Source organism: Diceros bicornis, chromosome 2 (assembly GCF_020826845.1).
Source record: "Diceros bicornis minor isolate mBicDic1 chromosome 2, mDicBic1.mat.cur, whole genome shotgun sequence".
Classification (NCBI taxonomy): Eukaryota; Metazoa; Chordata; class Mammalia; order Perissodactyla; family Rhinocerotidae; genus Diceros; species Diceros bicornis.
This window is the reverse complement of record NC_080741.1, coordinates 18405247-18651148: the sequence shown is the minus strand read 5'-3', so window position 1 is coordinate 18651148 and position 245902 is coordinate 18405247. Positions and strand designations below refer to the sequence as shown.

The 245902-nt window shown below is 48.0% G+C and overlaps 3 protein-coding genes across 3 annotated transcripts; 1 reads left to right on the top strand and 2 right to left on the bottom strand.

The window, feature by feature from the left end:
• The first annotated feature begins 12982 nt into the window (after positions 1-12982).
• On the top strand, positions 12983-72034 carry LOC131412840 (serotransferrin-like). Its single transcript, XM_058552963.1, is given in 25 exon segments — positions 12983-13050; positions 15263-15426; positions 20856-20967; positions 21757-21933; positions 22686-22833; positions 23612-23667; positions 24195-24373; positions 25150-25327; positions 26548-26702; positions 28036-28126; positions 28720-28761; positions 30653-30811; positions 33158-33302; positions 34489-34553; positions 38093-38277; positions 40315-40504; positions 41042-41057; positions 46794-46867; positions 46870-47040; positions 47659-47753; positions 48609-48686; positions 51944-52026; positions 61396-61532; positions 62716-62770; positions 70109-72034. Coding segments are annotated over 25 exon segments (3012 nt in total). The 5' UTR covers positions 12983-13007; the 3' UTR covers positions 70323-72034.
• Positions 72035-79640: 7606 nt separating this feature from the next.
• On the bottom strand, positions 79641-137217 carry RAB6B (RAB6B, member RAS oncogene family). The gene is made up of 8 exons (XM_058552951.1): positions 137081-137217; positions 109139-109197; positions 87854-87907; positions 87565-87670; positions 85909-86020; positions 84694-84787; positions 81615-81681; positions 79641-79842 (listed from the first exon to the last, which is right to left on the bottom strand). Exons 1-8 carry the CDS (start codon positions 137148-137150, stop codon positions 79778-79780), a joined length of 627 nt encoding a protein of 208 aa, XP_058408934.1. The 5' UTR covers positions 137151-137217; the 3' UTR covers positions 79641-79777.
• Positions 137218-157061: 19844 nt separating this feature from the next.
• Positions 157062-238784, bottom strand: SLCO2A1 (solute carrier organic anion transporter family member 2A1). The gene is made up of 14 exons (XM_058552881.1): positions 238689-238784; positions 202720-202857; positions 195707-195869; positions 177264-177491; positions 176283-176381; positions 174584-174714; positions 172710-172788; positions 172002-172166; positions 170728-170917; positions 168748-168904; positions 166218-166387; positions 162663-162727; positions 160020-160143; positions 157062-159080 (listed from the first exon to the last, which is right to left on the bottom strand). Exons 1-14 carry the CDS (start codon positions 238782-238784, stop codon positions 158960-158962), a joined length of 1926 nt encoding a protein of 641 aa, XP_058408864.1. The 3' UTR covers positions 157062-158959.
• Positions 238785-245902: the final 7118 nt, after the last annotated feature.

The following is a 245902-nucleotide window of genomic DNA, read 5'->3' as shown; positions in this document are numbered from 1 at the left end:
GCTTTTGCTTGCAGAACAAATCTCGCTGACTTTTGAAAGAGAACAAACAGCCTCTCCCAGCACATTATAGAAGAATGATTGAGTTGAGGAAAAGGAGCCCAGAGCTTTGTAACGTTGAAAGATGCTGACCATGTCTGTTCAGTTATTCCTCATTCTGCACCTGATCCTGCCGTCTGCCCTTCACAATGCTGTGTGACTCCGGAGACAGATAAAAAGCTTTCCCTTTCCTCTTTCTCTCCCTTTTCCTTAACTTTCTCTCTTCCCTTCCCTTTTTGGTCTTTTCTTCAGTTAAAAAAATGTATTCTTTCTCTTCCTTTTCCTTTCCTTGAGGTGGCCAGAGGCAGTGGAGCCTGAGAGACTGGGGCCAAAGAGGCAGCTGGAGAATCAGGAGATTGATTATGTGGAGGGGAAGTGAGCAAAGAGCTAAAAATATTGAGAATATTTGGATCCAGGTTTCTCATTATCAGAGAAAGGAGTTACAAATATAGGGAGGAAGAAAACTAGATTTGCTGTGGTGTTCAATTGGAATTGGAGGAATCAGTGTGAACTCATGGTTGGAGAGAGAGAGGGAGAAATAGATATAGATATGTGTTATGGGTGTACACACACACACACACACACACACACACACACACACATTTCCTAGCTCTATCTGATCCTAGTATCAATTTCTCTCCAAAGCCGTTACCAAACCTAACACCCAGATTTTGGTTCCTAAATACCATTCTATACTAAAAGGATAAAGTTTTCTTAGAGAAATGAGATTCCGGAAACAGAGATTCCAGAGCTGGTGCAGGGAAAGTACAAAATAGGCCTGAATATCTTATTCTGCCAGAAGTGAAGTGCTTAAAAAATGATGGGGCTTATAAAAAATACACAGGAACAAGCTTGAAGGGCCACCCAGTGGCCAAATTCACAAGAATCTGAGCATCAAAATAAATGAGGAGGAAAATCCTGAGAAGATGGCAGAGTGTGAAGCACCAGGAGTCTGTCTCTCCATCCAGACAGCAATTGCACTGGTAGAATCTGTCTATTTTAACTCTTTTGGAATTCTGGAGTCTACTGAAGGCTTCCAACTTTTAGGAATGGCTTGAAAGGTAAATTGCCATTAATTTCAGTCAGTTTCAGTTCTTTTTTTGTTTGTTTTTGTGAGGAAGATCAGCCCTGAGCTAACATCCATGCCAATCCTCCCCTTTTTGCTGAGGAAGACCACTCTGAGCTAACATCTATTGCCAATCCTCCTCTTTTTTTTCCCCAAAGCCCCAGTAGATAGTTGTATGTCATAGTTGCACATCCTTCTAGTTGCTGTATGTGGGACGCCACCTCAGCACGGCCGGAGAAGCGGTACGTTGGTGTGCGCCCAGGATCCAAACCCGAGCCACGCACTTAACCACTAAGCCACGGGGCCGGCCCCTCAGTTTCAATTCTTAGCTTGGCGGTGGATACACTTTTCCCTCCCCTCTGCCCTGCATTGGACAGCTGTGCATGTATTACAGAAGCAGCTTGCACACAGCCTGTGGGAGCCACGCTAGGCAATAAGGATCCTATCATGCAAATATCAGGGATCTGTGTTATGATCACTGATTGCTGCTTTTGAACATAGAGGTGCAGATACAGAGGAGGGAAGCCATTGTTGTTACACCTCCCCTCATTGTGCAAGACCATCCTCCTCCAGCTGAAGTGACTTCCAGAGGATTTAAAGGGCTAACACGTCTTTTCCACTTCATTTTTCTCTCTTTCTCCCTTTTGAGAGCCAGACATTAAGACTAGGACATTCAAAAGCAACTGCATATTCAGGGGAAATTAGAAAGTCACTGCACATACACAGGGAAAGGAGCAGGATCAAAAAAGGCCTGAAAAGACCTTAAGTTTACACCTCAGGCTGATCCTTGGCATGGAGACAGCCTACAGCAATAAAAAAACAAAACTACAAACCCTGGGGAAGAAGAAGAACCTGATTTCCAGAGTTACCACATTATTAAATTTAAATGTCCAATTTTCAATGAAAAATCACAAGGCATACAAAGAAACAGGAGAATATGGCCCATTCAAAGAAAAAATAAACCAAAAGAAACTGTCCCTGAAAATAACCTGATGATGGATCTACTAGACCAAGACTTTAAAAACAAGTGTCTTAAAATGCTCAAAGAACTAAAAGAAGATGTGGAGAAAGTCAAGAAAATGATATATAAACAAAGTGGAAATAGTAATAAAGAGATAAAAAGCCTAAAAAGAAAACAAAAAGAAATTCTGAAGCTAAAAAGTACAATAACTGAAACAAAAATTCACTAGAGAGATTCAAAGGCATATATGAACAGGCAGAAGAAAGAATCAGTGAACTGAAAGATAGGACAATTGAAATTATTGAGTCTGAAGAACAGAAAGAAAAAGGATAGAATAAAAGTGAACAGAGCCTAAAGGACCTGTGGAACACCATAACATGGAATAAAATATGCATTGTGAGAGTCCCAGAAAGAGAAGAGAAAGGAGCAGAGAGAATATTTGAAGAAATAATGCCTGAAAACTTCCCAAATTTGATGAAAGACATGAATATAAATATCCAAGAAGCTCAATGAACATCAAGTAGGATGAACTCAGAGACCCACACCAAGACATATTATAACCAAACTGTCAAAAGCCAAAGACAAAAAAAGAATCTTGAATGCAACAAGAGAGAAGAAACTCATCACATACAAGGGATCTTCAATAAGAGAATTAGCAGATTCTTCAGAAACTTTGGAGGCCAGAAGGCAATGGGCTGATATATTTAAAGTGCTAAAAGAAAAAAACTGTCCTATATCTGACAAAATTGTTCTTCAAAAGTGAGGGAGGAATTAAGACATTCCAAGATAAACAAAAGCTGAGAGAGTTCGTTACTACTAGACCTGCCTTGCAAGAAATGCTAAGGCAAGATCCTGTGGGTTCTGCTCCTTTCTCTTCTCTTTCTCAGAACTTCCAGTTATATGTTGAACAAAATTGGTGAAAGTGAGCATCCTTGCCTTGTTCCTGATCTTAGAGAAAAAGCTTTTGGTCTTTCACCATTGAGTATGCTATGGGTTTTCATATATGGCTTTTACTATGTTGAGGTAGTTTCCTTCTATTCCTAATTTGTTGAGTGTTTTTTAATCATGAAAGAATGTTGGATTTTGTCAAATGCTTTTTATGCATCAATTTAAATGATCACATGGGGTTTTCCTTCATTCTGTTAATGTGGTGTATTGCATTGATCGATTTCCATATTTTGAACCATCTTTGCATTCTGGGAATAAATCCCGCTTGATCATGGTGTATAATCATTTTAATATGCTGGTGAATTCAGTTTGCTAGTATTTTATTGAGGCTTTTTAATCAATGTTCGTAGGGGTATGGTCTAACCTGGAAAATGTCCCAGGTGTACTTGAGAAGAATGTGTATTCTGTTGCTTTTGGGTAGAGTGTTCTGTATATGTCTGTCTGATCTAAATGGTTTAATGAGTTGTTAAAGTCCTCTAGTTCCTTACTTTTCTTCTGTCTGGTTTTCTGTCCATTATTAAGAGTAGGGTACTGAAGTCTCCAACTATTATTGTAGAACTATCTATTTTTCCCTTCGATTCTGTCAATTTTTGCTTCATGTATTTTGATGGTTTGTTATTAGGTGTATAAATGTTTACAATTGTTATATCTTCTTGCTATATTGAACCTTTTATTAATACATAATGTCATTCTTCCTCTTGTAAGCTTTCTTGATTTAAAGTTTATTTTATCTGATATTATTATAGCCAACCCTACTCTCTTTTGCTTGCTATGTACATGGAATATCTTTTTCCATCCTTTCACTTGCAATCTATTTGTGTCTTTGGATCAAAATAAGTCTCTTATATACAGTGTATAGTTGCATCATGTGCTTTTTTCCATTCTGCTAATTTCTGTTTTTTGATTGCAGAGATTAACTATTTACCTTTAAAGTACTTATTGATAAGGAGAGGCTTCTGTCATTGTAGTATTTGTTTTCTACATGCCCTATATCTTTTTTGTCCCTCATTTCCTGCATTACTGTTTCTTTTGTGTTTAGTTGATTTTTTTTGTAGTGAAATATTTTAATTTCCTTCTGATTTCCTTTTGTGTATATTCTATAGTTATTTTCCTTGTGGTTACCATGGAGATTACATTTAACATCCTAAAATTATAACACTCTAATTTGAATGTATACCATCTTCACTTCCAGAGTATTTGGTAAGAAATAAAAATAAAGGCATCCAAATTGGAAAAGAAGTAAAATTATCTCTGTTAGCAGAAGATATAATCTTACATGTAGAATATCCTAATGATTGCAAAAAAAAATTTGTTAGAACTAATTAACAAATTTATTTAAGTAGCAGGATACAAAATCAATACACAAAAATCAGTTTCTTTTCTACATACTAACAATGAAATTCCAAAAAGGAATTTAAGAAAACAATTACACTCACAATAGTATCAAAAAGATGCTTAGAAATTATCTTAACTAAAGAGGTGAAAGACTCTAAAACATTGCTGAAAGAAATTAAAGACAACACACATAAATGTAAAGACATCCCATGTTTATTAGAATATTTAATATTGTTATGATGTCAGTACTACCCAAAGCAATCTACAGATGAAATGCATTCCCTATCAAAATCCCAATGACTTTTTTTTTGAAGAAATAGAAAAAAAAAATCTTAAAATTCATGTGAAATCTCAAGCGATACTGAATAGCTGAGACACTCTTGAAAAAGAACAAAGCTGGAGGACTCACACTTCCTTATTTCAAAACTTACCATAATGTTACAGATATCAAGAGAGTATGGTATTGGCATAAAGACAGATACCTATACCAATGGAAGAGAATATACAGCTCAGAAATAAACACTCGCATATATGGTCAGTGATTTTCCACAAGGGGCCAAAAACATTCAACAAGTGAAAGGACAGTTTTTTCAACAAATTGTGCTGGGAAAATGGATATAAACATGCAAAAGAATGAAGTTGGACCCTCACCTGATATCAAATACAAAAATTAACCCCAAATGATTCAAAGACCTAAACTTAAGACCTAAAAGTATAAAACTCTCAGAAAACAGGGCAGAAACTTCAAGACACGGGATTTGGCAATGATTTCTTGGATGTGCTACCAAGCCACAGGCAACAAAAGCAAAAATAGACAAATTGAATTTTATGAAAATTAAAAGTTTTGTGCATCAAAAGACACTAGGAACAAAGTGAAAATGCAATATGCAGAATGGGAGAAAATATTTGCAAATCAGATATCTGATAAGGGATTAATATCCAGAATATATAGAGAACTCCGAAAACTTAAGAACAGAAAAACAACCAATTCAAATATGGGCAGAGGACTTGAATAGACGTTTCTACAAAGAAATTATACTAATGATCAATAAGCACATGAAAAGATGCTCAACATTACTAACCATTAGGGAAATGTAAATCAAATCTACAATGAGATACCATCTCATACCCATTAGGATGGCCACTGTCAAAAAACAGAAAACGATGAGGATGTGGAGAAATTGGAATTCTGTGCATTGGTGACAGGAATGTAAAATGGTACAGCCATTGTGGAAAACAATATGGAGGTTCCTTAAAAAATTAAACATAGAATTACCATATCCAGAAATTCCACTTCTCAGTATATACCCAAAAGAATTGAAAGCAGAGTCTCAAAGAGATATCTATGCACTCATGTTTATAGATGTATTATTTGCAATAGCTAAAACATGGGAGCAATCCAAGTGCCCATTGATAGGTGAATAGATAAGCAAAATATGGTATATACATACAATGGAACATCATTCAGCCTTAAAAAGGAAGGAAATTATTGACATTTGCTTCAACATGGATGAACCCTGAGGACATTATGGTAAGTGAAGTAAGCCAATCACAAAAAGATAAATATTGTATGATTCCACTTAAATGAGGTACTTAGAGTAGTAAAAATCATAGATACAGAAAGTAGAGTGGTGGTTGCCAGGGGTTGGGAGCAGAGGAAAATGAGGAGTTATTGTTTATTGGGTTTAGAGTTTCAGTTTTGCAAGATGAAAAGTGTCTGGAGATGGATGGTAGTGATGGTTGCACAATATGAATATACTTAATACCACTGAACTGCACACTTAAAAATGATTAAGATGGTAACTTTATATGTGTATTTTACCACAATAAAAAAATGAAACAAAAGGAATGATAGTAAAGGGTAAAGGATAAAAGGTAAAAGATAGTAAAGGATCGTAACCTGCCCAATAAAAGAGGAACCCCTGTGTCCATGCTGATAAAAACAAATAAAAGGAAATAAATAACCAAATGGAGAAAGGGAAGCACTTGTTTACTTTAGAATGCCAATTGATAAATGTACGAGGAATGATATATCAGAAAATCACTATTTGGCAACCAATATAGTAATAATTGATTCAGGCAAGAATCACGAATGGATGCTAAAACTAGGGGGTGCACGTGTGATGAGGAACAAAATATTACATAGTCTCAGAGTATCTCCCCACAAACTGCTCATAAATTACAAAGGGAAATTTACAGTGTAAAAACCTGTCAGACACCACCCTAACCAAGTTAACAGAAATGATAATGAGGCAAATCACTATTGAGCTCCTTCTAATGCAATATGCTAAGAAGAACCCAGCATCACTTTTGTGACGTTGCTGCCGAAAATGCACACCTGAATCAAATCACTAGGAAACACCAGAAAACACAAATTGAGGGACTTGCTACGAAATGCTGTTAAATACAAAACAACATGATAAATCACACCACAGGGATACAAATCAGCCAAGTCAAGAATGTCAGAAATTCTAAAAGACAAATGATGCAGTGCCTTCAACATGTAGATGGCATAAAAGACAGGAGGACTGTTCTAGAGTAAAGGAGATTTGAGAGATAACCAATGCAACTCCTGGATCTTGTTTTAGGTTCTAATTTGAAGAAGGTAACTTAAAAAATTTTTTTAGACAACTAGGGAAATTGACATATTAACTGGGTTTTAGATGGTAATATGGAATAATTGTTAATTTTGACAGGTGTGATAAACACATTATGGTTATGCAAAAAAAAAAAAAAGTTCCTTAGTTGTTAGAGGCACACACTTTTGTGGGTAAAGTAATATGATGTCTCTTATTCCAGAAAAAAAAGCAGAGTGGGAGGATGGATGAAACAAGAGTGGCAAAATACTGACATTTGTTGAAGCTTAATATGGTGTGTGGGGGAGTTTATTACATTATTTTCCCAACTTTTGTCTATGTTTCAAAATTTTCATATATATATATATACAAGGAGAATGAGGAAGAGGGGGAGAATCTTAAGAAGACCTTGAACCATAGCTAGTCAAGAGTTTGATTTACTTCTTAACATGGAAGAATTGGAATGAACATAAGAATTAGACGATATACCAATTGCAATGGATGTATGTCTACAAATCCTTAAGTATTCAGTGGACAGTATATAATTTTCATTCCATACTACTAGTCCAGTCAAGTTATAGAAAGCACTTAAATAATTTTATTGATAATGAACACCTGAATTGGGAAAACCTGACAATTGTATTACAGATCTCAGTGCTCAGAGTTGCACAGAAAAGATTAGAAAAATCAAATACATCTTGTTCTTATCTTGGTGAGCTACAGCTTACACCAAATGTCTATTTTAGGTCTTTTGCATTTCCAAATAAACTTTAGAATTATATTGCCAATTCCCTCCAAAAAAACATGAAACATTTATTGGGAGTTATATTGGGAGTATATTGAATCTATATATTAATCTGGGGAGAATTGACATCTTTATATATTGAGTCTCCACTTCATGTTCTGGGTATAGCCCTTCGTTAACAGAGTTTCTTTAATTTTTCTCAATAATATTTTATAATTTGGTGTGTAAACATTTTAGACATCTTTTAGTAGACTTATTCCTAGGCATTTGTTATTCTTATACTACTTTAAATAGCATTTTCATGAATTTTTCACTTTGTATCTAGAAAGGATACAATTATTTTTGTATATTTATCTAATATCCAGCAATACTGCCTAACTCACTTATTTTTCTAATATCTAATCTAGTTTTTATACATAACTGTATCATCTGTGAAAATGACACTTTTACCTTTTTAATCCTTTTACATATTACATCTTTTTCTTATCTGACTGGACTGGCAAGGACTGCAAGTAACAATGTGGAATGAAGATGATAATAGTAGACCTTCTGATCCTTTTCTTGATCTCAAAGGGAAAGCTTTCATTCACCATTCCACCACTGAATTTATATATATTTATTTTATATATATTTATACATATATATTTCATATATATATATAAAACACATATGCATACATACTCTTTATCAGATTAAGCAAGATTCCTAGGATAAGTTTGCTAAGAGGTTTTAAAATGAATGGATGTTGAATTTTACCAAATGCTGTTCCTGCACTGATCGATATAGTCATATATTTTTCCTCTTTTATTCTCCTACTGTGATCAATTACACTGACTGATTTTTCAAAAGATAACTTACATACCTGGAATAAACCCAACTTGGTAATGATTTAGTGTCCCTTTTAGATTCAATTCGCTAATTGGATTCAATTTGCTAATATTTTGCTTAGGATTTTTGCATCTATGTTCATAAAAGGTATTTTTTTAATCTTTGTCATGATGTCCTTGACGGTTTTTGCTTTCAAACTATACTTACTGGCTTCAAAAAATTAGTCAGGGAGTGCTCCTTCTTTTTCTGTTCCCTGGATGAGTATGTATGAGATTGTTCTAATTCTTCTTAAATGTTTGGTAGAATTCGTTGGTGAAGCTATCTGGCCCGGGAATATTCTTCATGAAAAGGATATTTTTATGGACTCCCCTGGGAAAGGAATGGAAACCCCGAGAATCTTCCATTGTCCAGGGACTTCTGAGGGGTAGACCTGAGAGAGAGAGAGAGGTAGTGGTGTATGGCATTTCAAGTTGCCTGACATTTTCCTAAAAGGACCTTGCCCTTAGTTCTCACCTATCTCGCCACACTCTCCCTGAGTCAGCAGCTTCTATGGGATAACAGGTCTGTGAGCATCAGTTCTCAGGCTGCCTGATCCCACCTTCCTGATGACCCAGAGGCGGGTCTTTCAGAGGAGAAGGCCCTGGTGTTGGGCAGAAAGCAGTGAGGAGGAGGTGGAGGAGGGACTGGTTCAAGCAGACAGAGGCTCTTTGTTTGCTCTGCTTCTTTGTAAATGAAGCAACATTTGGAAACAACAAATATTGGTTCAGAGGACCAGTGCCTTCCTGCCCACCTCCTTTAGGTCAGCTACCCAACCCCCTGACACGTACACGCACGCTCAGCTCTTTCTACGAGAGGGCCAATGCTGTTGAAATTTACATTTTATTCAGTTTATGGTGGAAGATTTAGGTCATGACTTGGATTGGTCTGTAACAGGAAGCTCTCTTAACTCCTCTCGCTCTGATCTCCCTCCCTCCCTTCTTCCCTTTCTCCCCTCCTCCTCTGGATAAATAAAAAGAAGATCAATATCAAGAAGGCAGCTGTGGTCTAAAGAAGGCTGGGACTTAGGAGATTTGAGTTCAGGTCCCAGAGCTCTGTGAATAAGGACCTGTCATTTTACTGTGGTGTCCACCTCTGAAAAATGGCGGACTGATCTGATCTCCTAAGGTAGTTGGTCCAAATCACGAGCTCTTGCCCCAGAACAGTGTCTGGCACATGGAAGGGCTGAAAACGTGATACTTTCCTCCTATCTGAACATAATAAGCCAGTGTGTGCCTGCAGTTCTGTAGTCGGGGCACTCAGACGGCTCCCAGAGGGACAAGCCCCCTGCAGACCAAAACCTGGGGCTTCGTGTCTGTGGAGAAATGGCAGAGCTCCGAGTGCCCTGTCTGTCCTTCTCTCAGTGGGATCACAGATGAGCTCTTAGCCTCTGTGTGTCCCTGTTTTCTGGGAGAGGCAGTGTCCCCAGTGGATGGGTATGTACACTCTGGAATCAGATGGCCTGATTTTGCATTGACTTGTCAATTGACCTGGGACAAGTTATTAATCTTTCAGGACTTCCGTTTCCTCATCTTATCTGTAAATGGGGATTCTAATGCACCAATCTCTGAGGGCTGTGGTAAGCACCCAGTAAAGCTCCTAATAAGTGTTAGCCGTCATGAAGTTGTAAAAGAGGGATAATGAGTTTCCTGACTCCAGAGCGTCTCTGGTGTAGAATTAAACACCATAAGGGAAAGCACAGGTACAAGAGTCACAGGCAACTAAGGACACGAAACACTGTTATGGTAACTTCTCACTTCTACACCCCCATACACGTGACAGATGTGGGCACAGCCATACAACTGGAGTCGTGCACACATGTACACCCCACAGCCAGCCTCACCCCTGCCTCCGAGGACTAGGGCAGTGACAGGAAGAAGGGCAGCAGCGGCCACTCTTCCCCATTGGTGAGGCAGGTATTTGGATAGCAGGGCTTGTCTTACGTCCCCACTGTAAACAGGAAGTCCCTGCTAAAGCAATGTTTTCTACAGTGGGGCAAGCGTAACCCTTTGTATATGAGACAATCTACTGGAGTGTGGGAGAATACAACCTAACTTCCAGTTATATTTATTCTTTTTTTTTTTTGATGAGGAAGATTCACCCTGAGCCAACATCTGTCGCCACTCTTCCTTTTTTTTTGCTTGAGGAAGATTAGCCCTGAGCTAACAACTATGCCAATCTTCCTCTATTTTATATGTGGGTTGCTGCCACAACATGGCTGATGAGTGGTGTAGGTCCGCGCCTGGGATCCAAACCCATGAACCCCATCCACCGAAGCAGAGCATGCTGAACTTAACTACTAGGCCAACAGGCTGGCCCCTAACTTCTAGTTATATTTATTCTTTTCTTTTTTTTTTTTTGTGAGGAAGATCAGCCCTGAGCTAACATCTGCCAGTCCTCCTCTTTTTGCTGAGGAAGACTGGCCCTGAGCTAACATCCATGCAGATCTTCCTCCACTTTATGTGGGACGCCGCCACAGTACGGCCTGACAAGCGGTGTGTCTGTGTGCACACGGGATCTGAACCCAGGCCACCAGCAGTGGAGTGTGCGCACTTAACCGCTACGCCACGGGGCCGGCCACGTCTTTTTTTTTTTTTTTTTGAGGAAGATTGGCCCTGAGCGAACATCTGTTGCCAATCTTCCTCTTTTTTTTTTCTTTATTTTCTCCCCCAAGCCCCCAGTACATAGTTGTATATCCTAGTTGTAGGTCCTTCTAGTTCTTCTGTGTGGCACACTACCTCAGCATGGCTTGATGAGCGGTGCGTAGGTCTGTGCCCAGGATCCGAACCGGTGAACCCCAGGCCGCTGAAGTGGAACACGCGAACTTAACCACTGCACCACCTGGCTGGCCCCCAGTTATATTTATTCTTAATGCAAAAGACTAACAAATTAACATTCATTCCTATTTCATATGAGGATTGGCACTGGTCTGTAAGCCAGAGAGAGGGATTGCAGGTGGAGCCTTTGCAGTGTCCTGAGTGAAGATGGGGAACACCTCCCGGGGTGGGGTGCGGAGGGCGGTGCTGGAAGGTTGTGACTCCCTGACCTGTCCCGTGATTTTGGCTTGTGTGGTTCCACATTGTGGTTTGCATGTGCCTAGTCACCTGGATGTACAGATTGGGCAATGTGGTTTAACTCACCAAACCTCACAAGATGCACAAATGCCTTAAAAAGATGCCAAAGAAACTTGAATTAGAAGATGATTCTGTTAACACAAACACAAGTGAACGAAAATAAAATGGAAGTACTGCCACATCTTCTAGGCCTGGTATCAATTAGTGTAAATAGAGCCAAAAATAATGATCATCTGATCAGATTGGATAAGAAGTAACTTTTAGAAATGACGACTCTCTGGAATATGGATTTATATCCACCATCAGGAACCTCGACCTTTCCCTAAAGTGTGTATTTTGCCTTGAGATATTATTCATTGTACATAAGGCAGCATAAACAGAGGGACAGTTAAAAATGAGTATTTCATCTTTGATCATTTTATAAATTTCTATTCCTCTCATGATTGAAATATACGAAATATATTGGTGTAAGAAGTACATATATAGAATGTACCACCTCAACTTTTTCCTGATAAGGATGTGCGATCAAAACAGTTGGGAGACCACTTAGCTGGAGAGAGCCGGGCATTGCCCAGGGCATTGCCATCAGGCCACACCCTCCCCTGCGCCCCCTTCTTTGTGCTCACCATTGCACTTTGTTCTAAGTCTCACAGAGTCTTGACTACATTCCAGGGCAGCTTCTTATGGGAGAGAACTCGTCTCTCCTGCAACTCTGTCCCCAGGCCGAGGTGTCTGGCAGGCTGCATGAAGGGAAGGAAGGTTTCCAGTCCAGGAGTCTTAGCTCAGCCCAGCATGTGGGGGGAGAGCAGCTCTTCAGTGGGGCGGGCCTCTAAGAGACCAGGAGCAGGGGTTCAGGGGACACCTGGGAACAAGAGAAGGGTGTGAGCTTGTTGTCTTTGACTTGAGGCCAGCTCTATTCTTCTCTGACACCCTCTCTCAGGAAGGTCTTTTGTCATTTTCTGGTTCTAGTCTGGATCGGGGCCAGTTCCCTTCCCTCTTCCATCTGTGGAGTGAGCACTTAGGACTGGTGCAGGACCAGCTCTGGCATCCGGATTCAGGAGCAGAGCCACCCCTGCCCCTGTCCATTGTAGCTTCGCTCCTGGCACAGAGTGAGCAGCATTAACAAGGGGTTGATTTTTCTCTAATTCCCTTTCAATCAGCATTTTTGTGCTGGATTCCACCCACGGATCTGTCCCAGAGCTCAGGGAATGAGGTGATCAGCCTGGGCGAGGAATGAAGGGGGAGGGATGAGGGGCGATTGGGCAAGCGGGCTGCGCAAACACAGGAGGTCAAAGGTTGTGCTCTGCCCGCTGGGCCGGGGATAAATGGGCACGGGGCTTGGGGAGGCAGCACAGAAGCCGATCGGTCTGTGCTCGCCGCTCCGCGCCGCAGACCAGTGAGGATGAGGCTCGCCGTCCGCGCCCTGCTGGCCTGCGCGGTCCTGGGTGAGTCCCGGCGCGGGGAAGGCCTGCAGAGTCGCCGGCCCGGGCGCCCCTTGCACCCCGGACCCCGCCACACCGCCCTCTGGGCTGCGCACTCGGGCTGGAAGCGGGGGGGGGCGCCTTTCCTTCGCTCCTCCCGCAGTCCTGCAGCTGCTTCAGTACCGCCTCAGGGGCAGCTCTGCGCCTGCGCGCACCTGCTGGTCCGGCTTGTGCCTCTGCCGCCTTTTCATGCTCTCCTGGCCTCCTCCTCCTTGTCCGGTAAATCTTGTAGTATTGGAATACAATAAAATAGAGAACTTTCATCATGGTTTATCAAATCCCTTCGCTGTGGCCTCCTAGGCAAGTCCAAACTGCTTAGCGTAGCATTCAAGGCATCCCGGGATCTGACTCCGCCCTCTCCTTGGCAGTCTGATGTCCCATGGGTGCCCTTGGCGCTGATGATGTCCTGCTAATGAGGCAGGGCCTCCAGGGGTTCTGGCGTGGGATTGGAAGCCAGACTTCTTGGGTCCTCGCCAGTGAGAAGGGTGGTACAGCCCGGGCCTGGGAGGGTCAGGTGAGGGTAAATGAAGCGGTGGATCCAGGCACCAGTGGGGTTTGCTGCACGCATGCCTGCTGTGGGGCCTGCCGCTGCATGGCCTCTCCCACTCGCATCACCTCCTGAGATTGCTGGGCCCCCCTTTTCCTCTAACGTTTGCCTGCCACTCATGGTGCATTTGTCACACCTTTGGAGACTTCCATGTTTAGTTATTTGTCTCTTCTGAAAAAGTTTACCCTTAAGAGTCGGCCCCAGGGGCCAGCCTAGTGGTGCAAGCGGTTAAGTGCCTGCACTCTGCTGCGCGGCCCGGGGTTCGCCGGTTCGAATCCCCGGTGCAAACTGACGCACCACGTGTCGAGCCATGCTGTGGCGGTGTCCCATATCAAGTAGAGGAAGATGGGCATGGATGTTAGCCCAGGGCCAATCTTCCTCAGCAAAAAAAACGAGGAGGATTGGCAGATGTTAACTCAGGGCTGATCTTCCTCACAAAAAAAAAAAAAAGAGTCGGCCCCACATTATTTGCCTGAGTCCCCCTCCACCACAGAGCACCTCCTAGGGCTGTGTGTGGCTGAGGACAAATTCCTGCCCATGGGACCTCAGGAGGAATGGTCTGGGGAGGGTCTGGAGGAGCGGTTTGGGGGAGGGGTCTGTCACTGTCTTTTCATGCCTCCTGTGATTTTCCATGGGAAGAGGTGGGACAAAGGGTGGTTGGGGCAGTAAGTTCCCTGGGCCCCTCCTTATGCATCCTGGAGAACTGTTGCCCTCTGTTCTCCTGCTTTGTGCTTTGGATATCATCAGCTTTCCTCAGTCAGCCCTGTGCTGTTGATCTTCAGAGGGTGGAGATGACAGAGGGCTTTGGGGACAGTGCCAAGGCTCACATCATGGGGACAACACGTCTGCAACCATACAGGTTTTGATAGCTACAGACATGACTGGCTTTAGCTTTCTTCTAAAGCCAAGAAGACTGGGAACAATTGAGGAAGGGGTCAGCGAAAACAGAGAGAACCATTGAATATGTAGTTTCTAGCTATTCCTGGAACACAGGATGACAGATGAGTGTTGCAAGCAAATTCATTATCTCCTCAATCTATTTTCCCTATCTACCGGCCAAGCAGAGGGAAAATAACTGAGACTGTTATCTTCTTTTTTTCCCTGGGCAGAGACCAAAGTCTGGAGACCTGGCTTTTAGGCCTGTCTTGGCCACCTACAGGCTGGGTGACCTTGGGTAAAGCAACACTCTCTGAGCGCAGTTCCCTCATTTCTTCAAAATGGTCATTCATACTCTGCTGGCTTCCCAGAGTTGTGGGGTTGAGCCAACGCCGTGAAGTGGCAGAACATGCCCTGTCACACTGATAAGGCTTATGTCGTATGGCAGTCCCATGATGATGAGTGAAGGAAGCACAGAAAACACAAAGGAGCAGATTGTGGTCTCCATTTGAGAGCTGGTGGTCCACCTGGCATCCCTCTGGCCAGCACAGGGTGGTCAGCAGAAAACTAGGAGACCATTAGGGTTCCCTTCTCTTGTCCCCAGCCTCAGAGTGCAGTGGAACCTGTGCCTTGTGGTGTTCACGGACAGGAGTGGGAGGAAAACAGGACAGAGGGGACGTAGCCTTCAAGACTCTTCAGAGGGTGCTGCTGTCTCTCCCACTGGCACAGGGACCTCTGGCCTCTTTCCCATAGGGCTGTGTCTGGCTGACCAAACTGTGAGATGGTGCACCGTCTCAAATCACGAGGGCAGTAAGTGCAGCAGTTTCCGCGACAGTATGAAAAGTGTCCTTCCTGCTGGTCCTTCTGTCGTCTGTGTGAGGAGAAACTCTTACATTGAGTGCATCAAGGCCATTGCGGTAAGTCACTGCTGCCTAAGGGAGAGTGGAAGAAAACCCATACTTTCTTTCTTCTGATGTTTTGGAACAATTCTTTACTCACAGGTAGGAGGCTGATGGGTGGGGCAGTCAGCCCTCAATGCTAATAAAACTACTTCAGAAATGGAAATTGCTGTGGTCATTTTAGCAAGTCTTAAAGCAAAATCCAACATGCTCTGGAAGGGAACTATTTTGGGGTACTAAGTTCTCTGAACTCAGGGGAAAAAACAAGAATGTTTGCTATCAGAATTATCATGTAACATGGGTTTGGAAGTTCTTGATACATCATGGGAAGTAGATGAATGATGCTCCCAGGGAAGAGGAATATGGGACCATGATTGCAGGGGATGGCTGATCCCTCTGTTTTGTAGATTTTCCAAAATACTCTTCACTCCTTCAACATTGTTCCTGCACATCTGAACATGTGTGAGACCCTGTGCTGTGCAATGGGGCTGCAGTGGTGAATTTAGACACACATGGTCCTTACTCTTGAGGAGCTTACAGTCTAGTAAGGAGAGAAGAAAGACAAGCAAACAAGTAAAAATGTAGTTTCAAATTGTGTGATGTACAACGAAGGCAAAGAGTAGAATGCTCTGACAGACTTTCAGAGGAAAGTTGCTTTGGTCTGGGTGTGACAGTCTCCCTCAGAAGGAAGCAATGAAGCTGAGACCCCAGGGATGAGCATGGGGAAGCCTGGCAAGAGCCATGGGTAGAATACACCAGGCCGTGAATAACGGCATGTGCAAAGGGCCTGAACAGCGGAGAGCTGGGCTCTTCTGAGTGGCTGTAGGGAAGCCAGGGTGACAGGAGCAGAGCAAGTGGGAGACTGGAAGGAGCGATGAGGTGGAAGAGGTAGACTCAGCCAGAGGGAACATGATTAACTCAAGGAATCAGTGGTTTGGTATAAACAGCTGGTCTGTAGTGTGTGTGTGTGTGTGTGTGTTTTAAGTGGACCTCAGTTACTCTCACGGCTTAGTAACAACTCTTGAATTAGGACATACATTCAGCTTTGGTCCATGCATGCCCTTCTTTATTTTTGAATATGTTAATAGTATAAAATAATACTATCCATGAACCCACCACAGGATCTCAAAGCTTCATCACTGCCAACAGCTTACTTCCAGGCCTACTGCACTGCAGCATTGGATTCTGTGGGAATGGCACCACTTGAGGGACTGTAACCCACTGGCCCTATTTACAACTACCTACGTGTTCCCCCACCCTGAGCAAACAGAATCCTAAAACTTTCTTGCCTTTTATTTTAGTTTTAAGACTTATAGGTATGTATGAATGATTGCACAGTTTTGCTTCTTAAAAAATTTTATAAACATGACATTACTATATGTTGTCTTCTCATACTTGCTTTTTCTTTCTCGGTATTATGCTAAGACTCACCCATGCTGTTGAAGATAGCTATTGTTCCTTCATTTTCACAGTAGTCACATTTTCTACAATAGTCCATTATGTTAGTATACCACAATTTATTTTTTCTTCTCTGGTCATTAGGCATTTGGATTGTTTCCAATTTTTTGTTATTCTAGTCAGGGCTTGAGGAATATTCTTATACAAATCTCCTGAGACACAATATTAATAGTTTCTCCTAAATATATATGTAGGAGCAGATTTTCTGTGCCATGGGATATGTGAGCATTTGACTTTTAAGACAATGCCAAGTGTATGTGACTTTTAAGCAAATCCAATGTGGTTATTTCATTTTCCACTCCTACCAGCAATGTATGAGAGAATAACCATGTCATTCTTGGTGAATTTGGTATCTTATCCTTATGAAATAATCTCTGTCTCTGGCGGTGCTTTTTGACTAAACTCTATTTTTCTGATATTAACATACTACATTAGCTTTCTTTTGGTTAGTCTTCTCCTCCTATATCTTTTCCCATTCCTTTATTTTCAACTTTCTATGTGTTTATGCTTCAGGTGTGTCTTTTGAAAACTGTATATTGCTGGATTTTATTTATTAATGAAATCTGACAATCTCTCTTATTTTATGTGGTAAATTTAGAGCATTAATAATTATTGTTGTTATTGATAAATTTGGACTTATTTCTGCCATATTACTTTTTGATTTCTCTTAGTCCTGCTTTCTCTCTAATTTCTGAATTTTCCTTTTCTGATTTTTAAAAATTGAATTTGTACGTGTGTGTTCATTTGCACTGTTTTCCCTTTGTTTCACTTTTTCCCCCTACTAGTAGTGAATTTAAACACTTTATACTTTAATGATTTCCCTTACATTTTTACTACATACTTTTAGCTTACTAAAGTGCTACAGTAAAATAATCCTGACCCTGCTTCCCAAACAATAAAAGGACTCTGCAATACAGTGGCTCAGACTTCCCTCTTCCCTATTTAGATATTACTATTTAATATTTTATGTCTATATTTTTTAACCCCACAATATAAATACTTCATGTATTTGTAGACACTATATATAAATATATGTGTGTGCATGCGTTTGTATGTGCACGTCTGTGTGTATGTATGTATGACTGTGTATACACACCCAGAAATTCAGAAAGAGGGAGAGAGAGAGAATATTTGGATTTACCTACATTTTTGCCCTTTAATCTGTTCACCATTCCTTCTCATATTTCAGACCATTCTTCTGAGAGATGTTTCCTTCTTGAAATATGTCCTTTTTGTGATCCTTTAGAGTCAGTCTCTTGCTGTTAAACTCTCTCAGTTGCTTTCTTGTTTGTTTTATCTGAAACTGCTTTAATCTCCTCCTTATTCTTGAATGGTAATTTTGCTGAATGTATAATATCAGTATGACATTTTTGCACTGTTTTAAGATATTGTTCCACTGTCTCCTGACTTCCATTGTAGTCTTGAGAAGTCTGGTGTTATCCTGTCGTTCCTTCAATCATCTTCTCTCTGGACAATTTTGAGATTTCATTTCCTTGATCTAGGATGTTCCACAGATTCATTATAACATTTGCAGTTGTGGAAATCTTGGTACTTATCCTGCTTAGGGTATATTGGATCTGTGGAAGCATGTTTTTCATCAGTTCTGGAAAATTTGCAGCCATTATCTCTTGAAATACTGCCTTTTCTTCAGTCTCTCCATTTTTGTTTTTTAATTCTAGAATTCCAAGAAGACACACGTTAGGCCCTCTTTAAACTAGCCTCCATATCTTTTAATCCTTCTTTCATCATTTCCATCATCCGCACATCTTTTTGGCAGCATCCAGGATAAATTCTTCAGATATAGCTTCCAGTTCACTAATTCTCACTTTAAACAAGTCTAATAATTTATTGCCCATTCATTCATTTTTTTTATTTCAACAGTTATATTTTTTGTTTCTAGAAGCATGTTTAAACAATTTTTCTTTTTATTCCTGATAATTTCCTTTTCTATGCTTATCTGTGTGATTGTAGCCTTCACTTTGCACATAGAACTAAATACCTCATAGGTAGCTCTTCTCCATTGCATCTGACAGTTCCAACCTCCACAGCGCTTGAGGGCCCATGTCTGTTGCTCTTGTTGATGCCCACACATTGTGGCTCACCTTCTGCTGAGTTTGGTTATCTGCACCTGGGAGGTGATGCTTGATTTTCTTCTCCTGCTGGTTCAGGTTTCTCTCAGAATCCCTGCTGCTCTAGTGGGCCCCATGAGTTAGGCCTTGGCTCCTTGGTTCCTGAACCCCTGAGATTCCAGTGATTCCTGTCCAGGATCCTGGTGTCTTGGCCAAGAAAGCCCCCACCTCACTGCTCTGAGAAAAGCTCTTGTTCATTTGCTTATTTATTTCTGTTCTGTGGTGTGTGGGGTGGGTGGGGAGAGTCTCTGGAGGTTACACCCACCTTTTGTGATACCAAGGAAGCCACAAAGATTGTTTCATATCTAGTGTGTAGTTGTGGAACAGAAAGGTCCTTCACCAATGTGAATGTATTTAATGGCACTAAAATGTACACTTAAAAATGGTTAAATGGTAAATTTTATCTTATGTATTTTGTTACAATAAAACAACAACAAAAACAACCCCAACATTTAAAAGAAAAGTTTCAGCTAGACAAACATATACTTTGGCTTCCATTAATATTTTATTTCATTTAGAAATACTATTGTCTTTTTTTTCTTCTTTTTTTAAATTTATTTTTTTATTGAGGTAACATTGGTTTATAACATTTTATAAATTTCAGGTGTACATCAGGAAATACTATTGTCTTATTACTTATCTGTAACATGACACAGATTATGGAGCTATATTTCCTGCTTTGTAATTTAATCAATAAGAACTATTCATAGAGTACTGGCAAGGGCTTCTAGAAAAAAATCATTTCAATTAAAGATATTTGAAGCAAGAAAAAATGCAATAAAAATGTTATTAAGTGTCTATACAAGAGACAGTGCTTCTCACTTTAAGAGAAAATAAATTCTAGACCTAGTGGGAAGCCACCTATAATATTTCAAGGAACTATTGGTTTAAAGATGAGAGTTAGTAGAAGCAGAAATTAAAAAAAAAAAAAAAGCAGCAAGTAACAGTGTAATGGAAGAAATAAACCCAGACTACCTAGATTCAAATCCCAGCTCCATGACTTACCAGCTATGTGGCCTGGGGAAGTGACAAACTTTCTGTGCCTCTGTTTTTAAATCTGTAAAATGGAGCTGAGTTGGACAGTGGTGACCTGTGATGTGTCTGAATAGTCCATTAAATGAACAGTGAGCCATAATAGAAGTAATAATCACCATTCAACCCTTAGTTCATAGTATAAACAAGAAGTTAAACCCAGAGAAAGTATCAAATCCTTGATCAAAAGACTCTTGCAGTTGTCGGGACCCAGGACAGGAAGGAAAAGAACTGAGTACTGAATCAGAGTGGAGACAAGTGTCTTCAAGGCTCCCTTCCCCCATAAGGAGGGCTTCACAGAGCGCCTTAGGAAGACCTCAGCAGAAGGCCCAAGATAAAGAGGTCACCAAATGAAAGCAATTGGGCTCGCAATGTAAATACGTGTAAGAGCACGGCCAGGCAGGCAGCCCTGAATCCTTGCCTGCAACCCCCTTCAGAGCCTGTAGTGCACAGGCTGTGCACCCCGTCTGTTGTGGGGAGGGCAGCTTTCCCCCATGAGGCCTCCCAGGTAAAGCTTCTGTAATTCAGGTCGATCTTGAAAGATCACACATAGGTTTCTGGGCCAAGAGCCAGATTCCTCACTGGGAAAAGAGAAAAATAATCCATTCCTTCCTCTGTGTGAGAGGAATAAGAATATGGTGGCCAAATTCCCTCACCAGAGAGGTGGAGTCAATTGAAGCCCATGGTGTGGTGCACGGTTTGGCCAAGTTGAGGGTTCTTCTGGCCACAGATCCAAAAAGTTCCGCCAGTCACCCCCACCTGCCCTGGTTTAGGTGGGCCTTCCTCGGAAGTGAGGGCTTCATCGGGGTCTGATCTGTTCCCTTTCAGGATAATGAAGCGGATGCTGTGACATTGGATGCAGGTTTGGTGTTTGAGGCAGGCCTGGCCCCTTATAACCTGAAGCCTGTAGTGGCAGAGTACCATAAGTCAGAAGACGGTGGTAAGTTCTCCCTGGGGATTCAGAAGGGAGTTTGTGGCCCTTGTTCTCTTTTGGTAGACACTGAGTCTTGTCTTGTTCAGGCAGGTAATGGAGATTAGATACTGAGGAGCATTCCCCATTAGGGAGAGAGTGCGGAACGAGGGGCCCTGTTATTCCCCACAGGTGCAACTCAAGGCCTCTGGGTCTTGGGGCTAGTTGAGGACTGGTGCTCCTGACACTGACCTCCTAAGCCAGGAAATGTGCTCCCTGGAGAAACAGTGCAGATGGTGTGCACCCTGACCTGAACCATTGGGCTTTAGAGCTGTACAGAGGAGTCCTCCAAAAGGTAGATGCCACACACAGGGGGAGAGACCACACGGAAGCACACATTCAGAGCCCCGACAGCCCTGTGTCTCTTCTGAGAGCAACTTGACTGTCCCTGGGCCTGTGTCAGGGCACAGGAAATACTGAGAGAGGGTCAGGAATGTGGCCTCTATGCCACAACCCTAGTTTCCCGGTGGGCTTGGGTTGGGAGATGTAGGCAGACACTCTGCAAGGCCAGAATAGGCAAGAACATTTGGGGCACATGTGCATGTGGCTTTCTTGCCCCTGAGTTTGCCTGGAGGCTTATTGTAAATGTTACTCTCTGGTCCTTTCTTTCCCCTGCAAGCCTAGGAAGGTTTTTCAGGTCCTCCCTCTTTACGACCCAACCCAACATAAGTGTGGCCTGTGAGTTACCCTTCCCTACTCAGGCGCCCAGCAGTGATGAGCAATGTTTCCCTGAAGCCCAGATTGAGGGTCTTTCTGCAGGTAAACAAACCCACTATTATGCTGTGGCTGTGGTGAAGAAGACGAGTAACTTCCAGCTGGACCAGCTCCAAGGCAAGAAGTCCTGCCACACGGGCCTTGGCAGGTCTGCTGGGTGGAACATCCCCATTGGCTTACTTTATTGGCAGTTGCCTGAGCCACGTGACTCTGTTCCGAAAGGTAAGCAGGCAGGAGGGTGAGTGCCCTCAGGCAGGCATCTCTTCTTCAGATGCCCTCACAGGCCTCACTGGGGTCACTCAGACACAATCAGGGGGTCATGTATGATGACTTTGGGGGTGGAGTGGGGAGGTAAACCAGCTTTAAACGGGTAGCTCTGCTGCACCAGCAGCCTTGGGGAGTGTCAACTGAATCTTTTCATCTCTGAGCTTCCAACACCCCACCAGAGGCTGTCCTGAGCGGTGCGGGGAAGGGCACGAGGCTCAACAGAGGGCTTCAGTCAGGGCTAAGGCTGCTGGGCCCTACTGTCCACTTCCCTGGGGTGCTTTCCTGTCTGTGATCAAGTGTGTCTCATTCTCTTGGAGGCTTCTCTAGTGTACATCTGCTGGCCATGAGCTTGGCCTGCACCTCTCCATGTGGGTCTCCCATCTCCTGAGCATGGCTCTCAGAGACCTCTCTTTGAGTTGTTCCAGTCTGACAGGCAGGGAAGGGGGCTGACAGCAACCTGAGACAGGTCTTGGTTGGTGGCAGGCACAGGCCTTGTTCTCACGGAGGAAGGTGGGAAGACAAGGGTTAACTTTCCCTTTTCTGAAACCCTTGATCTTGAAGAGTGAACACTCAGAGGGGCAATCTGGGACTGGGTGTGCTGGTTTTGTTTTGGTCACTCTCTGTTCCCGAATGAACCTGAGCTGAAGCTGTAATTTCCTCTGGCCAGTCTGCTCATACCCTGTGCTCCATGTCTCTGTGTTGAGCAGCAGTGGCCAATTTCTTCGCGGGCAGCTGCGTCCCCTGTGCGGATCGGACAGCCTTCCCCAACCTGTGTCAACTGTGTGCGGGTAAAGGGACGGACAAATGTGCCTGCTCCAACCACGAACCATACTTTGGATACTCGGGTGCGTTCAAGTAAGTGAGACCAACTGCTGCCCCATGGTGGCCAAAATATCCAATGTCCTCAGGTTGGGAGACCCTCCCTGGCCCACAGCAGAGCCCAGCCTGCAACAAGGGCATCCAGGAAGCCTAATCCCCTCACAGTGACTCAGTGATATGGGTGGGATTCCCCAGGACAGGCTAGCGCATGCTCCCTTCATGTGACGTTGACAAGGAAGCCCCTCCCTGGGAACACTTTCTGTCTCCCCACAGCCCTCAAACCTGGCCAGTGTGTCCTTTCAGTGGAGTAGGCAGAGCCTGAGGGGACAGGAATGTCCCTAGTGTCTGGGCCATTCTTTAGTGACTGACCCTCAGCTTTCTATTGCAGCAGTGTCATAACCATGCACTGGCCTCTCTCTTACCTCCCTTCACCGCCCCTTGCAGACAGCTCATGCAGCTGATTTCTTGCTCCCTCTTTTCCCTTTGTTATATCCTCAAGTTTCACAGCCAGCCAAGGGCACCTTTCCTCCCTCAGGAGACACTATTCCTTTATTCTCCATTTCAGAAGTTTGAAAACTCTTTTCTGTATTAAAATGTCTTCAATGCTTTTTTGCTGCTTTGAGGCACATGGTGAGGGACCTCCAGCTCCTGTGGGCTCATCCCCCTCATCTTGGTGGTGCCCTGGATATCAGCACCCCACGGTGCTTCCTCAGCTGTGGGTCCGAAGGCTGGACAGGGTGTGTGATCAGACCCTCAAGCCTGAGGAGAAGGGCCTGCCCTGCAAGAACCCTCCTAATGTGTTTCTTTCCCACAGGTGTCTGATGGAAGATGCTGGGGAGGTGGCCTTTGTCAAGCACTCGACGGTATTTGGTGAGTGATGGAAGAATTTGCAGATCCCCTCCAAGCAATGGGCCTTCTTTTTTTCCTGCCCCCCTTTTCATGCTCAGTAGTCAGACATGAGCATAGTGTGTTCCTCCTTTATCATTGCTTGGGTTTTTACCTGTGCAGAGCTGTGAGCCTGTGGGGTCCCCATCTGGACTCCTGGGCCTCTTTCCATCATTCAACCTCCTGGACACAGGGACCCTTCCTCCTGGTCAGTGTTGCCACAGCAGAGGATTGGGGGCAAGTCTGGCCAACCCTGGCCTGAAGTCTGCCTGCTGAGATGAGACCTACTGTGGGGTGTGGGGCAGTCACCCTTGCACTGGGCATCAGAAGTTTCTCTGCCTGTAACTGGCTCTGTGATCTTGAGCAAGTCAGTTTCCTTATGTTCTCAATGATTGCTCCAGGCCTCTCAGCTCACACGTTTTATGATACAATGGGATTGCAAGGGAAGGGGAGGGGGCACCACACCTCATGGTTCTGCCTGCAGTCAGCTCATGTGGGCTTTCCTCCCCCAGAGAACCTGCCACAAAAGGCTGACAGGGACCAGTATCAGCTGCTCTGCAGGGACAACACCCGGAAGTCAGTGGATGAATACAAGGACTGCTACCTGGCCAGCATCCCTTCCCATGCCGTTGTGGCCCGAAGTGTGGATGGCAAGGAGGACTTGATCTGGGAGCTTCTCAACCAGGCCCAGGTACCAAATCCACTGTCCTCCTTCCTGCTTGGATTTGGGACATTTTCCTTTATTCTCTTCTTGCTACTGTAGAAGTCCTTCTGTTTTCAGGAGACAGTGGGAAGCAAGCCACACATCATCCTCTTGTCTACAAGTGCCCAGCAGGGATTCCTTCAGAGTCGCAAAGATCCTAGTCCTGCATTATCATCTGCCAGACCCTTACATTCTGGACTAGTGACATGAAGATGCTCCTTATTGTTCTATTCCATTTCTTTCCATATAAACCAGGCTTTCTAGGCCAAGGGCAAACACCCTCTCCCCCATGAGGCCTTCCATGACCTCCCCAGAAGGAAATGATGTCTCTCCTGATGTCCCTCAGCCTGACTGCTAGGGAGCTGCACGCATAGCCGGCTTTACTTCCCTAGAGCAGCGGGATGCCAGAACTGAGCCAACTTTCTCTTGTCCAGCCCTCTCATCTGTTCATCAAGAGTTTAAGTGGTAATCACTCAGTGTCAACCTCTGAAGGAGATGCATTTCTTGCTCTCAGTGAGCTGTCAACCCAGCCAGGGAGACAGGCACAGAAACACATTCAGGGAAATAGAGTGCGGTGTGGCTCCAAGAGGGCTGTGAGTGGAGAAGGTGCTGGCTGGAAAGAGCAGGCCTGACTGCCCTCTCTCCTAGCATTTGAAAATTCCATGGTGTTAATTTAGTTTTTGGGGGATATTGTTTTTCTTCATTCCATTTTGCAGACTCCTTTGTCGCTGTAGCCATTCACTATTGTGTTTTACTATAAACAGGAACATTTCGGCAAAGAAACATCTGGAGACTTCCAGCTTTTCAGTTCCCCTCATGGGAAGGACCTGCTGTTTAAGGACTCTGCTCACGGGTTTTTAAAGATTCCCCCTAAGATGGACACCTGGCTGTACCTGGGATATGAGTATGTCACTGCTATTCGGAATCTAAGGGAAGAGATACGTAAGTACTCAAGAAGGATCATGTGACCCTAGGAACTTGGAAACCTGGTGAGGGTGGGGACCAGCAATAGACTCTTTCCAGGTACTGAACGCCTGCCCTGACGTTCCTTTATCTGCCCTGCCTCTGCCACCCAGTATTAGAGGGATGATAAACGGCGTTAGTCATCATGAGATGGGCCTGGACATCACCAAAGGGCATCAAAGGAAATTCATGCTTAAAATGACTTGGATTGATATCAGCATGATTTCTCTTGCATAAATCAGGGCTGCCCTGCCCACTTGGTGAAGCCAATTAGCCTGGCACAAAGTAAGTCAAATAGAATGAAACTACTACAAACTTGTACATCTGCAGCCAGTACTGTGGGCAACATGTGCCATAGTGAAGCTAGAGCTCTATACAGGTCAATCCTGCTCCTGAATTTCATTGGGGGTGTGTCTGATCATTCATTCATTCAACAGACATTTATTGACCATCTAGCTATAAACTGTGCTAGGTGCTGGGCATACACACATATATTAGATTCTGCTGTCATGGAACTTTCTCACCAGTGGAGAAGATAAGTGTCCAATGAATAGTCACTCGATTGAAAGATCAATTAAAAATGAGAGATGTACTCAGAAGAAGGAAAAAAAAAACAGAACAAAATATCATGGTCCTAGGAAACCATGTAAACAAAGGAAAACAGGTGCTGGAGTTGAGGGAAGGCTTCCCTGGGGAAGTGACTCTCGAGCTGAGTCTGCAAGTTGAGCAGTGTCCATTTATTCAGCAGACATTATTGCGCTGGCCTTGAGCCAGGCACTGCCCTGAATAATGAGGGTGCCATGGAGAACAAGACAGGTGTGGCCCTTGCACTGGCCAGGCTTATGTTCTCCTGCAGGGAACAGACAATAAACAATGAACAAATAAAGAACAACAGCTCAGGTGCTTAAGCGCTATTTCAAAAAGAAGAGGAAAAAACTAACCTGAAGTGATGGAGTGCCCAGGGGTTGGGAAGGAGGGTTGGCTTCTCAGAAGAAATAATTTTAAGCTAAATCTAAATGATAAGAAGTCAAGCAAGAGATTGTTATTATCTTTGCTTTCTAAGAGATTAATTCCTTGAATGAGACCTGTTGGTGTGTTGCTGACAAATTCCAGCATTTGCCTGAAGACAGTAACATTCATAACCGGCAGGCAACTTCCGGGACCTCTTCTTATCTCTGGTTCTTTTTCTTATGCCCTAGGCCCAGCCATCCCAAAGGATGAATGCAAGAAGGTGAAGTGGTGTGCAATAGGCCACCATGAGAGGGGCAAGTGCGATGAGTGGAGTGTAAACAGTGAGGGGAACATAGAGTGTGAATCAGCAGAGAACACCGAAGACTGCATTGCGAAGATCGTGGTACGTCACTTCTGCCTCCGTAGGGCAGCGTCCCTGCCACTGCCGCCTGCCTGTCCTGAGGGCTGAATGAGCGTTCCTGGGAATGATGCAAAAACCAGGGTTCCCAGGCGGCTTGCCCTCGCTGTGGGAGCCCAGCCCCATGAGAGTTTCAGTACTTTCGAGTGGGTGGATCCGAAAGGGCTCCTCAGGGCTCCGTTTCCTCCTCATGTTACCACATCGTGGAGCGCAATCTGAGCAGTGTCTGCTTAGGGGAGGCGGGACTGCGGGGTGGGCGTGCCTGAGACCCACAGTGTGCCGTGAGGAGTGTGATAGGGCCCTGTGGGTTGTGCGAGCAGGAGGAAGTTTAGCTTTGTTGATCACAAGAGCATTCCATGTTTGCTTTTTGAATTTTGAAAATCCTGAACGACGTAAAGAAGAAAATAAGATGTACTTGTAATCTTCTAACGCAGAGAAAATCCTGTTAATTGGGATCATAGCATATGCACAATTTACTACCCTTTTTTCACCTGATATCTAGTGAGCTTTTCCCATGTCACAAATCATTTTTAGAAAACATGATCTTTTAATGTTGTAACCCATTTCATAGTTGTGGATGTGATGCAATTTATTTAGCCTTTTATCGATACTATCCATAACATCATTTAGTCTGTTTCTATCTTTTTGCTATTATGAATCATACTTGAATGTTTTTGCCCACTTCTACATTTATAGTGTCCCACATATCTGATTATTCCTTTAGGGTGTAATCCTGGAAAATTGCCAGGCCCAATGGAAAACTTGGCAATCTTTTTGAATTTAAGCATTTCTGTAATCCAGGGCTTATTAAGTCTGAGAATAAGGTCATTTGAGTGTATTTTACTCATTCACTAAACACCTCATCTGCACCAAGCACTGAATTAGCACTCAGCCAGTGTGGCCCAGACTCGGGGCTGGAGCCCCCATCAGGAGGTGCTCTATTCCAGACGAAGCCTTGAGTCCCTGACTCCACTCATCTGTCTTACAAATGAGAATTCTTGGTGTCAGAAAGGTGTTGTGGGAGTGTCTCTGGGTCAGTGTGTCCTATGAGAGGACATGAGGACTGAATGTGGGTCTTTATTCCTGACTAAACTAAGCAGGGCACCCAGAGTTGATCATCAGTTCATCATGGTTTGGGTGAAAATGAGAGTACATTTTGTTTTCTATGCCTGACTGATCCTTCAGAGGTCCACAACTAGCATCTGCTATCTCGCCTTCATCACCTGTGCTGGGAAGGCTGCTTCAAAGATACTGCTGGAAGGGCAGGTGGGACAGGAGATGGCTCTCTTCATCTGCTTGATGTGCTGTGTCTTTGCAGAAAGGAGAAGCTGATGCCATGAGCTTGGATGGAGGCTTCATCTACATAGCGGGCAAGTGTGGTCTGGTGCCTGTCCTGGCAGAGAACTATGGTAGGTGGAGGGGGCACCTCTCAGTATTTTGTTTCCTCTGGGCCATGGAGAGAGGAGATGGGAAAAGCACAGCCTGATTCATACCACATGGGCCATAAAACCCTAGCTTACTGAGTACCTCCTACTTCCTAGGCTCTGAGCTCCCCCTTCCCTAATGCACACAGTTATCTTGAAGGTTTGGATCTTCTATCACACCTTCCACCAGGAGAATTGGAGGCTTTGCACTGGGAAGTCCCAGCTAAAAGTGACTGCGCTGCATAGGACAGCTGGGATTCCTGGCAGGTCTTCTTGTTTCCAAAACTCACACTTCTCCTATTGCCATGGTGCAAGGATTCAAGTATAGTTGGCAGGGATCACTGTGGCCACAGGACAGACAGGGCAGGACACCCGACATTCCCAATTTTTCGCTAAATTCCACAGGCCAGTGAGCTAAAGTGAACTTGCATAATCCAGAGAGCCTGGACTTTTTGGGAATTGGTGATATGTAGATAGTTTTCCTGGCTCTTTTTATTCTGAGCTACACAACATAGGAAAGGCATGATTTCCAATCTATAAATGTGTGTTTAATGACTTCTTCATTTTCTCTTCTCCAGAAACTGATCATGGCTCCGAATGTGAGGAGACACCGGAGAAAGGTGAGTTGGGATTGGAAACCTCATGAGTTAAAAGGTAAGTTACCGGGGCCAGCCGGGTGGGGCAAGCGGTTAAGTGCGCGCTCCGCTGTGGTGGCCCAGGGTTCGCCGGTTCGGATCCCGGGTGCGCACTGACGCACTGCTTGGCAAGCCATGCTGTGGCGGCGTCCCATATAAAGTGGAGGAAGATGGGCATGGATGTTAGCCCAAGGCCAGTCTTCCTCCACAAAAAAAGAGGAGGATTGGCAGATGTTAGCACAGGGCTGATCTCCTCACACACACACAAAAAAAAAGGTAAGTTACCAGGGCTGGCCCAGTGGCATAGTGGTTAGGTTTGTGGGCTCTGCTTTGGTGGCCTGGGGTTCGTGGGTTCGGATCCCACTCATCGGGCCATGCTGTGGTGGCATCCCATATACGTAATAGAGGAAGATTGGCATGGATGTTGGCTCAGGGACAATCTTCGTCAAGCAAAAAGAGGAAGATTGGCAACAGATGTTAGCTCAGGGCCAAGCTTCCTCACCAAAAAAAGAAAAAAAATTAGTAAGTTCCCATTTTGTGGGGGAAAGGGTAAGGTAAGTTTAAAATTCAAATCACTAGTAGATAGGGCAATAGAAGACACCAATTTTTGAATGCAAAAGAATCATGGAAGGATAGTAATGGATAATGATGGTTATTCCATTTTACTTGCCATGACTTGCACACATGATTTCTCATTTAATCCTATAAGGTAGATATTGTCATCCTCTAAGCATGTATAAGAGGACCAACAGCTCAGAGAGTTTACAAGTTTCCTAGGCTCCTAAATCCAGTAAGCAAATCCACACTCTTCCTACTACTCTCGACTACCTTGCATTACATGAGGCTTGCACAGTTTTAGATGAGGGTTAGTCCAGTTAAGGAGCCTTGTGTATATGTGCCTGGCAGGGCTGACGAGAAAGACTCCCACAAGCAGATGTGAGATTCATGCACCTAGATTTCTAGGAGCATGAAATTACCCAGCCAGGGCTGAGCTCAGGAACCCAGGCCAACCCGGCTCTCACCCAGGGCTCTGGCTAGGGGTGGATCTGGAAAGATGGGGCAGCAGCAAGACAGGACATCTTACCAAGGTGAGCACTGGGCTCCAGAGCCCCTGTGTTCAGACCTTGCAGCCATTAGTGTGCAAGTCTGTCCTTGTCACTTTTCCCAGTTACAACCTCCCAGCCTCTCCCCATCACCCTAGGAGCCAAGCTCTTTAGCTGAAAATAGACCCATTCTTATTCCATGTACAATAAGACATTATCTATTTTCTGTTGGAAACCATTTCTTGAATTAATAACATGGAAAACTGAAATCATGGGTTTATGTTCTATTCCCAGTTTTAAAGACTAGCATGTATTCGCTGCTAAAGATGGCAGCTGACTTGATGTGGGCAGTTTCCATTTCACATATTTATTTTGATGCAAACCTGTATTCTCCTTATCACAAAATATCTGGCCAAAATATTCCCTGTGGTTTATTTGTCATTTCCTACTCTTTCCTAATAATTGTTAATGTATAAAATGTTGGAGTTACATGTACTCTTCAGTATCCATTCCTCTGATATTCCACAGTGGAGGGTGAGTTGCTGGTTTATAAGTTTAGTGGCTTTATGCATTTGGGGAAGGGTTACACACCGGCCATTTCTCTGATGATAAATGTATTCTTACTATTTTGTTTTTTAAGTTTAGATTAATCTCCACCTGACAGAGTGACTTGTACTTTGCCTCAGTCAGTTATTGGGAAGACCCTTTCAAAGAGAGAAGGAATGATTTAGGATAATTTTGCCTCCATAGGGAGAGGGCAGGCTTTGATTGTAGACAGACATCTGGAAGGCCCAAAGGTGTTAATCCTTCCTTTTTTGGCATCTTTCTTTTAGGGTATCTTGCTGTGGCCGTGGTTAAGTCATCATCGGGTGCTGACCTCACCTGGAACTCTCTGGAAGGCAAGAAGTCCTGCCACACCGCAGTAGATAGAACTGCCGGCTGGAACATCCCCATGGGCCTGCTCTACAACAAGATCAAGCACTGTGAATTCGGTGAGTCCCGGCAGGACGCTGTGGTCAGTGCCAGGCTGGAAAGAGGTATACTGGGAAGAGAGTGGTATGGTAAAAAAAGGCTGTGGCCCCGGTTCTATAGTAGTAAAATTTGGTTAAAGTGAACCTCAAGGAAATATCTAAAAGGGATGGTAGGACTGGGGAGGTGCATCGGAATGGTTCTTTTTGATTGCACATAATGGATTAAGTGAATATACGTTTACTTTTCTCTCTCATGAAAAAGACCAGAGGAGAGCACTCCATGGCTGGTATTGTCACTAGAAACCCAGGCTCCTTCACTCTTTCTGCTCCTCCATTCTGAGCATGAGGCCTCCATCTTCAAGGTCACCCATGGTTGCCATCACATCCATGATCCAGACAGCCTCAAGGAGCAAGGAGTAAGGGTAACTTGAAGTATATGCCACCTGCTATCACCTTATTAAAGGAACCATGCAGGAAATTTACTCAAATTACTTCAAGTAACTTCTCATTGCTCAGAACTTAGGTACATAGTCAAACACTGCTGTAAAGAGTCTGGGAAGTGTCGTCTTTTATTTGGGCATGTTTCTGCCCAAGTAAAACAGATCTTTGTTCAAAAAATTAAAAGTAGAACTACCATATGATCCAGCAATTCCACTTCTGGGTATTTATCCAAAGAAAACAAAAACACTAACTTGAAAAGATATAGGCACCTCCATGTTCATTGCAGCATTATTTACAATAGCCAAGATATGGAAACAATCTAAGTGTCCATTGATGGATGAATGATAAAGAAAATGTGGTGTATGTACAATGGAATATTATTCAGCTATAAAAAAAGAAGGAAATATTGTCATTTGTGACAACGTGGATGGACCTTGGAGGCATTACACTAAGCGAAATAAGTCATAAAGAGAAAAGCAAATACCATATGATCTCACTTATATGTGGAATCTTAAAAAAAAAGGCCAAGCTCATAGATACAAAGAACAGACTGATGGTTGCCAGAGGTAGAGGGTGGAAGGTGGGTGAAATGGGTGAAAGAGGTCAAAAGGTACAAACTTCCAGTTATAAAATAAATAAGTCCTGGGGATGTAATGTACAGCATGGTGACTACAGTTAATAATAGAGTATTGCATATTTGACAGTTGCTAAGAGAGTAGATCTTAAAAGTTCTCATTATGAGAAAAAAAATTGTAACTATGTATGGTGACGGATGTTGACTAGACTTATTGTGATGATCATTTTGCCATATATTCTCAATATCAATTCATTATGTTGTACATTTGAAACTAATACAATGTTATATGTCAATTATATCTCAATAAAAAAATTAATGGAGAAGAAATTTAAACAAAACAAAACTAGATCTTTGTTACTAAAGAACAAGGGAAAATGGCTACGGGGTGGACAGCTACAATCCCTGTCACAGGGCTTTCTAGGCAATATAAGTGTGTAGGATCCTCAGGTCTCTTTAAGATCTAGGCAGTCTCACCAAGTGACTGCCCAGCGCCCAGGCCCATTTGAAGGGGTGGAAATCAGTTTATTCTCTACGTCCTCTGAATATCTTCATCTATAAGCTTAGTTCTACCCCCTAAAAATCTATGTGTAAGTTCACCACGGACAAATGTTTTGTAATGGTTCTTATTTACTCTTCCTGAGTACTTCCTCCCTGCCACCTCCAAATATGTGCAATGCTTTAAAAAGAGAGGCCTCTGAAGACACTTACGAACCAGACAAATCCTGTGGGAAGGGGACTTGGAGACGAGGTCATGTTTCTGCACTGGGGTGTTCTCTGACACCAATTTGACAGGAAGCAAAGTGTGGGTGGGGAGACATTCAGAAGTTCTGTCTCCTCAGCAGCAAGGGCACCACCTCTGCTCTCCCAAGCCTCCTGGCAGTCTCATAGCCATGGCAGACCAGCTGAGCTGTGGGTACAAGTCCTCAGCCCTTTCTTGCGCTTGGAGTTCTAAGTTCTGTTATAGGCTCTTCTAATAGATGGCAGAGGAAGGAAACATCTGAAAACAGATGGCACAAGTTCAGGGAGTGAGACCTTCCATTTTATCCCTTTTATATCAACTTTCGTGTCATTTCCATCTCTTCTCTCTTTAGATAAGTGATGACACTATCAGGGTGCCCATGGAATCCTCTCCACCTGAATTGTAATGGTCACTAACTTCTATGCTCAGCCTCAATTAAGTTTCCTTTTAAAGCCTACAGCCTGGCAGGTCCTGAGTTGGTGGCTGGTCACAGAATGAATGAGTTATGTTCCATTGATCCTGGGCCATACACACCTGTTATGTGTTAGATGAAGGCCACTCATATTGACTCAGTTAGGAAGAGCTGACTTCCTCTTGTCCTTCCACACAGATAAATTTTTCAGTGAAGGCTGTGCCCCTGGATATAGGCGAAATTCCAGCCTCTGCTCTCTGTGTATTGGCTCGGCAACTGCTCCAGGAAGGGAGTGTGAACCCAACAACCATGAGAGATACTATGGTTACACAGGGGCTTTCAGGTGAGTCTTATAACCCTGATACAAATACAATAACCCCAGCCCTGACAAGATTCCTTTTTAGGAACTAAGTTGAAATTCTTATGTTCCTAGCCTGTTAGTCCTGCATGTGTTACGGTACCACATTCAGCAAACATATGTAGAGCCCTGTGTAAAGGGGCATCCAGGCCCCTCCAGGATACTGTCTCCAGACCTGGCTGTCATAGACAGCAAAGACTGGCAGTATGGTGCAGATTAGAAGTTCTTAACAGAGGGTGATTTGCCCTCTGGGGGACATTTGGGAGTATCTGGAGATGTTTTTGATTATCCAGTGGGGTTGAGGAGGGGAAGGTGCTACTAGCATCTAATTGGTGGAGGCTGCTAAACATCCTGCATGCATAGGACAGCACCCTATAACAAAGAATTGTCTGGCTCAAAATGTCACCAGTGCCAATGCAGGGAACCCCACCATAGTTGAGTACAGGAGTCAGGAGTCTGGCTCATGCTCTTCCAGGCACTTTTGGGGAACCTAAAACTATACTCCCCTGGAAATATACAAAAATAAAGTACATGATTTCTACATTCCAAACTACAACTCTATTTCATGGGGTGTTTATCATTTTTATAGAGACACCTGTGCACCTTATGACTTTATTGCTTTTTAACTATCCTTTCTGATTCAAACCTGTTACTTAGTAGCTCATGAATCTATCAACTGCACAATGATGGTGGCATTGTAATTGAACTTCTCAGTAGGGAAGGAAAAAACAAAGGTTATCCCAATTCCCCAGTTAGAACCACCTTGTGAGTTAGAGTAAGTACAATTTACAGTTCACAAGTTTCCAATTTTACAAAGTAGAATGTGAGTAAGGAATCACCTTGCTGGAAAAAACTGCCCTCTAATATCAACACTGTTGATGCTGGGAGAATGATGTAGCTCTGTTGGAGAAACTGTGCCAAATTTAGGATTTATTGTGTGGAACTGAGATTGTATAACTACAAAGCAAATCAGAGGTTTTGTTTTCCTTTTCTTTATTACTTACATTAGTAATATGTAAGATTAATGATAACAGTAGATTAGTGATAGAATGGGAGTCACAATTGCTGATATCAGATGGCCAGCCCTGGATCTATAAGGTGGCCCTCCTGAATGACAGATGTGTGTCTCTCTGACCTCCTCTCTTCTCTCTCTCTGCCCGGTACTCTGCAGGTGTTTGGTTGAGAAGGGAGATGTGGCCTTTGTGAAAGACCAGACTGTCAGGCAGAACACTGACGGTACGTGCACATGCTCCTCTGTCCCTGTAAATCGGGGTTGCTGGGTTCACTTGTGTTCAGGATGGCTTTGTGGAAGTGTTATGGACTCTGTCAGGCTCCAGAGCTCTGATTCTCAACCTTTTTGTTCAGTGAAGAGAGAAGTCTTCACCTGCGTAGGCAGAACAGTAAGGACCATGAGGTTCCAGTGGCCCTAATTCTCTCCCAGGAACCCTCCCACAGGTGCAGGCATTGTGCTGCCTGTCCCTTAAATACTTCATTGCACATTTCCTAAGAACAAGGACAGTCTCTCATATACCTACATTACAGTTACTGAGATCAGGAAATTTATATTAACGTGGATTTAATGCTTATGTCCACAGTCCATATTCAAATGTCAATCATTCCAAAAGGTCCTTTATAACTATTTCCTATATTTCTTAGCACTATCCACTGAGAAGACCTAGAGACAGTAGCACACTAGTAGGAATGCGCACCAAGATCTTGGCATCTAGAACCATTCTCGAATAGAAGGAACCAGGGGCCCTTGGAAAAATAGCTAATTCTAGGGCTGGAGCAGGAAAAATATAAGATGAGCCTGGAACATCATGCTGAAGTGCTCAGAGTGACGGGACATGTCAAAGCACATGGGAGCCATTTTGAACCACCTCCCACTGGCCAAATCTGAGACATTTTGAATATTAAAAGAAATAATAATAGTAATAAGAGATAATAACCCATTGAATAAAATAAGAATACAGGAGTCCCTCCTGATTAAACAAATGAAGATAAAAGGAGAGATCTTTCTTATTGTACAACGCTAATAAATGTAGAAATAATTATAAAGTTAAAAAACTATCATTTGGCAACCAAGATAGTAATAATTGATTAAAGCACAAATCATCAATGGGTACTAAAACTAGTGGATGAATAGTGGATGGCTGTGACATTAAAAAACAAAACAAAAATTTTAAAAAACGTTGGTAAGACTGAGCATTCCACCTGCCCCCTCTGTATCACTAACTGCTTATAGGACCTGCAACAGTCCAGGCAGTTATGATTTCCCTTTCTTCCCTCATTGACCCTTCACCCAACCTCAGATCTTTCCAGCAACTCATCTAGAATGAACTAGCTCAGCACCAGCTCCTCCAAGAAGCCTTCCCAGATGGCACACCTGCTTCCCACGACAGAATCCTCTGTCCATATTGCTATTATTATTGAATTCATCACATTCTATAATAAACTGTGGCCACAGAAACTCTTTGAGCTCTTTTTTCCACCTCTTCTAGTCCAACACTAACTATGGTATGTGGCACACAAAAGGTGCTAAGTACTTACTTGAAGGATTATTGGTTTGGCTAATTTTTTTTTCTTCCCTCCTATTGTTTTTGCTTTTTCCTATAAGGGTGGTCCTTTTTCCTGCTACCTGAGTGTCACTCTAAGACTGGTTCTCTGTCACCTCTTGATTTCTCTTGTACTCTTCTGAGTAGGGCTCTTCTCTCTAGGCCTCAACTTTCCACTCTTTGCAATGTCTCCAAAAGTCTTACCTCCTTGAGGGGAATTTAGAGAAGAGGCCTAACCTCCCATCTAAATAACATCCCAGGATCTCTATTTGCCACACGGTCATTTTTATGTACAAAGTACACTGGCCTTGCAAACTCAACCTATTTAAATCCAAACTCCTCAGATTTCTCTCAAAATCTAGTCCTTTTCGCACAGCCTCTGTCCCTACTGAGGACTTTTTTACATGCCCTGCCAGTCAAGCCTAGATTAGTCTCTCAGTCGATATGTTTTTGTTTCCTCAAAATATGCCTTCATTAAATTCTATGGTATGTTGTGATAAAGAAGAATCAGGATATCAAAGCATGTAGACTGTATGATCTAATTACTTGGATATGTGTCTGCATATCGTATGTCTGTAGAAAAAAGACTAGAAGAAATGCACCAATGTTGAAAGTGGATGCTGTGGGATTATAAGTGTTGCAAAATTTTCTTCCTTAAACTATGTAGCATTTTACAAATTAGCCACAGTAAACAACCATTACTTTTATTGCAAAGAAAAATTTTTATCATGCGCTTCTAGATGCCCACTGCTACCCTTCTAACCCAGACTGAATCACCTCCCATCTCATTTGTCTTCATTGTCCTATTTTAGGCCCTGGCTCACACATTAACATTGATTTCCATTCATAAGTCCTCACAGACCCACTTTTTCTCCCCCCTAAGCTCTGCACTCCATCCCACACTAAAGAGTAGTATGACCTCACCTGTTTAGCCCCACTGCCGGAGACTCTGTTTCAGTGCGGCTGTTCTCCTCACCCCCATTAGAAACACCAGGCATGCACCTGTTCCTGAGTCTTGCCAATGCCCTCCATCTGCCCGCAGAGAGGCATTCCTTTCTCCCCCTCTCAATCCTGTACATGTTATAAGACACACCTAAAACCTTGCCTCTGCCTGCCAGCCTTCCCTAATTAATGTACTCTCACTGTGCTGGTTCTGAGCTCAAACAGCATTTAGAGTGTGTTCCACAAAATATAAAATATTATTATCCATGCCCTGAATTTTTGCATTTGGTATGTGTGCTATTTCCCCCCTCCAATAAGATTGTGTCTTGCAGAGGCCTGAGAACATAGTATTGAATAAATGCTTAAATTACTAAGTAGAACAGGATGGGTTTGGAGAGAATAATGGTGGATTTCATTTGGAAGGTGTTGAGTTGGAGGGACTGGTAAGAAAGGAAAGGAGAAATGTTAGCAGGTGAATGAAAGTGCGTGCAGTGACTAGTGGGAGAGAGACAGGCAATTTCGAGTTTTCTGCTAGAACTAAAAAGTGTACATTTGGGGAGTGTAGTTACTTTATATACGAATAATACAGAAATCTTGTGATAGTTATTTCATGTATTAGTTGTTCAATTAAGTGATGAAAATTAAGAAAAAGATTGCAATCCTGCATTTTAGGAGAGAAGTAAAAACTGGGAAAATACTTGAGAATTGCCTCAGGATGAAGGAGCCAAAATCCTGAGAATGGGTGAGATTTTCTTTTTCAGAGAGAATACAGAGAAGATGAAGCAAGGGGCTGAGACAGGATATGGACCTGTGTACACAGAGGCATGTGCACGTTTTCATGTAGAACTAGTGCGAGTGAGTCAGATTTAAAACCCTGGTGCAATTTCCAAAAGGGCTTCTAGGGGAAAGTTCTTTTGCTTGGTGGTGCCAGATGGTATAGCACAGAGAGTGTCAACCAGCTTAGAGGGTCATGTTCTTCCTACACTGGAGCAAGAAGTCCAGATGCCTTAGAATCTAGTAGAAAGGAAGATCTTTTTGAACATCATCCACAGAATATAGTTCACTCTCCCCTGGCTGGGTGGGGCAGTTTGGAAGGGGCAGTCATTAGGAACTCCTGGTAAGTATCTCTTCTCCACATAACTATAACCCCAGCATGTGAACTTCCGTTGGCCACTGAGTCCAGGCCCTCCACGCACCAGTGGGTAAGTTACATTCCCCTAGTGAGGGCGCCTTGACCAAACCTGTCAGCTGTGGCTGATCCATCTTCTCTGCCCCCAGGAAACAACAATGAGGATTGGGCTAAGAATCTGAAGAGTGAAGACTTTCAGCTGCTGTGCCGTGATGGCAGTAAGAAGCCTGTGACCTCAGCTGGGGACTGCTTCCTAGCCCGAGCCCCGAATCATGGTGTAGTCTCACGGAAAGACAAGGCAGCTTGTGTTCGCAAGATGTTACACGACCAGCAGGTACAGAACAACCAGGGCCTCCCACCCTTTCTTCCTGGGTGGTGTGGATTATTTGGGAGAGTTCAGTGCTAAGTGCAGCCCATACTCCAGGATTCTCTTTCTGGGAGCTGGAATTGGGAGGCCGTGGATTGTGGAACTGGATCTCCCAGGCCTGGCTCTGCTATATCCCTGTTATGAGAGGTTCGGGGGATTCGATCGGAGACGTAAAAGAAACTTTCCACTCCAAACAAATGGACTGAAGGTATATTTTATTATATAGAGGATAGTAAAGGCGATAGTCCGCAAACAGATCCGAATAGGTCAAATAATAAGAGGGAAAAACACCAGCTCGATCGGAAAGGGAAACACCAGATCGGCTGAGATAGCGGCAGATTCGAATAGGTCATATAATAAGAGGTAAAAACATCAGATCGATCGGAAAGGGAAACACCAGATTGACTGAAGGGAAATGACACAAATCAACCGGAAAGAGAAACACCAGGTTGACCGAAAAGAGAACACATCAGATCAATTACTTTACAATAAATCAATTACTCACAACATCCACGCCCCACTGCCGGGAGAGGCCTGTCAATCGACACAGCTGGGCGGGAATCACACGTCCTGGGCAAGGCGTCCCTTCCACAGGTGGAACTCTCACCAAGCCTCGGTTTCCAGCAGTTTATATAAGCAGGTACAGAGTCTACAGAGCAAGCATTCAGTGTTCCCATGCACAAATGGTTATCAGTCGCATACGTGCACTGAGTCCCCTGGCTATTGTCCCAGCCCAGTAGTTGTGTACGTGCATTGTTTTCTCTGGTTATCATCCCAGCCCGGCACAGATGGCCAGTCTGTCCCAGGCTGCGGTGCCCAAAGGGCCTTGAAATTTTTACACATTGCAACTATCTCCATGGGAGAATGGCCAGTTCCCACCACGCAGAAAGCAGCTTTTATATTTCTTTTTGTGCTGGTGGCTGTAGGTCAATGGAGCGGCCAAACATGGCTGTACTCATGTCAAGATAATCCCCTGGTCACTGGAGATTAGTCCCCATCCGATCTGCATGTCCTCAGGTCCAAGAATCTACCTTCCTGCTCGCACCTGACCATGCTCTGTGGTACCCTCATTTTCCCTATTTCTGCCTTTTTTTAAACAAAGGAGACTGATCCCATGTCCCAGCCCTCCTTGATACAAGTCATGAAATGCAGATTTGTGTTTCTTTTGATTAGGCAGACTGAGAATCATTCCAACATCCAGAAAAACCCAGGACCCCTACTCTCACGGAGCTTGTCTTCTGGGGAAAACAACCAACTCAGGGCTGGCCTTGTGGGAAAGAGGGGCTGCCTGAGTATTCTAATCCGAAAGGATCCTCTACCCACAAATACCACCTTCCCCTCACCGACAGCTTCCTGTCTGTTGATTCACCATTAGTTTGCTTTTTTAACAATTAAGATAGCATATCTTTATCAGTCCTCTTAAGGTAAATGATAATAAGCATTTAGTGAACATTTCCTAGGTGCTAGATGGAATGTTAAAATTTTTGTATAATCATCACTTCACTTGTAATCTTAGGAAGCCTGAAGTAGTCAAGCCTCTTGCCCAAGATAGGATCAAAGATGCAGTCAGACATAAACTTCTCACAACTACCTGTATCACCCCTCATTGGGTGGCTCCCATTTAATATCTTCTTTGAAAAAACACTTTGAAGGGACATGTTTCTGACCTCTCATTTCCTGTAAGCAGCCCCTGAGAGATATGCCAAGAAGTGGGGAAGACAGATCAGAGAAGTCAGGAGTGGGTGGGTGAGTAGGAGGGAGTTCCCAGAGGGGTTGGGACCAGGATGAACCCTACAGAGGACTTTGAGGCCTCATGAAAATGTGGAGCTGGGGCCAAAAATGGGTGAATGCCAGGTGAGGGGTGTGGAAAGATCCCGAGGCACCCTCTGCAGATTCCCTTTCTTCCCAGAGCTGATTCCCAGCTTTCAGCATCTTCCATCACATCCATGTGTTCCCAGCTGTTCACTGCCACAGCTCCTCACACACTTTCTGTCCATTTGACAGATGTTGTTTGGAAAAACTGGAAATGCCTGCCCGGACAAGTTTTGTTTGTTCCAGTCAAAAACCAAGGACCTTCTGTTCAGGGATGACACACAATGCTTGGCCAACCTTCAGCACACAACAACATATGAATCATACTTAGGAGCAGAGTATGTCATGGCGTTGGCTAACCTGAGACAATGCTCAACCTCGAGTGAGTAGGAGGAACAGCATGGGAGAAGCTGCAAAGCAAACACAGTTGGGGTTCTGGGTGGTGGGTACAAAAGGAGGAGTGGGCTGTAGCTTCCAGGAGATGACCCATGGACAAGATGAAATGATGAGGGAACAGTGTAATCTCGGCATGTATGAAAGGCTGCCTGTATGGGCAGATGGTAAGGTGGACACAGGCTCAGGGCACTGAGGTAGTGAACTACCTGGACATGCAGAATTCCATGTTATTACTAAGAACAGTAAGAGGTTTATGTGCACGTGCCCATTGCTCTGCACTAAAATCCTTTTTATACAGAGCTGCGTTATCCAATATGGTAGCCTCTAGCTACATGTGGCTATTTAAGTTTAAATTAATTAAAATTAAACAAAATAAAAAATTCAGTTCCTCAGTCACACCAGCCACAATTCAAGTGCTCAATAGCTACATGTGGCTCCATATAGGTGAGAAAAAAGAACATTTCTGTCATCGCAGAAAGTTCTTTTATACAGCGTTGCTCTCGAGAACTTGAATAATGATAAGTTCTGGTTACTATAAAGTTGCCATACATACTACTCATCTAGAACACCAGTTTCCTAAGCATTAAAGTACAACAAAACATACTTTTGCACTATAACTATGTTGGATATCATTTAATCACTTGAAATCATTTGGAAGATGTGGAAGAATAACATGTGGATGTAGGGTGGTTATTCTTCAAATTTTGCGTGCATGTAAGTGAGCCATGGTCCTTAAAATACTGATTCCAAGGCCCTGGGGATACTGATTCAGCAAGTCTGTTCCAGGGTCAGAATTTCTGCATTTTAACAGCTGCCCCACATAATTCCCACGTAAGGAACATGCTTGTCCACGGCCACTGTTGGGGGCACCCAGGTTATATTTACCTAACCTGTATCCTCCATGAGGGTTTGTGAAAGTCTGGGTCTGCTGTTCTCTGCTCCATTCCCAGCCCTTAGCACAGAAACTGGTATGTGCCAGGTGCTTAGTGCATCTTGTTATGTTAGTTCCTCACCTGCCTAAAAAGGTCAGAGAGGACAGTCCTCCCAGGTTCCTTCCAACCACATGGACTCAGGTGTGAGAGCCCCGCCTATAAGACACAAGGTGGGGGATCATAAGGGCAGGGAAATCATGTTACCATCCTTGGTGCACGGCACTGCCTGGAAAAGCACAGGAGCTGTGCAGGCAAGAGGAGACGGCCACTGGGAGGATGGCTAGTCCACCCATCAGAAAAGCAGGGTCTGAATGCTTTTGTATCAGGCTTAACTGTTCATTCACTCAACAGAAAATAAACATAAGTAGATTCTGACTGTCCTACCTCTCTGCTCTGCCCCACAGAACTCCTGGAAGCCTGCACTTTCCACAGAGCTTAAAATCCAAGAGGTGGGGTCACCACCAGTTGGAGATGGGAGCTCACGTGACCTATAAGCTTCCCTCTGCTCTCACTCGCCTGAGTGGCTGCGTTCACAGCTTGGCGGTGGTACCTCTGCAGAACATAAAATAAAAATTATTGTTGGTTTTTTCTTTTAAAAACTTCATTCTTTCCTAAATATTGGGCCTGGAAGGATTTCTTTTATACTATCTGACTAAATACACGTGCAGCTGAGCTCTTCCTTCAGAGCTCCAGATTCATTTGATCTTTCCTACAGCTTTGGTTGTGGTGCCACAGCCACATCTCCTGAGTACAGTCCACGTAGGAATTCTTTCTAAAAGGGGCCTGTGTGGTTATTATAAAAGAATTAAGTGTATATGGCTGTGTGTGTGTGTGTGTGTGTGTGTGTGTGTGTGTGTGTGCACGTGTGTTGCTAGAGAAGGGGCAGGAAGGAGGATGTGGAGTGAGTCACTGAGATGGAGTGTTCAAGGGAATACCGAAAAAGAATACGGAAGATTTGTATATTTTAAGAATATTTTTTAGGAATTTTATCAGGTATACTTAAGGTCCAGTTCTAACTGGTTGGAAAAGTGAATCATTAGAACATCTTCTTGCTAAAAATCATCCTTGACCCCGACTCCATGGCAGCCCTGTCTCCTCCCTTTTTCAGTCGAGCTCCTGAAAGGTGGAGGCTCACTTTTTCCACGCCTCTCTTATTATTAGTGACTGAACACATGGAAATCAGTCTTCTGCTCCACTTGCTTCCCTGCAGCTACCCTGGCCAAGTGCTGACAAGGTCATTGCCCACTTGCCAACTGTGAAAACCAATTTTAGCTTCTTTCATTCCTGAGTCTGTTTGCTGCACTTGATACAGCTGACCACTCACTCTTCCTTGGAACTCTCCCCAGCCTCTCTGACATGCTAGCTCTCTGCTTTGGTTCCTACCTCCGTCTGTCCATTTGTGGTCTTACTGTGGGCTCATCCTGCCAGCGCTGAAATTGTAGGGAAATCTTCCTGGGGTTCTTCTCAATTCAGTGCTCTTCTCACTCTTCAGACCCTCCCTAAGCAATGCTAATGGCTGCTGGACATCGACATCTATATCTATAGTTCTGACCCCTGCCTCCAGCGTCCCCACACTCATATGTCCTCCTCCCTATGCATCTATACAGTAGAGTGTTCACAGCAATTAGAAGTCCAACAAATCAAAAACTGAGGTGATCACCCTGCTCCTTCCCTCTTCTGCTTCCCTAATGCAACTGTTGTTTCCTATATTTCACATAAGCTAAAGATATAGTCTTCTATCCACTCATAGGAGCCATAAACCAAGAAGCCAAATTTCAATTTAATGTTTTCCGTCACTCCACATCCAGTGTCAGCAGGTTCTGTTGATTCTGCCTTCTAAACAACTCTCCAGTTGGCCCCTTTATTTCCTAACTCCTACCACAGCCACAGTTTACACTCAGGGGGAGAGCTACAGAGAGGGGGCTTCTGGACCCAACAGTCCACATCCCTCTTAACTTTCTAGTATCCAAGGAAACAGGGCTCTGGGTCCACGTTACAGTCAAGACCTAATGTTGACCTTCGTACACACAGCTCTACTTCACTTTGAGCCTATCAACACTCTGTCTTATTTAATATTCACCTAAACTCCCCCTTACCCCAAATCCTATAATAACTCTTCCTTTTCCTTTGTTTGGTGAGATGCCCCATGGTTCCCCTGGGGGGTAGTCTGTCTTGTTGCAATGAGTCAACAAACCTAATTTTGTCATCAATGTACTGAGTACCTACCACGAGCCAGGCACTGTTCCAGGGACTGCAAATACAGAAGAGCATCCTCTAGTCTCTTAAAATAATTTCGGTTTCCTTTTGTTTATTCCTCTCTGTAGACTGCCTTCTTATCAGTATATACGTACAGAGAAATGTATGAAATAATGTTCACCAGATACTATGGTATAAACATGGAGGTGATTTGTGGCTTTCTTCTTCGATCTTTCATTATCGCTTGAGTTTTTAATATAAGCATGTCTCATTTTAATTCTTTTTTTAAAAAAATCCTCTAAATATATTTTCAAAGAAACAGAGTTAAAGAGATAAGCTAGAGTAGGAGAATCATACGATTGGTGTCCCTGAATCTGAAATAGTTCCATTGTGCTTTGGAGCTACTGGGAACAGGAGAGGAGGGAAAAATGTGTCTGGTGAATGACACATTTTAATTAATGGAAGAGAAGGAAAATTGTCTCCCTATGTTTGTTTTGGTGTAACTCTCCATCTGCTATTTGAATCAAGGAGTGGAACCCTTCCAGCAAGCAGCAGTCAATGTCTGCATGTCCTTCCTCTGCCTTCATCCCCACAGAGCCCCTGGAAGCCTGTGGTGTCTGCGAGGTGGAGATGTGAGAGGACAGAAAGCAGCTGATACCATCCCCTCCTGCTCTCATTTCCTGAGAATAGCAGCACCACCTTCTTACTTGAGAGTGGAAGGCATGCACAGTTTTTCTGCTTTCGTAATACCCAGGAAACAAATAGAAAAAAAAAAAAATATGACTGTCTTGTTAAACCCTTCTTTCATCATTCCCAAATTTCACCACCAAGGCAGCACTTTTTATTCACATAGCTCTGCCTAAAAATCCTTATACAGTTAGGGCAGTTATGGTAGGTGTTATCTATGTCTGGCCTTTCCTCCTTCCCTGCATTTTTAGTCCCTAACAGAGGAACCAATGGTTACTATAAAGGAGCTGCGTGTGTGTCTGTGTGTGTCTGTGTCTGTGTGTCTGTGTGTGTGTGCCGGGTGGTGGATACAGAGCAGGGGTCAAGACCATAAGAAAGAAAAGAAATAGAACGCAGTAAGATTACTATCAGTTCTGACAGTTTTAACTGATAATGCTAATCTAAAGTAAAGTAGTTGGTTTACTTACTTTAACCTCACATCCTAAACATCCTTCCTTAATCTGGAGTCCCTATTGCCTACCTCATCAACAAAACTCCTGGTAAACGAATTGTACTGTGGTAGAGCATACAGTTAAGCGTAAAGGAGGCCAACTGCCTGGGATCAATGGGTAAAGTACTTAACCCTGCTTCAGTTTGCCCTCTGTAAAATGGGGATAATGGGTCATTGTGAGGATTAAACAAATTAATAAATCAAAAGTATCTAGAACAATGCCTGGCACTAGCAAGCACTTATTAATGTTAGCAATTACCCTCATTTCCCACCCTCTTCTCCACCTACCACAGTCTTGCTTCCATACCCACCCCCCACCCCCACCCTTACCCTGCTGCTCCCCCTGAGCTCACTTTTTTTTCAGTCTCTCCTCATAGGAGCTTCTCTGTTGCAAGAGACGCTGCTGACCTTTTCCAGGACAGGTTTTACTCCTGTGTCACTGACTCTTCCTTCTTAGGCTTCTTTGTGGGTTCCTTTCTCCTCACTCTTCATGCTCTCCATGATTTTAATGACCACTGATTTACGTACGACTCCCCAATGAAAATCTAGCACCTATTGCTGAAACTTTACTTTTGTTTACTGTATCACCTGCTGGATATAAGATTTTAGATTTCCCAGAGGCACCTGAAACTCAATATATGCAAAAGAGAGGCAAGTTTCATTCTGGCTATGTCCCCAGCTCCAAAGTCCCTCCAACTGAGCTCTCTAATTCACTTTATGCACTCTGATCTTCCCAGTAACCCAAACCAATGGCTTCAGATGCAGTCTTGATAACTCTCCTTCTCCTTAACTCAGCATATCTAATTACTCACCACATCCTATATATTTTCCTTCTAAACATCTCTCAAATCTGTGCCTTCCTTTCCACACCTCCCTCCGTCCCTGGTTCAGACCCTGTGCGTCTTTTGCCAAAACACTGCAACAGTCCCCAGCTGGTCTCCTTGCCTCCAGTCTTTTCTCTCTCAAATCATAGTTCTCCATTCATCTGCCAATCACCTAGGTTATCTCAACTGAAACTTCTTATTGCATTCTGGATAAAGTTTAGCTTCCTCAGCATAGCACACAGTCCCTTCAGGTCTGCTTCCTGCCCACCTTTCCCCTTTCCTTCTTCATCTCCTGCCACTTCTGCCAAAATGACTCCCGCTTAACGACAGCAACTGCAAACTGGCAGCCCCCAGGCTGGCCACTTCTGGCCCAATGAGGTGTTTTATTCGGGCCACAAGTTTTTGAATGTTTTCCACAACTTGCTGAAATTTGAAAAGTGAAAAATTTCCCATAAAACCTGTATTTCGGGCTTCTCTTGAAAAACTGTCACAACTGGCCACCTTGGTCCTACACACCTGCCTCGCAAAGATGTGGCTGCCCGCTTTGGGCAGGAATGATAGCTGCAGTTTTCAACAGCCCCCACCCCTCCCATTGATTTTCCTCGTTGCTTCCCTTCCTGTAGATACTCAGCGGCAGCCCTGGATTTACAGTGTAGGGACCCTGCATTGCTCATTTTCTTCTGCACGGAGCACCCCTTCTCCTTTTACGCCTGCGGAGGCTAACTCACCCTTCGTGGCTCAGTGTCTGTCACTTTCCTCCAGGAGCCTTTCTCTGAACTCGTGCTGGACTAAGCGTCCCTTTCTCTAGTCCCGTATCGCACTGTACATCCTGGGTCACATCCCATGCCACATTATATTCGGAGGAAATGTTTCGGTAATACTTGAGTTCCTCACAAGACTCACCTCACGAAGGGAGCGACTGGAAATCCTCAGTGGAGATTTCTTGAGCCATTTATTTATTCATCATTCCCTCAACAACCATGAATAGGGCGGCAACATTTAGCTCATATCTTAAAGGATGAGTGTGTCACTCGCGAAACACCCGTGACTTCGCGCTCGTTCGGTAGGCGTCCAATGTCCCAGAGAACTACAACTCCCATCAGGACCTTCAGGATCTCGGCCCCCGAAGGAGGAAACGCAGCTTAGGAACTACCACTCCCGTGATGCTTCGCTTCGGACGCCTGCGCACAGCCCAGGGCCACGTTGCTTTTGCGGCGCCGGAGACCACGCACCTCAGCCATGGCTTCCGTGGACTCCCGGCGGGTGGGCAATGGAGGCGGTGTTGGGGGTACTTTCCAGCCCTACCTAGACTCCTTGCGGCAGGAGCTGCAGCAAAGGGACCCGACGCTACTTTCAGTCGTGGTGGCGCTTCTCGCGGTGCTGCTGACGCTGGGTAATGATGCGGCCGGTGGTTATGGCGGGTGCCGGGCAGGCGAGGTTCCGGGCTTGGACTGGGCTGGTGCAGATCGCGGACGCGGGGCGAAGGCACCTGGGGGCGCGTCTGGAGAGCGAGATTCACCCCCATACCTCCCTGCCCTCCTGCCTGAAGCAGCGGGACCAGCGCTGCGTTAAACGGGGTGCCCCGCGACTCCCGGAGTGACGTCCTGGCCCTTGGGGCACGAATTAGTCTTCCTTCATCGGCCCCTTTTATCCCCTACTTCCATTGCTCTTACTACCAAGACTCACAGGGTGTATACTCCAAGTTTGAGCGTCTTGTGTTTGCGAGCTGAGCTCTGGGGATCCAAAGTTAATAAGACAACATTGCACTTGAAGAGTCCGCAGTCGGGGTAGAGGGTGCAGACATAGAAAAGTTGACAGTTGATGGTGGCTGGCACTTGGTGGGGTCCCCAATAACAGCAATAAAGGTTTAAAGATGGTAATAACAATAAAAGTAAGTTCCAGGTGAATGAGGTGTTCTGTAGTAGACTTCCGTTAATGTCCCCACCCCAACCATACACGCATACTGTTGATAATCAAGGCATAATTTTGGTTGTTTTTCTCTATTCCACAGTGTTCTGTAAGTTCATCCGGAGCAGAAGGAGCAGTCAAAGAGCTGTTCTTCTTGTTGGCCTTTGTGACTCTGGGAAAACATTGCTCTTTGTCAGAGTAAATGCTTTGATTTACACCTCTCTTAAACTTGATAGGAAATTTTAGGGCATCCTGTTATTCCTGTGTGGTAATGGTTTATTTTGGAAAAGAGGCTGATGCTGACAAATTCGAGAGTTAATTCTTGACCTATGTGGGAGGACAAAAAGACTCTTGAAAAACTCATAAATTGGAATATCTTGACCATTTCTATTTTCTTGCACTTGCCAGATACTGAGGTTTAGCCCTTATCCTATTTAAAGTTTTTATGTAATTACTTTCATGCCATGGCTAAGGCTGCCAGAACAGCCAAAGAAATAGAAGACAGTGATCTGTATACCATATAATTTGTTGTGTAACAAACTCTTCTGAGAGCTTGTCAAAGGAATTTTTAAAAGGGTGATTCTTCTTTGACATATTGGTCTACTTAGGTTTCTTTTCGCTAATATTTATTTTTAATCTATTTAGTATTTTTAATTGTTTGTTTTTTGCTGCAGAGAGTAGCAGAGATTTTCTCCTTATTCTTTTTGAGAGTATAAAGTATTTCCCCTCCACTAAAGAAATATAATCTCTAATCATTTTTAATAATTAACAATGTTTATGGGAAATTGGTAAATTTGGCAACTAACTGTTTGAACTATTATTTGAAAATAATAGTCGTTCCCCCCTCCCTCATTGGGGAGAGGGGAATGAAGTTTGCAATTAATTAGATTTTTCTATAAGTAAAGGAGAAAAAAAATCAACATGGTCCTTTTCAGCTATTGCAAGTAACATTCATTTATTTGACCTGACACCTAGGAGAGTTAGAACAGAATTACTCTTTAGGTTTGCTATTTATATGTTTACCCTGATCTCCCCTGTATCGTTTTTTTACAGTTGTTAACAGGCCTTTACAGAGATACTCAGACTTCCATCACTGACAGCTCTGCTGTGTACAAAGTCAACAATACCAGGGTAAGGTGTTCCTAGAATGTTGGGAGTCTGACAATTATACTTTACTGTGGTGTGTCAGGAAAGGACACTTATAGGATGAATTAGTGTGAGGGTGTAGGTGCCATTCATAGCTTATTTTTAGTGGATAAATATAGTCCACGTGACAAATTCTGCTCTTGACCATCCAAGCAGGGGATTTAATCCTGCCCTCCCCTACTTTGTTGTACCTCATGCACACTGTTATATCACATTTCATTAGTTTGTTTCCATGTCTTTTTTCCAACTTTACCATGAGTTCTCAAGGGTGAGCATTAAGCCTTTTTCTTTTCATTTATGTTTTGAGTAGGTAATACGTGTATATAGGACAGAAATTCAAAAGATTAAAAAGGAGATTTGGTGAAAAGTAATTTTGCCTTTCCTGTCCCTACTACTGTCTTCTCCTTAGAAGTGGTAACTGTTACCATTTTCTTGTGTATCCTTTCAAGTGGTTTATGCTTATACAGACATCTCTATATCCTTTAATTTTTTTTATTTTTTAACACTCTGTTCTGCTTCCCTCCCCCTTTTTTTAAGTATTTTTTTGTGTGTGTGTGAGGAAGATTGGCTCTGAGCTAACATCTGTTGCCAATCCTCTTTTTTGCTGAGGAAGATTGGCTCTGAGCTAACATCTATGCCCATCTGCCTGTGTTTTATATATGGGATGCCGCCACACATGGCTTGATGAGTGGTGCATCAGTCCACGCCTGGGATTCGAACCTGCAAACCCCGGGCTGCTGAAGTGGAGCGCACGAACTTGACCACTATGCCACTGGGCCGGTCCCCCCTCCCTTTTTTTTTAAGTTTAACCATATGACTGATACAGCCTGGGTTTGTTTTTTGTTTTTTCTCTCTCATTTGTCCACATAGTGCTACCTGGTTGATTTATGAGTTACATAATATTCCATTATGTGGCTGTCCCATGCAACTAAGTCCTTATTTAATCAAAACCCTAGTAACAGACATTTAGTTTTGTTGTTACAATCTTTTGCTTTTACAAACAATGTTGCAATGGATAACTTAAAGAGTGTACATGAGTCTATTTCAAAAATATCAATAAGGAGTCATGAGAAGGACTTTTTTGTATGTATGAAGCTCCAGAATGTAGACAATGACTGCCAAGCTGATTATAATGCTTAATAAGTATTTGGTGAGTGAGTGGAGGGAAGGCTGGGTGGCTGGTTGGAGGGGTAGATGAATAGATGGATGAATTAGAATGGTGATCTTAGAGAACTTTTCCCCTTCTCCTTGGATTTTGCCTCCCACCCCCTGCCTTTTCTGATGCCTCCAGAACTAAACATGGTAAGCAAAGATAAAGAGATATGCTTTTAAATATCTTAGAGATTTTTTGCTTTTTTCAATAATGGCACTCTTTGTGGCCCAGTCCTTTTTAAACTCCCAAGATTTTGAAATTTCAGGTTTGGGAGATCTTTAATTCTTGGGGCGCTTCTACCAGACTTTTTAAGTGGGGTATTCCAGGGTATGCTTTAGACCTGTACTTTCCAGTAGAGTAGCCACTGGCCATGTGTGACTATTGAGCACCTGAAATGTGACTAGTCCAAATTGAGGGATGCTATAGCTGTAAAATACACACCAGATCTTGAAGTCTTGGAAAGAAAAAAAGAATGTAAAATATCATTAATAATTTCTTGATTTTTTTATTATATGTTAAAAGGATATTTTAGATATATTGGATTAAATATATATTATTAAAGTTAGTTTTACCTATTTCTTTTTATTTTTTTAATATGGCTATCGGAAAACTGAACATTACATATGAGACTTGCATATTTCTATTGAATATGTAGAACAATCCTCCCTTCATTTTTCACTCTTCTCAACGCCCCTTAGGTTTGAGATCTAGTCTCTTTCTCAAGATAGTAATGTTATCGAGCCAGCCCTGAGGGCCTAGCAGTTAAAGTTCAGTGTGCTCCACTTTGGCGGCCTGGGTTCGGTTCCTGGGTGCAGAACCACACCACTCATCTGTCAGTAGCCATGTTGTGGTGGCAGCTCACATAGAAGAACTAGAAGGACTTACAACTAGAGTATACAATTATGTACTGGGGCTTTGGGGAGGCAAAAAAAAGAGTGGAAGATTGACAACAGATGTTAGCTCAGGGCGAGTCTTTCCCAGCAAAAAAAATAAAAATAAAAAAGGAGGGGAAAAAAGATAGTAATGTATCTTCTGAATTGTTTATAGCGTGTGGTGCAGTGCTGATTATGAAATGTGGTAGTGGGTCCCAGCCTGAGGTCCCTGGACTCTTACCAGTATTTAAAAAAAAAAAACGGCGAATACACATGATAACTTTGCCCATAGGAGACTGCACAGACTAAGTGACAGGTCATAATGAATCCAGCTGTAGTTGTCAGATCTGTGCGTGATGCTGACTCCCTCCTGCTGAACAGTGTTTACGGCTGGCTGTGGATAAGGTAGAACATCTGAGGAATGATCCGTGGGTCTGATACATGTACCAGGGCTACATCCAAGAGTCTTACCGTTGAGCATAGCCACATCTACATTGAATCTGAGCTCAAGGATGAAAGCATGGAATGAACGGCACTTAGGTGGGTGCTTAATGAGTTTGCTCATTAGGGGCACAACCCCTCCGTGTTTCAATGATTGTCATGTGGATCAAGAATTGACACAATATTGACAGTTGGAACAAATAAATGGTGTGTCTAGCAGACAAATATTTAAAAATTAAATTACAGTGGAAATGTAAAAGAATGTTTGATTGGGGATCCCTATATTGGTAACATGCTGTATGATAAAGTGTAGGTTCTTGTATAGTTTGTGAATATTTGTTACTGTTTTTTTAATTACTGTTTTATTTATTACTGTCTTTTCACATGTTTTTGCTTTTATTCATCCTGGTGTATTTCCTCAGCCTCAGATGGGCCATACTTCCCTGACTCCCTCAGACAGGGTCAGACTTCTCATGTACCTTCAGAACATTGATAAAAGTTGTAATTTTCATTTATGTGTAATTTTACATTGTGTTGACCTTTCTGATTATGTTATAAGCCCTGTTAGAGCAAGGACCTTGTCTGTTTTGCTCACTGTTATATCCCCAGAGCCTCAGGGATATGATTTATAAATGGAAGATGCTCTGTGAACATTTATTTTACTCATTAATTAATTGGGCACTATTCTGGTACCTGAAATCTGATATGAAAAGTTGATGTTGTGAACACGAATCAGGATTGAAAGGTTAATGTAATGTTATTGCTGCCATCCTTAGGGCACTAGCCTGACCTTGATTGACCTGCCTGGCCATGAGAGCTTGAGACTGCAGTTCTTGGAGCGGTTTAAGGCTTCAGCCAGGTAAGTAGGAAGTGAAGTGCGCTTGTGTGAAATCTGTATATCGCGGCCACCCGCTATATATGGTTTGCTCTGGTGGTATTCAGGAGGCAGCCTGGTGTCCTGGATTACAAAGAGCATGAACCCTGTGGTCAGCCGTTTCTGTGTTGCAAGCCCACCTTCACTAGGATTTTATGAGTACTGTTTGAAAGTGTTTCTCATAGTGTTCAGAAAGTGTTAACCCTTATTACTATTGTTAGTAAATTTTTCGTTTACTCCAAGGACAAATGTAATAATGTGTAGACTATTAAAATCTGAAAAAAAGAATTTTAAAGCTAGGTAGAATTCTAGAAGTTATTAAAATCCAACATTATGTATTTCTATTCTTAAATTATCTAAAATTGATGCCTCCAAAGTACAGAACAATATTTTCATATTTCTTTTAATATTGTTCTAGTGTTAACTGATTCTTATTTCCTAAAATTCTTGTGCTGCAGTTTAAGATAGTTTATTCTCATTTAGTCTCTTACACTGATAAGAACTTAAGAGGAAAACTAATATACCACATTTCATTGATTTTAAGGCAATGTTAATATCTATGAAGTTGGAATGCTACTTATGGATGATGGTGTCATAGTTTAATTGGCAATATTTTCTCTTTCTGAGTTGTACCTGAATAATAATGTGTCTTTTAATTGATGGAATCTTAGGTTTGATGGAATGAGGTGGTTGTTTCTTTCCTTATTTTTGAAGATCTCTTGGCTTGTATTTGTTGTTGCTTCCTTGCCCACAAGGTGGTGGTGGTGAGCAATCCGTCATGGATAAGACTGTTGTGTGATTTTTTTAAAAAAAGAAAGACTTTATTTTTTAGAATAGTTTTAGGTTCACAGCAAAATTGAACAGAAGATACAGAGATTTCTCATATCCCCCGCTCCCACATATGCATAGCCTCCCATATCATCGACATCCGCCACCAACAGTGTGGTTCGTTTGTTACACTTGATGAACCTACACTGACAGATCATAATTACTCAGAGTCCGTATTTTACATTAGGATTCATTCTTGGTGTAGTACATTCTACATATTTAAATAAATGTATAATGACATGTATTCACTGTTGTAGCATACAGAGTAGTTCACTGCCAATTCATCCCCTCTTTCCCTTAACCCCTGGCAACCACTCCTCTTTTTACTATCTCCATAGTTTTGCCTTTTCCAGAATGTCATATAGTTGGAATCATACTGTATGTAGCCTTTTCAGATTGGGCTTTTTTCACTTATTAATACACATTAAAGTTTCTTCCATGTCCTTTCATTGCTTGATAGCTCATTTCTTTTTAGTGCTGAATAATATTCCATTGTCTGGATGTACCACAGTTTATTTTTCCATTCACCTACTGAAGGACATCTTGGTTGCTTCCAAGTTTGGCAGTTCTGAATAAAGCTGCTGTAAACATCCGTGTGCAAGTTGTTTTTGTGTGGACATAAGATTTTGGGTAAATATCAAGGAGTGCAGTTGCAGAATCATATGGTAAGAGTATGTTTAGTTTTGCGAGAAATCTCTTCCAAAGTGGCCATATTATTTTGCATTCCCACCAGCAATGAATGAGAGTACCTGTTGTTCTGCATGCTCACCAGCATTTAGTGTTGTCAGTGTTCTGATGGTTTTGGCCATTCTAATAGGTATGTAGTGGTATCTAATTGTTGTTTTAATTTGCACTGCAAATTAATGACATTTGATGTGGAGTATCTTTTCATATGCTTATTCGCTATCAATGTATCTTGTTTGGTGAGGTGTCTATAAAGATCTTTGTCCCATTTTTTAATTGGGTTGTTTTCTTATTGTTGAGTTTTAAGAGTTCTTTATATATTTTGGATGACAGTTCTTTATCAGATATATCTTTTGCAAATATTTTCTCCCAGTCTGTGGCTTGTTTCCTCATTCTCTTGACAGTGTCTATGGTAAGACAGAAATTTTTAACTTTAATCACGTCCAGTAAATCGATTCTTTCCATGAATTGTGTCTTTGGTATTGTATCTAAAAAGTCATTGCCACACCCAAAATCATCTAGATTTTCTCCTTTCTTATCTCCTAGGAGTTGTGTAGTTTTGTGGTTTACGTTTAGGTATGTGATCCATTTTGAGTGAATTTTTGTGAAAGGTGTAAGGTCTGTATCTAGATTCATTTTTTTGCATGTGGACATTTAGCTCTTTGAGCACCATTTGTTGAAAAAACTGTCTTTGCTCCATTGTATTACCTTTGCTCCTTTGTCAAAGATTACTTGACTGTATTTATGGGGGTCTCTTTCTGCACTCTATTCTGTTCTATTGATCTGTTCTTTCACCAATACCATGCTGTCTTGATTACTGTAGCTTCATAATAAATTGAGTAGTGTCAGTGTTCCGACTTAGTTCTCTTTCAGTATCGTGTTGGCTATTCTGGGTCTTTTGCCTCTTCATATAAACTGTAGAATCAGTTTGTCATTATCCACAACATAAGTTGCTGAGATTTTGATTGGCATTGCATTGAATCTAAAGATTAAGTTGAGAAGAACTGACAGTGATATTTAGTCTTCCTATCCATGAACGTAGACTATCTCTCCATTTATCTAAATCTACTTTGATTTTGATCAGAGTTTTGTAGTTTTCCTCATGTAGATCTTGTACATATGTTATTAGATTTATTCCAAAGTTTCATTTTTTTGGATGCTAATGTAAATTGTGTTGTGTTTTTAATATCAAATTCCATTTGTTCATTCCTGATATTTGGGAAAGCAGTTGACTTTGTATATATTAACCTTGTATCCTGCAACCAGGCTATAATTGCTTATTAGTTTCTGAGTTCTTTTGTTGATTCCTTTAGCTTTTCTGTGTAGCTGATCATTTCATGTGTGAACAAAGACATTTTTATTTCTTCCTTCCTAATCTGTATACCTTTTACTTCCTGTTCTTGACTTAATGCATTAGCTAGGAATTCCAGTACCACGTTGCAAAAGCAGTGGTGAGACAGAACGTCCTTGCTTTGTTCCTGGACTTAGTGGGAAAGCTTTGAGTTTCTGTTAGGCAGGATGTTAGCTATATGTTTTTTGTAGATAGTCTTTATCAAGTTGAGGAAGTTCCCCTCTATTCCTAGTGTACTGAGAGTTTTTATCATGAATGGGTGTTGGATTTTGTCAAATGCTTTTTTGTATCTATTGATATATTGTGATTTTTCTTTTTTAGTTTATTGATGCAACTGATTACATTAATTGATATTCTAATGTTGAGCCAGCTTTGCATATCTGGGATAACTCCCACTTGGTCGTCGTGATATTGTGATTTATAATAGAAATATATATTTGGTTTTCATCCTCCTTTCTGGCACAGAGCTCCTAAAACCCTTGGAATTTCCTGTGATGAGAGCAATAAAAGTGTGTTTTGTTATGTTAATAAGGTGACTTTTGTAAAACACTTAAGAATGGGGGCCACTTGCCAGGAGAACCAACCGTGTGATTAGAGGGTTGGAAGTTTTCTGTCCTATCCCCCTGACCTCCAGGGAGGGGAGAGGGGCTGGAGGTTGAACCGATTGCCAGTGGCCAATGATGTAATCAATCATGCCTATGAAATTACACCTCTGTAAAAACCCAAAGACGGGGTTCAGAGAGCTTCCAGGTCAGGGAACCAGAATGCTTCCACATGTACAGTGGTACAGGGCCCAAACTCCATGGGGACAGAAGCTCCTTTGTTCAGAGCCTTGCCATATGTATCTCTTTATCTGGCTGTTGATTCTTATCCTTTAATATCCTTTGTAATAAACTGGTAATTTAGTGAGTAAATGGGTTTCCTGAGTTCTGTGAGCTGCTCTAGCAAATTAATTGAATCCAAAGAGGGGGTCTTGGGAACATCTGATTTATAGCGGGTCAGTCAGAAGTACAGGTAACAGCCTGGACTTGCAACTGGCATCTGAAGTTCACTCTAGCAAAAGGGAGTCGTGAGAAGGTCTAGTCTGTAGCTTCTTGGTCAGAAGCACAGGTAACAACCTGGGCTTGCAATTGGCATCTGAAGTAGAGGGCAGTCTTGTAGGACTGAGCCCTTAACCTGTGGAATCTGATGCTATCTCCAGGTAAATAGTGTTAAAATTGAGTTGAATTGTAGGACACCCAGCTAGTGTCAAGAGCATTGCTTGGTGGTGGGGAAAACCCCCACTCCCCACATTGGAATTGGGTCCAGAACTCATTAGTTGTGGTGTATAATTCTTTTTATACATTGTTGGATTTGACTTGCCAATATTTTATTGAGAATTTTTGCATCTCTGTTGGTGAGAGATACTCATCTATAGTTTTCTTGTAATGTTTTTGTCTGGTTTTGGTATTAGAGTAATGCTGGCCTCATAGAATGAGTTAGGAAATATTCTCTCTGCTTCTGTTTTCTGAAAGCGATTGTAGAGAATTGGTATATTTTCTTCCTTAAATTTTTTTTTTCCCCTCCCCAAAGCCCCAGTACTTAGTTGTATATTCTGTTTGTAAGTCCTTCTGGTTCTTCTCTGTGAGCTGCTGCCACAGCATGGCTACTGACAGATGAGTGGTGTGGTTCTATGCCCAGGAACCAAACCTGGGCCGCTGAAGCAGAGAGTCCCGAACTTTAACACTGTCATCAGGGCTGGCTCAAAGGGTTTTTTTTCTTTTAATTGAATATATTTGACGTACAACATTATGTAAACTTCCTTAAGTGTTTGATAGAATTCACCAGTGAACCCATCTGTGCCTGCTGCATTCTGTTTTGAAAGGATTTAAATTATTGATTCAGTTTCTTTAATGGAGATTGTCTATTTCTTGTGTGAGTTTTGGCAGATTGTGTCTTACAAGGAATTGGACCATTTCACCTAGGTTATCAAATTTGTGGACATAGAGTTGTTCATAGTATCCCTTGATTATCCTTTTAATGTCTGTGGGAGCTGTAGTGATTTCCCTTTCTTTTCTGATTTTAGTAATTTGTGTCTTCTCTCTTTTTCTTAGTTAGCCTGGCTAGAAGTTGATCAATTTTATTGATCTTTTCAAAGAACCAGCTTTTGGTTTTGTTGATATTCTCCATTGATTTCCATTTTTCAATTTCATTGATTTCTGTTCTAACTTTTATTTCTTTTCTTGTGCTTACTTTAGATATAATTTGCCCTAATTTTTCTGGCTTCCTAAGGTGGAAGCTTAGATTATTGATTTTAGGTCTTTCTTCTTTTCTAATATATACATTAAGAGCTATAAATTTCACAGGGTCTAGAATTCTAGGTTGTTGGGATTTTTCTCTCAAAACTTTAAATATTTCACTTCACTCTCTTGCTTGCATGGTTTCTGAGGAGAAGTTGGATGTAATTCTTATATTGCTCCTCTATAAGTAAAGTATTTTTTTCCCTCTGGCTTCTTTTGGTATTTTTTCTTTGTCTTTGATTTTCTGTAGTTTGAAAATTTGCTTAGGTGTAGTTCTTTTGGCATTAATCCTGCTTCCTGTTCTCTGAGCTTCCTGTGGTTTCTGTGGGTCTGTGTTTTGGTGTCTGACATTAATTTGGGGAAATTCTCAGTCATTGTTTCAAATATTTCTTGTGTTCCTTTCTCTCTTTCTTCTCCTTCTGAAATTCCCAGTACATATGTTACACCTTTTGTGGTTGTCCCACAGTTCTTAGATATTCTGTTCTGTTTTTTTCAGTCTTTGTTCTCTTTGCTTTTTATGGAAGTTCGTATTGAGATATCCTAAAGCACAGAGATTCTTTCCTCAGTTGAGTCCAGTCTACTAATAATCCCATCAAAGGCGTTCTTCATTTCTATTATGGTGTTTTTGGTCTGTGGCGTTTCTTTTTGGTTCTTTCTTAGAATTTCCATTGCCTCTCTGTTCTTGCATGCTGTCTCCTTTATCCATGAGAGCCCTTAGTAGTGTAATCATAGTTTTAAATTCCTGGTCCGATAATTCCAACATCTCTGCCATATCTGAGTCTGTTCTGTTGCTTGCCCCTTCTCCTCAAACTGTTTTTGCTTTTTAGTATGTCTTCTAATTTTTTTCTTGATAGATAGCCAAACATAATATACTGGGTAAAAGGAACTGCTGTAAGAGGCTTTTAGTAATGTGGCGGTGAAGTGTGAGGGGAGGGGAGGCGGCCTATATAGTGAGCCTGTATCTCTGGCCTGGGGACTCACACATCCTTCTCAATTGATTCCCACCTGCCTGCTTAGGTGGGATAGGATGGCTAGAGTGGGCTGGAGTTGGGTATTTTTCTTCTCCCACTTGGGGTTCTAGAGCTGGCTGGAACTGGATATTTCCCTTCCCCCAGGTCAGTTAGGCTCTGATAAAACCCCAGCAAATTTGGCTCTGGTCTACCATCTGAGGATAAACTTTGTTAGGAACTGAAAGCTCTGGCATATTTCACAATGGTTCCTTTTCCCTTCCCCCTGCCAGAGCACAAGGAGATTTTTTTCCACTATATAAATAAGAACCTGGTCAAGGACCTGGAGGTAAAATTTACAAAAGTGTGGCGCCCCCCGTGACGGGATCCTCTGGAGTTTTTATATCTCAGACTTGTCTACACTGAGCCTCCAGCAGCAGCTCATCAGTTGAAAGATGCACATCTTCAGGTCTCCCTGTGTCTGTTGTTCTCTCCAATTTGGGGAGCAGTGATTGCCCTGTAACCTCACTTCTCTGTTGACTCTAGTGCTGTTGATTTTTCGGGTTGGTCAGCTTTTTACTTGTTGTTAGAATGGAGTGGTGACTTACAGCTGCTTTCACGTTGGACTGGCAACTGGAAGTTGTGTGATTTTTATTCCTCAGACAGTTGATACAAGTCCATTACTGGTAAATTTTGCTGTAATTGGGTTTTCATTTCTAATTAAAAATTTTTTTTCTTTTTGTTTATGATTATAAATTTTTTACAATTTGTAGTATAATTACTTTTTGAGCCAAGTATTTTAGGTAACTAAAACATTCAAAATATGAAGATACAAATGAATTCAAATAAGTCATAATCATGATACATGTGATTCAAAAGACATTTACTATATTGATCTGTGACTTCACTTTTTTAAATCCTACCTTCTGAGTTAATCAAGTTTCCTTAATCTCATTTTTCCTCCTTCTGGTTTGAAAGTATACTGTTTCTACTGTTTTCGCTGTTACCCCTCTAACCTGTTTTTTTTTTTTTAACATTGATTACTTAATAAAAGTTTAATTTAAAATCAGTATCATTTTTCTTTTCCTGGATCTTAAAACACTTTAACTTTGATCTTCCTCACATCTTCCTTTCCTTTTATTTTTCTTTCCTCCTTTTTAACCCCCAACAATTAGTATTTTTTTCTCCTCCATTCAGTGAGTACCTAGAATTACCAGGATGTTTACAGATTTCTTTGCTCTCCATTGCTTCTTGCCTCTTACTCTTTCCTTTTAGATTCAGTTTCTCTGAGTAAATCTTTTAGATGTGCTTCCAGAAATGGTGAACAAGAGATACAATTTCTCATCTTTTGTTCATTTGAAACTGTTTCTCATTGGCTTTCATTTTTGAATAACTAGTTTAGCTGAGTGTAAAATCCTGGGTGGTGGTGATTTCCATCATCACTTTGAAGTCTTTACTCCTACTTCAGACATCTGTTGTTGTAGATGGGAATGCCAGGGGTCAATCTAATTGTTGTTTCATTGTATAGAATTTGTCTTTTTTACCCTCTGTTCAGGGGTAGATTTTATTCTTTTCAGGGGTGATTTAGCTTTATCATGCTTGGAATTCAGTTGTGCTATTTCAGTTGAAAGATTCACATCTTCCGTTCTGGAAAATTCTAAACGTTATCTTTTCAGGTAGTTCTGTTAGCAAATTCTCAGTTCCCACCTCCTGGAACTCTTATTGATATCACTGAACCCTATCATTTCTGCTCTTCTTGTCCCTCCTCTATCACATCTTCCAAGTCTTTTTACCTGGCATATGGTGTGATATTCTCATATTTGTTTTGTAGTTTACTATATCCTTTTCAGCTGTATTCTCTGCTTAACTTTTCCATTGAGTTATTATTAATTTTGTTTATTATTTCTGAAAACCTGTCTTTTCAAATCAGTCTATTTATTTTTATACTCTCTTATTCTTTTATTATGTTTTCTAGTATTCTCTTAAATAATTTTAAGTATTTTACTGATTGCTTTATTATTTTTAGTTTTGGGGTGCTGGTTAATCTGTCTTCGTGGTTATTCTCCCTCGTAATGGTTTGTTCTCTGTCTTTTGTAGTTTTTGATCCAGAACCTCTGTTCAAGGGGTTTGGATTTTGTTGTTGATGTTTTTGTGGTTGCTAATTTTCATTCCCTTAGGATATGAAAGCCTCTTTCCAAAAGGGGTTCATATTTCCTTCTGTTGGGGGCCCTTGGGGTTCATTGAATCTGGCCCAATTTTTATATAAATCTTCCTGCTTGGGAGTCTTACATCGTGAGAGAGTGTAAATTCATACCCCATATCTGTGTGCAGCACAGGAGGCCTGGTGTTTCAACTCCTCTTGGATTATTTTCCCACACCACCCTCCGTTAGACTGCTCTCTTTGCGCAGGGTTTTCAGTTCTAGCTCCCCAGTTGCGTGTTGGCCGTTGGCATGTCTCCATCTCCACCTGGGCGTTCAAAGCCTAGTTAGGGCCTAAGGCCTGTTATCTGCTGTTTTCCTGGGCTGCTTTGTGTTAGCTTTGATACCTCTTTATTTCTGGCACATGAGGATTCTCACTGTTGCTGCCTTAGGTTGGGCCCTACCTGGTCACTCAGCTTCTAATTTTTTTTTTTTTGATTACCCGCTTAGATTTATCTGTCTTCCATTTAGGCCCCAGTATTCTTTGTAAGACAGAAAAGCATAAGCTACATAGGTCAGTGCATCACACCCATTCGCTACCTGACCTGGTTTCCCCCAGTTTCCCCACCTCCCTGTGTGCCAGCTTACCTCGAGTTCTCTAGGGCATGTTGTTCCATTCCTTTGTGCCCTGCAGGTACTACTTTCCAGACAGTATGTGCCCCAATTTTTTGTCTGGCTAAAATTCAGGTCAAGAATTATATGCTCCTTTAAGTCTTCTTGACTGTTCTCATGTCAGTGATCTTCCTTTTTGTTCCTGTTACAGCCATAGCATAATTCTGTCCTAACATTTTATCACACAGTTGTGTATGATGATTTCCTGGTCTTTGAGGGCAGACATTATTCCCTATTGTCTTTTTACATACATTCATTGATACCTAGTAGCACTCAGTAGTCCTTTGTTAGTGAGTATTTGTGTTGTGTGATTACATGTGCACACATCTGCGTGTGGGTCTATTGCATGTTATTCGTTAGGATTGAATTGGACAACATTAAGGATATAGTTTTTCAATATAATGCTGCACTGTTGCATGCTCACATGCCGGTTTTTCTCTTTTTTCCCCTTCAGGGCTGTTGTGTTTGTTGTGGATAGTGCAGCCTTCCAGCGAGAGGTGAAAGATGTGGCTGAGTTTCTCTATCAAGTCCTCATTGACAGTATGGGTCTGAAGAACACACCGTCATTCTTAATCGCCTGCAATAAGCAAGGTGCCAACATGTTTTCTGGCAATAATAATTGAGATTTTTTTCTGGGATTGCTACTAAGAATTAGTACAATTATCTACAATTGTTATTATTGAGGATGAGAGACAATTGCTAATGAACTGTAAGTTGAAGTATTTTAAATCTTAAAATTTATTTATACTCCTGCATTTTCATTAGTCTTTTTACCAGGCTGTTCTGAGGAATGACAAAGGAGTGACTATTGTCAGATTTTTCTTTGATACAGTGTTTTGTTTTGTTTAAATTATAAATCACTTTACTTTAACAAGTTCATTTCATCAGATTGACAATATGTCGTATCAATTACACAGTTGCTGGAGAGACACGTAGAATCTCTCCTTTCTGACACGTTTACCATCCAACACATTTCATCAAGGGAGTTTGCAAAAGTTATTTTTCTTTAACCATTAAAAACATTAAGTTGTGTTCTGATAACCATTAAAAACTTGTTAGTCACACCCTCTAAAACTAGGCTTTAGTTTCATAACCTCTAAAATAAGATAGATTAGTTGATCTCTACAGGCCTCTTTCAGATCTAAAATTCTGATTCTATGAAAAGGCCAGCACATTTCTCAGAAGTGATCAAGTATTAACCCTAACACTATCTAGTCAGGAATGTGGTGTTAGGGTCGTTATCTGACCTTCTCTTTGTTTCTTCAGTATAAGGAGAGGAGTAATACTAATTTGGCTTCTACTGTGTGCCAAACCAGCACTAGTTTCTTAACCATGTACACTTGATGCTTTAATCTATCATCAGCTGGAAATGGGCTTAGTTTACTTTTATGTGACAGGTAGGGTGTTAGCTGTTGGAGGGAAGGCTCTTGTTAGAATCACAAAGCTGTAGGTTTTCTTTTTGTTATACTAGCTCAACTTCTATATATATTGATAAAAAGGTCTGTAAGGTGTGGAAAACTTTCATGAAAGAGCTAGTCAATTTTAGGGTCACCAGCTTAGTATATTTGTAAGTATTATCTTAGGAAAACCCATACATGCAAATATAAAGCTTACTTTGATAATGAAACTACTAGTGATAAAAAGCTTTTTTTTTAAAAAAAAAAAAGGGAAAAGAAACTTACTGGTTTAAATAGGAATTTTCCATATGTGCAAGAAGTCTTGGGAAAAGACCCTTTCTGGTTTAAACTACAACATTGTCTTTATTTCTTTACAGACATTACAATGGCAAAATCAGCAAAGTTAATTCAGCAGCAGCTTGAGAAAGAGCTGTAAGTACGAATCAAGTCCTATTGGTTAATTGTATATCTTAACACTTAGGAAATGTGAATATGCTGCTTAAGGTCTTTGTTTGGTTCTTTATGGTTATCACAATTAGCTTGAAGATTAGTGTGAAATACACTTGTTAAATAATTGATGGAAGAATTAATGGAATTATAAAAAGCATTAATAGGATGTTTATAGATATTTTAAATTTTCATGGAACAAAGATCTCAGGTTTATTGAGACCATAAACTCAATTTATTTTGCCACTGTTTCTAGCTCATTTATAGTAGATATCAAAGATTTTAGAAACTAAAAAATTTGAAAGTCATGGAAATTTTTGTTGACAGAATAAGAAAGGAACACTTTAGGAGAATATAAAAATCTGTGATACTAGTTTGTAGCTTATTTTATTCTTTTCAAGCTACATGGCAGTATTATTTAGCTTGATTTTAGTGTTTAAAAATTTGTACATTGAGCTGTAAGCTTTTGACTTTTAAGGAATCTAGCATGTCTTTGTGTTCTACCAGTTTGTAAGAGTTAGCTAACAGCTTGCTTACACAAGAGATACCATCAACACTATAACAAAGCAACTTGTTTTCTTATTGCTGTTGTGTATGCACTTTTTTTTGTTTTGGTGAGGAAAATTGGCTCTGAGCTAACATCTGTTGCCAATCCTCCTCTTTTTGCTGAGGAAGATTAGCCCTGAGCTAACATCTGTGCCCGTCTTCCTCTATTTTGTATATGGGATGCCGCCACAGCATGGCTTGATGAGCGGTGTGTAGGTCTGCACCCAGGATTCAAACCTGTGAACCCCGGCCCGCCAAAGCAGAGCATGCGAACTTAATTGCTATGCCACTGAGCCGGCCCCTGGACTTTTTTTTAATTAAAGAAAAGGATCTGATGAGGAAAAATTGTATAAATTCAAGTTTCAGCACATTTTTTCCTACCGTGATTTACTTACTCCATTATTCCTATGATGCATGTAGCATAGGCCAAGCCCTGCACTCAGGATGTGGCCATAGGAAGGATTGTGAGGTAGTTCCTATTCTCAGGAGCTTGAGTCGAGTAGAGTATGGTTTGCTTCAGGAGTTGGGAAACTCCTGCTCAGGGTCTGCAAGCAAAGAGCAGTTTTACATTTTTATAGGGCAGGTAAAAAAAACAAAAAAAAAAAGAAGAAAAGTAGAAAAATATGTGACAGAGACTAAATGTCACCTACAAGCCCAAAATATTTAATTTATGGCTCTTTACAGAAAAATTTTACCAGCCCTCATCTGTCATTTTCTGTGGTTTCTTTTTATTCTTTTAATTGAGAATGATATTTAATTCCATATGCTTTAAACTTTTTAATACGTAAATAGAAAAGGAAAGTTAGCCATTCAATCAGATTTATCAGACTTCATGCCTTCAAATTGAGTATCAAAAGAAATTTTTAATTCTTTTATTGAGGTATAATTGATATGTAAAAAGCTATACATATTTAATGTGTACAATTTGATGCATTTGGGGTAGGTATATACCTGTGAAACCACCACCACCATCACGGCCATAAAAATACACATTACTTCCCAAAGTTTCCTTCTGCCCCTTTTATTATTTTGTGTGTGTGTCTGTTTCATGAGAACACTTAACATAAGATCTACCCTATTAGCAAATTTTAAGTATACAATGCAGTATTGTTAGCTATAGATACTATGTGGTATAGTAGATCTCTGTTACTTATTTATTTGCATGACTGAAACTGTATACCCTTTGACCATCATTCCCCCATTTCCCCCTCTCTCCCACCCTTGGTAACTACCATTTTACTCTTTGCTTCTATGTGTTTGTTTTAGATTCCACATATAAGTATGATCATACAGTATTTGTCTTACTGTGTCTGTTATTTCACTTGGTGTTCTCTAGGTCCATCCATGTTGTTGCAAATGGTGGGATTTCCTTCTTTTTCAGGGCTGAATAATATTCTTATATATATACAGGGCCTGTAATTTTCTTTTCTTGTAATGTGCTTGTCTGGCTTTGGTATCAGGGTAATGCTGGCCTTGTAAAATGAGTTGAAGTGTTACTTCCTCTTTAAGTGTTAGGAAGAGTTTGAGAAGAATTGGTGTCAGTTCTTTAAATGTTTGGTAGATTTCACCAGTGAAACCATCTTGTCTTGGGCTTTTCTTTGTTAGGAGTTTTTTTTTGGTTACTGATTCAATGTCCTTACTCATTCTTGGTCTGTTCAGATTTTCTGGTTCTTCATGATTCAGTCTTGGAATGTCATGTGTTTCGAGGAGTTTATCCATTTCTTCTAGGTTATCCAATTTGTTCATAGTAGTTTCTTATGATCCTCTTTGTATTTCTGTGGTACCAGTTATAATGTCTCCTTGTTCATTTCTGATTTTATTTATTTTAGTCTTCTCTCTTTTTCTTTGTTATTCTAGCTAAAGTTTTGTCAATTTTATCTTTCAGAAACCAACTCTTAGTTTCAATGATATTTTCTATTGTTTTTCCAGGCTGTATTTTATTTATTTCCATTCTCATGTTTATTTTTTCCTTCCTTCTGCTAACTTTGGGCTGAGTTTGTTCGTTTTCTGTTTCCTTGAGATGTCGAGTTAGGTTGTTTATATGAGATCTTTCTTTTTTCTCAGTGTAGATGTTTATTGCTGTAAACTTCCCTCTTAGAACTGCCTTTGCTGCATTCTATAAGTTTTGGTATGTTGGGTTTCCATTTTCATTTGCGTCAAGATATGTTTTATTTGCCTTTTAATTCTTCCTTGACCTATTAGTTAATCTCCACATATTTGTGAATTTTCTAATTTTCCTTCTTTTATCGATTTCTAATTTCATACCATTGTGGTCGGAAAAGATACTTGATGTGATTTCAGTCTTCTTAAATTTGTTAAGACTTGTTTTGTGGCCTAACATATGCTCTGTCCTGGAGAATGTACTGTGTACACCTGAAAAGAATGTATTCTACAATTGTTGGGTGGAATGTTTTGTATATGTCTTTTAGGTATGTTTGGTCATTAGTATTGTTCAAATATGCTGTTTCCCTATTGATTTTCTGTGTGGATGATCTATCTGTTGTTGAAAGTGGGGTATTGAAGTCCCCTGCTATTATTGTATTGCTGTCTATTTCTCCCTTTAGTTCTGTTAATATTTGCTTTATATATTTAGGTGCTTTGGTGTTAGATGCATATATATTTACAATTATTATATCCTCTTGATGAATTGATCTCTTTATTATTATATAATGACTTTGTCTCTTGTGACAATTTTTGAATTAAAGTCTATTTTATTGATATAAGTATGGCCAGCCCTGCTCTCTTTTGGTTATTGTTTGCATGGACTATCTCTTTCTATCCCTTCATTTTCAACCTATATGTGTCCTTAAATCTAAAGTGCATCTCTTGGAGACAGCATATAGTTCGATCTTTTTTTTAATCTATTCGTCCACTCTGTGTTTTTTTGAGATTTTAAACCCCTTGCATTTAAAGTAACTATTGATAGGTAAGGACTTCCTGTGCTATTTTGTTGATTGTTTTCTGACTGTTTTGTAGTTCCTTTGTTCCTCTCTTCTTTTGTAATTTGATGATTTTTTTGTGGTGTTTTGATTTCTTGCTCTTTATTTTGTGTATCTGTTACAGGTTTTTTCTTTATGATTACAATGAGGCTTATATAAAACATCTTATAGTACTGACAGTCTGTTTTAAGCTGATAACAACTTAACTTCAGCTGCATACAAAAACTTCTACACTTTAACTTCTCCTTCCCCTACATTTTATGTTGTTGATGTCTCAATTTGTATCTTTTTATATTGTGCATCCATTAGTTTATATTAGTTTATATTATATATCCATTGTAGTCGTAGTTATTTTTAATACTTTTTAGTTTTTATGGTAGAGTTAAAAGTGATTTACATATCAGCATTACAGTATTAGAGTTTTCTGAATTTGAGTATATTCTTACTATTACATTGAGTGTAAAGTTTTATACTTTCATATGTTTTCATGTTGTTAGTGTCCTTTCATTTTACCTTGAAGAACTCCCTTTAGCATTTTTTGTAAGGCAGGTCTAGTGGTGATGAAGTCCCTCAGCTTTTATTTGTCTGGGAAAGTTTTTCTCTCTCCTTCATATCTGAAGGACAGCTTTGCTGGGTATAGTATTCTTGGTTGGCAATTTTTTTCTTTCAGCACTTTGAATATGTCATCCCATTATCCCACTCTCTACTGGCCTGCAAAGTTTCTGCTGAGAAATCTGCTTTTAGTCTTATGGGGTTTCCCTTGTTTGTGACAGTTGGCTTTTCTTTGCTGCTTTCAAAATTCTCTTTGACTTTTGTCAATTTGATTATAATGTGTCTTGGTGAGGCTCTTTATATTTAATCTGTTTGGAGTTCTTTGGGCTTAGTAGATCTTGATGTTCATATCCCTCCCCAGATTTGGAGTTTTTCTGTTATTATTTCTTTAAATAAGCTTTCTGCTTCTTTGTCTTTCTCTGCTCCTTCTGGGACTCCCATAATGCGTATATTGGTTCCTTTAATGATGTCCCATAAGTTACATAGACTTTCTTTATTCTTTTTTCTTTTTGTTCCTCTCACTGGGTAATTCCAAATTACCTGTATTAAAGCTCTCTGATTCTTTCTTCTGCTTGACTGGGTCTGCTGTTGAAGCTCTCTGAATTTTTCACATCAGCCACTGTGTTCTTCAGCTCTAGAATTTCTGTTTGGTTCTTTTTTATGGTTTCTGACTATTTGTTGAACTTCTCATTTTGTTCATATATTGCTTTCCTCATTTTGTTGAGTTAGCTATCTCTGTTCTTTTGTAGCTCACTGAACTTTAACGTGATTATTTTCACTTCTTTGTCAGGCAGTTTATAGATCTCCATTTCTTTCTTTCTTTTTTTTTTTTTGTGAGGATATCAGTCCTGTGCTAACATCTGCCAATCCTCCTCTTTCTTTGCTGAGGAGGACTGGCCCTGGGCTAACATCCGTGCCTATCTTCCTCCACTTTATATGGGACGCCGCCACAGCATGGCTTGCCAAGCAGTGTGTCGGTGTGTGCCCGGGATCCGAACCAGATCCGAACCGGCGAACCCCAGGCTGCTGCAGCAGAGCACGTGCACTTAACTGCTTGTGCCACCGGGCCAGCCCCTAGGTCTCCATTTCTTTAGGGTTGGTTATTGGTGCTTTATTTTGTTCCTTTGGTGGTTATTCATGATCCTTGTGTCCTTGCGTTGGTGTCTGTGCATCTGAAAAAGTAAGAACCTCTTCTAATCTTACAGACTAGCTTTGTCAAAGAAAGCACTTCTCTAGTCAGTCCAGCCAGAGATTCTGTGCAGGCTTGCTGCTGGAGTCTTTGGACAGGCTGGCCTGGCTCCTGGGTCCGTGGGTGGGTGGGCCTCCTGCCTGGGTCTGTGGAAGCTGGCCTGGCACCAGGGTCCACCAGGGTGCCTAGAGCCTGAATCTATCCTGTGTGGCCAGGTGCCTGGGTCTGTGGGGGCAGGCCTGGTGCTGAGGTCCACTGGGGTGCACAGGGGCACTGGGTTCTGCAGCACAGTAGGTACTCACTTCACTCTCTTTCCTCCACTAGGAGTGTATCTCTCTCCATGCTGCATTGTGCAAGCTTATGGGAGAAGTAACGTGGGTAATTTGAAACTGTCCTTCCTGCCCTCTTCAGTGCATCTTTTCTTATTTCTGTGCTACACCCAGGTGCTGCAATCTCTGACCTGGATTTCTTAGCTCTTATGAAGGTGTTTTCATGCATGGATGGTTACTCAGATTGATCTTTCTGTGAGAGGACTTGTGCTGGAAACTCCTATTCTGCCACCTTGCTGATGTCACTCTGTCAGTGGTTTCTGTCCCTTCTGGAATTGCATGTTTATCATCTCTTCTCATACTCTTGATGCTCACTCTCTTGAGACTATGTATTGCTTGTTATTAGGCTCAGGAAATTGGAAAATTATATGATTTTGTTTTTCTAAAAATTCTGTTGCAATTGTTGGGAATTATCTTTGGTAAAAATGATCATATTATTATTTGTGTACTCATTTTTTTTTAACAGTATAGTCCAGGTCTTCCCATGTTTAAAACACATGTTTTGCTTAGTCCATTTGCTTTTTTCTAGTCCTCCTTAGTCCTCTTTTTTCCTAGTCTTTAGAGTTCTAGAAAAACAATACAAAAGGAAATGCTGTATTATAAGGCTGTGAATTCAAATGTTAAAAGGTTGTAAAAGTTAATGTCAGTTAAATTAGGAGTCTAATTTTAGTTTAATCTCGTGTTTGTGAGAGTTAGGTCCTGTCAGCTTTGAAGCATTTCATAGTTTTCTGAATAACAAGTTTTACTATATTTACGTGGCCTTATGGCAAGAGCTGAATACATGTAATGTTTGGCTTTTTTTCCTTTTAAGTTTTTTTATTCTAAAATATCTTACATATAAAGGAATATATATGACACACATATTGAATTTAAAGAATACTAAAATGAATACCCATGGACCCACCACCTTACTTACAAGGCCCTATGTGCTCCTCCCCAAAAGCTTTTCTCTCTTTCCCGCAAGAGGTAATTAACGTCTTGAATTTTGTATTAATTATTTGTTTTTTAAAATACTTTTTCCGTATATGTGTGCATGTCTTTCTAAACAAGGTATTGTTTAGTTTTTCCTGTGGATTATTCACTAATTTTCATGCAATCTTACAGCACCAAGAAATGCTTTACTTTGTAAGAAAGCAGACTGGCAGCATATGTTCCTCTGCTTCTTGTCAACAGAAAGGATGGGAGAAGTAGACAAATGAGCATTGCTTATGCACTTTTCAGTAGGGCCAGCAGGTGGCAGTAAGGCAACTTAAATTGGGAAGGTTTTAGTGGTTAAGGAGGTTGGAGAGGAGTAATTGTGCCCAAATTGGATATGAGAATCTGGAGTTTGTGGATTTCTAGCTCTATACCCAAATAGACTTAAGATAAATATAAATACCCTATCTCCCCACACTTAGCTTTCAGAAACTTAAGTCTTTATAACACTTACAGTATGTATTGAAAAAATATATTTAAAAATGGCATCATGCAGGAGATCCTAGTGGAAGGGGGGCACTGGGCTGATAGAAGCTTGGTGTGACCTGGATCCATTACTGACCTGCTGCCATCTAGCCATGTAAGGCTAGACCCCTATCTCCTGTATGTCCAAGTCTGTAAATACAAAGGCTTTTATTCAACAATCTTAATAGCATAATTGACAAGTTTTATGATTAAGTATTTAAATGAGTGCTGAAATATTTAGGAAGTAATATGATTTCCTAAAGACCTTGAATTGCATTAAAAAATTAAACTTTTTTGCTTCCTGACTCATTTTCCTTTTGCCTCACAGCAACACTTTACGAGTCACTCGTTCTGCTGCCCCCAGCACACTGGACAGTTCCAGCGCTGCCCCTGCTCAGCTGGGAAAGAAAGGCAAAGAATTTGAATTCTCACAGTTGCCCCTCAAAGTGGAGTTCCTGGAGTGCAGTGCCAAGGTTGGGAGAGGGGACGCCGGCTCTGCTGATATCCAGGACTTGGAGAAGTGGCTGGCTAAAATCGCCTGAGGGGCTGGCCCAAGCACAAGATGGGGATGTGTATGTGTCTGACTGCCAGTTTTGGAAAAGGGTATGGTGGCCTGGAGTTGATAAAGAAGGAGTACAAAATGTAATTAGAAACATTTCCTTGTTCTGGAAACAAATCATTGTTGAAACCAGCTTGAATTTTTTTTTTAAGTTCAGTTCTCCCTTATTGCTTTCTCACTAGTCACTTTTATTTGACTCGTGTGTCTTCCCTTTGTTAAAGTGTATATAACATCCCTTTAACTTATGCTTGATGTAGAGTCAAGGTCTTTGTGACGTAACAAGTAGACTCCACAGAGAGAAGATATTATCATGAGAATATGGTTATTTGAAAAGTTTTCTTATCCTCTGCTTCTGTGCTTTGGTCCCTTTTTGCTGAAAACAAACCTGCCTGTGTATGGAACCAGTTGATTTCCAGATGCCCCTGACGTTCATGGGCAGTATGTCATCTAGTCCTTTGTGAATTCTCAGATTTGTAGGTACAATTACAGTACGGTCTCCCAACATGTGAAGATAGGTAAGAAACAGCAGGGCTGTGTTGACACTGGGTCTGCTCTTCATTAGCTGAATGACTTGTCCCCACTCTAGCCTCATAGCACTTAGGTTTCAAAAACATGTTGTGAACCCTTGGAGTCATCTTCCAGATGAGAGAACTGTAAGTGCTAAATCCCCAAATGTCCAGGGTCTAGTGTGTTCCAGTGGTTTCTCCTAACTGGAGAGTATATGGGTTTAGAAGCTGTTCTGTGTTTCTGGATGGCTGAGGGCTCCTGGGCTATCTTCGTGTGCTGTTTGGTGAGCTCTCCTATATTGTATTCTTAGCTAGAATGCTGTGGAACAAAAATAAAATGAAAAAAGTTCTCTGTAGATTTTTGAAGTGCATATTCACTGATGGTTAAAAAAAAAGTCTGCCTTTCCAAAGTGATGTTCTTTGCTGTCTTCTCAAACATATGGCTTTTATAAATTATTAATATATCTCTTGGTAAATAAAACAACCAATCTTGCTCAGAGCTATTAAATAGAATGGTATAGTGAGTACAAATGGGAGCATGTTTTAGGATTCAGCCCTGAGTCCAAGTTTCTAGGGCCTAAAGATCACACTGTACACAGGAACAAACTCTTCTATCCGTACTTCACACACTCAGGGACAAGCCCAACTAAAGCTTAAGGGAGACCACGGTGGCTGTGGATAAGTGAGAAGCTAACCCCAGAACAGTGTGGTAAGAGCGGTAAGAGGAGAGGTGCAGGGTTCTCTGGGAGCATGCAGCAGGGGCCCCTAAACTGGTATGGAGAGATCAGGGAGGGCCCAAGAATAAAAGCATGGAGCTGATAACACCCCAGTGAGTATGGTCCCCACGTACACTACAGCCCAAGCCTCTGCCTGTTGTCACCCCTTCCTGTGGGTTGTTCTGGCTCTGAGCAAGACTACTCCAGCTCCCCTCCTCCCCCTGCCCCAAACCTTGGATCATACACCTTGCTGCTAGTGTATGAAATAAATGCAGGCTGAAACTGAGAAGACATTAGACCTTGACCCTGGCAGAGTTCTTACTCAAAAGTCTTATTGCTGCTAGTATTCTTGCCCTTTCCTTATTAGCCAGGTAGTAATTGAAGGAGGAAGGTAAGAACAATGAGGCAGAAATAAAAAAGGAATGTGATGGATGTGACATGTTCACATAATCATGGTGGCACTCACGTCAATAAAAATCAGTGGCTTGATGCTTCTGTAAGAGGCATGTGTTCTCTCAGCTTTTTTGTTTTTTTTCTGGTTAATAAAGTGTTTTACTTTATTGGAGGAAGCAATATGCCAAAAAAGTGACTGAAGGAGACAAAGTTGAATTTTATTCAGGGCCTAAAGGTGATCTGAAGAAGGAAAGTTATACCTCAGACACTGATTCTCAGATGTTCGTGTGCATCAGAATTGTCTGTGATGCTTGCTAAACAGCTGCTCTGAGGACCCTGTCCTAAACATTCAGTTCGATAGCAGATCTGATGTGGTCTCAGGGATCTGCATGCTTAACATGTCCTTTACCAGGCCCACAGGGCTCCTAGGAGTACCCTCGGAAGTGAATGGCCTGGAGTATCACGTGTGCCTTTAGTGTGTTTTGTTTTTTTGTTCTTTGGGCCACAGGCCCTGTTTAGTTTTTCTAACAGGGTGAAGTAAAGCAATCAGGTTATGGAGTCCCTCCTGGACACTCTCAGCCTGCTTCCTACTCCTGTGCTACAGTCATCCCGTTCTTGTGGGTTTGGGCCAGCATGGCATAAGGTGACTAGTCCTTGGGAGCTGGGAAGGGGTTTTGATGGGAGGTCAAATGTGTTCTCTACTCTGGTGGTATCCTCTTGTGGCCCAGAAGCCATTCAGCCATAGTTGGCCCCTTTCTTCATGAGATGAGAGGCAAGTGTGGCCAGAGTGGAAAGAGGGGTGTCAGCTCACGGAGACAGGCAGACCAGGCGTGACTGTATCTCGTACACGAGACAGCTGTGGCTTGAAACACCTCCTTCTTGGGAACATGGCAGTGTCTGAGCCACTGCGTGTGTGGGCACTGAGACCTGCTCCCGGGGCAGCTGCCGCCTGATGCCAATGACCCTGCTCCTTCTAAGGGAGAGGTGCAGGCCACAGTGAGGTGCCATTGTGGAGGGGCAGCTGCGATGAGTAAGCCCTGGGCGCTCCATCGGTAGATACTGCCCCCTTCTGGCATGGAATCTTCCATGGCGTGTGGAGCACACACACAGACCGAGGGGTCTAGGCACTCACTGACCACACCGTTCTTTATTCCAGCTCTTCTTTGAAGCCCCTTCTTCACGGGTTCTGGGGCCTTGGTAGCCCCTCCACTGCCAGCGCCTGCCAGGATCCTAGTTCTGCCCCCCTGTCTGTCCTAGGACCCCCCTGCCTGGGGTCCTAGTTCTGATCTACAACAGCCCCTGGTGTACCTGGGGTTTGCCACTTTCCTTTTCCCATGGCCTCTGTCAGCGCCTCCAGGATTCCCATGGTCCCGCTGTGAGGCCCTTGGGTGTGTTCTGTTGACTTGCGATCATTTCAGCCAGAATATTATGCTGCTGCTTTTTTTTTTTTAAGGTTTGAATTTAGCATAGAATTATCAAAGCTTCAATGGGTTTATGCCCACTCTCACTTGAAGGATATTAGCAGCAATTAAGATGCTTACCTGCTCCTCTATTTCAGCCCTTCACATGTTTAAAGAGAGGTGGTTACTACACCCAGCTTTTGCACAGGAAAGTAACCCCACTTCCTCTTCAGCTATAAAGCCCTCGATTGTTGATTACTCATAAGAGCCTTATATGGCATTCATTCAGAAAATGCCAAACGCTGTGCCAGGCTGTGGGAATACTGAATAAAGCACAATTCCTCCTAGAGGCATATCGTCCCATTCTGAGGTGGAGAAACGTGCCCTTTCAGCATGGCTCCCCCGTTTTCCCCTCATCTCCTTAGCATGAGCACCATCGTGGCTGCACTGTGGGTGCCAAGGTCAGCTGCCTCAGTGTTGCCCTCCCCTCTGCCCTTGCTATCCTCACTTTCTTGTGTAGCTGTCTCTGCCACGCAGCCCTAAGAGGGCTGCCACTTCTTCCCATGGCCTGTGACCCAGCGTCTCCTGGGATTCCGGTGTCCCCCTGTGGTCCTGTATGTGTGAGGCACCTGGTGTTCTGTTGACTTAAGATAGTTTTAACTGAAATATGCTTTTTTTAAAAAAAGTTTGAGGTTGCACAGATTATCAAAACTCTTTTCTCCCCTCTTAGTCATGGGACAGCAAAACACAGCTCCAGTGATCAGGAAAGCCCCTGTGAGCCGCATCCCTTGCTGCCATGCGGGGCACTTCAGGTAGGACATGCACCACAACTCTGTAGTCTTCACATTCACTCGGGGTGGTCGAGTGTCGGGGCGGTCCCAACAGTGCTCCCGTCATCTGGCAAGGGAAGGGGCTGCTGCACAGTTGTGCGTGTAAACACCACACTCGGTGAGACTATTCACTCCTTTAGCTGCCTGAAGTCATCTTGCCGTGAATACCATAATCTTGGGGAGTGACCTCCTGTCTTGGCCCATACAAGCACCTGCACTTTGGCTCTCAGGCCTCTGCCCCTCGACATCCCCCATACCTCCTCTACCTTGTATTTTACATCTGGCAGCCAGAAAAGTTAGGCTTAGTGGGCAGGGACTCTATTTCCTGTCCCTCCTAATCAGAGATGGCTTCCTTGAGGTGGCAGATTGGAGGGTGTTCCAGAAACTTTAGAACCTTTAAAGGGGAAAGATAATTAGTGAAGTTGAACTTGAAGAATGAGACCTGGTGATCCTGGCTTACTCCACAGCCCCAGGATCCCAGCATTCTCAGGCCAGGGCAGTTCGTGCCTGATCTTGGCCTTTGTCCTCTTTGGATCGGTCCCACAACTCTCCTGGCCTTCAGGGCATCTCTCAGGGATGTTCTCTAATCGGAGTGGGGAGAAGCTGGAGGCGGTATGTGGCAGCTTGGTGTCATCTGAAAGGTGATTATGGTTCACTTTAAATTCTTGCCTTTAAATGGCTTTCTGGAAATCACCAGAAGGAAGAACAAGCCAGTCCCTGTATCCACCCTTCATAACCCCCAGCCATGGCAAGTGGAGAGCAGAGCAGGGATGATAGACGATATCACACTCCCCGGGCCTGGAGTCTCCCTTTCCATCTGCCTTTAGGCAGAATAAAGATTATGGAAATGAGTGTGGATTTAATCTCATTAGTGTGTTCTACCTTTCCCCCTTCCCAGTTGATGGAGAGCCCAGGTGAGTAGAAGGAAGACGCAAAGGGCTTTGGGTGGTGGACACATCAGCCAGACAAGAGCGGAGGGTCTTCATGGAGCATGTGCTGGAAGAAATCTGTTTTTGCACACCCTCTTCCCCATATATGATTGCACCACTTAGAAACATTAGACAAGAGGCTTTGTGTTGAGAATTAGGACAGTTTATTGTTTGATCAACATGCTGAGTCTTCCACATTTTACACAGTTTTATGTAAAGTCAATGTGGCCATTTATGCCTGCTGAGCCAGTAAAGAGATGGAAATGCCACCCTCTGTGCTCCTCATGGCCAATCACTTTATTGGGATGGGTGAGGGAAAGTGAGGGGAGAAGTTGACACACACCACGTGATACAGGCTGGCCTTCAAAGTATGGAGGCTTCCCACTGGAAGGAACCATCCAGACCCCACTGCAAGGATAAACCAGGCCCTGCTGGGATGGTCAGCCACACAGGGGCCTGGCGTCCGGGGAGTTTACACATTGAGAGCCCAAGGCTTTGGAACACCTAAATCATTCATTTCAAACAAAAATTTAAAGGGTGCCCTGGTCTGTGGATGCCCATAACAATCATTGTGGACTTGGGGACTGGCCCTTCTTTGCAATGGAGGAGGCGGAAATGGATGTGGATTCTTTCCCGGCTCACTCTGATACGCTGGACAGAATCTTAGGTCCTAACCACAGCAGGGGTGGTTTGAGGAGCACCCGCGCCCAGCAGCCCTTTATGTGCAAGTGCACAGTCCCATTTGTACACACAGGTCAGTGATGGATGAAGAATGGACACTGGTTGTGACCGCTTCCGACTTGCTGGGTGATCGTAAGCAAGTCACCCTTCTCTGTCTTGGTTTTCCTGCCTGTAGAACAGGAAGGGTTATGAGCCTTCAGCTCACACCTGGCAGTAGCCAGGTGACAATGCCTCACATTCTTGGGGGAGAGGTAGTTTGGAAACTAGTGAGCACACAACCCTGCCTGGTTGATGCACACTCCTGCTAAGCTGCCCCTCGTGGCTCAGACACGCCTTAGTCCTCGGCTACCTGTTCTCACATCCTGACATTCTCACCTGCCTTTCACTGTGTGCAGGAAAGAGGCTGCTCTGTCTGCAGGACACCGAAGCCAGCGGTGCCATTACTGTCACACCTGGTACTTGAGGGTAGGGGCTCCCAGCACTGGCTGGCCACCAGAAGGACAGAGACATGGCACTCAAGATGTGTCTGCACCCTTAGCTACCACTTTTCAATCCTCGTTTCTGTTGCCTGAGACACCTGAACTGATCTGGCCATTGCTCCTCTGACCTGGGAATATTACAGAAGGTTTAAGGATGCTGACAGGAACAGAGTGGTGACTGATCACAGGGAGGCCTCTGACCAAAAGAAACTTGCTTATAATCCCCAAGCATGCTAACCTTGGACTACACAACTGCAGTTCTAGCACTCACTCAGGATGCTGGCATCACACTTTCTTCTGGCACTTGTGTGCATTTATAAGTATGCTGTCTGCTTTTTCCATCTTATGCTCAATTTTTCAGATGCTTGCAAAACAGGAGCTTTACTGACAGCTTTTCTTTGAGATCCCCAAAGAAAAAAAGAGGGCCTAAAGATGACTCTGCTCATCTCTCAGGTCAGGGCTAGTCTTTGGGGAGAGGGATCAAACTACTGGCTAAATTGAGATCATTTCCTAAAAAGAATCCCTCCACTTGGCCTTGTGCTAGCCCATCTGGATTCAGCACGATGTTCTACTCTCACTGGGGATGCTGAAGCAATTTCATGACATCTTCTTCAAGGAAACCTCATCATTTTATTATTGAACCTTAACTCTGAGTCAAGATCCTACCTACAAGCAAGAGGACAGTGATGGCACCTGTTCAAAATGAGAGCCAAGGAACCAACGCACTTCTGTGCAAGAGGTCTGGCTTCCCTAACAGTCCCCAGGAAATGAGGGGTGGAAGTCAGACTTGAGGAAAGGAGGGTCATGGAATGGCAGGGCACTATTGAGATGGGAGGGTGAGAGGAGGCAACTGCCCTCACCTTCAGAGGCCCTGGGGCTGAGGAGAGCCTGAACTGGAGAGAAGATGTTGTATACTTGCCAAGAAAGGCAGGGCTCACCGAGGCCACACCAAGCCAAACAATATCTACTGCATCTCTTACTGCTCCTCTAGGCTGTGATGGAAAAAAAAGTTCACGGTGCCTTGAATATGTGTACACATGAGAAGGGAACTGAGTTTCTACTTTTTTACAGGAATGTTTTAAGAAAAGCTACTCTTTAGTACCAAGAAAATAAAAATCCACCATACATTCATTCACTGAGACCCAATGCAGATCCCTGCAAATGGGGCTGTCCTAGAGGCCACAAGCAATGGCCCTCATGCCAACCAGACTGGATGCTGGAACATGGACTCCTGTAAGTTATCACGAGGTAAGTAAGCACTCTTCCAACAAGCACCACTTGGGGGTGTGCCATGGTGGGGGGTACTGGCCCACATGGGCGTGCACACCCGTGCATATAAGTACATAGAGAGAGAAATGGTGCACATATTCCCATGGGCTATTTTTGCCTGTAGTTTAACAAATCTATGCATTAGTTTATTGATGGCAAGACAATCACAAGTTTTTTGGACAATATTAAGTATTTCTTATTTCAACACATTGCAGTACTTTTGAATTTCCAAAACTGTTACCACAATGCAAGTTCCAACTTGAGAACAGGAAAAACAAGAATATACATTGAGCACATATATCTCTGTGAGAATGTGTGTGTGGAAGGTGTATACACAAGTCTATCTCTATATATAATTATGTACACACATATAAAAACCAAACACATGACATTGGAATTACGTTTGTACATTGGTCTTTGCCTTCTGGGAGAGGAGCTCAGTGGGAATCTTGCTTCCTCTTTTCTTCACCTGAAGATAAATTCCTCTCTAAGGAACAGCTCTGAGATACAGTCTCCTTAGCTGAAAGTGTGTGACAGGCCCACTGGACAAGTATCAATGAGTTCTACCAGGTTCTGATGCACTTACTGGTTGCCATTTTGGATTCATTTCTGAGAAGTTCCAAAATTCATTGCAATAACTTGTTGGAGCCCTGTTTTGTGGAGGAATTCACCTCCTACCACACCCAGATGGTCATTTAGCTCACCTATGACATGCCCAACAGCAGCCTGGAAGAAGAGTCAATGCCAGCTTGGAGGATGAGGTTTACCATTTTTGGCCAGAGTTACTGCCCACTGCCTGGCTTTGTGCGGGCTCAGGGTCGGTGAGTATGGGTCTATTTGGAATGCTGGCCAAGTGGGTTACATCACTTAGTGAGAAGAGCAAGTTCTCTTCAGATATTTTACAGGTCTTTAGGACTAAGTCCTTCTCAAAAAAGAGTCAAAAATGGCAAGGATGGCTCTCTGGGCAGCCTTCTGGAGATCTTACCTCAGCCCTACCTTCAGGCAACCAGTGCTGCTACAATATCCACAAAGGATGTGCATAAACATTTCAACTGCACTGTGCCAGTGGGGCGAAAACACATCAACAAGTCAGCTTTTCCAGGACAGCACTCAACAGTATCAGCAACTGAGGATCTGAGACCATGCATCTTCAAGGCGGCATTTCTGCAGACAACCCTCCCTTCCCCAATCACAGACAGACTAATACCATGTGACACAGGCTCGAGCTTCCCTGATGTCCAAGGAGGAGGGCTTCAGGGGGGCCCACACTGAGTTTCTTTTTGCCCTTCCCTTAGATTCAACCAAGATGTGTGTGCTGATCACTGGGCGGATTGGTTAAAACAGTTCAGAACTACGCCTGGTGCCCCTAGTCTATAAACCACACATCGACACAGCCCACAGTTGCCAACAGCACCCCGTCCTTCCTTCCAATGAACTCTTGCTCTGCCAATCACAGAGAACACAAGGTTGCCTGTGGCAAGTGCCCCCTTCGAGGCTTTTCAGGGAGGGGAAAGGAGAGGCAGAAGTAATTCCAATGAGGCCTGCTGCTGGGCTCCCTGCAGGCCACCAGGCCTTCATTTCAGCTCAGGGCCATGGCTGATGTCCCACTCTGGCCAAGGAAGAAGGACAGAGTCAGAGCTGCCTCTTCAGAGGCTGTGTTGTTCAATCGGTGTTTGATTTAACCAGGTAGGGCCTGTTTGGTGGGGCCTGGTTGGTCTGGGCCAGATGGCCCGGGATTGGAGCTAAATTAAGCTGCCCAGTTAACTGTTGTAATTTACGAGGCTGGGGATGGGAGGAGGGCAGAAGTGACGAACAGTTCAAAGAGGACCGGAAGGAGGAGGTGTGCGGGAAAGGTTCTCTATAAGTTTACAAATATACAAAAACAAAAAAGCACATCTTTCAAATAAAAATGACTACATTTTTATCTGGCAAAAAGTTGTATACACATGATTTAAATTTTTTTTTTAAATTTTAACAGTTTTTGGCAATCTTAATAAAGTACAATATATTACAACCAAACCAAAAAATAGTTGTTTAAGTAACAGCTGTTAAGAGTGACGTGATCCCTGATGCCCAGCCTCCCTCCCCACCCCACCCTACTCCTAGAGACAGAGAGAAAAGAAAAATCCTCCCCTCTTGATAAGCTCGTTTCCCACCCCCCCTTTAGGAAGCTAACCAATAGGAAGCAACACAACAAGCGAGTAGTGTCGAAGGAAGCCGGCAGGTCAGGCTGCATTAGCAGGAGCAGCCGCCCTCGCTGGCCGGGGGCTCCTGGGCTTTGTCCAGCTTGATGTCGATCACTGCAGAGGCCGGGCTAAGGAAGACAACTCTCAAGGAGAAGCTGCCACCTCCGCTCACGCCCTTGCGCACCCCCCAGCTGCCCTGCACGGCCCTCTGTCCCTCCACAAACCCACAGGGACTGGGCTCTCTGCTTGTCTCTGGGAGGAAGGATGCAGGGTCACCAGCTCCCACTACTCCTCTTGTTCCCTGACCTTCCCACATCCCTCACCCCACCCACCTGAAGCAAAGGTGGTCCTGGGCTGTGGGACCGCCATCTAAATACAGGCGGGACAGACCCTCTCTCAGAAGCTTCCGGGTGACCGGTGGTAGAAAGCCGGCTCCCAGCCTCGGCCTCAGCCCTGTTACCTGTCAGCCCACCCCAAAGTGCACTGGAAGTGGAGAGCCCACTGGCCAGGCATGGGTCCCACATCTCAAAGCACAGGGCCTCGTGGGCCTTGCCCCAGTCGGCCGCAGCAACATGGACCCCTCAAGCTCTAGTCAGCGTGTGTCACTTAGACCTGAGGATGCCGCTGTAGAAGCCACATCCCTGGGGAAGGGCCTCAGCACAGCTCCCTCTCCAGCCTTTCCCTGGGGACTGTGGGCTGGAGAAGCGCCAATAAGAACCACCAGAGGAGTGGGTTCAGAACGCACAGCCAGGCTGTTCCCTCTCCTCTCCCCAGGCTGAAAACCCAGCCACACCAGGCCTGATCACAGCTCAGGATGCACAGAAGGGCTCCTCCCGGGTGGGTTCGGGGCCTGCCGTGGGGCTCTGCTGCAGGGGTAAGGGTGAGTGGTGTAAGAAGCACCACTACAGGACCTGTTGCTGGTATGTGTCCTAGGGATGCTTTTGTGGCCTCTATTTAAGGACTATGGGGGAGATTCTTTCCGCCTTAAGTACTATAAAAAGCCCTGCTTCTCCTAAAGATCACATTGTCCCTCCTTGCCACTTTCTGGTCTCTCAGCCATGGCATATATTTTTAGTATGAATTATCTCGGACTTTTCCTTGTTTTCCTATCTTTATGTTCCCTACACCCCAATTTTCTTGTGTGTGCAGGTACACACACACACACGTACATTTTTACCTTGTTTTGTGTGTATGTGTGTGTATATATACATAAACATATTTTTAATAACATGGCAGAACATAAATAAACAAGTAAATAGATAATAAACAACTGCCTGCCTTCCCATTGGGGAAATCAGACTACCTCTCTGAACCTCAACTTCAGCTTCTGGTGTTACCTGAGGTTTGGGGTGGATTGTAGGAGTGGCATGCAGACTCTGTCCCCCGGAGCCGTGGGGAGCTCCAGGGCTGTGCGGGGCTGTGCAGGGCTGGGCCAGGGAAGCGGGCAGGAGTGGGGAGGAGGCATCTGTTGGGGGAGTTGTCTCCTGTAGAGTAGGTTGAAGCACCCTGAAATCATATCTCAATGTCTAGAAGTTTTCCCTGTGGAGGAGATTCTGCCTGTACCCATGAAATGCAGGGCGATGGTCACGGTAAAGAAGGGCAGAGTTACTATTCCTCACTCCCCCCACCACACTGTCACTCCATACACATCCTTCTGGTATCCCCACACTGTTTTAGAAGAAGCAGCTCAGATAGTTCTAGCTGGACGGGGCTCAAAGACCTTGTCCCCGCACAGAGGAGGCCCCACAACATACCCATCAGCCAGGAAGGCTGGGTTGCAGAGCAGGTGAGTGTTTGTCCACTGTTTTAAAATACTAAGTGAATAAATCGATGGATAAATGGCTTCTCCAGCACATCTTTCACTCACTTGTCAAAGAAAAGGATACTCCCTTCTTTGCTTTTCTCTTGGACATTCTCCATTCCAGGCAGAGCCGATGCCACACGTCGGAAGAGCTGGAGAGAGGGGGAGATGCAGCATGAGCCCCAGCCTCGTCCTTCCTGTGTCTCCACCCTCTCACCTCTTCTCATCCCGACCTTGGACTCGACTCTCATGCTGACTGTGCCCTGGGTGGCAGGGGCTGCACCTAACTTCTCTCCCTCACCTCACAGCGTTGGGCCCTGGCAGGCCTCTCACCCAGGCAGGCTAGCCATGGGGTCACCAGGGGCTGAGCATGGGTTATGGTGACTGTAAGGGACCTACCCCAGTGCAGAAAATGATCTAGGCCCTGGGAGACAAGTCCTTGGGTGGCATTCTGTCCCACTGCCTGTGTGGGGACCAGGTGTGGGGAACTGACTTTTGACCTGCTCTTGAGACAAACGACCCTCTCCTCAGGGAGTCCTGCAAGTCCATGGGCATCAAGGCAGCTGGATGCTGGGAGCCAGGGCCACATGGTCACAGCAGAGAGACTTCTCTGAGAGAATAAGGACACAGGAGTGCGAACGTGACGCTGTGGGTTTGTTTGGGTGCGGGTGTGAGTGTGATATGTATATTGTGTGTAGAGGTGTGTGTGTAGACTGTGTGTGGTGTATGTGCGGATGTGGATGTGTGGTGTCTGTGTGTGAATTTGTGTAAACGTGTGAGGAAAGGTATGTGTACTGTGTGCATGTGCACATGTGGGGTTTCTGTGCGTGTTCGTCTGTCTAAGTGTGCATGGGGAGAACTGTGTGTGTGTGGGGGGGTGTGCTGGGGCAAGGGCGGGCAGGGTGTCAGGTGGAGTGCTGGCAGACATGGAACCTAGGAGGTGACAACAAGCACAAGGCAGAAGTACAGGGAATCAGAAGATTCTAAACGCTTCCCCTTCTCCCCACAAACACCAACTGCAGGAACTCGGTGGGCTTTGGGCTTCTAAGTTCTCCACTGTGTGGGCTCTCTGAGGACAGAGCGAGTTTTACTCATGGTCTCACCCAGAGCCCAGCCCTATCAGAGCTCCCAGGCTCAGGAACAGGGCCAGAGGTGGTGAGGGCCTGAGTAGGGAAGTTGCTGGTGGGCCCTCTGTGGGCGGGCTGCAGAGCGGGCTCTGGAGTGGGGCAGGCAGAAGCAGGCAAGGGTGCAGAGGGCCCAGTCACTCCTCCTGAGCTTTCGTTCACGGCTTTGCCCCAGGCAGCTCCACTCTGCCTGTCTGACTGTCAGAAGGTCACAGCCTCTGCCGATGGCCAAAGTGCCTGTTAGAAGGAAGCTCTTGGGGTCACATGTGGGTCTGAGAGCAGATATGATCATGTTAGAGTCCAGGAGTCTGCACTGCATGAGACTCCTTCTCTGAACCACACAGAGTGTGAACTGACCACATTTAACTCCTGCCCAGACCATCGCCTGGCTTCCAGAACATTCTAGGAAGGGAAGCAGCAGCATCACCCTGACTCCTTGGGCAGAGGCTACCTGCCCTGTGGATGTCCTGGGACTTTTTCTGCTTCTCCACCCCCATGACTTTCCATCAGGGCCACACAGGGCAGCAGCCCAGTGTTTCCTGCATGCCTCCGGGGATGGGTAGCTCCCTCCTCCAGGAGACACCGTGGCAGCCCCAGCTTTACATGGAAGGAGGCTGGGAAGGGGGTGGGAGTGAATGGAGCCATGTTGAGGGCACTCCAATTGGGGCGGGGGTCACTGAGTCCTGGGAGCTTTGGGGCCTCCCACTGTCTCTTCCTGCTCCTCTGCCACCCTCCCCACTGCTGCCAGCACTGCTCACGTGTGGTGAACCATCACTGCATCCAGGCCAACTGCTGCCTGGGCAGCTTGTTGAGTGTTCCCAGGCACCACTGGGGTGGCAGGGCAGAAGTGACACCCAGACAAGCCATGCTCCTCATTCAGTGTCCCCTCCCCACGCCACGGGCACCCCTCCCGCCGTACCTTTTCTCATGCTGTTGTCTTTGCCTGAACGCCCTCCCTCCTCGTCCCCTCTTCCTGGAAGGCAGGGCTTCCTAACCTTTTTTGACCCAAAGACCCCTCTGGCAGTCTGGTGAAGCCTATGGACTCCTCTTAAGTGTGTAAAATCAATTACATAGGAGCACAAAGGAAACCATTAGTATCGAAATACACTTCTAAGATCTTTAAACATACAAACTTGTGACACAGCAGCATTTGTGCTTCCCCGTGAACATGTTAAAGAGCAAGAGCTAGCAGTGGGTCTAATAACCACTGTGATACTGAGGTAGCGACACATGTCAAGTTCAAGAAACCCGCAGCACTGTGAGGTGACGAGAAAACAGCTGTGATTTCTATTGCGACAAACTAGGCACTCCAACTAGTGTGGAGGCTTGTTGCCCACATTCATTGCTGAACGTAATGCTCAAGATCAGTCAGAGGTCAGTGAAGATGAAGGTGTAGACTTTTCCAACCCAAGTCCACTGACCTGCTGAATTCCATCCACGGACCCCTTGGGGGTCTGTGCACCCAGGAGAAGCTCCCCTGCTCCAGGCTCAGCACTCACTCTACCTTTCCACCGCTCCTCTGATGATTTTGGTTCACCAGGCCTCTCCCTCCTGCAAGCTCCAACCGCACCACAGGTGGGATCTTTTCTCCAAGCCTGCCTGGCCCTCTACAGCCTGAGCACTTGCCAAGGACAAGGCACGAACCCCAAACTGCTGATCAGATTGAACTGCCTGCACTCCCATCCCAAGTGAAGGAAGAGGCTGGGGAAACACTGCTCTCTCACCACCTGAAGTGGGTGGCTGGATACTTACAGCAAACAGCAGAGGCCATATGACTGGTTGCTGTGTGGCAGCTAATGATGACATTCTCCCGCCACCCCCTGAGGGCCAGTGCTCCCTCCCTCTTGCATGCTTCACCAGCTCTGGAGGTTAGCTTGTCCCCCAGTAGGTGGGTTTATGGGTGCTCTGGTTGGCTGCCCCAACTCAGTCACTAATCCCTTGGGGCAAGGCAGGGCTGAGGCCCTGGCTGACCACGCCAGAAGCCACGTGTGGGCCCCCTTGGCCAAGCTGGGCCAGGAATGGGCACCAGGTGCATCCTACCTGCTTCACATTGTAGCCGGTCTTCGCACTGGTCTCGATGAACATGACGCTCAGTTCTTTGGCGCGCTGCTCCCCCTCCTCGATGGTTATCTGCCTGCAGATGAGGGAAGGGGGAGAATCAGCCCCTGCTGGAGGTGGAGGGAGCAGCCTGAGATGAGGAGGGCCGGCCCAGCAGGGCAGAGTTGCTGACCAGGCCCCTCAGTCGGCCCTGAGGACAGGGCTCTGACCCAGGGCTCCCTCCAGGATGAAGGGGGCACCAGGCACAGCAGGACACCAGCTCCTTTCCCTATTCCTTCCGTAGTATCTTCCGGTTTAGGAGCAGGCTTGCAGCAGGTGGGCTGGCGCTGTCCCATACCTGCCTTTCCCAATAGTCGCCACTGCCAAGCCTTCACTTGCACAGCCCTTCGAGCCACGTACCACCTCTCTGGGTGGTATCATCAGTTCCATTTTTCAAATGAGAAAATGGTTAAGGTTAAGTGACTTCCCCAAGGTCACCTACTTAGCAAAGGAGCTGGGCTTTGAGCCCCATTTTCTTTACTTCAAGGACAGAATTCTAACAGAGCAGGCTCTAATTCAGATTATTCCTTACATGGTCAGAGTATATTTCAGGAAGCCACAGTCCGTGACCCGTTGCTTTATCTGACTAAGTTGGGTCCGATGAGATGAGTGGAGAAATGTGCGTAAGTGGCACCTCAGTCAGCCCCGTGCCCTGGAAGCATCACAACCAGACACAATGATGGACCAGGAAATTCCGCAGGTTCACACCTGGGGTCCAGGACCTTCACATCCACACTGACATGGTACAGGCATTTCACGGGGGCAGGGACACAAAGCACAAGCAGAAGACCGTGGGAGCCCGAGGGACTGCTGTGTCTGCAGCTGTGCTGCGGCTGTGGCCATGGCCGAGTCCCAGACCACGCAGTGCTGGGCCAGCCAGGTGCACAGGGCTCCATGCAGACTGCGCACAGAAGAGTGCCCCTGCCAGCAGTGGAAGGTGGGGCTTCAGACATGGGATGCCTGTGGGTAGGCAGGGGTGTACCAGTGCTTTCAAAGCCTCCAGTGTCCCCAGGGGGTCTCTCCCAGATGCAGGGCGACAGGTCAGACAGGGTGCTCACCGCCCACGCATCCCAGAACTCCTCGTCCAGGAGGAGTTGCAGAGGCATGGAGGGCGGGCCCGGCCTGCCAGCCCCTGCATCTCCGCGCCCGCACACCTACCTCTTATCGGCTAGGTCCGTCTTGTTGCCCACCAGCATGATGATGACGTCGCTGCCTCTCTCTGTCCTGACATCATCGATCCACTTAGAGGTCTGTTGGAAGGAGTTGAGATCTGCAGGTGGAAAGCAGGGATAAAACTGGGAGTGAGCGCCAGCCCGGGTGGGAGACAGGAAAGGTGGGAAGGAGCGTGAGACCAGGAGCAGGAGGGAGGGAAGTGCGCACCCTGAGACACCCAGGAGGGGTGAGCACATGGGCCACACAGACCAGTGGGTCAGGGCCTGCCAGAGGAGGCCCACGGGTGTCTGTGGAGCTGCTGCCTGGGGCCCTGGAGAGACCCTCGCATTGCTGAGCCACCCTCTGGGGACAGAAGTCACCCCATCTGGAAGGTCGCTGTGTCATGATTTGCTACATGGGCAAGTGGTTTAGGGGCCCACCTGAGGGGCAGACCTGACTTTGGAGGCTCAGGGCAGAGTGAGAAATAGGTGCACTGGACGTGGCCAAGCTTGGAAACAGTGGGGGGACCTACAGCAGTCCCTAGGGGAGGAGGGCCCTACCCAGTGGCCTCCCTCCCAGGGGAGCTCAGGGGGGGTCCAGAAAGGCCAGAGGGGTTCCCGAAGTGAAGCCACAGGCCCTGCAAGTAAGAGGAGGGGCGAGGCAGCCCCAGGATCAGACGAAAGCAGGAGAGGCCAGGCCGCTTCAGGGCAGCCCCCTCCTCAGTCAGAAGATGTGACAGACCCACAGAGAAGCAGTTGCAGGGCGATGCCCACCACACAACAGCCCGCATGCCCGGCAGTGGGGAGGCAGTCTGTCCTGGAAGCCTGTTTGCCACAGCCTGATCTCCCTTCTGCCTAGCATCAGGCTGCACGAGCCCAGGCGCGACAGGGGCCAGCTCCCGCCTGCACTCAGGTGTGCAGGGAGTGTGCAGTCGGGGAAAGCGGTGGAAAGAGGGGGCGTGCAGACCCGGGGGTAGCAGGCAGGGGCCATGCCCAGGGTGTCCTGCCACCGCAGGTGTGACTGCAGTCCACGGGCTTACTGGGTGTGTTCCATTATACCTGCCTGGGCGGCTGGGGCTCTGCACCAGGCCCTGTCCCCTACCCCCCAGCTCCACGAGCCTCCCTCAGGGCTGTGCAGTCGCTCTCAAGACAGCTGCTTTGGCCAGAAGAGCCACAGTGTGTGAGAAGAGCAGCCCACCCACAGCCCTCCCAGACCCGCCTGACCTCCCCTCCCAGGGAGCCCTGTGAGGAGCTGGGAAGCCAGCTGACAAAACCACAGCTGCCAGGTCAAGGGTGGCCCAAGGACCAGTGTCTTCTCCCATCCTGACACGGGGCAGAGAGAAGTTGCTCTGTAGAGGTCTTTCTAACAGCCAGGGCCAGGGAGTGCACAGAGGAGCTGGGAGAAAGGCCAGCCTTGTGAGCATGTGCTCACCTCCACACACAGGCCCCTGCTCTGAGCAGGGCCAACCTGGTCCTGTACACACATGCCTGTCACAGGAGGATGAGGGAGGCGGAAAACACGGTAGTGTTCAAAGGCAGCTCACCCCGCACCCCCGAGCACCTGCCTTCCTGCGTTCATAGGACAAGCACACACGTGTGCACACACATGCACACAGAGGCTGCAGCCTGGAGCCCCTGTGAACCGCCCAGGACCTAGACTCACTTGTGATGTCGTACACCACCACAGCCACCGTGGAGTCCCGGATGTAGCTGGGGATCAGGCTGCGGAACCTCTCCTGGCCGGCTGTGTCCCAGAGCTGCAGCCGCACCTGTCGCAGGGAGGGCAGGGGGTCAGCAGGGGCAGTGAGGTCCTTGTGCTGGGAGTGGGGCGGGGGGGGGGGTGGTGCCGGCACTGCCAGCTCTAGGGTAGGCCCGGGCTCTCTCAGTGGGGCCCAGCTAACGGCCCCAGGTGATAAGTTCAAAGGCGCCCTCTCTGTCCTCCCAGTTCTCACCGTACGATCCTCCAAGTACATGGTTTTTGACAAGAAGTCAATCCCAATGGTTGCCTGTTAGAGAAAAGCACAGAAAGGTCAAAACAGGAAGGTCTCGGGCAAAGGGGCAAAAGCTCTGTGATCCACGCGGGGGTGACACTGTCAGCCAAAGTGGGGACACCCCCCCAACCAAGGTGGGTCCTGCTCTTCTGTCCCCGCCCCTCCTCCGCCACTCAACAGTGAATCAAATCGTCCCTCTCAGGGGAAGCGAGTTTGAGCTAAACAAGGATGAGGATAGGTTTTTCGAGTGACACTCTTTGGAGAGGAAGAGAAAAGTGCTGTGGGAAGGGGGTGAGAGAGCCGGGGGAGGAGACTTCCCTGGGAACAAGGCCACTGGAGCGCATAGCTCCTGCGCCCTCAGGTGGCGGCCTCAGGAGCAGGAGCGGGGTGGTCTCCCTGCCCCAGTCTGCTTGGCCCCGTCTGCCTCCCTCCCTCACAGCCTCCCTTTGAGGCTCCTCCAGCCTCTCCCCTTGGCCCTGGAACTCAGGCTCCTGGCCCGGGTTCACCACTGCCCCGAGTGGGCGGGGCCGGAGGGGAGCAGGGCGGCCTGTGTGTGGGGGCAGAGAGCAGCCGGCCTTCCTCGGGGGCATTGCAGACCACCCAGAGCAGCATCTCCCTAGGGAACCCCACTGGCTCTTTTCTACCCAAACCAACACATTGGGAGCCAACTGTCCCTATGCCACACCTGTGCCCCCTCTGTCCTGACACTGGGAAAAAGCAGTTGGGGAGGGTGCAGTAGGCCTTGTGGCCAGACAGCTGAGACCTGCCACTTACTCACTGCGTGGCCTTGGGCAGGCCACCCAACCTCTCTGAGCCTCAACTGCACCCAGTGTCTGTGACAGGAGCTAAGATACTGTCAGTGTGAAACGGAGTCATTGCTACATAATTGATAATAATGAGGACTCAGACGCAGCTTGAATGTATAGGGCACTGGTTAAGGATAGTGTGGTACATCCATGTGATTAGAATTGTTGGCAGCCATTGAAAATCAAGTTCTTGAAAAATATTTAAGAATTTGGAGGAAATGGTCATCAAGCGAAAAAAAGCAGGTTATAAAACATCATGCATAATAAGACACCTTTTTATTTAACTACATCAGATTGACAAGAATTAAGAATATGACATATGATGCTTGAAATAATGCAAAGAAATGGTCTTTTAACACATTGCTGACTAGAATTTAAATTGCTAAATATTTTTTCAAAGTATAGTGCCCATATGTTTTACATTTAAAATACTCATACTCTTTGATTACCTGGTCCCTGCTGTAAGACTTTATCTCATAGAAATAATGTGTGTGACTATACTTAAGAGAATCTTTATTATAGCACTGTTATGGCAAAAGGAAAATGAGTTGGAAATGAAGAGATGTCTATGATTGTTTATTAATAGCAAAAAGAAAGTGTCAGAGTAATGGTCCAATTTGATCCAATTTTTGTAAAATCAAACAGCAATAAATGTATATAAACACACAAAAAAAAACACGCATAGCGTGATCCCAATTTGATGAACTCAAGTAGAGGTATAAGTATTTTTCATATTTTCTTAGATGTTGACACGAAGGGAATATGCTAAAGTCTTAATAGTGCCAGCCTGGGCAGTGACATTATGGGTGATTTTTTTGCTGCCATCATTATACTATTCTCTATTTTCTACATTTTCTACAATGAACATATATAATAGTTCCAGAAGCAGAAAAAAAAGTATTTTTTTTGTTTTGTTTTGTTTTGTTTGTGTGAGGAGATCAGCCTTGCGCTAACATCTGCCAATCCTCCTCTTTTTTTGCTGAGGAAGACTGGCCCTGGGCTAACATCCGTGCCCATCTTCCTCCACTTTATATGGGACGCCGCCACAGCATGGCTTGCCAAGCAGTGCGTGGGTGTGCGCCCGGGATCCGAACCAGCGAACCCCGGGCCGCCGCAGCAGAGCGCGTGCACTTAACCGCTTGCGCCACCAGGCCGGCCCCAAAAGTATTTTGAAATAAAATTAAAATTAAAAAAATAAGCTTGGGGGCCAGCCCTGTGGCATAGTGGTTAAGTCCTGCGCACTCTGCTTCGGCGGCCCGGGTTCATGGGTTCAGATCCAGGGCGTGGAGCTACACCACTCATTAGCCACACTGTGGCGGCGTCCCACATACAAAATAGAGGAAAATTGGCACAGATGTTAGCTCAGGGCTAATCTTCCTCACCAATAATAATAATAATAATAATAATAAGCTTAATTGTATGGAAAATTGTGCAGTGACTTCTAACTACAAAAAACACAACCAAAGAAAGCCCAAGGAAATAGGAAAAAACCCATGTCGGCAAGTCCCCCAGGCCAACTACAAACATGTGCATGTACATTCACACCACAACTCATTCCACAAGGAGTGCGAGTGGCTGCATCCTCCTGGGAGCTTGCTTTATAATACAGGAATCATAAAATTCTAGAACATGGGTGGTCAACAAACACCTTAGACACAACCTAATCCCTTACTGTGGAGACAAAAGGACAGACCGGGGAAGTTAAAGGACACGCCTGGTGTGACTTGGCCAATCAGTGGCAGAGCTGGGAGGCTCAGTGCTAAAATCTGGGCATCACTTGGGTTCTCTCTACCCCAGCTCTGCACACCTTTCCTGCATGGTGTAGCCACTGGGAACAAGTCTGGAACTGATGAGGGGCTTGTGGACTCAGCTTTGTTCCTTAATAGTCAAACAATATCCATTCATTGGTATATGTTAGAGCGACAATCCTTGTCTTCTGATACCCTTAAGGAGAAATGTGCAGAACAGGAGGAAATCTCTCAGCTCTCAGTGCTCAATGGGCTCCCCAGGGAGTGCCAAGCTCCTATGGAGTGACTCTTGAGCTAAAAACCAGGTGTACGAGCTCAGGACTGGTGATAGGGACTGCTGGCTGTCTCCAGTATAGTCTCTCTTTCTACAGTAATAGGACTCTGAATGTGTAGATGGACTCATGGCTGCCCCAAATAAAGACTATATTTCCCAGCTTCCTTTGCAGCTGGGTGGCTAAGTTCTGGTCAATGGCACGTGAAGGTGATGTACGCATCTTCTGGGATGGGTCCTGCATTGCGGGGGAGGATGTCCACAGCTGCCCCCTTTCCCTTTCCCACTGCTTGGAATGACGATAGGTGGTGGCGAGTCATATTGGTCCATAGAGATGAGGGTGACAGAGCAATGATGACAGATCAACAAGGCAGAGGAAGCCTGAGGCCCTGACTCTGAGAAGCCACCTCAGCAGCCTTGGACTGGTATACCCAGACTGCCGTGTGAGAGAGAACTGAACTTCTATTTTGCTTAAGCCATTGTTATTTTGGGTTTCTGTTAACACAGCTTAACTATATCCTAACTAATAGAACAAAGAACCATGGAGAAATGTATCCCTCAAAGGTAGGCAGCGTGGATAGTGATGTTACTGATGATAATATCACAATGACAACCCCATTCCACCTCACATGTACACAAGGCACTTCTGCTTCCACAGGGGACAGACAAGTCACCAGATGACATGACAAGAATTGTGCCCTGGCAAAGCTCAACCCAGTGGCCTCCAGAACCATAAACACCATTTACTGGACACTCACACGCTGTATCTCTATTACCCCTCACAACAGCCCGACCCAATCGGTGGTAAAGAGGAAACCAAGGCTGAAAGATGCCAACCTCCTCTGTCCAGCTCTCTCCCACCTTTAGTCCCTCCTGCATGCTGCTTCTGCATCAGATAGATGTCCAGTTGCTTAGCTGCCCACTCTCTCAGACCTGTTCTAGCCACACTCCCCACTCAGCCGGGCACTGAGCCACTGCGGGCCTTCCTGCAGCTGTACAGACTACGGCAACACACAGGCACAGTCCTGGGGTACGGCTGAGCCACCAGCTCTGCTCAAACACATTCCCAAGTTTTGCTTTCAACAATGGCTGACCAGCTTACATCAAACTACACCTCCCACAGAGAACTACTACAAACTCTGGACAAATACAAGAAATAACAATTTGCAAGCACTGAAGAATGAGCGAAAGCAGGCAGAAAACGGAGGTGTTACAATCCCTGAAGGAAGGGAAGAGAACTAAGTGAGATCCTACATTTAACCAATCTTTCCCCTGAGGTAACTTTCCAGTCCCCCCAAGTTAGAAGGACTTGGTAAACACCTCAGGCTTTCCAATGGAACCCCAGAAGGGCCAGCTTTGGGGGGAAGGACATCATCTCTAGACTGAGGGTTATACCAGAGGACTAAGCGAAAACAAAAAAGACCTATCTTAAAGTTTAAACATGGTAACTCCTTCCAAAAAAACAAAAAAAATTAGTTGCCCATAATTTAATCGCCTATTAAAACAAAACTCAATACTCTTCAGAAGATGATAACAGAATCTAAGAATCTCTACAACCTATTATTCACAGTGTCGACTACACAATAAAAAAGGTTTAGACATGTGAAGAAACAGAAAATTCAAGCCGTAATCAAGAGGAACAGACCCCCAAATGACCCTGATGTTGGATTAGAAAGAAGGACTTTAAAATAATTGTAGGGGCCAGCCTGGTGGTATAGCAGTTAAGTTGGTGTGCTCTGCTTTGGTGGCCTGGGGTTTGCAGGTTCGGATCCTGGGCGCGGATAGACGCACTGCTTGTCAAGCCATGCTGTGGTGGCATCCCATATAAAGTAGAGGAAGATGGGCACAGACGTTAGACCAGGGCCAATCTTCCTCAGCAAAAAGAGGAAGATTGGCATCAGATGTTAGCTCAGGGCTGATCTTCCTCACACACACACAAAAATTGTAATAAATATGTTAAAAATATAAAAGAAAAGATGAATGTGATGAGTGAATTTCAAGAGAGATATGGAAACTCTAAAACAAAAACTGGAAATATTAACACTAAAAAAGAAAATATCTGAAATAAAAATGCATTAGATTGGAATAACAGCAGCCAGGACACTGTGGAGGACAGGTCAGTGAACCTGAAGAGAGGCCAAAAGAAATTGTTCAACCTGAAGTGCAGGGAGAAAAAAGATGCAAAAAAAGGAACACAGTCTCAAGAACTTCTAGGACAATATCAAGTGATCTGATACACACACAACTGGAGTCTCTTATCATAAAGTAGATAGAATCAGCAAAAATACTTTTGAAAAAATTTCCCCAATCTGATTTTTCTAAGAAATGTCAACCCACAGTACCAAGAAACTCGGTGAACCTAAAAAAGGATAAACACAAAGAAAACCACACGTAGGCATGTCACAGTCAAATTGCTGGAAACCGAAGATGAGAGAAGACCTTAACAGCAGCCAGAAAACAGAAAGACACGTTATATTCAAGGGGACAATGACAAGAATGATGGCTGATTTCTCATCAGAAACAATGGAGATAAGGGAAGACAATGGAACAACATCTTTAAAGTTCCAAAAGAAATAACCATCACGTCAACTTAGAATTCTACAGTCAGTGAAAATTTCCTTCAACAATGATGGCAAAAGAAAAACATTTTCAGACAAGGGAAAGCTGTGATAGTTTGTCATCAGTAGGCTTGGCCCTCATTACAAGAAACGTACTACAAGAAATGAAGGGAAATTTGATCTTCAAAGAAGGAATATAAGAGCACCAGAAATGGTAAATCTACCGGTAAATATAAAAACATACGACTTGTCCTTGATCACCTCTTACCTCCATCCGTATCAGCAATAGTTTAGAACATTCTCAGGCCCTCTGTTCTGCCCATGCTCCATCCTCCACATGGCTCACTCTCAGAAGATGGCCTTAAATCTTACCTGACAACACTAGGTACAAACCACTTCAATTCCTTGGTTTTATGCTCTAATATAACAACAATAACCACAGTAACAATGGCTAAACACCTGTGTACTTATCATTTGCCAGCTATTGTACTAATACATGATGCATCACTTAATTTCATCCTGATAACCTGTTATGAGTTACATTCTTTAAATTCGTACGTCACTGCTAAGGAAACCAAGTATGAGAGGTGGTAAGTCCCTTGCCCAGCATCAACAGCTGCAAGTGGCAGAGCCAGGACTCAAAAGGTATTTGCAAAGTTGTCTCCATGTGTCCAGCCTGACCTCCATATCCCTCGGGGCTCTGAATATTTGTTCCTTCTCCTGTTCAAAGTAAGCCTCTCCTCGGGCGTCCTCTTGGCCCTGGTCCTCCCAGATGATGTTCTCTTAGCCATCGCCTTTCTCTTCCATACCTTCAACCTCTCATTCTCTACTCACTCTTTCCTTTCATCCAAGAAACATTCTCAATATTCTCACACCCTTAAAAAAAAGTCCTCCTGTTATTTAGTGGCTCTCTAGCTATCTGGCACTGTCTCACCTCTCTCCAATTGGTATGCTTCCTGGAAAAGGACTCCAAACCCACTCTGTCCACGTCCTCTCCTCCCATCCATTGTTCCACTAGGGCGGGCTAGTTTCTGTCCCTCTTGCCCACTATGGTTGCTCTTGCTATGGTCGCCAGTAGCCATTTCCTCTCCAAACTGTAAGGACACTCTACAGGTCAGACTCTACTTGATATGCTTGACCCCGCTGACCAATCCTCTTCCCTGACACTCTGCCTTCCTTTGCTTTTCATGACACTTCTTGTTTCTGGCTTTCCCTGCCGCTCTAACTGCTGTTCCTTATTGGTCTTCTGTAGGATCATCTTCCTTCCTCTGTCCCTAAAATGTTGATGTTCCCTACTGTTTTGTGTCAGGGGACCTCACTTATCTCACAGCTTCAAACAGGATGTGCTGATGGCTTGCCAATCTACATCCCAGGCCTCACCTCTGTCCTGAGCCCCAGATCCAGATAGCCAACTGCCTAGTAGATATTTCCATCTACTTGTCCTCCAGACATCTCACTAAACATACTGTGTCCCACATGGAGCCCAGCATCTCCCTCCAAGCCTGCTTCTTCTATTTTCCCTACCTTGATGAGTGGTACCTCCATCATCCTAGGTGCCAAGCCCCTGGAAGCCCTCGTGAGTCCCTCCTCTTCATCACTTGCTCTCTCACCCACTCCCTGACATCAAATGAATCACTGAGCTGATTACTTTGCCTCCCGAGTGTCTCATCTGTCCCTTCTCTCCATTCCCACCACCACTGCCCCAGTTCAGACCTGCAACTTCTTTTATCTGAATAACCTCAACAGCTTCCTGCCAGGTCTCTCTGCCACCAGGCTCTCCCCTCATAATTAATCTTTCATACAGCAGCAGGGTTATCTTTCTAAAACAGAAATCTGACCCTAGCACTCCCCACTGCCCCTAGGAAATGGTCCAAACTCTTCAGCTTGGCCTACAAACTGTTCAGGGCCTGCCCCGTGCCTCTCATGGCCTCATTTCCCCTTGCCCAGCTGGCACTTTAGTATACTTTAGTAATAATACTCTGGTCAGGACTCCACACACATAGTCATTTCGCTTCTGTACCTTTTCTAATGCTGTTCCCTCCCTTGGAATGCTCTTCCAGATGGGTAAAACCCATTCAGAGTTCAAGATTCAGCTCCTCTGCAAGTCATTTTCTGAGCCCTCAGGCTGGCCTCACGCCCCTCATTTAACAGTTTCTCTGATAAACTGGAGAGATCTCATACTGGTCAGTCTCTTGCAGTGGCCAGTGATTCGGTGATTCTCAACATGTAGACAACTGGCTTCAGAATCACGCCAGGAGCTTGCTAAACATGGAGATTCCTGAGCCCCACCCAGACAGAGAGAACCACAAGCTCTGGGGTGTCAGTCTGGGAATCAGAATTCCAGACAAGCACAGGTAACTCACATGTGCAGTGAAGTTTGCAAACAACGGCCTGGACTCCAAACTCGTGCTGTAGTCAGTCTGAGGAGGTTGTGGTGTCCAGAGGAGGGGCAGACCCCCTGCCCAGGGTGGGAGATGCCCACGCACACAGAGGGTGCTATTCACGGATGAAGAAACTGAGGCTCACTCAGAATCAAGGTCACACAGGTGGTGGTGGCAGAGGCAGGATTTGAACCCAGGTCTCCCTGACTGCAAAGCCCCTGCTTTTGACTATTCAGCTGTATTTCCTCTGCTTCCTGAAATCCATGCATTTCTGAAGCTGTCACTGTGCCCTGAAGCTGTCACTGAGTTTGCATGGGGGTCACATCCTCTCTGGCTCCCTATGGTCAGAATCTTTAGTCATTAGCCATAATAGCTCAGCAGAACACACTTAAGAGGAAGTTCATTTGTATTTTAGCAACAACAACAACAAAAGTTGGCTCTCTAAGGACAGAACAGAAACAAAAACTTCTCAGATGGCCTTGGCTGGGCCTTGGCACCAGAGAACTTCTAGCTCCTTGCCATCACCTATTTTTCCAGACACAAGGCACAAGCAGTCGGCGCCCCCACTACTGCCAGCTGGAGCCCATCTCTCCCAGACGGGCAGATCTGCAGGGAGAAGGTGGTCATGGTCTTCCCTGGGCAGCTCCTTTCTGGCAAACAACGTAAGTAATTAACACACATTCCCTTATCCATTCTCGAGTGCCGACTATGTGTTAGACACAGCAGACCAAGCCCTGGTCTCTGCCCACAAGGAGCTGTTCCCTCCACTGGTACGTTCTTCCGTACGGTTAATGCCTACGTAAAGTTCAAGATTCAGCCTTGAACTTCCAACCTTGTGGAGGAGCTAAGATAGCCACAGACAAGTGGGCCTGACAGATAGAAAGTAGTCAGAGGGGCTCTGAGGGTCCAGAGGAGGGGACCTTGCTTCTGATTGATTTCTTGAGGAAAGAAAGGGCAACTATGCAAGTCCTTGAGTGAATACGAACTTGCCAGCAGAGGAAGATGCAGGAGTAGTGGAGGATGGGAGGCACTGGAAACAAATCCCAGATGGAGGGAATGGGGGTCTGATTTCTGTAATGGCAGAGCTCCGATCAGACCAACCCTCTTGCAGATTACCATCATAAACTCGGAACAAAATACAACAACTCTCTGAAGGCACTGGAAAGTGATGAAAAGCAGGCAGAAACTGGAGGAGAGTCAACACTTGAAAGAAGGGAACAGCACTGGGTGAGGTTCTTGTTTTTATGGCTGCTTGCTCACTGAGGGCAGTCCTGGCAGGAGCTGAGGGGTGGCTAAAACTCGGCAAGAAACCCACGGTGTCACTGTTTGAGAAACGAGAGGCCAGACTGCAAAGCTACCAAGCGGCCAGAAAGCGTGGAAAATGCTGGAAATGAGAAAGCCACAGGCAGGGCACCCTGACTTCCACACGCAAACGCTGTCCAAATCTCTGACCCATGTAATCTACCTAAGACTGAAGACAAGATGGAAAGACAGACAAATCTGAACAGGACTTTAAGCTGCTGCGCACCACAGCGAAGAGAATTGAGAATGTGGATGCAACCAATGCTCTTCCAAAGGAACAGATGAATCCACGGTCTTCATCATAATGCGTAGGATATACCTCAAAATTACTAGACATGTGCACTAAAAGCCATATTTAAGGAAAAAGAGAATAAATGGAGACCAACCTTGAGGTGACCCAGGTATTGAAAGTAGCAAGTATTTTACAGCAGCTAATATAATTATGCTCAAATATGTAAAGAAAAATATGCTCATAATGAAGGCACAGATTAAAAATCTCAGCAGAGAAAGAAAAACTATAAAGAAGAACCAAAAACAAATTTAGAACTGAAAAATACACTATCTGAAATTTTTATATTACCGATGGGCTTAACAGCAGGTAGGAGATGACAGAGGAAACAGTCAGTGAACTTGGAAATAGATCAATGGAAATTATCCAAAAGGATAATATGGGGACACTAAATAAAAAGAACAATTAGCTACCTGGGTAGGCCACACCGTCCTACAAAAGGCCCCAGAAACCTTGGTGCTTCCCTGTTACCTGCCACAACCCACAACCCTCTCAAAGGGCAGCACAGGTCACACAGGCGTGTGAGTGTGTATTGATGGGAATGTGTGCATGAGTGTGTGTGCACAGACTCACGGATGAGTGGAGGTGCACACATGTGCATGCAGCTAGGTATTTATTTACAGGTAGAAGTATGTGTACGTGGGTAGGAATGGGTGTATTACGTTTGTGTCGGGATGAGTGTGGAGTGGGGTGGGAGTCACTTCTACTTTGAAGGTAAAGCCCAGATCCATGATATGCACATGGCAGGAGGCTCAGAGGCTGAGGTGACTAGGAGCCTTCATAGGCCCTTGGGGGTCGGGGAGAGGAGTGGGACAGATTTCTGCCAGCAAACCTAGGCTCCCTCTCAATGCCTTCCAAGGCAGAGCACAGCCAGCCTTAGAGGATCTGCCATGCAGCTAGCAGGGTGCCCCACCCCCACAAAATGGACCTAGGTGGATCACGTGCTCAGAGGGCCCTGGCTGTTTTCAGTGACCTCTGCCACTGCTTTGGCAGGGTCTGAGTGCCCTGTGGTGGGCTTGGAGGAACATGAGATTGGAACTGTCCTGGGAAAATGACAGCCTCTCTGGCCCTCAGCTTCTCATCTCTAAAAAGGGGATAATCATAGGTTCCTTCAAGGACTGTTGGATCAAGTGAGTTAGACTCTGTGAAAGTACTCTGTATAAACAAAAATGAGGACTGCCCAAGTGACCGAGGGATTTCCCAGAGAAGCTGTAGAAACCCACCCCATAGGAGACCCTCCAACATGTTTCTCAGCCTGGTTATGCGAAACACAGCCCCATGAGGCAATCGACAGGATAAAGGTAAACTGCTCAAGTGTTTCTGAGAAAGGCTGCACATTCTAGCCCCTAGTGGAGAGCCATAGAGCACACTGGCATGGGAAAGTCTTGGATAAGTCCTGCACTGAAGAAAGATGAACAACTTCATGGAACCCAACGTTTCCCAAGCTTCTTTGCCCTAGGAACCTTTGTGCTTGTCATCTCTGTTAACATCCCAGGAAACCAGTGTTCCCAGAGCTTCAGGAAAGGCTGACACTCAAAGAGGTGGCTTCTGAAGGAGACCACGTCCTTCTTCTAGCCTGCCATGGTGTCTTGGTCACAGCATTCATTCTCTGTACTTCATTTCCTCTTGTGATGCTGGTAACTCTTCCACAGGGATGTAAAGAGGAGATGAAGACAACAGGAACAGCAGGTGTGACTTGGGGGACTCTCCTGCCAGTCCACAATCTGCATGATCCCCGCCCCCAACCTCTGCAGTGTTGCATGAGCCTCCTGTTCGCCCGACACCCTCTGAGGAGGCGGGGCTGCACCCTGCTGTGATTAGATCGCCCCCAACCTGGCAACGCTTATTTATTCCTTTAATATCATCGTGCTTGCTAACTGTACTGCTTATGAAAAATGGCAGGCACTTCATTTTATACAAAATATGAGGAAATTTAACATGCACAGATTTCACAGCCGCATCCACACTCATCTTCCTCTGAAGGTGGCATCAAACAGTGGCAACAGGGGCTCCGGCATGCAGTGCAGAGGATGGTATGTTACACGCCTCCCTCTGCACAAAAGCGCCACTGGCCCAGTGGATCCCTGAGGAAAGAGATGTTTCCTAAGGCACTTGAAATCTTCTTTGCTATGTGCATTTATTATGAAATATAATTTTGTATCCACATTCTGACAAGACTCAGTAATAAAGTCTGCAGTGGAAATCCGCAGGGTAATTTGCATAGATTGACTCAAGACTCTCTGCCCAGGAAGAGAAATCATGAAAAGGAGTGTATGTGTGTCTTCTTTTAGCCTTGGCCAGGCCTTGGCCCATGGCTGGGGAAGCATCGTAAGTGGCAGAAAGCAGCTGGGCACGACAAGCCCTTGACAATGAAGCTGCTGTTTGTGCTCTGCACCACCAACCATCAGATGAGAGTATCCGCGTAAAGTCATGCAAATTAGCATGCAAATGAAGCTGGCAAAACTTAAGGATTCAGACTGGCAAGTGCGTGCTGTGGGGGAAGGCGACAGCAGCCTCTGGAAAACATGCTGGGCAGGGTCTGTCCTTGCCAGCAGCTCAGCAATGTGCTCTGGGGGAGGGGATGCTGGCTCAGGAGGCCATGGTAAAGGTACCTGGATTCTTTCAGACACCTCACAGCCTCAAAGTCTGCACAGTCCTGGTGGCCACTCTGCTCCCAGTGGAGAGTGGCTTATGCTAGTCACCACCCAATTTAAATATTCATTGATTGCTCTTTTATTTCCTGACTGTGGTCTGAAACATCAACCAAACAACATGTACCTTCCAACTTTAAATAAGGGTTTAGTTTCATCAGAGTCAACCCCTTCAAAAGCCACACAGATGCCCATGGACGTGTGGTCTGAAGCTCCCTGAGAGGTCTCCTAAAAGGTCACAAATGGATCCAAGCGTGCAAGCCCTCTCCTTAACAATCAGGGCCAAAGCTGCTCCAGGTGGTGGGCTTTGAGAGCATCTAAGAGCTATCTAAGTGTAACCTACAAAGTGAATTAGGAAAGATTACTAAAATCCGGGTCAGAGAATTGCATTCCTGGGTCCATTTAACTTATGAAATGTAGCAGGTACTACTGATGGACTCATCCAATATTCACAGGCAACCTCTTACTCCCTTGCTTGTCTAGAAACTGTAAAAGTGAAATTCTGCTTTCCCAGCCTTTCTAGAGGCTAAAGGTGTTCAAGTGACCCAATTCTGGCCAGTAAGACATAAGTTGCAGTCTGCTAGATGGGGAGGGGACTCGAGGGAAGCTCGCGCTTTCTTTTTCTGCCTTGAATGCAGAGGTGATGTCTGGAGCAGCAACAGCCAGCTGGCACGACGACAGAACCCACACAGCAGGAAGGCAGAATAGAATGACAGCAATGGCCTGCCCAATGGCATCACCACACAGCTGTGCCACCTCAAGTCCCACCACGACTTCTTGCATCTGGGAAACCAAAGCCCTTCTTTGTTGAAGCCACTGTTGGTCAGCTTTCTGTACCAGAAGGTGAACATGTTCCTCGTTTGTTTACGCTTGACAAAAGAGAGGGACAGAAGGGCAGAGGAGAGGAGGGAGGGAAAGAAAAGATGTCAGAGCATAGGCGAGTCTGCCCTCAGTCCAGAACCAGGGAAATGTCTAGAGGGAGCACAGGGATGACTGGCGGTGCCCTAGGGGGGTCTCTGAGGGCATGGTCATCTTGCCAACTGACTGGCATTCAGGGGGATTTCACTATATGGGGTTGTTGCCTCACATTTTGACCACAGAACCAATGTTTACAAAAGATGGAACTCTACTGTATTGACATAATAAAATTGTCACGTTGCCCAAGTTAACCAGGGACTGGATTGAGAGTTCTGCCAGAAGTCTGGGGTCCAGCATCACCAGGCAGAGCGCAAAGCCCTGCACAGTGCACGTGCAGGGATGGCTGGGAGGCCCTCGATTTCCCACAAGGACACGTTGTTAGCTTCACTTCATCATTATCAACTTAGTTGGTTGTAGAGTTGCTGTTGTTTTGTCTTGCTTTGCTTTGCTCTACAGTGTATAGTAATGCACATTTGTATCAACGGTATTTTTGGCATAAAATTTTCCATCATCTAGACTTTAAGACCTACTTGAGCTATGATTTAAATACAAATTAACCACGTTCCTACTGCTAAAGTTTGAGGCCACTGGTCTAGGTGACATATGGATTAAATCCCACCCAAATAATTTCCAGGTTAAAAAAAATGCAATACTAACAAACTGGGACACTGGCCCAGAGTCTCACAGCTAAGTGACAGACCTGGGATTTGAACCTAGGCCTCTGAATGCAGCACTGTATTAAAGGAGAAAACAAGAGCTGAGGTATAAGAGGACATGCTGAATCCTTCTCCTTGGTGTGTGATGTCACTCTGACCACCTCTACCAGGGGCGGAAGAGCCTGTCCCTGTCTTCCCCAGCCGCTGGGTGGTTACCTGAACACCACATGGGGACACGTGGCATCTTGGATTCTACAGAGAAAGGCCCCTCCTTCTGGTCCTCCACCTCCTCTCTACACTCCAACCCAGAAAATTCCTCTGCTCTTAGGGCTTCAGGAATCCAGATTCTGCCCAACCTCTCCCGGGGCCACACCACATAACAGCCATTTTCAAACATCTTCACTAGGCTGTTCCATCATTACCTCCCACTCCACTTTTCATTTATCTTTGTGTTGATGGCACCGATATTCTCCCAAGGTGTCTGGATGGAAACCTAGGGCCCACTCGGCCTCTCCCTCTTCTGTACCCACAGACCCACTCTGTTCGCTCGCCCCTCCAAGCGTCCTGTGTCTCTCCCCTTGGCCTAGGCCCCTCACTCAGCTCCCACGCAGCCCTGCACGACGCTCAGTGACGCTCCTCCCTCCCCCTGCCCTGCCCTTCCACACTCAGAGCTGTATCCAAGTCTGTGCACGCGCCGCCTGCAACTGCCATCCCTGCCCCGGCCCCCCCCCCCACCTCTGTCGCCTACAAACTCTGGTGAATTTGATCCCACCACTGCCCACCTGAGGAACCCTCGAGAGCTCTCCATTTCCTGCCCATGAGCCCAAGCCCCTGAGCTTCCAGGGCCTTCCAGAGGCCCAACCACCTCGGGCCCATCTATCCCCCAGGCACAGAGCCTGGGGCTCACGGTATTTTTAGGGGCCCATGAAAGCGTTTTTTAACTAGGGGCCCATAAAAATGTTTTTTAACTTTTTAAATTTTAACTTCTTTTAAAATCAAAAGAAAAATGAATATAATAATAATGAATATATAATAATGAATCCAACCTGGATTATATTCATCTTTATAACAACACAGTTATAAAATATAATTTTTAATATATAAATTATATATATTTTTAATGAAGGAAGGAGCAAAGTGCCCATGAGGCAAAAGTGCCTAAGGCCCATGAAAGTCAAAATGCAGCCAGTACCCCACCCACGGGCCCCACGACTACCTCCACTCCAACAGGCAGAGTGCCGCCTCACACACGTGCGTGCACAGCGCTGGGCCATGACACCTGGGGCGTCCACCAATGCTGCTCCTTCAGCACGCAATCAGTCCTCCCTCCAACGCAGCTGCATCACATCCTCCCTGTCCTTTCCCACTCAGCTCCCCGCCCTCCCCTCCAGGAAGCCTTCCTCACCCACTACAACAGCCACCCATCCCTGCCTTGTCTAAAGCTCCACATACCCAAAGGACCACACCACTAGCACAGGGTTCTCCTCCCACTCTTCACAAGCGTCAAGCAGTACTGCAGAATGGGAGGATGAGCAGGGAGGAACGTGGAGGCCAGCAGTGTTCGTGATGATGTGCACCGCTGCACCTCACTCCAGGCCGCCGTGTGAGGCCCCACCCCCTCACCTTTACCAGCCCATCTGCCCAGGACCTGGCTCCTTGCAGATCTGCAGCCTGGCCGCCCCACTCAGACTCGAGCACCCAGCACAGCAAGATGTGCACACATACCCTGGCTGGCAGACTGGCAGCATCGGGATGGAGCTGCCTCACCTGGCGCCCTCACAGCCGCAATTTGGCTCCTCTGAGTCTCCTGCCTCTTTCTGATCAAGTGCTCCATGCTGTGGCCACAAAAGCCATCTCCTGCGGACCCTGTGCACTGACCTGTCACCTCTCATTGGACTAATTGTGCCTCTTCTTCAAGGTGGAGCACCGGGCACCTCCCCTGCCATCAGAGGGAATGACAACCTCCTGGTTGTCTCTGTGCTGCTGTGAGCTCTGGGAGGGCTCATTCGTCTCCCTACAGTGACCCACAGACAAAAAGGTGCTCAGTACTCTCAGCACCTGACCCTGGAAGTCCCTACCCCTTTCCTGTCCCCTGGCCCTGGTGGGGGAGGGGACCAGAGACCAGTGTCCCAGGAGTGTTGGTTGTGTGTGCAAAGAGAACATTCTGGCTTGACCCATCCCCAGGTCCTTTTTAGTCACCGAGCCCCACTTCAGGCCCACCAGCGAAGGCAGTGTGGGGGCATTTTTGGTGTGGGGCTTGGCTGACCAAGCCTGGCCACCCCCAGACCACCTGCCTGAGTCTGGCTAGAGAAGCACTGGAATGTGCTGCCCCACAAAGAGAGACTTCAGAGCGTCAAACCCCACACGGAACAAAGCACAGCTCTCCACACGCCAGAGTCCCTTACAAATGCCCTGTCCCTGAGCCCCTGGGATGTGCTGCTGTGTGGCCCCGCCAGAGCTCAGCTCCTCTGAGAGGCTAACTCTGTGCTGCAGGGTTGGATCGTCGGGGTGGGGGCAGGTGCTGGTTTGGGGGCTGCTGAGTGGCCTGATGGGCAGCCCAAAAGGTCAATGCCCAGGCCAAAGTAAACCTATTTACTTTATCAAGTCAACTTACAAATGTTACACAAGGCAACATCTGATAATTTGGAAGAACTTTGTGAGAACAAAGAGACCTGCTTCCAAGATGTGCTCCTGGGGGAACGGCTTCCGCAGGTCAGATGCTGGGCCAGCAGCACAGAAAGGGCCAAAGGGCCTGGGGGCCTGAAGGGGTCCTGCTGGGAGGCGAGGTGGGGGCAGACCATGCTGAGATCCAGGCCAGAGAGTCTGGTCCCCAGTGGGACCGACTGGGAGGTGTGAGGACCCTGTAGTGGGTTGAAGAGTGTCCCCCCAAAATTCTGTCCACCTGGAACCTCAGGATGTGACCTTATTTGGAAAAAGGGTCTTTGGGGATGTAATTAATTAAGGCTCTTAAGATGAAAAATTATCCCGCATTTACGGGGGGCCCCTAAATCCAATGACTGGTGTCCTTATAAGAAGAGGAGGGGGACACAGAGAGCAGAAAGTCACGTAAAGATGGAGGCAGAGATTAGAGCTATGTAGCCCCAGGCCAAGGAACACCGGAAGCCACCAGAAGCTGCAAGTGGCAAGGAAGGATTCTCTCCTAGAGCCTTTGGAGGGACCGTGTCTCTGTCGCATCTTGACTCCAGACTTCTGGACTCCAGAATTGTGAGAGAATGAATTTCTGTTGTTTTAAGCCACTCAGTTTGTGGTAATTTGTTATGGCAGCCCCAGGAAACTAATACAGACCCAGGTGAGAGAGGAGAGCCTCAGGGCAGAGCAGGCAGATCGCTGAGGGGGTGAGAGCTCCTCAAACAACCCCTGGGCCTGTGAGGGTGCGGTGGACATGGCTAATCTTTTCCTTTCTCCAAGGCTCCATGGGACCCAGGGCGCGCCCCAGCATAGGCAAGGCCTCACAGTCCTCCAGAAACGCTCCTCCACTCCTGGGAGCGGCTGGGTGAGCTCCAGCAGGCCAGGGTCCTCCCCTGGGGCAGCCCATTGGGCTGGTTTCCTGACTCGTGCTGTGGTGCGAGGTCCAGGGACAGGCTGGTGGCTCCAGCCTTGGCTATAAGTTCACCTCAATCACCTCTAAGCTTTTAAAAACGCTCATGCCTGAGCCAGCCTGGGACTCTCCCAGCCATCCCCCAGGAGGTAACGCTAAGGCGCAGCCAGGACAGAGAACCTGTGAGGGACCCACGAGAAACCCCAGAAGAGGGCTGCTTCCGAATCCTCCCCTCACCCCCGCAGCCACCCGCCGCGGCCTGAAACCTCCCTTTATGGCTCCAGTGCAGGTCTCAAACAGGTGGCCCGAGGACCAGGCCAGCAGGTGTGTTTCACTTGGCCGGGGCTGGGGCACACAGAGGGTCACGTGTTAGCGCACGTACCCGAAGGTACCATGTATTCTATAATAAATGTTGAAATTAATTTCTTAGTCGGGGTTTTATACAGGAGAGTCACTGCAGACATGGATCTCAAAAGGCTGTTTTGTGAGTCTTGATTTTTCACTTCAAGTGAGTGGATTTAGATGGGGTGATGGGCAGGGTGGTGAGAGGCTGGGGAACAGATGTGTCAAGGGGAGAACAAGGTGCGTGTGTAAGGGGAGTGCCAGGCAGGAGGCGGCAGAAGACCTGCTCACCCGAGGCCCGCAGGCCGACAAACTGGCATCTTCCCGGGTCCTGCCAGGCAGACAGAACCCCCTGAGAGGTCTAGCAGGGAAACCCAGCTCTGCATGCCCCGGTCCTCAAGGCCTCACGCCAGCCCCTCGGGGCCTCAGGCATGTTCAGCCCCAGGTCGAGGGAGGATTCACTGACCACCACCAGGAGGAGGTTGAACCCCCTCCGCCCTCCATGCCCTGGCTGAGGGCAGGGGCAGGTTCCATGGCCAGGTCATTTCCTCCTACTGTCTCCCCAAACACAGACATCCGCTGTCAGCATGAGTGAACGAGGAGGGGGGCTGGGACAGAGCCAGAGGCACCCAGAAAAGATGGGAGGCAGGGAGGGGTGACTCCATCTCAGGAACTGTCTAGGCGCCTCAGCTAATGGGGGCGGGGGCTCCGCTGGGCTGTACTGGCTGATGGACAAGACGTTTGTGGGGGGTGGCAGGGAATGGTCTCTGTGCTGGGGGACAACTAGGAACATCCCCCAGAGACCTTGGGGATCTTGTCTATTTCCCAAATGTCTCTGCCACCATGTTAAGAAAAACAAAATAAACAAAATAACATTTCCCCCTCTCCATCTCCAGAGAATTCATTAAAATGAGCCTCTGTATGCACAGAACTAGAGCCCAGGCTGCCCGGCCTAATTACCATTTTAAAGAGTATTGGGAAAAAAATTCTACCTGCTGCAATAAAAAGAAGTCAGAAAAGCCTGCGGTGGGGAGGGCACTTGCTCCCCTCTGGGCTTTCTCCCCTTCTCTCCAGGACATCCAGCCTCTTAGTCTGGAGGGGGTCTAAAAACCAGGGCAGACAGCGCCTCTCCAAGCGGCTGTGGTACCAATGGGACTTGACACCAGCTACGGGCTATTGGCTGGGCCGCCGTGCTGGGCCCATGAATGCAGCGGTGGATCCAGGGGTCCTGGCCTCAGCCAAGCCCAGAGCCCATATGGGAGCCAGAGCCCACGGGAGCTCCTGTAGAGCTGGGAGGCTGAAGGAGCCTGAGGACAATGTGCTAGGGGGGAGGGGGCCGAGGCGGCACGGAGCACGGGGAGAGCCCCACCCGCACAGCCAACATGCACTCTGAGCCTTGATGAGTCAGAAGAATTTTTCATAGCAGAGAAGAGGACAGGGAAGGGCATTCCAGCAGAGGTGACACCATGAGCCAAGGTGTGGCGGTGTGACAGTGTCACTGCGCGGGGAGCAGCAAGCAGGGAGGCGCGCTGCACCCCGGGATGCAGGACAAGCAGTGGGCAGTGGAGATGACACTGGAGATGGAGGCAGACTGAGATGTGGAGGGACTCAAACAACATGGGGAGGAGCTGAGGCTTTGATCCACGCCACTGAGGCCACTGCAAAGGCCCTGAGCTCACCTCTGCCGCCCATTACCACCAAGAACACCAGCGAGCCAAGAGTCTCACTGTTTTCAATGGGAGACCAACAAGAGGCATTATAAATAACTTGATATTAAAAAAACAGTAATAAAATAATATCTGAGATTACACAAACACACACACAAATATGCACACACACACATATAAATGAATACCAAGTCAGACTTCAGAACTGAAGTCAGTCAGAGCTGTAATCTTGAATGCACACGGATGCAGCTGAACTCCCCTGCTGGGAGGAGAGGCCTCTGGAAAGTGGTATGAAGCCCAGGCCTGAAGAGAACACGACGACGCAGACAAAGCGTGGCCGAGAGACATTCCAAAGCCCACGCCCAGGGCTGTGCACATCACTGGGCGCCCCTCTCCCAGAGCCTCAGCTTCTCACCCTTCAGTCAGCTCACACCGAGTCCACTGGTTATCTGTTACTTCAGACGACAGCAGAGGAAAAGCAGGGAGGCAGAGAGAGGGGCTGTATTTGTGGCAAAGACGATGATGGGTCCAGAGGGAGAGAGACAGACTAAAGAGCAGTCACAGAGCTGTACTCTGCAGTGAGCTGTGCTCTGCATCCGCTGTGAGCCCAGGAAGGCGGAGGGACCTCCTAGCACAGCAGTCCCCAGTGTGGTCTATAAATACATGTCCTTGGAGGACTCGATGATAAAAGGATTCCGTGATCAAATGCATCTGGGAGACCCTGCACACCACATCCCTCTTTCAGCAAATCAAAACCACACACTGCTGTAGTAAAGGCCCTGAGGAGTCCCGCAGGAGAGAGGTTGCTTTACTTTTGTCGCCAGTGTTCCCTAAATCCACACAAGCAGTGAACCTTCTTGCCGGCCTTTTTTCCTCAAATAACACCTACTAACATCTCTTGGAACCAGTAACTCACAGAATCCACAGGCTTAGAAAAATGCACAATTATTTGTCTCTATCTTAAGGAAGAAAATAATATTTTTTAAAAAAATAGTTGAAATTATAAAATTTGGTGCCTTTTGTGAAAAGCTATAATTACAGGGAAAATTCACTTCATTTGCACACACCTCCCCACTCACCAGTGGGGCCAGGAAAGTGAAATGTTACTGATCCCCAAGAGCTCAGTCTTCAGCCACCTGGAGCCACTTCTGGGCCACTGGTTGACCCCAGACCACATTCTGGAGAGCCAGAAGCCACTGAGGTCATTCCGTCCAGCCTCCTGCCCACGTAGAGCAGTGCAGCCCATCATACCAGCCTCGCCAGGCAGGAAGTGCCTCAGCAACCGTGTGTGTGTGTGTGTGTGTGTGTGTGTGAAGGTCTGGTGTTCATGCGTGCATGTGTGTATGAAGGTCCAGTGTGTGTATGTGGTGTGTGTACGTGTATGAAGGTCTGGGGTGTGTATGTGTCCACATATGAAAGCCTTTGTGTGTCTTTGTGTGTGCATGTGGTATGTGTACGTGTATGAGGGTCTGGGGTGTGTATGTGTCCAAATATGAAATCACACATGTGTGAAGGTCCCGTGTTCATGTGTGTGCATGTGAAGGTCCAAGTGGTATGTGTGTGCGTGCGAAGGTCCAGGGTGTGTGTTTGTGCATATGTGTGTGAAGGTTCAGGTGGTGTGTGTCTGTGTGTGTGTGTGAAGGTCCATTGTTCCTGTGTGTGTACGTGTGTGAAGGTCCAGCAGACGTAACTGCGCGTGAGCAGCAAGCTGTCTACTGCTCTGACTTCACCTCCCTCACTTCGCGTCTTGCCCACCCTCCTCCACGTGACGACCAAACACTGCAATGGTTTATACCTGCCCGTGGGGGGCAACAGAACACAGACTGAAACATGTCCTCTCTCTATTTTCAGAATCTCTCTCTCTGGAAAACGTTTCCTTTACTGAGGTTTGCATTTTCAGAAGGGCTCAGGGTCTTTGCTGGGCCAGGGCCAGTGCGCAGATGGGAAGCTCCTCTAAGGCAAAACGGACGCCCTGGGACGCGGGGCCACCCTGCTCTCATCCCAGCAGTGGCAAGCCCCGGAGAGAGGCCAGTGCGGTCTCCAGGCGGCCGTCATGGCTACAGACAGGTGTGCGGGGCAGGGGCCCCCAGGACCTCACCTGGTACGTGTTGTCGAAGCTGTCGTACATGAACCGAGTGATCAGAGACGTCTTCCCGACTGCAAAACAAGAAGAGAAGGTTCAGCCATGGCAGCCGAGCTAGGCTCCTCTAAACATTTCATGTGACGAAAACAGAAATGAAACAAAAAGCCCAGAGGAAAGGGGGAGCTGCAGAAACAGAAGTGGGAGGCAGTCCCCAGAGAGGGACCCAAGGCCAGGCGGCAGAGTCTACACCGGGTGGGCCGCAGGGGGGTTCTTCTCAGACACCAAGGAGGTGCCCTGCCCCAAGAATTCTCACTTCCAAATCTAGGTCTTCCTTGGCCCAGGAGAGCCCAATTGAAGCAAGAGCCACATCTAAAGAATCAGAGCAAGTGGATGTAAGACAAATGCTCCTCTCACGGGGCCCCTGTTCACCTGGAAGCACTGCCTCGCCATTGGTCACAGCCTGGGACAGAGGTAGGCTCTTTAGTGCCCGTTCATTCAGCCTGGGGACTTGGGAGGAAGGGGCTTTCCAAGGAACCAGGGGGCAGAGGAAGTAAATGGGTCATTCCCCAGTGTCTCTCGTGGGCAGGACTATTTTCCGTAATGTGTGCCTGACTGTCCAGCTCCTCGCAGGATGTTTAGCATCCGTGGTAAACGCCAGCAGGATTCCCAACCATTGTGACAACCCTGGACTCCCCCACATTTGCAAATGTCATCGAAGGGGCGGTAACACCCCCAAATGAGAATCACCGGTATGGCTAAGAGAAACCAGGAGTCTCTTGGGATTCCCACAAATGCTGCTAATTTCCCCAGCTGCAGGGTTTGGCTTCTGACCTAACCCTGTGCAGGTCCCCTGGGCCTGGCAGTGGCAGAAATGCCTAGTGCAGCATTTCTGACCCTCTGGAAGGGGAGGAAGGGTGAGGAAGGAACATCTGTTAGGTCAGGCCCAGCATGGGGTGCTTCCCTACACTGTCCCTCCAAGTCTCTGCCATGTCCCTGGGAGGCGCAGAGTGGGACCAGCCAGCTGAGCTTGGCTCAGAGATCCTTCTGCTCTAGGCTGCTGGAGACAGACAACCCTGGCAGCGAAAGCAAAAGAACCAGCGCCCGAGAGTTCTCCATCCTGCCTCTCCCTGATTCTCAGACAGGGCGTCCACAGGCTGGGCCTGGCGGGTGGCTCGTCACTCCTGGATGGGGCAGGCAACTCAACTGGGCTCCTCTGGGAAACGTCCTTTTCCAGGTTTGAAGCCTTAGTGATGCACCACAAAACAGACAAGTGCGAGCATCTTCCAACAGTCGACATCTGAAAGGGAAAGGCAATCGTCTTCTCGCCAGAGGAACATCTGACAGACTGTGTTTCGGGCAAATTTAGATAGTTCCATCTTTGACCCAGAATTGGTCAGCTGGATTTAATCCTAGCTTGGGCACTGTTCAGCTGTGTCATTTTGAGGTGGTCACCCCTCTGGACCTCAGTTCATTTTAAAATGGGTATAATAATATCGAAGACTTCAAAGGGCAGTAGTAAGAATTAAATAAGATAATAAAAGTGCCAGGCACAGAGGAAATGCTTGAAAGTGGAAGGAGGTAGCAGGTAACCGAGAGCTGAGGTAGTTTCCAGAATATCAGAGAAAAAAAATAAGACCACCACTATTGCACTGACCTTGCCTCTCATTCTCTTCATTTGGCTCTTCCTCCTCTGTGTCCTCTATAATAAAACTGTAATCATAAGCAGAACGCTTTCCTGAGTTCTGTGGTTGTTCTGGTCAATCATGGAACCTGAGAAGGGTCATGAGAACCCCTCGGATTTATAGCCAGTTGGTCAGAAGTGCGGTACCCTTAGGGACTTCACCTGTGGCTGGCATCTGAAGTGGGGGGCAGTCTCGTTGGGGACTGTGCCCTTAACCCTGGGGAGTCTGATGCCAACTCTGGGTGGTGGGGCCAGGGCTGAACTTCAGTGCAGCAGCTCGTGTCAGGATAGCCACATTTCCACTCTGAGCATCTCCGGGGTGAGCAGCAGTGCACTCAAGATCTCTTCTAATTTTACCTGGAAACTGCCCTTGAGCCCCTAATAGGCATTTAGTGTGTAAAATGCTTTCCAAATGCTTTAAATTCTCCCTTAAATTTCACATGAAGGCAAGAAGTGGGGGCTTCCCACACAGAAAGGCCTGGCTGGAAACTGCTAAGGGGACCACAGAATGAAAGGGGGAACAACCCAGAGCCAGCAAGAGGTAGACAGAATCGAAGAGAACATAGCATCCTCCTTTTCCAAGAGAGAATGGAAAGTCACCACCTCTTGGAGAAGAGAGGGATCTCAGGCCCACTGATAACCTCCCCAGCTAGTGACACACCGCATCTTACACCTGGGGGAAGGGGCGAGCATCAGGGAGCAGGGTGGGGAGAGGGCGGGAAGACATCGGTTATCTTCCGCAACTGGTTCTTCCCTGGGGCAGCTGAGCCTGCGGGAGGAGAGACAGCAGAATCACAAAAAGCCACTAAAGGAACAGGAGGTTCCTGGAGTAGCTGAGAACTTAGAAATCCCTGCAAGGGCTTCTAGTGCCAAGTCATCCCTTCTCGAGATGCCAGCCATGGCAGTGGATTAGTACTGTCTCATGGGGTGACAGCTAGGTGGAAGGAGAAAATCCCAAGAAAACAAGTTGTTTCTTGGGACTATACCGGAGAAACTTTGAGGAACGGGGTCCTAGCCAGTGCCAATATTTCTGAGCATTCCCACAATAACCATAACAGGCAACACGTGAACCCTGTATTTACGGAGCATGTTCCAGGCACAGATTTACACGACAGCAGTGAACAGAAGAGACGGGATACCTGCCCACCGGAGGCCTGCAGGAATTCTGTGCTTGTACAACACCGTACTAAGCCCTTAGCACCAGCCTGTTGAGTCCTCAACTCTGCAGCGGGTACTCACATCACCCCATTTTCCACAAGGGGAAATGAGCTGACAGCTACTTGCCCAGGGCTGGAGCTGAGTGGGGCCGGATGAGGTGGCCTGACCAGGAACTGAGCTCCTATCCCCGACCGTCCTCAGCATCTTGGGGTCACACTGGGTTTCAGGATTCTGCCAGGTCATATTGCCACCGTGGATGTCACGGAGCCCTGGCATAGCCCCACCAAGCCAGGGCACCTTTTCCTTGGGACCGGCTGGAGGCAGCGGCTTCTTTGCACTGGGGCAGTGCTTGACCCAATCTGGAAGGTCAGGAACCGGGAACTGAGGCGCCCTGTGGGGCACAAGGAGGGCTCAGAAATCAAGGGTTGGCGGGCTTGATCTCCTGGGGGCCAGTACCCCAACCGAGACCTGTATTGAATGATGGGCTCATTATTGATTTGCATTATTGATTTGAATGATTGCTTCTTCTTCCTCCAGGCCCGTTTCTCTCATTTCTCAGAGCAGAAGCCCTCCTCTTCCCTGCCTCAGAGCTTCCCAAGACCACCCATACCCTCTCCAGGGCTGTCAGGATAATGGCTCAGCCCCTGTCTGAACGTCTCAACTCGGCCTCCCTGCTTAGAACCCTCCAATTGCTCGTCCCTCCCCGTGGCGTACAGCTGCAGGTAACGGGGCAGGTGGGTCCTGTCCCGGCCCCCAACTTGAGCAAGGGCCTCTGCCCTGACCCTTGGCCCCGAGGCTCCAGGGCGGGGCTCGCCAGTCTGCATGGGACTGACCAGCCACAAAGTGACAGGAACTTCAGGAAAGGTGTCCTCCACACTTTGTCTCCAGATGGCTTCCTAGGGCCCCGAGCAGGGCTCATTATAATACAGGGGGCCCTCATCCACCACTGTCCCCACTCTGCCCCGGCATCACATAAAGGAGCTGAGCAGGTAAAGGGGCTGCTCTGTGCCAACTCCTCTCCCCTCCAAAGGGCAGCAGCCCCTCCCTCACCACACCCTCAACAAGAGCCCTGGGCGGAAGATGCTGGACTCTGGAAAAGGAGAGTGTGCACAGCCCATCTACCTGGGCACTCTCTCAGTCTCCCTCTGAAGGGTGACAGGACAGCTGGAGCCATCACCTGACTGGGCACTACCAGTGGGCTGTAGCCAAGGGGAGACCCAAGGGGGCAGCAGCATTCTGCATTCCACCAGCTCAGACAGGGGTGGGCGGGGCCCGAGACCTGCCCCTTGTGATCCCTCCTGCCCTCCACCAGCCCGCCAGGCCTCTCAGAGAGCCGCTCTCAGAGAGCCGTCCTCCCACACAGCTCTGTTCTCAAGGTCACACCGCCCCACATCCCTTCTAACAACCGCTCTCAAACACACTGCAGCAAAGCGGAGCTTCCTCTGAGGACAGAGTCAGCTCCGCCGGCAGGATTTTATTAAAACTAAGCAGGCAAATCATTATCGAGCTTTTTTTCTCTCTGCTCATGGCTCAGCAATATTTGTGTAATCTTCTGGTAGTTTAGTCCCACATGATTAAGCAGGGAGATGCATTTTTACTCTTTCAACCAAATGAGGGTGAGAAAATTCATTCCTGAGCATTTACTCGGAGCCTCTAGAAAGAAAGAAACGCTTACTGGGCTTCTCCTCAGGGCCAGACAAGAAATACAGGGCCTTACATAGCTTCCCTCATTTAATCCTCCTCACAATCTAGTGAGTGAGTTATTATCCCCAAGGTCACACAGCTGGTGAGTGGTGGGCTGGCGTATAAACCCAGATCGGACGCCCAAGTCCATGCCTCATGCATGACGTTGTGCTGGTTTATGGAAAGTTCTGACCAGCAGCAAAAGGCTGGGGCCCAGGTGGCTAGGCAGTCAGGAGGGCCACAGGGAGGAGGCAGGGCAGTTGTCAAGCTGTAAGAGGGGAGGGTGGGGGAGAATGGCTATTCCAGGCAGAGGGAACAGTGTGAGCAAATGAGCAAACGCACAGAGACAGAGATCAAAAGCTCATGAGAAGGCACAGGAGGTGATAGGCCAGGTTACGGGAAGGGTGGGGCAGGAGTGTGCCCAGGAGCCACAGGGACACACTTGGAGCCCCTACATCTGAGCGTTGTCTCAGGGAAAATGGAGCCAGACCAGGTGTGTGAGGAGGGGGATAGGTGACAAACATTGCTCAAGGAAGCTCCACATGGCCAGCGGGTTGATTTAAACCAAAACCCATCCCTAGGGCCAGTTGTGGAGGGAGGGAGGGAGACAAGGTCGGCTGGGGCAGGGGCCACGTCAAGGAGCGCGGATTCTCTCCCAAGGGTGGCGGAAGCTTCAGAAGGGTCTTCAGCAGAGAGGCGGTGGGAACAGGGGTGGCAGTTTATAATTTCCATGATGGTTCACAAAACGTTCCCCACCCCACCTGCTCTTTTCACAATGTACCACTGATACTCCATCTAGAGGTGGATCTGGGTGGGCCTGTGACTGGGGAGAAACAGCAGTGTGACCCCCAAAGCTAGGTCAGAAAAGGCAGCACAGCTTCTGTCTGTCCCTCACACTTGGGAAGTTGGCCCTTCATTCACCTCAGACGCCATGCTGAGAGGAAGCCCAAGGCAGCCTACACGAGGGAGGCCCACCTGGCAAGAAATGGAGGCCCCCAGCCAGCAGCAGGCCGGTGGTGAGCGAGCCTTCAGATAACTCAGCCCCCTCAGCCTGGGAGCCATTAGCTGATACCAAGTTGAACAGAGACACACGTTTCCTGCCAGGACCTGCCCAAACTGCAGATTCCTGAGCAAAGTAAACATTCTCGTTGTCTTGAGCCACTACATTTTGGGGTGGTTTGTTACATGGCATTCGGTAATCAGAGCAACAGATCTGTGCTTTAGGAAGAAAACATACACTTCTATGGGGAGAATGGCCTACAGGGGTGAGATTAGGGGCAGGAGTCCAGTGAGAGATGGCCGATCTCAGTTAAAGCCGAGGCCGTGGGGCTGGGGAGAAAAGGAGACCAGAGGAGGGTGACAGGACCTAGTGCCCAGTCAGATTCAGAGGAGAGCCCAGGATGCCTCCCTGTCACCTGCCTTTGTGACTAGCAGATTTTGGAGCCATTCCTTGAGCCCAAGCAAACTAGGTGTGGAGCAAACACCAAGTAACCACCCTGGATTCAGGTCACCTGTAAAATCTAAAATTGTCCGACCAAAGCACAACTACCAGCACTATATTCAGGAAAAAAAAATCTATACGATCTATATAATAGTTATAATCTATAACTATATAATGATTAATAATAATCATTCAATCTCATGGCTGAGGATCTCAGCCTATTTTCCATTACTGACATCACCACGGAGCAGTTATTTTCTTACTCGAGTGGGAGCTGCTGGCCCAGGGGTCCTGCAAACCCGAGGGCTGTCAGGAGGAGCTCAGTCCCCCACACCCTGGAAATTCCACAGTGCGGGGCGGACCGAATGCCGGCCCTTCACAAGCAGCTACCAGCACCCACCTAGACCTTGCCCATGGGGGCCACTCACTCCACCAGCCTCCAACAGGCCCCAGGCCCCATCTCACTGCAGGTCCCAGGGAGATTTTTGTGTATTTGGGCTGGTTGTAGGTAGGTGATAGGACGTGAGGCCTCTCTACCCACTCAGCCGACACCCCCTTGGGGCTGACTCTGTGCAGGTCCATGCTGGGCCCCGAGTTCACACGGAGAAAGCAGGTGCGCCTCAGGCGCACTCTGGCGGTGCGGCTGGATTCAGACGCAAACACCTAACATGCGAGGCCACTTGGGAGGGGGCTACGGAGAGGCCAGCAAGAAGGCAAGGCCACTCTCTGCTGGCGAACAGCAGTGGCCTCCTGAGGGAGGTGACATCTGGGCTGGGTCTTGATTGGTGGAGACGGGGCCTCAAGGGGAACGGTGTTCCCAGGGGAGGGACCACACGGAGCCAGTCATGTGAGGCTGAGGCATCCTCTGCATACAGCCATCACCCACCCCCATTTCTCCGCGGATGCCACGTGAAGCCAAACCCTCCCAGGGCTTTGGGGTCAGTGTCTATGAGGGCTCCTGAGCTTGGCTTGTCCCCAGGCTGACAGCTGAGTGGGCTGTGAGGCCCCTGACACCCACTCTGACACTGTCTCCCTCCATGAAGAACCCCTCTCTACCCTGTCATCTCCACAGCGAATGTGGGTGGGGATGGAGATTGCCATGAGGGCCAGAAGTGGGGCAGAACGTGAGGCAGAACACAACAAATTAGCTGGAGACTTTGTGGAGGGTCTGCCAAGACTGGCAGAGCGCGTACCATCCATGGGGTAGCCCCCTTGCCAAGCCAAGTCAGAACCTTGGCCCACAATCTGCTCTGGGCCACATATTCGCATTTACCACCCACACCAGCTCCTGGGCACTGCTGGACAGACAGCAGGGTCCCGCCTGGTCCTTGGGACACAGAGCTGGGCCCAGAGCGGCAGGCAGGAAAGACCTGGGGGAACTCACTGCCATTCTAGGCTGCCCTCTTAGATGCTAGTGTGTTTAGGAGAGCAGTCCCCATGCCAGGGAAAGGGTCTGTATCCATAGCCCCCCATCAGCCAGGCCCAAGTCAGAATGTCCTCAGCTGTCAGAAGGTGGCCCTCGGGGATGAAAAGGCAAACCTGCTTCCCCAAGGCTCAGGCGAGCAACCCAGTCCCAGGATGGGCTCAGCTGACTCAGATATCCCATCAGCTCAGTTTCCAGAACACATATGGGAAACGCTGTGTGCGTGCTAGGAGGGCCTGCCTGCCAAGGGGCTCAGTCCTTGCCCTGCAGCTGGAAAGGAAGCCAGGCCACCCTGGTCCAGTGTCCCGGCTCAGCAGAGGCCCGGAGAGAGGCCTCCACCATTCCCCTGTACCCCCTGCTCACAAAGTCTCCCATTGCTGGCCTGACCACTGGCCTTACTGGTGCACAGCCCCTGGGCCCTGTGGTGGTGAGAGGAACAGGTAGAGACACCAGAAATGTCTGTCTGATCCTTGTTTCCTTTTGTTCTGTTTTCACAAAACCGAAAATCCAGCCCCATCCTTCCTGCAAAGTGGACAAGCCTGGGGGGCTGGGGACCGGGCTCCCCACTCCACACCCCATCCTGCCACCTTGTGTTCAGACAGGCAGCTCCAGACCAGGGCTGTGCCAGCTCCCACCTGAGCCCTGCAGGGCCGGCGGCTCACCGTAGGCTAAATGAGGAAACACGTGAAAAATCCCATTTCAAACCATCCCCCTGAAGACTCAGGTGGTAATTAAGAAATATGCAAAGCTCTTCAATGGACACTTTAATTAAGTGTGTTAATTCCCTCTGCCAAAGGATGCTCAGCCACCTGGGCCTCACCGAGGGACCCAGGGAAGACAGAATAGAGGAGAGAGGAGGGGAGGAAGGAGCCTGAGGAGGGGTCAGGCAGGACAGTGGTGGGGGCTGGTCCGGCCCAGGCCCTTTCTCCTGCTCCTGCTGGGAGCCTGATCTATTCCTGACCCTCCCACTTCCCCATTGTCCTCCATCCGCCCCCATCTCCTTTGTCCAAGCCCAGCGACCCCAGGAAAGCATGACCTGAGTCAGGGGCTGTGGGGTGTCATCCACTCCCTTGTCCCCCCACCAACACACATCTCAGCTCTGCCACTCACTAGGCTAAGAGGTCATTACTCCAATGGGGTCCGCCTACCTGGTCTTTAAGGCCTACTTCCACTTTGAGGCTAGTAACAAATGCTCACCAAGACTGAAATATAGCTGGATGAAAGCAGCAAGAGAGGGGCTCCTTTCCTGCTATGGGTGGAGTTCCTCTGACCCCTGGCCTCACTAACCTTCAAACATTTCATTCCATCCCCATTCCCACCCCTACTCAGCCTGGAGCCCTGAGAGCTCAAGAAGGGGCTGTGCTCTGGTGGGAGGGCTGAGGGGCACTGAGGCCAGGGAGGGTGCACTGGCATGGAGGGAGAGGCTGTGCTGTCTGGCATGTGACTGCTGGGTACAAGGATTGTTTGCACTTATCTGATAGACTGGGTCAGCCCCCTCCTATTTTTCCCCCAAAAAGGATTATTGGTGAATTTTGAAAATATAAGTATTTAAAATAATATCAGGATATAGTAGCCACCTATCAATAATAACACTGAATATCCTCCTGATCCCTCTGAATATCCCTACTACATTTGGGGAGGACCAAAGCCATCCTCCCCAGTATAGGAGCCTCTCTTGCAGCTATGTTGTAGGCACACGACCTAGGCTTCTCCCGTCGGATGCTCACATGAGACTCCATGTTCACATGAGAAATGACCAACGTGGATCTAGCGAGGTGCGGGATCCCCCTGGGTTCTGCATACAGAGGCAGCCACGATGTAGGTTTCTGCATCAGCTCTTGTCAGTACCCAGCAGAGGAACTATGTCTCCCCCTGGACCAGTCCTGCTGTGACTCAGGTTGCTGGTCCCAGCCTAGTTCTCTGACCCTCTAGAGACTCTCAACTCCTCAATCATTGCTTCAATCATTGCTCTAATGCATTCATCATCCGCTCAAATCAGCTGGATAGCAGGAGTAGATTTCTCGTGTTGGCAACTAAGAATTCTGAGAAATGTATAAAGCAAAGGATAAGTAAGCTAAAAAGAGAAAGCTGGAGCAAAAAGTTTGTTTACAGAAATATATCTTATAACATCTTCCCAGTCATTGAAGCCAGACTAAGAACTGCCTGAGCTCCCTGGCAGTCAAAGCAAAAAAAAGGGAACATGACCAACTATAGATTCACAGTATTTATGAGATAAAACCATCAGCTAGTTGCTAATACTGAGCTTTTTATAAGAGTTGGATAGCAGAACGGTCTTGAAAAGAGTCTGAAGTGCAAAAACTGTGTGGCCAGTTAAAGGGCAAATTTACATGTTTATATAATCAATTGGATGAACATCACTGATGAAGATCAAGGATGCTAACCAGCCCAGACACCACTCCCTGCCCGAGTCAATGTTCATAGTCATGGGCCCAGACCAGTGTCCCCTACAAACAAACAATTAAATGAAAAACCTAGGGCCCAAAAGTTCAGCTTCTGGTCAACATGGACTAACAGGGACCAGATTTATCCTCTGACTTGAAACAACCAAAAGACAGGCAAAATACAAGAAACAGTGATTTTCAAGACACTGCACATCAGGCAGTGAAGGACAGTAAACCCTGAGAGACATGAAACAAATGAGGTGAGCCCCATAACTGCTCCCAAATTGTTGCCTTGAGAAAATTTCAGGCCACAGCACAGGGGGGCGGGTAGCCAGGTGGAAACTTGTGGACTCCCTGAGTTAAGGAGATAGAGCCAAGAGTCCAGAGAAAACAAGGCAGCTAGAGTTCACAAGACAGAGTACCAGAGAGAAGGGAGATGCAGAGAGAGAGAACCCTAGAGGTCTGCAAAGGGGCTCTCTCAAGTCTTTAGCTGAGGATTGATCAGCAAATATGTCTAGGGAAACTCCTCAAGACTGGGGAAAGAACCACTCAAATGGATTAAAGGAAACAGTACCTGGCATCCACACAGGCCTGGGGATAGTGCCTGTTCCTACCAGGCAGAGTGGGAAGCCTCATCATTCATGAGACATTGGTAAGAGAACTGAGAAGGGCTGTGCCTCAGTGGTGGGTAATAATTAGCCCCAGACTGAGCATCACTCCAGCCCCAGCTAACCAATCTTAAGAATATTTATAGGAATACAAAAACTATCCAATACTCAACAAGGCAAAATTCACAATGTCTAGTATCCAATAAAAAATTACCAGGCATGCAAAGAAGCAATAAAATAGACCCCTAATAAGGAGAAAAAAACCAATCAATCAAAACTAACCCAAAACTGACACACATATGTTACAATTAGCAAAGATACTAAAAAACAGTTATTATAATTGCATTTAATAAGTTAAAAAAGTTAAATAGAGATGTGGAAGATATTAAAAAAGACACAAATCAAACTTCTAGAGGTGAAAACTACAATGTGTAAGATGGAAAATACACTGGATGGAATTAAAAACAGATTAATCCCAGATTAACTGAAGAATAAAAGATCAATGAACCTGAAGACATAGTGCTATCTAAAATGAAACACAGAGAAAAAAAGAATAAAAATAAATGATTACAACACCAGTGAGCTGTGGGATAACATCAAGTGGACTAACATATGTGTAACTGCAGTCCTTGAAGGGTTGGGGGTACAGTGGTGACAGAAAAAAATATCTGAAGAAATAATTACTGAAAATATTCCAAATTTGAGGAAAACTATAAACCCACAGATCCAGGACCCCAAGCAAAGAAAACATAAAAGAAACCACACCAAGGCACTGCATAATCAAATTGAAGAGAATCAGTGATAAAGAGAAAATTAGAAAAGTAGCCAGGGAAAAAGGCACATTATGTATAGAGAAGTAAAGACAAAGACAGCAATTTCTCTTCAGAAACAATGCAAGCAAGTAGACAATGAGCAATATTTGTAAAGTAGTGAAACAAAAAACCTATTAACCTAGAATTCTATATACTCTAGTTAGATATATACCATTTAACACCTTTCAAAAACAAAGATGAAATAAAGACGTTTTAAAATATTCAAAAGCTGACAGAATTCCTCCCCAGCAGCCCCTCACAAGGAGAAATGTTAAAAGAAATCCTCCAGGAAAAAGTGAAGTGACACCAGATGGAAATGTGGGTCTACACAAAGGCAGGATGATCATGGGGACTGGTCACTACATGGGTAAATATGTAAGATTTCTTTCATATTATTTAAATCTCGTTAAAAGATAATCGACTGTTAGACAAAAATAACAACAATATATTGGATCACAGACCTAAGAAAACAGACAAAAAAATCTTTGTTACCTTGTCAGAAACCACGCAAAGCAGAAGAAAATGAAGTGTCATCTTTGAAATCCGAAAAGAAAAATATTGTCAACATAGAATTCTATACCCAGCAAAAATCTTTCAAAAATGAAGATGAAATAAAGCAATCAAACGCTGAGACAATTTATCCCTAGCAGACATACGGAACAGGACACCCGCACCTCATGCTTACGTCACTCAAAGTCAGTACACGTACTGTGAAGTCGGACAGACCTGGATTTTAATCCTGGCTCTGCCACTTATTTGCTGTGTGATCCTGGGTTACGTACTATCCTTTCTGAGGCCCAGTTTCCTCACGTGTACAATGGGGGCAGAAATGCCTACCTCTACTGCAATAAAATAAATAAAATAAAATAAAATAAAAAAGAAACGCCTACCTCACAGAAGCATTATGAATTCTACGAGAGCAGTAAAAAGTTAACATTCTGGGAGAAAAGCATATGCATATTCTTGCAACTTTTCTAACGGCCTAAAATTATGTCAAAATAAAAAGTTCAAGGAAAAAAACAAAAAACGATTTTTTAAATTATGCACACACGTGCATAATAATCCATGTCTCTCAGATTCTGGCACATTTAGGAAATGGCTTGTTCTGATGCATTAAATATTCTGGTCAACGTGAAATTTTTGTAAGGAAATAGAATATAACTGTACTTGGTATCAACTTAGTCTTCCCAGAAAACCGGGATCTAGCTGGGCACCGGGGAACTGTGGCGAGCCTTTCTAACCACAGGCCAGGAGACAGAGCAAGCCTGGAAAGATCAGCTCAGTGGGCAGAGTCCGTGTGTAACCACCACGTGCGCATGTGCACTGAGATGCATGCAAACACACAGACACAGACACACACACACACGCTTAATCCTGCAGGTGCCAGAAGCCCTGATGTGTGTGGGAACTCTCTAGTCCCCCTGGCGTCTTAGCTGTGAAACTGAGAACCCTGTCAAGGGCAATTGCCTGAGATCTAACCACACAGCCTGTGGGCTGCAGAGCTCCTCCCAACCACAGGCAGTCTACCTACTGTCTGCACCCTCTCTGCCTCACTGAGTCATCTCAAACACTCTTGTCAGCTTTGAAAACATGCAGGGTCTCCCCTCCAGGTCCCAACAGCAGCACCAGCACCACTACCTGCTGGCTGTGAGTGCTAGCCGCCCTCCACTCTCAGCTCAGAACAGGAGCCGCCCACCCCCCACCCCCCCCAACCCCCCCGGACCCCGCAGCACACCAAGTTGCCCTCCGGCATGGCCAGACCAGGATAGGCAGAATGCACTCCATTTCAGTTGGGCTCAGTTCAACTCCAGCCAGACCCTACACAGGCCGATCACATCCATGTGTCTGAGTAGCTGCCTGGGTGCTACGCAGAATTCATTCACAGTGAGGATAAGTATGTTTGGAAGAAGAGGGAAGCACATGCTGAATTCCCATCAGCAGCTGATCTTTTGACAAGGCTGGTGTTAATGCAATTTGGTAGTTTATTTTACTGATAGGAACTCTTGGCCCATCTACAGCATGGCGTTTGGCAAAGTAATATACGTGCTCATGTTTATCTGTTCTTCCCAAGGCAAACTGCTGGTGGTGTTGACGTTAAAAGCCTCACTAACACCACAAAATCGTCCCATTCGCAACAACATAGATGGGCCTGGAGGGTATTATGTTAAGTGAAATAAGCCAGAAAGAGAAAGACAAACACTGTATGATCTCACTCATATGTGGAATATAAACCAACACATGCACAGAGAAAACTGTATTGTGGTTACCAGGGGCAATGGGGGTGGGGGGTGGGCACAGGGGGTGAAGGGAGACATATATATGGTGATGGACAAACAAAAATGTACAACCCAAAATTTCACAATGTTATAAACTATTAAAACATCAATAAAAAAAAAAAGCCTCACTAACAGGGAGAGAAGAGTGGGGCAGTGAGCATGGGTGGAGAGAGTGCTGAGAGGCACGCCTTGTGCTTCCCGGGTTGTCAGCAGAGGGCCTTGTGACAATGGACCCACAGCCTCCATCCATAGCGGCACAGCTATGGCTTGGCCATGAGACCAAGCTTGCTCAGGGAGATTGCAAGCTAGTGTAGGCAGGGCATCTTCCCAGATGCCCACCGCCCTCAGAGGAACCCTGGGCTGAACGGTTCTGGGTGCTGACTTGGAGGCCTGTGAGCATCAGGAGCTGTTCTCGGTACTTTGCGGGCCCCAGCTTCTCTTCCTGTCCTTGCGTACACCCTCACACAGTCTGCTCGCTGCTGTTCACCTTGCTGCTTTGACAGGGAGGAACAGGGCACAAACCCAGCCCCTGCACTCCAGAGCCAGCTGGTGAGGAAGAGTGGACGCACGGATCTCCCCATTCAGTTAACAGAAGGGAGCCCTCTCCTGCCCTCAGGACGGACTCAAGGTCACCTGCTCAGGATTCACTCGGGGAGTAGGGATGGCCTTCCAGGTACAGTTTAGAGACGAGGATTGTTGTTTCTGGGGTGGAAAAGGCACTCTAGATCTCCAGGACCTTGGGCCTGGGAGTAGGCATAGGACCACCCGGCAGGCAGGGAGGCGCGCTGGGTCTCCAGCCCTTGTGGACCAGGGACGACTGCTAGTCGGTCATTAGGGTGGCTGGGGGCCAGGCCCGGGAGAGGAAGCAAGGAGAACTGGGTCAATGCCCAGGTCTGCCCCCTGGACTTGGAAGCCTGGGAACCAGGACAGGGAGATGGCAGCCGGCCTCACCCTGTCCCCATCCCTGGGTCCCTAAGAAGCCCTCTTGAAAGCTGCACCACAGGCAGTATGAGCCATCAAGGACTCTAGGGTTAATCTTGTCCAAGCTCCTCACTGAGCTGAGCTGTGAGGTCAGAGAAGAGGGTCCACTTGCCCAGGATCACACAGCACCCAGGTCACAGTCAGACAGTATTTCTCCTGGTGCACAGCAGAGAGCTCCACCTCAAAGGTTTCTCTGAGCATATGAGGAATATCCTGCCTCTTGAAGCCCCACTGGAAAATGCAACATAGGAGGTACCAAGGAGCAGCAGGAAGTAAACCACACTAAGGCGCAGAAGCCTGGCTTCTAGAAGGATCAGAGATCACAGGGGCCTCAAAATACCAAGTCATAGCAAGAAGGTAGCTAGAGAATGTCTGATCCAGCTCTGCATATGACAGGAAAAATCGGAGGCCCAAGAGGCAGAGGGTTTGCTCAAGGCCACATGAAACGAGAGCAGTAGCAGAGCAAGAACCAAGGGCCAGCTCTCAGGAGCCGCCCTCGTACCTGCTTTGGGTGGCCCCAGCCAGCCGCTTAACCTGGGGCCGGTCACAGCCCCTCCTGGCCGCTCCAACTCCTTGTCTGCAAAATGAGGGCACCTCTAAGGTGTCTCCTCCCTTGGAAATCTTCACCCCATCTATATTAGTTATCTGTCGCTGTGTAACAATCACCACAAACTTAGTGGCTTAAAACAACATACACTGGGGGCGGGTCTGGTGGCGTAGTGGTTAAGTGCATGCACTCTGCTTCGGCGGCCCAGGGTTCGCAGGTTTGGATCCTGGGCGCGTGCACCGATACACCGCTTGTCAAACCACGCTGTGGCGGCATCCCATATAAAACAGAGGAAGATGGGCATGGATGTTAGCCCAGGGCCAATCTTCCTCAGCAAAAAGAGGAGGATTGGCAACAGATGTTAGCTCAGGGCTAATCTTCCTCACAAAAAAACCAAACCAAAACAAAACAACATACATTATCTCACAGTTTACATGGGGCAGGCGTCTGGGCAGAGTTTCACAAGGCTGCAATCATGGTATCAGCTGGGCCACAATTCTTTCTGGAGCTCAAGGTCCTCTTTCAAGCTCCTGTGGTTGTTGACAGAACTCAGTTCCTTGTGGCTGGAGGATTGAGGTCCCCATTCTTTTGGGGGCTGCTGGCCAGGGGCTGCTCTTATTTCCTAGAGGCCACCCACAGTTCCTTGCCACATGACTCCCTCCCAGACCCTCTGACAGCATGGCAGCTCTCTTTTTCCAGCAAGAGGAGTCTTCTAAAGAAACAATCATGCGAGTGACACTCCATTACTCTATCGGCTAGAAGCTAGTCTCAGTCCCATCTGCACTCAAGGGGAGGGGACCATGCAAGGGTGTGACTCATTCAGGGTCAGCTTAGGTCATGTCTCCCACACCATCTCACACCCACAGGTTCCTGAGAGATGCTGCCTCTACTCTTCACACCACCTCCGCCTCCCCTCCTACGGGGGTGAAGTGGCTGGTCACCTGCAACAGAACCTCACAGGTCTCTCTGCCTTAAGACTGAAGCCACCACCACGCATTTGCACGCTGCCCTGCCCAGTTCCCCCACATCACATCCAGCCCTCCCCCAAGCCGAGGTGGATGGACAAGCCAACACTGCTGTCCAGACCAGAACTTGGCTTAGAGTGGCGCGCTTGCTACATGCTGGAGGCAGAAGAGGAGCTGAGTTCTTCTGGCCCAGCATCTGGGGTTCTGCCCTCTTCTGATGTAGGTGGGAGAGAACCAGGGTGCGTGGGCTAGCTGGGCACCTTTTCAGGCCTGCATTTCACATTCTAATCTGGGTAGCAGCCTGCAGTGTCTTGGCTGGGTGTGGAGGAGGAAAGGGGGGACTTAACAAATTAGAATCAGGGGAGAATTTCCACATCCTGGCGCTGCAAGTAGGATCTGTTAATATCCTAAAAATAAGTGGCTAATTTGGGAATGGCTTTTTTCCTCCCTAAAAAGAAATCCTTCTTGGAGGTGCTCTTTACCCAGAGAAAAGCAGAACTAAACAAAGATCTCCTGGCCCCAAGGCTCGACCCTACTCGCAGCCCCCAGCTGGGAACTGCAGGGTCTCGGTGGGGCAGAGCCAGCCGGCCTTGAGAAGGGAGAGACAAAGCCAGGCGTTGGCAGCACTGGGGCAGGGAGCTGACGAATGTCCTCCCTCAACCCCCAGGACAAGGGGAGAGCCCTTCTCCCCTGTCCTCCTGATCTGCTGGCTGCAGGTCATCAGCCTTCACTTACAGCAGCCCTGCTCTCACCTCGTCCTCCACACAAACACAGAACTGGTTCCATCACTCCCGTGCCCTGGTATGCATCAATGGCTCCATGGGAACCTCCGGCCTTTCAGGCTATTTGGTCAGAACCCTGGGCTGGACAGCGCCACTGCCTAGAGCTGTAACCCACCCCAGCTTTTCTGAGGCCCCAGGGCACAGCCAACAAGCCGAGTATCTGCGGCATCTGGGTCTGTCTGTGTCAGGTGGGAGTGCCTCCCCCTCTATCTCAGTACTTCCATGGCTCTCTCTTCCCCCCTGTTCTTCTCTCCTAGCCCTCTCCCTTCACTGGACAGGGAAATAAACAAGAAACATTTGTTCTAAATGCTTCAATTTACTCTCTCTAGTCTGTGTGCTGTTTACTCCCTGCTCATCAACAGGGTCAGAACAGAACATTTTCTCTACCTCTCTCAGAATCAGCACACCACCCCCAGAGGTACCAGTCTCTGGTGCGGAGGCCACAGTCGCAGCTCTCCAGTCCTGAACCAGGGATGGGTCTCCTGGTCTCGCCTCTGCCCCGGGTGTGGGGGGAATCAGAAAGGGTTCAAACATGTCAAAGCTGAACTGAGCTGCCTGTGGCCAGCTTCCAGACCAGTTCTTCTCTGGGCCAGTAAAGGGGATAGGTCTCCTTACCCACCTTGACCTCACAGACAATTAACCTGGGACTGGGAAGGAAATGTGCTGTGACCACTGATGATGGATAATTAGGATGTTCTCCACCCACCAGCCACACTGGCAAAGGCATACCCAGGTGGTGCTGAGAGTGCTCCACGGGCACTCTCTGGGCAGAAGACAGGAAGGGCAGGGAGCAGAGGTCACCAGGGCTTTGGAGGGTAGGGTTTCAGGCCTGGAGAACAGACCATGAGGTGGCCCATGGGCAGGGGACTGCACCAGCTGATTTTTCAGGCTGCCCTCTCTGGGCCAGGGCTGGGTTCAGGATGGCAGCCCCTGCCTCCACTCCGGCTCCCTGGCTCTCATCCTTCACTTTTTGTCCAGCTTAAGGTTGGGTTTCTGTATCCAAGGCAGGGAAGGGGGCTCTCAGCTACACGACGCTGCCCTCCCTCAAGTCTTGAGGGACCCCTGAGCTTGTTGGGGAGCTGGAAGCCAGCAGAGAACAGTAAGGGAATCCACGAGAGAAAGCAAATGAGTCAAGTGTCTGCTGTAAGAGGAGCCCAGCAAGGGAGGGAGTGACAGGAGGCTGCACAGGAGGGCAGAGGGAGCTCTCATCCAACAGCCAGAAGGGGCTGGGGGAGCATGCACACCCAATGACCACAGGGCAGAGGGAGCTCACACCCAACAGCCAGAGGGGGCTGGGGGAGCATGCACACCCAATGACCACAGGGCAGAGGGAGCCCACAGACCTAGTAACCAGAGGGCTGGGGAGCTCATATACCCAGTGACCACAGGGAGCTCAGACATCCAATGGCCAGAGGGCTGGGGAGCTCAAACACCTAATAAACAACTTCTCGCTGGGTGTTACATCCTGCCCTGAGCAGGAGGCAGAGGAGAAGAGTCTGGAAGGCTGCCAGCAGTACTGGAGCATCCTTCTGGCAGGACAGAAGCAGTCAGGGGACCCAGGGCATCGTGGAGGCAGGAACGACAGAGGAGCTCAAGGTGGCCCATTTTGGTATACCTGAGTCTGGTGTGGCCTTGTAGAGGAGAAAACACTTCACTGTTCCCAAGTCCTCACTCTACAGCAAACGAATCAAGAAAATACACAACCCCAATGGGGCTGAACTTCAGAGCTTGAAGGAAGCTTAGGCCTACACCCCTCATAAGCCCTCCTCTAAACTCCATCCTCGGAATGTTCCCAGCCTGGCCTGGTTCAGGCCTCCGGGACATCCCGCCTCCAACTGGGCCTTATCCCACCTTTGTCTTCTAACCCACAGGATGTCCCTCCTTGGTCAAAACCCCTCTGTGGGTCCCCATTGCCTGCAGGGAAGACCCAGACTCCTCCATATGGAAGCAAGCCCCTCCCCCCCACACACACCAGAGTCCAGCCACCTTGAACCACACCCAGTTTCTAGAAACCCATGATGCTCCCCATCATCTTCTGGTGAATTCCTGCTCACTGTGCAAAACCTCCCCTGGGTAGTGTTCCTGACTTCCCAGGAAGACTGCGCCCACAGCCTTGGTTGTGTGCTTAATATTCACATTAATCCTGGCTGAGATTTATTACCTGCTTACCTCTGGCCAGGTCCTGTTCTAATCCCAACACTGCAAAGCCTCTGCCCCTGCAGTCCACCCAGCTGCACTCCTCAGGGATGTAACGGCTGTAAAGATGAGGTGCTTCTCCCGTGAGCAGAGGGGACCAAAGTGAGTCTGTCGCACTTCCTGCCAGGATGGGCAGCTGTCAAAAGGCCAGCCAGGGAGTCAGAGACCTGGGTGCTCTTCCCAGCTCAGCGGTAACCCTCTGGGTCCTGCAATCTGTGGAGAGGCCTTCGTCTCTCAGAGGCTCGCTTTCTTTATCTACAAAATGGGATCCGCAGCTCTTTCTGTCAGATCACAAGGATGCGCACTCTGCATCTCACTACATAAAATGATCCACCAGTGATTCCCAAAACCTCACACCCCTTCTCCTTCCCCCATTCATCCACAAGTTGCGGGGGCTGCTGTCAAGATCAACATTACCTATCACACGAACATTTACCATGTCCCACGTATTGATGTATTTGATCTTCGTGAAACCCAACAAGGTAAAGATTACACTACTGTCTGATAAGGAAGACGAGCACACGGTGGTCCTGTTACAACCCAACAGCATCCAGACAGTGAGGAGCCGGGCTGGAGTGGAAGCCCAGGACTCCGGAGCATTAAGTGATGGGGCTGGAGAAGCAGCTGGGGCCGGTCAATCAGCCAGCTTGGTCTGGTGGGGACACTGTATACCCCCCTTAGCTGCTGGCCTCTTCCCAGCCCTCCCTGCTTACCACCCACCTAGCTGGCTACAGAAGGAAGTGTCCTGGAGTAGGAGTACCTAGGAGCTGTCACTTGTTCTATTGTCTTCATCATAGGTCCTCTTTGTGTGGAATAAACGCCTGCCAGCAAGAAGGGCAGGACAGCACCATCCCTGTTGCTTGGCAACCTGAGCCAAACAGATCATCAGAAGACATGAGCAAGAGCACTCTGGAAGCATACCCAGGAGGGATGGGTCCAGGTAGGGGGCCAAGAATGCCTCCCATGGGAAGGGGTAGCAGGCTGGAGAGGACCCTGCACTGGGGCCCACCCGGGGCAGTTCTGGGGGACACAGATGGCAGAGCCCTAATCCCAGGCCTTCATCCCTGCAGCCTCTCTAACCCCTCCAGCCAGCAGTGCCATCTCCAGGCTGGGACTGCTACTGACTTGGCATCATGCTCTGAGCTGGCACTGAATTACAGAACCAGAGTCAGGGCTCCATTGGCCCAAGCGGTCACCCAGTTCAGTAGCCTCCAGGAGCACTTTGAGAAAGCCAGAGATGGGCTGGGGCTTATCCAACCACACAGCTGACTGGTGGCCGATCCAGGACAGTCATGGTCTCCAGGGCCCTGGAGGATGAGGCCAGGGGAAGGGTTACCCCAGAGGAGGTGGGAACCAGCCACTTAGTTTGATTTGTGCTTCCCTTCTTAGTAATGAGTTCTCAGCAAGAACCTGGGGAGCATCTTTACTCCGTAGCAGTGGGCAAAGGGCTGACTTGGGAGGGCTTCAGCTGCTCGCATACTCTTTACCAACCAACTCCTTCAAACCACCATGAATAACCAGTTCATTCTGTGTAAGAATGGAGTGCCTGCTATGCACTCCCAGCTCCATCAGCCTCCCACACAGAGACCTTGCTTCCTGCCTAGAGCCCCCTGTGCTCCTCCTTGCTCAGGGACCCAGCTCCTTTGCCCCAGCCTAGGGGCATCAAAGGCCTCTTCCCGCCAACCCCCACGCTGTGATCTGCTGACTCCTCCTCAGCAAAGAGCCTGGCACCTAATTCCCTAGGAGGCATTTATGGCAGACCTTGTATCTGGAAGGCCTCAGTGTTCTGTCCCCTCCTCCCCACTCCCTGGCCTGAACTGGCCTTTGAGGCACAAGGCCCAACAGATTACTCTGTTTTTCATAGTGACCTGGGCTCGAATTCCATCCTGCCACACTAGCAGCGAGTCCTTGGGCATGATCAGCTCTTGCTGAGCCTCTGCCTCCTGACCTGCAAGATGGGGAGAGTCCTACATCTATCACAGGGTGCTAGGAAGATACAAAGTGCTCCGAGGGGTGCCTCGGCACAGTGGGTGTTCCTAAACGCCGTCTGAAGTTACCTGGAGGAAGGCCACAGGAATCCACCGGGGTCAGCTCCATTTCACCAGGAAGGGCAGACTCATTCTAGACCCCTCCCCATCCATCCTCCTCTCCAAGCCCTTAGAATGACAGATCCTTCCTAGGTGTGGATGTGACCGAGCCACTCCCCAGCTGAGGATCCTCCACCAGTTCCCCATTTCCCTCAGCCTCCGTGACTTGCCCTTACCTCGTCTCCAGCCACCAGGGAAAGTGGGTGAGCTGGTTACCGCAATACTGGAAGCCTCTTTCTCCAGGGAAACCCCACTAAGGCAACATGCCCGTTACCCGACTGCCCAGGCCCTGGGAGAAAGCTGTGGTCTGCACCACCGAATGCACACAACTGGAGTCCTCCTCCGTCCCCCGCCCACAGCACCTGCTGGGGCTCCAGGCTGCCAGTGTTTTTATGCACTTCCTGGAAGTAACCTTGGCTTTAAAGGCTCTCTTCTGCCCTCAGGAGCGAGGTATCATCTGCTTTCTCCTGGACCCCAGCCTGTCCCTTGGGTACGTCACCACCTGGGAACAAGTGGCGCCTGGCCCGGGACACGTGGTTGAGTCACTTGGGCTCCCACTGGCCTTGTCACCAAGAAACCAGGATAAATATGCTTTTCTACTAAAAATAAATCACTTTACTGAAAAGATAAAGTAGTCACAGCAGTGAACATTTACTAAAAACGTAATTTAATTTAGGGCAAAAGTTATGGAAAGAATAAAGGGAATTGGAAATTTCAAGCCTCAAGACACAGAAAAGAACCTCTCTCAGGAGTCGTTAGGCGTTATGAAGCTTCATCCTTTCCTGTTCCAGGAAGCAGAGACTGGCCTGCAATCTCAGTCCCCTCAGGGCTTATGTCCCCAGGCCCTGCCTGGAGCCCATTTCCAGGCAGCCTGTCTTTTTGGCTCTAACCACAGCTCCCCATCTGCAGATGTCTCTTGTACTTCTCCCTGGCAACCTCCCCCATCTTCTCTTCTCTGTGGTGAGAAATGGAAGAGATGACAGACAGACAGACAGCTGAGAGCATACCCAGCACAGTTTTTCCAGCAGTCCACCCAATGTTATGAATTTTGCCATTCTACCTAACCTTTCCTCACCTTCCTCAACGGTTCTGCCCAACAATTTCTCTAAATTATTTCCATTGAGACCAGAGAGCCCTCACATTCAATGGTTCATTCATTCAGCAACAGTGGAAGACACGCGGTGGGGAGACAGGGACACTGAGCCTGGATGGAACACAGATGGTACCAGCCTCAGGCTTGCCCTGGGCGAGTCTGCAGTGTCAGAGCAACACCTATAAGGATAAATATTCATGGGCTCACTTCAGGGATGTCACAAGTAACAAAAAGACAATGAGGTTATTTTGTTATATTTTAATGGGACTCATTATAATTTGGGGGCTGCAAATGATAATGATAATCAGATCATGCAAAAGATGGTCATTACAATTACATCTGCACAACCAGGACACGGTCTAACACTCTCTTTTTTCTCTTCTGGTTAGTGCTCATGTATCTGTCATCAGCACTGAGGGTGCCACTCTTCTCTTATACCAAGGACAGGTTAATTCTCACCTTGGTGTCCCCGTCTGTCTGGCTCTCTCTCTCACCTCATGCACAATTCTTTAAATAAAGCAAAGGTTCTGGGTCCGGACTGAACATCCAAGGTTCTCCCACTCATTCCAGCCACTGAGGAAGGGAGAAAAATTGGAAGAAGAGTAGGAAGACCGAGCAGCCTGAGCACAGAACAGCTTGGTGATTTCCCCAGATCTCCAAGTGAGCCCTGGCAGCCTCGGATTTGGATGCGTTCCTTCCTTCCCCCCAGTGGCCTTGCTGCTTTCTCATATTTCCTCAGAGATGGTGGTGGGGATGGGGATGCCCTGAGAAATTCAGGTTCTTTGAGATGAACTGTGAGTTGGGCATGACCAAGGCTAAATGACCCAATCCTCCGTGGAAGATTTTTTAAGTATTGCTGGTAAAAATCCTCTGCCCTGAGAAAGCAGCAGGTGGCAGGATGAAGAAGCCTATTTCAAAGCTGCCTTGACTCCCTCCACTTTTAAGATTTTATTTATTTACTTTTCCCCCAAAGCCCCAGTAGATAGCTGTCTGTCATAGCTGCACATCCTTCTAGTTGCTGTATGTGGGACGCGGCCTCAGCATGGCTGGAGAAGCGGTGCGTCGGTGCACGCCCGGGATCCGAACCCGGGCTGCCAGCAGCGGAGCGTGCGCACTTAACCGCTAAGCCACGGGGCCGGCCCTCCCTCCACTTCTAATCCACTGATGGGCCATCAGCAAATATCACATAGCAGAGATAATCTCATCATTTCCAAATCCAGATATCTAATGAGCACAAACCTCCTGCCAACGGGGAGGGGAAAAGATGACTAAGATCCAGTCCTGTTAAGTGCTGAAATCCACCCTGAGGGGCTTAAAATTCAGTTAGGGTTTTTGTACCTAAAAAAGTTAACAGACATTTAAAAATCTTGAGTAAATAAGACAACAGAGAGGTCATGGGGCAGCGTGTGATTAATTGTTTTTAAAAAATGCTCAGAAAAAAACAAAGCTATGCCACAGTGAGTGCCCAGGTGGGCTGGGACAGCAGAGTGAGGGGTCTGTGGGTGGTAGGGAGGAGAAACTTCTGGGATGGGCTTCAGGCACAACCACCAGGCCAGCAAAGGGCTCCCTGTGTGGTTATGGGCAGTGTGGGTGGTGGGAGGGCAGAGGTCAGGCTGGGCTAGGTCGTGGGTGGGGAAGGGTGAGCCCTCCAGGCAGTGGGGGGCCACTGAATGCTCCTTAACTTGGAGGAATGGGCCAGAAGTAGGGGGAAAGCCCCTTCACACAGGAGCAAGCCAGACACCTGAGAGTCACCCTGTCCTCCTGCTCCCCACCCCACACACTTTTTCTCCACAGCCTGGAGAAGAACAGACAAAGCTCCTGGAGAGGGTGGGCCCCTTGCAAGACCTCCTCCCCACACTCAGCCCAAGGAAGGAGCAGCAGCCGGTTGCATATAGAAGCATCTCCTCCTCGGAAGCCTTGAGAAGCCATCTCTGGCACCTGCCCCCAGAGGTGGGTAGGACGCCCTGCTGTGCGCTTCTACAGCAGCTGTTCCTCCCTTGTCACGGGTCACACAGACCTTTACTGTAATTCTATCCACAAATGTCTGTACTCCCCAGTGGACCATAAGCTCCACGAGGCAGGGATACACTCAAAGATCTGATTAAATAAATGAACGGATGATGGAAGGAGGAAGGGAGAGAGGGATGTTGGGGAGGGAGAGAGGGATGACTGAACAAATGACTAAGCGACCAAAGGGCAGCTGCGTGTAGGGTCACTGTGTTGCACAACTCCAGGGACGTCACATTGTGCTCGACGTGGATGGCATCTCCAGCAGCACAACTACCAGGGACAGGACAGGGGGTGGCTAGTCAGAGGGAGAAGCTGGCCCACCGGCCTCAGCCTGGGAAAGCAGACCGAACTTGTGTCCATCAATCTTCCTGCTTTGGCTGAAGGAATCTCAGGGAAAGGAGATCAGAATAGGCCAGAGCAGAGCAGTCACATCTCACATCCCCCCTCCCCGGCACACACACTGAGATGTGCCCAGAAAAGCCTGAACCCCCACGGAATGCCATCAGAACTCAGGAGGAAGATGTGTGTCCCCAGGCCCACTCTCCTTCCTTAAGACACCTGCTCATGTCTATCTTCTCTGGATGTCACCAAGTGCCCCAGTTGGGACCGGTGTGCATTATCCCCCTGTGTTGTCCTCCACCCCCAATCAGCACAAGGCCATGGCCAACAGGCCCAGAGAGAGCCATGTGAGCACCAGCAGGATTGCACAGCCTTCCTACTGCAAGGAAACTCTTCATTCTGGGTCCACAGCACTCTCTCCACAATCCCACCCCCTGCCAGGCTGACACTGTCAACCAGCCTGTTTTCCATGGTCCAGAGGACAGCAGTCACTCTGCTGCCAAGAGGGGGCTCTCTCACTGGCTCCTCAAGGGCTTCCCACTCAAACCAGGTCCTTGGTATCCTTGAAGGTCTTATGCCCCCCTGGGATTATCTGACCCAGGGCATCCTCCTCATCACTGGGCTCCAGGCTGGGTACTCCTTTTTGGAATCCAGCTGTCCTCACCCACTGGCCTAAGGAGATGCCACCACCACGCCAGGCAGAAGAAATAGGAGAAGGCCACATCCCCCCAGCCTCTTCCCCAGGCCCCTTTCCAGGGGACTCAGCTCACATAGGCAAGGCCATGCTGCCCTAGAATGCTCTGTCAAGCTCAGCTGGTTCAAGTCCCCCGTGTACAGAAGGTGAGGGACCTCCAAGGTCACACTGGGGGTGAGGGCCAGACCGCAGGGGCTCCCTCCACTGCACAGGCTGCAGTGGCACAAAGGACCAAAGCATGCAAAACCGTGTGTGGGCAAGACAGAAGGAGCGGCGGTGATGGCGATTCCCCCAGCCCAGCAGGTTCAGGGATGCACATGTCCCCTACCTAACTGAGGGACCCCGAAAGCTCTGTAAAATCCAAGGTAAAAAACTAATGACACATCCAGGTGGGAGGAGGCTTTTTAGGGCCCTACGGCTCCTTGCCAGAAGGGACCAGAGTGGTCAACAGCCAATCTCACTGATGGCAGAGCCTTTCATCTCTAATGACCATGTTCTAACAGCCCACAAACCCTGCCCCCAACCAACTAGCCCAGCATTCCCCCAGGTCACCCAAGCCAGCCACCAGCCTGGCCAGAGAGTGGCAACCCTCACCCCTCTCAGGAAGGCTCCCCAATTCTCGGCTTCCCCAATTCAAGGTCATCTTATTTCCCAATGACATGTTAGTGATTGGGAACAGGAGATCTGGGCTCCAGACCCAGAAGTGTTAACAACTCACAAGGGGACTCTGGGCAAGCCCTCCCCATCCCTGGGGCTCAGACTTCACATCTAAACATGCCAGGGCAGTGGGTGCTTCACCTGTGAGGCCTTAAGCTCTCATTTCTGTGACTTCAGGAGCAAAGGGGGTTGCAGGGCTCAGTCCATCAGGAATTCTGAGGGAGCCCAGAGTTTCCACTGAAACTTACCAGAGACATTCTCCTCATCAAGCCCCTGGTCCTTCACTGGTACATGTTCAGACTCGGAATAAACAAATGTTTACTGAGAAACTACCGGGGTCCAGGCCCTTTCAGAAGCACCAGGGACACGTGAAGGAGGAAGGGAACTGCCCTCAGCAACCATTTCACAGAGACAGAAACCAAGGCTCAGCGAGGCCTTGAAATCTGCTCAAGGCAGCACAGCTAGGAATTAACTCCCAGGCTGCCTGATCCCTGCACAGTCCTCTCCCAGGGCTCCAGGCCCGGTAAGATTAGCACTGGGATGTGAAGACCCCCGAAATCCCTCAGGCAGGGGAAGAGTGAGCTCTAGAGCTGGAATCTATTAAGATCAGAAACTCAGAGTCCAGGACATAGGCCTGGCTGAGTTGATTTTGTTCTGAAATGCTCAGCCTGGCCCCAAGACCCATCCTCACGTTAGGGCCTGACCACCTTCTGACACCCTTCTCTGAACCATCCATCCCAGCTGATGTGTAGCAGCAGACAGGAGACTGCCACGTGACTCCACATGTGCACACACCACAGGAGCACTGTCCCCTGAGCCCAACCAGGTCCTCCCAAGGTTGCCTGTGTCTTGGCGCCTTGTACAGACAGGCACTAACCCAGGTGAACTGGACCAGTCTGTAGAGATAGAGCTGGGGCTCCTGCCCCCCAGAACCACCTTCTGCCCGAGTACGCTGGTCAGGGCCCAGTTTGTCGCCCTGCAGCCCCAGGTGAGAGGCCTCTGGAGGGATGCTCTGAGAACCACGCCTTCTTACAGGTGCCAGAGGGGTCCATGCTCTTCAATCTGGTCTTTCCACCTTGGGACCAACCTGGGTTTCAGAGATGCTTTCCCCGGGGAGGCTGCTGGGCCGCAGGGAAGCCATTTGTCTCCCCCTCCCCCCGCCCCTGGCCGGCTGCCACGGTGACCTCCCCTCCCCCAAGAAGGGCGGTGAGCTGGGAGGTGGGGGTGGGACGAATTCCGCCGCCAATGCTCTTGGGAGGGGTGCTGGGAAGCCAGGCAGGGCGTGTCGCCTGGTCCTTTCTCTGCCCAGCGCCAGGCTTCACGGTCTCTTGGTGCGAAGCGCCCCTGTACGACCCCCCACATCTACTTCGCATTGGGGAGCCCTTGCTGTCATCGCCCAGATCCCTGAGCTCCAAAGAGGCTAACACACGCCAGCGAAGGGCAGCGGGTCTAGAACCTTCTGTGCTCGGTCGGCCTGAGCACAGGGGAGCCAGGGGAGGTAGGCGCCCTGCTCCCCCAGGCCTGCACTCGCTCTTTCCAGATGAGACAGGTGCAGGTCTTCTCTTCGTGGCCGTCTGCCCCAGGGTCTCGACGTGCCCATAATTCCGCGTGGTTCGGGGCAGGGTCCGCAGGGAACCCCTCCAGTGCAGCCGGGTGGGGGGCGGCCAGACGCCGGCCCCGCCTCGTTCTCCGAAGAGGGGCGCTCGTCCTCTCCCCGACCCCGCCGGCGCCCCCACCACCTGCGCGGTCGCCCGCAGCCGGTGCCGCAGTGCGAGCCAGCGAGCCCGGCGCCCTCACGCCTCGGCCGCCGCCGCCAAGCCAGCCGCCGCCCTCCCGCCTCCCCGCCGCGCCGCACCTGCACCCGCACCCTTAGGCCCCCACCCCAGATCCCACCCTCACCCCTGCCTCTGGCCCCAGCACCTCCTCGGTCCTTACCCTGGGCCCCTCCCCTCCCGGCCCCGCCCGAGCCGGCCCCGACCTCCACATCCCCATCCCCATCCCTCCTCTCCACCCGGGCAGGGACGGGCCGTTCCGAGCCGGGGCCGTGGGTCCCAATGGGGTGGATGATCTAGCGGCGGGGGTCGACTCGGCGCCAAGCCAAGAGAATAAGCGAGGAACTTACCGCTCTGCTCCCCCAGGAACACCAACTTGAATTTTCTCAGTGGGTTCCCAAAATCTCCCCCTGCGGACATGGTGCTGGCAGCCGGGGCCGGGAGAGGAGGAGGAGGAGAAGCGAAGGAGCAGGGAGGGGAGAGGAGGAGGGCGAGGGGAGGCGGCCGGCAGTGCGGGAGCCGGAGGGGGAAGGGCTGGCTGCGCGCGTCCCTGACACCCCAGCTGCGTCCCTGCCCCGGCCTGCGGCTGCGTGTCCGGCGGCGGCGGCGGCGGAGGAGGAGGAGGAAGGCTGGGCTGGGCTGGGCTGCTGCGGGCGGCGCTCGCTGCGGTGCGAGGCGCGCGCTCTGGACGCCCGAGGTGCGGCGCGGACAGCCAGGCGCGGGCGGAGCGGGGCGCAGGGACGGCGCGCGGGGCGGAGGAGCGCTCTCCCGAGCCGCGCGATTCGGCCCCCTCCCGCCTCCCTCCTCAGCCGGCGCCTGCGCTCTGCGCGCTCCCCAGCCTCTGATGTCATGCGGGCCCGCGGCGCTGCGGGGCTGGGGGGCGTCCGCCTGCCCACCCCGAGTCCGCACTCGGGCGGGCGAGAACCACCTTGCCATGTGTCCGAGAGGCCCCCGGATTGGGCGGTCTCTCCTTGCCCCTCTGCGTCTGTCTTCTCCACTCTACCCTTCCTTTGACTCCAGAAAAATGACATGAAATTGTCAGGGGACGTTTGTTTCTGGTCTTTGAAAACCTAGATGCCATCCCTTCCTCCACCTCCCGCGACACCGATGAGCCTAGCCGTCTGAGAAGACGGAAAGGAAGGGAAGTGGGGGAGAGCCAGGGTGTGGTGGAACATGTGGGCACAGACGGGTTCGACTGTCACTCCGTGTGGCCTCTAGCCTGCCCTCCCCTCTCTAGGCCCAGATCCTTCTTCTGGGCACCTCTGTAGGTTCGTAGGTGTCCCTGCAGACCTGGCCCAGCAAGACAGGAGGACCAGTATAGGGCGTGCCTAGCTGAAGCCAACCGCTCCTACGGGTTATTTTATGCTAAATCAGCTGCCCCATGGGAGGGAAGGAGCAATGAAGCCCGGAATATCAGCGCCGCCAGCTCCTGGACAGTGCCCTGGGTTCTTTGACCCTGGGGCTGCCAGGCTGACATCGGCACTGCTTGCCCTGGCAATTAGGTGTATCCAGACAATGAGCTCGCGCAGGACAGGACGGCGACCTCCCTTTCGCCTCCATATTCACCTGACCGATTGCGGCCCACAGAATAAATGGGTGAGTGGGTGAGAGCAAGGAGCAGATGCCAAGTGTTAGAAGCGCTCCCAGGACAGCCCCATCTAAGGCATTCTGGTTAATCGAGGTTTTACAGAGCTGCCTCTTACTGTCCTACCACAACATAATCTCCTTCTTTTAGGGCTGTTCAATGAATATTTATTTGGGATTATAACCCAAATGTTTGGGAACAAGCCATGTGTGTGTGTGTGTTTATACAGAGAGAGACAGGAAACTTCACTACCACAGTTTTTCTGGGGGACATTTTTTCCCCTCTTTCTTACTTCCGGGATTTGCTTGCACTGTCTCCTTATCTGTTTCCCTGGGTTGTTTACCTAGAGTCTCTCTTCTCTCATTGCTTGTTAAAAGCCAGAGAGTGAGTTCCATGAAAGCAGCAGTTGAGGCCCCACTATGGGATCCCAAGGACCTGGCTGAGAGCTTAGTAAATAGTTGTTGAATGTTTCAATGAATGTCTAGAACCCAAATCAGAGCAACTGTTCTATTTCTCAGAGTCACTTTTGGTTTGGAGCCCCAGGGACTGCAGGTCATCCCTCTGGAATGTCTACCCCACCATACCTGGCAGCAGGCTCAGGGTCACCCTCCAAACTCCCACTCTGGTCTCGCAGGAGACCGCGTTCAGCACGGGGCTGAAGGAAGCCCTGGGAGAGGAGACTCCTAAGCTGCAGCCCTTCCCACTTCTGTGAGTGGTCCCTTTTCAGAAGGGCCAGGGGAGTTACAGTGAAGGCACCCAACCAGGCGACACTCCTCCAACCTGCACGTTCTCTAATACCTGGGGCTGTCTTCCTGCACCCTCTCATCCTGTCCTGAGGACATCATCGGTGGCAAGACAAAGCAGTTGAGGCGTGACAGAAAGAGTACCGTCTTTTAGGTAAGCCTGGGCAAGTCCTGAACCTTCCCTGATCGTCTGGTCCCCCACACATAAGGTGGTCTGGCAGTAGAGGAGGGAGCGATGGGACATGGGCCCCTCTGGGCACCTCCTAGCCTCTAAGTCATCCTGTATGCTTAGCAGAGCCGGTGGGCTGACTCTGGGCCAGGATACCTTGTGGGACTCTGCCAGGATTCTTCCAGTTCAAATGACAAAAACCCAATGCCACCTACTTTAATCCCAGCAACATGGGCTGGCTCATGCAGCTGGAGCAGATACTGGCGTTGCTCGCAGAATGTGGTCATCGTGCTGTGGAAATCAGGGTCTGCTCTGCTCCGTGTCCCTCTCCTTCTCCACCTTCTGTCATTGCTTGTCTCCCCTTAGTTTGGGTCTTGTCCTTGACCCGTCCTGGAGCAGACAGGCTTTCTCCAGGGGGCAAAAAATCTGAAACGTGGCCACTGTGACACTAATTATGGCAACCCCACTGGAACGAGTTTCTTCCACATGGCATCTTTGTGTCCAATTCTTTAAAATTGTGTAAAGCTTCCTGTTGAGTATGTACGATGTATATGTAAGTTGTAAAGAAACCTATCGTAATGAATGCCCTTTTACCCTCCACCCAGCTGGAGAAATCAACCTTACAATATAAGGCCTCCAGTTATTTGCCTCCCACTCCCCTCCCTTCTTCCCTCCCCAATGCAGAAATCCAGAACCCTGGCTTCTCTTTGAATTTTATCACATTTGGACGTGTCCTTCAACAATACTTTGTTTTGTTTGCGTTTGTTAAACTTTACATAAGGTATCAAACTGTATATTCTCCCCTATGACTTGCATTTTTCTTAACCTTGTGTTCCTAATATTCCTCTGTTGATGCATATAGCAGCAGTTCTTCATTTTCACTGCTGTTTAGTATTCCACTGTATGCTCCAATTTTTAAATCATTTTCAGTAAAATGTATCTAGTTAAAAAATTTTTTAACTTGAAATAATTGTGAATTCACAGCAATAACATCTTACATAGCCAGAGTACGTTAATAAAACCAGGAAATTAATGTTGGAAAATGCACCCAGTTTTCTTTCTGCTATTACAAACAATCTTGCTATAAACATTCTTTATGTTCCTCCTGATGCACCTGAAGAAGTCTAAAAGTTTTCTGTCTTGCTAGGCTGCCCCTTTCCCAGTCCTTTGACAAGAGAAAGCAAGCTTTAGCTGGGGCCTTTTGTTGAGTGCTCAGTGGCATTTCTGAGTTGCCATCTTCTTCAGTTCCAAGTCCTGGATACATGAGGTAAAAAGAAAACCCCAGGGAACGCATTGCTGTGTCATTTCCTTGGGCCCCAAGGTCCAAAGCAGGTCTGCCGTCTTCTCTCCACCTTTCAGAGTTTTCTAATGTTTGTTTCATACCTAATATCTAGAATGTTCAGTTGTATTTAGCAAGAGGAACAGGGAAAAGTGTGTCCACCTCACCTTTCTACCTACACATTTTAATATAAACTTTCATGGAAACATACTTGCATAAAAGGCAACAAATCACAAGTGGATAGCCTAATGAATTTTTGCAACGTGAACATGTCCGTGCAACCACCACTAAGATCAAGAAAAGGACTGTTACCAGTACCCCAGAAGTCTCCATCATGCCGCCTCCTGGTCATTACACTGCTCCCACAGGGAAATAACTATTTAGATATGTCAGCATACATTGGTTTTGCCCATCTTTGAGCTTTATATAACTCGAGTCAAACAACATGTACTCTTTTGCCTCTAGCTTCTTTCTTTAAATATTGGGTCTTTGAGAGCCACCCATGGTGTTGCATGTAGTAGTAGCTGACTCATTTTCACTGCTGTGTTGTGTTCCATTGTGTGACTATATCAGTTTATTTATCCACCTATTGTAGAGGGACATTTTGGTTGTGTCCAGTGTTTGGTTATTACAAATATTACTGTTATGATATTCTCGTACATGTTTTTTTTTGTGTGTGTGAATATATATACCAAATACATTTGTATACTTCTGCTGGGTATATACCTAAGTGTGGAAATGCTAAATCATAGAGTATGTATATTTTCAGATTTAGCAAATATTTTCAGCTTTCCAAGCACCAGTGGTATAAGAGAGTTCCAGTGTTTCACCTCCTTGCCCACACTTAATATTGTCAGTCTTTTAACTTGAGATATTCTGGTGGATTTGTAGTGATTTCTCACAGTAGTTTTAATTTGCATTTCCCTGATGCCTAGGAAGGTGTTATCTTTCCCAGGCCTAGGAAGATGTGATCTTTCTCTAAGGAGGATTTGCATTTGTTTATGCCAGGCACCAGGGAATCCTAGCAAACTGATGTTTCCTTAATCCTGTTTCAGAGGCTGAGATGACTTGAAGCTGGCCTGGAATTTCTGAGAGAGCAGGTCTACTTGCAGGCCAGGTTTATAACCAGGCTGAAGTTCTTCAAGTTCTCATCCCAACATGAGGCTGTCTCCTTGGGTTAGTCCTAGACTCCAACTGTTTACCGCATTCCTTTGAGACTGACTAAAACACCACTCAGGCTCTCAGCTGACTTGTCCAGAATTAATGAATGCTCCCAGGGCAGAAGTGGTCCAAATGTTGGGCACATCTTTCTGGATTCCTGTTTTCTCCAAGGTCTAGGTCCACTACTTCTTTACTATTTTGTTCTCTCTCCAACATCTTCAAGTATATTTTTTAAAACTGTGCGTAGTTTTTCTTGGTGTCTTGAATGAGTTACCTATTCTTCTGTCAGAAGAGCACAGGGTTCTTTTTTATTGCTTCTTCATTTTACCAATATTCTCCCTTATATCTTTGAATATAGTTGCTGTGGTAATTATACTCCTCTTACGCTGTTGGCCTGTCTGTGGTGTGCATTGTGTTCAGTTTGTTGTGCACCTTTTATGGTGGTTGCACTCCTCAGCTCTCTACTGATTTTGGCTTGTGAGCTCCCATTTCCCTTGTGGCTACCAGCTGCCCCATCTGATAATGGGTCAGGGATCTGGTGAAGGTCTGTTTCTGCCCCTCTGGTGAGTATGAGAGGAGGAGTGGGGTGAGCCCTAACAGGGGGACCCCCTGGGACTCGAGAATTGCCACTCAACATCCCTTTTGCTTTTGTTTCACAGAGAAATTTCTATAGTCAAGGATTCCTCTTTAAATTCTTTGAAAAAAGCAGCACTGAAGGAAGACAAAATCTTTAGAATGGTCAGCCACCATCCACGAGGAGGTCACCCACTGTCCTTGCAATGGTCATCTGCATCCACGAGGGTTTGGAGGAGAGTGGGATGGAAGAGTAAATGCCTGGGCATCTGGTCAGCCTGCATTTTTGTTTATCAGAATCTCAGCTCAGCATGGCTCTGATGTTACCCTGGCGGTTCTGAACAGCCAAGCTATTGTCACTGATTTCTTTCTTCCAGTGGCAGAGGCCACCAGTCATCTTCCCTGGGAATATGGGAGAGGGGAAAGAACAGAACTTAGAATCTCTCCTCCACTCTTTCTTCCCACTTCTGTACCTGCCACCCCCACCTCACACTGCCACTAACTGTTAACATCAGCTCACTCCAGCTTTAGTCTCCCAGGGGTTAGTCACAATTTTTATATTAGTTCCTCCAACTCATTTCTGTAATTTCCCTATCATTGATTTTTTTTTAGAGGCAACCAGAAGACAAGGCTAGTTCATTATCTTGTCGGGCACTAGTATCTCTCTCTCTCCTCCTCCTGGAACTTATCATTATTATTAATGTCCTCTTCTTCCTCCTCTTTCTCTTTCTCTTTTTCAACTCTAGGTTTGATTATAGTTGCTTATCTTTACTTTGCAAATTACTCTACAAGAGAGTTTTTAAAATTTATTTTTATTTCTATACTCTTTCCTCTTGATTTGTTTTGACTTGTATTTTTCATGAATAGCCTTGATCCAATCATTCTAGCTGTGAATCACTCATCTGAGTGAGAAACTGAGCTTCTCTCATGTCAAGTTCTTACTGAGGTCCATTCAAGTGGTGCTTCCAGGCTGCTTAACCTACAAGGGGGTGGGAAAAGTAGATGTTAAACTATGTGTAAATTGGCAAGTCGTGTTCGGTGCTGGCTAGATGGCCAGAGAGCTAAGCAGTGGGTGGACTGATAGAAATAAAATGTTAGGCCAATGATGGAGAAGGTCTGAATGAGTCCAAATATGGGCAAAATTTCTCCCCCATGGTCTGAGGTTGTAATCTTTGCTGATGACTCTTCAATAAAGAGGAGATTGGTTACTGTAAGAAGATTAGAAGCTTCAATTATTGGGGAGATTTTTAACGGAGAGCTCCATGTTTGATAGGATACCATAAGACCCACAGCCTCTCTTGCAAGAATTTTCCTTTGGGTGAGAGACAATTAGGGTGTGAGCTCACAGACCTCCTTATTGTGTTCATGGAATGCTGTGGTCTTCTCTTGATGGCTGGGAAATGGAATGAGATCAGAAGAGAATCTTAGAAGGAGACCACTCCCTATTCTGTGGAAGGTCTGGGTTTGAGTTATCAGTGATTGGATAAATTGATAAACTGGTTGGATAAGTAGATGAATCAAAGAAGGGATAAAAGGATCCATGGGAGATATAATGGACTGACTTGTGAATGGGTGGCTTTGTGGGTGAGTAGATGGTTAGATGAATGTCTAGATGAGTGGATGTATCTATGTATGTATCCATGTGTGGGTAGATGGATGAATGTTGGAGCGAATAAATGCAGATAAATGGATGGATGGGTGAATGGAAGGATGATGGTGGATTGATAGCTGGAATAGGTGGAATGTCTAGATAGATGAATGGCTACATATATATGTATGTAAGTTTGCATTACGTGTGTGTGAATGGAGTAATGAAGAAGTAGTTAGATGGATGTTTAATAGATGGATGGTTGTAACAGATGCATAGATATAAAGCTGCATAGGTGAGGAGTAATGGATAATGAGCAAGTATATAAGTGAACAAGGGCAGTGGATAACAGATAGATAACAACAGGGTGAGCTTTGAAATTAGGCCTGTATTTGTATCCTGACTTTGCGTGCCAGCTGGGTGACATTGGGTAAAATCTTTTAATTTCTCTCTAAGCCTTGGGAAAAATTTAAATATTCAAGAAAAAAATAAGCCACAAGTTAGAATTAAAAATTGAAGGAGAAATATTGTTGAAAATAAGTTCTTTTGAGAACAAAAACATTCAAGAAATAAATATCATTAGCTGAGAGAGGTAAAGGTCTTATCTGAGGTTAAATTTCTATGAATCGAAATGAAGATTTCAGGAGTGGAAAAGCTTTGGTAAAATTTGGAAACGTTTAACTGTGAAATGATATTCATAGAAAACATTTAACAAATTATGGTTAGAAACTAAAATATAAATACTATTTATGTAAAACTATTACTATCACGATATGTGAAGATGTGAGGGAGGGGAAAGGAAGGCTCTCAACTTAATGTCCTCATCTTTCACATCAGGGCGTCAAATGATAATGCCTAAATTGAAGTATGGAATGTAAAAATGGTTAATCTCAATGTATTTTTTTCCTCCAAACTCTCTTTTTATAATTATAGAAGGATCTTTAAAAAAAAAAATCTCTTGAGGTGAATAAACATTTATTTGAAATTTTATAATTCTTTCAGATTCCTTTTGATTTATTTTTCAAGTTTTAAATACAAATGAAATTAAATGCAATAACATTACAAATAGCATATATAAAATAATCACATATTTGTCAAAATATTTCTATGTATCTATTTAGCCTTTTTGGAACACATGCATGAAAAGATATCTAGAATGATACCCTCCTAATGTAAATGGTAATTGTTTATGAGCAGTGGCGTTTGAATTTTTTAACCTCTATGAAATGCTTGAATAATTTATAATAAGTATGCATTCTTTTTACAAAACTCATACTAGTTTTCCTTCCTATAAAAGAGAAAAATATTTAAAAGTTAATTCTCTGCTTGTTCTAATCTTGTGATCATTACCGTAAGTCGTTTATTTGCAGGAGTGCTCTGGAACCTTCTACAGTTTAACTCTAGGCTTACTGTTAATTCTCTTTGGAATGTAACCCTTAATCTCGAGGCCATAAAAACTGCAATGCTTGTTTTATTTTGTACGTTTGTTAGAGAAAAGCATAGTTATTAAGATGCTTGTTGTAAAAATTATGAATGTTCACCTGAGTTGCAAACTATATTTGTGGTAGGAAATTGAATTTGCTCACAACCACTTGACAAGTAATCCTTGACTATGCCCCCTCTGACCTTGTTGTAATTAATCTCTGAGTATATAAACTAAGTAGAGTCTCTGAGGAATAAGAAATTTAATGGCAAGCTTTCTTCCTTAAAAATATTTATGCAAGATTTTTTAGCATAGTCATTTTAAAATAAAAAGTAGAATCTCTTTTGTGACAATTATGGAGTCGTGGGGAGTGGAGGGACAGGATGCCCAGCTCCCCCAGCATGGAGCTTTATTTGGTGGGATGCTGGGAGCACAGCAAACTCCCTGCCAGCTCACAGCTAAGAGGGGGCTGGTTTTTCTTTATAATCACTAAATTATATATAGAAAGGAAATGCCTACTGGCTGGCCAACTCGGTTGAGAACCAAAATTTTAGAAACCCTGTCTTGAAGAAGTTTTCTTTAAGAATTTAGGGTTCTGGCTGAAAGGTGGTGTACTAGCTTTCTACGGCTGCTGTAACAAATGACCACAAATTTGGTCAGAATTTGTTCTGACCAACAGAGAATAACAGAAATGTATGCTTACAGTTGTGGAGGCCAGAAGTCCGAAATGAGGATCACTGGGTTGAAATTAAGACTTCAGGAGGGCTGCGCTCCCTCTGGAGGCTCTCGGGGAGAAGCCATTCCGTGCCTCTTGCAGCTTCTGGTGGCTGTGGGCATTCCTTGTCTTGTGGCCGCTTCAGTCCCCTCTGCCTCTGTGGTCCCATTGCCTTCTCCTCTTCCGTGTGTGGTCTTCCTTTGCCTCCATCTCATAAGGACTCTTGTGATGGTGTTTAGGGTCCACCTAGATAATCCAGGACCATCTCCCCATTTTAAGATCCTTAACTTAATTATACCTGCAAAGTCTTTGCCATATAACATAACATTCACAGGTTCCAGGGATTAGAGTGTGGACATATCATTGTAGGCCATCATTTAGCCTATCACAGGTTGTAAAATAAATGAAGAGCTAGAAAAGTTTCTCTCTCCTCACACTGCATACATGAAAGTTTCTGTCTGAAAGCTGTGAGTTGTGAGTCTACTCTGATCTGAATTGTGAAGCCCTCACCTGGGAGGTTCCCGTTACTGCCCCAGACCAACGCAGAGGCCCCCCCTTTCCTCAGGGCTCCCCTGGCACCCATGGCCACCTGTCCTGAGGCCTCTCTGCAGCTAGAGGAGAAAGCCTCAGTAGAGAAGACGCCTACGCTGGCTGGTCTGAGTGTTTGCTCTTTTGGATCTGGGCAAGGACGGGAAGGCAGAAGAGGGGGTGTATTGATCCATGAGTGGCCGATCTAGGGCTTTCATGCTTCCAGCCCCTACTTGTTTCAACAGGAGTCAGTTCTGACCCCAAGTGTTTCTTTCCTTTTCCTACCTGTACACGGGGCGTTGGTATGGAGCATCATTCACATTTAAACAATGGGGCCCACGATTTATGAGCCAGAACAAAAAGGGGGCACTTGCTGTGTGTGTGTCGGGATGTGTAGGCCCTTCTCTGGATGTGTGCCTTCTGCTTTGCACCCCAGAAAACCCCCATAGTTGACTCCACTGAGGCCTGGCAGCATGGTGTGGGTTGAGAGGGCCTCCTGGCGCTCTCCAGCTGCACCGCGGCTGAGTAACTCTGTCCCACTGTGGAAGTGTGAACGATGTTCCCCACGAACAACACCCCAGCACAGTGAGGTGGGAGGAGAGGGGAGCTGTGTCTCCAGGGATCCTCACTCAGCACATATGAATCATGGCCACATGAGCTTGTCTATCCAAAGATGTGGAGTAATATTCTGGGGTATTCAGATAGACAGCACAGTGGTTTGTAGATTCCTGACTCATTGCCTTAACAACCAGAGGTTTGGTGAGCATTGCGTCCCTTTCCTCTGCCCTCCAGGTGCCCTACAGCCTGAGGGGGGCCATTTTTGCAATCTTGTAGAAAGCCGAGTGAAAGAGTGTGATGTTTAAACTGTAAGATGTGTGTAAACATATTAAATTAGTTTAAAAAATTCATGGATAAAGGACTGGGCTTTAAAAAAACAAAAACTTTGCTCTTGAAATAGGTAGCTTGTGAGTATGAAATTAAACTATATATTAATAATTAAGCTTCCATTTAACAAGTAAATATTGTGCTCTGACAAGAAAGAACAAATATGTGCAGATATTTTGGGGGTAAAAAGCTGTTAATTATAACATTTTAAGTTCCAGATGAATTTTGAACAATAAAGATTAAAATGTTATTATAATTTATACTGAATGTTAAAACTGATAATCCTATTTTTTCCTCATATAATTTGTTTCTCCCGTATCAGACAGTGCAGACTGAGGAAGTGGGGAATAAAAAACTCACTTGTTTTCTTCATTTTATTAAGTTTAAAAATAAAAAATCAGACTTTTGGCTTAAAGCCATCTCTGTCTAAAATAAGGTACAGGGCAGGTGGTGCCTTGCAACATGGTAATATTGGCCCTCACTTAAAAAAATAAATATAAAGGTAAATTGGGGCCGGCCCCATGGCCTAGTGGCTGAGTTCAGTGCGCTCCACTTCAGCAGCCCGGTTTGGTTCCAAGGCGCGGACCTACACCACTTGGCAGTGGCCATGTTGGGGCCATGACCCTCATACAAAATAGAGGAAGATTGGCACAAATGTTGGCTCAGGGTGAATCTTCCTCAAGCAAAGAGAAAAGGGGTAAGATTGGCAACAGGTGTTAGCTCAGGGTGAATCTTCCTCAACAACAACCACAAAAAATGTAAAGATAAATTGGTAAAGTTTTATAGTTGGAAATGCTTTCCATTTGGGGGCATTTCGGTACAAAGACCATTTATTTAAAAAGATAACAACATGTTTTTGTATAATAAAACCATGAATGTTGATTTTAATCTAAAATGTACTCAAAACCCCTAATTAAATAAACCTTTGGAAAATCAAATCTCAGGTGTGAGTTTTACGCTAAGGACAATTCTGTGTTTTATCCCTGGGGTGATGGTGCAGTTATAACAGTGCCCAACTGAGATACGTGCATGACATTTTGACGCTTTATACTGTGAACTATAATACTCAGAAGTCCATAAAGCCTAACTATACAGCTCCATGAATTATCACAAAACAATGTACCTACCATGAGTTCGAGAAGTAGAACATTGCTACAGTCACAGAAGTCTCCCTCATGCCCCTCTGAGCTACTAAGCCTTCTTTCCTTCCCAAATGTAACGACTTTTCTGACTTCTAACAGGGCAGTTTAGTTTGCCTGGTTTGGAATCCCTGGGTGTGTATTTTTTGGTGTTTCAGTTTTTTACTCAACAGAATGTTTGTAAGATTCATCCATGATGCTGTGGTTACTGTAGTTCATTTATATTCATTGCTGTATGTATTGTATATGTATGTGTGTGCTTGTGTATGTGTGTGGTGCTGTTTCCAGGTTGCGGCTATCACGAATTACATTGTTGTGAAACATCTTGTACATGTCTCTTCACATGCTCAACTTACGTCTGTTGGGTATATACCTAGGAGTGGAATTTCTGGGTCAGATGATATGTACGTGTTCAGCTTTAGTAGAAAATGCCAAAATGTTTTCAGAATGATCACAGCAATTTATTCTCCCACCAGCAGTGTAGGAGAGTTCCTATTGCTCCATAGCCTTGCTAATACGTAGCATCATCAGTTTTTTTAACTTTGCCATTCTGGTGGAGATGGAAAAGAATCATGTTGTAGTTTTAATTTACATTTCCTTGATGACTAATGATAAGTACATTTTAATATATTTGTTGGCCATTTGAATATACTCTTTTGTGAAGTATCTGTTCAAGTCTTTTACCCATTTCTCTATTGGGTGTATCTTTTTCTTGTTTATGGGTAAAGGAGTTTTATGTAGAGATTCTGGATGCAAGTTGGATATAAGTTGGAAATCTCTTTTTCTTCTCTGTGACTTGCTGTTTCACTCTTTTAATGGTGTTTTTGATGAAAAGAAGTAGTTACTTTTAATATAGTTCAATTTACCAATCTTTTTTATGGTTAGTGTACATAAGAGATCATTACTGGGGTCATCCATTTCCCCAAGAGAAATGAAAACATGGATCCACAAAAAGACTTGTACACAAATGTTCATAGCAATTTTGTTCATAATAGTAAACAAATTGTAAACAACCTAAATGCCCACATGAATGGATAAACAAATTATAGTATATTCATCCAATGGAATACTAACCAGCAAAAAAAGGAATGAACTATTACTTATACATACTACTACAAGAATGAATCTCAAAAACATTATGCTAAGCAAAAGAAGCCTGACACATAAGAGTACGTATTGTGGGATCTCATTTACGTGAAATTCTAGAACAAGTAAAGTTGTTTGTAGTGAAATAAAGCATATCAGTGATTGTTTGCATGGAGAGGGAGTATTGACTGCGAAGGGGTATTAAATTTTCTAGGGGTCATGGAAAGGTTCTATATCTGGATTAAAATGGTGGTTGCATGGTTGTATACATTTGTCAAAACTCACTGAGCAGCAAGTAGGCTTAAAATTAGTGCTTTTTGTTGTATGCAAATTATGTGTCAAGAAAGCTGATTTTCTAAAAAGCTTATTTTCTATTGTTTCCAAGTTTTGGGTCTCATCAACTAGAAGCCTGGAGTGCCATTAAGTGAGACAGAGAATTCAGTGAAAGGACGTTTGGGGAGAAAGATGCGGGTTCAGTTTGGGCTTCATTCTCTTGTAGGCCCAGATCAGTCACCGGGCAGTCACTGCTGATTCCTCACATCTTCTACCCGGCAGTCATCTACAAGGGTGTTATTTCTCAAACACAGCCTTTCTCTCCTTCTCCAGACCCCAGTCCTGGACTGGTCCTTTCCAACATTCACTTGGATTTCCAGTGGCTTAGCTTGACTCTTAAAGGGTTTGTGTATGTGTGAAAATTTAAATACCCACAGGGGCTAAGCAGGTGATATGGGGACCACAGCATCCCTAAGAGGACAGAGACCACCCGAAGGGGTGCTCTCTACTCAGCTTGCGTCCCTTGTCATTGAGCTGGAGTCCTGGCCCAGGGTTTTTTTTCAAGAAAAAATCTGAGATTCAAACTCGCCCAATGTTTGCAACTAAGTTAAAAACATAAATGTCATGTGGGCCAATGAGAACCCATGTGCTGGGCCCAGAGACAGCCAGTTCCCAGCAAATGCTTTATAACTGGGCACATTCTGGCCCGGAGAGCAGCTCTAGCACCGTCTCATGCTAACCCCAGCACTCTGGGCAGCACGCAGCCTGGCTGCCGGGATCCTGTGGGCACCGGGGATGCTCTTATTGTCACTGGTCCTGCCCTCAGCTCTGGAACCCCTGGAGCACCCCAGCTCTGATTTTCTCCAGTGCCAGTGTCCCCAGTAGCCATAATGACAAGATGGAATCCTCCTTCCTAGGAATCTACCTTTGCCAGCCAGGCTCCTTTTCCCAAGTACACATGTAGCCCCTAAGGCCTTTTGAACTGAGAAATCTGGTTGCATCTTGCCTCTGTTAAAAACCTGTCAGCAACTGCCCATTGCCCGCTGACAGCACCCAGTTACTAAAGGAGGTGTGCTCAGTACACCCTCCCTCCAGAGCCCACCTCCCACTACACTCTGCCTTGCAACTTGTAACCCTGCGCTACCTACCCCTGCCCTCCAAGCAGGCATACCTCAAGCTTTCCCACCTCAGAGTCTTCACTCCTGCAGTCTCCTCTGCTCAGAACCCCTACATTCTAAGGCCTCTGCTCAACAAACTTGCCCTATCTTTCCATATTTAACTGGGGTTTGCCTCCTCTACTCCTGATCCCCAATCTGTTAGGGATCATTTCTGTGAGACCACCACATACCCCCTGTCTGCACTTCTCCGTCACAGCACCATTGCACCTGTAATTGATTATTAGCCAATTGCAGCCACACAATTTGTGTGTCTTCTTGGTTCTGTCTGTCTTTCTTCCCAAATTGTAAATTCCAAGGGGGAAGGGGTTCTGTTTGTCTTGTTCACTCCCACAGGCCCAGTGCCCAGCACTTGCCTGCTGCCCGAGTCTGCACAGGAAGGGAATTGGACACTCCCCCAGGTGGACAGTGCCCGGGGTACGGACATGGGTTTCTCTCTGACACCTGCTCCTGTCTCAGCGCCAGGCCTCAGGAGGTGCTCTGGGAACTGAGGAAGGAGAGACTGAGGCTGTCTGAGCCCCTGCAGCCCGGAATGGTGGTTCTCAGAGTGCAGAGGGCGACGCTGTGGGGAGGCTATGACTGCATAGGTGTGAGAATGACCCCACCCTGCGGGCTGGGTGACCCCCCCTGCCCGCGACAGGTCGGAGAGCGTGGGGGAAGCCCTGTGTGCCCGAGGGCCTTCTTGGTACTTCCTGGCATCTTTTTCTCTCCTTTCCTTGTTCTTTAATGTGTTTATTACACTTTCGTACTGAAAATGGAGATAGACCAGACGGTGCTTTGTCGTGGGGGCAGGAGAGAGGAAAATCTTCTAAAAGCAATGTCCGGTGGCCTCAGACCCCGGCCCCTCTTGGGCGGCCAGACTAGGGGGATGCATGAGTGGGGTGGGGGTGGGAGACCCGCAGGACCGAGGGCACCGGGGGCCGGGAGCCCCGCAGCAGAGCGCCTGATCCGGACGCAGAGACTCTTCCTCCGCGTGCCTTTGGCTCGCGGGGCGTGGCGGCTCCGCTGTCTCACCGCGGGGCCTGGCGGAGGGGGGCGGCGCCCCCTGGTGGCCCACTGCCACTCCGCCTGGCTCACGGCCCGGCGACGCGCCGCTCTCTGCAGACCCCAGCACCGGGCTTCCCGGCGTGCGCCGCCTCTGTGGAAATGAGAGGAAAGCAGACGGATCCACAGTCCGCTGTGCCGCAGGTTCCTCGTCTGTGAAATGGCATGATAATTGCATCTCATAGGGCTGTGGTGACGATTAAAGGTGCAAACTTATGTGAAGAACTTAGGGCAGTGTCTGAGCGCTCAGCACACCTGAGCTATGGAAACTCGGCTTCAGGAGCCCTTCTGGAGTCTCGGTCTCTCTGCAAAGGTGCCTGGGTCAAGGAGCCAGACAGGAACAGTGTGAAACCTGCCTCTGTCCCTTCCCAGTGTGGACCCAAGGGAGAGCTGCTGCCTCGGCCGATCCCCCAGTTCCTCTTCTGTAAGCTGGTGGTCGTGAGGTGTAAGGAGAACCAATGTTTAAATAGATGTTGGTCCCCACATGGGACCTCTGCGGTCACTTTTATGGATTTAGGTGTCCATAGAAGGGGACTCCTGGTATATATGGTATATGATGGACCACAGAGCAAAGAGAAGAGGGTTAGCAACACATTGGGGGTCTCAATGGGCGCCCCTTTAAATTAGTTGTCCCGTTCTGTCCTGAGACTGTGCCTTTCTGACTCCTAGCTCCAAGCCTCCAGCTCCCAGTACCCAGGTGGGGAGAGAGAGGAGGTGGGAGAGGAAAGGAGGGGATAGGGCAGCTCCCACCCCACCCTGGGCTGGGGCTGCCCTGGAGCACTGGCCAAGATGAAGGCTGGACATGGGTGGTCCTCCAAGCGTGCGAGGCGGGGGCTCCCTATGAGTGTGCTGGGCAGGGCTGGTGTGTGCTCCGAGGGTATGGTATGGCCCACTCAGGGGCCCCTTCCCAGTGCGGACTCCAGGAGGGACCCTGAGCTAGGAGTACCTTCCTGGGACTGCTTGGCTGGGGCTCTGAGGCCCTTCCCCCAGGCCCTCAGTGGGAAGAGGTGGGCATGGGCATTGACCCAGGGTCTGGACTAGGCTGGCCCCACTACTCATGGCCTGGTGTAAGCCAGCCCTCCAGACCCTCCAGGAACCTCAGCCTGGACCTGACTGGCTCTGCAGACCTTCCCTCTGCTCTCCTTCACCGGCCCTGTGTCCAGTGAGTCTCACAACTTGCACAGGTGTTCCTGCTTCCCTACCTTTCCTTGGAACTTCTGCACCTTGGAGTCTCTTGAAAGGCAGTCCACCCTGCGAGACCACGATCCAGCCCCTTCTCTGATCCCTCAAGGAAATGAGCTTGTAGCACTTGTACTTTGCCCTCTGATAAGGTCTTATTCTTGCTCCTAATTATATGCTCTTGAAGGGCAGGGACCATGTGTTTGTCATCTTTTGTCCTCATCTACATAAGGTACTAAAGGAATAAAAGACGGCAGGAGTGACAGCTGGAAGGGGCCTCATTTTCTCCATTCTTAGGGTAGGACTAGTTGTGCTGGCCTTCCGGGGCTGGCTTCCACTGCGGATCATCTCGTCCCTTCCTCCTCCTCAGGGAGCTCGCTTGGCAGCTGTCCTTCTCTCTACCTCCTCAGCCTCCCTGATCCTTTGGCCCTCTGCCCCAGCAAATCTCTCCCATCTCAAGAAAACTTTCCCTGACCCTGCATCTCTCTTAGCTGCCACCCCATCTCTGCATCCTCTGAGCCACCCTTCTTTCCCACCTCCTCATCCCTCCCTCCTACAGGCTCAGCCTTGCCTGGAAAGCATCTGCTGGGACCCAGCATTGATGCTTCCTCCTTTGGAAAACTTTTCCTGACTGTACCCCTCCTCCCCCAACAGCCACCCAGGTTGCCCCCAGTGGTAGAGGATTCTAGTGCTTGTCCATATCTGCTTCGTGTCTCTTCCGAGCTCACAGGAGGACTGTCCTTCCCCACCCCCATGGCAGTCAGGCAGGGACTTGCGACGAGTTCTGGCCAGTGGGCTGGGAGCAGAGGTGAAGCATGTTACTTCTGGGCTAAAACGTTTACTTACCAGTGCAAGACCTTCAAGGACTTTCTACCCCTGCCTCATCGATCTGGCTGCATGTTGTCAAATGGAGGCACCTCAGGGTCCAAGCAGACTGGATTACTGAGCCGCCATTTGGAGGCCACTGCCCTGGAGAGTCACCCAGACCGGCAGTGGACTTTAGGTGAGCTGGACTTTAGGTGAGCAAGATATGCACTCCTGCTGTGTCATGTGACAGATTGGTGAGGTTTGTTACCACATCATAGCCAAGCCTATCCTGACGGAGGTAGCAAATAAAGGAATTCGTTAAATGAATGGAGGGCTTTGTAAACTCTCAAGTGCACATTTTAGGTACTGTTATTGTCATCAAGGTGTAGCAGGCGCCTGGAGACCAGGGACTTCAGCAAGCTGGGGTGACCCCTGTGTAGGGTGGCAACAATGCAGGGGTGGGGATGGGGGGTGGAGGGTGGGTGAACGGGCAGGGTGTGTCTTGGGAGAAAAACTTTCCCTCCCTTATGATTTGCCAAGGGCTTGTCCAGGCCCTGTTTCCATATTTAATCTCTGATGAAAGGTTATAATGAATTGGGTGCTATTGGCAGGAAATGGATATTTCTCCCAGGGGTTTAGTTCTTGTGGTTGTAAAAGAGAGGATTTTGCTCTTGGATTTGTAGTTTCTCTCTGTCTCTGTCTCTTTCTCACACACACACACAGCCCCTGCTAATCTCTCTGGGAATCTGTAATATATTTTAATATCAATTTGATACTGTCTAGATTCAGCCCCAGCTTAACTGCCTCTCTCCATCTTTGAGAATGGATGGAGAAAATCACCATGTGGCTTTGTTTCCTAAGCAGGAATCTGCCAACCCGTCACCAGGTGGGGGTGTTGCCTTGAAGGTCTGTCTGTGTGCAGATCTCTAGGCCTTTTCTCCTGAAACCTTTTCCTCTTTGTCCCTTTTCTCCGCGATACTCCTTTAGCTCATGGTGCTGTAGGGCGAAATCGGCCTCAGTTAATGAACTGCACTGACCTTGCTGCTTGACCAGAAGGTGGGAAATGGAATATCCCCTGGGTCTCCCACCTCCATTACCCACCTGACCGGCCTCCATAGATTTCCCCACCACCCTCCCATGGGCCAGTGAACTTCAGTGGGAACAGAGGGGCCTCCCCCCAGTTCCAGAATGACTCAGGAGGGGAGCTGGAGCTGGAGCTGGAGCTAGAGCAGACAGAGGCTGCACAGCCTGGTTCGAGTCCAGGTCTGGCCAGGTATTATTTGCATGAAGTTGGCCACAATGGTTACTTCCTTGATTTCAGATTCCTTATCTTCAAATGGGACCTTAATATCAGTCTGGCCTCCAACAAGGGGCCAATGGGAGGATCACTCCAGAGGGCTCTGGGCCAAAGGATAACTTATGGAGACATGGTGTTTGATTCTCACTGCATTCTCCCTCTCCTATGCCAAAAATGTTCAAAGAAGGATGGAGTAAAAAGGTTCCTGCAGACCTTTCCTTTCGTGGCTTTTTCATTCAGCCCTTGAGGGACTGGGAGGGGGAGTGGAGCAGAAGGGTGGGCTTCTTAGGACTGAAAAGGGGAGGAGGGCATAGTTGGGGATGCACAGGGAGGTGGCCCTTACCCTGGGATCTGGCCTCTGCAGGGTTTCCAGGCTCAGGGGGGAAGCAGGACACTAGGGGCCCTCAAACTGGGAAGGGACAAAGACCCGCAGTGGCAGGACCCAAGAACCTGTGGATGGCTGCAGGAGCCTGACCCAAGGATGGTTGATGTTGAATTTCCAGCCAGCCAGCCGGATGAGGGCTTGAAGTCAGACATGACTGATTTAAAGAAATAACTGTGACACATTTTGCAATCTCAGGCTTGTAGAGTAGAATTCCACTCTCAGCACTGGTAAGAACCTAGTATAAATGTGAGCTCTTGGATGGTTTTCCATGCCCACTATCTCCTGATTGAAGCTGCCCAGGAAATCATATTTGTAGGCACCCTTCCCCTTGTCACCCTTCACTCACATTGGAACTTACCCAAGGCCTGTCGAGTCTGTACATGTCTCACTGGCCTAAGCCCAGGTGGGCATCCCCAGGGCTCTGCTGCACGGATGACCCACCACACAGGGTTGGACGACCACCTGCATTGGCCTCACATGAGAGGCCAGTTAAAAGTGCCACTCGTGGGCCCCTCAACCCCACAGAAATAGACTCTGGGGCTGGTGGAGGGGGCTGGGAATCTGCATTTTAACACCATCCTCTATAGGAGTCTAACACTCAAGGCAGTTTGTTAAGCTTTGCTCTAGAAGTAGAATGAAGGTGACATTATATTCCCTGCCCGCAGCTGAGAGGAAAGATTTACTGTGGGAGTGGTTGTATTGGCTGTGGCCAAGGGATCAATGATGATTATGGTTTTTTTTTGTGTGTGTGTGTGAGGAAGATCAGCCCTGAGCTAACATCTGCCAATCCTCCTCTTTTTGCTGAGGAAGACTGGCCCTGGGCTAACATCTGTGCCCATCTTCCTCACCTTTATATGGGACACCGCCACAGCATGGCTTGACAAGCGGTGTGTCGGTGTGCGCCCGGGATCCAAAGCGGCGAACCCCAGGCCACTGCAGTGGAGCATGCGCACTTGACCGCTTGCGCCACCGGGCCGGCCCGATGATTATGGTCTTAATTCTGTTTTGTATCATGGACTTAGCTGTTTGTGTCCAACCCCACTTCTGGATATAAACTCAAGGGTGGGGATCAGGCCTCCTGAGGACCTGGCATCATGGGCCTTTGACAGTTACCTGCACAACTTCACTGAAGGAACAAGAAGCACCTGCTGCCTGCTCCATACCAGGCTGACGGGCTGAGAGTGGCATGACCTCCCATCCCCATGGCCCCTGAGGGCTGTGGCATGGCTAGAAGGTGCAGGTTCTGCCTGCTTTCTGACAGATATACATGACAGTACAAATTCATGACCAAGTTACATCAGTAGCAAAATTATAATATATTAATAGCAATATTACAATAGAATAAAGGCTTAGGAGGGCAACCAATCTTCCAGAATCTGAAGGTTGGCATTCACTGTTTGTGAGCTCCGCTGAAGGCAGTGCCTTCAGAATTTGGTTAAATTGCAGCAAGAAGGACCAGGGTTAGTTGCGGAGAATCATCTTCCAAGCAGAACCACTTTAAATGCTGAAACTGGTCCTGAGGTTGCATGGAGCCTCGGTTCCTGAGTGAGATCTTTGGAAATAAGGCTGTCTGTAACAGTGGCTTTCACAAAGACTTCAGTCTCATGGCAGTTCGGCCGTTGACATAAATTTTTTGGCTTACCACCATGAGAGGCCTTTCCAGAGGTGGCTTCTGGTATGCTTCTGGAGGGGTCTTCCATGGGAGTGGTATTCAAGAGATCCACATGTGGCAATGACCAATGCCCAGCTGCCCCAGAGGACCTGGTGAGTCAACTCCCTGTCTGGCAAAGGGCCAGGTGTGGGGGTCAGTCTGCTGGGGCATGGATGGTCAAGATCCTGTTGACAATCTTCTTACTATGCCTCCCCCCACCACTGCCCACCGAGCACACTCTGGGTGGAGGCCCTAGTGTCGATCGAGGGAGGGGAGGGGAGATCTCAGGGAAGCTCGGTGGAGAACCATGTACTAGCACTGCCTTGTACAAAGATGGTCTCCAATAAATATAATATTTGTTAATGAAAGGCCTCCTTTGTTGGCTTCTAACTCTGAACCTCTACCACACAGCAGCAGTGTCCCTCAACCCACTCCCACGGAGAGTGCCCACCTCTCTGGAGGCAGTGAGCGGAGGTTGAGAAAATGTTGATGAATACAAGCAGGTTTGAAGTCAGTCTTGCCGGCCTCTCCTTTGCAGGCTGCAGCTTGCCGTCCAGCACGGCATTGACAGTCCCTTCGCTTTGTCACTGGTTTTGCTGTCATCCTCGACTGCCTCTCTCTGCTCCGCGGCTTACAGGCTGACGGCCAGGCAGGGAAGTCCCGGTGAAGCCGCCGCATCTGCTCCCGGGGAAACTCGGGGAGGGTCTTCCCGTCACTCTGAGGAGTCTTGTCCCTCATTGTGGGTGTGGGAGGTTGGGCATCATGATCGTTTCATAGCTTTCCTCAGGTCTGCATCATGCTGTGGCTTTCTCACTTTGAAACGTACCCCCGGAAAGACAGATAAACGTGCGCAGACCCATGTACAGAAGGGTCTAGAGTTAATGTGAACAGCATTTGGATGACCCACCCTCGGAGTGTCTTAGTCCTTGCTCTGGTGCCTGAGTGTGGGTAACTGAGAGGGGACCAGCTGGTCATACTCCCCAACATGGCAGCTTCCGAAATGGCCTCTCGGGCAGGAAGTGAGGATCTGAGGGAGAGGGAGCCAGCTCCCCTTCGGTTCTGTGCTGGTGCTGAACCCAGATGCAAAGGGGGCTACAGTCAGGCTCCCCTTCCCCTAGCCTGGCTCTGGCCACTAATAACCCAGCTCACTCCCTTCTTCCTCTGGGCAGATGCCCCCTTTTCTCTCTCCACTGAGGAAACCACCCCCCACAGGACTGGTGAGGGGCAGGTGCTGCCTCAGTGGGCATCCTTGCTGGAAGACCCAGCACTGAGGAGAGCCTGGGCATGTGGGGCCCTCTCAAGGAGCCAGGTAAGCCCCGGCCCTCCGGCTCTGTGCCCACCCAGCCCAGGTGCACAGTGGCCCTAAGGATCTTGGGGGGCCTTTGGGAGGAGGAGGCAGGGAAGGCAAATGGTGGCTGAGGTTTTCTTTCTTATTTAAAAAAACAAAAAGGAAATGACGTGTTAACATTAGTAAATACAGGCAGGAGTGGAGGGACAGGGTCCACTCTCTGGAGCAGGCCTGCAGTTGGGCCGAGGGTCAAGGGTCAGATGAGGCTTGCAGCCTTCTCCTGCACATTGTACTCCTTGTTCTTCTTCACCCGCCAGCTGATGAAGAAGAGCAGCAGCGTGCCCAGCGCCTTGTAGCCCACCTGCAGGCCCAGGTACCTGTGGGGCAGGAGGAGACAGGACCAGTGAGGGGGTGTGGAGGCTCTCTGTGGCCTGCAGCCCAGGGCTAGGGCCACCAGGAAGAGCACATTGTTCCCAGAGTGGCCCAGGGAATGTCTTGACACCACTCAGGTAAGGATGCGTTGCCACCCAGGGGGGGACCACTTTCCTCATTCTTTGGACCCAAAAGGGTACAAGCTTCACAGGGAGTAGGCATGGGCTCCTAATCCAGTGGTCCTCATACCTGCACAGGTGCCCCCTAGAGGGCCAGAGGCAACACTGCAGCGCCGGCCTGCCTGGAGGGTCCAGTCCTCCCAGCACAGCCAGGAAGGGGCACCTTCTCACTGCCCTCTTGGTTGGCCCCTCTCCCGCCCTTCTGTGCCACTCCCACACCATTTCCAGACCCCTTCCAGGCCCCCTCAAGCCCACTCTCCTCACTCTTTCTGATCTGTGTGATGATGGCAGCAGGTGATGTGGCTGGAAGGGATGCAGAACTCAGTGGGGCTGCAGCTGGGCTCAGACATGCTGGGGCAGGTGGAGTCCCCTTGCCCTTGACCTCTGCCAGGAGCAGTGATCAGCCACCTCTTTCTGAGCAGTGGGAGGCTGGCCTGGCATCAGCATTCCATGGCCACAGCCTCTCCCTCAAACTCCAGCCATCCCCTTCCCTTTGACTAACTTCTTTCTACTGCCGTCCCTCCAGAGGGCCTGTGGGGACCGCAGATTGGGGGCCACCCCAGAGCAGCCCCAGGGTCTTGTTACTTGGACAGCTCTCTGTGAGCCCTGAAATGCCATCACTGGTGACTCCCTGTCCATGGTAGCACCCTCCGTCCTCTCCCTTGGAAGCCTGACAGCCCCTACCATAGCCACCGGAGCAGATGACTGCCCTTTGCTCAGGCCTGGGGTCTGGCCTCCTTGACACAGGCCATGCAAGGCCCTCACCTGTCTCTGAGAGCATCGTTGTCGTAGTAGGCGCAGGCCCCTCGCCTGCCTGAGCACTGCAGGCTCCACCGGATGCACGAGGAGTCGATGGCGAGGCCGTAGAGGGCTGGAGACGGCAGCCAGGCTGGCATCAGTGGGAAGAGAGTTCAGAGAGCCCAGGTCACGCGGAGCTGCTGGCAGAGGCGCCCGGCAGCGCGGGGAGCGCGCCCCCCAGCGCCCCCGCACGGTTCACATGTTTGAGAACAGCTCTGCCACGCCCCTCGGAACCACAGCGACTTGGGAAAGCAGCATAGCTTTCCGTGAAGCCTGAATTACTCTTTCTGTAGAGGCTTAGAAGAGAAAAGGGACCTGAGCCATCCTTTCAGGGCAGAGTGAGTCACAGAGGTCACCTTGGTGCCGGCTCAGACAGACAACATAGTTCCCACACTTGGGATTGGCCCCAAGTGGAGATTGGCCTCCACTGTGTGGCAGGAGGCTGTCGAGGGCATCGCCTCCTCAAGTCCTCACAGCAGCCTGGAGGTGGGTGGGTGCCCTCATTTTAACAAGGCTTGGCTAGCTCACCGTCGCATAGCCAAGAGGGGTCAGGGCTGGACTTTGAACCCTAGTTTACGGAGGTTGGAATCTCCTGTTCTTCCTCTAGGCCAAGCTGCCCTGCTGACTTAGATGGCACCCCCAGAATCCCCCAACACCCTGGCTGCCCAGAGCCTCTGCCCCAGGCCCCCTGAACTCCCCGCAGCTGAGTGGTAAGATCTGGTCCAGCAGGGGCTATACCTTACTGCTGTTAAACATTCAGAACCGCCCCTCTGTCGTTAGCTACAGTTCTAGGCAGTCACTGGACTGGGGAGGGGTTTGTCTAGGATCCACACCCAGGCCAGGCCATCCCATTCTCAGAACCACTGTGCTGAGAACAGCCTCCCAGACTGTTTAGGGCCCTGTGAGAAGCTGCCTCCAGAGGAAAGAAAGAGGCAATCTTCTTCTTGTGGCTCCGCCCATAAGTGGGAACCTTTGAGAACCAGCCTCTACTCAGACCCTGCTCACCCCCAAGTCTCCAGGTGACAGGGGATGAAAACTGGCCACAAGGATTGACCTCCAATGATGCTTCCCTAAATAGAAACGAAGTCCAGAAAAAATTTCAACCAAGTCCCAGCAGGTAATTTTAAACTTGCTGGGATTATAGATACAAAGCCATTTTTTCTGTCCCAGAGTGGAATTGCATTTTTGGGTGATGAACAGAATCCCTCCAGGCTTGAGTTTTCTGACTGTGGTCCTACACGGAGTTATCTGAACTCAAATGAAAAAACAAGGGCAGCAGGTGCTTTGAGCAGTGGGAGAGTTGTTCTCCTGGTGGCTGGAGGAAGCAGGGCAGGGCCCCTCAGAGCCCATCCTAACTGCTGGTCGGACCGGGCAGAGTGCAAGGTTTCCTTCCCAGTGGAGGTTCCAGAGCAAGTTATAAATGAAAACAAGGAGCTGTGATGATGACTGTGCCTCTGCCACCAGGACAGGGTAGATCCCTCTGCCCTACGTCCTCTGTGCTTGTAATACAGGCCAGGGGAGCAGGGTCTGAAGGGGCTCTACCTGGACGAGAGGAGCAAGTGGCCCAAGACCAAGAAATCTCATTGAAAAGGTTCATTCCTCATCATCCAAACACTTCACCCAACCTGGGTCGGAGAGGCCCTGCAAAGGCTCGCACTCAGCAGGCCCCAGGAGGGACATCGCCAACACACCCCAGCATAATGGAAGCCACTGCAGGGCGAAGTGCAGACCTGGCACTTATATAATAATAATGCACAGTGGCTCTGTAGGACTTCAGCGTTGAAGGTCAGAACGTACACCTTGATAGTAACTCAAGTCCTTCTGCTTCAATCGCCATATTCCCCACAGCAGTATGCGCCCGCTAGGTCCTAATAATACGTCCTCAGTTGAATTCAGTCCCTTTAGTTCATTTACTTGTCACTGCAAGGGTCTCCATCTTAGTGCCTCATGTCTAATCTAGTGCCTGGATGTGTCAAGAGGGGACAGTCCAGCACACGCAGTCTGGGAAAGGGCCCGCAGTGTGCCCCTCCCCATAGTCCACCCAGGGTGGGCTGGGGGTCTCCTGCTCCCTGCAGGCAGTTCGCCCTCCCCGGGGCGCACTGCTGATCACTTGTGCACAGTTCTGTTCCTCTTGGGCTCCGGGCTGCTTGAGGGCAGGTAGGGTTTGCCGCAGAGGGCCCCGCATTGAGAGACATTTGCCGAATAGAGGCAGGAGGAGTGAGTCTTGTAAAATGGGAGGGACGCCAGGGCTGGGCTCAGCGGCTGTCTGGCTGGGACAGGAATGCAAGGTTTTGTTCCTACAGTGAGTTCTTGGAGAGCGATTAAAACACACCTGCCTTCAATTCTCTTAGGTATTCTCAGCTGTGTCCACTTTTCATTTGTCTTAGATAATTTAATTTGGAATTGATGCTATAGATGGAATCTTTTCCTAACCTAAAGCAACTGGGAAACTGCCCATATAGGGTTTTGGTATTTGCTGATGTGTTGACTATGCACAGCTTCTCTTTACAACACAGATGAGAGAGGGCTTTCCCCATCCCCGCCCTGCAGGCCATAGCCCTCAGATGCCCTGGGCCCACTCCTCAGGAAAGGGGTGTCTCATACGCTTACCCAACAGGCGCATCAGCAAGAACTGTACCCCGATGGCAAACGACTTTTCATCCTGGTTCACGACACTGAAAAGGAAGACAGGAAATCAGCAGCGAAGGACTCAGGGCTGTGCCTTCCCTCAGGCAGGGGCAGCCAGCCTCAGAGCGCGTCAGAACCTGCCCTCACGCGGCCTGATGAGCCACCTGGCTGACTGGATTCTCCTCTGCCAAGTGATCCTGTTGTTTATGTCAGTGGTTCTCAAAGCACGATTGCTGGACCAACAACATCAGCATCTCATGGGAACTTGTTAGAAATGCAGATTCTCAGGCCCCACCTCAGCCCTAAGAATCAGATACTCCAGGGGTGGGGCCTAGCGAGCTTTTTTGAGAAGCCCTCCAGGGAATTCCGTAGCACACTCAAGTTTGAGAACCACTGTGGTCTCTGTGATTTTTCAAGGCTGCCCAGAGCCCCCTTCAAGAGGAGAGGGCAGAAGAGGCTGGAAGTGGAGAGAAGGGTGCTGGAGGGCGTGCTTACAGCAGCAGGTCTGAACAACTCCCAGTGTTTTATAGCAATGAGAGACAGCCCTGATGCCAAGGGTAGTTAGGGCCCCTGGGCTGTAGGCTCCTGTGTGCAGCTGAAAGAATCCTCTACCTGGGGCCAGCTTTGTGGGCATGTGACCTGTGCAGCCTCACAGGGCCCTTCCCTCAGAAAGGCCCTGCGTTTGTTTTAATTCTTAATTAAAATTCTTGAAATTCTTCATAATTTTGGAACCAGGAGCCTCACATTTTCATTTTGCACTGAGTCCTGCAAATTCCACAGCCAGTCCTGCCCCTCCGCTTCTTCCCTCAAGACGGGAAATGTTTTTGGCTGAGCAGGGAGATTCAGAAACAGGGGAGGGAGGCTATCTGGGGGAGGTACTGCCAGTCCTTGCCACCCCAGCTGGGCGGGGAGCAGAGAGGGAGGACACCTCCCTCACACAAGGTGGGGAGCCAGGATGTGGCCAGCAGAGACCAGGCTGCTCTGTGCTCTGAGCACACACACTGCTGGGCAGATGCTTGTTGGGGAAAAGCATTTGGCTTGAGGGGACAGCAAGGGGGGAACTCAGAAGTGATCCCCAGATCTCTGCACACATTTTGTTTTACCCTCATAGTTCTCCTAGTAAACTGGAAAGGGACCTTCCTCCAGCTCCTCTGAGGGATGGCCCCATGAGGGCAGTACTCACTGGGGTGTAGCAGGGTAAAGAGGCACCCACTGGGATCCTCCCAGTGGAAAGTGCCTCAAATCTTAATCTAATGGATGCTCCCTTTATGTCTACAGATCCTCCAGTGGCCCAATCCATAATAGATACCCCCTTGTCCTGGTCCTTATCCCCAGGCAGACTCCCCTAGACTCTCAACTAAATGGGACTTGGGCACCCCATTCTGGCTTCTGATGGAGGTCTTCAGCCCCTTCTGGTCTCTGCCCGCTTTGGCCCTGAATTAATGCTAGCTTTCTGACCACTCTCTCTCCTTCCACATTTTTGGTGAACCTTCATCCCCAGCCTGCTTTCCCATACTTAGTGGAGGGCCAGGACTGATGCAAATGATGCTTGGGTCACCTACAAAGTCATCTTTAAGCCTCACCTCTTCACACTAAATAGCATCCATTCTCTTATCCTGCCCAGTGGGATTTATCCTTAAACCATTTGGAGATCCTGGGCCTCTTCTCCAGTTCCACTCCAGCCCCTGACTAGACTTGTAAGGGAGAGATTTCCTAGAAAAGCCCATCCTGTGGTCGAAATGCTGCTCCTCCTCCACTACTTCCCATCCCCGGGGCTGGCAGAAGTCCTCTGGGAGGTGATCTGGCAGGGATGGGCTGCCCCCCTGCTCAGGGACTTCCCTAGGAAATGTCCTTGTCCTATTCCCTCTTCTCGTCATGGCCGCGCACAGATCTTTCTCAGAGTAGAGAGTCTACCATGGTCCATCTGAACTGAGGTGCAAGAAGGGAACCCCACTCAAGGGCCTTAGGTGAAAGCGTCGGTCCTTGGAATGCACAGGACCGGGAGTGATAGAGAAGAGGGTGACGATGTTGTTGGAAGAGGCAATATGCGGTGGGCTCTCAGCATCCCTATCCCTTCTTGTGGAGTATGCTAGGAATCCAAGGTCCTGACTGCTCTGTTCCTGGGCCATTTCTTGGGACTGTGGTTGCAACAAGCAACTTGAGGCGTGAGGTAAAATCTTCCCCTAGACCGAGAGCAGGTTTGGTCTATATAAGCATGGCTCTCCCTAGCTCAGTGCTCCTCAGCTGTGACATAAATCCACTGCGTGTGAAACATACACCTGGGCCCCTCGGGGTCACCCCATAGGACTTGGGGGACAAAGATAAACGAAGCAACATAAGGTTCATGCTGCTTGCTGTGCTGTGAGTAACAGAGTCATTTGTTTTGACCCAGGAGTCTCCTGTCTTCTGCCAGCATCCTTGAGACAGTAACAGAAACAGGAGCTTGGTAGTTTGCAAGCTAACTTGTAAATACGGTAAAACCCAGAGCCTGACGAGTGGCTGCTTCTACTCCTTCCTCATCTCCTAGCCTTCCAGGGAAAAGAGGTCATTGGCACCTAGCTGGCTGTTAACAATAATAATTATTGTAATTTGGTTAACAGTGATAATTAACCGATATGTAGAGCACCTTGTATTTACAAAGCAATTGACCGTATAATCCAGACACCAATCCTCTGAGGTCAACCTCATCAACCCCCTTTCGTAAATAATGAAACTGAGACTCAGTGAGGCTGGCAACACCCAAGGACACTCAGGCGGTGGACCGCAGGGCTGGGCCTTTGGCCCTGGCATTGGGCGTCCAAATCCTGTGCTCTTCCCTCTCTGCTTGCGAGGTGAGCGAGGACAGGAGAGAGGCGGGCAGTGGGTGGGTTAGGGGAACTTGGCTGAAACGCTGTTTTCTCCCTTGCAGAGGTGAGGTGAAGGGAGGGTCATTCCCTGTCAAGACCTCAGAGGCCCTTCATGTCACCGTAATGGGACACTGCTGCCCTCCCGCCCTCCTTGGCCAGCCTCTCCCTCTGACCTGAGAGTGCAGTCCTGGCTCCTAACGCACTGGGCTTTTCTCGTTTTCATTCTTTCCCTTCATTCTGTTTCTGGAACTTTCCTCATTTTCCTTCCTCGATTTTGTGCATCCAACTGAATTCTCCTCCCTCCTCTCAGTTCTTTTGCGATATAAAGATAAGTGAATCTACAGGCATTTCCACAACGTGGAGTCAGGCAGCCTGGCTCCACTAGGCTGCTCAGCCATTGGCTGGCTGGCTCTGCCCTCCTGGGCTGGTGGTCGCCCATGTGAGGAATGGAGACGCCAAGGGGGCTGCGGCACACGGATGATGCTGGGAATTGCTGAGGCGATGCACAGAGCCCAGCGCAGGTGGGCCCCGGCACTGTTGCATTGGTGTCATCTCCCTGACCACCCAAGGAATGCTGTACATTCACGTTCAAAGAGGGTGAGCCCCCTCTGCGGGCCAGCAAAGAGAGGAGAGAGGAGAAGCGGGCAGCAGGGCCAAAGCAGAGGGAAACGGGGAAGGAGGGCGCCCTCACCGCAGGACCATCATGTAGAGGGGGTTGTGGGAGATGCAGGCTATGAGGGCCACGAAGGAGATGAGGAAGATGGCTGGGAGCAGGTAGTGGGCACAGGGGATGGGGCACGATCCCGTCTTTGCTGAAGCGGATCTCCCGGTCACCGTTATGCAGCTGCAGTTGAAATAGGTCTGGAAAAGGAGAGGGAGGAGAAGGGGGAATCTGCCGTTATTACTTCGCCTCCACACACTTCAAACGCCTGCCCCAGCTCTTGCCAGAGAGTCCCTCAGGTTTCAACCCCTCTGCCCGCTGAGTCCCCTGGGTGAGGCTGGATGAGGAGGCTGGAGAGGAGACCAGGTGAGGGTTTCAAGGTGCCCCATGGAGCCCAACTCTGACCACTGGGCGATAGAAATCGTCTTCACCACAACCAGCTGTCCAGCATGGGCTGGGTTCCTTCAGCATTACACCTGCATCAGGATATGCAGCATGCCACTGCCAGGCAAGGCTCACCCGGCTTGGGACCGGGGCTGGGAGGGCTTTCGTCTGGGCCACCAGCAGCAGTGGTTTTGTGGGTGGTTGGTTGTGCTCTTCATGTGTTTATTGCGGGGAGGGTAAGGGAGGTATAAATAGGAGGAGACAGCAGTGGGAATAATGGAAACCACCGAGCTCTTCATCTGTCAGGACTTTCTTTGCCAGAGCTTCCTGCCTGGGAGGAATTCCCTCTGTCTGTAAAGGACTCGAGAGAAGGGGTCTGTCTCAAGTCTGCAAGTCCATATGGCTCAACACTTGTACAGCTTGCCTTGGTGGCCACTCCTGTGTCAGATGGTCTTCACCTTCCCTCTCTCAGTGTCTGGGGGACTAGCCTATGACCACTTAAGCGTCAAAGCAACTATAAGGCCAGGCTTGGAACTAATGAGCTAGTATGCTTCCTTCTGCCAGATAGCAGGAACTATGCACACTCTTTATTTGGCTGCTAGGAAGCTCAGACATAAGTCATATACAATACAGTTGCTACTTCCTTTAGTCTGGATTTTTTCAACGTAGATATTTTCCTTATGATTTACTACTTTTTTCTTGATATTACACTAATGGATATGTTTGTGCTGTTGTTGGAAACTTGTCAAGATTATTTCTGGAAGTAGATGAGTCAGAGGTAAGTAAACAAAGATAAGAAAACCACAGAAGCCACCGCAGACTCCTCCGACTAGAAGGCAACCGAGAGAGCATCTTGTCCAAGCTCCTTGTCCTCCCTCTGCCTGAGAACCACGCTCCTCTGCCCACAGAGGGGGCTGTGGAAGCAGCCTTGCCCTGTCGTCTCAGAGGAGGATGGTAAGTGGGGGCTGGCCTCGCCCAGGCCCTCCACACAGGCTTAAGGGATTATGGTGCATTCCTCTCCTTAGGGCATCCTTAGGGGAACTGCACAGACTTCCCGTTGCACTTAGGAGAAAGAACACCCAACTCCTAGGCCTGGCCTGCCTGGCTCTGGTCCCTGCCTGCTCCCTGGTTTGACTGGGTGAGACAGTCCTCCTCTCTCAGCGCCAACCCTGGCCTTCTCTTTTTCCTCCTACGTCCAGCTCACTCGTGCCCCGGGGCCTTGCACTTGCTGTTCCTTTACACAGAGTGCTTCACTCCCACGTCTTCATATGGTTTTCTTCTTCTGGTTGTTCAGTTCTAATGTCACCTCCTCAGGGAGGCCCCCCAGGCACTCTCTGTCCGTTAAGTCTCTTTATGGCACGAGTTACTTTCTAAAACTATCTTGTGCATTTATTTGATAGAATGCAAACTCCATGAGAGCAGGGACTTTGTCTGATGAGGTCACCACTGAATCCTTGGCACCCATGGCTGTGCCGGGTGTTCACTAAGTATTTGTTGAAAAACTGGTCAAACGACTCGAGTTGGTTTACTGCTGGCTGATCCCAGAAGGCCAGGAGCAATAGCACTCAGAGGGCTGTTAGGACCTCACCGAGTGGGCATAGTGAATGTGGGCTGCACGAGTGACAGGCTGGTGGCCAGGAGATATGTGACCTTGAGCAGATGAGACCCCAGACTGAGGCAGGGCCCTGGTTCTAGTCCCAGGTCTGCCCCTAAAGAGCTGCATGACTTCAGGCCAGTTGTGTGGCCACTCCTGGGAGCTGAGGGGTTGAACCAAATGAACCAATCGACCATCTGCCCTCGATTTATCTGGGCCTGTCCATGCGGCTTTCCCACACTGCCGGGACGCAGGACCCAGAGATGCCCATCAGGATCCATCAAGATGAGACTCGAAGGCCTCAGCTGAAGCAGTGCTTTGGCTCGTTTCTGCTCTGAGCATTGTTGGGCCTCAGGAATGTGAGTTTGTTGAACACCGGCCAATCTTTAATTGACTTTGGGCTGTAGGCATCTGGTCATAATCTTAGGGAAGGGGAGGTGGAGAGAGGGTGGGTGTGGCCCAGAGGCCAGGATGCTGGGAAGGAGGGTGGTGTGGGTGGCCCGCTGCCCGTCCTGGAGCCTCAGTGCCGTCTGCGAGGGCACCCATGGCGTGGAGACCTCTCGGGGCTCCAACTGCCCTTACCAGTTGCTTGGAGCTGGTGTTGATGTTGCTGCAGCCGGCATGGCACGGGGAGAGGTACTCCACTCCATTGTCCCCACAGACTGGGTTGAAGATGGAGTCTGGGCACAAGCAGTCCCTGTGGCAGGTGGGGGACTGCGGATGTATAGAACTTGATGTGCTGCCAGCAAAACAGGAAACGGGGAATCAGACAGAGCAAGACCAAAGACTAATCCCTGCCCTCCAGCACGGTGTGCGCTCCTGCCTGGTTGGTGTGCCTGTGCGCCTGTTTGTCTTGGGCCAGCGCCATCCTGGGATCGGAATGACGCCATCAGAGCCAACGGGGGATTGGCTGCTGTCTGGTGCTCACGGCACCTCTCTGTTTCTTCTGCCACTAGGAAACCAAACCAAGCACTGCTGGTTGGAAAGGCTTGGTGGGCAAACCCCTCACTGCAGAAGGGGTCAAGACAACCAACCACCCGGACTCTGATGAGATGGCAGATGCTATGTAAAATCACAGGCAATATTCCCCTTCCCTCTCCTCCCCTGGCTTCAGGCTGAGGGACACGCTGAGGACAAGCCGGGGTTGAGATGGCTCCTGTCTCTGGGCCTGTGTAGACATTGCCCTGGTCACTCCATCCCCCGAGCTTCAACCCCCCGGTATCTGATATTCATGATCTTCTTTGGGGAGAGTTGGCGTAGGGCTGACAAACCACAGTCCAGAGCTTTGCTAAAATCAATATACTAATGATAGTTAACATAATGGAGTGTCTCTTATGTGCCAGGCACTGTGCCCACGGGCTTTCCGGGCACAGTGATCACAATAAGCCCACAATTAATTATGCTCCTTTTGTGGATGAGAGAACTGCAGATTAGATAAGTAACTTATTTTTTTAAATAATTTTATTTATTTTTTTCCCCCAAAGCCCCAGTAGATAGTTGTACGTCATAGCTGCACATCCTTCTAGCTGCTGTATGTGGGACGCGGCCTCAGTATGGCGGGAGAAGCGGTGCGTCGGTGCGCTCCCGGGATCCAAACCCGGGCCGCCAGCAGCCGAGCGCGTGCACCTAACCGCTAAGCCACGGGGCTGGCTCTAGATAAGTAACTTTTCCCAGCTAATCAAGAGCAGTGCCAGAACTAGAGCCCAGTCTGATGACAAAGCCCTGTACTAAACTCCCAGTAAAGGCCACCGAAAGCCCGAAGCCTTCTCGGCTTCTCTCAGCCCACAGTCAGCCTGCAGAGACCAATACAAACTGGGCGGGTAGGGGGAGTACCATCCTGAGCACCAAAGACAGAAGAGGTTATTTCAAAGAGAAAGACAGAGAAAACACCAAGGCTGAAAGGTACAGCATCTCCAGATGTTGCAACCTCATTAGGCAAAATCTAAAAGAAGAGCTGCTTGAAAGTGGCACCTAGAAAAAAATCAAATGCCCCTCACTCAGTATCCCCCCTCACAGGCCTCTAAAGCTCTTCCTGCATAGGAAGCCAGACTTAAAACTTAGGGCCATGTTGCTTTATGCAAACCGACAGGTATACTTTACCTGCCCCATTCCTCACCCGCCCTGCTTTTTCAAGTCTGCCATCACTTTCATTGTTCTTTTCCAAATCTTTTCAAGTCTCCTTCTCTCATCTTTCTTCAGCAGCTCAATGAGACTCTGTAATTCTAGCTGGTACAGAGCTGATGCTAAACATAGCTTATTTCCTGGTTCCTGAGGTTCACAGCCCTACAGATTCATCCTGAAACAAAACTAATTTGTTTTTGGGGCTTCTTAAAAAACACAACCCTAACCCTGATTAATGGTGGCCCACAGGGACCCTCTGATTTCTTCTCATAATTGAGCATACTATTCATGACCTAATTTTCTAAGTTACCACATAAGAGACTAGATCAAAAAGTGAAAAGGAGAGAAGAGAGTTGAGGAAGCAGAAAGGAAGACGTATGGCAGGCAGATCCAGGCTCTGACCTTAGCAAAGGGTATATTCCCATCCCTAACTCCCATTACCTGGTGGAGTAGACCTCTGCTACATCCGGGGTGGAGCATCCCATGAAGAAGAGAGGGGCACAGAGGATCATGGAGATGGTGATGATGGTGGCAGCCACACGGGGAATGGTTTGCAGAGAGAAAACGAAACGCTTCATGAGGATTCCTCCAAACAGCATCCCCAGGGCCGCAGCTGGAAGATTCACGGCACCTATAGAGAGAGCAGCTGGTCTGGGTACAGAGGCCTGGGAGTGCGTGTGGGCCCAGATGCCGAGCTGAGCCATGGAGAAGGGGCCATGGCTTCCTCAGGGAACATTCGATGTGTTCAATTGCAATAGCAGTAACTGACATTAATTGAGCATTTACTGTTTGCCAGGCATATATCTACAGAGTTATCTCTACATAAGGGATTGCCCTGCCTGTGCAAAGAATAAAGAAAGAAGTGGGGCCCTTGCAGCCACAGGGATGTGGGTTGAATGTGGATTTATTAAGCGCCTTTCATTACCTGGCCCCTCATTGCACCCTCGCTGTGACCACATGGGTTAGCAAGGCACTGGTGGTGCCCTCTGCCTGATGTGCTAGTCAGAGCTGAGGCTAGAGGGGTGAGGTCCCAGCCAAAGGCCACAAAGGACATTGGGAGTCATGCCCTGACCACCTTGCCACATCCATATGGTCAAGCTCACCTGTGGATTGGGCCCAATAATTCACCTGAGTCCTTGGTGGGACCACATCAGTGCTTCTCAACCTCAGCTGCAAAAATCACCGATGCTGGGTCCCACCCAGAGATTCTTCTTTCATTGATTGAGGGTGGGGCCTGGGCATCTGTATTCTTTTAAAGCTCTCCAGGGGAGCCTAAGGTGTAGCCAGGGTTAAGAGTCACTGGGCCACATACTCCTTACCCAAGCAAATGTATTCAAGTCCTTGGAGAAGAAGGGAAAAAACCAGAAGGCATTTACCCAACCCCAAACTTGATCCTCTCTTTTTCCTCTGGTGCCCCTGATGATGTCAGGGCCTTTGGGAGGCTGTCTGGCTTCTAGCCCCTCTGACGGGGAGGAAGGCAGCCCCCAGCCTCTACGCACTCCTGCCTGGAATGATAGCATTCCCAGAAATCTGCCAAGAATATTCTAGATTGCCAACCAGGAAAAATGTCCTTAAAATTCTTTCTCTTGGGCAAGTCCTCCTCTGGCTCCTGTCTGTGTCTGGTCTGGCCTTGCACGTCCTGGATGGGTGGCAGGATGGCCCAGCCCCTCCCTCAGGCAGAGCCGCCCAGCCCCTGCAGCACCCTCGGGACTCACCGATGAGGAAGTTGGCATAGGCCGCGGAGGCGCCATACTGCTTCTCCAGGAACTTGTTGAGGAAGGTGGAGAGGCCAGCGATGACGGAGGAGAAGGTGCACTGGGCCAGGACCGTGAGCATGAAGAGTGGGTTCATCAGGAGCTTCAGGAAGATGCGGGGAAACCCTGCAAACAGATGGCTGTCAGGGGCCAGGCCTGCACGCACTGGTCACAAGGGCACTGTGAGACTGGCCGCTGCCCTTCCTCCTCCTTCCAGGCAGCTCTCCTCTCTTCCTCAGGGCAAAATCCAAGGCACCAAGATGTTCAGGGGCCAGTCCAGGGCACACAGCCACTCAGACTTCCACTCAACATGCCATGGGCTAAATAAAATGAGGACGTGCTTGGAAGACATCAGGGGGAGGGTGGATAGAAATAGGACCAACACTGGGAACTTCTCCTCACATGACAGCCACATCCACAGGAGGGTAGGAGAGAGAAGAACATTGGGGCGGACTATGGGGGGAGCTGACTCGGCTTGAATGTGGGTCTCCTGGAACCCACAAAGAAGCAGTCACAGGAACCCCTGACAAAACCCCCCTGGGAGATGGGCCAATTATAGACCACCTGCTCTTATGGCCCCTTACCACACACAAGACCACATGGGCTGGGGTATCCCCGACCCCACCCTCAAGCCAGCCCACCCAGGGCTTTGCCGGGTCAGTCAGTTACGTTTAATGAAATCCATCAGGGAGGCTCTTGGCTGGACCTCTTCCATCTTCCTTGCCCCATCCACTACGGCAGGAGACCTCTGAAGGCAGCAAAGGGGGTGAATGTTAATGGCCCAGCCTCCCTGCAGCCACGCTTCCCTGGGCCCTTGACCCTTCTGGTCTCGGTGGCTCCGGGCTGGGCAGCAGTGGGCTGCCCCAGGTATGTGTTGGGGAGAGGGCGTCCAGAGAATGCTCTTTTGAAGCAAACACCACCTGCATGTCAGTAAGCCTGGTGCTTTGGCTGCCGACCAGAAAGCATCCACGCCAATGCCTCCCAAGCTACCTCCGGGCACATGAGATCATATCTAACCTTCCCATGACTGATGCCAAAAGGTGTCCGACTGGATCTTACCCCTTGTCTGTCTGTCATGGCTACACTTCTTCCCTGTCCTCAGACGCCAGGGGCCGCTGGCTTCTGGGACACTCTAGAATGACCTCTGTTTCCAGCTTTCTCTTTCTATCTCCACTGTGGGGTCCCTGCTTCCTTCTGGGCCCATAGTTGAGTCCTGTTCGAGGCTCTCCTGGCCCTCCACCTGCACTTTCTGTGCATCCCACGTCAGTGAACTCGCCTCCCTCTCTGCACCCGTCAGCAGCAGCTCTGGACCACCACACATATGCCAGGCCCCTGGGCTCTGACACTGTTAGGATCCTCAGGGGAACTCATCACCAGGCATAGGAGCTCCATTCACCGTGCTTACTCCGTGTTGGGCACTGTGTCTAGCGTTCCACAGGCATTGTTCCATTCCTCACAACCTCCTTCTGAGAGAGGTACTCTGTCTTAAAAGAGAGGAAGGAAACTTGCCCAAGATCACTCAGCTAGTTTATAGGTAGCAGAGCTGGATTCAAACTCAGATCCACCATGATGTGCTGCCAACTTCTGAAATTCTCCCTCAAGACAAGCTGAGGCTCTCCTCGCCTGGCCCCTCTTCCCATGGCCGGGCATGGACCTCACATGCCTCACTGCTGGATGTCGAGCTCAGGCTCTGCCTCAAAACCTTGATGTGAATTTCAGTCCCGCTCCTCCTCCAACCCAGCTCACTGCTGGGTCCTTCTCCCACCCCTCTAAGAACATCCACCCCTGCCCTTGCCTCAGATGCCCAGCAGCCATTGCCCTGGGCCTCAGCTGCATCCCCCACCTCCACACTGGCCTCTTCAGATCTCCAGCCTTCATTCCTTCCTGACTCCCCAACCTCAACCTTGCCGCTATGTTGCTGCCTGAGTGGTCTCCCAGTCACTGCAGTGCCCCAGAACTTCATGAGATCAGACCAAGTTTTAGAGCCTTCAGCCTAACATCAAAGCCCCTACCCAGACTTCTTTGCCCCATCTTCCATTCTCATCTTTCCTCGATTTCTTTCCCCAACAGATACAACTGGAAAATGCATGGAAGGTCAGTGCTCAAAACATGCTTCTCTCAGCCCGCCCTTACACTCTTCAGCCCTAGGAGTCCCCTTCTTACTCTGTCCTTCTGGTTCAGACATGATGGGCCCTAGTCAGTGCAAAAGTCGAGGGCGCCAGGTCACGTATTCAGCCTCCATTGGCTCTTAACTCTTTATCCCAATTTAGATGAACTCTGTGTTTCCCAAACTACATTCCCTGGAGCCTCCTGATCCTTGAGATGCTCACATGGTAAGGGAACACGGATAAGATACCATTGTTTGGAAATTCACCAGCACTCTCACCTCTCAAAGCCTCTGAGAAGTCCTGCATCATGAGACATGTTTAGATTTCACCCAGAATTTGCTGAACTTGCTGCAGCTTCTCAGTTCTGTTTACTTTCTCCCCCACCTCCCTTTCTTAGACTCCTAGGGGTAGAGTTACAGGCTCTTAGAACCTTACCTCCACTCCTCTGGGCATTGATCGAGGAAAGAAAAAAAAAGGGAAAGACGTGAGAACCAAGAAGCCTGAGGAAATGAGCAGGCCCAGCCACCAGGCTCCAATCCATCGGGGGTCTCCGGGGCTCAAGTTAACTGCAGTGAGGAGAAAGCAAGGACACAAGTGTTTGTTGGATGAATGCATGATTTCACCTTACTGGAAAGAGACCCACTGATCAGGGGACTTTCTTCCCATGATGCAGAAGAGGTAAGCCATGAGCTAGAACCTTGATCAAGACAACATTCCCTCTCTAGTCTTCTCAGAGAACAGAAGCCACTGCACATGAAGCAGAGCATCAAGAGTCCGCAGGCTGAAGGGATCAGAACCTTTGCTTCACCTTATTTTATTCCCAACCTTTGGCAGGAATAATGATGAAGGCAGCTGACTCTCTCAAGGCTTACCACGAACCAGACACTAGACCACGTGTTTATATCTATTATCCCGCTGGGTTCTCCAAGCAACCCAAGCAAGTCTACAAGGTAGGAACTTCCAGAGCACTTCGCCTGTCCCTCTGTTACAGGGCTGGCCCTCCCCGCCTGGTGGGAGGCTGGGTGGTGTAGGACAAACTTACAGAGGCCATAGCCCTTGCAGGATTCGTCCTGGGGCTGGCTCCCTGAATGGTCACCACAATACTGTGCCCTCGTCAATGGACTGTATTCTCTCATTCTAAGATACACAGTGATTTTAGTCCATACCATTCTTTGAAGAATAAGAGCTACGCCTGTTAACCTCTTAATATACATCAGGCATGTTCTAATCTTTGCAACAACTCTTTTTTACTATCATTAGACCCATTTTACAGATGAGGAAACTGAGGCACAGAAAGGTGAAGATACTTGCCCAAGATCACTCAGCTAGTAGAGGTGGAGCCAGGATTAGACACAGGTTGTCCACTACCAGTGCCCACACAGTTAAACCCCATGTTATACTCCTTCAGATGTGAGTCATAATCCATGTGTCTATTTTATATAATGCTTCTCTTTTTCCTCAAAAGAGCCCTTATTAAATCTTTTTTTTTTAAACAATCAAAACCATTGTAGAAGCAAAGAACCATAGAACTATTTTATTCTATTTTTTTGGTGAGGAAGAGTCGCCCTGAGCTAACACCTGTTGCCAATCTTCCTCTTTTTGCTTGAGGAACAGTGGCCTTGTGCTAACATCTGTGCCCATCTTCCTCTATTTTGTATGTGGGACGCCTTCACAGCATGGCTTGATGAGTGGTGTAGGTCTGTGCCTGGGATCTGAACCTGTGAACCCAGGCTGCCAAAGCGAAGTGCACTGAACTTGCCACCAGTGCACTACGCCACCGGGCTGGCCCCACCATAGAACTATTTTTAATATCACCACCAAGATGGACAGCTGTGGTGGCAACACCTGAGGCCCTTCCCTAGAACTCAAGGTTTCCTGCTACAAACTTTTTAAGGGCAAAAAGTGTGTTTTCTTCAGCAAGACATCCCCCACAGCACCCAGCACGGGCCCTGGTAGGAGGAGGCGCAGGCTGTCTGCTCCTGGCTATCTGAGGGACCACAGGAGTGAGTGAGTGAGCGAGTGAATGAGGTGGCAGTGAGCGGTTGAAGCTTCATTCTCTGCCGTGATTGGCTGGGGGTGGGGGAAGCTGCTTTGTAGAACTAGCGATGGGATGGGCGTCCTCACACATGCTCACCTGTGTCCACCCTGCCATAGTCCACAAAGATCCGCAGCATGACAGAGCCCAGCAGGTACCCGAAAGCCGGTCCAAACACAGAGATGGCAAATAAGATGGCTGGAAAGGGGAGCAGAGAAAGGAGGCTGAGGGGCATTGAGAGGGTGCAGCAGCCCCGGGCTCTTTCCCTAGCTGAGGGGTTCCTGAGATGTCACCCCACCTGCCCCCTGGCCCTGACAAGTCCACACCTATGGCATTTCCCACAGACGAGGCCAGAACCACTCAAGATCCTGAGACGTGCAGAACCAAAGCTGTTTCTCCTCCAGCCAGCTGCCAGAGAGGTCCGCTTGCCAGGAGGGAAATGGCCTCCCCAGCAGTTAAAGATGCCGGCCCAGGGGCGTGCTGGAGGGCGAAGCTCCCTGCAGGTACCATGCTGGTGGCCCTGGCAAGAGCCTGTGGGACACAGAGCGAGTGGGTGTGGTCTGTGTGGTCTGGGGCGTGGGCCCTGAGGCTGCTCACTGTGGCTTGTTCTAAGGGGAGGATTTGGGCAGTCAGACGGTCATGTGCTTCTGCTTTGCATGTGCTTCTTTGAGGCCAACCTGTCCCTAAGTGGATGGCTCGGGAAGACGTGTGTGCCCCGGCCTGTGCCTGGAGGACTGGACAGCAGCAGTGGCTGGTTAAGGAGCTGCCCCGTGCTCGGCTCGGGGCTAAGATACATACGTTACCTCAGGTAATCCCACTGCGCCCAGCACACAGATATTATCAGCCCCATTCTGCAGGTGATCCTGGGGCCCTGGGCCTCAGCCACTTGCCCAGGATCACACAGCTGATAGGTAACAGACCTGGCATTCCAACCAGGTCCGTCTGATCCCCAAACCTCTGCACTCATTTGCTGTGTCGTGGGGCAGAGGGGGTTAGACCTCGATCCAGCCCCTCGGGGCCTGAGCAAGTGCCACGCCAGGACCTGCCCCCTCCCTGCAGCCCTCTTCAGCCGTGACTCACAGATGTACAGGGGCGAGTTGTTGGGCTCTGAGAAGTCATCCACATAGGAGATCCCGAACGGCTGAATGGGCACTGTCCCGATGCCTGCCAGCAGCTGGGCGACCACCATGAGCCCCCACATGCTGCTGGTCTCCTTCCGGGAGTCCTGGGTGGTGCTGAGGCACTTACTGGTGGACAGGTCCTGCCGGTGCTTCTGACAGAGCTCAGCTTGGAAGTGGCTGCTGTTCCCTGCAATGAGAGTGCATGCCAGTCACACCACCTGGTCTCCTGGGTCCACCGGCTGGCCTCCAAACCTGGCCTTTCTCCCAGGCCTTTTGGGAGGGACTCTAGAGAGAAAAGTGAGAGAAGTGAGAGTGTGGGCTCTCTGCTCCAGGGGCTGCCTTTCTCGGGTGGGAGAGGAATCTTTCTCTCCTAGTTCTCCCTTCTTTCTCCTCTGTGGGTACAGGCAGAGAGCTGAGCATGGAGGGAACAATACCTTCAACTCTGGAGGAAAGGGTCACTCAGCTGCAGAAAGGGATCCAGGATCAAAACCCAGGCTTGTGGGCCTTCAGCACCCCTGTGCTCAGCCTCAGGCTTGGGCCCCAGGGTGTGGTTCTCTTTAGCAGGACAGAGGTCATTCTGTCCCACAGGAGACGGTGTCACCCTTGGCTTGGGATGCGTCCCTCCTGGGTCAAGACTCCCAAAGCACTCACTCTTAGATGAGCCCAGCCTTGCATCACACTGGAGAGCCTGATGCCAAAGGCATTTAGTGTCCTTACCAAGTCTGAACAGCTCCCAAGAATCATAGAACTCGGGAAGCTGGAAATGACTTTGAGAACCTCTAGTTCACCCCCTCCTATTACAGATGTCGGGAGCTGAGGCTGCATATTGATACCTTTCTGTGAGGGTCCCAGACACCCCCAGGGTGGCTGGTGGGCACCATGCTGCCTGTGGATGTGGTGACCTGGCCAGGCCGGACTGTCACTTCCACGCCGCTGTTTTTAATTTGGCCCACACTACACAATCAGCATTGTCAACCTTCCAAGGCCTGAGGGCTTATGAGGGCTCCATTCCGTGAGATCTCTTCTTTCCTGCCTAGCCCTGGCCAATGGAAACCACTGACATCACTGATCTTGTTCTGTGGGTTTGTTCACTTCACCTAATAGGATTTGGTTAAATTCTCATTTGTGATGCTCCCAGAGAGGGAAGAGCCCTGAGCTAGCCGGGCCTCAAAGTCCTACGGAGAGGAAAAGTAAGGGCTGTGGACTAGATCCACCGCTCACCTTGGACTCTGCCCACGGCTGTGGAGCTCAGGGTTGCCCTGGACAGTGGGGCTGGGGGGGTCTACCTCCTCATCGTCCTCTCCCCTCCCCCAGACACACATGCTGCGTCCAGCCTGGCCCCCCATCGCCTGTCCTCTACACTGGTGTTTGTATAGGACACGTTGGAAAACTGCTGGCCTAGGGGGCTCCCCCATCAACTGGGGAGTCCTGTCCAGGGAAATCAAAGGGGCCAACACGTCTGTCTGGTCCAGGTCAGCCAGACGTGACACCAGCTTTGTGCAGGGTACAGAGCACCCAGGCAAGCAGCCAGCCCCTGGACTTTGGCTAGTGTCCCTCTGTCCCTTCCTTCTCCCCTCTCACACCCATTATCCCACCTATCAATGCAGAATTTGAATAGAGAGTGGTCCAACCTCACCATGAGACAGGAGGCAGCCTCTTAGAATGGGGATGTGGCCTTATGACATGGAAAGACAACTGTAGCATCCTGTAGATTCAAAAAATAACTAGTAGTTTGGAGAAGAGTATGATCCCTAATTTATAAAACTTACGTGGACTAATTGAATATGCACAGAGAACCTCTGGAGACTACGGCTCTCTCCCTGGGTGATGGGATTGGCTGAGCTTTGTGCATGTGTTTGCCGTTATTTTGCAATAAAGCAATAGTAAAAGCTTTTAAATTAAAAATTTTTTTCATAAATAAATATAGCCATAATTTAACCATGTCTTTCCTATTTCTTGTGTCTTTGTTCCATAACCATTGCCCTTCTTTCTGGCCTAGTCCCTCGGCCTGCAAAGGTCTGCATGACACTAGCACTGCGTTTCTCTGCTCCCCCCCACCTCCTTTCCCCTGTGGGGTGTTGAGCCTTTCTCCAACTTACAGGCTTTACTGTAGAGACCCAAGTTCCAGTGCCAGAAATTTTAATCTCCCGTTTATTGCACAGGCAGACACTGCCGAGGCTGTGACGCACGTTGCCTCCTGCTCACAGAGGTTACTGGCCTACCTAAGTGGCTGGTTTGGGACAGAGCTGGCATTCGAACCTGTGTGTGTCTGACTCAAAGTCCATACTGAAGTCAAGTCTGAAATGGCAGCTTTGAAAAGACATAAGACACATTTTGCAGGGCTGGAGGAGCCAGGTTCCTAGCCACAGTCAAACACACGAGCTCTCTGACCTCTGTGTGTGGCTGGGACCTTATACCGATTTCCTCCCTGGTAGAGGTGTCCTGGCAAGGGGCTGGCTGCTGGGAGTTTTGCTGAAATCTGAGACAATGAGATGAAACAAACATATAGTATAGGGAGTCAAGAAATTGGTTTTTGTGAAATAAGCCAGACACAGAAAGACAAACACAGTATGATCTCATACGTGAAATATAAAACAGTCAAACACATAGAGGCAGAGAGTAGAATGGTAGTTGAGCGACGGGCCATGGGGAGGGGGTAATAGGGGGGTGATGGTCAAAGGATACACAGTTTCAGGTATGCAAGATAAGTAATAAGTAGGTCTGGAGACCTACTTTACAGCATAGTGCCTACAGCTAACAATACTGCATTGCATACTCACAATTTGCTAAGAGGGTAGATCTTATGTTAAGTGATCTTAACACACACACACACACACACACACACACACACACACACAGAGTAATAAAGGGGGCAGGAGGAAATGTTGGGAGGTGATGGATAAGTCTACGGCCTTGATAGTGGTGATGGTTTCAAGGGTGTATATTTATCCCCAAACTCATTGAACTGTATGAATTAAATATGTACAGCTGTTTACATGTCAATCATACCTCAGTAAAGTGGTTTAAAAAGGAAAAGAAAGAAGGAAACTGGTTTTAGTCCCAGGTAGCTGTGTGAACTTGAGCAAGTTTCTAAATCTTTCTGAGCCCCAGTTTCCCTTGAGGTAGAGACTACAAGGTAGCTGGATAGGGAGATTCCTATGAGCCTTTAAAGAGCCAGAAGGCTGTGGATCCAGAAAGGGGTGCAGGCAAGAAAAGCTGGACCCCGCCAGTCAGCCGGCAGGTCTGATGGCTGTGCCTGCCCTCTAGAAGGAAGGCTGGTGGGGCTCAGTAATGCTGTGAGGATCTGGTTCTCAGGACAGTCACTGTAGCCTGGAAGCACAGAACCATAAAAGGTTCCTACTGAGAAAGAGACCGTGGGGACTGTGCAGCCCACTCCCCACCCCACTAAGGAATCCTTCCACCAACACTGTCTCGTGTCCAACACCCAGAAACAGGAGTGTGGTGCTGGCAGACTCACACAGATCCCCACGGGGAGGCCCAGGCAGCCGTGGGTAGGCAAGGCCAACAGATGTTGGAAGGGCTGGACTTCGAGCCTGGGACCCGAGTTCTAGTCCTGAATCCGTGACTCCTTATGTCAGTGACCTTGACTTTGAAAGACCTCAGAGGATTCTGGGGAGAGGCCAAGCACTGCAGAGGGTGGAGGCGGCTGGAGGGCCAGGCGGGCAGACGCTTGGGCTCATGCTCACTCCATGCACTCGGTGCAACAGCCACGCAGGACACCCCAGGATGAGCGTTCACTCACGTGGGCTGTGCTGGTCTTCAGAAAAAGTGATAGACAAGTACCAAGATTCCTATGCCCTTCTCAAGACCAAATGGGCATGCTCAGGAATGAGGGCAGAGCAGGCTGCCCGGCCTGGGAAACCCTCCTGGCCTGCACTGCCGACTGACCAAACGCAGCTGTGTAGTCACTCAAATAGCCACGCACCCTTCTCTGTTCACTGCCCTGTGCCAACTTGGACTGAGTTGATGCATTTCTAAAGGCCCATAAATAAAAGGGCTGCCGCCAAGTTTTCAAATAGGCTTCTCTTTTCAGAGGATTCAAACAAATTTCGAGTGTATTTTGTACAAGGAAATAAGCAAAGTTTGAAGTTCTCTAAAACCACTTGTTGTCACTTGCAAATATGCTTGGTTAAGCTACCTATGTCATCTGTCCAGGTGTGATAGAGCTCCCTGTCCCATGCTGTCTTGTAGGCTATGGGGGGGGAGGGCAAGGCCAGGTCTACACTGTGTGCAGCAGTAGTTTAAAGATCACGTGAAGGCACATGCTCATACTGGGAAAGAGGTGCAAAGAATAGGCCCCGCTCCCAGTTCAGCCAATGAAGGACCACACCCAAGCCCATGTTCTGCAGTGTGGACGATGCCTGCTTTACAGGGGGAAAGCTTGGATGCTGAGTCCTGAAAAGACAGCAGAACCAAATTTCATTCATTCTCAGTTGTTTAGTTATTTGGCCAATAGCGACTATGGTACACAGATCATCGAAGAAGCAACCACAATATTGCGTGGTCAAATAAAAACCACAGTGAGATATCACTTCACATCCATCAGGATGGTTATATTATCAAAAAACAGAAAACAACAAGTGTTGGGTAAGATGCAGAGAAATTAGAACCCTGTGCATTGCTGGTAGGAAGGTAAAATAGTGCAGCCACTGTGGAAAACAGTATGGCAGTTCCTCAAAAAATTAAAAAATAGACTTACCATATGATCCAGCATTTACACTTCTGGGTATATATCCCAAAGAATTGAAAGCAGTGACTTAAATAGTTATTTGTACCCCAGTGTTCATAGCAGGATTATCCACAATAGCCAAAAGGTGGAAACAACCCAAATGTCCATCAACGGATGAATGGATAAACAAAATGTGATATATACATACAATGGAATATTACTGAACCTTAAAAAGGAAGGGAATTCTGACACTCGCTACATACAGAATGGATGAACCTTGAAGACTATGCTAACTGAAAAAGCCAGCCACAAAAGGGCAAACGTTGCATGCTTCCACTTACATAAGGAACCTAGAATGGACAAATGCATAGAGACAGAAAGTAGAATGGTGGTTGGGGGCTGGTGGAAGGAGGAATGGGGAGTTAATGTTTAATGGGAACAGTTTTAGTTGGAAAAGATGAAAAATTTTTGGAGATGGATGGTGATGATGCTTGTCCAATAGCAAGAATGTACTCAATGCCACTGAACTGTACACTTAAAAATGGTTAACACGCGGGGGCCGGCCCAGTGGCATAGTGGTTAAGTTCGTGTGCTCCACTTTGGAAGCCTGGGGTTTGCGGGTTTGGATCCTGGGTGCAGACCTATGCATTGCTCATGAAGCCATGCTGTGGCAGGTATCCCACATATCAAGTAGAGGAAGATGCGTACGGATGTTAGCCCAGGGCCAATCTTCCTCAGCAAAAAGAGGAAGATTGGCAACAGATGTTAGCTCAGGGCTAATCTTCCTCACCAAAAAAAAAAAAAGTTAAAATGGTTAACTTTTATATTATACATATTTTACCACAATAAAAAAAAAAAACAGCCTGATACATACTGAGTTGGGAGAGTACAGGGTGCCAGGGAGCACATGGGAAAGGCACCAAACCCAGAGTTGTTGGAGAGAGGATTTGGAAAAGATTCCTGGAGAAAGTGGCCTCTGAGCTGAGAAGAATCAACAGGAGTAGACAGAAGATCAGGGAGAGGAGGAGAGACAAACAGCATGTGGAGGGGCACAGAGGTGTCGGTGGCACACCCATAACAGGAAATGAAGTTTAGTGTGGTTGGCATGCACATACAACCAGGGTGAGGCATGGCTGCTCCTGGAGGGCTTGTGTGTCCTGGGAAGGGCCTGGATTGTATCCTAAGGAAAATCCCAGAAGGGTGAAGATCATGAGGGGAGCAGTACAATGAACACACTGGAGGGCTTAAGACCAGTTTTCAAGGCCCGTGTGTAAGAAGTGGAATTAACCCAGACATTTGGGTGGTAAAACAGGTGACGCTGAGCATTGCCTGACGGGCAGAGAGTGCTGGCCGGGTCCTCAGCTGTGCAGGTGGTGCTGCAGAGCCCAGAGGGCGGGTGTGTAAGACACACAAGGCCAGGCTTGTTGCAGGAGAGCAGGCGCTTGAGAAACAAAGGACCAGAGAATAAGTGTTTCTTTTAAGAGTTCTAGTTCTTGATTTTGCTGATTCTTATAATTTTACTAAATTCACAAGTATTAGAACATTGTTGCTGGCTTGGCTGGCAAAATTATTTTTTGTGGGACATATAATGGTCATCGAAGATCATAAAAATGTTGACTGCTTATAAGTCTTTATGTGGCATGTTGCATGGTATGCCAACGCCACAAAAATCCTCACGAAATTTCACCTAATGAAGTGTCCAGGAGGCAAAACTCTTTGGGGATCATTGAACTGTTATCATTAACTTATAAAATGTGAGATTTACATGTCATAAACTGCCTTTATTAATTTAAAATGCATATTTTCAAAAATAATCAATTGGCCCCAATTAAATCCAAGTCTACTGAGTTGCTCTTTGGCTATCCTGCATTTCAAAATGATTCAAGATCTCCCAACCAACTCTCTTTTTCTTAGGCCAGCCTGAATGGAGCCAAATTCATCCTGGACCAGGTCTGACACAAGAGAAGGGGAAAGAGCAGTTAAATCCACCCGAAGAGGACAAGGCTTCCTGCACCTGGGAGCTCTGCCCTCAGGGAAGCAACAGCTGGCTGTCCTGGGCGCAGGGAGCCCGGAGCCAGGAAGAGCAGGGCACGGCAGTGGGTAGGACCCACTGTTCCCCAGCTTGACGTCAGAACAGGTGTTTGTGTTGAACGACGGAGACAGACATAGTTGGCTTCCTAAGAACTCATGCCTGGGACTCCTTGCAGTGGGTGGCTGTGGCCAGTTCACTCTGGTGAACGCAGAGTGTTCCAGAATTTAGACCATTAGGCTCTTCTCTTAAAAATAAGAGGAGAGGGATAGGTGAGTCCAAGGGCTGAAAGAAGGGGGAGGAAAAGACCTTGCATCAGGAGCCTTGGGCAGAATTGGGGGCCTCAGCTTTCTTCGCCCTACTCCACCCCTCTTCTCCCTGGAGCAGATTCCCCAGCTTTCTTCAGGAGCTCAGGTCCACGTGAAGGAAGGAAGAGCAACCGCTCCCCATTTCTCAGGCATTTGAGCAAAGGCCCCGTACCCAATTACTCTCCACTGACTTATGGAAGCACATCGCCCTCCTCCTCAGAGGTTGCTAGCTGCGACCTCCCCACTGCGTCAAGTCCTGTGGTAAGGTCAGAGAAATGCCTGCCTATTCCAGCCACCACAGACTCCGCAGGCTGCCTGCCTCCATCTTGGAGGGGCCTGAGAAAGGGAGGGAGGGGAATCTATTCATTAGCTGGATGTCAGTCTGTTTCTCTTCTTCCCCATGGCAGACTTCTGGAAGGCTCAAGTTCATCAGAGCACATTCTTTTTCCCACAAGACACCAGAGGTCCAGCTGTGCCAGTTTTCACAGGGCTGTGAAATGCTAACTGGAAACAGGCTGGGACCTCTCCCCTCCTCTAGCTATCCCAGTACCACCCGATCTGCACCTGAGTCAACCCTCTGACTCATCCCACAATTTAAATATGCAGAATTTCAGCTCTAATTTCTGGACCCCTCAGTGGATTTGGAAAGATAGGGGATTCTGTGGCAGGAAGGTCTACTTCCCTAGAATGACACCCATGGAGACCGGGCAGATCTGGGCAGACCAAGGTCTGGCCATTCCACTGTTCAAGGACACATCTTTCAGGTATGGCCAAGCTGAGGTTGGCTGGAAAGCTGTCAAGGGAATAATAAGAGGTCTCTGTACAAAGACCCGGAACTTGGGCCGAGAGAGGACCCTAGAAGGGTCAACCAACATAGGAAGGCCAAGGAGAGTGGGGCTTTCCTTTGACTAGTCATTCTTGTCATTGTGTTAGAGGAAAGAGAATTCTGCCAGGAGACAGGGGGGCGGCAGCAAGTTCTCTTTCAAGTCATAGTTCTTGAGAGCCACCCATTACCTCCTCAATCAGAAGGGGGCATGGCTTGTGGGTGAGTAGGGTTAAATGAGGAGGAAGTTAGCAAGACCCCAACCTCAGAAGCAATTAATAAGAGAACAATAGGAAAAGGCAGGAGTGCTTCCGGAGAGTTTTCTGGAAGCATGGCCAAGGTGCCAAGCTCTTGGGCTATCAGCAAACTCCTGGAACCTCATTCAGAATGCTGCACTCTGAAGGACCTATTTCCTCATCCTCCTAAATTCAGCTACTCAACATTTCTTCCCGAAACTCTGGCAACACCCACCGGCAGGCCTGGAACAGGCTGTCCCGAACTCACTTATGGTTTGAGATCTCAAAGTCATTTGTAAAGTGGGTTGTTTGCACATCAGAAGTGATTGGGTTCCAAGTGGAGTTCGCAAAGCCTTGTTAATCCATAATGTCCCTGTAAAAATATGTATTTTAATAATATGTAGACTAAGCCTCCACTTATAAAATGATTTTTATGGGCATATGCATTCTGAGTTTCATTTTGGGAAACTAGGAGAACATATTCTTCTGCACCAGCAGAAACCAACAGAGTGGAGGTTGACAGCCTGGGTCACATCATGAGACAATGGAAGGAATTCACATCTTGAAGCCAGACAGACCAGGTTCAAATCTTGGTTCTACTGCTCACTGGTCTGGGGCCTCTCAGAACCTCAGTGTCTTCATCTCCAAAACAGATATAATAATGCCTACCTTGCAATACTCTTATTGGGATTAAAAATAATGAATATATTATAGCCTGAGACATAGTGATTGTATAATAAGATCAATTTTCATCCAAAGAGGCCAGAAACTTTGAGAAATTTGAATGGATGAGGGAGATGGCAGAACCCTGGAGACAGGGAAGATTGCCCAGGTTTTTAAGAACCTGGGGACTGGGTCCAGAAACTAGAGACAAGTAAGATCAATGCTGGTCACCAGCAATAGACGGATTGTAGTAAAGGGGTCGTGGGGCTAGTGGGCTGCTTGGAAGGGTTTACATCTGTGCAGGAAAAGAGTGAACCTCGGGGGAGTGGAAGGAGAGAATCGCTCTGCTGTGCTTTCAAGACTGAGTTTCCAAGACTGGCTCTGTGGCTGAGGCTGGACCTCCCTTCTCACACCCGCACCCTGGCCCTAGAGGGGGGCCATGGGGAAAATATCTACTTGTATTGAGGAGGCCATGTGACCCACGAGCCGGGCATGAAAGGGCAAGTCCACTGTTCATGGCACAACGAGGCCGGGCATTACACTGCTGCCAGGGGGCCTTCCCCATCCACAGCCTCACTCTTGCACACGTGTCTACACCCTGAGGAATCGCCAGCAGGCCAAGGACGGAGGCATCGCCTGCTCAACTCATCATCAAAACTGCTTCTTAGTGGAGAGGAGGGAAGGAAGACAAACCTGAGCGAGCAGGATGGAGGCTCAGAGCCATTTATTTTTCTTTCTTTCTTTCTGTCTTTTTTTTGCTGAGGAAGATTCAGTCTGAGCTAACATCCTCTGCCAATCTTCCTCTATTTTGTATGTGAGCCACCACCACAGCATGGCCACTGATAGACAAGCGGTGTAGGTCTACGCCTGGGAACCAAACCTGAGCTGCCGAAGTGGAAAATGCCAAACTTAACCACGAGGCCACTGGGGCTGGCCCACAGCCATTTAATCTTAATGTTCGAAGAGATGTGCACTTACTTTGCACTTCCCAGTTGGGAGTGAAGCAGAACTTATTGCTCACAGATTTATTCAGTAGGCTGATGAGGCACTCTTTGAAGGAAAAAAAGTGATTAGCTGAGCCAAGGTGAGTTCAAGAGCCAGTCATGCTAAACCAACCTCAGTTCCTTTGTTAATGGGGCTCCCAGACAAGCAGGAAGCTGTAACTTGGTGTTACTTGACTGGAGGAAGGCTTTTGACAAAGCCTGTCATGATATTCTGGTAGAGAAGACAGGGACACATGGCTGGAGAGTCCTCTGGGAAGACCCAGCTCAAAGCGTGCCCAGTGCAGGCGTTGACGGGTCGGTGTGACCTGGAAGGTGGTGGCCTGAACTGTGTGTACCACACAACACCATTGTCATGGGCTTGAGTGAAAGCAGGGAACAGTTGACAAATTTGTGAATGACATGAAGCTGGGAGGAATGGCTAATAAGACAGTCCAAAAGCTGAAAACTCAAAATTAGACCCGAGGCTATAAGGAGAGGCTCCAACCAACGAGAAGGAATCTAATGGAGTCAGTTTGGGCTGCTACCCAAAAGTATCATAGCCTGGGTGGCTTATAAACAGCAGAAATGTACTTCTTACAGTTCTGGAGGCTGGAACTCCCAGGTCAGGGTGCCAGCATGGTTGGGTTCTGGCGAGAGCCGCTTTTGGGTGGCAGACTGATGATTTCTTGTGGTGTCCTCACATGGCCAGAGATAGTGAGCTAGTTCTCTGACCTGTTCTTGTAAGGGCACTAATCCCATTCAGGAGGGCTCCACTCTCATGACCTAATCCCTTCCCAAAGGCCCCACCACCAAATGCCATCACGTTTGTTCTGACTTCTCTTGGTGTTTCTCCTTTTTAGATCTCTGAGCAATCCAAGCTCTGAATCCTGAAAAGTCCTTTTGTTCCTGAGAGAGAAAAACCACACTTGCTGGTTTCCTGCCTCCTGGGGGGCAGCACACTGCCCAAATGTGCCTGGTGGTTCCCATTTCCAGCCTTGAGCCGCAGGAGGCGTCTGGGCACAGCCAGCAGCCTCGGCTCTACCAAGTGTGGCAGGAAGAGCAGAAAATTCCTCCTGTGTCCTCTGGGGGTCCTCGGGGAGCCCAAGGCCTCTTGCGGGAGGGTTCAATGGTTTCTTCGAACCACATTCCCCAGTAGGACACGGGCCCGTACCCTATTTCCGTGGGGGCTGTCCCCCACTCCCTAACAGTTTTCTTGGGGTGCCCAAAGCCACTGGAATAGTAATCAGCCTTTCTTTTTCACCCTGGATCTGACTCTCCTCAGGAGACACTGCCCCCTGCCATAGGTGGGCCCAAGACACACAGTCTGCCAGGGGTCCTGGAGAAGTGACTCTCCCCAGGGGAGCAGGACGCAGGAAACAGCTTGCAGGATGCAGCTTGCCGCCTAGGCACCTCCTCTCCCCAGACAGAAGCAGGCCTGCCTCCCCAGCCTCATTCCTGAGCAAGAGAAATGACTAAACAAGCCTGGAGGGGCCGGATGGGGATGAGGAGCCATGCTCAGGCTCAGGTCTCCACTCAGGCCTCAGCTGGAGACCCAGGAGAACAAGAGGTCATGTTTCCAGGCCGGCCAAGGTTGCAGGGGTGGGGGTCGCGGGGGCGGCGGGTGGTGGTGGTGTGGTTGTGACTTGCCCACAAAACAGATGTTAAGAGAGCCTGACAGCGAATCAACTACCCTCTCATCAACCACTGGACCTTTAGAGAGGCCTCCCACCATTGCCATGGAGACAACCAGCTCTCCTGGAGCCCCAGCCCCTTTCCTGGTCTTCCCCTGACATCCAACACAGCAGCCTAGTGTTTTCTATCATTTCTCCACATTGGTTTCTATTCTTTCCTACACTGTGCATTAAAAAAATATTCCAATTCAAAGCTCACTAGGTTTTGTTGTGCTCATCTGTTTGGGACTGTTTTTCTCTCAGTTGACTTAATAACACCCGTGTGTTTTGTGATTTCTTTTCCCTCTTGTTGTTTTCTCTTCCTTTTCAAGTTAAATAGATCCAACTGGCCAGCAAGTGCAACTCCTACCCCCCACTGCCCACCCACTCACCCCCTCAACACACACACATTTTCCCCTTCCCCCCACGCACACTCCACCCCCACACACCCACCCCAACCCCTACCACACACACTTTTCCCTCTCACATACACCCCCATCTCCCCCACACACTCCCACCCCCACTTCTTCCCTCACATACCTCCCCATCCCTGCCCTCCCCAACTCCACACACATCCACCTCCCCCCACACCCGTACACCTGCTCACCACTCAACTTCCTACACAAACACCCCACACGCTATACACAATTACCCCACAGACACATTCAGAATTCTCTGCACATGGTGTGCTGTTCCCTCCCTCCACAGCCTCCACACGTATCCATCCCATACACGGCTGGGTGCAAACCACTGAACAGCCCCGAGCTTGTTTTTGAGGAGCAGTTCTCTCAGTGGAAGGATTCTACATGGCTCCCACGGTTCCGTGGAGGGGGTTCTGCTGTGGGGGTTGGGGAGTTGATCCCAGGCCCTGTGTGTCCTTCACAGAGAAAGGGACGCAGCCACTCAGGAGCCTGAGATTTCCCCTCCTTATGCTTTCCTACCACCCTCCTTCCCAGGGACACCCTTGGGATGAATGAGCATGGGTGAGGGGCTGGAAACTTCACAAAGAAAGGACTAGAAAGTGACTCTTCCCTTTCTTTTCTTGACTGCTCCAAAAATACAATCCGCCCCCGGCCCCCATCCTGCAGGAAGCTCCCTGCCCGTGTGCATCCATTGTCTGCGTGGGGGCAGACTTCCCTCTGTGCTTGGCTTACAAGCCTTCACAGGTTACACCTAATCCTACCAGACAATCGCTTCTGAAGACCCTCCTCTTATCTCCTGGGAGGACTGGTCTCACGTTGGCCTGTTTCCCATCTACCAAGACCTCTCTGCACCTTCCAGAAGTGGTCTCAGAGGCTTTGGCTGGGTAGCCAGTCTTTTCTCTAAAGGCGCCAGGGCACATTTCCGGACCCCACTGACATTTAGAAAATCTAAACATTCATAAATGTCTTCATGGCCTTTTTAAAATTAGCAATTAGCTGTTAAAGGTCTCTATGATTCCCACAATGTTCAGCTGCTCTTTACTTTTTTCCTAAGACGCATAGTTACTCTTCATTTCCCGTGTTCATTTCTGGAGCAGCTTTGCTCCAAGAGGAAGAAATCAGCAGTCAACACACAATAACAGGTCTGGGGTCATTGTTTACAAGTAAAAGATTTCAAATACCACCACCAGGGCAGACCAAGAGAAATGTGCTGAACTGCTAACACGGGCCAGGCACCTTACCTATACTATTTCCTTTTAATTTTACTCTCAGAACACCCTGAAAGCGAAAGTATTATTGCTCCCAATTTATAGACACAGAAACTGAGGTTCAGAAAGGTGAAGTAGCAGCTTGCCTAAGGAGACTTGGCAAGTAAATGGCTGAGCTGGGATTTGAATGTTGAAGTCCACGCTCTACCCCTCCTACCAGGCTGCTCCAGCTTGAGGATCCAGGAATAAAGCAGAACAGCAGGTCAAGCTTCGATGGAGAGAAATCCTCTAGACACACATGTGAAGATGCAGCAGGGACCATGCTGAGGGAGGGGCCCTGCTCTGGACCAGAGCAGAGGACCCATGGTGAGGACCAGGGAGAAGCTGCCTTCAGATGCCCCAGGGCGTCCAGCCTGTCAGCCATGAGCTGTCAGACTCCGCTCTCCACAGGAAGCAGCATGCTTCCTCATGTGGGACCCAGCATAATACATGTATTGTCTCCACCACGGCCAGATACAAGAGCCACCACTTAATGGTTACTGCACGTGCCAGCCACTGAGCTAAATTCTGAGCATGCATCCTCTTAGCCCTTGCGGCCTTGTGAGGGGGAGGAAGTGACCCAAGGCCGTGCCGTTAGGGAGTCTCAAAGCCCGGATTCAGCCAGGAGACCGCCTGACTCCAGAAGACCGTTTAGATTCACGACACCATTCAGGGTGGTGCACTTAATGAAATTCGTTTGCTCCTAATGACCTTGCATAATTCAAAACTAAAGTTCCCATAGGAATACATTTGAAGTAGGAGTCGCATTTCAAACTTTTCCCACGAAGGGAGACTTTATGAATATTTTTATTTGCACATCTTAGCATAGTACACGCTCATGCTGCATTGGCACCCAGGGCATGGCCCCAGCTAGATCCCACGGATGTGGCTCCCAGGCCAACGTCCTCCTTCCTCATCCCACCCCCTGGCACTGGGAAGATGGCGTGAAGGTAGCTCAGCTCTGAGCACTTCCAGTTGCTGCTCTGATCCCAGCCAGAGCAATAGACTGCTGTGTCCTATTGCTGCAAAGAGAATTTACACAAACAAAATGAGCAACAACAATGAAAAAGTTCACTCTCCTGGCCAGCGATTCCTCTCTGCAGGCCTGAGAGGCAAGCCGTGGTCCTTTACAGTCCCCTTCAGTTCTCTCTCAGTGGAGTTTGGCTAAGAACACCGAGGTCAAGGCAGAACCGCAGTCTTCCCCTCTGAGCAGGGAGGATTGTGGTGGGCTGAATGAACCCAAGCTGACAAACCATCCCTAACAAGAAGCAGAGTGATTGCTTTCAGAGGCCCACCCGTCTCTAACCACCCTCTGTGGTGGCTGCTCTCTGTGAACCAAATGTCACTGGTGTGTGGCCCAGGCCGTGGGTAGCCAACCCACCAGGCTAAGCAGGTCACGGTGTGTGGCACCTGGCAGGATGCCCTCCTCTCAGCCTGGCCCCAGTGCCCCAGGCGCCCTTGCTGATTTCATTAACCCAGTCTTCATGCTGACAGGGAAGGGCAGGGACCATGGGTGGGTTTGGCCAATGGCTCTCTGAGAGGGTGTCCGGCTCTCTGACTCTCCTTCAGAGCTGGCCTCAAACCCCTTGTCTAGACTGAGGGGGAGAAAGAGCATGGCAGGACCTCCAGGCTTGGGTCTGTGTTCCTCCCAGGTATACTTGAAGCAGCACTTGGTCCTTAAATAGTCCAAATAGATCCAAGGCCACAACGCACTTATGAGAAATAATTAGTTCCCTGGTGATTTACACAGAAGTGGGAAAAGATTCTCATGAGCAGAGCCCAACAGATATTTCACGGTTAGACCTTGCTGTTCCGGCTCCATTCTTTTTCCATTCCAACCGCCTACCTCTCCCCACTGTAGGTCTCAAAACCTATAAAGGAATCCTTTCTATCATTCTAAGTGATTCATCTCTTGAACCTGATCTCACATATGACTGAAAAAAAACCTCTGATATTTAAGCAAACAGGAATCAATTATTCCCTGAGCACATCCCTGGGTGGCTCATTTATCCTCAGACGTCTTCAACTCTAATACAGTGGATTAAGGATAAGCATTTATGGATTGGGCCTCTCACTGCTGCTCATCACAAAACCACTTCGACTTCCTACATCCCTTAAAACAAGTGTGAATTTATCCCAAGCCAATAAATTATCATAAAATTAGCTCCAAAGCAGTGATGTTCCTGGGATGCCAAGTAACTGCAAATGCAAAACCACTGTGTAGGGCTACTTCCCAACCCAGATCACACAAAATTTCTACAGGGGGAAAAAAAAAATCCCACTGCAAGTGACACCACAGTCAAACATTACAGAACATACAAGGAAATAATCCACTGTGAACAAGAGCAAGCAGACACAAAAGATGGGAGGATTAGCATTCTCAAAACTTGAGCTAATAGAACAATCTGAAAAAGACTATAAAATAAATATATTTAAAATAATTGAAGAGACCAAAAGAAAAATAGAAATGGTAAGGAAATACCAAGAAACCATGAAAATAGGGCAGAGAGATTTGAAAAAGTATCATAAACTTTTAGAAATTAGCCAAATATATTGGAACCATTAAAATTTACAATGTAGATTGTGGGTTAGACATCAGATTAACAGAGCTGGAGAGAGACTAAGTGAACAGAGAGACATGGCTGAGGAAATCATCCAGCATGCAGCACAGACAAATAAAGTGCTGGAAACTACAAAAGAGAAGACTCTAGAGGGAAGAATGGAGAAAATAGGAGTATGCAACAATGGGAACATTTTTGCCTGAGAATTTTTCAGAATTAAAAAGAAACTTTAATCTTCAAAAGAAATAGCACATTGAATTTCCAAGCAGAAATGCAAAAATTAACCCCTACTCAGACACTTTTTGGTGGACATGAAGAAAAACAAAGAAGGGAGAAAATCTTAAAGACAACTAGAGAGAAAAAACAGAATACGTCAAAAGGGATGACAATTAGATTGATGGAGAAGTCCCAATACCATGAGAGAGACGCCAGAAGACAGAGGCATGGTGCCTTCAGGGTGCAGAGAGGAAACAACTGGGAATTTAAAATCCTGTTTGTAGCTAAACTATAATTCAAGAGCAAGGGTAAAATTAAGACATTTTCAGACACAGACTTAAAGAGTTTCTCACTCGTGGGCCCACCTGAAAGTAATACTAACGGCTGTACTTCAGGAAAACAAGGAAATTAAATCAACAAGCATGGGTGAAATACAAGAAGCAATGGTGAGCAAAGAAACCAGTAAACTTGTGGGTAAATATAAATAAGCACTGACTTATTCATAAATAACAACAACTATAATAATAATGACCACTGGGGGGAGATTAAAGACAGGCGGAACTAAAACACCAGTCAACAATAACATGGAAGATGGGAGAGGATGGTGGGCATTAAAACACCCTAGGATCCTTGTTTTCTTCTGTTGGAGAACAGAGACATTCATCAGCTTTAGAGTTTGTTAAATCACAGGTCAAGGTTAAAATCTAAGGGTAGTGTTGAGGCATACTGTGCACATGGATTGGCAGACTCAACTTAATAAACAAGTCAATTATCCCCAAATTGATCTATAAATTTAATGCATTTCTAATCAAAATTCCAGAGGATTTTTTTTAAGATATAGACAAGCTGAATATAAAATTTATACGGAAAGGCAAAAGAAAAAGAGTAGATAAACAATTTTGAAAAAGAAGAATGAATTTGAAAGATTCACACTACCCAATTTTAATACTTAACTATAAATCTGCAGTAATCAAGAGAGTGTGACAGTGGCAAAGGAACAGACACATAGACTAATGGAACAGAATAGAAAGTCTAGAGATAGACCCACATAAATATAGCCAATTGATTTTTTATAACGGTGCAAAAAAAATTTAATGGAAAAAAGATAGTCTTTTTGACAAATGATGCTAAAACAATTTAACATCCATATATAAGAAAAGGAAAAAGAACCTTTCTTTTTAAAAAAGAGGTGTCTGACAACCCAAGTGTCCATCAAAGATGAATGGATAAATAGAATGTGGTGTATCCATACAATGGCATATTATTTAGCCACAAAGGAATGAAGTTCTGATACAAGCTACGTGGATGAACTTTGAAAACATGATGCTAAGTGCAATAAGCTAGGTATAAAAGAACAAATATTGTATGGTTCCATTTATATGAAATATCTAGAACGGGCAAATTCATAAAGACAGAAAGTAGATTAGAGGTAACCAGGGACTGAGGGGAGGGAGAAATGGAGAGTTAATGGGTACCGAGTTTCCACTTGGGGTTGATGAAACAATTATAGAAATAGTGGTGACAGTTGCACAACATTGTGAATATAATTAATGCCACTGATTGTATACTTAAATTGATTAAAATGACAAATTTCGTGTTATATATATTTTACCAATGTATTAAAACCATTGAATTGTCCACTTTAAATGAGTGAACTGTATGGTATGTGAATTATCTCTCAATAAAGCTGTTAAAAGCAAAAAAGAAAGAAGAAAAGAGGTATCTGAAGGAAAATTGGTAAATCTTAATCGTCAGTATATAGGTGTCTGTTAAATTATTTTCTTTGCTATATTTTGAATTTTTCATATTAAAAATAAAATAATTTTTAGAGAAAAGGGAACTCTGATCAGGTAGTTCAGTGTTAATTCTGAGTTTATGAATTATGTAAAATCCTCACGCATCTCTCCGTGCCACAGGGCACATTGCTAAGAATCAGAGGCTCCCCGTCACAGAAGGGCCACTTGTCTAAGAATTGGGAGGCCCAAGTCTTTTCTCCCCAACTGACTGGTGTCCTTGGGAAAGTTACTGGACATCTTTGAGTGTCAAGTTCTCATCTTAGACTTTTCTCTCCCCTTCACAGGTGTCCAGGGGATCAAGTGAGATCATAGTGTAAGTGCATTGTAACCTCAAGGATGAGGGACAAAGGCACAAATGTCAGGAAGTGTTACATGTATGATTAAACGTGGAGAAAGTCCACAGAGCTCGTCATGGTCAACGCTGTGACCACCTCCCGCTAAGCCCGTCACAGGCACTGCTCACAAACATCCCCACTTGTGTGCAGTGGATCATTCCTGGCATGAAGCACAGGGAATCACAAAGAATCACACAAGCCGGAGTTGGTATAGCTGCTCCGTAGCTCCACATAGTTCTGTATGTTCTGACTTCCAGATGTGCTTTGGGGAGAAACAAAACAATAAAAGCCAAGGGAACTCTCCGGTGGGAGAGGACAGCATGGCCCAGAGTGGTGTCCATTGCCCCAGAAGCATCCCCACCCAACTTTGTGAGATGCCCGATCATTCCTTTTCCCCTCGGGGCAGGGGTCAAGGCCACTTACCAAAGCTGGCCAAGGTGTATTGGTAGGGCTCTGAGAGGAAGTGTGGGAGGGTGAGGACGAAGGCACCTGAGGCTAGGAGGAGACCCCCAATGCCAATCAGCCGCGGACGGTGCACCCGGCTGCCAAAGTAGCTGACGAAGATGATAAGGATGGCGTTGCTGATCTGTAGAGAGAGTAGAGGGGCCGAGTGAGACCAGAGACTCCGTCCTCACCCACCCACAGAGGAGAGCTGACCGTACCTTGTCCAGGAAAAGCAGAGAGGCAAGAGGATGCCCAGTGTCAGCTGGGGCCTAGCAGAGCTGCAGTGTCAGCCCTGCCCAGAGAGCCTCGCAGGGGGCAGAGCATGAACAGTTTTAGCTCTCGCATTGTCAGAAACTGTGCCCAGCCTCAGCCTTCTAGACCAGACCAAGGGAAGTAATTGAAGACCACGAAAAGCTCATAGCCTAAATTTCAACTATCTTAGGACCAAAACTTTTGGGGCAAAATCCAAGGAAGCACGCAATTCTGGCTGGCTCCTGGGCACAGCACATGTTTCCTAGTTAAACTCCCCAAGAAGCCCGCTTGGTATTCAGAGTAACCATCCAGCAACACGCACTATCTCGTTTCATCAGGTGACAACTCTCATTTTACGAACAATAAAATCGGGGCTCAGAATATTAAGTGACTTGCCCATGTCCCTGGGGTTAGGAGGTGGCTTGAACAGGGAAAGTTATAGCCTTAACCAGACTGGTCTACTGCCTCTTGGAGAAGTGAGTTTCTGCCCCAGCAGCTCTGCCCCTAACCTGCCCCTGGCCCTCCTCGGGCTGGCTCCCACTTCTGTCGATGAGGGATGAGGACTAAAGCACCCCGAGGCCCTTCCCAGCTAGAAACATCAGTGACTCCATGTACCTGGTGCTCCCTGGAAGGTGTGCTCTCTGAGCCCCACCCAGAGCCAGGGAAGGGAACTGAGACCCTAGCTTGAGAAACAGGGTCTTAAATGGTAAAAGGGGGTGCTGGCAGATCTTCTGACCACGACTCCGTCCAAAGAGATGATCTTCTGCCCCAGAAGAGGGAGTAAATTCACTTGGACTGCAGGACCCCTGAATGTCAGCACCCACAGCCCCCGCCCTGACCACACCACAGTCTCCTTCTGGCTGGAAAAGCAGCTGCCGCTGTCTCAGGACATAGGGGTCAGAGTCTTGCTATGTGAGTCTTGCCAAGATTACCAACGACCTCCTCATCGCCAAATCCACTGGTCAGTTCTCCATTCTCTTCTTACTTGATCTCTCAGCACCATTGAGTCAGTTGACCATTTCTTTCTTCCTGAAACACTTCCTTCGCTGAGTTTCCATGACACCACCTTCTCCTAGTTCCTTCCCCTGCCTGCTCTTTCTCAGTCTCCCTGGCTGGTTGAACTCTCAACTGTCAGAGCTCAGTCCCTGCACCTCTGCTCTTGTCTTGGTGAACTCATCCAGTACCATGGCTTTATATGTTCTGTATGTGCTTCTAATTCCCACAGGCTTAGCGTAACCCAAAACTCACTCCTCATCTTCCCCCAAAAAACCTGGTTCCCCCTGCCCAGTCCTCCTCATCTCAGTAAATGGCACTTCCATCCTACCAGTGGCTCAAGCAGAACATCTGAGCATCATCCTTGACTGCTTTTTCATACCCACATCCAACCATCAGCAAATCCCATTGGCTGGACCTTCGATAGCCACCCAGAAGCTGACCACTTCTCACCACCTCCACCACTGCCACCTGGTCTAAGCCACCATCATATCCTGTATGAATTACTGTAGTAGCCTTCTACTTGGCTCCCTGCCTCCACTCTTGCCTCGCTGCGGTCTCTTCTCTAGCCAGCAGCCAGACAGGTCCTGATGAAATGTCAGACCATGTTCCCTCTGCTCAAACCCACAACAGTAAAAGGCCAAGTCTGTCTCCAAGCCTCCAGAGCCCCCGGAGCCTACCCCCTTTCTCTGTTCCAGCTCAGATCTGCTCTCCTACCTCTCCCCGCTCCCTCCCTCCACTCCAGCCGCTCTGCCTCCGCCTATTCTTTGAACACAGAAAGTGCATGCCCTCCTCAGGGCCTGTGTGCTCGCTGGGGCCCCCTTCTCATCGAACCTACTTGAGATCTCTGCTCAGATTGAACCTTCTCATTAAGGCCTTCTCTGAAAAAGAAGGGGGATGGGAGTGGATGACATGGGTGGCAAACGGTACAAACTTCCAGTTATAAGATAAATAAGTCCTGGGGATGTAATGTATAGCATGGTGACTATAGTTAATGATACTGATTGTATATTTGAAAGTTGCTAAGAGAGTAGATCTTAAAAATTCTGATCATGAGAAAAAAATTTTTAACTATGTATGGTGATGATTGTTAACTAGACTTATCATGGTGATCATTTCACAATATATACAAATATTGAATCACTATGTTGTACACTTGAAATGAATATAACATTAAATTTCAATTACATCTCAATAAAAAAGGAGTTATTTAAATATATTTACAATAATTAATAATAATGTTATAGTATATTTAAACATATCTTAAAATTTAAATCATATTTAAATATATTTTATAATTTAAATTATATTATTTAAATATAATTTAATAATTTTATTTATTTATGCTTTTTCCCCCAAAGCCCCAGTAGATAGTTGTATGTCATAGCTGCACATCCCTCTAGTTGCTGTATGTGGGACGCGGCCTCAGCATGGCCAGAGAAGCGGTGCGTCGGTGTGCGCCCGGGATCCGAACCCGGGCCGCCAGCAGTGGAGCGCGCGCATTTAACCGCTAAGCCAGGGGGCCGGCCCTTTAAATATAATTTAAAGAATAAAAAGTTATTTAAAATATAACCACCCCTCCCCTCCACAACTTTATTTCTCTTCATATCACTTATGTAATCTGATCTCCCATATTTTATTTCTAAAAATAAATGTCATTTTATCATTAGAATGATATATGAGAAGAGATTTTGCCTGTCTGTTCATTCCTGTCTCCCCAGCACCTAGAATGGTATCTGATACATAGCCGGTGCTCATTAAATATTTGTTGAATAAATGAATGAATGAACGAGTAAATGGTTGGCTTTTTCAAGAAGAGGACACAATTACCCAGGAGATCCCGCCAATGTGGCCGAGAGTAAGATGGTTTATGGTACACAGAGAAAGGGGATGTGAAGATGTGTGAGGAGGCAGCCTCGCCTGATCCAGGGAGCTGCTCCAGCCCCTGGACAGACGTGGTTCTAGGACATTCTGAAACCTGTACCTGGAAATAAAGCTTTATTTATGCTTCTTTGATTTTATTTCCCTATCATTTTTCATGAAATGGTTGTAAACGTCGGACCGTATCCGCTGAGCTACCAGAGGCTGACTTTAAAAGGTCTGGGGGAGGGATGGGGGAGGGCCCCAAACGGGGGCTCAGGGAGGAAGGACTGGGGTGCCTGCGGCCTGTTCATCTGGAGAGGCACTTCCAGCTCTCGCTGTCCCAGGACCTGGGCTTGTTTCTCGGAGGGAGGCTGGACCGCCACAGCTGTTATGGCTGATGCTGGCCTAAAACCTTGGTTCCCAAACTTTTCTTCAGCAGTGGAGTCTCTTTGAAAAAACAATTTTTCTCTAATATAAAAATGTATAAAAATGAAGCTGTTCTAGCTGAGGAGAAGACAGCCTCTGCATCCAGGCCTCAGCCCCTCAGCCCTGAAGTGGCCCCTAAAACGGTTCTGTGGACCTCCTGTTAGACCACCTGCAAGTTGTTACAACGTACCCCTGCCCATCAATGTCTCAAACCAAAGGGGCCTCCGGGCAAACTGGTGGGAGGCATTCAGGTTGAGGGGGACCTCTAGTGCTCCCACGGGCTTTGTCTGCTCGGCCCTGGCCTTTAGTAGTGGGCAAGAGAAGCTGCTGCTTCACAGGGAAGATGTCCAACGTCTTCTCCTGTGAGCCAAACTCCTCCTCTTGCCTTTTACACCCAGCCCTGGTCCCCCCTTCCCCTTCCCCGCTGGGCCCCCAGAAGGCTTTGAGACTGGGCTGCAGCCCGGAGGCTCACGCCCCCTGGAGGCTGGCCGCACACTCACACCTCCAGGTGGCCTCACCTTCCCCCTCCACCAGGCGTGGTTCTCCTCTCACATCCCTCAGGCTTCTGACAGGCAGCCTCCCCATGGTCTGTGGTGCCTTCAATCCTGCCCTCGAGCAGCTGGAATCCTGCCTTTTCTTCTTTTTCAGTATCCCTGGGGTCCTCTTCTCCGGTAGCTTCTCAAGCCTGACTAAGTGGCAACAGCTTGCCAGCCAGTCGACTTCTGGATGCACTGTCCTCCACACCCGTTCCTTACTGCCTACCACAAAAGCTGGGAGCCTCGAGCTTGACCATGAAGGTCCCCTCTGATTTGGCTGCTCTCTGCTTTCCTGGTAAAACCCCTACTTTGCTACTTGGTCTGTTTCTAAATGCCTGGGTCAGAATCAACGGGAGTGTTGAAAGCCCTTTGGCTGAGTTCCTGTCCTATCTTCTCCACATACTCACCCATCCACCCTTCCCCCCGACACACAGACAGACACACACACACACAAATATGCACACAGACACACAGATGGATACACACAGACACATACACAGAGACACACACACAGTCTCACACACGCAGATCACAGATATACACATACAGTCATACACACAGACACACACAAATACTCAGATACACACAGACACAGATACACACACAGACAGACACACACACAATCCCACACAGACACATAGGATATTAGGTCCGAGGAATGAACTTTCTTATGGTATTTGTCTAAAACCACGCCCATAGAGATGGTCTAAAACCAGATTGTTGAAAAGATCATCTGAGTTTGGGAAAGAAAAGATTTAAGGAGTGAATTATCTTCATTTTTTATTGAACTATAAAAAAATCAACCTCATGTCATGGACTCTGCCACATGTCCCAGCTGGCTACTCCTTGCCCCTTTGCCCACATTTTTGTTCTAAGCATAGGAAAAACAGGAATGAAAATTTAACCATGGAAGACCATTGATTCAGCTACCATCTAGGCTGTGGTGGAGAGAGGATTACCCTACATGCTGGCTCTGATATTGATTAGTAGCAGTGCTAGAACACTGTGTTGAGAGGGATTCGGAGTCTGGACTCAGCAGGGAAGAGGACTGTGGTCGGTTAGTGATGCCTGACAGCGTCAGGATAGGACTGTGTTGACATGAATGTTAGAGACTTGTCTTCCCTGTGTCCTTTATGAGTGAGGACAACATATGCCAGGGCATTGTCAATGTCACAGGCCAACATTTATGAGGGTACATACTGTATGAGGGGTGCCCAGTCCCTGTTCTGTAGGAGAGCACAACCTACATGGAAAGGCAGACTAAGGGCATCACCAGGAAGCTCAAGACACAGATGCACAATCAGACAGACAGAGACACACGTGTGTACACACACACACAGATACACAGACATTAAAACACACAGACACAGACACACACAGAGAAAGCAGTGGAGGCGTGTACATGGCCAGGGAGTTCAAAGGAGAGGGTCTGAGGCCCATTGGGCCAGCAGGGACGACTGATGGGCTACAGGCTGCATATGTGCAAGTATGTGCATATCCCAGGTGTGAGGGAACAGCCCGCGTAGGGGGAGTGCATGCAGAGAGGGCACCAACAGAGATTCCAGCGATGTTGGGAGGACAAGGTTTTGGGCAGAGCAGGGCTTGTGGACAAGGGACTGGGGAGGGGCGGTAGAAGAGGTGGTTGGGGACTCAGAGGGAGGACTTAGCATGGCAGCCATCAGACAGGCCTGGGCTCAGATCCTGGCTGCACTGTGTACACACGTGTGGCCAACCTGGGATGGGGGACTTGGGCTTTCCTATGCGAGTTTCGTAGCTGGAAATAGGGCTATGAAGAGAGCCCTCCTCCTAGAACGGCAGGGGGATCAGGCACAGGGAGGGCATCCTGGCGGCACTGCTGTGCGGGCCATCGGGTGGAGAAGGAGTGATGGGCAAAGGGGCCTTTCCAGCCGGGAGCAGGTTGGGGGATGGGGAGACTGAAAGGTGATAGTGGTTGGGGGTGTTAGGAGACACCCCACTTCTTTTAGCGCTCCATCTCAGCAGCTGCCCTCAGGGAGCCCCAGTCTCTAAATTACTACATCACCCAGAATTGCACTAAGTGGAGGGAAGACCTAATTATGCTCCAGAGGAGCAGGGGCTCCCAGGAGGGCGAGGCCGCTGCCTCCACTGCAGAACAGTGGGCCTGGTGGAAAGATGAGAGAGAAGCCAGGCCTGGGAGCCCCATCTCCTCACCTGGAGCCGCCGAGGTTGCAGCCACGATGGAGGGAGGGGCACTGCTGCCTCCCCAGCCTCCTTCTCCTTGGCTTCCAGTGACTCCTAGCTGACCCTGCCCTCTGACCTCCTACCCCTGACCTCCTGGCCTACCCTATATTCCACTAACTTTGATGTGCAGTCACTGAGGGATCACATGAAATCCATGTTGTTGGGAGGTCACAGAGATCTGACCTTGTCTGGGAGTCAAGGCCATTGGGCAGCTCTGGCTCCTGTGACCCTCTTAAGATAGAAGCTGCCAGGCCTGGGGCTGTTTCCCCACCTGCATGCCAGGGGCTCATCTCCCCCTGGACTGGGGACAGGCAGAGGCCACATAAACACGTGGGTGGTCACACAACTCGATTAGAGGCAGAGTTTGGAGGCAGACAGCCCTGCACACATGGGACAAGCCGCTGCCCTTGCTGAGCCCCAGTGCCCTCATCTGTTGGAGGGAGGAGTGGAGCACCTGCTCGCAGAGCTGCTGTGAGTGGCCCTGAGGTCAGGCGCCGCCAGAGGCTCTCAGCTCAGTGCCCGGTGCAGGGAAGTTGCAGGAAATGTAGCTGCTCCCACCATGCCTGTTGCATCTGGCTGTCTCCATTCCCCATGTGTACATCCCAGCTTCCTGTTCCTCTCCTCCTCCTGGAGCCCCCTCCTGGACCCCGTGATCAGGGTGGTGCACGAGCGGGGTCCGATGGTCCAGAACCTCCTGCTTACCTCATTCAAGCTGGAAATGAGACCCGAGGAAGAACTGGAGAGGCCAAAGCGCTTCTCGATGGTGGTGAGGCTGCTCTTGAAGTAGGCGCTATACAGGAGCTGGCAGAGCTGCAGGAGGCCGTGGCAGAGCACGAACACCTGGCGGAAGAGACCTTGGCCCGTGAGGCCTGTGGACAGGGAGCCCTGGCCGCCCACCTTGGCCTTCCATTCTGGGGCCTCTGGGGCATGGAGGCCCAGCAGCCTAGCCTGTTTCCTCCCCTGTTACTTGGAAAGTACTTCACCGGGTGGTCCTGAGAGTGAAATGCCGTCATGGTTATACCCGTGTTTCACCCGCAGACCTACTCAAAGTGGTTAGCCATTCCCACCATTCCACCGTTATCATAAATGGCCCAGTAAAATCACAGGGTTGGGTAAGCACCTGTCCTCCCCACCACTACCAGGGAAGGGCCTGACTTATCAGCCATAGCCCAGGGAATTCGGCACCTTGAATTCTTCTCTGACAGCACCATTGAGGGCTGCTGCTCTGCCCTCCCTCCTGGGTCCTGTGAGGGCTGAAGGCCACTCTCCGGCCAATTCAGGTCACTCCCAGGGGCACAAACAAGCCCTAGGTCACATTGTCCCACTCCTCTTGACATATCCTCCCTTTCCCTTTCCCCCATCAACATCCATCCTCCAAGGCCCACCTCTGATACCCCAATGAGGCACTGCGATGGGTTCTCAAACCACTTGGTTTGAATGACTGTCCCCAGGCCTGTTATCACCTCTTATCAGGGTGTCTGTGATTGTGCCTGCTCCTTTCTAGGAGGATGACAAGGACCCTGGGAAGGCCAGGCCATGGTCTCTGCATCCCATCCTGCCCCATATGCCTTGTCCTGTGGTACGAGGAAATGTGAGTTCAGTTCCGTGGGGGACAGGGACAGATACATGGCAGGGAGGGTGGAGAGGGGTTTGTGGCATCTGGAGTTGGCTCCAGGCTGAGCGCTGGGCCTCCTGGGCTCTCGGCTATTGGGCCCGACCAGAGCAGGCTTAAAGCCAGGAGTCCCACAACCCCGAGCCCCCCTGGAAGGTGCCCCTTCTGGAGATCGCACTTTTCCTCCAGGGAAGGGTGGGGTGCCATTATGTTTCATAGTCAGCCAAAGCTCTTCCCTTAATTGAAGGGCTGGCATCTCAGGGGAGTTGCTGGGGCTCCACCTTCATTTCCGCTTCCTTGCAGAGCCCAGCCTACCCCCACTGCAGGGCCCCATGCCAGGCTGTGGGATCAGAGCTGACCCCTCTCCTACCTGCCAGGGCAGAGCCTTTGCGAGGCCAGCCTGGCGCTTCCAACAGGGCCAGCACTGTCTGTCTGTGCCCACGCAGCCATGTTGGCAGCCTCCAGATCCGAGAAGGTCATCACACCCACGAAATCAGACACCTTTCCAAACTGCCGTCTGCCCTGATCCCACGCAGCCACCTCACCCCTCACCGGTGGCAGAAGGACGCCATCCACCCGGATACAGAGGCAGCACTCCATCCCTGCATCCCCAAGGAGGCTCCGCTCTGCTTCATTTCATATTCACGGGAATTCTTAATAGTTTGTGATAAAGGTATTTTTGAAAATAATGTAGTTGCACTCTCTTCTACAACTGGGGAAACTGAGGTCCAGAGAGGGGGAACCCGAGGGCCTCACACAGCACCTTGCATGTAGTAGGCACTCTGGCTTAAGTGCCAGGCACTTGAGCTGCCTGGAGTGGACCAGTTCTGGCCCTGCCTCACACACGACGGAGCAACCATAGACAACACCCCCTCTTGGGCCTTTGGTTTCCCCACCTATGAGGTAAGTGGGCTACTTGGTGGTTCTTAACTCAGCTTTGGTTCATAATCAGCTGGTGGTGGGGCGGTGTCTTTGAAATAGAGAGGCCAGGCCCAAGCCCAGGCCTACCGAATCAAAACTGGTAGAAGCGCAGCCCCAAACGCGTTATTTGGAAAAGCTCCTCCAGCAGAATCTGATGGGCAATGGGCGTTATGATGAGACTAGAGGACATGTTCTGGCTCCGACCATTTGTGTGCGGAGAGTAAGATGTGAAGATTAGGAAGAGAAAAACAAACCAAATGGAGACATCCCCTAATCTATAGGAGTTTCCACTATAAAGTAGAAAGGAAGACAGGAGCTGTGGAACAGGCTGACAGGAAAGCAACACAAGATGGTGAGGGTGATGGTGACGATGAGGGGGAGAGTGTGAGGATTTGTCCAGGTCAGATCATTTTCCATGGACACAGGGCATCAGTGCATGCTTGAGCCCTGAGGCCCTGGTCCAGGCCAGAGACAGGAAGGAGGCAATTCCGTCCTGGATGCCTTGCCAGATCCTCTTCTGACCATCCCCTAAGGCTAATGCCCCCAGACTACTGCCCATAGTCCCCTTGTCTGGACATGGCACCCTTCCTGCACACACTCATTGGAAATCTCATTTGTGGGGCCCACATCTCAGTCCCTTATCCAGAACTTTCCCCAGAGCTTTACACTCAAGCCCATCCCACTGTCTACTGGACGTGTCCACCTGGACACTATCAGACCCCTCGGACTAATCACTTCCCAAATATGGCTTATTGTCCTCCCCCACAAACCCCTCCTGTTTTTCCTTCATCCCCCATCGCCTTCACTCAGTTCCCCAACTCAGAAACTGCGAATCTTCCCAGATGCCCCCGTTCCTCACCCCTGGCATCTGGCGCCATTGCTAAGCCTTGTGATTTCTTTTGTGTGCCTCTTGTACTTGACCTGCCCTTCACCTCCAGGTCATGCCTTGCCTCAGGCCCTTTCCTCTCTCCCCTAGATTACTGCAACAGCCTCTCACAGGTCTCCTGTCTGCCCTCTTCAAACCTTCCACCCCACCACCCCAGAAAGAGCTTTCTCAAACACAAATGTGAGTAGGTTACACCCAAATTAACACCTCTCACTGGCTCCCCACGTCCCACAAGATAAAAACCACCGCCCTTGGCATGGTGTCCCAGACACTACCATCCTAGACCTTGCCTGCCTCTTTTGCTCCATATCCTGCTGTGGCTGATTGTATTTTACAAAGACGCTGACATCAGTATCTCCCACCCCACATACACCTCTTTCAATGTGACAATGACATTCCTTCATCAAGTGAGGGGGTCTGTGCTCCCTTCCCTTCAGTATGGGTCAATCTTAGCTACTTGCTTCTAATGAAGAGAACGAAGCAGAATCGATGCTATGTGACCTCTGAGGCTAAGTCCTGAGTCGATAGAGAATCCACCTGGCTCTTTCTCTCTTGGGACCCTTGGAACCCAGACGTCACATTGTAAGGAAGCCCAGTCTTCCCAGCTCATGGAGAGGCCACGTGTTGGTGTAACAGCCGACAGCTCCAGCTAAAGTTTCAGCCTGCTGCCAGCATCAACTGCCAGACATGTTACTGAGTGAGCCTTCAGAGGATTCTAGCTCCAGCCTTCAATGCCACATGGAACAGAAATGAGCTATCCTCATCACATCTTATACAGATGGCAGATTCATGAGCAAACCAAATGCTGTCATTGTTTTAAGCACTATGTTCTGGGTTGCTTGTTATGCAGCACTAGATAACTGCAACATCTTTCCTTTCAAAATTCATCGAGGTCATACTACTCAAGTTCCCCACAGGACACATTCATTGTCTGTCTTTGCTCACAATCTGCATAGAATCATCTTCCCCTTCTTAACTCTTCCTCGCCCGTCAGTGGTCCCCTTGCCGAGCATGGGGCTCAGTTATGTGTTTAGTTTAAGGTTTTCTAAAAATGGCAGCACCCTGTTGCTGACTTCTGTGCAGAGGCATCTTGATGGCTTGGCACATGGCTGATATTAAGGGCAGCATCCAGCAGAGGAGTGAGGGCTGTCATAACAGCCTAGGGGAGAGAGAATGAGGGCTGGACCAAAGGCTGGGGCAGTGGGGATGTGGGGAGGGACCTGATCCAGGGCTCCTGCAGGTGGAGGAAAAGGTGCAGCATTTCCAGCCTGAGGGCCAGGAAGGGGGCAAGGCCACGTGTGGAGACAGGGGGCCTGGGAGGAGGAGTGTACATGGAGAGGAGGACGGTGAATTCAGTTTTGGAACACCTGAGTTTCTGAGCATAAAGCTCAGAAAAGACCCGTCTCCATCTAACCAAATGAGTAATGAATTAACAGGAGTGACTAATCTTTGCGAAGTTCCCCATCAGGCTCACGAGAGGAAGGTGAGGTCAGCGGGAGAGAAAATCGGTCTCAGAACTTTTCCTGAAAGATATGCCTTTGCTCTTTCCAGTAAATACAGAAATTCCCCAATTTCTCCCCCCAGATGCTGAGTGGAAGGCTCTGCCTAGAGTCAGCTGGCATCTTTCCACAGCCCACGTCCTCTCACAGAGCCAACCTCACCGCCAGCTGTTGGCCACTACAGCCCTGTCTGGTCTGGTGCCTTCGGCGTGCCCTGGCAGAAGTGCAGGCATGCATCTGGGCCCCCGGGTTCCGGTGGATTCAGCAGATGGGGACGAATGAGATACATGGCTGCAGGGGAGGGAAGGGCAGGGAGAAAATGCCAGGAAAAGAGAAAGGAGAGGATGCATGGTTCCAGCAGAGCTTTCTGGTCAGAGCCACTCAGGGTCACAGCCATCTGGCCCCACCTACTGAGCTTATGTGGATGGGACCCTGGGACCATGACCCAGCAGCTTCAACTTCCCAAGTAGCTGCTGCCTGGCCAGAATGAGATGGGGCAACACTCGACACAATGCAGGCGAAACAGAAATCCATCCCTCGAGGAGAACATGAGGTTTAAGAGTATATGTAGATGGATTGGAGGGAGAAGGAAAAGGGTTGCTGGTTGGGTTGCAACCCACCCTCCACCATCATTTAGACAAGATAGAGTTATGGGTTTTGACGGTTTGGGTTTTGGAGTCCAACAAGCCTAAGTTTAAATCCTGACTCTGTATGGAATGTGTGACCTTCGACTGTGTATTTGACCTCTCTGACAGCAGTTGCCCCACAGGTAAATGGGAGCTAGGATAATACCTGTTAACGTTGCTATTGTAAGGCTTGCACAAGAGAATGTATTTAAAGCACCTGGCACCCTGCCTGGCCCACAGCAAATGCTCCACATGCCAGAGGATAGTTAATAAGCTGAGGCTTCCTCCACTCCCGCCTCTTGCCCAAGTCTTTGAACCTCTGCTGCTTTCAGTTCTCCTGTGGCATGAGAACTCCAGAACAGAATTTCCCACGTGTTACGCGGAACACCACTTGCTTGGGAGGCTCCAGTTGAAAGGATTCCCAGGAGAAAAAAGTTTGGAAAACTTCGCATACTCTAATCCTCCCTCATGAATATTTACAATTCATATTAGCATATTAAAGCCTCTGAGAAAACCTTCGGTAAAGACCTGCTTAACTTTGTTTTACCCAGTTTTCTCAATGCTTCTTTAACCAATGGACCCCCCCCACCCCATGTACACTTTTTAAAAAAGTTTATTATAACAGATACTAGCATTCTGCAAAATATGCTTTAGGGAAAGATACCATGTCCCTTTTGGAAAGCAGCTTATGGTAAAATCTGTATCTTGTGATTTCTTCACGAAAGGAAAAGAAAGTAAAGATATATTACATGGATTGTATTATCTTCTTTAAAACAGCACACCATCACTTTCTATCTCCTCACTCTTTTTTTCTTTTCCATAGCACTTACTCCTTCCTAAAATTACATCACGCATCCCACTCCTCACTGATGGACATCTCTCCCAACCAGAGTGTAGACTTCACGGAGGAAGGATGATGTGTGTTTTTTAGAGTACCTCATCCCTGTTGCCTAGAATGACGGCTGGTCCAGAATCGGGGCTCAGTCATTGTCGAGTGAACAAATGTGTCTTTAAATACTCTAACTGATGAACTTTGCTCCAGAATATGCATCCATCAGAGTTGCTGTGTGGGAGGCTGCAGATTTGTTCCAATGATCTGTCCTCAGTCATTTCTGAGTTCTCCCTTCAATCAATCTACAAGCTACAGAATTTACAAGGCACAAACCAGCATTTGTCAGCTTAACTGCCTCACTTATGTACTTGGCTCAACTCTAAATCATTTTCGGATATTTCTAAACCCACACTAAAAAGTTAAAGATTTGCATTTATGTACGAAGGTACTTTCTGGGGCGGTAGAAATATTTTCTATTTTGATTGTGGTGGTATTTACACAGATGTATGCATTTGTCAAAACTCATCAATCATTTAAAATCTGTGCATTTTATTATATGTAAACCCTACCGCAATAAAGTTGGAAATTAAGGAAAAATTAATTTTAAAAAGATTTGCAACTATGGAGGTATTCAAAATAATGTTCTGAGGCTTTGAAGGGAATTCCACAGTTTTTTTGTTTTAAATATTATGAGCATTGGCAATGTCATTGGAATAAATTTGTTTATTCAAGGGGCCCACTTTGAAAGGGTCGAAACCCATGTAAATATCTAAGTTTGCGTGTGTGTGCTAATGTCAACATCTAGGTTTTTGTGTGTGTGTTAAAACTACACACGTCTTTAGGCACATCTTGTAGAAGGAAGCTCGAAGAGAAAGCTAATGCAGGGGAACAACATTCTTTCTGGGCGTGGTGGGAAGGAAGCTCTAAGATTTCTAAATGCTCATTCTCACAGCTCCATTCTTTCTCCAATCCTAGCAAACACGAAAAGGAAGCTCAGAGAGGAAGGAAGCAAGGAAATCTGAGTGATCATGAAGATCTTTTTTCCAATAAAGAGCAATCTTTTTACCACTTGTGCCAAAGAGCTAAGAAAGGCTGAACAGATGCTGAGATGCCAAGGGAAGGTTCAGGGTGGAGCCCCAGGCCCCAGCCAAACTTCAGAGATGTAAGTAATAGGACCATGAAGGTAAACCATACGGACAAGGAGGGACCCCCTCACAGCTCGGGATGAATGAGAAAGGCTCAAAGTGCAGCCCTGACGTGGTTTCCTTTGCTCTTCACGTTCATGAGACTCTTTTCCAAACTAAGCATTAGAACTATGATGTGAGGCATCTCATCAGGGTTCCAGGGTCACGGGGCAGAAGTTCTGAAATGTGATCCCCATAGGGTTATCACCTGTTTAACCACTGACTCTGCTCCCAACCAACTCTGATTTTGTCCACACACATCCTGGGGAAGGCAACACTCCAGAAAATTCCCCCCATGCCTTATGTCCACAAGGATATGATGTCTCTGAGATAATTTACTGTACTGAAGAAGCCCAGGATTGGGAAGAAAACCATTCATGAGCAGGACAAGGGGCTGGACTGCGACACAGGCTGTGACCTCCCAGTTTGGAACAACTGCTTCTATCCACAAATGGAAGCTGTCAGAATCTAAATGGACCTGTTCTCCAGAAGGAAGGAAGGAAGCGAGGGAAGGAGAAGAGGAAGGGAGGGAAGGAGGCGGGGAGATTGAAGAAAGCAAAGAAGAGCACAGTGAAACCGTATTCTCACCCTCCCCAGCAATGCAGGGAGTTCAGGAGTGTGCTGAGGGCCACTCTGCAGTCCTCTGAGTGAGGGAGGAGACTCTGAGGTGCTGCTTGCTTGAGTTCCTCCAACCTTCGGGAGTCAAAATCTGGCCCCAGAGTCCCTTCTGTTCCTCCTCTCTCTAGGCTGGAGCTGACTGCACCCCAGACAGGCAGGAATACCTCTGAGGCTCACACATCTCTTGGGAAGCACCAGAACTGCGCAGCCATGCTGACAACCTCTGTCTTTAGTTTTTCTGTTGATTACATCCACGCATTTCAAAATAATATGCTTGTTCTGCAATTTCTTGATTTATCACTTTAGGTTGCATGCCATTCTAGAAGAGGACTGAGCTCACTTATTCTCGCATCTCCCACCTCTCTCCCCCATCCTGCCAACTTCTAATAGTTCTGTCCATATTCGTATCATTATTGGATCACTTCACTTTGTGGCAAGCGAGCTGGGAGCCCCAAGAAGCAGGGCTTCCCTCCTGGGTGCACACACCCAACTAGCTGATGGGTCCTCCATTCACGGGGAGAAGGTTGGATGTGTTTCCCTGGGGCAAAGGGCTGCTCTGTGTTAACCCCTCGCGGTTCAGCTTCACTTCCCATTTCTGCCTTCTGCCACACCCGCCCACTTTAAATCTGTTGCTCTCCAGGGCTGTGCCAAGTCCAAGGGCTCCCCGCAGTGTAGGCCCCATGCATGCACTTGAGAACCTGCCTTCCTCCACTCTACTTCATCCATTGACGCTTTCCAACCGCCTTCCATCTTGCTGAAATTATTGAAATTTTTCATCCAATCATAATCTCTCTCCCTTTTTTTTTTTTCTGTTATTGGTTTTCACCACTTTTTTATTCATTACTTTCATTATAATGAGGGTGTTGCAGATGAGGGGACACAAACATGCTGAGTCTGCCACCTTGAATTATAAACCCAATCTATTTCCTGATACTAAGCCTAGCAAATAAATTAATAATTCTGTCCCCTCTTTTTCAATGGGGAAAAAAAGTAGTGTACTCTCGTCAGGGGACTAAGTAGTCAAACCGAAAAGTGTACCGGGTCCTTCTCCACCACTCTCCCTTCCTCTACACTCATACATCCTGATACCTCGTTTACTTGACTAGAATCTTCCAAAGTGCTTGGTGTGTCTCCAATAGATGGCACGTGGCCAGAGAGTGGTGCTGGCTCTGGATGTCTGCCCGTCTCCCCTTATATTTCTGTTTTTCCGTGTCTCTACCTCCCTAGCCCATTCTTAGTCCTGGTTGGCAGCTCACCAAATGGGTCAGACCTGGGAGGTGAGGCTCCAGAGGCCCTAATGTGATGGGGACAAAGAAGGGAACTCAGAAGGGGTGACCCCTGGCTATTTCTTAATGACCTCAGAGATGCAGGCATCTGAAAGCGGAGGAGGGTCTCTGAGTTGGCTCCTCTGAGGCCCACCTGAGAGGCCCCTAAGAGCCGGAGAGGAGAGAGGGGTCCTTTTCCCTGCCCTGCCAAAAGAAGAAGAAGGAAGCAAAGCAAAGACTCAAATGTGTCCTGGAATGAAGGCCGCCTTCAACCAGTTGGCCTGCTTACCCCTCCTGTACCTTCTGTAGGGTGTGACTTTGGATCCAAACCACGGCCTGGTAGTCCCAAAGGAGGATGTCTCTTTTAAGAAGTGATTCAGGAAATCAAATATGTTCCTATGCAGGAAGAATGCTTGAACAAGATAAAGTTCAGAGATTCAAAATAGCCAGCCTAGGGTCAAAGTTGATGGTATTCATAGTAGCAATAATAAAAGCTATCTTGAGTTTTATTAGTATTATGAACTAGAAATGCCTTTGATAAGACAGGGTTCTGGGGGCCCTTGGAAGTATAAAAATCAGAACAGTCTAAATAGAAAAACATAAATTTCCATCACAGCTTCCTTGTTCCTTAAGAGGGAAGCAGCCAGGCTGGAGAGTTGGAACTGGGATCCTGCTGAGGGGGAGGCCAGGGGAGCCAGGCCCCTGGCAGTTCTCTCACTGTCTAGTGTAATTTTTCTCTCCAGCGCCCCCTCGTCGGCATCTACTGTCCAGAGAGTGACCTTACTGTCTGGCAAGGTTCTCCTAACATGACAGAGAAAGGCCACTCTCTGAGGCCTGTGGGAGCTGCTGCAGGGAGGACGGGAGCCTCAGAGGAGGCCAGGAGGCCACAGGAAACCACAACAGGCACAGAGGAGCATCGTGCTGAGGTGGACTCTCTCCCACCTTTCACACCGCCTGGGGTCCTGGCCGATGCACCCCTCGGAGCCAGGTCCTGAATGAATCGGATTAGATGAGGATCTTTCAGCCATTTTTCAGCTTAGTCCACTCAGCTTAGACAGAATCTCACCTGAAGGCCTCTGTGTAAGATTAAATTAAAATGGACACTAGAAGTCCCAATCTGCATAATTCTCTAGGTTATGTTGTTATTTTCTGTGGTTGCATTTTGTATTATTATGAGCTGGAAAGGCCTTTGATAAGACAGTGTCCTGGGAGCCCTTGGAAGTATAAAGATCAGAACCATCTGTAAAGAAACACGTGGATTTCCATTACAGCGTCTTGTTGTGTACAGCACATAAAAGAGAGGTCGACGAGCTTTCTAGGTCCTAATACTGGTAACCCTCAAACACTTTTGGCTGTGGTTGTTTTGTTTTGTTTTTTTCCTAGTGGTGCTTGTCTGAAGCTCAGACCTAGAGATGGAGAAGGCAGATGGCTGGATTGATCTGGTGGCATTTGTGACAGAAGATGAAATGAAAGAGCAAAGGGCGAGACTGCCCGAGGTGACCAGGACCTGCAGTCTGGGCTTTAGAAATCATAGATTAAAAAAAAAAAATTCTAGAAGAGATGAAACATGAGCACATGAGACTAGATGAATTTATCAGATTAGTCAGAAGCATAGTGCTCAAGGTTTCCCAGAAAAATAAAAACTTTGAAACAAAATTATCATTGACATTTATATAAATATGTGTCTAAATTCCTCTACAGAAATTCCCAAAGTCATTTCTTTTTTTAAGTCAGAAAAGCTTTCCTTTATGGAGAATAAGTGCCATTTGTCTTTTTTTGGAAGTTGGCACAAAAGTAATTTGTTCAGTTGAAATAAGGCACCATTAGGAAACCTGCTTTGAATCCATTTATGGCGGGAAAAGAACATCCAGACAGTATTAATATGGAAACTTCACCTATTTGATATTCTTCCTGTTCTTTGCAGTAACAAGAGGATGTTAATATTTTCCCTCCCCTCCCTGAAGGGTTTGAAGATTAACCCCTCCCTTCCTGCCCTCAAGGAAAGGAAGCTGGTTTTTCAGAGAGAGAGAAAGTGAGGAATGGGGATGTGGTGCCAGAGGAGCCCAGGACCCTGGGAGCTGATCCCCAGGAAGCCAGCCAGGAAGGAGGGACCCCACTGCCCAAGAAGGCTGGCTCATGCCACAGGGAGGCACTGAGGGGCTGTCTTCACATCATCTCATTTGTTTGTTTACTTATTAATTTCTGTCTCCTCGTTTGTCAGTCTTGGTCATCCTGTATCTTCTGCATCTGGCTGACTATCCGGCACGTGAAAAATGTTCTATAAATATTTGCTGCATAAAGTCAATCTTCCTACCACCCTGAGAGGTACGTATGATTCTTTTAGTTTATGGATGAGGAAACTAAGGTTCAGGGAAGCTTACAAATTTGTCTCGTATCACACAGTTGGTAAATCCACCATCATTCTGCTCCACCGAGCTGCCCAATCTGATGAGAGTTTGAGGGAAGGAGGCATCGCGGACGTTGCTTTACCAAGATTGCCAGTTACCTAACTGCCAAATGCAGTGGGCTCTCTGGGGATCGCTTTACCTGAGTTCTGAGCATTTGACACTCTTGGTCCCCCTCACTCTGTGTGATGGCACCTGCCTCCCTGGTGCTCTTGCTCTCTCTCCAAATGTTCCTTCTTAGAAATCCTTGTGGGAGCCCTTTTCTGGCTCCCAGCCTGATGTGGATGGTATCTGGCTTTGTTCTAATGTTCTAACCCCTTTTGCCCGTCTCTCCACACGTGCTAGCTCTGGCGTCCTAGTCACCCACCCGCGGGGTCATCCTCAGCAGCATCCTGAAGCCTCCAGTCCACAGCTAGAGTGCAGACCTCCCTCCTCAACCCAGGCTTTGCAGTAAACTGCCTCCCATACATTTCAACTTTGGCTCTGGATCAGTATCTGAAATTCAAGTCCCAAGTTATTGTCATTACTGTCCCTCCTCTCAATTCCAGTTCTTGCCCTGGTGCTTCAAGCTCCAAACCAAGACTCAAATCTACCCCACACTCTCCATCTCCACTGCCACCCTCCAGTCCAGGTCCCCGTCAGATTCCAACTGGCCACCCTCACACGTTCCTACCCCTTTCCTAAGCCCAATCCTTCCTCCTTCCAATCCATTCTTTAACCAGCAGCCAGAGTCATTTTTTAAGAAACTTTAAGTATTCTTCAAGAAACTTTATTTAAGTATAACATTCACACAAAAAAGTCACAAGTCATAAGGGTACAGCTTGATAAAATTTCACAAACCGAGGACACCTGAGGGACCAGTACCCACATCGAGAAACAGAACGTTTCCAGCTTCCCAGGAGCCCCCTAGCGCCGTTCTCAGTCAGCACCCACCACCAGGGTAACGACTTTCCTGACTTTTGGCAGGGCAGGTTACTTTGCCTATTTTATACTTGACAGAAATACAGTCATATAGTATGTTAGCGTGATCTTCTGAGATCAGAGCCTGTCATGACCCTGTGAAAAACCCTCCAATGGACTCGCACCACCTCAGATTAAAATCAAGCAAAGTAGGGGCCACCCCGGTGGCGTAGTGGTTAAGTTCGCGTGCTCAGCTGCAGCGGCCCGGGGTTCATAGGTTTGGATCCCGGGCGGGGACATATGCACCACTTATCAAGCCATGCTGTGGCAGGCGTCCCACGTATAAAGTAGAGGAAGATGGGCACGGATGTTAGCCCAGAGCCAGTCTTCCTCAGCAAAAAGAGGAGGATTCGCAACAGATATTAGCTCAGGGCTGATCTTCCTCACACACACAGACAAAAAAAATCGAGCAAAGCCCCCAGCTACAGGGCCCTCCCTGCTTCGGTCCTCATCTGCCCGCTCTCACTGTGCTTCCCACAGTGGCCTCCTCTCGGGTCCCAAGCTACCTACAGTCAGTCTGTGCTAATAAGCAGTTGAAATTTGTAGCTGAGTGGAAAGGTCATGGCCCTTGTGAGATGGTGTGTTGCCTCAGAGCCTTTGGGGGTGGGGGCCTTCTCTACCTGGGAGTTCTTTACTCCCACCCCCTCCCTTGGTTAACTTCTACTCACCTATCTTTCTCGGGGCAAAGAATGTCACTCCTGTTACACATTCTCCATTGTTCCTTCAGGGCACTGAGCCCAGATTGCAATTACAACCACCTCGAGTGTTTCAGGCCCTGCGGCAGTGCTGGCACCCAGCACATACCTGTCACCAGCCAGGAGGGTGGAGGAGGGAAATGACCACAGATCGCTCCTGCTACTTTATGAGAAAGAGGTGATCTGCTCGGCAAATATTTAATGATGAACAAATCAATGGGAAAGAAATTTCAGTGAATGATACCACCAGTTACCTAGGCACCCATAAGTCATAAGAAAGCGGATGTAAAATTATCACAATAGACTGTAAATTCTTTGTAAAAATAGGTATTGTTTTCCTTCTACGGTATCCGTTTATCTCCCCACAGACCTCTGGAGGCTAGTAAGTTACTTAGCAAACCCTTGTAAATTCTTTCACTTTCATCAGAGTTATGCCCAGGGCCAGCTCCATATTAGAGCTCCCAAATATTTCCATTTGGAGAGATGAAACCCTGGACCCATTTTCAACTCTTTGCCCTGCCAGGTGTTTTAGCAGAGAAGGGGCTGGCAAGCAGCTCTGAACAGTGAGGAGGGGGGTGTCTAGGTATTGTGAGGGGCCTGAGGAGGTTTCATCAGGACAGGAGGACAAAGAAGGAGCCCTTGCCCAGGGAAATCCCTGCTCCGGGCAGCCTGCGCCCACCCACTACCAGCTCGGCCTCAGCAGCAGCAGCTCTGGGAAGACCATCCCACAACCCCCCACAGAGTCTGCCGAGTTCCTGATCAACCACAGCACGCCCAACCCAATCAACGCCACAGTGGAGGTCTGAGAACAAAGCTCCAAGAACCAGTAATAGAGTCAACAACAGCAGACACTTGACAGAAGGTGAGCACATGGCTCACCGTGAGAGGCCAAGGCATGGACGTGCATGGACACCTGTCAGCCCTGACCCCAGGCACGATGCTGGGCTCTGCTCATTGTTAGCATTGTCCCCTCTCGTTGCTCCGATGTCAGAGTTCCTCCTGAGGCTACGGCATTCCGGAGTTGCACACTCATGCAACAGATAGGTGTGCTCAGCCGGCCACCCCCAACCCCCACAGGCGCACAGAGGCAGGGACTCCCCTGCCACAGCCCTGTCACTGTTTTCCTCCACGGGAACATTCTCACACCCGTCCTGATTACCCTGGCATCCCCCTGCCTGCCGAGGGACATAGGATTCACAACCACGGGCTGTTCTCATGGGTGCCCACTCCCTTCCAAGACCCCATCACTCCAAAAGTGATGGCAGCTCCCTAAAAACTCGGTCTCGTGTGGAGCAGGCCCTTGACAGCCAGGATAAGATGTTCAGGGGAAAGAAAAGGAAAACCCAACCAGCAACAGAACAGATTGTTCGACAGAGGGAAATCGCCACACTCCTGTGGTCATTCCCTCCCTCTGCTGTTCTGGCGGCAGGTGGAAGAATGGTGGAGGAAAGGCTCTTTGTCTAACATTCAAGTCTCTCTGTCCTATCAGACACCTCAAGAGAATGAAATGTCCTCCCTAAGAACTAAACTGTGAGCACAATTCCAGATTCCACCACTTGACCTCCTGTAAATCATAGGAGGACACGTAACCTGGCAGGCTCTGTTTCCCACTGATTAATGACAGTCCAAATACTAAAGATATGGACCCAAAGGACTACACCACCTGCAGTGACTCTGGGCAGGGAAGCCGAGATGTCTGTCCTCGTGGGCCTGCCCTTCACCTCCCCACAACCCCCTCTCCCCTCCAGCCCCGCATGTGGTCCCCCAGCACTCTTTGTTACCATCCTCACAACTGATCTCATGTCTCTCTCCATCCTACTCCTTCTGCCTCTGGACTCACAGCAGAAACCTGAGTGCATTCTCTACCACCTACACTGCCCCCAGCCTCCTTGCTGGGTATTATGGGTTGAATTGTGTCCTCCGAAAAGATATGTCGAAGCCCTAATCCCTGATACCTGTGAATGTGACATTATTTGGAAATAGGGTCTTTGCAGATGTAATCAAGTTAAGGTGAGGTCACACTGGAATAGGGGGGTCCTAATCCCATGACTTTTGTCCTTATATGAAAAGGAAGTTCGGATAAGAAACACACAGGACAATGGAGGCAGAGAATGGAGTGATGTGTCTACAAGCCAAGGAACACCAAGGATTTCTGGCAATCACTAGAAGTGCAGGAGACATGCCCTGTGACCCCCTTGGTCCTCATTCCCTCAGTTCAGTGACAGAATCCTGTCCGTCTGGCCCAAACATCCTCAGCTGACCCTACCAGAAACCTGTCCACCTTTCCTGGCCCCATCACATTTCCTCCTCCAGCTCCAGGGAGAGTCTGCTCTCACCTGCTCTCCAGGTGACTGAGGAAGCAGATTGCTTTATTTTTTAATTGTTCAAGTTCCCCTGAATTCACCCAGCTATTTCCTTAATTCCTCTATTACTCATTTATTGTCCACTGTGGACAAACACCATGACAGCCAAGGCCTCCTGTGCTGGTTGTCCATTTCCTGCCTCACCTCTGCTCCCATCCTTGATTTGTCATGTCTTTGGGCTCCACTCCCTGCTCTGGGCATCCCCTTTCTCATTGCCAGGCTCTTCTGCCTTCCATCCACAGCTGGAGGGTCCTGACTGCTCATGTTCCATGAGAATTTTTCCCAAATGCACAGACCTTTCTTCTGTGGGAGCCAAATAGCTACAAGAAGCCCATGTGAAATGGAGCGGGCCTTCCTTCTCTCTACAAACTGAAACTGTTTCCCCTCTTCCTTTTGAAGCTGTCACGTAGAGTGCCCTGCCTTCTTGGCTGATGATAAATTCTCACAAGTAGCAGAGAGTCAGTCTGTAGGCATTTCTCCACCAGCTTAAGAATGCCAACTCACCAATTTTTCTAGACTTTATAAAGGACAGAGATCCAGATTGATTTGCTTTTCCAGACTTTTCCTTTTCCAGACTCATTCTAAACCTGTGCTTGCCAGCAGGCATACCTGTAGGAGGCCTCCTTACCTTGCATGGCTGGCTCAGGAAGGCAGCAGCAGCCCTGTCACACTGAAATTATGTCTATTCCTTGAGCCCATCTCTCTTCATCTGGGTTCCGACTCCTTGTGCGTGCTGCCCTCTGCCTGGAACACTCTCCTGCCCCCTCCCTTGCCTCCTTGCTGGCCTAACTCTGACATCCCTGTCAAGCTCTGTTTAAACTTCACTTCCCCAGGAACCCTTCCTGGTCCCTTATCTAGGCTACTCCCCTGCTGACACGCTCCTATAGGGACCTGCATGCCTCTCTCTCTAATGCCACCACACTTGTGATTCCAGGGCAATTGTGGTTGTATGGGGGATCCACTCCTGAAGACCTCACTTAGTTCAAAACACAAAGTCAAGACTTACTCCTTCACTGGATGCCGTGTCTCCCTATGATGGCAGAAATGGCACCTCACTCTGGCAAAGGTGCAGACACAGTTTACAATTCCCTTGGCCTGCCAGCTTTGACAGATCTTATTGGGGACTGTGTGTGTGTCTGGTGGTGGTGGTGGTGGGGGGTGCATTATTGCTAATTTTGCCCAGAAGGAACATTTGAAATAATGTGATAAGCAAATATTTGTTGAGTATCATTTTAGGCCAAGCACATCCCAGGGGAGACAAATAGCCAAGCAGGGCTAGACCACCCTGGGGGCAGTTTGTAAATAAGATGAGGTATATGTACCCAATACAAGTGATACAAGTAATGGTGCCAGAGGCATTCAGAACACCAGAAGGTGAGAGAGAGGTCCCTGGAGAAAGCAAAGTTGGGGCTAGGTTTTTGAGGATGAGGAGAATGTCAGAAAGCGGAGAGGGAAAAAGGGGGTCATCCTAAGCCCAAGAAACAAGATGAGGAATGGAAAAACACAAACATGATTGGGGTCAGGAAATGATCTGGTTAGTCCAAGAAAGTTCTGGCTAGGTGAGAGGAGAAAACCAAGTCAAGAAAGAGGATTGATGACTGAGAGGGGCCACAGAATTTTATTTCTCTCTGGCCATCACTGAAGACTTCTGAGCAGGGATGACGCACGTCGAACATTTTAGAAAGGTTAATCTGTAACAAGGTGAAGGATAGAGGAGAGAAGATAGACTAGAGGCAGGGAGGCCATTGCAAGGTCTTGGAACAAGGTAGAAGAAACCTCCAGTCATTGGTGGCAGTGGGCCAGGGGGCATCAACTTAGGGGAAGGCAATGCCTTGATGACTAAGCAGAGATGGGGGATGGTGAGTGAGTGTCGAAGACCAAGGAAAGGGGAGGATGATGTTAGGGAAGCAAGAAATTCAAAAACCATGGGGAGCAGGGTGAGTGGTGGGAGGCAGAGTTAGACTATGGTCCTGGGAAAGACACGAGAGGACATCCAGGGAGCCATCCTCGGTTTGACGCTAGCCAGCAGGTGCCTCTAGGGAAAGAGAGCCTCACTTCTGACAACTCTTCAACCCCAAGCCCGGGAAGAAAGGATAAGGTCCCTTCCAGACCATACAGAATCCAAGGACCAATCCCCAAATTAAAATGGTGACCCAGTAGCTACATTCGGGGTCTTGAAATAAATCCCCCTTGGGCTTTCTGCAATGTTGGAGCTCCTTGAGCAATACTGCAGCTGTGGGAAGATGTCTCGTCCCATTATCTCTGTCACCTTTTGCCCCTTGTCCCTGAGGCCAGAGCCTTGTGCCTTGTTAGACTGCACACAGCTGCAAGATGCTATCTGTAAGATGGAGGGTTTGCCTGAAACACAGCCCCAGGGATACCTCCTCATAGAACCTCACTCATTAAATTTGCAGAAGAATTAGGAGGACAGACAGGCCTTTGACGAGGCTCTCTGGGACATCTGAATTCTGACTTGAATGATGAAGGATCTGGAACCTGACAGAGGCTGTTTGATTTCCAACAACATATATGATTTGGTCCAAGTCGAGTCTTGTCTAGTCTTTAGACGGGTGGAAGTCTACTCATCTGGTCCCCACTCTGCCCATTTTCCAGGCGTGGGCAGCCCTGTCATTGAAGGTTGCATCAGGATGCAGGTGGTCAGGCCATCTGCTTGGTCTTTTGTGTTCATCACTAGCCAGCACTTGACCTGGGGCACCTTTGCCCCAAAGAGCCTCCATTCCAGCTCTACTCTCTCCATCACTTCAACAACTTATTTCTGGACTTCTCCGGACAGAGGGCTGCTCCTTCTGTGGCCTCCTCTCTTTGACTTTCCTATCTTTCCCTCCCCTCTGTCTGCCTTCCTCCCCTCTCTAATTCTCAGATCAGCAAGGAGCGGGGTAGAGGGAGAAGCACTTGCAGGGCTCAGATCAGGAAAGGCAGAAGAAACCGAGTGCGTTCCAGTCTTCAGGCAGACAGAAGAGAGAGGGCTTCAGTCAGCACCGCAGAAAATGCCCAATGCCTTTCTTGGAAAAGTTTCCTCAGGTCCCAGGCTGGCATGAGAGAGGAAAGGAAACTGTAACATGAAAGGTCACGGCAGGAGGTCAGGCAAGCATGCTAGTCTCTTTCCCGTCAGAACGCCACGTTTAGAGGAAATCAATTGGAACATCCTTCCCTGGTACCCACACCCTCTGGCACTCTCTCCCACCCTCACCACCCAGGGCCCCAGGGAGTGATGAGGGGAGTGGGCCCCAGTGATCTCCACCGTTGCTGGGAGGGGTCATTCAGGGTGTCAAGGTCTTCTCTGAGCCATAAAATGTCCAGTCTACACACAGGAAATGAGGGCAGGAGAGGGAGTAAGGGGGAAAACAAGCCAATTTCTCAAATTCCCTGTTTACCCACAGTCTTTAGATTTAAGCTATGGATATCATTAGTTAGAGCACCAGACCTCAGCCTCTGAGAACATTTACCATCTCCAAACTACCTGAGAAAACAGAGGGATTGAAATGGAACTCAGCCTAGCACAGCAGGCCTGCGTGCCCAGAGCACCCCTGGAGATTCTTCGAATCCCAGCAAGTGGCCAGCCATGCTCCTCCAGGCTGAGAAGACTCTGCCCCCCACACCCTCTCCACCCTCCCTACCCTCCTTCCTCCTGGCCCAGAGGCAGGTCTTGGGGCCTGAGGTTCACAGCCCTTGGCTTTGCCCCCAGGCCACACACCACAGAAAGCTCTAGGAGGCCTTCACTGGCCAATCTAGGATGCTACCCAAAGTTCCTCCCTTCAATTACGGCTCCACATTAGAGTCTCGTGTTCCCTAGGAACCATTTCAGTTGTCTATGATTACTTCCATCAGTCACTTTAATGAATACCTTGGGGACAAGGATATCACAGCCTCTTCAGTGACCTCTGCATGTGAATCAATGCCCAATATGCGCCTCGCCTCAGAGCCAAGGTTCTTGAACTTCAGTATGCATCAGAATTACCTAGACGGCTATTGAAACAGCTTGCTGGGCCCCACCTCCAGTTTTGGATTCAGTAGGTCTGGGGTGGGGCCCAAGAATTTGCATTTCTAACAAGTTCCCATGTGATGCCGATGCTGCTGGTACAGGGACTACACTTCAGGAAACACAGCCTCAGACTCAAGTAGGTCCTCCTGAGCTCTAACCTAAAAGTGTCCTTCCAGACATCTCTTTCTTGGAGACAAGGCCCAATCTCTGTGTGCAAAACCATTACAAAGGAATGGGGTAAACTGAGGCAATCCCTTGATTTCTCTGCACTCTCCTTGGCCATCTGCCCATCTGGGCACGGGGTCTCCTCACCTGGTGAGAGTCTGGCCGCACTGTCAGTGTGGGCCAGGAGCACCCCACAACTAGCTCTGGCTGTGCACTCTTTCCACCTCCCAACTCCTTTGAGCCCTCCATGCTGCCTCACCTAGAGCTCCTGAAGGCAGTGCAAGGGAATGTGGTTTCATCACTGCACCTGGTTTGTCTTGGCTGGGGTTTCTTCCTGCAGGTTTCAAGCCTCCTGGATGAAATCATCAATAAGTATCTTTAGATGAGGAAAGATTAGCTGAGCAAATACTTGACGCCTACCAGCTGCAGTCCTAGGGGCAGCAGACATGAGCTCACCTACCTTTTCAACACCGCTGTCAATTCATGTCTGCAGCCCAGGGGCCTATGACCTCACAGCAAGTCACAGAACAAATACAGGTAAGCAACACCAGGCAGGGGCATCTAGACACTGGTGATAGGCTGCTCTGTGGAAAGGAGGGAAGCAGACCCTGATAAGGGGATTTTCAAACTGAGGAGTGGATGGAATGTCCTATTCCAGACATCCTTGTGGAAGCTCGCCTCTAAGCACAGCTTCCTCCCATCAGTGACTTCAGTAAAGCCCCTCTGGCCTCCGCACCCCTCCTTTTGGGGCTGCCTGTTGCCCAGTGGTGCTCACCTCTCCTGGCGCCCTCTGCCTGCAGCTGCTATGTTCTGTCCTGTACATGTCCTGAATGTCACTGCCCTTTGACCCTGTGACAGTGTTTTGATGTGTCAATTTGGCTAGGCTATGGTTCCCAATTATTCAATCAAAGACTAATCTAGGTGTTGCCATGAAGGGGGTTTGCAGATGTAATTAAAATATATAATGAGTTGACTTTAAGTAAGGAAGATTATTCTAGATAATCTGAGTGGGCCAGATTCAATCAATCAGAAGGCCTTAATAGCAGGAGGGAGAGAGAGAGAGAGAGATCCCTTCTCTGAACAGAAGCTTCGGCCTAATATCTGTGATCACCCTTCCCTGAGTGCCTGCCCTATGAATTTGGGGGTTGCTTATCTAGCCCCCACAATTGTATAAACCAATTCCTTGAAATAAATCTCTTAATACATATACGTACACATACGTGTGTGTGTGTATGTGTGTGTATTTTCTATTAGCTCTGGTTTGATTGAACCCTGAAGTAGACAAAATAATGGCCTCCCCAACATCCGTGTCTTAATACTCAGAACCTGTGAATATTTTGCCTTACATGGCAAAAAGGACTGTGCAGATGTGATTAAATTAAGGTTCTCAGAATAGGGAGATTATTCTGGATTATGTGAGTGGGCCCAGTGTAATCACAAAAGTCCTTATAAGAGGGAGGCAGGAGGGTCAGAGTCAGAAAAAAAGGTGAGAGGACAGAGATTTCAAGATGCTAAGCTGCTGACTTTTAGGATGGAGGAAGGGGCCACGAGCCAAGGAGTGTAGGTGGCCTCTAGAAACTAGGGAATGCAAGGAAACAGATTCTCCACTTCTCAGCACTGTAAGATGGTAGATTCGTGTTCTTTTAAGCCACTAAGTTTACGGTGATTTGTTACAGCAGCAACAGGAATTTAATACAAACCCTGATTCATACTGCCCTTCCCTTCTCCCCACTACCAATAATGCCCTCATTCAGGCCACCTCTTTTCCCTCAGCAGGACCACACTTCCTCCTTTTCCATGTCCCAGGAAAATCAGTTGTCTTGCCTGCTCAGCTCTCCCTCTGAGAACAGCGCTCCCCCTTGTTTTAGAGAGGGGCCCCTATTCACCACATGGTTCCAGGAGAAGCCCCCAGTTAGAGGACCCTGCCCTGCCTCGGGGAGGGGCACATGACCCAGCTGAACCAATCAGAGTCCTGCCCCAGGAATTTTTCAAGTTGGAACTAAATGAAGGGCAGCAGGTATGCTGGTTGCTGACCATGACTCAGCCATGAAGAAGACAGGTTTACAATGGAAGATAACGACAGTGATGTTCAGAGAGAAATAGAGAGGATAGACAGAGCCCAGCTGGCACTCCAGTCCACCTGCCCAAAGCCTTCACACATTTTTCTATTGTGTTTCTTGTTGATTATCAGGAGATCCTTGTATATTTCAGACATTAGTGCCTAGCCAGTTTTAGATGTTGCAAACATATCCCAATCTGTCATTCTTTTTGCCTTAAACACTCTTCTATTATTAAAGTAGATAAGTCTTCTTTCTTTAGTTGGCATTCTCCTGATAGATCTTCTTTTGTCCTTTGATTGTCAACCTTTTCTTTTAAAGAGCACGTAACTACATTTTCTCTCTCTCTCGCTTTTTTATCCAATCCGAGATTCTCTAGCTTTGAAATGATGGTGAGAATAGTCTATTTTCATGTGATGTAATTTGCTGATAAATCTAGATTTATATCTGCCTCATTTTATTGTGCTCCTATTTACCATGACTTTTTTTGTTGTTATTATTATTATTTTTCCTTTCCTAGTCTTTGTTTGATTAGGTTTCTACTTTTTACCCTCTTCTGCTTTGGAAGGTATTCATTCAATGTCTTTTCTCTTAATGATTAGCCATACATTTTAACATACCTAATTGACCTAACAAAGACTAAAGTTAATTAATTCTTCCACTCTCCTCCCAAACAAGCCAAGGACTTAAGATTTTAACTTCAATTTTCCCTTCCAATTATTGGTGTGTATTATTCTACTTCCATCTTTTCTGCCCTCCATAAATCATTATTATTTTTATCTAGCTACAATCTATAATTACTACCACTTTTTGCATCCACTATAATTACTACCACTTTTTGCATCCTACTCTTTTCTTCTGTGTTTGATTTCCTGCTTTACTAATTTTATCCTTTAGTAGTTTATTTTAGTGAGGACTCATGATTAGTAAATTCTCTGCCTTTGTGTGAAAATCTCTATTTTGTCCTCTCAAATTATCATTTAGCTATAAGATTTGCCTTTGGTGGTAATTTTCTCTTAGCATTTTGAAAATTATTCCATTATTTTCTAGTACTTTTTATTTATTTTGAGAAGCTCGTTGTTGGTCTAATTATTGATTCTTACAAGTAATCTGTAATTTCACGGCTAGTAACTCTTAAAATTGTTCTGTCTTTACTGTTCTGCAGTTTCAGTATGCTGTGTATAGGTAGGTGTCCTTTTTTTGTAAATTCCTCTCAGAACTTACTGTGCTTTCTTTATATTGAGGTCCATATGTTTTATTAATTATGGGAATTCTTTGTCATTTTTTCAATATTGTCTACCATCTATTCATTCTATTCTCTTCTTCGGTACTCATTTCTGGCTTACAGTGGACTTTATCCTTCCTGTCTCCATCTCTCACAATCTGTCTTTCAGTTTCCACTTCTTTATTCCTCTGCTGCATTCAGGGTGACTTCTTCAACCCTATCTTCCACTTACTAATTTTCATTTAGTGCAGATGTGATTAAATTAAGGATTTTAAATTGGGAAATTATCTACTCTTTTCTTGAACCATTCATTGCATCTAATCTGCTATTAACCATTCATTGAATTTTTACTTTCTATATCTGTATTTTTCAGTTCTAGAATTCCCATGTGTTTCTCAAATCTGTCTGCTCCTTTTTCACAGCATTGGTTCTTTCCTGATTTTTCTATTCCTTCTTACACCTCTTTAAACATTTTAATATATTTTTAGGGTCTCTTTCAGAATGTTCCATTATCTCAAAATCTTGGGGTGCTATACTTGCTGCCTGTTGCTCATGGTGGATTGTTTCCTTGTGTGACTTATTATTATTATTTTATTGTTATATAACTCTTCCACAGACATCGTCTTCTCTTGAGGATTCTGGTTGGTCTGGATTGTGAAGTATCCCTCCAGAGTGGTTTTACTCTTGTGTCTACCGGATGGCAAAGACTTATCACCAGCCCAGAACCAATTTTTTATGCTAATTTATTTGCTTTGAGATTCCCATACTATATGGATAGTATAAATTCTGTTTCCAATTCCATGTGGCACAGATTTGGGGTTTTGATTTCCCAGAGGAATTATTTCACCCAGAAGTCCAGTTAGAGATAAGCCTCTTTGCTGTCCCTAGGGTGGTGGGTTCCCCTCTCACCAAGGGGCCCAGCTTTATGCATGAGTCTGAGTGTGGACTCCCCATGTCATCTTTGGTACCCATGTGATTACTAATACCCAGTCTCCATTAGGTGTTTCTTCAGGGTTTCTTTACCAGTCCAATCACACCACACACATTTTCCCCCTCAACCCTTGCTGCAGGGTCAGCTGGTACACTCATCGTTTGGGTGTTCAACTCATTCTTCATTTCTTGCACCTAAAGATTTCACTTTCTTTCTTGCAAGCTTAGCTATGTATTTAAATATTTGGTGGTGTTCTATTTTATGCAGCATCTCTAGGTATTTACAGCAGAAGGGTCCCAGGTTATATGAACTTTTCATGTTGATAGAAACTATAATTCACTATAGTTCTTTGTGATCCATCTTATCCCAACTAACCAGAGCCTTTGGAAGATAGGGACCTTGTCTGATTCATTGTTGTGTTCCCCATGCAGAGGTTACATATCAGATGCATGAAGGTGACTTGTTAGAATTCAGAGTCCATGGCCACATACGTATTAAGCAAAATCCAGTTCTGTCTCAACCTTCTTCTCCCTCATAAAACCCAGTCCTTTTTCCTTTTATTTGACACATGTAGTAATTTTGCATTATTTGTGCATCTGCCCACTGTTTATATCCCTCGTGAGGGCATAGCCCACTCTGTTTTGTTCATCATTGGATCTCCAATGGTTGATGGTAGGTGATCAATAATTACATGTTGTCTGAATGAACGAATGAATGAATGCATCTCAGGCAGCCATCCTGACACCATTCCTGGCCTCAGAGTTCTGAAACCCCTGCTGTTTACAACACCAGCAGAGTGCTGCCTTGTAAACAGTGGGTGGTCAATGAAGGCTCAACAAATGACTGGGTGAAAGCCCACCCAGGGATGTCCCCATATCCTCCCAGGCGTAAACCTCCAGGCTCAGGACCAGACCCCAGGCAGCACTTAGCAGATCCTGTCCCAGCCTCTGTCCTCACTGCCTCCCCCTCAGGCCCACTCTTCCTACATGGCACAGAGCCCATCAGATACATTCACTTCCCCAAGATGTTTGGCCAGCCCTTAGGGCTGGATTCCCAAGCTCTGAGCCAGCCCTTGAGAGTGGGCACCAGAAGAACTGAGACGGCTTCCTGGGTAGAAACGCCTCTCAGTCTTCCCAGAAAAGAAAATGTTCCGTAGTTTTATCTCTCTTTAAGAGTTACCGTATTGTTTTCTGACTTCACCTCCATCACTGGGGAGCGATAAAACTCAAATGCGGTAACAGACATAAAAACGCAGTGGCAACAGTGAGGGGCACTGCAGGAATGGTCCTTCCAGACAACCCCATACCCCAGCTGCCGCCCCGGCCGCATCTTTGGCCCATCCTCAGGTACCTGGAGACCAGTCACCTCCCACCTTACATGGCATTTCATATACCACAACGAGATAGCTCACTGCACCCAGCAGAGGAGAGTGGGGGTGTCACCACAGACTTTAGGGCTTTTTAATTGGCAGTTTTTCTAATTATAAATACAGGACATGTTTATTGTAGCAAAATGGAAAACATAGAGAGTCATAAAGAAGAAAAACAAAACCATTTATAGGCTTCCCACACAGAGAACTATCTCTGCTTAGGTACACCCTCTTCAAGTCTTCTTGTGACTTAAAAATTTGGATCAGCTTTACATACGGTTGTTCATCCTGCCACGTCTTATAGAATGAACCCTTCCTCCAATTTTAAACTATTCTCAATAAAACTTTAAAAAATGATTTGTAAATGCTCCATAGATGGATGTTCCGTGATTTACTTATTGCCTCCCCGGTTGCTAGACACACAAGTCGTTTGCTCGTTATTAGTTTCTGAGCAGATGAGTTACATGATAAAATGTTGTTCAGCAGACAGGTTTCCATTTTTTCTTTCACGAAGTGTTTCTAAGTCACTTGATTGCCGCCCCCACCCCACGCCGGGTCCCTGGTCTAAATGCTCGTGTGCTGTACAGCTGGAGTATCGGTCTAGCCTTATAACCATGGGTGAGGGAATGTGCAGCAAGAAAGGAAAGCTGAGGAACAAAGACATTGGAGGCCACCATTGTCACATATGGCTTGGGAAAATGAAACAATAAATATAAATAGACAGCCTTGCTTGTGTCTGTAGGTATGAAGGACGGAAGCAGCAAAGCTCTGGCTCAGCTGGTCTGGTGGGTCTGTGGTGGGATGCAGGGAGCAGCTGTAGAGGAAAGAGCCTTAAGACAGAGTCCCCAAATCCCAGCTCTATCACTGTGTAATGTGGCAAATGCCATGAGCTGCTTCCCAATTTCCTCCACTATAAAATGTGGACAATTCGCACCTCGTAGCACGAGAGGTAGTGTTTAGTCAGATGGCGTTTCTGAAAGGACTTGTCTACTTATTATTTCACTAAATTTGGCACATCATGGGTGCCCCCCAATGCATTTGCACTCACAACTAAATATCCCTGTGCCGCATATATTTTACCACACGTACGAGTCCTAATAAAATGTATCCATCTTTGTGATGATAGCTCAGAAAATCACGATGGCTGCTAAAAATGTGTTGGGGCTGAGGGTGAGAATTCTGAATATTTGTGACTTTAAGGCAACCAAAACAGGCAGCAAGGGCACTTTACTCAGGAAGTGGACAACCACAAGGCCCTGTAGGCTCGCTTTCCAAATCAGTGACAAGGTCCAGGGGTGGAGATGGCCCAATAGACAAGGCTGGTTCTACATTAATTTGGCCCTGCCAGTCTGGGGTGGGTAGGATGTGAGGGGTGCAGTCCTGGGGTGCAGGCTGGGATCCACAGGTATGTCCCCACTAGCATTAGGCCAGATGTCCTCTGCAAAGGTCTCTATTGGGCCCTCTGGCAATGAAGCCAAGGGAGGTGGTCCCCAGTGAGCCCCTTCTCTAGAGAGATGTCGTCCAGCTGGAGGCTGGAGGGTGGACTCAATGACCTGTCCAAGGCTCTTCCAGGCTTGGCATGGACACTCCATGAAAGCTCCCAAAGTCAGCGAGGAGTGGGATCTGGGGGTTGAGAACAGAGGAACATGGAGGTGAGAAGGAGGAGTGGGAGAGATGGATGGGTACAGGCCTTGGAGCTCATGAGAGCATAAGAAACTTGCAGGGCCTGATGGGATGGGAAGGCCTCTGCTGGCTTTGGGGAACCCTGGGCCTACCAGCCTCCACAAAGCCTGAGGCCCCCTGTGAGTGACGATCAAGCAAGGAAACCTTTGTGATCTGGGACAACAGGAGTCAGGGGCCACTCATGTCCCTCAGCAGTGCCCACCATGAGAACCTGGTTCGGCTTTTAGAGGAGGGCACCCAGACCATCTGGCTTTCTATTGAGACCTTGCCAAGAAGTTCCCCAGTTAGAGGGACTTATGGGAGAGGGGAGACTGCTTTCTCCTAGAAACAGTGAGGAGAGTGACCAGGAGGAGAAGGTCTGCAGCACCCCTCTGGGGGACATGCCTGGAAGGATAGGCGCAGATTTCAGCTCAACACAGGAGAAACCTGCTAAAAGCCTGTGGTACTCCCGGTAGCTGGGCCTGCCTTGAGACGTGGTCAGTTCCCCATCGCTGGGACTACGCGAGCAGAGGCAAGGACATCATCAAGAGGACTCCTGCCTCTTGAGCAGGTGAGCTTTCTCATCACTTTCAATTCTGAAATTCAATAATTCTATACACCAGGCACCATCTTTCCAAAGCTCAGTTTTATCATCATTTGTATACATTCTTTACAATGAGAAGTTAGACATGCCATAAAAATCAGGACGAGTGATGCCAGCAGGACTGGGCACGAGGACTTCCACGTACAAACAAGAGGGAGAGACGGGCCTTGCTGTTCTGCGAGAACCCAGCCTTGGGCGTCTTGGTTCTCACTCATCTTCTCTCCGGAAGCCTCCAGTCTCTTCCTGCCATGGATCCTTGAAGTTTATTTCCAGTCCTGGGCACCATCCCCGACCCTCCATCGGTGCCTCCCCTGCCCCACTGGCAGAGGGTGGAAGTCCATTCTGTGAAAGGCCACAGCAAGGGAGGCAGTAGGGTGAACACCTTGTCCCAATCTGCCCAGAACTTTTCCAGTTTTAAAACGAAAGTCCTGTGTCCCAGGAAACCCTTCAGCCGTGGGCAAATGGAGACAGTTGGCCATGCCAGGAAACAGGGAACTTACAGGCAACTGTTTCTTGAAAACGTGGGAGCCTCTTAGGGAGCTGAGCACAGACAGCGATGCCTGGTAAAGAGCAGCCCGGGAGACACTCAATCAAGGCTTAAGAATGAGCAAGGCTCAGGCTCCTGCCCCGACGCTCAGCTCCCAGACACTTCCCTCAAATCCCTGCAAAGCAGAAGCAAAGCTGGCAGTTTTCAAAGGGCCCTGAGGCACAAAGCAGAATGCCTTGTAAAACCGACTGAGAAAGTGGTCAGCTTAATCCCATCCTGCAGTCTCTTTGGCAGCCAACTGGGCAGGAGAAGTGTGACCCTGGAAGCCTGCTGTCCTCCCTCCCCCTCCTTTCTGCCACTGTCCCTTTTCCCCAGGCCCACAGGGGCCTCACTGCAGTCTCTAGCTGGAACCTCTCCCGGGGTGTCCCACAGGGCTCAGCCCAGGAGTTGTGACATCCACGCCCCACACCTGTCCCACTTAAACTTTCTAGGTACCGTTCCCTCTGCGCCCAGCAAGCTGGCTGGTGAACTAACCAGCTAAACTCGTTCTGACCTGAGGTCTGCCTGTGCTGTTTCCCAGGTACGCTCCACCTGGAGCCACATCTGGGACACCAGAGCTAGACACATCATGGCCTCCTGGAGCATCAATGTGACTTCAAGATTGGGGGAAAGTACAACATATTATTTGGAAACACATAGATATTGTGGAGGAAAATATAAAATTCACTTGATTCTAAGATAAAACATAAAATATCACAGAAATGTAACACTCAAGTTAGTTAAACCACATCTCCAGACACCTCCCTTCATTCTCTTGTCCTACCCCTGTGTGGAAACCCGTTCACTCCCTTCTAGAATTCAGGGCATCTTGGTGGGGCAGTGTGACAAACACTAGAGTACTGGAGCCCTCCCTGATGACATCTGCATTCCAACTGAGGCCTTCTGTGCTCTAGGCCACCACCTCCCAAGGGTGTTGGATGGAGCCTTCTTCAGAACCTAAATAGGTATTACTGATGTTTGGGTAAACAAAATGAAACTTGTCATCAGGACTCCCGGGGCCCTACGGGACTCAGGAGCACACTGAATCTCTAAGAAAGGGTGAGTTTGCCCATATTTCTGGAGACAGGGGAGCAGCCCTGTGGGGTGGGTGCCCATGCTGACCAGACTGAGTGTCCCAAAGGCCCCAAGTCCTGGGCTTACTGCCCTGGCTGGTGCCCCCAGCCGTGCCAGAGCCCCCAGTGGTTTCCCCTGAGCCTCCTTAGCAGGTCCATCCAACAGGGCAAGAGGCCAGGAAGAGGCCCACTCACCGGGTAGTGTCATCCCATCCTTCAACCCCGCACTGTAGCCTGAGACTCCCTGCCTCAGTTTCACTCCCCACCCCTGATCTAATTTAATCCATCTCAAACAGTAGGACACACCCAGAGAATCAAACTTCTCTAAACGAGAGAGCTGGGGATTGATCAAAGAAACGCGGCCAGCCCGCACCCTCCACTTTCGCCAGGTTTCATAACAGCTCTCCCAGCAAAGTCAGACCCAACTGGCCCTGCTCCTAGTCTCATCTCAATCAGCAGGAGATGAGAATCTGAGAACTTGAAAGGAACTCAGAGATCACTGAGCTCAGGCCCAAATGTTCACAGACCAGAGACTCCAGAGGGGCATTCTGAGGGCATTCTGTGGCCATGGGAAGAAGGCAGCTGGGGAGTGAGGTGACCTGGGTAGGAATTCCTGCTTTGCCATTTACTGGATGTGCGGTCTTGCATGAGCCTCGAGTTCCTCAAGTGTGAAATGGAGATGTTGACAGCTCTCTTGCGGGGCTGTCACTGAGAATAGAAAAAGCTTAGGAACATAGATTAAAAAATCAAGTTGAAGGGAAAAGAGATAACATTCAGCCATGGCCAGAAGACAAGGTGGAGCACACAAATACATAGGATCCCACCCAGCTACTAAGTGAGCTTTAAATCTGTCCTTCCATCTTCCTAAAAGGCAAAGTAGAAGGGAAACTGAATGGGTTATAAAATTTGGTATCCAGAAGATAAACACATACCAGTGGAGAATAAAAATCAAGCTTTTACCTGATTTCAAGACTTGCTGTATAGCTACAGTAATCAAGACAGTGTGGTACCGGCAGAGAGATGTACACACACATCAATGAAATCTAATAGAAACCAAGGATAACACACACAAGTACGGTCAACTGATTTTCAGTTAAGCGTCAAAGGCAATTCAACAGAGAAAGGATAGTCTTCACAACAAATGGTGCAAGACCAATTGGATGACCACAGGTAAAAAAATGAAACTTAATCTAAATCTCACACCTGTACAAAAATGAACTCAAAATGGATCATAGATTTAAATGCAAAATTATAAAACTTTTAGGAGAAAACCATCAGGAACTAGGGTTTGGTGAAGAGTTCTTAGACATGACACCAAAAGCAAGATCCAGAGAATAAAAAATTGATAAATTAGACTTCATCAGAATCAAAACCTTTTTCTCAATGAAAGACCCTGTTAAGAGGATGAAAAGCTATAGACTGGGAGAAAATATTTGCAAACCACATGCCCAACAACTTGTACCTTGTATAGACAAAGAGCTCTCAAAACAATAGTAAAAAAAATCCGATTAGAAAATGGACAAAATATATGACCAGACCTTTCAATGAAGAGGATATACACGTGGTAAATACACACATGAAAAGATGTTCAACATCACCAATCATTAGGGAAATGCAAATTAAGACCATGATGAGATGTCGCTACACTTATTAGAATAGCTAAAGTAAAAAGTAGTGACAACACCTGGCCAGTGACAACTGGCAAGGATGAGGAGAAACTGGATCTCTCATACATTGCTGGTGCAAATGTAAAATGGTACGGCCACTTTGGAAAATAGTTTGGCAGTTTCTTAAAAAAAAAAAATCAACATGCAACTACCATATGACCCAGCAAATGCACTCCTGGGCATTTAATTCAGAGAAATAAAAATTTATGTCCACACAAAAACCTATACACAAATTGTCCACAGCAGCTTTATTTATAATAGCCCCAAACTGGAAATAACCCAAATGTGGTTCAATAGCTGAATGGTTAGACAAATCATGGTACATCCATATCATGGAATACTACTCAGCAATAAAAAGGAACAAAATATTGATAAATACAACAATCTGGATGGATCTCAAGGCCATTATGCTGAATGAAAAAAGCCAATCCCACAGGGTCATATTGCATGATTCCATTTATATAACATTCTCAAAATGACAAAATTAATAGCAATGAAGAACAGATTAGTGGTTGGGAGGGGTTAGGGATGGTAGTTGGAAGAGGGTGGTGTGACTGTCAAGGAGCACAACAGGGATCTTTGTGGGGATGGAACAGTTCTTGTGTCTTGAAGTGGTGGGGTGGTGGTTCCACGAATTTATACATGTGATACAATGGCATGGACTGTATACACGCATGATAGCAATGCCAGTTTCCTGCTTTTGGTATCATATTGTAGTTACCTAAGATGGAACCATTGGGGAAAACAGCGTGAAGGGTATACAGGACCTCTCAGTACTATTTTTCTTATGAATCTATAATTGTTTCAAAATAAAAAGTTGTTTAAAAGCTCAAAATACATCAAGCTTTGTCTGGTACTAAGAACTCAGCTGACTTTCTCCCATAGCCCCTCCCTTGTAAGGGAGCCCCCAAGTACCGTAGTGACAACCCTTCAGTGCTGGTCCTGTGGGGTATACACAAGTATAAATTCACACAGCTATTTCCTCATGTCCTTCCTCAACAGACACAGAGGGTGCAATGCCCAAGTACATGTCAGTGAACCTACGATGCAGAATGGGGGCCAAACCAGCCCAGCCCCACACAAGGTCCTCTGATGGCTCATTTGCCCACAGGCACCCCTGGTTTCTCAGCTCCACCATTACTGGCTCTCCAGCTTTGTCATGTAACTGGGGCTCTCTACAGGCCAGTGCCTCCACAGGCAGAAACTGGGTGAAGTAACGAACAGCTGGAGATGGTTAAAACCACGGGACACGATAAAACCAAGCAGGGGTGGGAAGCGGGAGACCAAGGAGTGGTAAGGTCTGGACTGGGGGGCCATCCACATTCCTCTGCATGGACCATGACCTATTCCACAAGCAGAGCAAAAGAAGGTGAGGGGAAGCCACGCCACCATCCCAACATCCCAATACCACGTCTGGGTCTCCCAGAAGGGGAAAAAAGTAGTCACTGTCACAGACAAAAGAGAACAGATCAGAGAGAGATGAAATGAGCTATCTATATTGTGAGACATAAACCGCTCTTCCGTTGGTTCTGTGGCAGCATAGATCACAAATTGATCGCCAGGAGAGAAAACGAAAGCCAAGAAGGGCTTTAGCATCATCACATGAGGAGAGGGTCTGAGTGACCTGTGACCCCCACCCCACCCCACTTGTTCCCATTGTCCCCCTACCCCCACCCCAACAAGCAGGGCAAGGCTGGCCTTTTGGGACAGATGCCCCGAGAACAGAATAAATGCTGTCCACAATGTCAGAGAAACAGCACCCCAGGGGAGGAGTGGGCATGTCTTCATTCACGGGGTCAGATTCACGAATTCTTTGGCCCAGGGACGTGGATCGAGTGTTTTCCGGAGCAGGAATTGCAGGTTGCTGGGATTTAGCCCTTTCCCCTGGGAACTGAGATGTTAACCCAAGGCGCCCCGCCACGGCCGGCGGTCAGAGGCCTCAGGGAGTTGTGGACACAGGCCAGGACAAAGTACCTCTCCCTCATTTTTGGGCCTCCCTCCCAGGTCAAAGGTCACCGGGTCACTCAGGCTAAGCTGTGAGGTTTGTCTATCCCTTTCTTCCCACTGTTTTTCCCCAGCCGTCCACCCCACTGGAATGTTCCCCCACTGACAGGATATACATGAGTTCACTACACTGGGGCCCTGGGTGTGCTGAAATTTGGGCAGCAGTTACCAATCGACCCTTCCTTCTATGAGATAACCTCAGTTTGACCCCGAAAGTTTCATTTTAGGAAAAACAGATGTCTTTTGAAGCTGGCAGGAAAAGTTAGCCACAAAGGCTCCCTCCTACCTCCCCCAACCCAGCCCCTGTAATCATTGAATGAACCTGGTTTTAATTTAGAGTCTTAGAGTTCTGGATGACAAACTGCTCCCTCTCACAAGGATGGGTGAGCAGATCCTCTACTTCTTAAGAATCCTGTAAACCAGAGGCAGCAGAGACTGTCTCCAGACTAAATACGGTTGTATTTACTCCTGCCAGAGGATACAAAAAACTCAGTGAGAGTGAGACCTGCCAGGCTCTTCAGATGAGAGTTATGAGGAATGAGAGGGTGTGAGCCTGTTGGCCATCCAGAGCATCCACGCTGCAGCCACGGCAGCCCCCCCGATCACGGCTGGGGATGTGTGTATCACCAGGGCCTGGAGAAAGCCCTGACCACTTGGAAAAAGCACACCCATGGTATCCCCACGTGCTAAACCAGAGCTGAGCAGCACCTTGTGATGGTGAGGGCCGGGTTGCACAGCGGTTAGGGTCTCCGACTCTGGAGTCTCACATACTCAGTTCCTCTACCCTCCACTCCTTTCTGGTTATGTGTCCACGCACAAGGGACCAGCTTCACGAAGCCTTGTTTCCTCATCGTTAATGAGGCCAGTAATAGTACCCACTTGGTAGAGCTGTAACGACGATTAAACATGGGTAAAATATTTCCATAGTTCTTGGTACATTCAGACAGCTCCATGACTGTTAGCTACTATTACTATTATTTTGGACTTTATTATTATTAACTGTGGTTTCTCTTAACTATTAACTATGTCTCATGGAATGGGGCATAATTGGTGGAACAATAGATCCTAAATGATGTTTGAACGTGCAGTCCTGTTTGTTGAGGCAAGCACTGACCTCACATGGATGCCAATCCCAGAGAGCCCAGCATGGTTTACAAAGCCCTTTTCCTCTGCCTCATCCCACATAATCCTCATGGAGCCCCACGAGGTGGGAATTGTTCATATTGCCCTGTTTTTTCACAAAAGGACTCTGAGGCCCAGGAAAGCTGAGGAGTGCTTCCCCATGTCACGTAGTTAGTAAGAAGCTAGAATCGGACTTGGATCTGAGTCTCCTTTCATCATCCCCTTCCCCTAAACCATATGGTATGGGGAGTTTTGCAGGAATGTCATAAAGCCAATTGGTTAATCTGTCTCAGCAACAAGAAACCTAGAAAAATGATGGGTCCTCAGGTTGGGTGTCCCCTGTTCCCCTGCATGTCACACATGACACAGGACATCTGCAGTCTATCTTCCACTGAGAGGGTACAGGGCAGTCACTCAGCCTCTCATTGAGAGAAAGAAATCTCCCATCAAACAGCAAAGCCCCCAGACAGCCAGTACCACCTTCTGGAAGCAAAGGCTTAAGTGAGTTTAGCTAACGGAATTCCAGGCCCTCGTTTGCCTTGAGATATACAACCTTGTACCTGGTTTCAGGCTGATAAGTGAAACTCAGTGGAAATCTCCCCAAACTCTGGTCTTAGAATTACTGTGGATCAACAGAGGCAATGATTAAGCAAATTTGATTTTTATAATTAAGGAAAACTCTTAACTACTAGGAGCCTTTACAAGGCCAATTGGCCTGGGCCCAGGCCTCAGGCACATGTGGCTAAATCATTAGCATGTGATAAATTATCTTATTTTTATAGATCTTTAAAGAAACTGCTATCATAAACTCATTTATTTTAGGGACTCAGAGTGGGTCTAAATGGATCAATCTCATTGGGGGTTACCCTCACCATCAGAACTCCATTCTGGGACAGGCCTCCCTCCTGCCCTTCGTGGTGAAAACAGGGGGAGCTGCCTCACTCTGGCTCCCTCCTGAGCCTCTCTCTTCTCAGACCACCCAACCATTGACCTCACCCTTCCTTCCCAATTCCTAAGTTATAAACACCAAATGTTCCACAGTTCTCTGCAGAAACTTCTCCAACACTCTTCTAAATGTTGAGAACAAAACTGCACATGGTGTCCTCATCCAGGTCTGGCCACAGGTGAGGAAATTGGAGGATTATCTTAAACTATCTAAAAATTTCTGTGTCATATATATCCAACCATGAAATCAATTCAGCCTTTCTTTACTGTGGTGTGGGGAGAGAGTAGAAGCAGGGGTGGGGATCCCAGCTCCACCGCTAACAACATGGTAAGTATATACAGTAGGATCCACTGTGACCTCCAGATGCCTTTCTGTTGGACACTCACATAACCAGCCCACAGAGACCCCCACCCTCCTTTTGTGTGATCTGGGTTCCCTTTAATTGCACCAGTTGGAGGCTTTACCTAGCCCCATCTGATGGTATGCTTGTCACAAACAACCTCTCTGAACCAACAATCCCCACCCTTACCCCAAGGAACCCTGATGTGGGCTCTGCACAGCAGTTTTGCCCCACCAGGAAGTGCATTCCTCAGTTGCTTCTGCCCCGCCAGAATGGGCAAAAGAGCCTGCGTGTAGATTCAGCCATTTCAGGTCCTCCTAGAGCTGTGAGGCAGTGGAAAGCTTTCCTGACCGTCTGGGGAAGAAAGTCCTCACCATACAGCTGCCTACACCCCATCTTCTCTTCACTCACTCCCCATAACTTGCCAGGCGAGAGGCACCTGCATAGATGTTACTGAACAGACTGTGAGGCCCCTGCTTTCCTGGGGCCAGTTCCAGACTAGGAAACTGGTCCAAGTTGGCAAGGTCGGTCGCCAGCCTCGGGGGAATTCTGAACATTGCGGGCGGCAGCAGCGAGGTAGCAGAGTCCCCGCTGTTGCTCTCGGGGAAGATGAAAGCCTGGGGAAGGAGAATTCTCTTCTACCACCCACCCCAAGATGAGCCGGGCTCTCATCTCCATCTCAGAGGGACAACAGCCTGTCCCCGACAAGGCATCAGACCCGGGCACCTCCAAGCCCACCCCCTTAACGAAGTAACTGCCCGCCAGAGACCGAAAACTTGCCCCGAGAGATGTTCTTTTTCAAAGAACCGGACAATCTCCTCGGCTAGCCCCAGGACTGTCTGAGTAGAGGGGGCCCAGTAAGCAGGTACTTTCGTTGTCCTGTTTCTTCCCCTGACGAGGGCGTGTGAGCGCGCGCGACACACACGCGCGCACACACACACGCGCGCCCTGCACGCGCTCGCCTGTGCAGGCGTCCCCTCACCCGCCGTGCCAGGCCCGGGGATGCGTTCGGAGCGCGGCCCCGACGGCGCAGGAGGGAGCCCCCGGCGCCTCCTGGGCTCCCGCAGGACCGACGCCGGGCCCCGCGGACGGTCCCGGGTTCTCCGCTCACCTTAATGTTGCTGAAAATTGAGCGGGGACAGCGGCGGGCTCGGCCCGAGGAGGCGTCGCTGCCCTGGCGCGCGCCGGGCTTGGGCAAGAGCCCCATGGTGGCGGGCGACGGCGGGCCGGGCGGCGGCAGCGGCGCGGGGGCGCGTCCCCTCCGGCCGGGTCCGGGCGGCGGCTGCCGGGCGAGCCGGGGCCGGGGCGCCTGGGGCGGGTGCGGCCGGGCTGGTGGGTGGCGAGCGCGGCGGCGGTGGCCGCAGGAGGCGCGCAGCGGCGACTGAGCGAGAGAGTGCGCGCCCAGAAGTTTTATAAGTGGCCGCCGCCGCCGCCGATGATGAAACGCGCCCTCCCTCCTCCCTCTTTTCCTCGGGTGTCAAAGGCGCTGTGAGCCCCCGCCCCCGCCGCTACCGCCCCCCCAGACAGGTGTGACGCGGCGGCCCGTCGCGCTTGACCTCGTTCCCGGCCCCGGGGTGTCTCTCTGCTCCGGGAGCTCGGCTTGGACCCGCGAGGCTCGACCGCCCCTGGAGAAGGTCCTGCCTGCCGGGAGGGTGGGGGTGGGGAAGTGGCAGGCCCGGGGAGGGGAGGTAGAGGCTAGAGGGGGCAGGAGGCTGCAGGAGGGTGGGGGCGCCCGAGAGACTGGCGGGACCAGGGTGGGTGCAGTGGGGACAGGCGGGTGGGAGCCTAGAGGGGACCGGAGAAGGGGTCGGCAGGGGTATGGGGGCAGGAGGAGGCAAGAGAAGGACCGAGGGGTACCGGAGGGGTCAGAGGGAGCCAGAGGAGGGGTGGAGGGGAGCCGGGGTTTCTGGAGGAGAGGGGAGCCCGCGCACCCCTCCCGACGCACTCGCGGAGATTTACGGAGCCGGTCTCTGCTTGTTTGCACTCGCCGAAAACCTGGGCTCTCTGTTCCGGTGATGGCTCGAGACTTGCTGAGGCTCTGTTTGTGTCGAGGACTGATTTATATTTAAACTGCTCTTTGCACTGGAGAGGGGGCCGGTAACAAGGTGGACAAGTAGGGGCCGCCCCGGGCTGGGCCCGAACTCTCTGGACCCGAGCCAAGGTAAACTGCAGGCGCTGTCAAGTGTCAGCACGGCTGGGTCTGGCCCGGAGTACTGTTGGGGAGAGGGGGCCCCTGTGCACAAACGGGACGTACCCCATTGACCTCCTTCTCGGGGCTGGAATAGAACAGTGGCTTTTTTTTTCCCCAAGATTTTTTTCCACCACTATTCCGAGTGCAGAGAGGAGAAAAAAGGTGAGGCTTTTCAAGAGAAGGATAAGAAAGTTCTGCCAAAAGCAGCTGCAGTAAGGAATCCAGATCTGGAAGTGTTTTTCCAGCTCCTTAATTTCTGTAGTTCCCTGCAGAGCCAACCTTGGCAAGCCCATCCTACTCCCAGGAGAAGCAGGAGCCCACCCTGAACACCCAGGAAGATTCGGCTATGACACAGGCCACAGGACAGATGGACCACACAGGTTTCTTATTTCTACCCAAGGTCTGATGCCTTTCTGAGCCTGGTCTGGGCTCTCCTGTGTCTGGGGACTTCTCTCCACCATGGTCCAAGGACCCTGGACACAACAGCATGCAGTGTGGAGGAAAAGCTGTCAGACAGTGGGTGGCCTCTGGCCACTTTACTCACCCACAGAGTGAAAGGCATCAGAGAGGCTTTCCAGAGCCCTGCAGCGGCCCCAGGCCCAGAGCAGGCATGAAACTCTGGGTCACCAGTCTGCCCTCTTAGAGAATTTGGAACACAAGGATGGCTGCCACCACGGAGCACTCAGCACATGTGGGGCTCTGGGCTGTAACACCCACAGTGGATTGTGCCGGGCATTCTGCTGGGCACCCACATGCCTGACTCCACAGAACCCCAGCGTTAGCCCAACAGTTATAGGTACTATTACAATCTGGATTTTACAGACGATAGTGCTAGAGAGGTCGACCAAAAAAGTGACAGGAAGATACACAGCTAGTAAATGATGGAGCTGGAGCCTGAACCCAGCTTTGCCTGATTCCAAAGCCCAGACCTGAGGCACTACATCCTTTGAAAAGGTATCTGTTCCAGGAGCCTCATTTCACAAGTGAAACCAAGCAGAGCCAAGAGAAGGCCAAGGTCACAGGCACATCAGGTCCACTATGGCTGGAGCCTCTTCCTCAAACCCTGAGTGAGGCCTTGCCGTAGTCCTCTGATAGAATTGCGCAGAAGTCAGCCTCTCCAACCCTCACCTTGTCCTACTCCCTAACCTTGCCCTCTGCCTGCTGTCAGGACCAGCATCACCTCCAAAGGGAAAAGGCCTATTGAGAAGTGCTCACAGATGGTTATCTGCCTTCATCTGCCTTTACTAGGTGGAGTTCAGCTAGATGTAATGGAGACCCAACCAAAGTGGCTTCAATGAGATTTATTTGTCTCTCGGAATAAGAGGTAGTCCAGGGGTCATGACCTAGGCCCCTTCAGCATTCCTTAGTGTGTGGCTCTCATCCTCGTGGCTGGCTCATTGTCACAAGATGACTACCCCACCTCCAGACTCCTCTCCTAATTCCAGGAAGGAAGTGGAAGACAGGAAACGAGAAGGGGCCGTGCTCACATCAGGGAAACAGATCTCTCCCGTGCACACTTAGTTACTTTTCCTTAAGTCCTGTTGGCTCAAGCTGGGTCGCATGGCTGCCCTCTGTGAGAGAGGCCAAGAAATGCACTTAATGCTATTGCTGTCTCCTGAACAAAATTGGGGTTCCTTTAGGGGAAAGGGGAGAAAGGATACTGCATATTCAACTTTCAGTGTCTGCCCACAGAGTAACCCATTTCCTAAAAGCGCTCCCAGAGTCTACGTCTAAGACCCTTCCCAGATCCTTTGATTTCAGTAAATATCTCTTAGCTCCGTAGAAAAACAAAGCACAAGGGCAATCCCTGACTTCAAGGCTCCATGGTCTCAGCTGGGCAGCGAGAAGAGAGAGCATCAGTGTGATGAAGGAAGAGAGCTGTTGTGCAGAGCTGCAATGGGAGCACAGAAGAGGAGCCCTAACTCTTCCTAGGGCAGTGGGAAGGCTTCCTGGAGGAGGTGACTCTCAAGCTGAGCCCTAAGGCCTAGGGGGATTGGGAGGATTCAGGTGAAGGCAGGTAAATCCGCTCCATGGTTGCAATCTGGCTGGAGCCTGAGACCCAGGGACAGTGAGAATGTGGGCGGTGAAGAGGCTGGCACATTGAGTTGTGTGCCATGAAGTATAGGCCTTACCCCCAACACAATGGGGAGCTGTTAAAGGCTTCTGAACAGGGAGTGACAGAGACCTCTCTGCAAACTGTGGAAGAGTGTGGTGTGGCAGTCCATGGAGGAATCCCAGGAGCTATGGTGAAGGCCTGTTCTGCAGCAGTGGGGGTGGTGGTGGGGAGGAGAGAAAGGCACAGGAGATGTTGAGAGGAGACCGCATCCAGGTGTTAGTGAGGGAGACATTAGGGATGACTCCGAGGATCTGACTTGGCCAACCCCTGGCAGAGGGAACCCAGAAAGAGCAGCAGCTATGGGGGAATGCGGTGAGTCCCCTGGGCTCATTTTGAGTTCAGACTGCCTAGAGTAGATGCAGGTCCCAGACGGGTATATGGGTCCAGTGCTCAGAGAGGACGCTGGGCTAGAGGTAGAGGCTTGGACATCCCACATAGAGGTGGTGAGTAAGGCTTGTGAATTTGTAAGTCTCCCAGTGAGAATGTGTTGACGAGAAGTAGGTCCAGGACCCGCCAAGGCAACATGCAGGCGTGGCATAGGGGATGGAGCCGGCAAAGGAGACAGAGGGGAGCGCCCAGCATGGAGGGAAGTAAACCAGCCAGCGAGGGGCAGTGTTTCAAAGAGAAGGAGGTCAGGACGTGTCTAGGTTGCTGAGGAGGGAAGAGAAGACCTGACTATGACCATTGGGCAGGCAACAGGCTGGCACTGAGGACCTTGGCAAGAGTGTTTCCAGCGGGTGATGTGTGCAAAGGTCAGATTATGTGGGTTGAGGAGGAACTGGAAAGGAGAAAGTGCAAACAGAAGCCAAGAGGAACTTTCCAGGGGCTGCAGAGTGAAGGAGAAGGAGAGGGGGAGGAGCTGAGCAGCTTGGGGTCTCCTCTCTGCCTGATTGTCCCCAACTTTCTCACGCCTCATGCTGGAGCAGTTACACATTCACACCTCCGGGCTTTTGCTCATGCTGTTCCAGCTCATAGTGCTTGGCTTCTACCCTCCAAGAGCAGCTCCTGCTATTACCTGTTCTGAGCCCCCATAACAAGGGTAAGAACATGTCTTGCAGTGGTACAGACCTGTTGCTTGTCACTCAGGAAACTAGAAGTCATTATTCCCATTTTACAGATGAATAAACTGAGGCTCAGGGCCCTTCCCTAGCACACTCAATGTGTTCCTGCTTTTATTCTCACAGGTCACAGGTCACAGGGGAGACAATATGTGTGGTGGCTGAGGGCACAGACCTTACAGTCAGACTTAGATGCTGACCACCCTTCATACCAGCTGTGTTACCTTAGATGGCTTGCTTAACCTCTTGGATCCTCAGTGCCTTCTCTTTAAGATGAAGATATCAGTGTCCACCTCCTGGCACTGTTATAAAGTGTATAGCGAAGTCTCTGCTGCTGTGGTGGCTGGTGGAATTGATGGTAGTAAGCGTACCCATGTCTCTTCCTCCAACTCAATGTGAGCTCTTTGGGACAAACATTCTGTGTTAATTCTCTTTGTGTACCTCATTTGGTCCAGCATACCCTGTTGCTTAAAAATATTTATTAAATGGAATTGAGCTGAAATGAATCCCAAAAAGACCCAGTGACTGGGGAAGGCCTCATTCTCCTGAGGCCTCCAAGCCGGTGCTGCCTCTGTCAAACCCCACGGCCTGCATTCCTGGACCCAGCCCTTCTGGCCCTTGGAGGCCTCTTGTCATCAGCCTTGTCCTTACTGTTGGCTGGCCAGGGGCCCCTGGGGTTCATCAGTCCACGGGGCCTCACGCCCCACTCCTGCAGCAGCTGATGCTGATGTTGGCAATTTGGGTACTTGGACGTGATCATGGATTAACTCTGGCCACCTGCCTCCTTGTGGGCCAATTGGTATGGGAGGGGGTTCCCCAACGACTGCCCCCCTGCCTATGCCAGGTAGAGGGCACCTCTGCACCCAAGTGCTCCACCACTTTGTCACTGTCACTGGTGGGGCAGCCGGCTCCCCTTGTGGGTCGCCCCAGCCACTAGTTTATGTTTTTATTTAACAAACACAGTGTTGACAGTCCATGCCTGGCACGGGTACAGTGTCGATTCATTCGATCCTCAAAACAACCCAGTGAGAGGGGTTACTTTTATTAGTGCTCTTTTGTATTTGGAGAAGCTAGGGCACAGAGAAGTAAAACAACTTGCACAAGGCCACATAGCTGCTAAGTGGCAGAGGCAGATGCAAATCTGGGCAGCCCAGCGCAGAGTCTTAGCTCCTCAGCCTTGTTTCCAGAGACTGAGCCACTGTGAGTGGGCAGCCAAGTCCCCCGGCGCCGCCCACCACAGGATGATCCACCTTGTTGCCTCGCCCGTCCCTGCCCCTTGGAACCTCTGCTACCAGCACCCTACCCGGCCGGGAGGGCTCTCCCTAAGTGAGGGTCTAGCACAGTCTGGGGCGGCTAGGGCCCTCCTGCCTCAGCTCCAAGTGCCCCTCCATTCTGCTCTTCTCTACTCTCACATTCCATTCCTGGGGCACCACTGCAGGCCATTCTCTCTTCAACTGTGACACGACCCCCCCCACCGTCCCCCACTGCTCCCTCTCAGGACCTGAGGCTGTCCTGTTCCAGCCCCTGGTCTCACCCAGTGGGGGTCCCTCACTGCTTTGGCACAAGGTGCAGCAGGGGCAGGAAAAGGAGAGACCCTAACTAACAGGCCTGGCCCCACACCCCTCCGACATCCGCTCCCCAGGGGTCAGGAGCCCCAGCCTGGCCCATCCTCCGCACTCCACCGCTGGTTCGGGCCACCGAGGGCGCTTCTCATGGCCTGTCCTCCTGTGGGCCCATCGCCGCTCCTGCGATAATCAGCCACTCCTGCAGAGCTCGGACTCCACTCTCCGCTCTGATCCTGCTGGGGTCCCGCACACACACTGGGGAGCACCTGCGTCCTCCTGAGCCCTGGGTGGGCCGGGACCCGGGGGATCATGTCATCTGCATGTTACCGAGTAAACAGAAAACCAGTGCTTTGTCTCTTTGCCAGGATGCTTGTTTGTTAACTGCTAATCTTTATATTATACTCTTTCAATAATAATTTAACTGTTTAACTCTACTGGGAGAGAGAAAATGTTTGTTTAATTCACCCATCATTCCATTCTACTGTTTCTATTTTTTCTAATTCTTTCCCATAAGCATATTTTTACTTAGAAAAATCATGCATTTGTCTCCTACGTTTTACAGCAAGCATTGTTCCGTGTTGAAAGGGGCTTGTCACCATCTCTTTAAACAGTTACATGAACAACCAGGAGTTATTTAAACCCTCTGTTGGTGTTGAAAGTGGGGAGGTCTCTAACTTTGTCACTATCAAGTCGCTTGATAGAGTTCTTTTTGCAAAAATTTCTTTGCCTCAGGACCGATTGCCAGCAGTGTCATCTGAACACCTTGAGATACTTTTCTCTATGATATTCAAAATCTGTATTTCCAGCAGTTAGGTCGCTTCTTCCTCACCAGTGACACTCCTTCTGGCCCCTGGAGAGGAAGGCCAGCACCCCAGACTGTACCAGCAGTAGAGCCCCCCTGGGGCCCTGGGTCTTCCTTGTCCCTAGCAACCAGACAAGGCCCTGAAGCTTAGAGTCAACTCTAAGGATGTCATGGGGTATGGCTGCCTTGATCCAAACCCCTGTCCTCCACCCCAGTTCTGGAGAAGGAACTCAGCACCCAGGACTATAGGTTGGAGGCCTTCTGTGAGCGTCTTCAGGAAGAGAGCTGGATTCCTCGCCTGTGTAATCAGGCATTGGACTCCTGGCCCAAAGGGGGGTTATCCTCTTGTTCTCTCCCTGCTCCGTTAACTTACTTGCTGTGCCACCTAGGGCAACTCACTCAACCTCTCTGTGCAGCACTTGCCTCATGGAGCCCCGTGAGGAGTGAACTGGACTCACAAGCCTCAGTAACGGTCTCCATTATTACTGTTGTCTTCTCCTGAATTCAGCAGCGCCTCCCTCGTGGGTCGCTGTTCCCTCCTCAGCTCTTCTGCACTTTTCTCCTCAGGAGGCCCTGCTTTCTCCATAAGAATG

Coding starts and splice junctions, on each gene's coding strand:
- SLCO2A1 (XM_058552881.1), bottom strand. CDS start 238,784: ATGGGGCTCTTGCCCAAGCCCGGCGCGCGCCAGGGCAGCGACGCCTCC. Junction 195,870..202,719: donor TCATTTCCAGCTTGAATGAG/GTAAGCAGGAGG, acceptor CTCTCTCTACAG/ATCAGCAACGCCATCCTTAT. Junction 166,388..168,747: donor ACACCAGCTCCAAGCAACTG/GTAAGGGCAGTT, acceptor CTCCTTTTCCAG/ACCTATTTCAACTGCAGCTG.
- RAB6B (XM_058552951.1), bottom strand. CDS start 137,150: ATGTCCGCAGGGGGAGATTTTGGGAACCCACTGAGAAAATTCAAGTTG. Junction 109,198..137,080: donor GTTCCTGGGGGAGCAGAGCG/GTAAGTTCCTCG, acceptor CTTGTTTTGCAG/TCGGGAAGACGTCTCTGATC. Junction 81,682..84,693: donor CCGGCTACAATGTGAAGCAG/GTAGGATGCACC, acceptor CCCTCTCTCCAG/CTCTTCCGACGTGTGGCATC.